Genomic DNA, 237,500 nt, shown 5'->3' on the forward strand with positions numbered 1-237,500 from the left:
TAAGATGATGCTTGTACAGTATTTTGCAAATTTTAAAGTATCATATAAATGCTAGCTACTACTATTACCACTGTTATTATGATTATTCCTATGTTGCTTTACTTTTCATTGTCATCATGTGTTTATCCAACCTCTTCTTGAAATTCTCAAGGGAGGGGAAACACACTACCTCCTGAAGCAACTCATTTTACTTTTATAAAGTTATAATTAGGGCTGTTAGGTGATAAGTGAATAGGGTTCTGGGTCCAGAGTAAGGAGATCATCTTCATAAGTTCAAATCTGGCCTCAGATACTTACTAGCTGTGTGATCCTGGGCAATCACTTAATCCTGTTTGCCTCAGTTTCCTCATTTGCCAAATGATCTGAAGAAGGAAATGTTGAATCTCTAGATTCTCTAGAGAGAATCTCTGCCAAGAAAACCCCAAATCAGGTCATAGACAGTCGGATACAACTGAAAAGCAACTTAATAGCAGCAGCAATAGTTCTAATTTTTGAAAAATGTTCCATTTACATGGATCACATCTTTGCAATAGCCACTGACTATAGTTACTAATTCTGCCCTTAGGGATTGAGTATAATAAGCTTATGACACCCTTTCAAATACTTGAAGATAGCTCTTAGGTCTCATCTCCACAATTTTCTTCATATTGAGGCTAAATGTGCCAAATTCTTTCAACTTAGACTCATAATAATAATTAATTATAATTATGGAGGAGGAGGAAAAAGAAGGAAGAAGAGAAGAAATAGAAGAAAAAGACATAGACCAAGAAGTAGAAAAAAGAATGAAGAGGAGGAGGAGGAGGAAGAGGAGGAAGATCTTGAGTCTGCCACTTACTACCTGTCTGTCCTTGATACCAAGTATCTTTACTCTTGTAATATCAGATTTTATATAGCACTTTTAATGCATATTGCGTGATCTCCAGTATTTTCATTGCACTGACCACCTTCCTCTGGTCAGTTTATAAAAGTCTAGCATCAAGTTACCCTCACAAATGAAGACATATCTGGTTTTCCTTGGCAGTGAAGCTGTAATCTTTTTTGTGGCCTCTCCACATTACTCACAGCATCCATTTATTGAAGCTGCCAACTCTACTTGGTTGTAGCTTCTCTGTGTTGCTTCTGTTTAGTACTTGGTCTAAACATAAAGTGCTGTCTTCAAATTGGAAAAAAAATTATTTTTTGTGGACATTCTGTCTTTGAAATTGTGGGCCATTTGCCCAGAAAAGCAACCAATTCAGGTCAGAATATTGGAGGATGCAGCAAGGTGGCCATCAGCCTGGAAACAGCTGGTTGGAGCTTATCTATATGAATCCATTCACTAATCAAAATCAACAGCTATTTGCTTAGGAAGGGGAAGGGGAGCCAGCAAAGGATAAATCATAAGCCCTTTAAACACTGAGTTGTGTGCACGGCATGGCTAATTCCTTCCTGGGTTGGCTTCATTAACCTCCCAATCTGTACACCTGCACAGCTGATAATAAGATGGTGTTTGGAAATGGGAGTTTTTAGATACCTTTGGTTTTCCCATTGGAGACTCTCCAGAAAATCTTTCAAAGTTTGTAGATCTCATTAGAAGATCCCTTACTCCTAAATTCTCATTAAATAAAAGGAGAAGGAGGAAGGGAGAGGAAGAGGAGGAGAAGAAGAACAAGAACAAGTACAAGAACAAGAGGAGGAGGAGGAGGAAGAAGAAGAAGAAGAAGAAGAAGAAGAAGAAGAAGAAGAAGAAGAAGAAGAAGAAGAAGAAGAAGAAGAAGAAGAAGAAGAAGAAGAAGAAGAAGAAGAAGAAGAAGAAGAAGAAGAAGAAAAGAAGGAGGAGGAGGAGGAGGAGGAGGAGGAGAAAACAATGACAGACGAATTTTAAAGTTTTTAAATCAAAGATGTTCTTGGTTTTATATTGACCTCAGATATATCTGATTGAATGAAAAGTGATCTTTTGCAGGCTTGCTTTTTTATTAATATGGATAGAAGAAATATAAAATACTTTCTGCAGTTGTCTACTAGTTTCTGAAAGTAAGAGAAACCATTTATTTTTCTTTCTAATGAAGAGAATTTTCATTAAAAATTACTATTTTCTACCCTTTTATCCTTACCTTCAATGTTACAAGCCACTCATATGTCCCTGGAAAAACAGTAAAACTACTTGCTTACGGACCTCTGCAACAAAGTTGGCTCTTGTGATTTAAGTTTTGAAGAATCACTTTAAAAACAAAAAACCTTTTACCTGCAATTTAAGTACATTGTCATTGGGTGACAGTAGCACTCCACTGTTTCAATCTAAGACAACTTGCTCAATGCACAAGTCTCAGAGAGATTAATAACTCTATTACTTTAAAACAAGAACTCTCTCTGTGTCTCTTTAAAAAAAAATTAAAATAGATAATCTTAAGCAAACTTTAAATGTTTTTTTTTTACCAGCTTCTTAAAACAAATCCCAAAATTAAGTTAACCATCTTTCCTTCATGTCAAGTTTCCTATCATGCCAAGTTCATTCCCTCTTTTATTCCTCTGTGTGTATGTGCCAAATTAACTTTATTCACCTATTTGACCTGGGCTGAGTGTACACCACACACAAACACACACACACGCACGCACAAGTGCTTCAACACCAACTTTGAGCTCGTCACATTTTTCTCAGTCTCTCTCACTTGAAGTAACAACAACAAGGAATATCCTATGTGGTCAGAGAAAAGTGAAGTATCTCCGTATCTCTTTCCTTTTTGACTCCCTACTAAGAACAGCCTCCTCTTCTTTTATTTCCTTGTGGAATTCCTATTATCCTTTAAACAGCCCAATTCAAAGGCCATGTATCCCAGAAAAGTCTTCCCTGATTGCTCCATGATCTGCTCCCATCCCCACCCCCAACCTAAATTATCACTTTGCCTTTTTCAAATTCACTTATCATATAATATTATATTTTATTATGGTCATCCTGAGTCCAGGTCTTTGTACTTATATATATATATAGTGGATAAACCTAGTGATTTCAAGTCAAGAAGACATCAATTCAAATCTAACCTAAGACATTTACTTAGTCATGTGACCCTTAACAATGCAATGACTCACTTTCCCCATATGTACATTGGGTATAATAATAGCATCAACTGCCCAGGATTGTGAGGATGAAATGAGATAATATTTGTAAACACTTAAATGATATATAAATGCTAGCTATTATTATTATATGCGCATAGAAATGAGCAGAACCAAAAGATCACTATACACTTCAACAACAATGCTGTATGAAGATGTATTCTGATGGAAGTGAAAATCTTCAACATAAAGAAGATCCAACTCACTTCCAGTTGATCAATGATGGACAGAGGTAGCTACACCCAGAGAAGGAACACTGGGAAGTGAATGTAAATTGTTAGCACTACTGTCTATCTACCCAGGTCACTTATACCTTCCGAATCCAATTCTTACCGTGCAACAACAAAATTAGATTTATACACATATATTGTATCTAGGTTATACTGTAACACATGTAAAATGTATGGGATTGCCTGTCATCTAGGGGAGGGAGGGGAAAATTTGGAAAAATGAATACAAGGGATAATGTTATTTAAAAAAAATTACTCATGCATATGTACTGTCAAAAAATTTTTATAATTATAAAATTAATTTTAAAAATTATATGCACATATATGAAAAGCATTATTGCATAATGAATAGAGGAGCTAGTTTTGGAATTAGGACTGGGTTCAATCTCTGGCCCATACTGGTTATGAACAAGCAATACATTTAACTTCTCAGAGCCCTAAGAAACTCTAGAATCTAAATTGCAGAAAAAAGTGTCATGAACTTAAGAAAAGATGGACAGTTACTATTACTAAAATATATATTTTCTTAACATGAATATTTATTGTTGTATATTTTGAATCCTCACTCATGTCCTGATAGGCACATGACAAGGTTTTGGTTTTTTTCTTTTTCTACTTTTCTGTTTTACTTTTTTCTTGTTTTGCATATAACTTTTGTTTTACATTTTAACTTTTTTTAAAGTGTCACCTTGCTTTTTTTGAAGTAACTTCTTCACCTGGGAATTCCCTATATCAGTAAAATCACAGGTCCATGCCTGACTCTGTCCTATAATGTCATATAAACACAGATCATCTGTGTTTACATTTAAAATCTCTAGCTGAGTGTAAACTCCCTGAAAGCTGGGACTTATAAACTTTATTCCACACCCCCACTACCTGGCATATGTCCTGGATCCAAAAGATGCCTAATCAAAATCTATTTAATTTTTTCCCTTTTTTTTGAAAGAAAAGACCAGATATGTCCCTGTATTTAATAATCCTGACCCCAATTCTCCCAACTTCTTACCATCCCAGCTCCCTCCCTCACTAGGTTCCCATCCATCCTACATGGTTTTTATAATATCTTTTATTTCCTTATCTTTATGTTTTTAATCTTAACATTTCTTTCTGAGAGGCTCATACCACCTTGACCTATCTTTCAGGACCTGATTGACCTGCTTAACTGTCTAAGATTGTGGAACAATTTCTTAATTGATTCCCTGTTGTGATTTCCTGACTAAAGCTGTCTTTACATAAAGATTAAGATGTATGGAATCAAGATGACAGGAACAAATAATGATGAATGTTGGAGGGGATGTGGAAAAACTGGGACACTGATGCATTGTTGGTGGAGTTGTGAAAGAATCCAACCATTCTGGAGAGCAATTTGGAACTATGCCCAAAAAGTTATCAAACTGTGCATACCCTTTGATCCAACAGTGCTACTACTGGGCTTATATCCCAAGGAAACACTAAAGAAGGGAAAGGACCTGTATGTGCAAGAATGTTTGTGGCAGCCCTTTTTGTAGTGGCTAGAAACTGGAAGATGAATGGATGTCCATCAATTGGAGAATGGTTGGGTAAATTATGGTATATGAAGGTTATGGAATATTATTGTTCTGTGAGAAATGACCAGCAGGAGGAATACAGAGAGGCTTGGAGAGACTTACATCAACTGATGCTGAGTGAAATGAGCAGAATCAGGAGATCATTATACACTTCAACAACAATACTGTATGAGGCTATATTCTGATGGAAGTGGATATCTTCAACATAGAGAAGAGCTAATCCAATTCCAACTGATCAATGATGGACAGAATCAGCTATACCCAGAAAAGGAACACTGGGAAATGAATAAACTGTGAGCATTTTTTTCCCCAGATTATTTTTACCTTCCGAATCCAATTCTTTCTTTGCAACAACAACAACAACAACAAAATTCGGTTCTGCACATATATATTGTACTTAGGATATACTATAAGATATTTAATATGTATGGGAATGCCTGCCATCTAGGGGAGGGGGTGGAGGGAAGGAAGGGAAAAATTCAGAAGAGAAGGGAGTACAAGGGATAATGTTGTAAAAAAAATTACCTATGCATATATACTGTCAAAAAATGTTATAATTATAGAATTAATTTTAAAAAATTTAAAAAAAAAGATGTATGGAGTCAGAATCATAGGAATCCAAGTTGAAGTCAGAGCTTCTTAAGCTTTTTCCACTCATGATCTTTTTTCACCTGAGAAATTTTTGTGCATTCCCTGTCATATAGGTGTATAAAATAGGTATATAAATCAAACATTTGTCGATAATAAATTATAATTTCATAACTTCCACAAGGAGTTATGATCCACAGTTTAAGAAACTTGTTATAGAACACTGCTTACTTTTAAAGATGAAGAAAGTGACCCTCAGAGAGAAGTGACAAAGTCCAGATCACATAGACAAGATTTGAACCTAGAGTTTTTGACTCTCAAGTGCAGTTCTTTTTTTTTTTTTTTTTTCAATTTATGGAACAAAACAAACATTTCTTTAACACAGTAAAATAAAAAAAGATGATTGCACATGAAACTGCAACTCAAACATGCTATTCCCTCCAAATAAACAATAAAGTTATCATGTATATTTCTTTTTTTTACCTTTTCTTTTCTTGCCTCTCCTCTCCTCTCCCTCACCTAAACACAGCTGCCATTAGACACAAATAGTACGTATTTGTATATATGTGTGTAAACTATTCTATACATACTTCTATTTATCAGTTCTTTCTCTGTATGCAGATAGCATCTTTTTTCATGTTCTTTAATTTAATTAACTTAAATAAATTAAAATTAATTTGATTTTTAATTTAAAGTATATTTATAATAGTCAAAACTTAATGTCACTCAATGTCATTCTTAAAACAATTCTGATATACTGTATACAATGCTCTTTGTACTCTGCCATTCTGAACCCAAGATCCTGACTCTAATATTAGCCAACAACCATCTCATTATGGACAAGTCATTTAGTCACGATATCCTCACCTGCACTATGAGGATGATAATATTATTAGTCACCTATCTCATTGACTTATCAGAATCCCAAAGAGACTAAGTGGTCCTAGACACAACTAAATGAGAATTTCTACAACATCCCTGAGAAGAGATGATCAACCTTTTGCTGGAATTCTTTTATTGAGAAGGATCTCATTAGCTCCTGTAGCACACCATTCCACTCTGGCATAGTTTTCATTGATAGGAAGTTTTCTCTGACTTCATGACAAATCTCCTTGTTTTCACTGTTGTTCTAGTTCTGATCACTGGAGCCAAACAAAAAGAGTCTAATCCTTCTTTTTCACATATCCCTTAAAAAACTGGAAGGGAACTATTATTCTTATCCCATTGTCTTCTCTTATTCATACTAAATAATCCGGTTTCCTTCACCCCATCCTCAGAAACATGGTCTCAAGACCGTTCACTTATCTTAATTAATTTCCTTCAAGATTTTCTCCAATTCTAGTTCACTGCTATCATTACCTATAATGGATGAAATTGTAGCTGTTCAATTTCATCACCTTCTTGTACTGAAGTTGACTTTAGAACCCAAGTATAAGAATTTTCCCTATTAAATTTTATTTTATTAAATTTGGCTCAAGGCCAAACATTCCTGAACTTTTAGGGGAGCTGCATTGTTGGTAGATCTGTGAATTGTTCAACCATTCTGGAAATCAATTTGGAATTATGCAAATGAAGTTACTAAAATATTCATACTCTTAAAGTCAGAGATTACACTGCTAGGAGGTCAATGTCAAAAAGAAATAACAAACATAATAGCTAGCATGCATACAGTGTGTTAAGGATTGCAAATACTTTACATATATTATCTTATTTGAAAGGTTTCATATAAACCAAAATATTTACAACAGCACTTTTTAATGGTATATGCTCAGCAAGTAGAGAATAACTAATAATAATCTGTGTTAATTGAATTATTGTGCTGTAAGAGACATTGAACATGAGATGCATTCTCCCATATTATACTTGATAAGAACTCATCCAACCTTTGAAGACCAGCCTCAGATCCCCAATAATGGCAAACTTACTATCTCCCAAACAACCCATTCCACTTTTGGAAAAGTAAACTTGACCCGTTATTCCTCGTTCTGGGGCCAAGCAGCTAACAGCAATGTAGCTCAATTGATAATATAGCCAATAAAAGAAAAATCAAAAGTACTTAATCTAGGTGCTTATCTCCCAAATCTCTTGCATCATAGAAAATGTACATCAGCCTAAGAATGAGTTAAAGGTTCTTGTCTTTGGGGCATGTGTATTTCATATAAGTTTAAAAAATCGAAATTGTAAAGGGTCACAAACAGTGAGGGAACTTCAGTAAGGTATAAGACTGTTCAGCCGAGGGAACCTGCTGACAAAGTCTGGTTCAGCTCTCATCTTCCCTTGGGGCATCTCAGCCTTCCTGAAAAGTCAGAGGGCATGACAACCTGTGTTCTACTTGAAGCAGATATTTGCAATAAATAGACATCTACATAATAATAGCAGGGTGCTTATAGTTAGCATTTGCCCAGTGTGCTGTAGCAATGTAATGGTACTATAGTTGGCACATGCTCAGTGTGCTATGGTGATGTAATTGTACTAAGGTATTTAAGGCTGAGAGAACTTGAAATAAATGGACTCCATATTTTACCATCCATCACTCCTTCTCTAAGTCCAAGGACTCAGGCTAGTCCTAAGATCCTTCAGAGAGCTAGTCTGGACAGTACATGCACCCCAATGTGAGCTCTAGAAAACATACTACACCAAATAAATCAATATTCAGTGGCTTTCAGGAGTCAAAGGGGCACAATTTAAAAGAACTTGGACATTTTTGGGTGGCACAGTACAGAGAATGCAGGACCTGGAGTCAAGAAGATTCATCTTCCTGAGTTCAAATCTGCCACAGACTGATCAGTTAATAGTCCTTTCTTCTCAGAGGAACAAAATGACATCACCAGTTGGTATAAAGGTACCTACCATGTGTCTGACTATGGCTGCTCAGATTAATATGAATTTGGAAGGCTTTACCACAGCGTCAGACACAAATAGTCCATATGAACATTTATAGGGAAGATGTGTCTAGATTTGCATTTCTCACATTTCTTTTGAGCTACTACAATTCTGCTTTGCTTAGGGCATGATGAAATCTTTGATCTGGGCTTGTCTTGCTAAGCAATTCTTTCCCAGTGTTTCCCATGTCACTCAATGTATTCCAAAGTTCTTCAGAGAGACTTTGAGATTTTGTCTTGGTTCTTCTGACTACCATGTAAGCCTTCCTTGAGTTAGTCCTCTATAAAATAGTCTCTTAGGCAAATGTACATTTGGCATTGAACAACATGGCCAATGCAATAGAATTGCATTCTCTGCAGAAGAGTACTTGGCAGTTTAGCTTTAAAAAAAGACCTCAATCCCTTCTACTTTATCTTGCCAGGTGATCTTCAAAAATTTTCTAAGACAATTCAAATGGAAATGATTCAGTTTTCTGGCATAAATGCTGGTACACTCACTCTCCAGGCTTTACAGACATACAATGAGGTCAGCACAATGGCTCTTAGAATTTCAGTTTAGAATGTAGTCTAATAACTCCTCTCCCACAGTTTCCTTCAGAACTTTTCAAACACTGAGCTAATTCTGGCAATGCACACATCAACCTCATTGGGAACATGCTAAGTGAATTTATCCACAATGTTCAAAGTTTCTCCAGTTGCTGTAACCACTGGTTCCATGTATGGATGGTGTAATGCTAGTTGTTGAGAACCTATGTTTTCTTGGTGTTAATTGGTAAACAATTCTGGTATAGTGGAAAAAACAACAAATTTATAGTAAGAAAATATAGATTTAAGTACTGATTCTGCCATTTGCTACTTATATAAACCTAAGTAAATTATTTGCTTTCTGGTTCTTAGTTTCCCTCACATAAAATAAAATCTTTTCCAAGTTAGAATTATGATTATTGAGTCTAAAATTATGGCAGGATGGGTAATTTGCAAAGACAGAGACCAGGAAGAGTAGTAGTGATGGTAGAGATGATGAGTGGAAATCCAAGCAGCAGGTGATGATTGAAGGTCCAAGTGAAAAGGGTAAGGCCACAGGATGAGGCAGGAGTAGTCCTGGAAGTCAAACTAAGGTGTCATAGGTCCAGGCAGGTGAACAGTTTCAAAGAAGAATTTAAAATGCTGGAGACTTGGAGTCAGGGAGAGGACTACAATCCTTAAAAGGATTTGAAGTGAGAAAAGACACAACATACTGGAAACTGAAGCAAGAGACTCAAGCATGATGGGGGAAAGAATCCAGGGACTGAATAGAAGGCTCAATAAATTTGTCTGGTTGCTAAGCCAAGTGAGGTGCCCACCTAATAATCATTAAATTCAACCTCTGTGAGGAACAAAATCTAGCATAGAATCCAGAGCGGAGATAACCCTCCAAGGTGGGAAATCTAAGATCTGAAGCTCAGAAGACCTTAACTAGCGTCCTGACTCTACCTATTACAAACCATTGAGTCACTGTCAAATTCAGATATGTCTCTCTAATGCTCTTAGCACTCTTTTGCCTACTAAGAGGCTCAACAATCTAATATAATGTGGCATATGGCATTTTCCTACCTTGTCTTATACTACTCCTCTTCATATACACTTTATCCCACTTAATGCTATTTTTTTCAATGATATATACAGATAGTTTTCAACATATACTTTTATAAGATTTTGATTTCCATTTTTTCTCCATCTTCTGTTTTTAAGATGGCAAATGATCTATTATAGGTTATACATGTATAATTTATTTTTCTCAATAGTATTTCATTTTTTCTGATTACATGTAAAAATAGTTTTCAATATTCATTCTTGTAAGATTTTGAGTTCCAAATTTTTTCTCCCTTACCTTCTCCCTGCACTTGTATAATCAATTTTTCCCCCCTAAGGCTGGGGTTAAGTGACTTGCCCAGGGTCACCCAGCTAGGAAGTGTTAAGTGTCTGAGATAAGATTTGAACTAGGGTCCTCCTGAATTCAGGGCTGGTGCTCTATCCACTGCGCCACCTAGCTGCCCCTTGTATAATCATTTTCAACATATTTCCACATTAGTTTCATTGTGAAAGAAAAATCAAAACAAAAGGAAAAAACCATGAGAAAGAAAAAACAAACAAAAAAATGGTGGAAATACTATGCTTTGATCCACATTCAGTCTCCATAGTTCTCTCTCTGAATGCAGATGGCGTTTTCCATCCCAAGTCTATTGGAATTGTCTTTGATTACTGTATTTCTGAAAAGAGCTAAGTCTATCATGGTTGATCATCATGTACAATCTTATTAAACAGATTTCCACATTAATCATGTAAAAGAAGAATCAGAACAAAAGGGGAAAACTATGAAAAGTGAAAATAGTATTCTTTGTTCTGCATTCAGAGTCCAAGTTCTTTCTCTAGAAGTGATTAGCATTTTCCATCATAAGTCTTTTGGAATTGTCTTGAATCACTGTATTGCTGAAAAAAAAACTATCAAAGTTGATCATTGCACAATGTTGCTGTTAGACTATAAAATGTTTTCCTCAATCTGATCACTTCACTCAGCATCAGTTCATGTAAATCCAGGTTTTTCTGAAATCTGCCTGCTCATCACTTTTTATGGAGCAATAATATTCCATTGCATTCATATAACACAATTTGTTCAGTCATTTCCCAAAGGATGGACGTCCTCTCTATTTCTGATTCCTTCCCAGCACAGAGAGCTGCTATAAACATTTTCACACATGTGGCTCCTTTTCTTTTTATACATCATAAACATTTTGTGCCAAAGTAGAATCTCTTCTCTACTTCTTTTTGTTAGTCAATTTCCTTCTTTCTAAGCACTCTTCCCAGCACTCCCACTTTCTCTATCTCCACCTGACTGTACTTTAGTTAGCTCAAATGCCTCTTCTTCAAGAAATCTCCCCAATTTCCCCAATAGAGAGTGATCTGTCCTTCATCTTAACTAATAGCACTTCATATTCCTACTATCCATTTATATTATAATTTCTATTGCATTTGTATGTGCCCTTCATTGGATCTCTAGTGTTTAAAAGCACAGTGCCTCCACACAGGAAGTGCTTAATATGTGTTGGTTAACTAATTGCACATCTTACCACGCTCTATTTGAAAGCGGAGGCTATGTCTTTTCACTATTCTGCTACACTAAAATGTGGATTTGGGCAATTTATTCACCCTTTTCTAGACTTTAATGATCTCATTTGTAAAATGAAGGAACTAGACTAGAACTAGATCCATGAAGTAGTAATGGCTAGAGAGCAGCCTGAGCTGAGTTCAAATCCTGCCCCAACCACTTATTCATAAAATGAATAAATGACATAAACAAGTCATTTAATCAACCATGATCAATGAGAAAATGAGAAAAGATAAAGCAGCCAGGAAACTGAGGCAAGAGACTCAAGTATGAAGGGGGAAAGGATCCAGAGATTGGAGGGATCCGGCTTCCTAGGATTGGCCTAGCAATTATTATATTCTGCCCCTGTGAAGGACAAAATCTAGCCCAGAAACTGGGGCAGACCAAACCTGACAAGTTTCCTCATCTATAAAATGAGGGTGATAATAGCACCTTTCTCCCAGGGTTGTTGTGAGCATCGAATGAGATAATAATTGTAAAGCACTTTATAAATTTGAAAGGTCTATAAAGGTGCTAGCTATGTTGATGGCGATGGTGATAGGATGAGAAATTCTATTTCCAGAGGACATTTCCATAATTCTCCCCACCCCAAAGGATTGGATTGGATGATCTCTAAAGTCTCTTTCATTGCCTTATTGTACTGATCTTATTCTCTTTTCAAAGTCTGATCCTAGTACTTTATATATATATACATATATATATATATATATATATATATATATATATATATATATATAAAACCACTGATTTGCTACCCTTGTAGTATAGGGCAGGGCTTCTTAAACTTTTTCCACTAATGACCCCTTTTTGTCCCCCAAATTTTCATGCAACCTCAGATGTATAGATATATAAAGTAAATATACAAATCAAAAATTTATTGATAATAAATCATAATTTCACAAACTCCACAATGTTAGAAGACCTCATATGAGGTCACAGCCCACAGTATAAGAAGCTAGGTTATGGGGAACAAGATCCCTGCATAGGCACCTGGTAGATGCTATATAAATGCTTATTTCCCTCCTTTCCCCTAGTGGCCAAAACTGCCAGTCCTGGCATTTTTAAAGATTTACAAAGTGCTTTACATATATTATCTCATTTGCTCCTCACAACATCTTAGGAGAGAGTTGGTTTTATTTATTTTACAGATGAAGAAAGTGAGACTCAGTAAAATTAAATAATTTGCCTAGGATTATACAGCTGGCAAATGTTTGAGGCAGAATTTGAATTCATGTATGTCTTCCTAAATCTAAGTTCAGCATTTTATCTGCTATTTAACCTAGCTACTGGTAGAAATAAAGAGTCACTGAAGATTTTTGAATATTCATTGGCAGGAGGAAGGGGAGGATAGCTAAAACTGTGTTTTAAGAATATTTTTTTGGTTTTTCTTACTTGTTTTGTTGGGTGGGAGGGAGGGAGGAGAGAGAGGTAGATATTCATTTGAAAAAATAATTTTTAAAAAGAATATCAATTTAGCCAGATATGGTGATTCATCCCTGTTGAAGACAGTGATCCTCAACTAGCTAAGCTAGTATAGGACTAACACCAATGGGTATCTGCATTGTCTAGAAGAATATGATGAGTCTCCTGGCTATGAAAAACATCAGACTGCCTAAGAAGGGACCAAATGATCCCGGTAAGAAACTGAAAAAGCAAAAGCTTCCTTTCAGATTAGCAGTAGCTCTGAGTCCTTGAGTGACCACTGCACTTTGAGTCCAGATTGTGAAAATGCTAGAGATCATTAACATTGTCCCAGAGGGGGGGAAAAAAAAAGGTTGGCAGTAGAAGAAGCAACAAGGGAACTTTCCAACCTGTGTCCATTGTTGCATGCCCACAGCTCAAGGGTAGATCTATTAGCTGTCTTGAATTCATTAAAATCCTCCTGCCCCCTTTATGAACTCAGCGCCCACTCCTTTGGCTGGTATTTCTCCTACTGATGGTTGAGTCAGTGGCCTGGAATGCCAATTACTATATTCAATTCTGAACCTGCGATTGTTTTTAAAAGACTAATGAATGAGAAATATATTGGCAATGGAGAAGCTATTTCCAGTACACTTGCTTCCAAGAAGCTGTCCACGTCTGTGAGCAGGATCATTTGCCCTCTTGGCAGAAGGATTTTCTTCCCCCAATGATGATTTATGAGGGTTTATTAAACCCCAATGATGCTCTAATGGTGATGGAGTGAATGTTGATGTTGCCTCAGATGGGTGATGGAATATACAGCTTTCTCCCTGCTTGAGGGCAGCCTAGGAATGATGAAGCCCAGAGTCAGAATTGGGATGAAATAACTCAGAAGATGCCAACAGGAAGATTACAGCCAGACCTAGAGGATTTCATGAGGCTTGTCAGGGTCATGGCAGAATCTCCAACCATCCTGGATCCACAGACCCAGAACAAGTGAAATCACAGGCCAGTGTTTCCTAGTCAAGCCAACAAGCATTGAAGACACGGAGAAAAGCAAAAATTAGTCTTGTCCTCAAGAATCTCACACTCGAATGGGGGAGAAAGCATGCCAATGACTTGGGATATAGCAGATATATATGATGTAAATGGAAGATCATCTCAGAGGGAAGACAATGGGATGGGAAAGCAGTGCAGGGGGGCAGAAGGGGAGAGGCAGGAGAGATCTCTTGCTGAAGGTGAGATCTGAGCTAACATAAAGGAAGCCAGGAAAACTAGGAGGTATAGAAGGATTGAAAGACACTCAGGACAGACGATTAAAAGGCATGGAGTTGGGAGATGGAATATCATGTAAAAGGAACAGCAAGGAAGCCAAGGAAGATACACCTTGAGTGCTAATTGCAACGCAACTGCAGCACAAGGCCAGGACTCTGACCAAAACCCTCTGCATTCTTTAGAGTTTGGTAGAAAGAACAAAAGCTAAATGACCATTTGAGCCACAACTTGAAATTCAACTCAAATACATTCAACAATCAATTATTAAATGCCTATTATATATGAAGTATGCCCTCCAGTTACAGGGGCAAATCAAAGGGTTACAGGGCACTGAGGAGATGGGAGTACCAAGTCTGATTTGATTTAGCAGGAAAACAAGATTTCCAGTGATAAGTTTCTGAAGGCCTGAAGACATGATGGAAAGTCTAAAAGCAGTATAGCTGGTAATAAATGAGAGAAAGGGAAGCTTCTTCTTTAAGTAGAGATTTTGGAGTTCATGGCCCTGCCTTCCCCTCCAAGCGTCCAATAAGAGGAGCAGAAATCACTAATGAGATGTTAGGATCAGCAAGATTCAATCCTGCGGGATAATGAGGCTTCGCAACAATGGTTATTCTGGGACACTAAACTTGTTGAGCACCAAAGTAACATAGTTAAACTTATTTTAAAGAGAATTAATTACTTGAAGTGCAAATTGGACAACATGGCTCCCTGTACTCTTAACTCTGAAATTCAGGGATTCCAAAGATCTGTGCTCACATCCCCCCGGCTATTCATCAACTATGTGAATTTATGGAAGTCTGGATTTAGACTAGGAAGCAACCTCAGAAATCATCCAGTGCTTAGCACAGTACATAATAGGCATTTAATAAATGTTTACTGATTGATTGATTGACTTTATCCAAGATTCTCATTTTACAGAGTAAAGGACTAAAGAAAATGGCTTGTGCAAGGTTACACAAGTAGTTACAAACAAAAATCTGATTCAAATCTCAATTCTCTAATTACAAATCCAGGGACCTCTCTGTAACATCAGAATAGTTCTCCTTACTTAACCTGTGAAATAGGGATAATGATACTCAAATCACCTACCCACCTCACAAACTGATTGTAATCAAATGAGATATGTACCATGATGCCAAATTCATCACTCTTCCACTGTGTTATAAATATGGTACTGGAAAAGAAAATGAATTTATTTTCTTTTTTCATCATGCAAATTCATCATGCAAAAAGTGAGGATTAACAGGCAGGTGAACAGTTTTTGTGCTTCACTGATACCCATTGCTATCTATACAATGACAAGGGATCCAAAAGGAAATTACCACCATATTGAGTGGTTCATCTTTGGTGGATTTATGGAAGGACATCAACAAAAGTCCTCATGGGATGAGAAAGCCTTAGTGAGGAGAAGTACCTACATGACTGAGATCATAGACCCATTCAAGCTATTGAAGGTCATACTTATATCAGGAAAACTAACAAATTTGAACTATGAGTTTAACCTTTGTATCCTAAAGCAAAAAGAGAAAGAAAATCTGTAATACCAACATTATCATCTCAGTCTACTGTTTTCACAAAGCCATCACTGGCAAACTTGCTATCAGCAAAGCACCTCTCACAGACTAAGGCTCCTTTCCCATATGAATCTTATAAATCTGAGATCTTTTAGCTTTGGCAATACCTTGTCTTGACAGATTGTGTGCTACCATTCTTAGGTTCTCTGGAAAACAGCAACATAAATTTATTAAGCATGTAAGATTAAAAATAAATCATGTTGGGAAAAGGGGAATTTTTCAAGTATGTAAATTATGGATCACCAAAATAGGAATTAGCTAATTCAAGAGACCACTTTGCCTTAGAAACTTAGCTTTAACAACTTCTAATATTAAATAATATTACATACCGCAAGCAAGCAGCAGAAAATACATTTACACAGAAGGGACATGAATGGGGCTAAAGTTATAAAAGGGAGCACAGGTACATATATATATATATATATATATATATATATATATATATATATATATATACACACACACACACACACATATATACATAAGTCAGAGAAAGAAAATATAGAGTAGAAAAGAGACAGCTGCAACTTGCAGTGAATGTCCCTCCAGAAAAATAGGACAGAGCAATAAACAATCTTTCCCAGGGTACTATTGAATCTTTATTACTGAAGTACATCAGAGCTCCTGGTTAGAGAGATAAAACATGATCATTCATGTTTTCAAGGAAAGACCTGTAGGAGAAGGCACTGTTGGAATCCAAGTCTCTATTTCCTCAGAAAGAAAGGGAGGATACAGGCCCTCTGAGCTCTTCCTCAAACTAGAAAGGGAGAAAAGAACAAACAAAAACAGATAATATTACTCTTATTTTAAAGAAGAAGAAGAGGAAGGAACAGTAGCAAGAAGTGAAATAGCTAAAAAAGAAGGAAAGGAAAAAAAAAAACTTTCATAATATGTTTGTGTGGGTGTGGATGTGGATATATAGGGAAGATCAAAATTACCTCTCTTAGCCCAGACTCATTTATCAGGTGATAAACATATCTTGAATGTAGTGAACACTAAGTGGATTCAAGCCCTGGTACAATAGAAAATTGACTCATATTGGCTAAAGGACTTCATTATGCCTTCTGGTAGTTGTATAAAGCAGTATAAAGTTGTATAAAATCATATACCTAATTTGGAATGGAATATTCTAGTGAGCAAAGAAGCAGCAGAAAGGATGAGACAAAATCCTGAAAAGCAATTATTTGGGAAATGGAGAGGAGGAGAATGCTTGGACTTTACCACTGGTCTCAGCCTTCATCCACTCCTCCTTGTTTGAAAAAGGACCTTATGAGTGTTGTAAGACAGAGAATTTTTTATTTCCTTCCCATCTTCCTGTCCATATCTTATCACTACCTCTGGAACAATTGACAGTAGTATCTATGTGCATCAAGAGCCAAGAATAGATTGAATGCAGGTTCAAAGGTATACAAAGAGCCCACCAAGAAAAAGCAACAACAATATATCTAAAGGGAACACCTTAAAGATGTCAGGAAAAGCATTTTCAGGAGCTGTGGTATCCCTTTGCCAAATATGTTTTCTAATCTTGAGCTCCCTTTCCCTCGGATTATGTGAAAAATATGTCTTTTGGCTTTGGAGGGAGGGACTTTATATGCCAACTGTACTAGCTTAAAAATGGATTAAATCTGGTTTGTATCAATTAACATCAACTGATAATCATGGTGGGAAGCACACTAATGGGGGCTTATTAGAAAAAAACAACTCCTAGTTCTTCAGGACTACCCCCAGAAGGATATATTGTAGCTGAATAAAGGACACAGATCTACTATTTAGAAGGAAGGCTTAAAGAGAAGCTCTACAGATGCTAAACAGATTTTTCAAACTGAAAAATACAAAGTTATCATTGTCATTTTCCATTTTCTTGTAAAAGTAATGTCTTTATGTTCCTTCTTCTAACATACCTTTTTCTTTTTGTCTGACTGGCCTTACAAACATTTGTTTCTTCTCTCTAGAGAAAATTTCACAAAAGACCATTTAAAAGAATACTTTCTTCAAGAACAAGGATGACTTCCAGTGGAATAAAGGAAGAAGAATATCTACAGGGACTTAAAATAAATTGGATTATGCCAAGTTTGAATATGGTAAAGAGAGATTGATCTTCAATAGCTTTTCTGGGAATAATTTCTCTTTAATATTAGATAAAGTTTGGTTCCAGATCAATTTTTGCAATTTGCCTTCATATTAACAAAGAGTGTAATAATCCAAACTAAGGTCAACTAGGTGAGGGACTACCTCCTTTCAATGCTGGAAATATCAGTTTTCTTCAGAAAAGTCCTACCATAGCTTTTGTGAGGATGCATCTTTCTATAGGTTATATAAATATCCAACCAGGAGAAAAACATATTCATATCTGCCTCAACAATCTATTTTTTTATTTTAAATCTCTCTTCTTCATAAATAAAAAAGGATAAATATAATTGTTTTGATAGAAAAGCAGTGTCAAGCAAAATATGTCTATAAATGAACTAAGTCTAAAAATGTAAGTTTCATTCTACACTTTAAGTCTATCACCCCTGTGACAAGAAGTGAGTGATATGTTTTATCACTGGTCCTCTAGGTCCATAATTGGTCATTTCATTGATCACATTTCTGAAATCTTACAATGTTTCTTAACATTAAGAAATGGAGTTTCTTTAATCTTCAATAGTTCAATCTTTAATTCTTTTCTTCACAATATTGCATAACTATATAAATTGTTCCCCTGATTGTGCTCATTTTACTCTGTATCAGTTCATATAAGTCTTCTCAAATATCTCTGAAACTGTCCCTTTCATAATTTATTATGGTGAAATAATATTCTGTTATAACTACACAAATAATTAGTTCAGTGAATTCTTCCCAATTAGTAGCATCACCTTGGCTTTCAGTTCTATGCTACATGAAAAACAGAACTGCTATATTTTTGTGTATTTCAATTCTATTCCTTCTTTCTTTGATTTTTCTGGGATGTGGAGCCAATAATGATAGATTGCTGGGTGTGCAGTTTAGCTATTTGTGGGGAGGTAGCTCCAAACTGATTTCCAGAATCACTTGAAAAAGTTGCAGCTTCTCCAATAGTTTATATAATAATGTACCTCTCTACCCGCAACCCCTCCAATTGCCTTTTTCCATTCTCATCTTTTTGACAAGTGTTACAGGATTGTCAAAGTTGTTTTAATTTGCATTTCTGTAATTATTAGTGACCTAGAGAAATTTTTTTTTATGTGACTGTTAAAAGCTTAGATTTCTTCCTTTGAAAATTGCCTGTTTTCTACTTCGCTATTAAAAAATATTGTCATAATTAAGACCACTCTGAGATACCACTACACACCTGTCAGATTGGCTAAGATGACAGGAACAAATAACGATGAATGTTGGAGGGGATGTGGGGAAATTGGGACACTAATACATTGCTGGTGGAGTTGCGAAAGAATCCAGCCATTCTGGAGAGCAATCTGGAATTATGCCCAAAAAGTTATCAAACTGTGCATACCCTTTGACCCAGCAGCGCTACTACTGGGATTATATCCCAAAGAAATACTAAAGAGCGGAAAGAGACATATATGTGCCAAAATGTTTGTGGCAGCTCTTTTTGTTGTAGCTAGAAACTGGAAGATGAATGGATGTCCATCAGTTGGAGAATGGTTGGGTAAATTGTGGTATATGAAGGTTATGGAATATTATTGCTCTGTAAGAAATGACCAGCAGGAGGAATACAGAGAGGCCTGGAGAGACTTAAATCAACTGATGCTGAGTGAAATGAGCAGAACCAGAAGATCACTGTACACTTCAACAACAATACTGTATGAGGATGTATTCTGATGGAAGTGGAAATCTTCAACATAAAGAAGATCCAACTCACTTCCAGTTGATCAATGATGGACAGAGGTAGCTACACCCAGAGAAGAAACACTGGGAAGTGAATGTAAATTGTTAGCACTAATATCTGTCTGCCCAGGTTGCATGTACCTTCGAATTCTAATGTTTATTGTGCAACAAGAAAATGATATTCACACACATGTATTGTACCTAGACTATATTGTAACACATGTAAAATGTATGGGATTGTCTGTCATCGGGGGGAGAGAATAGAGGGAGGGGGGGTAATTTGGAAAAATGAATACAAGGGATAATATTATAAAAATATATATATATAATAAAAAAAAGAAAAAAAAAATATTGTCATTATTAAATATTTGAATTAATTTCTTAGTGATCTTGGGTATTAGATCAAAGAAACTTGCTTCCCAGTTCATCATTTCCCTTCTGATTTTATCATTGATTTTATTCATGAAAAACTTCTATTTTATATAATCAAGATAGTCCAGTTTATTATCCAAGATCTTTTCCATCCCTTGTCTGGTCATGGATTGTCCCCCTATCCATAATTGGGATTTTGTTTCTGGCACCTCAAATTTGATGAGATCACCTTTATATCAAGATCACATATATGTAGAGTTTATAGTGATATGTATAGTACTAATTAAAGCTTCAATATGCCTTTTATGAATACTGTACAAGCAATCTGTTAATATCTATAAGACTACTTGGAGGACAGTTTGTATCCCATTGTGCAAGAAGGAATTCATTTTTTTCAAATAAAGTACTTCCTAGTATTAATTTCTGGGACTTTGTTATATGTTGATTTCCAACTATAAGGAATACAGCATTCATACAACCATTTCTTTTTTGCTTTAAATATCAGTCAGGCACATTCTTCACTCCTTGTGGTATATCTTTTACTTGATTACAAATGCCAGTCTGTCTTCCTCTGCTTCTTTGGGCTTTACTGTGCCAATCATCATCACACTCCCTATTAGACTATTCATATGTATCAGAAAGTCAAAATGCTTCTTCCCTTTAAAGTCTTAACAGTAAGAATCTTAACATAGCCTTATTGAACTGTTTGCCCACTGTTTAATGGCGATCCTAATCTTTTATAAGCATTCCTGCCTTCATATTCTGTCCAAAAATTGGCCCTTTCTTTTATTCCAGTTGTTGCTGTTCAGTCATGTCTGCCTCTTTGTGATCCATTTGAGGTTTTCTTGGTAGAAATACTCATTGACTTGCCATTTCTTTCTCCGGATCATTTTCTAGATGAGGAGACTGAGGCAAACAACATTAAATGACTTGCCCAGTTACACAACTAGTATGTATGTATAGCCAAATGTGAACTTAAAAAGATGAGGATCCATTCTATCCACTGTGCTATCTACCTGCCCTGTATTCCAGGAGCTTAGCCCTTTTTTTGACATCAGTTTTTTTCTACATAATTTTCATATTACTTTCGGTTACATAACTAAGATTCAAATGGTTCTAGACACTTAATATCTTTTCTGGTATATTGTAATATACCAGATATATAATATATCAATATTTTAATATATAATATATCAATGTTTCCTTCTTTCTTCCCAAAAGTATACATCTTCTTCTAAGATAGGACTTAACTTAAGCAAGTGACACTTCATTGATGGAGGTAATTCTAGGCTATGATATCTTTGCTAAACTTACTCTTTCACTAATCAGATATGTTACATTTTATTTACTGGCAAAACTTAGATATATCATTAAGCTATTTCATAAATATCATGTTAAGAATTCAATATGTCCAGAGTAAATCCCAGTGTTTCAGGTAATTATCCCATGATACTATTTATATGAAACCCATATTAATATTGGTTAGAGTAAATTTAGCATGATACAAAGCATCACTTTATAGAACTGCTTCAATAACTAAATGTCAAAATTATAAGCAGCTCTTATTATATGCACATATTCTAATTATACATGAATATCATCAGTGCCTTAGCATATAAAAATAACACAATACAAAAAAGTGCTCTGTAACTAACTGGTATGTATAACAACAGTATAAGCTTTATATCAGTGGTCCTCAACCTTTTTAAATAGGGGGCCAGTTCACTGTCCCTCACACTGTTGGAGGGTAAGACTATAGTAAAAATAAAACTTCACACTCTGTCTCCACCCCTTAGCCCATTTGCCATAACCCGGCAGGCCAAATAAATGTCCTCAGCGAGTCACATCTGGCCTGCAGGCCATAGTTTTAGAACCCCTGCAGTTTATATGATCTACTATATGGATAGTATTTTGTGAAATTCTGGGCATAACATTTTTGATTGTTATTCTGTCATGTCTGATTCTTCATGACCCCATTTGGGGTTTTCTTAGCAAAAATCCTAGAGTACTTTGCCATTTCCTTCTCTAGCTCATTTGACATAGGAGGCGATTGAGACAAGTAGGGTCACATGACTTGGCCAGGGACAAACAGCTAGTAAGTATCTGAGGATAGATTTGAACTTGATTCTTCCTGATTCTGGGTATTCTATCCACTGCATCATCCAGCTGGTAAACTGAAGAATTATCAGAAAGGGATGATTATGATGGTGAATTCCCTCCTGCTCATGCCCTAACTGATCAGTTGAAGGAGCTGAAGAAAATAGGAAAGTTTAACCTATAAAAGAAGGTTGGAGGAAAAGGCATGTGTGAATATGGTGGCTAGCTTTCTTCAAGTATTTGAAGGCAGAGATTAAATGTATTCTCTGTGTGGAAGGATATTTTAAAACCTCTTTTTTTTTTAATTAAAGCTTTTTATTTTCAAAATATGTACATGGATAATTCTTGATATTCATCCCTTCAGAGCCTTGTATTCTAATTTTTCCCCTCCCTACCTCCCATTCCTTTCCCCAGTTGGCAAATGTTCCAATATATGTTAAATATATGCAATTCCTCTATACATATTTCCACAAATATCCTGCTGTACATGAAAAATCAATTCAAAAAAAAAGAAAAAATGACAAAACAAAATGCAAGCAAACAACAAAAAAAAAGGTTAAAATATTATGTTGTGGTTCATATTCAGTTCCCACAGTCCACTCTCTGGGTGCAGATGGCTTTCTTCATCACAAGACCATTGGAACTTGTTATAGGCCAGAACCCTGAACTTGAAACAAAGTATTCTTACAAGTACTAAATCAGTGAAATTGAGAAAAACTATAGTTATCTAATTTAGCAGGGTTCAGTATGATTGATTTAATCCTACAAGGAGATGTTATGGGAAAGAACTTGAAACAAGGTATTGAGTGGAATTGAGGAGACAATGGTTAAATCTAGTTTAGAATTGATTTAATCCTACAACAAATAATGGTTCCTAGTGATATAATGATTGGTTTGTACTCAGTGTGTAACATAAAAGCTAGACACCTCAGTCAGGAAGATTCAGAGATTCAGAGACAAGCAGACAGAAGGCTGGAGGCTAAAAGCTGGTGCACAAGCCCTTGGACTCAGTCAGATTCATCCCATCTCACACTACTTTAGTGGCAGATTCTCCTCCTTTGCTTCTCCGCTGAAACCAAGGAAGGAGATAATAAAGGATATGGACTATAAAAAAGCTAACTGAGCCCCAGGAAAGGAGACAAGACTTTGAAGGAGAAAATAAAAGATTTGGACTTTAACACCTGGCTACAATTGTGGTGATTACTGAACTGAAAAGAAGGCTGACTCTAGAAACTCCAAGAAAAACTCAACAGAGAACATTACATTTTAGAGAATACAGGAACTGATCTGAATCACTTCATTGTTAATGAAATCCATGTCCATTAGAATTGATCATGATATAATTTTGTTGTTGCCATGCATAATGATCTCCTGGTTCTGCTCATTTCACTTTGCATCAGTTCATGTAAATCTCTCTAGGTGTCTCTGAAATCATCCTGATGATTATTTCTTATAAAACAATGATATTCAATAACATTCATATACTGTAACTTATTCAGCCATTCCCTAACTATGATGGACATTCACTCAGTTGCCAGTTCCTTAACACTACAAAAATGGCTGCCACAAACATTTTTGCACATGTGGGTCTCTTTCCCTTCCTTATGATCTCTTTAGGACACATGTCCAGGAGAATCTGCATTTCTCTAATCAATAATGATTTAGAGCACCTTTTCATATGACTAGAAATGGTAAAATTCTCTTTTTTAGTTCAGCTGAAAAATGTTAAGAAATAAATATTTCTTTCACTCAAAGTCCCTTCACCTTTGAGAAAGTGTATAAAGATCAAAAGCAAAAACTGAGGTCCTGGGAAAATGGATTAAGGTTACTTGCTTTCTCCATTCCCTGAAGGTAAGAGAGTTATAACCTACCCTAGGGGAAACTAGATGGTGCAGTATATTAAACCTCTTGGCCTGGAGTCAGGAACTTCCTGAGTTCAAGTCTGGTCATAGCTATTTACTAGCTGTGTGACTCTGAGCAAGTCACTTAATACTGTTTGCCTAAGTGTCCTTATCTGTCAAATGAACTGGAGCAGAAAATGACAAACCCCTCCAGTATCTCTGCCAAGAAAATCCCAAATGGGATCATGAAGAGTTGAACAGAGTTGAACATAACTAAAAAATTACTCAAGAGGGAAATATCCTCTTTCCCTATTCTGAAGAAATCACACATTGATCTCTGGGAAGGGTAAAGGACTATCATTTTACTAGATGGAATAGAAAATTAACACCAAACTAGATTTTAACATTTTAATATATGACTTTTTTCTTCAAAATCTTTTAAGTGATTTCTCAGATTGTCATGCATTAGAAAGATGTTCAAGAGCATTCATGATGGGTGGGAAATATTACATCATTTTTCTCATTAAGTTAAAAATGCTTAGATTCAGAAAAATGTTAAATTGATTTAAAAATTGTTTATAGTATCTAAAAAATAGGAGTCCCTCCCCCCCCCTTCAATACTTGGAAGAAGAAGAATTTAAGGTAAGTCTCAGGCAATGTCTGACTTTCCCCTTCTCTGCCAAAAATTCTGAGGTGGAGCAATCTTTTTAACCCAAGTAACCTTTCCATACCAAGTAACCAGTTCTTGCAAATTGGTCAGAATCGAGTCCGAAAGCAGCAGCTCTCATTTTTGCTTCCACACCTTATGGAGAAGGAAATTATCATTAAATGCTCTGCATGACCAAGACCTGACTCTTTCCTAAAGGAATGCAGAATTTTAGAAGAGCACAGCTGGAGAGAAAATGGCTTTTGATAAAAGTCATGGCCTAATCCCTAAATCCTTTCCATTTAATAAGCTATTGGGAGTTTTTACCTAATCAACTTTGGACAAAATAAGAAAAATCAAAAGGGAGCATTAATAGTGATCAGTCACACCATCTCAGAATTGGAAAGTAACTTGGTAGCTATCTATCCATTCCCCCAAGAGTCTTGTTTACAACATATAACAAATACCATCCAGGCTTTGCTTGAAGCCCTGCAGTGAAGGGGAGTCCCCTACCTCTTCAGGTAGGTAAATTTACTTGTTAGAATATTTGTTCTACTATCAAGCCAGATATGAGAAAGTTAAGCAGAGGGCAGAACTTACAGGGAAAAATAATGATTTGGGTTTGAGATGCCTATAAGACATTCAGGGAGAAATATGTAACAGGCAATTGCTTATACAGAAGTAAAGTTTAGGAGAGATCTGAAGGCTGAATGTGGAAAGATGAGAGTCATTGGCATAGATATGATAAATGAAAATAAGACAAAAAGTATAGAGAGAAGAGGGAAAGTCCAGGATAGAACTATGGTGACCCCAATGCATAAGGGGTTGGAAATGGATGAGAACTCCATATAGGAAACTGAGACAAATAACCTCATGTAGGAGTAGCTATTCCTACTCCCATTTTACAATTCCAGAAGGACAGCTAAGTGGCACACTAGATAGAGTGCTGTCTCTGGAGTCAGGAAGAACTGAGTTCAAATCTGGCCTCGGACATTTCCAAGCTGTAGATCCTGGGCAAGTCACTTTACCCTATTTACTTCAGCTTCCTTATATGTAAAATGGGCTGAAGAAGGATGTGGCAAATTGTTAGGATTACTAAGTGAGAACTGAGGTTGTCTGGACAGTGACAAGGTGAGAATTCAGGTTTTCTGGACAATTACAAGGTGAGAACTCAGGTTGACTTGATAGAGGGGGCAAGCTCATTGGCTGGGGTGGTTCTTCCCAGAAGCCCTTGCATTATCCCACGCCCATTCTCTGGGAGAATAAAAGAAGAGGACTCTCAGAGAAAGAGGAAGACTCTCTGCATTACATCAGGCCTGACGGGGCTCTCTGCAGGAAGGGAAGTCACTTCTAAGGACAAGAGTTAACAGCAACTGCCTGGAGACAACGGTTCACTACAGGAAGAAGAATCTGTCTTAAAGATTTGAGTAGACACAGCAGATCTCTTCCCAGAGAGCGATCCGGCAGCTTCTAGAGACGACAGCTCGCTACAATTTGGCGCCCAACGTGGGGCAAGGACTTTTGCTTATCCTGACAAGAGGAGCTAGACCAGACCTTCGCAATTTGGCGCCCGAACAGGGACAGACACAGTCCTGATTCCAGTGGAAAAGCCTCCCATCCAGATCTCAGTCTCTCTAACCCAGAACCGTGAGTAACGAGGAAACTTTGTTAAAGATTAAGTGAGCGTGCTAATAGATAAATAAGGAACTTGTTAAGGGCTAAACCAGCAATCTCTTATAGTGAAATGGGGCAAACACCTTCTGTTCAAGGAAAATGTTTAGAGAGCATCATCAAGGTTATGAAAAGCCAAGGATTGATTATAATTTTAGAGGAGATTACTGAACTTTTAAGAACTGTGAAGGTCATATATCCTTGTTTTTCTCTGGAAAAAGAATTGGATCCAGATGAGTGGAAATTAGTAGGAGAGCAATTAGGTGAACACTACAATTGCCTTTGTGACATTTTACCCTTTGGTTCCAGACCAAACTCAGTTTCCAAAGATACAATTCATACCTACAATTTAATCCAAATGGCTTTAAGCACCTCCCATCTCCTCCCTCAATTAACCCTTCATGGGTGGAGCAAGAAGGAGGAGAGGAAGAGGCAGAAACACAAACAGAATTGCCTGTGAAGCAGCCTAAGCCTATGACAAGATTAGAAAAAGCATTGGTTAAAGCTAAGAGAGAAGGACAGGATATAAGTGATTTTATACATGCATATCCTGTGATTGAAAATACTGACTCTGTAGGTAAAAAAAGGAGAAGATATGCACCTTTAGATTTGAATAAAATTAAGGATTTGAAAAAAGGTTGTACCCTTTATGGGGCTACATCAGCTTATGTCAAAATGTTACTAGATGGTTTGTCTTATGAAGTCCTAACCCCGAATGATTGGAAATCCATAGCAAGGACATGTCTGGAACCTGGAGAAAATTTATTATGGCTTGCGGAATTTCATGAATTATGTAAAATTCAAGTCAGATGCAATTTGGAAATAGGAGTTAACACACAATTCACTTTTGAGCACTTAGCTGGTGAAGGTCAGTATGGAGAGAATTCGGAACAGATTAATTATACCATGACAATATATGAACAAATTGCTAAGGCTGCAATAAAAGCTTGGGGTGTCCTTCCTGGACAGAAAGATCGTGGAGAGGCTTTCACTAAAATACAGCAAGGTCCCAATGAACCTTTTGCAGATTTTGTGGGACGTTTGCAAACTGCTGTCAAAAGAACTATTGGAGAAAATTCAGCTACAGAAATAATGACCAGACATCTGGCTAAGGAAAATGCCAATGAAATTTGCAAAAGAATTATATGGGGATTAGACAAAGATGCTCCTTTAGAGGAGATCATAAGACGCTGTGCTACAGTGGGAACAAATGCTTTTTACACCCGGACAATGATGAATGTGGAAAGACAGGGTCCCTCCTGGCAAGGGCCTTCTAGAGAAACTCGGCGATGTTTTCAATGTGGAAAAATTGGGCATCTAAGAGCTCAGTGTAGATATGGAGATACAGTGAGAAGACAGGGTGAGAGAAGACCTAAAACTCCATGTCCAAAATGTCACAAGGGCCTCCACTGGGCCTCCGAATGTAGATTGACCCAGGGAAATGACAGATGGGGCCCAGCTTCAGCCCCCCAAGTGGGGCATGATGGCAGCCGAGGTTACATCCAGAGAATTTTAAGACATGATCAATATTTCAGGAAGCACAAGAATCTCATTCTAAATATCATCAGGCTGCTCGAGCTTTACGTTTACAATTTGGAATCACAAGAGAGGAAGCTAGGAGCATAGTAAAAAGCTGTACAGCTTGTCTTCCTTTCCATGCTCCTACACTCCCTCCAGGGAAGAATCCTCGTGGTTTGAGACCCAATGAAATCTGGCAAATGGATGTGACCCATTATAAATCTTTTGGTCGTCTATCTTTTATTCATGTCGTGGTAGACACCTTTTCAGGATTCACATTTGCAATGCCAGCAGCAAAAGAGACAGCCCGAGTGGTCACTGAATTCCTTATACAAGCTTTTGCAATTATGGGTGTGCCACAAGCAATAAAAACAGACAATGGACCTGCATATACGTCCAAACATTTTACACACTTTTGTGCACAGTATAAGATTTTACATACCACGGGCATACCCTTTAATCCTCAAGGGCAGGCAATAGTAGAGAGAAGAAACAGAGATATTAAGACACTCCTCCAAAAACAAAAGAAAGGGGGAGCCACAGGTAGCCCTAGGGAACTTCTAAATTTAGTTCTCTATACCATTAATTTTCTAATTTTTGACAAAGATGCACTGGCTCCAGCAGACAGGTTTTATAACCCACCAGAAGGGCAGTGTCCAGTGAGAGCATCTCCACTGTCCTTAGATAATCGCCAGGTGATGTGGAGAGATCCAGAAAGTGGTGAATGGAAGGGACCAGATAGGTTAACTGCCTGGGGGAGAGGGTTTGCTTGTATTTCTTCAGCAGGAGAAGGAATCAGATGGGTGCCAACGAGTCATATTCGCCTTGTCCACCAGAGAGAGACAGAAAAAGAGAAAGACCTCAAAATAAAGGAGAAGATCTAAGAAACATCTGACACTGAAAGAGCATGGATAATAAGAAGACTGTTAAAGAACTTTAAAAACCAGCAGGAATCATTGGACTTCCTCACACAAGATGAGAATAATGGACAATGGACTTATGGACATTTATAAATTTTCAATTTATGATTATTTGATTATGTTATATACTTCTAGCATGTGTTATGTTACTATGTTACTATATGCTTATGTAATTTATGTAATTATCTGTAATACTTCCCATATTGATGGATTTATGTTTCAAGGTCATTTATGTAATTATCTGTAATACTTCCCATATTGATGGATTTATGTTTCAAGGTCATGACTGTCCTATGTTCTAAATCAAAAGAAAAGGGGAGATGTTAGGATTACTAAGTGAGAACTGAGGTTGTCTGGACAGTGACAAGGTGAGAACTCAGGTTGACTTGATAGAGGGGGCAAGCTCATTGGCTGGGGTGGTTCTTCCCAGAAGCCCTTGCATTATCCCACGCCCATTCTCTGGGAGAATAAAAGAAGAGGACTCTCAGAGAAAGAGGAAGACTCTCTGCATTACATCAGGCCTGACGGGGCTCTCTGCAGGAAGGGAAGTCACTTCTAAGGACAAGAGTTAACAGCAACTGCCTGGAGACAACGGTTCACTACAGGAAGAAGAATCTGTCTTAAAGATTTGAGTAGACACAGCAGATCTCTTCCCAGAGAGCGATCCGGCAGCTTCTAGAGACGACAGCTCGCTACAATTTGGCGCCCAACGTGGGGCAAGGACTTTTGCTTATCCTGACAAGAGGAGCTAGACCAGACCTTCGCAGCAAATCACTCTGTTATCTTTGCCAAGAAAACCCCATGGGGTCACAGAGAATAACAGCAAAAACAGTTCAGGAAATTAAAACTGAGAAAGGGTCAGTAGTTTTTCCAGAATCATTCTTCTAGCAAGTGCACGATATGGGAATCAGGCCCAAGCTTTTCTCACCTCAACTCTAGCTTTAAATCCCTCTCTTACTTCAGAAGTTTGGAGGTATAAATTAACATTAATCATTAAATCAATTAAAATAACATTAATTGTTAAGGCCCATGCCTAAGTGAAGGGGCAGGTCAATTCTCCTAAAGCTTCCACAGCTGTGAATCATAAACTTGAAGGAATTGCAAAGCAGCCTCTACTAATACAGATGTTCCTTGTGGATTGGGAATGAAATAAATTGGAGGCAAGAAGGAAGAGGAGAGAGGTTAGAAAACACAACTGCCTCTCAGTCTCTTTGTATCATCATCATCATCCTATTACATGAAGAGATCTATTCTAAAGGATTAAGTTAGACCTCCAGCAGCCACTGGCAGGTGGCTCCCATATCACAACAATTAATTAACATTAATCCCAAGCAATACTTAAGATAGTTGCTACCATCTAGGTGGGTCCTTCCCCATAGTACACACAGCTTCTAATTTCTGTCTCTATGAAATGGATTGACAAAAAAAAAAAAAAAAAAAGTTTTAAAATACTCCCTAGTAGCCAGCCTTGTAGAAACAAGCCATTCCATATCTTCTTAGGCAAGTGTTCAGATGACTCCCTCATAGATCTAAGTTTGAGACTTTCAGGACCAGTCAGAGCTAATCTTTTACTCCTAAGGTAGCATTCAGAACCCAAGGACATCTCCAGGCCATGAAGATTAATCAGAGAAAGACTGATGCGGAGTATCTCCCACTAACAGGGTGGATTAAATATTCCCTTTCAAAAAGCTGAAAGCCCAACACTTCATTATTTTATATTTTCAAAAAGAAAAATAATCAACAGAATGAAATAAGGTATTCTCTTTGGTGTTGAGAGTTCTATCATATTCTAATCCTCTTAGCATGACTGTGTTTTAAGGCAGGGATTGAGAGAATAAATCCTTGAGACAACATAAAGAAGAGTTTATGGGAGAGTGTGAGGTGGCCACTGCAACTCAATGAGATACAACACCAAAAGTCATGTCCAAGATCTGACAATAGTGGAAATTCAAGTGGACAGGACTTGAGATTTCTACTAAAGCATTTATAGCCACGGAGACAGAATCCAATTTACAAGCTATGGGTCCTGCTCTCTAAGAGGCCTCTCTGAAAAGCTGTTTGTTTCCTGATGTTGTGCCACAGTTCTCTTTTAATGTCCTAACCCAGTTTCCCTAATTGTCCTATTCAGTTACTCTGCCTCAGCTTATAACCATTCCCTTTTAATGTTAGGATAGATCTAATATCTTAGACCTTTGGCTATACTTATTCCTTCTTAATGTTTGATGGGATAAAGGTCTTTGTCCATTTTAGACATCATTAGAATATCAGGAACCTCTCCAGTATCTCCCATTATGTCATCCTAGGTGCCTCCCCCCATTAGATCAGCCCCATCCAAGTATCTCCCCCATTATGTCATTGTTCTTGTTACACATTAAAAAATATCCGAAAATCAGGGCTGGATTCTTTGAGACTATAGTCTCTTCTGAAAGAGACCAACCCTGGGACCAACCATGGACCCATTGGTCCCAGTAAATCTCTCCATTTAATAAATTATGTATTGAACACTCTCTAATATCTCTCTTGCTCAGTTTCTTCGGCATTACACTGACATGAAAAGAATATAAGCAAGCCTCCAGATTATTACATTTTACTCTCAATTATTACATTATATTACAATATTACATCTCATAAACTTTCTTTTCATTTAATTTAATTCATAGAATCATAGATTTGTAGTTAAAAGGGACCTTATTGATGACTTTTGCTCATAAGGAAGTTGAGGCTGAGAGAGATTGAATAATTTATCCATAGTCACACAACTTATTAAATGACAAAGACAGCATTTGAACTCGTCTTCCTGAATCCAAGCTCAGAACTTTATTTATGAGGTAGTCATTAGCCCATGTATTCTGACCTTCCTGATATATTTCATTTTACCATTTTTCTTCTCTTTTTTTCTCCCCATTTATCTCCCCCAGGGGGTCTTTAAGTGACCATTAAAACCTGCATATGAGAATTAAGATGGTGACTTTATCTACAGTAATAGTTCTTTGGACTGAGAGGAAATACATATTGAATAGGACACTGGACTTGAAGATAAAAAGACCATCAAGTGATGGTTCAAATTCTGCCTCAGACACATACTAGCTATGACCCTCTGGGCCAGCCACTTAAACTTTGTAATATTCTCATCTACAAAATGGGGATGGCCAGGTAGTTCAGTGTCAGGCCTGGAATCAAAAAGATTCATCTTCCTGAGTTCAAATATGGCCTCAGACCCTCACTATATGAATCACTTGTCACTTCACCCTGTTTTCCTCAGATTCCTCATCTATAAAATGAGCTGGAGAAGGAAATGGCAAACCACCCAAGTATCCTTGTCAAGAAAATTTGGGATCACAAAGAGTTGGATACTACTGAAAACTGACTGAACTACTATTTCACAAGGTGTTGTATGTACAACATGGAATAAATGTCCCTCAACTGATAAAAGTTTCAGCATCTACTTTGTGCCAAGCACTGTGTCAAGTGCTTGGGATACAAAGAAAGGCAAAAGGCAATTCCTGCCTTCAGAGAGCTTACAGTCTAATGAGGAACAATAAGAAAATTAATGTGTACAAACTACATAGAATAGATTGAAGATAATAAAAAACAAAGCAAGGGGATAAGGAAAGGCTTCTGGGAGAAAGATTCTACCAGGGACTTAATGACACATTAACATTTACAATTGCTTTCTACACAGTAAACCTAAGAATTAGGGGCCAAAATAATTATTTCCATTTAAATGGGTATCTATGGGATATATAGTTTGAAATACCCTAAAAGGAAGGGAATTAACATTAAATAATGCTTACTATGTGCTAAGCGCTTTTTACAAATTTCATGTCACTTAATAATCAAGTAGAGATGAGAGACTGAAAGTTAGGAGAAAAGTTAGGGCTAAGAAAATAGATCTGAGAACCATATTCATTGAGATGATAATCTATTTCTTTTTTATTAAAGCTTTTTATTTTCAAAACATATGCATAAATAATTTTCAACATTCATCCCTGCAAAACCCTGTGTTCCAAAATTCTTCTCCCTTCCCCCACCCCCTTTTTCAGAAGGCAAAGTAATACAATAATGTTAAACATGTGCAATTCCTCTATACATATTTCTATAATTAGATGATAATTTATTTCATAGAACCTGGAAATGGCACCAAGCAAGTAATATAGAAAAAGAGAAAAAGGCTAATACAGAACTTTAAGGAATATCAGCAGGTAATGGGTATGATGTGGATAAAAATCCTGTAAAGGAAACAGATAGGAAGAGAACCAGAAAAAAATTTCAATTGTTTCAATCATGTTCCACTTTTTGTTACCCCATCTGGGGTTTTCTTGGCAGAGATACTGAAATGATTTGCATTTTCTTCTGTTCATTTTACAGATGAGGAAATTGATGTAAAATGGTTAAGTGACTTTCCCAAGGTCACATAGCTAGTATCTGAGGTCAGATTTGAATTCAGGAAATTGAGTCTCCCAGACTCTAACCCTATTGTTCTGTGCACTACGGAACCACCCAGTGCATCAATGCAGCCCTCTAATCCACTGCTCCATCTAATTGCTATTAAATATCTTGATAAGACATTAATCCTTATTTTCTTGGTGCTCAGTCTGGAAAGAGAAAAGACAAATGCTGATATAGTATGACCTCAAGGTCTGAAAAGGCTTCCTTGGCACATGTACAGACCAGGAATGTGGCTAACTAGAGACAAGACAATGACCTTGTCCTTCAGGCTTGTCTTTTGTGCTTGCCTAGATTCATTTTCATAGCAGTGGCAAAGTGTGCTATACTACCACAAATATTATATGGAAACAGACTCACACAGGTCAATTGGATTTTTGTGTGGCACTCTTTTTGCAGCAAATGAATTTGTGAGTACAGGACTCCCAACTTGGAATTGATCCAGGAACTGCATGGACTTTATGGCCCCAAACTATAATCAGGTTTCTGATAATATTAGTTGACCAAATAATAAAAATGTTGCTGAGTGTTTTTTTTAATGCAATTAAACTTGATGGTATTAGTTACCTCTGAATATCCCTATTTTGTGTATATAAGAATCTGGTTCCTTGGGGCAAGAACTCCCTTTTTAGAGGGAAAAGCCCATTCTGAACCAAAATTTGGAAAGAAACATTCTTTTTGAGCAGAAGGAGGAGTTGGGAATTTCCCCCCTTCTTTCTCTAGGAAAGTTTGACTCCTGCCTTGTCCCTGTTTTAATATCTGAGTTATGCCTTTTATCTAAATATTGTGTTAGGAAAATTTGGGGCTTCAAAATAAAGGGGTCAGGGAAGAATTCCCATATTTATATGGGGAAAAGTTGCATTATAGTTAAGAACTCTAGCTGATGAGTGAAATGAGCAGAACTAGGAGATCATTATACACTTCAACAATGATACTGTATGAGGATGTATTCTGATGGAAGTGGTTATCTTCAATATAGAGAAGATCTAATTCAGTTCCAGTTGATCAATGATGGACAGAATCAGCTACACCCAGAAAAGGAACACTGGGAAATGAGTGTAAACTGTTAGCATTTTTTTGTTTTTCTTCCCAGATTATTTTTACCTTCCGAATCCAATTCTTCCTTTGCAACAACAACAACAAAAAAAAATTGGTTCTGCACATATATATTATACCTAGGATATACTATAACATATTTAATATGTATGGGAATGCCTGCCATCTAGGAGAGGGGGTGGAGGGAAGGAGGGGAAAAATTCAGAACAGAAGAGAGTACAAGGGATAATGTTGTAAAAAATTACCTATGCATATGTACTGTCAAAAATGTTATAATTATAAATTAATTTAAAAAAAAAGAACTCTAGCTGAAGACAGAAACTAGAAACATAAAAATACTCAATAACCCTGTGGAACCACATCTGACAATGGCCACCAGTGACCATAGTGCAACAGTGTCTTGCAGCAGAAACCACACACATATCTAGCAGAGACCTTATTATGCAAGAGCCAAGCAAGAAACAGTCTGGAAGAATAATGCAATGATTTAGGCAGAAGACTTTTTTTTTTGTTAATAATTGCTTTATATTTTTCCAAATACATGCAATTTCAACATTCACCTTTGCAAAACCTTGTGTTCCAAATTTTTCCCCATCCCATGGACAGCAAGCAATTCAATATAGGTTAAACGTGTGCAATTCTTCTAAACATATTTCCATATTCATCATATTGTGCAGTAAAAATCAGATTAAAAGGGAGAAAAACAGGGGGGAAAAAAAAAACCACCACCACTACCAAAAAAAAAAAAAAGTACACATAGTATATGTGTAATCTCCATTTGGTATCCACTTATCTCTCTGCATATGGGTGGCACTTCCTATCAGAAATCTATTGGAATTGCCTTGAATCACCTCATTGTTGAAAAGAGTCAAAGTCCATCACAGTTGCTGCATACAATGTTCTCCTAGTTCTATTCACTTCACTCAGCATCAGTTTATGTAAGTCTTTCCAGGTCTCTATGAAATTATCTTGCCGATCATTTCTTATAGAATAATAATATTCCATAACATTCATGTACTATAACTTATTCAGTAATTCTCCAACTGACGGGCATCCACTCAGTTTCTAGTTTCTTGCCACTAAAAAGGGCTGCCACAAACATTTTCGCACATGTGATCTTTTTTTTTCCTTTTTGTGATCTCTGATGCAGAGACACTGCTAGATCAAAAGGTATGCACAATTTGAAAGCCCTTTGAGCATAATTCCAACTTGCTCTCCAGAATGGAGAACATTTCACAACTTCATCAATAATATTTTAGTGTCCTAGATTTCCCACATGTCCTCTAACATTTATCAGTATCTTCCTGTCATCTTAACCAATCTAGGAGTATGGATTGTTACCTCAAAGTTGTCTTAATTTGTATTTCTCTAATCAATGGTGATTTAGAGCATTTTTCATCTGAAAAAAAATTTAATTTCTTCATCTGAAAATTATCTGTTCATATCCTTTGACCATTTGACAATTACAGAATGACTTGCATTCTTATAAATTTGAGTCAGTTCTCTTTGTTTTAGAAATGAGGCCTTTAGGGGCAGCTAGGTGGCACAGTGAATAGAGTATCAGCCCTGAAGTCAAGAGGATCTGACTTTAAATGTGATCTCAGACACTTAACACTTCCTAGCTGTGTGACTCTGGGCAAGTCACTTAACCGCTATTGCCTCAGCAAAAAAAAAAAAAAAAAAAAAAAAAAAAAAAAAAAAAGAAAAAAATGAGGCCTTTATCAGAAACACTGTATTTAAAAAAAGAAATTTTTTTTCCAGCTTTCTGCTTCTCTTCTAATCTTGGCTGCATTAGTTTTCTTTGTACAAAAACTTTTTAATTTAATATAATCAAAATTGTTCATTTTATGTTTCATAATGTTCTCTAGTTCTTCTTTATTCGAACTTTCACAATGCCTGGCATATAATAGGAATTGAATAAATGCTCTTTGTCTGAATGTTGCACAAAAAGATCTTAACCTTGGTTAGAGTTAGATTCTCTATAAAAGGTTTTATAGAAGACATAGACAACAATCACACAGGATTAGATTTAGAAGCATTCTTATTTAAATTGTCATGGACTTATCTAAAAAGTCATGGACTTCCTAGCTCCATTAAAATTCTGAAATTAATATTTCCTTTAATATCTAGCACGGAGGCATTGCACATTATGTATAATGAATATATATGTGTGTAGAGATACTTATGTATGATGTGTGAATATATGTATGTTTACATATTGTGTGTATGAAGAGAGAGCTGAAGGTCCAACAACTCCCCACTTGTAGGTATTTCTGGTGGTGTGTTACTCCTTAGACTCCTAATTTAAAACTAACTTGATTCTTGAATGTCTTAGAACAGTCTTTTTCCTTTGTAAACAAAGTTATACATCTGCTAGCCAATTACCCAGAACACTGCCTGTATTATGGAATCAGGAACAGGATTTATGTATACTACAATCTTTTTTTTTTTTTTTTGAGGCTGGGGTTAAGTGACTTGCCCAGGGTCATAGAGCTAGGATTAAATGTCTGAGACTATATTTGAACTCGAGTCCTCCTGAATTCAAGGTTGGTGCTCTATCCACTGTGCCACCTAGCTGCCCCTGTATACTACAATCTTGACTCTATGTCCTTAAACAAACCTCTTCCTTACTTCCTCAGCTGTCAAGCTTTTTGGCTTTTAGCTGGTGGCTAAAATACAGGTCAGCATCTTTCATGCAATCCAAATTTGGAGTTGACTTATTTGGAAGAAAGTCCCAATTTCCCTTTTCAGAGATTTCAATGCTAGAGACAACCAGAAATTTCAGTCTCCTCTTGGTAGAAATAGCCCTCTTTTCCTTTCCTCTTTAAAATAATTCATTTCTTTCTGGACTAAGATGAACTGATCTTTTGGCCCAGCAATTTCTCTAGAGTCATGTTTTTACTTTTTTTTTTTTTTTTTTTTTTAATTTAGTATACCCACCAACTGGCTTAGAGGAACCAGCTAATAAGTGCACTGTCACCTCTAAAAACCTGGGATCTCTTCAAGTGAACATAATTTGGCTCAACTGAACTAAGTTCCCAGTAGACCCTCTTGGAAAAATGTTGTCTGATTAGCCATCTCTGCTCCAGATGGACAGGGGACTAGAAATGCAGCAAAGAGCTAAAGATCACAGCTGTTTGGTGCAGAAAAATGTTAATGGGGACTGGTAAGGGGCCTATTTTAGACCTGCTCATTTCAGGTGCAAAATAAAATAAAATAAAAATTTCTCCAAGTCATAAATAAAATACAGTCTGATTACAGGCATTCATTCAAAGGAATTTGTTGTTGTCAAAAGAACTCTGACTTACAGGCTGACTAACTATGTAATCTTAGAAATGCACTGATTCTTTCTGGCCCTGGTCTTGCTCTGTAAAAATGAAGAGGTTGGACTAGATAGGCTCCAAGGTCCATTTTAATTCTCAATTCCATGAGAGGGAGAGAAAGAAGAGACAAAAATCTCTCCTACTTTTGTTAGAACCCACTATAATTTAGGTCCCTGTCCTGCAGCTTCTTTTTCCTTTAACAAGTAGACTTTGCGTTTCAATAACCACAGCAGCCAGAGGCCTCCCAGTGTCCAATTCAAATCCCAAGAATGCTTTTCCTAAATGTCTATTATAATCTGTTGGTACTTTTTGCCAAATATATGTTGACTTCCCGGTGTTCATTACATTTTTCATTTGCTACTTGTCAATACATTCTAACCAACCAGGATCCTGAAAAGTATCCTTTTACTGCCCACCTTGCTCCATTAATTTCTGTATCACATACCATTTCTCCCTGTAACATGAACTTGGTGACATTGAAACCAATTTGAGCACTGGAGTCCTAGGGTTAGTGAAGCAGAATGCAAACTAGATTGAGTTAGAGGTAAGCCATGGGGATCCCCACATAATAGCTTTCACCCTGGATTCCTGTAACTTTGCAAATTAAGCAGAAGCCTGTCATGTGTAGCCTGATTAAAATCTTTCCCCTAAGCCAGCCCATGGCTGGTGATGCTGAGAGCCAAACTCTCTATTATAATAGACACTTTCCAATAAAACCAGTTAAGAATCAGGGAGTTTCACTTTCCTTCTTTTTTTTTTTCCCCCTGCTGAGGCAATTGGGGTTAAGTGACTTGCCCAGGGTCACACAGTGACCAAATTTGAACTCAAGTCCTCCTGACTTCAGGGCTGGTGCTCTATCCACTGCACTACCTAGCTATTCCTCACTTTACTTTCTTTTAAATTCACAGCAAATCTGAAGCAATCCCAGGTATATTGTTCAGCACATTCCCTTTTCATATTGGTCTGTAAGCGACAGCTTCCACTTCATCTCTAAGAAATTCTAATTTCCTTCAAAGTCTAACTCAAAGTCCACCTTCTAAGTAAGACCTTTCCTGATCTCTACAGAAGCTACTGCCTTGCTCTCCCCCAAAATAAATTTGCATTTACTTCGCATATATGTTATTATGTACACATATTATTTGTATATACATATTTATATATACAATTATATATACATATTATTTCCCCTACTAGAACCCAAGCTTCCTGAGAGCAGACTATTTCATTTTTGTCTTTGTGTTCCCAGGTATTTGATAAATGTTTATTGATTCATTGATTGCTTTTGAATTCAAATGGAAACATTCTTATTACATCCTTGTTATATCCTGAGGTGGAAGGATTTTGGTAGCTAGGCAAAACACTGGAGAAAGATAGAATTATGGCTGGACAGAATCTTAAGAGCTTATCTAGCTAGAGCCAGATGAGGAAACTGAGATTTAGAAAGAATACATGACTACCCAAGTCACATCACTAAGAAATAGCCATTCCAGGAATGGAATCCAAGATTTTTCAAGTTTTCTTGCTTTTGATGTAGGACTCTTTTCACTGAATAAACACTGTAAAATGTCTTTTAAAACACTGCCTGGCATACTACAAGTGCTTAATAAATGCTTGTTGCCAAGAAAATGGTATTTACACACATATATTGTATCTAGGTTATATTGTAACACATGTAAAATGTATGGGATTACCTGCCATCAGGGGGAGGGAGTGGAGGGAGGGGATAATTTGGAAAAATGAATATAAATAAATAAATACATAAATAAATACATAAATACATAAATGCTTGTTGCCTGCTTGCATGCCTGTTATCAAACTCAGCCTAATAATAGTAGCTTCCTAGTTTACAACACAATTTCTTCACATTTCTGAAGTATAAAAAATGTTGCACAACAGAATGTTATAGGTAGAAGCTAAGTAGAAGGCAGAGATAGGGAAGTAGAGGGGAGAGGGAAGAATAAAGACTTTAAAAGTTATGGTGCTAGCCTTCATAGCCATTTTAGTGATATATGTTATATGCTTGATATGTATTTTTGATATATCTTTCCCAATAAAACATACACTTCTTGAGGATAGAGATAGTTTCACTATTGTCTTTGTAGCACCAATGCTTGTCATAACAGTAGGTGCTTAATAAATGTTTGTTGATTGATTTTTTTTTTTTTTTGGTGTCTCATTTTGTATTCCTTTCTTTTTTTTAATTAATTTTATAATTATAACTTTTTTGGGAGTAATTTTTTACATCATTATTCCTTGCACTCCCTTCTGTTCTGAATTTTTCCCTCCTTCCCTCCACCTCCTCCCCTAGATGGCAGGCAGTCCCATACATGTTAAATATGTTATAGTATTTCCTAGATACAATATATGTGTTCAGAACCGAATTTTTTGTTGCACAGGAAGAATTGGATTCAGAATGTAAAAATAATCTGGGAAGAAAAACAAAAGTCTAAAGAGTTTTTATACTCATTTCCCAGTGTTCCTTTTCTGGGTGTAGCTGATTCTGTCCATCATTGATCAATTGGAACTGAATTAGATCTTCTCTTTGTTGATGATATCCACTTCCATCAGAATACATCCTCATATACTATGGTTGTTGAAGTGTATAATGATCTCCTGGTTCTGCTCATTTCACTCAGCATGTTGTTTGATTTGTTAATTGATATGACCAGTACACAGAGAACCTTAATATAAACTAGAACCTGAAAAGTTATGAACCAATCATTCATCAAAAAATAAAAATATATAAAGATAAGGCCATTATTACTCCATTTGTCTTCCAATCACCATCCCAAACAGTTTCTTTACCAACTGACTAAATTTAAAAAAAGAGAGAGAAAATAATCATTCAATTCATAGCTACTTAATTTAGCAAACAGTCACATTAGCCATATCTAAAAATATGTTTCTTTTGATATTGCAAACTCTGCATCTCTCTATCAGTGAATGTCTAGTTTCACCTGCATTCTCTTGGACTCATGGCTTATTATTGCGTTGACCACAGTGGTAAAGTCTTTCAAGTTATTTTTCTCTAAAGTATAATCATAGTAAAAACAAACAAACAATAACAAAAAAAAAAAAACAAAAAAAAAACCTCGTGGTTGTGTTCTTTTTTCATTTCATACAGCACAATAATATATGATTATATTTATATACCACAATTTCTTTAGTCATTCTCCAATAGGAGAACAAACTCTTAGTTTCCAATTTTTAGCTTCAGTGAAAAGAATAAATATTTTTGTAAATGTCAACATTCTTTAGGGTGTGGTCCTTGTGATAGAGCTGGTTTAAAGAGTATGCTCAGTTTGGGAATTTTCTGAGCATAGCTCCAAATTATTTTCCAGAATAGAAGGATGATTTCATAGTTCCACTAACAATATACTAGTGTATCTGTTTTTCCACAGCCCCTCAACATTTGTTATTTTCCTTTGCCATTTTGGTGAGATAATAGTTTGACTTTCTTTTCTCTAATTATAAGTGATTTAAAGCATTTTTACATGATTGGTGATTGCTTGGATTTCTTTTAAAATTATCTGGTTATACCTTTTGACCATTTTTTGAGGTTTGCCACTGGCCCACATCTTCTGTCCTTTCTCTCTCAGCACTTCCTTCAACTCTTTTTATGTCTTTGGCTTCTCTGAGCTTGTTAAATACACCCAACTGTAGACACCTCATGAGGAGGATTTGCCTGAGACATAGAGACTGACAGTTCATCAGAAAGGAATATATAGGCATAATCCTTATTTCACATCTAAGACCCTATTATAGGTGCTATGTGTAGAAAAACAAAAATAAAATGAACTCATTTCATTTTACCAAAGGGCTTAGATCTTTAGGGTACACCTGCAAAGCAAATGGAAATGCAATTTCTTTAATGTTTCTGGTAATAAAAATATATTCATTTTGAATGCTAAATCATTCGACAATGCCAATTGCTGGTTAAAAAAAAAAAAACAAACAACCTTCTTTTCTGTGTCTTTCTTCTGTAGCTATAGTATCTGAAGAGGAACTTGTCAGGTTTCAGGCTTAGAAGTTACTTCTCTGGAATATGGCTGCAAGGAAACAAGGTCAGTAGTTTGGGGAAAGAATGATGCTTTCCTGAGACTCTTAGGCTTATCTATCCAGTGGTGGCACTTAGTCAGTGGTTAGGAATGGTGATAGCAAGGATGGTCAACTGCTTTTCTTGTAATGCTGGAGAAACTGAGCAAGATAGAGATTAGAGAACAATTTAATAATTTATTAAATGGGAGAGATTTACTGGGACCAAATTGATCCATGGTTTGGTCCCAGGGCTGAATGAGACTATTGTCTCCAAGAATCCAACAGTGAATGTTACAAGTCCAATGGCATAATGGGGGAGGTACCTGGATGGGGATGATCTAATGGGAGAGAGAAACCTAGGATGAGGATGACATAATGGAAGCAGGCAGCTAGGATGACATAATGGAAGAGGTACTAGAGAGGCTCCTGATATTCTAATGATGTCTAAAATGGATAAAGACCTTTATCCCATCAAACATTAAGAGGGAATGGTTATAACCTGAGGCAGAGTAACTGAATGGGACAATTAGGGAAACTGGGTCAGGATATTAAAAGGGAACTGTGGTACAACATTCTCAGTGATGGCTTTAAGGACTGGGCTGGAAGCAGAAGAGCATTGTTATTTCTATTTTATTTCCATTTTAATTTATATGGTTCTACTGTTTACTGCTAAGGATGTGATAGTAATAAAAATTACCCCAATCCAAATATCAAATAGGATTTGAAGGAGTTTGAGGTTAAATAGAACAATTAAGAAGACAGATCTGAGTTTTTCAACTGACTAGATACATTTATGGGTCTAATTCATTAAAAACTATAATACCTCTGATGCTATAGATTAGTCTCACAAAATAAGTGGAGAAGAAACCCCATAAAAAACTGAAATTTAGCAGAAAATTAGAAAATAACAGCACAGGGATAAAAATAGCCTAGTCAATGACATTGTCAAATCAGCAGATGAAATCATCAACTCTGAAGAAAAATAGCCAATGGTGGCTTCAGAGGTAGGGAAGTATTCTGTCTTAGTTATAGGTTCTGCTTCCCACTGGGGGCATGGAAATCTATGGAAAAGCATGCCCTTGTGTATAAGAAATTTTCTTTATTACTAACTTGCTAGTCTGTTCAAAGAACACTGAGATGTAAAGTCAGAAGACCCAGCTTCAAATTTTATCTCTGATCCTTAGTATCTGTGGAAAATGGATAAATCTCTTAACCTTTCTGAGCTTCAGATTTCCCTTTTGTAAGATGAGGAAGTTGTAATAGATGACTTTTAAGATCCCTTATAACTTTAAGATCCTATTTAAACACCTTAAAATTAATAGTTGTTTAGTTATTCCAATATATGTGATTCTGTGCAATCCCATAGGGGGATTTCTGGGCTAATAAATGTTTCAGTTCCAGTTTCCTTAGATGTGAAATAGAAATAATAATGATAACAACCTTGAAGGTTCTCATGAGAATTAAATAAGAAATTTGTAAAATGCTTAGCAGAATACTACATAGTAGGTGCTTAATACATCCCTGTTTCCTTCTAACTTATATTAAAACATTGTTGAATTTATAAACACTCTTTAAGCACATTATTTTTTTTCAATTTCATTTTTATTTTATTTTAAATAGTACTTTATTTTTCCAAATGCATGCAAAGATAGTTTTCAACATTCATTTCTGCAAGACTTTGTGTTCCAAATGTTTTTCTCCCTCCCTCCTTTACTCCCTTCAGTCCTCAAGGCAACAGACAATCTGATATAGGGTATACATGTACAATGCTTTTAAACATGTTTCCACATTTGTCACATTGTTGAAAAAAAAAAAATCAGACCAAAAGGGGAAAAGCCACAAGAAAGAAAAAAGCAAGCAAACTGACGAACAAAAAGTGAAAATACTATGCTTCAATCCACATTCAGTCTCCATAGTTCTCCCTCTGGATGTGAATGGCATTTTCCATTCCAAGTCTTTTGGAATTGTCAACACATTGCTGATAAAAAAAAAAGCTAAATTTATCATAGTTGATCCTCACATGATTAAGCACATTATTTTATTTGATCCTTGCAAAACTCAAGGAGAAACAACTGCCATTATTATGTCCATTTTTTTCAGATGAGAAAACAGGTTCATTTGATCAAGGCCACAGAATTATTAATTGCCAAGGTGCAAGAATGCATTTTTGTAACTTGAGCAAAATTTGAAAGTTGAGTCTGTTTTGTACTGAGCCCTTTGCATATTGTTTTCTTCCAAAGTGTAGAAATTATCTTCCTTTTAATATCCTCATTGTTTAGCACAGTTCTTGGTACATAGTGAGTACATCATAAGTTCTTGTGGTTTTGCCTTTTAATTCTCAATATTTGATCTCTGAGATTCTATGCAATTCCCATTAGATTGGCAAAAATGACTAAAAAAAGGAAAACAGCGAGTGTTGGAGAGATGGTGGGGAAATGGGTACATTAATACACATTCTGATAAACAATTTGGAACTACTCCCCAAAGTCACTAAACTGCGTATCCTTTGTCCCAGTGAAGCCGTACTTCAAAGAATTCAAGAAAAAGGCTTATCTGCGCAAACATGTTAATAACAGCTCTTTCTGCATAGTTGAATGGATCAGGATTCATAGGAATGTGATACTTTGCTACTGTGTTTAAAGAAAGGATGAAGAGGATGATAATCTGGGAAGACTTTTATGAACTGTTGCAGTGAAGTGAAAGGAACTAAGAAAATGATTTATGCAATAGCAACATTGTAACTTGGAAAGCCTTAAAAGCTGGGTTCAGTGCAGCAGGTAGCCTGTGTTTAAGAGGACCCAGGACGGTGCACACAATGAGCCTTCTTGCTGAGAGATTCTCGCATCTAAACTTTGAGCTCTTCCTAGGTCTCACTGGACAAACTTTGCTAGAACTAATCGGAAATGAAGAAATGATTCTTTTTTAACGCTTTTTATTTTCTTTTTTTTTAAATTATTTTTTTTTACTAATTTTTATAATTATAACATTTTCTTTGACAGTACATATTCATAGGTAATTTTTTTTTTTTACAACATTATCACTTGTACTCCCTTCTGTTCCAAATTTTTCCCCTCCTTCCCTCCACCCCCTCCCCTAGATGGCAGGCATTCCCATACATATTAAATATCTTATAGTATATCCTAGGTATAATATATATGTGCAGAACTGAATTTTGTTGTTGTTGTTGTTGCAAAGGAAGGATTGTATTCGGAAGCTAAAAATAATCTGGGAAGAGAAACAAAACAAAACAGTGCTCACAGTTTACACTCATTTCCCAGTGTTCCTTTACTGGATGTAGCTGATTCTGTCCATCATTGATCAATTGGAATTGGATTAGCTCTTATCTATGTTGAAGATATCCACTTCCACCAGAATACATTCTCATACAGTGTCATTGTTGAAGTGTATAATTAATGAGGGAAAGGAAAGGGGGAACCCCATTTGTCGGCACATAGATCCCATGAGGCGCAGTGTCCCCTGTAAAATGAATTTACAGGCCTGAAAACCTAGATTGATAAATAAAAGGTTTATTGTAGAAATTTGGAAGTAAAGCTCAGTTAGAAAGACACCAGGGCCAGAGGTGGCCGCCGGGCAGGCAGGGACCCTTACATGGCTAGAAGGATACCATGTGTTAGCTGGGAGGCCTCCTGCAAAGAGGGCATTCCAGCTTGTTTCTTTTATACCCAAAAGATGATGGGCAGTACCCCTAAGTTCTCGGCTGGCTTTTCAGTTAGCCCAGATCAGGTGAGGGCTGGGAGAAGCTGAGCTGAAGGTGGGGGCTGGGCCCGGATATTCAAAGGGTGCCTTTGACCAGAATTTGTGAATCAAGGTCAGTCATGGGTTGGGCAATTAGGAATCTTAAAGGGACCCCAACCCTCATCATAATGATCTTCTGGTTCTGCTCGTTTCACTCAGCATCAGTTGATATAAGTCTCTCCAAGCCTCTCTGTATTCCTCCTGTTGGTCATTTCTTATCGAACAATAATATTATATACCATAATTTACCCCACCATTCTCCAATTGATGGACATCCATTCATTTTCCAGTTTCTAGCCACTATGAAAAGGACTGCCACAAACATTTTGGCACATACAGGTCCCTTTCCCTTCTTTAGTATTTCCTTGGGATATAAGCCCAGTAGTAGCACTGCTGGATCAAAGGGTATGCACAGTTTGATAACTTTTTGGGCATAATTCCAGATTGCTCTCCAGAATGGCTGGATTCTTTCACAACTCCACCAACAATGTATCAGTGTCCCAGTTTTCCCACATCCCCTCCAACATTCATCATTATTTGTTCCTGTCATCTTAGCCAATCTGACAGGTGTGTAATGATATTTCAGAGCTGTCTTAATTTGCATTTCTCTGATCAGTAGTGATTTGGAACACTCTTTCATATGAGTGGAAATAATTTCAATTTCATCATCTGAAAATTGTCTGTTCATATCCTTTGACCATTTATCAATTGGAGAATGGCTTGATTTCTTATAAATTAAAGTCAATTCTCTGTATATTTTGGAGATGAGGCCTTTATCAGAACCTTTAACTGTAAAAATGTTTTCCCAATTTGTTACTTCCCTTCTAATCTTGTTTGCATTAGTTTTGTGTATACAAAAGCTTTTTAATTCAGTGTAATCAAATTTTTCTATTTTGTGATCAATAATGATCTCTAGTTCTCCTTTGGACACAAACTCCTTCTTCCTCCACAATATGATTTTCAACATTCACCCTTGCAGCACTTTGTGGTCCAAAGTTTTTTCTCTCTCCCTTAGACAGCAAGTACTATCCAATATAGCTGAACGTGTGCAATTCTTCCACATTTCCACAATTATCATGCTGCACAAGAAAAATCAGATTAAAAAGGGAAAAAATGAGAAAGAAAACAAAAAGCAAGCAAACAACAATAAAAAAAAGCACAATTCTAAGAGCCGATCTTAAAGCCCTCTTAAAAGGACATCCGCTCCCCACCCCCTTTCTTTTGCTGGGTCTTTACAGGTTGTCCAATCTCTTTGCCAGATTTGCTGATTGACAAAGAGGTTCCTTCTACTCCAGCCACCCAGAAGGGATCTGGACAGGCCCCGCCCCTTTCCTCTGGCCCGCCAGTCTTTCTTCAGACACCTGACAGCGTCTGACGTCATCACCGACGCCGGCGTCCTTATTCTACGTCAAGTCCCCGGCGGCGTGCAGAGGGCGTGAGATTTGGAGCAAAAAGCTACTTTTTAAACAGACTTCCCGCAATTCTTGGCGACTTGTCAGCGGTCTCCCTTCTTCCTTTGGTCTCCGGGGTCGCCCTCCGAGTTGGGCCGGGGAGGGGCAGAGCGGCGCGCGGTGCGTGCGGGGCAGCCTGCGTGCTGGGCACCTCTGGGGTCAGGGAGCTGGGGTAGTCGGGATGAGAGTCACCCCGAGCGGCCCCCGGGTCTGAGTGCTGAGCAGTGACCAGCAGGAAGGGATCGAGGCCCGGCCTCCTCACTATGTGGGCGGCCCGAGGGCTGTCCCGGGCCCTGCGCGCCTACTGCACCGCTGCCCCCTGCCCCAAGCCCACCCAGCTCCCCAAAGTGAGCATCCGGGATGCCCTGGGGAGCCAGGAGCCGGGGGAGAACGTGAAAGTGCAGGTTGGTGGCCGTACCCGTTTTCTTTCTGCCTTGTCCGTCCGCTCCAGATGGGCGCAAACAGCGCAGACCGGGGTTCCCAGAGGGTTCTGTGTGTCCCCACGTTCTCCGCTAGTGTTCTCAAACCTGTATGTGCAGAAAATGGAGGGAAAAAGAAGTTAAACTATACACACGTAATTTGTCCTTTCAATAAAACATAACTTATGTGTATCTGTAAAGTATAAACATACGCAGGACTTAAAGCTATGTATCCTATTCCTCTATCGGCTCACATTTCTTTTTTAAAATTTAAAATAGAAAATTTAAAATTAAAATTAAAATTTTAAAATAGAAAAAGCGGGGAAAACCCTTTCTGACAGCAGAACGTGAGAGGACTCAATCTCATTTCTTTTTTTTAAATGCTAGAGTAATACTCCTTTTTATAAAATCAGTTGTCATTTCCCGATGACCGATTACCCCATTCTCCATTGTCCCTCGTAGCAAGCACAGTTGAATAGTTTGTCAATAGTTTGATCGTATCCCAAAACTTATACCTCATTTTACATCCGTATTCTATTCTCTCTCTGCCTTCCCCTTGCCCCCTCTCCTTTTCAGTGAATGTTTCCAGATTGTCAGAACCTAAGTTACAATTTAAGTTTTAAGTCGAAGTCAAATGAGGCTTTTCTATTTTTTTTCTCCCTGGAAACTAAGGTCAAGATTAAAGGAAGGGGGGAAACAGACGAACTCTTAGAAATCCCCTTACAACATTCATTTGTAACATATTTCCCTATGAGTCATGTTGGGGGGAAAAAAAGAAACAAAGGAAAAACCACAAGAAAACAACAAAAAAGGTGAAGATAGCAAGCTTCCATCCACATTCAGTCTCCGTATTTCTTTCTCTGATAGCAGATGTCATTTTCCATTCTGTCTATTGGAACTGCTCAAGAGGTCTTTTTTTATCCAGGGTCCTGGTTGTAAATATTCTTACTTCACTGGTGTTATCTTGACTTGACTTCTATGTGGAAATGTCCCTTTCCAGTAAAATTTAAGTAACTTCTTTGACAGTAGTGACTCATTTTGCTTTAGTCTTTAAATCTCCAGCAAATGTCTTGTAATTGCTCTAAAAATACTTAAATTTCAGTGATGCCCTTTATATACCTGATTTCAATTTAAAATGTTATTTTTTTTACTTATCAGATTTTGCTTTGTTTATTCCTTTTTTAAATTAATTTTATAATTATAACATTTTTGACAGTACATATGCATAGGTAATTTTTTATAACATCCCTTGCACTCCCTTCTGTTCTGAATTTTTCCCCTCCTTCCCTCCATTCCCTCCCCTAGATGGCAGGCATTCCCATACATATTAAATATCTTATAGTATATCTTAGATACAATATATATGTGCAGAACTGAATTTTGTTGTTGTTGTTGTTGTTGTTGTTGCAAAGGAAGAATTGGATTCGGAAGGTAAAAATAACCTGGGGAGAGAAACAAAAAAAAAAAAATGCTCACAGTTTACACTCATTTCCCAATGTTCCTTTTCTGGGTGTAGCTGATTCTGACCATCATTGATCAATTGGAATTGGATTAGCTTTTCTCTATGTTGAAGATTTCCACTTCCATCAGCATACATCTTCATACAGTATTATTGTTGAAGTGTATAGTGATCTTCTGGTTCTGCTCATTTCACTTAGCATCAGTTCATGTAAATCTCTCCAAGCCTCTCTGTATTCATCCTGCTGGTCATTTCTTACAGAACAGTAATATTCATAATATACCATAATTTACCCAACCATTCTCCAATTGATGGGCATCCATTCATTTTCCAGTTTCTGACACTACAAAAAGAGCTGCCACAAACATTTTGGCACACACAGGTCCCTCTCCCTTCTTTAGTATTTCCTTGGGATATAAGCCCAGTAGTAGCACTGCTGGGTCAAAGGGTATGCACATTTTGATAACTTTTGGGGCATAATTCCAGATTGCTCTCCAGAATGGCTAGATGTATTCACAACTCCACCAACAATGTATCAAGTGTCCCAGTTTTCCCACAGCCCCTCCAAAATTCATCATTATTTGTTCCTGTCATCTTAGCCAATCTGACAGGTGTATAGTGGTATCTCAGAGTTGTCTTAATTTGCATTTTTCTGATCAATAGTGATTTGGAACACTCTTTCATATGAGTGGAAATAGTTTCAATTTCATCATCTGAGAATTATCTGTTCATATCCTTTGACCATTTGTCAATTGGAGAATGGCTTGATTTCTTATAAATAAGAATCAATTCTCTGTATATTTTGGAGATGAAGCCTTTATAAAATGTTATTTTTTAAAGAGCATATAATCTTTAAATTTGAATGAATATTCAGTCATGTTTTACTCTTCCCTCAGGGATGGGTTCGTTCAGTTCGATCCCAGAAGGAAGTTTTGTTCCTCCATATAAATGATGGATCATCTTTGGAACATTTACAGATTGTAGCAGATCCAAATTTACACAGAAGGTGAGTAAGATATTTGAAGCTGAATTCTTTCTTTATTGTGCTGTGAGGTTAGGAAAAACAAGACTGGATACAGATCACATATTGCATTGGAGGCATGTGTCTGGGGCAATTTAAGGAATTGAACTGATATTGAAAAATTAATCTAGTCAAATTCATTGGCAGCCATACTAATACCAGCCCAACAGCAAATTTCATAATTTATATAAAGTACTCATTACATTTTGGATTGCTCTAAATTTATATATTATACTTTCATAATGTAGTTACTTGTAATAATAGTGGACATTTATATTATGCTTAGAATTGAAAAGTACTTTACATATATTCTTATTTGGGTCTTGGACTACTTTGTGAGGTCCATAACAGATGATATTAGCATCATATTTCAGATGAAGAAATTAATACTTAGGTGAATCACATAGGTAACATAGCTAAGAGGTGGGATTTAAAACTCATTGTCTCCCAACTCCAAATCCTATAAACTCCAAAATCTCTATTAGATTAAGTTCTGTTAAGAGTCTTACAAGGTGGGGGCAGCTAGGTGGCGCAGTGGATAGAGCACCAGCCCTGAATTCAGGAGGACCCGAGTTCAAATCTGGTCTCAGACACTTAACACTTCCTGGCTGTGTGACCCTGGGCAAGTCACTTAACCCCAGCTTAAGGGAAAAAAAAAAAAAAAAAAAAAGAATTCTTACAAGGTGCTAAGTCACTGGAATGGATAAGAGACAATAATTATCTAATTTAGCATGGTTGATCTGATCCTACAAGGAGATGTTATAGGCCAGAACTTCCTGCTTGACTATCTGTAATATGCTAAAACCTCTCTGTAATAATATTGTCAATTAGAATTTTTTATTTAAGAATAGTTTTTTTTTTTTAGTGTACTTACAGTACTGTCAAAATATAGTCAGTGAAGTTTGTAAAAGATCAGTGTTATCTTCATGTGTGGGGTGAATGCTAGACTAGACCCCTTTCCCAAATTAACTAATCAGAGACATTTTCAGGTACAAAAAGAAAGCATTTAGTCCCTGCAGGGAGAAGCCTGGGAGCCATCCCAGCTTTTACTATGTGCTCCTGGAACCTGGCCAGTTTCCTTCTTGTCCAGGATTTGAAAAGCAAAAGACCTGAGCCTTTTCATTGGATTGACTAAAAGGACATAACTATCCTTGGCCAATGTTATCTGTTTCCTATGGGTCATTTCTTGAGGGTCTAACCTTTAGAGACCACGTGACTCCCTGCAACCCAGGGTTCAAGACCTGAGAATAGGGATCATGTGATTTAGTCTCAATACTGAAAAAGTTTCATCCAATTAGTCCCATTCATTCAGTTTACTAGAGTCATCAATACTTAACTTTCTCTTGCTTGGAGGTTTCCAATGGAGCAGTTGGATGACAACTTCACTGAGCAGATCCTTAATGGACCAGAGGAGAGAAATATGAAGAGTATTTGTACTTTTCCTTCTTCTTAGTGGAAGTAATTAACAGTGAGCAAGTATTTAAGTCTCTTATTATTTTGTGAAGTACTAGATATTAAAAAATAAATGAAACAGCTCTTGCCCCCAAGAAGCTTATATTTTACCAAAGAAGATAAAATGTTCATATAGAGGCATACCTGGAGATGTTGTGGATTCAGTTGCATACTAGGAAAGTAAATATAGCAATAACATGAATTACATGATTTTTTTTTTTGTTTCTTAGTACATAAAGTTATGTTTACACTGTACTGTAGTCTAGATGTGCAATAGTATTATGTTTGAAAAAAATATATACACCTAAATACTTTATTGCTAAAAAATGTTTACCATCATCTTGAGCCTTCAGCAAATCTCAGTTTTTTTGCTGGTGAAGGGTCTTGCCTTGTTGTTGATGGCTATTGAATGATGAGAGTGATGGTTTATCTTTCAGCTTTTCCTTTCACTTGAACACTTAGAGACCATTGTAGAGTTATTCATTGTCCCCATTTCAATATAATTGTGTCTCAGGAATAGGGAGGCCCAAAGAGAGGGAGAGAGATAGGGGAACAGCCAGTTGGTGGAGTAGTTCGAACAGACATATAACATTTATTGATTAAATTTGCCATCTTCTGTAGGATGGTTTTTGGCATTTCAAAACAATTATAATAGTGGCATCAATGATGTCACTCATCACCATAATAGATATAATAATAATAATGAAGTTTGACATTGAGAAAATGAGAATTACCAAAATGTGATACAGAGACACAATGTGAACACATGCTGTTGGAAAAAAGATGCAGAAAGACTGGCCCAACAAAAGGATGCCACAAATTGTAGTTGCAAAAAAAAAAAAAAAAAAAAAATCTGAAGCACAGTAAAATAAAGTGCATTAAAACTAGGTATCCTTGTATAGGTATATACCAAGTAATTTGGGCAGTTTCAAAACAGAGACTTAGGCAGAAGTTGCCAATTTAAATTTTTTTTTAACAAGATGCCAGTTGGAATGGCTTTTCTGAAAAAGAATCATAGACAATCAAAAAATGCAAATAAAAACTCATCTTCTTCAGCTCTTCAAATTATTAATGAAATCCCCTAATAAACTCACAGTACTAATAGGACTTAGAACAGATCCAAAAGAAAGTTATCAGGTAAGGATACAGAAGTAAAAAATAGTATATATTTTTTTAATCTTTAAGATGCCTTATTGATATTTTTCCCCCACATTGATTAGGGTTCACAAATTGAGCTCTCCTCTCCTCTTCCTCCAAACAGAAATCCTCCCTTATAACAAATATATCTGTCTACCAAAATAAATATGTGGTCATATCTGAAAATGCATTTTTGATTCCTTTGTGCCTTCAGTCCATCATCTTTCTGCTGAGATATGGGATGTTATTTTGCTAAATTTAATATCTTTGGTGGTTCTTGGGAAATATTTATTGTGTTAAAACATAATACAATATTTTCCTAATTCTCATCCTTTTTGTCCCATATGCATTTAACACTGACTGCTCTCCTCTCTGGTCATCTTTCTTTTCTAATTTATTTTGTAACACTACTTCCTCCTGGTTCACCCCTTGTCTCATCATCCTTTTCAAAATCCTTTTCTAGATTATCTTCTGTATCAGACCCTATAATTGCATGTTCATCAAGTTTCTGTTCTAGATCTTTTTATCCCTCTCCACTCTGTTAATAATCTCATATGTTCTCATTCCATCTCTCTGCATATGAATTACTTAACTATACATGCAGCTCCAATCTCCTCAGCATTTCAATCCCATATCACCATTTCTCTATGGAATATTTCACATTAGATATTCTGAGAGACAAATCAAACTGGCCAAAATTGAACTCATCATGCTTCTCCTGCTACTTCCAGACTTCATCATTTCTGTTGAAGGTTTCACCGGTTTTCTAGTTTCCCAGGTTTGTAACCTCATTGTCTTCCTTGATTCCTCACTCTCTCTTATTCCACATATCTAATGATTTTCTAAATCTTTCCATTTCTCCTATATACATCCACATCTCTCACATGCACCCCCTTCTCTGCATTCACAGCTACCACCTTAGTTCAGGCATTCATCTTCTCTCTCCCTGATAATTACAGTTGCCTCCTGATGTCTCTGCCTCAGATTTCTCACTACTCTGGTCTTTTTTCCACACTGCTGCTAAAGTAACTGCCTTAAGCACAGATATAATCTAAAATGAATAGAAACTCCTCTGTTTTGTTACCTTTAAAGCTCTATATAACCTGGACCCAACTTACCTTTCCAGCTTCATTGGACATTACTTCCCCTCCTACTCTTAGTGAGCAAGGCAAACTGCTTTCCCTCATCTCACAAGCAACACTACCTTCTTTCTCCTTGTGCTGTCCCATGTGTCTGAAATAAATTCCCTTCTTACCTTTTTCTACCATCTTCTGCATGAAGCCTTTTCTAATTCTTCCAACCATATTCTTTGTATTTAATTATTTTGTACATTTTTGTATTTATTTATGTTATATATTTGTGTTGCATATACTTAAACATGTATTTGTTGTGCCCCTCACACTAGATTTTTTTTCCTCCCCCTGAGGCTAGGGTTAAGTGACTTGCCCAGAGTCACAGTGACAGCTAGGAAGTGTTAAGTGTCTGAGACTAGATTTGAACTCGGGTCCTCCTGAATTCAAGGCTGGTGCTCTATCCACTGAGCCACCTAGCTGCCCTGCTGTGCCCCTCATAAAAGCTCCTTGTGAGTAGGGATTGCATTCGTTGACCTTTTATCCCCAGTGTTTAGCAGTACCTGACACCTGATGAATACTTTAAAAATTCTTATTGATTGGTCCATTTCCTCTCTGATTTGGATATAAATTGTTGGGGCAGATTTAATTGTTTTGAAGATCCTGAAATGTCCCAATGTTTATTCTACCCTATTAGCTATTTTTTAAGATAGCTGTTAGAGTGCCTGAAAAACTGTGAACAGAGGTTGGCAATATTATACAGGAGACAGTATTATACAACAAAAAATTCCAAAGAAAAAGAAGAGCAAGAAAGCAAAAAAAGTTCTTTGATGAATCTTTACAAATAGCTGAGGAAAAAAGTAAGGTGAAATGTAAAAGAGAAAAGGGAAAGATAATACGCAAAAGAATGAAGAATTGCAGAGAATAGCAAGGAGAAATAAGATTTGCTTAAATGAAGAATTCAAAGAAATAGAAGAAAACAATAGAATGGAAAAGAGAACAGATCTCTTTTCTTTAAGAAAATTAGAGATATTAAGGTAACATTTAATGGACAAATGGGCACGGTTAAAGATAAAAATGGTAGGGACTTAACAGAAGCAGAGGGATGTAAGAAAAAGTGGCCAAAATGCGAGAAAGATCTTATCAACAGTAACCAAGATGATGATTGGGAGTCATTCATCCTAGAAATAAAAGCAATTTCCTTAGGAAATATTGCTTACAATGAAACTAGTGAAGGTGATAGAATTCCAGCTGAGCCATTTAAAGTCATAAAAGATGATGCTGTTAAAATGTTACACTCAATATGCCAGCCAATTTGTAAAACTCAACAAAATAATTTTACATACCAATCCTAAAGAAGAGCAATGCCAAAGAATGTTCAAATTACCAAAGAATTGTTCTTATTTTACATGACAATAAGATTCTGCAAGTTAAGCTTCAACACTTAATATAAACTAAGAATAACCAGAAGACCAGGCTGATTTTTCAAAGAAGCAAAGGAACTAGAAACCAAATTGCCAACTTTCACTGAATTATGGAGAAAGCAAGAAAGTTCCAGAAAAACATCTGTTTCATTGACTACACTAGTGTCTTTGATTGTGTGGATCCCAACAGAATGTGGCAATCGCTCAGATGGGAGTACCAGATCATTTTACTTGTCTTCTGGAGAACCTATATATGGAACCATAGAACAATTGATTTGTGTAACATTTGACAAGGAGTCTCACAAAGTTGTATATTATCTCCTTATTTAACTTATATGCAGAGTATGTCATGTGAAATGCCAGGCTGGATGAATCAAAAGCTTAATAGGAAAAGGTTGCTGGGAAAAATTTCAACTATTTCAGGTATGCAGATGGTACCACTTTGATGGCAAAAAATAAATAAGAATTAAGAAGTCTTTTGATGAAAATGAAAGAGGAGATTATAAAAGGTGGTGTGAAGCTTAACATCAAAAAAATCTAAAATCTTGGTAAATAGAGGGAGAAGAAATGGAAGCAGTATCAGGGCTTATATTCTTGGGCTCAAAGATCACTGTAGATGATAATGTAGCCATGAAATTAAAAGACATATTATGCTCTTTGGAAGGAAAGCCATGGGAAATCTGAAAGTGCATTAAAAAACAGATATCACTTTCCCAAACAAAAGTCTGTATTGTCAAAGCTGTGCTTTTTCCATTTACAATATATGGGTATAAAACTTGGACTAAAAGGAAAACTGAGCACCCACAATTGATGTTGAATTGTAGAGCTGAGAAAAAATTTTGAGAATCCCTTGTATAGCAAGGAAATCAAAACATTCTGTACTTAATAAAATTAATTCAGCTTATTCACTAGAAGGTCAAATACTGAAGCAGAAATACTTTAGCCATATAATAAGAACATGGAAGTCATTGGAAAAGACCTTAATGGTTGGGAATGTTTGAAGACAGAAGGAAAAGGAGATGGCACAGGATGAGATATATAGATAATGTTGTGGAAATAGTGAGCACAAACTTGGACAGACTTTGAGAGATAGTTAATGATAGAAGGGCCTGGCATGCTATGGTCCATAGGGTTCTGAAGAGTTGGACATGGCCAAAGAACAACAACAACAGTATTAAATATCGTTAGAAATTGATATCTATGAATTAGCTACCATTAGAAATTATAGGGGTATTGTGAATATTTGTGAAGTTAGCTTCTGTAACATCTTTGAAATACTGTTTGATACATACTCAGTTTGCGTTGGTTTCTGATTTTAATTTTAGAGTTTTACTTTATTGTCTGTACTCTTGACCTTATCTAGATGGGTGGCAGGAAGAGGAGGAAGCAGTGTAGTACAACTGATGATTTGATTATTGGAAATCTACCTTATGACCATAGGAAATCTCAATTATGATTAAAACTCAGTTTGAAAAATTGTTTAAAAGCTTCCAGCAGATATTTTTTAAATTAATTTTATAATTATAACTTTTTTTTGACAGTACATATGCATGGGTAATTTTTTACAACATTATACCTTGCACTCACTTCTGTTCCAAATTTTCCCCTCCTTCCATACATGTTAAATATGTTATAATATATCCTAGATACAATATATGTGTGCAGAACCTAATTTTTTTGTTGCACAGGAAGAATTGGATTCAGAAGGTAAAAGTAAGAAGAAAAAAAAAAGTACAAACAGATTTATACTCATTTCCTAGTGTTCCTTTTCTTCCAGCAGGTATTAAGAAAACATTAATGCTCTGATTACAAAATTTCAATGAAAACTAACGATGCATCACATATAGTAAAATGATCTTAACTTTGTTGTTGTTTTAGTAATCTGACTTTTGGGAGTTCTGTGGAAGTTCAAGGGGTACTGGTAAAAAGTCCTTACAAAAAGCAAAACGTGGAACTGAAGGCGGACAAAATTGAAGTCATTGGACATTGTGATTCTAAGGTATGCCGTTTGACTCTGGTTTATAGTATGGCCAGTTTGACAGATTGTATTTAAAATATTTGCAGCTTGCTTTCCAGTGTCCTATCTTTTAAAGCGCTCATCTATAAAACATTTGGCAACCTGAGGAATTCAAAGATAGCAGCAAAAATAATTTAGGTATTAAAATCTTAATGTGGGAAAAGTAGTTGTGTTTGCTTGTGCATTTCGTTAGCATTTGTCACTATTGAAACTGGGCACTTTGACAGATGTTCCAGCTTAACTTGAATAACAGAAACAGCCAAGACTGGACCAGTTTTTTTCAAGTTCTTGTATATGTAAATGCCCAAGGTGTAGAAGGCTTATGCAAGGAATTGATTCTTAAGTTTTTTTTCTAAAAGTGAAACCTTAGTTGAGATAGATTTCTGTAGCAGAAAATTTTGCTAAAGTGGAAATTTAGCAAATACTTATTTCTGATTTTGCTGTAGTGAAGGCTAGAACTGCTGGATGTTTGTATTTCCATGTCTGTTTTATGGAGAGAATATCATCTAATATTTTAAGGATAAAAAATAAAGGAAGGAGAAGGAAAATTTAATTATTTCAAGTTAGAGTTTAGTTGACATAAAGAAGATTCAAGTTTAAAAAAAATTTTAAAAAAAGATTCAAGTCAAAAGATATGAGGTAAGAAAATTTCTTAAGCTATTTTAGATAACATCTTTATTTTAGATCAGATTTAAACTTTGTAATTTTTTTTTTCTAATATCAGGCACATAGCTTTGTACATAAAGGCCACATCATATGGCAAGAAATTATATAAAATTAGGTATCAAGACATCTGGAAAATAGACTACCAGGAAAAAACATGTGGAACACACAGAAAATTGAATAAAGATCAGTAACTTTTTGCTCCTCTTTTGAATGATCATTCTGTTTTCATTGGATGACTTTTTTGATTCTTGCCATTTATTTTTCAGTTCTTGAATAGTCTTCTCCTTGCTAATATTGGTGTGGATACCTAATGGTTCTTTCTGTCATTTCTTTCATTAGATAAGGGCGATATTTAATTCCCGTTTTCAGTTTATGTAGTCACATTTCTAAGGGCTTAATTTGATTTTGTTTTGTGTGTATGTATGTGTGTATATTGTAAAAATATCCAAGAAAACCATACAAAAGTAATAAAAAGGAACTCATTAAAATTATCAAAACCATGAACTGTTGTTTTTTTCCAAGCCCTGGACACATGTTTACTATCATGGTTACATTAATGGTTCAAGTGCACATGTGTGTATGTCTGTGTATGTATGTGTACACACATGTATACACATACTTCCTGAAGCAAACTTAGCATACTTTCACATGGTTTGTACTAGTCAGAGCATATTGCCCATTCAAGGATTGGGTTTCATTGACTTTCCCTTCTTATTATAATTAGATTATATATTATAATTAAGTTAGAAGTGCAAATTATATATTATAATAGAAGGGCAAATCCAAAAAAACTCTGAAATTTTACTTTCACACCCAACAAACTGACAAAAGATGGGAAGTTAATGTTGGAAGGTGTGGAGGAAACAAAAGGTACATGGATGCATTGTCTGTGAGCTTTGTACACTTATTCTTTAAGTTTGGAATTAGGCAAATAAAGATTAAAATGTCCATGCTCTTTGACTCAAACATTTCAATGCTAGGCAAATTGGGGGGGGGGAGAGAACACCTCACAGACAATAGAATATTAGATGCTTATCAATTGGTCTATGGCTAAACAAATTGTGATATGTAAATGTAATGGAAGGTTACTGTGCCATAAGAAATGAGAAACATGGTGCAGAGAAGCATAGAAAGATTAACATGAACTAATGGAAAAGGAATTAAGCTGTGCAAAAAAACCCTAAATCACTACAACTTCTAAATCAAGATGGGATAAACCACAAAACAAATAAAATTCTGAAAAATTATCAAGACTCTTTAACCCCAAAGAAATGTGAGAAGATATTTTTCCCTACTCCTTTGCAGAAGTTGGGGTCCATATAAAACATCAGATTTTTTTTCAGCGTATTAATTGGTTTTACTGATTTTTTTTTTCTTTTCTTTTTAGTTAAAAAAATATACTTTGTTAAAAGATATCTGTTCTTAAAAAAGAAAATAATAATATACATAGGAAAAGTCACCAGTATGGCAGATATAGGATGGAGGGATCATCTGTAGTTGAAGAAATCAGAAAATAAATTTTATTTATTTATTTATTTACTTATTCATTTACTTATTTATTAAATGTTAATTTAATTAATAAAATTAATTAATTTATTTATTAATTAAATGTTATTTGTAACACCAAAATTTGGTGTCACCTTAGTTTTGTTTTTTTGTTTTTTGTTTTTTTTTGCTGAGGCTGAGGCTTGGGATTAAGTGACTTGCCAGGGTCACACAGCTAGGAAGTGTTAAGTGTCTGAGGCCAGATTTGAACTCAGGTCATCCTGACTTCAAGGCTGGTGCTCTGTCCACTGCACCACCTAGCTGCCCTCCTTAGTTTGTTTTGAAGGAAGGGAAGCAGTGTATGGATATTGAAAAGGAGGTGAGTATCTTTCTGGCATAAGGGATGCTATTTTTAAATATAAGGATAGAAGAGATGGCAAGATCCATTCAGGAACAAGAAGTCTAATTTAGCAGAAGCTTATAGTTCACAAAAAGGGATACTGTGAAATAGTCAGAAAGTAAAATTGGAGTCAGGCTGTGGAGCTTTGTATGTCAGGTAAGAAAATTTGTATTATATTTGGTAAACACCAGAGAATTTCAAAAGGTTAGGTGGCATAATTTGGATAGAAAAAATATTTTCAGAGACAGAATTAAAAAAACAAACAAACAACTTTGCAAGTCTTCATACAGTTTTAAAAAAAATTATCATGTAGAAGATGGTGTTCATTTAAGTTCCATGATTGTGAAGTAAGTGATAGTGTGTTTTTAAGAAACGTTTTAGTTGATCATCATGATATTGAACATCTACAATGTGCATGAAACAGTGTAGGAAAAAATAAGCCAAGGAATTGGGATTGCAGTCAATCATTTTTTTAAGAGGGAGAAGGCAGTCCTTTTGTTTGGAACAAGTAAAAGTGACATCACTTCTGAAATGTGCAGAGAACCATTATAATGAAAGTACTCTCTTCTCCAGTGTCTCATTTGTTTCTTACTGTTCTTTGGCAGACATTCCCTTTTAAATATAAAGAGAGATATCCTCTAGAATATACTCGACAATATCCTCACCTTCGATGTAGAACCAATGCCCTGGGCTCTATATTGAGGGTCCGCAGTGAAGCTACAGATGCTATACACTCTTTCTTCAAGGTACGTAATTTTACTTCTTTAGTTTGATCTTTATTATTCTTTTCTATAAGTTAAAAATGCTATAAGTTTAAAAATTAATCCACAGAGTTTACAGATCAAATTTAAAATCCATTATTTGTCTTTTAAAGCCCTGTACAACCTCCTTACCTTTCCATTCTTCTTACATTTTATTCTTGCCATGTAATCTAGCAACACTTGACTTTTGCTTGCATATGACATCATCTTACTCTTGCTTCCTCATTCCCCTAATTACATCTCCATGTCTTTTCCCAGTCTTGTCTTTCATTCCTGAAATGCTGCATCTCTTTCAAGACTATTCAAATCCTGTTTTCTTCAGTAGGCTTCTTACTCTCTCTACTCCTGGACCTTCATTCTCAAACTATCTCCACTTTACACTCCCCCCTCCCCCCAATATCTTATCTATACATAGTTGTTTGCACGTAGTCTTCCCCATTAGAATGTGAGTCCTTGCGGATTTGAAGTATTTTTTCCTTTCTTTGCCTACTTAGTGCTTATAGTTCTTGGTACCTAGTAAGCACTAGTTAATAAATGTTTGTTAACTTGATGTATTTACTAATAACTTATTTATATAGTGTGTTGAAGTTTATAGTGCATTTTAGATATATTATTCAATTTAATTTTCACATTAACTCAGAAACATCCCTGTTTTAGAGGTATGAAAATAGAATTAGATATGCTAAGTGACTTGTTTAAAGTCATATCACTAGTAGCAGAAGTAGAACCTGAACTCATGTCTTCTGAATCACAATTTTAGATTGAAAGAAACCCCTCCAGTCATCAAGTCTAAATCCATACCTGAAAAAGAATTCCCAGTACAACAAACCCACTAAGTGATCATCCAGCCTTGGCTTGAAGTCCTCAAGTGAATGGGAATTAAGTATCTTAAAGATAGCTATTATGTACCCCTCTCAGCTTTTTCATCTCTAGGTCTTTAGATTAAATGTGCTCAGTTCCTTTAACTACCTAATGACTCATGTGGCCTAGATTTGATGTACCTTATCGTACATAGTAGTTCTAGGAACTGATTTTTTTTCCTTTTTTTCTGAAAATTGGAATATCATTTACCTTCTCTACCTTTATGGCATCTCTCTTGTTGTTTACATTCTTTCACATAGCACTGATAGTAGGTCAGAAATCATTCACTGATTTTTGTTTTTAGTACCTGATGATTTAGTTCACTTGGGGCTGGTGATTTAAATTTATCAAAGGCAGCTAAGTACTCTTTCATTATCTTCTTATTTTGGGTATCTGTAATGTTCTCTTCTCTAGATTGTGATAGTTCTCTGGGAGCAAGTTTCTTGGGGAGCTTCTGGAGGCAGCCTTCATTTCAATTTAGTTCAATAATCCCAAATGCAGCCAGGAATCCAGATCCTTTACTGTCTCTTTCCAAATCTTATCTCCTTCACTTGGGGCTCAGCTAGTTTTCTGGAAGCCTTCCAGATCTTGCTTTCAGTTTTCTCCACAGGACAGCCTGCCACCACTTCTCTGTCTTCCTTAGTTTCTGCCTGACTTGTTAATCTCCTTGACTGAATTCTGACTCTGAATCTCCCAAAGTCCTCCCGAAGTCCTCTTTACCTCTGAGAGCTTCTTGATTATATGCTGCCCACTGAGTACACACCAATCATTTCATCACTAGGAAACCATTATTTGTTGTAGGATTAAATCAGTGCTAAATTAGATTTAACCATTGTCTCCTCAATTCCACTCAGTACCTTGTTTCAAGTTCTGGCCCATAACATCTCCTTGTAGGACCAGATCAATCATACTGAACCACGCTAAATTAGATAATTATTGTCTCTATCCATTCCAGTGACTTAGCACCTTGTAAGAATCCTAACAGATATCAGTCATTTCCCTATCAGTCACTTTTGGTCTCTTTGCAGGCCAAAAATCCTTTACCCTGGCAGAGAGAAGCAAAATAAGCTGTTCTGTTACCTCTCCATTGTCAGTTATCATTGTTCCATCTATCTTAAACCATGGCCATATCTATATTTTTATCTATAGGATCCTCTTGTTATTCCTCAGAAACATGAAATATGTTCTAAAATCTGCGGTGCACATTAGATTCTGGCTGGCTTCCTTTGTCACAAACTTTAGAGAGTGTGCTTTCTTGCATTGGTTTTCCATTGTTTCCCTCTTTTAATCGTTGCCTCCTTGATGGTGAAAATTCCGATCCAAAATAGAACTTAGCCCTATTGGTTCCTTCACCCTTTAAAGGATGAAATTATTATTAAAGCAAAACAAAAAGTTGCAGTTGCTCTGTTTTGTTTTGTTTTCAGAGAGAGCTCCAACAAATATCTGGATAAATCTATTATTTTTATGCCTCTTTTTCAGATTTATGATAGTTTCCTCAACTTTTCTTTCATTTCTTCTTTGTATATAGTCATAGTCTAATCAAATAAATCACTTTCATTTATTTTCTCATTGATCTTAACTCAAATGCTTTTCACCATGGATTTTTTCCCCCTCTCTCCCTTCCCCTTTCTCATTTTTCTTAAGTGAAAATAGCTTCTTAATATTAGCTCCTTCAAATGAGTATACAACCTAATAATTACTTAAATAATATTTATATCTGCTGCTCTCTGCTCCAAGTGTCTTGTTTCTTTCAAATAAATTATATCTACCAGAGCAATATTACAATGCATGAGGTTCACACCAGCAAACTTCAATGAAACTTTCAAGGTCAAATTTGCCTCCTTGTATTATAGGCCTTATAATTTCTCTTACTTGTTGGAAAACTTTGGGCATTATGCATAACTAATGGAGGCTGTGGAGTTTACAACTAGGTACTTTCTTGGCTTTTGTCTTATGTGAATTTTTGATAATAGCATTCCTACTATTTAAATCTCTCTCTATTTAAATTGGTAGGTGTATCTGACAGTTTTCTCTTGCATCATGCTATCACTATGTTGCCATATATTTATTATTAAGCCTAAACAAAATATATACAGGCACGTGAGTGTGCCCAAGTATTACTGCCACATGGTTTTATTGAATATTTATTTATGTGTATGTGTTTATTGGGTATTTGCAGGAACTTTGGAAAAAACATAGAAACCACAATCCTTATTCTTAAGAGCATGGTCCTGTTGAAATAAGTTAGACAGCATGTACTTTATTTTGGACAGTTTTGCTCTTCAGACAGTTTTTGCCAGAAGTACCTCATTGACTTACTAGAGTAGAAACCTAGGTCAAGAACCCATGGGAATCACGGAGAGAAAGAGAGAGCTGACCTGGGACTAGTGATTATCCAACATATCCTTTGTCAGTGCTGACTCTATAGAAAACATAGAGAATCATATGCTTCAGTTCAAAGGAAAGAAATTAATAACTTTTGGAGTTTTTGTTTGTTTTTTTTGTTATTGCTGCTCTAGGTTATGATCTGCAAATGTTAGTCAGTTTAACATGCCTTCCCCTCTCTCCTTCATTACAGCTTGGTCACAACCTTCTTAGGATTAATGTAGGAATCTTTCTTTAATAAGCCGTTTCAGATCTGTTTTCTAGAGGTGTGAAACTGTATGCCGTCAGAGAAAAAATCTTTTAATCAGCCAGAAGAAAAGTTCATATGAGGCATTGTCATTTCTTTTTAGTTTTAGATCTTCTGACGTGCATTTTACTCTTCTGCCTGCCATATGGATTTACAGCAATTTCTTGAAGCACATATACAGAAAAATTTTGGTTAAGATTTAAAAATAATTCTTCCTTTCCATGTGGCTCCAAACACTGAAAAAGTACACCTTCTGTTTAGAAACACCCATACAGTACTTTAGCCACTAGGTGGTAGTAGTGCAGTCTTATAACAGCTCTCTTGAAGGATTGATAAGACAACATATTTAAAAGTACATACTTCCTTAATACTACAGATACATGGATGCATATATATGTGTATATACCCACATAATCTATAGATTACCTTTGCACATATGTATATTTTCTCAAAATGAGAAAAACTTTTTAAAATATACAACCTTATCTCTACTTATTGAAATATATTCTTCTTTTAAGACCCAACTCAGATGCCATCTTCTCTATAAAGTTTTTCTTGATCTCCTTCTAGCTGAACATAATCATTTTTTCTAAGATTGTACTAGAGCATTTGTCTGGATCTCTTTTTTGCTCTGTTACATTCCATTTTGTATCATACTTGTGTGTAGATCACATATCTCTTAGAAGAAATTAAATTTCTTGGGAGCAAGAACTATTTTCTTAATACATATTCTTATTTATAGTAGGAAACTAATAAATGATTATTTAAGTGAATTTGTTGATTGTTTCTAAAATGCCTTTTGTAGTTATCTTTGAACCCAAATTTTTTGAAAAAAATTTTGTCTAAAATATGAATAAGTAACCTCTGAGTAAAGTTTTGATAAGCTCTCTAAGACATGTGAACATTTTAATGATTTTGACGGATCAGACACCTTTTTTTCCCCTCTTACTTTGATTCTTAGCCACATTCTTAATAGTCAACAAGCATTGTTTAAAGTCTTTACTAGGCATGATCACTTATATCCCTTTTTCCTCTCTTTAAGTTGTGTTTTTCTTCATTCTTTTTTAAAAAATTATTATTATTGTTTTCTTCCACTGGTGCCTAGGGTTTGACTATGGCACCTGGGTACTTCTTATCTTTACCATTTTTTTAACCTTGCTAGAAAAATAAATAGTATTTTATGATTAACTTATGAACTCTACTTTTTCACTTCAAGTATCCATAATTTGGTCAGTAGGATGTATCAGAACTTGTGTTTTACTAATATAACTAAAGGGACAGTTCTTTTTAAAACAGAGATGAACCTAGTGATTCCTACTTATACAACAAAATAATTCCTATTACTCACAAGTTTATTTAAAAAAACCTGAGTGATGCTTTTCACCAAGTTTACAATATTTCTTATGTCTTTGTGCATTTGTGAACTGGAAATTATGTTTTGCTTTAATATTTTCCCTTTATCTTCTTTCCTCTTCATTTTTCACTTTATTTTCTATATTTGAGCTTATAAGTATTTGCATTTCATATGGAATAATTCCATATTCATATATTCATATCCATAATTCTTACCTCCCAGGAGATAAAAATTTTATGCAGTGATGTTATTGATTATGTCTCATCGGCTTTTTAATAAAATGTACTTGTTATAGCACTTCTGGGCATATTGCACTTATATTTAGTACTATTTAAATACCTTTCTGAGACTAGAGTTCCTTCTCTTAATATTTACAAAGTTACATCATGGGGAAAGGAGTTGACTGAATTCCTTTTGCCTGTCCTTCAAATATTGAATTCACTTTATTTTAGAAGGATACAGACATTAAAAGTTCCCTATTCTCAGAAGATCGTCTAAGAATAGCAAATACATACTAATAACTATTGAGACATCATTTCTATCAGTTCTGTAATTGGGAATTTGTGTCATTTTCTAATTGTTCAAGGCTAATGTTACAGACTGAAGCTATACTGGTATTTTGGTAGTATGAACTCATCCTTCGCCTTATTCTGATGCATTTGTCTACTCCTGAATAGTGTGTGACATATCTACATCCCTAGTTAGTATAAGAAGAGTGTAACCTTGGGATTGCTGGGTTATTTCAGTCCCACTGGCATTACCTTAGTGTAGCTTTTGTGGTTCACTAATGGAAATATTGTCAGACTTTTGATCTGCAGGGCTTTCTTGGGCGCCTCTGTAATGGATGCATCTAAGCACTGGTGCTCAAGCCCTTCCTTTAGGCAAAAGGAAGTCTCTGTATGTGATATGCGTTGTTAACAGTTTAATGCTAGTGCCTTCTTATAAATCATGTCTGACTTTTTCATTGCCTGTTTGTTTCCTTACTCTGCTAATTTTCCTATCTTTTGATGGGTCATATCTATGGAGCATGCAGTTTCCTGAGTAGCATGACACACATTGATCACTTTGCATTTCCTTGGTGATGTGGACAACTTTATCATGGACCTGCCTTTATTTTGAGTGGTTTAATGTATGCACATCTGGTCATCTCCGTCCTATTACAACAAGAATTCTATAGTGTTGCAAACCTTTTTTAAGCTTTACAAAATACTTTCTTCATGACAACCCTGAGGTAGGTGAGTGTCAGGTCTTACGATTTTGTATGATTTTATGTACAGATGAGGGCACCAAGGTTCAGGGAGTGTAAATGACTGTTAGGATCACAGAGCAAGTGTCACATAATGATTAGATTCCCTATTTTGTGACTCCAGGGATGGTGCTTTTTCTTTTGGACTACACTACTCAGAGATAGACTATAGCTATGAAGTTCTTGTAAATCACCCTTAAGCCCTGGCAATTGAAGCCGACAGTATGAAATAAAGGAAATCATCCCTGTTCATACTTCCTTCTCATGCTCCAGGAGACAAGGAAAAAGGATAGCAATAATTTGGAAACAGAAACACAAGTCATCAAAAATACTCTGAAAATGTTCAAAATCAGTGTAGAAATGAAATATGTACTCAGTTTTTAGAGAATGACTAATAATTATGGAAGCACCTAGATGATTCAGTGATCCACTGAGTCAGAATCATCTGAATTCAAATCTGGTTTTAAACTTTTACCTGTAGGACTGTGGGCAAGTCATTTAACTTCTATTTCCTGTAATTCACTGGAGAAGAAGATGGGAAACTTTCATATTTGCCAAGAAAACCCCAGATAGGGTCACAGTCTCAGATATGATTGAACAACAATAACAATAAAAATCAGTTTTGATATATTATGGAATGGACTAGGATTCCATTATAAAGAAAGGCAGATATAGAAGAATTCAGAGAAAGAGATGAAGACTTATAGAAATTGATGAAGAGTTAATTAAGCAGAACTAAGAAAATAATATATCCAGTGATTTCACCACTGTGAACAAAGTCAATATGTGGTGATGAAGAGGGTTTTGCTCCCTTTAAGAAACTAGTCTTTTCAGATGGATTTATTCCTTTCTGATTCCAGCCTCTCCTAGCTGATGCATTAACAATTCAAGAAGCTAGGACCTTTGATTCACAAATCCTGGTCAAAAGCACCCCTTTGAATTCCAATAAGAGATCCAGCCTCTCACAGCCCCCATAGGATCTAAGCCAATTTGGGACTCCACCTATGGTCCCTTTTAGCTAAATCTGTCATTATGAAAGAGCCACGCTGGAGTCCTCTCTTTGTAGAGGTTCCAAACGTGGCAACGCCTGGCTGCCCACTGGAATTCTGTTTCCAGTGCCTTCTTCTCTTTACTAACTAGACTTTTACTAACTCCTTTTACTAACTAGACTTTAACCTTACTTCCAAACCCCCTAATAAACCTCTTTTATCAATCTAGGTTTTCGGGTCTGTAAATTCCTTTACAGGAGACTCTGTGCCGCCACTAGACCTCATTTAACTCTGTATCCTTGCGCCAAATCCAAAGGGGTTGCAGGAGAGCTCTATTTGACTCCCTGTAGCCTGAACCTGCCACTAGACCTCATTTTCACTTAGGTACCTCAAATCTATACCTCATCAATGACAGCAGTTATTGTTCACTCATTTCAATCATGTCCAATTCTTCTTGACCCCATTTGGAGTTTTCTTGGCAAAGATACTGGAGTAGTTTGCGATTCCCTTCTCTAGATCATATTACTAAGATGAGGAAACTGAGACAAACAGGGTAAAGTGACTTGTCCAGGGTCACACAGCTAGTAAGTATCTGAGGCTGGATTTGAACTGAGGAAGAGGAGTCTTCCTGACTACAGGCCCAGTTCTCTATCCTCTAGGACACCTAATTGCTAGCCTTAGCAACATAGTGGTGGTAGAAGTGGTCAAATATAATTATCATTGTTAATGCTATTTTGAAAGTTTAAAGAGAACCTTCCTACTTTTTGTTAACAGTATGTCATAAGGGTATTTGGTGTTTTTAGTAAGTGTTGATTGTGTCAAAAGAGTGTCAGTGAATTTAGATGAAAAGTGTTAGCTTGGGAAATAGGAGACCTAGATGTTATAGGTGTTGAGGTCCCTTTAAGATTCCTTTCTAATTGCCCAACCCATGGCTGACCTTGATTCACAAATCCTGGTCAAAAGCACCCTTTTGAATATCCGGGCCCAGCCCCCACCCTCAGCTCAGCTTCCCCCAGGCCCCACCTGATCTGAGCTTTCTGAAAAGCCCTCAGAGAACTTGGGGGTACCGCCCACAATCCCCTTCTAGATATAAAAGAGCCAAGCCAGAGCCCTCGTTGCCGGAGCCCTCCCCACCAACACATGGTATCCTTCCAGCCATATAAGGGTCCCTGCCCACCCAGCGGCCACCTCTGACCCTGGCGTCTTTCTAACTGGACTTTACGTCCAAATTCCTACAATAAACCTTTTATTTATCAATCTAGGTTTTCGGGCCTGTAAATTCATTTTACAGGGGACACTGCGCCTCATGGGATTATCTATGCTCCGAGAAATGAGATTCCCCCTTTCCTTTCCCTCATTAAATTCAAGTCCCAAATGAGATGTAGTTAAGTTGGTCACTTTGGGCAAGGCACTTCCCCTCTCTAGGCTTCCACCTTATCTCTGAAATTACAGGTGGCTTAGATCTTTAGAGACAAACCAAAATAGAAGTGTGGGCCACAGTCATTAAAAAGAATCTCTGAAAACCATGTATTAACTTAGTTTTAAAATGTAATATTATCTATGTTTTATTGTATTTTTATTTATTTTGTTAAATATTTCCCAATTATATTTTTATCTGGGTTTACCTGTTTTTTGGCACCTCTGATCTAGGTAATATCCAGATTCCTTTCCCAGTTCCACAGTTTTTTGAAATGTATTTCAATGCAATGTATTTATGCATTGTAGGTACTCAAGAAGGTTAATGAATGATTTATGGGCACTTAAGGATATTTTCCTTGTTTGAGGAGGTTCTACATTTAATTGGAGTATTGTTTAACATTTTTGCCTTGTGGCTGTTATATTACTACTAACTGAGGCTCTTGCTCTTGTAATTGTTTTTAACAAACATCTACTGAAAAAAAATGTTTTTTTCTTTCCAGGCTAATGGCTATATACATATTCACACCCCTGTGATCACATCAAATGACTGTGAAGGAGCAGGAGAACTCTTTCAAGTTGAAGTAAGTTGTATTTCAGAATGTGGATGTTTATAATTTTCAACTTTCACAGTTTGTTTTAAAGTTAATAGAAGATCTTTAGGCACAGGTAGGTAGCACAGTGGATAGAGACCAGCCCTGAAATCAGGAGGACCCGAGTTCAAATCCGGTCTCAGACAGTTAACACTTCCTGGCTGTGTGACCCTGGGCAAGTCACTCAACCCCAATTGCTTCAGAAAAAAAAAAAATAATAGATCTTTGAGGACCACTATGGTAATAGCTTATGCTTAAATGGTTGGTTGTTTTTCAAAACACCTTATCTATGTTTTCATTTAATGCTCATGATAATCCTGTGAGTTAGTGAAAGTAGTATCCCTATTTTACTTATTATAGAGAGGTAGACTTGATTTGTTAAAACCAGTCCAGTGGGCCCAAATGTGAATTTTGAGGCTTTTCCTAATTGTCTATAGAGCCAAGTACTGTTCTAAGCACAAAAGTGAGTCTGTTTCTGCTCTCAAGGAATTTATATTCCACTTGGGAAAATAATGTATACATATATAATAACTATATTCAAAGCTAATATAAGTTAATGGATGAAGATAGGAACTGATACCTGGGGGAATAAGGAACAAAATTACACAAAAAGTGGTATTTGAACTGAGCTTTGAAGGAAATGACAGATTTTAAAAAGTGAAATTGAGGAGGGAGTACATTCCAGGCATGGCAGAAATTCAGCAAAAATGGAAGCCATTTTGGTACATGAAGGGAACAGTAATGTGTAACAAGGCTTGAAAAGTTGGTTGGATCCAGGTTTTGAATAGTTTTAAAAGCTTAATAGAGGAGTTTATATTTGTTCCAGGAAGGGACTAGGAAGCCAATGGAGTTAATTGATTACAGGAGTGATATAATCACAACCTGTGCATTAGGATATATTGGGGAGGAGACCAAATGAAAGCCAGTCACTATAGCAATTTGAATGAAATCTATTTGTTTTGAGTTCTAGAAGTTTGAAATGAGGTTTGATCAATAGATACCCCTACTCATTCCATTTCCTACCCTTGTCAGCAACAGTGTCTCCAAATAAGTGATTATGCAATTTTTCAACATTTGTACTTGGGAAGGGAAATGGAGAAAACCCACACTTAAGTCTTATGTGAACAAAAGAGATTTATTAAAGGATATTTCTTACAGTTTGCTGAGGCCTCAGGAAGGCTAGAGATAGGAGGGGCACTCCATATCTCCAATTTTGTGCAGATATTGGTTGGGGACATGATCACTTGCACTGTCTGGGTGGCATTTGCAATCCTTCCAGTAAGATAATAAATAAACCACTGTCCTCATCATCTGCTCTCATAGTCATTATTCACTCAGATCCCTTGGAACTTCATATCTGCCTTGTCACATTGCCCTCTATACCCCACACACCCCAAGTCATTGCCAACTGACCTGTTGTTATACCCTCAAGGCTCCTTTTTTTTTTTTTTTTTTTTTTTAAATAATAGTAGCTTTTTGTTTTTCAACATTCTTGCAAAGATAGTTTTCAGTATTCATCCCTGCAAAACCTTATGTTCCAAATTTTCCTCCCTCCTCCATCTCCCTCCTCCCCTGGACTGTAAGCAATCTAATAAAGGTTAAACATGTGCATTTCTCCTAAATATATTTCCAATTTATCAAGCTGCACAAGAAAAATCAGATCAAAAAGAAAAAAAATAAGAAAGAAAAACACAAGCAAATAACAATACCACAACAAAAAAGATGAAAATACTATGTTGTGATCTACATTAAGTCCCCCCAGTCCTCTCTTTGAGTACAGATGGCTCTCTCTATCACAAGTCAATTGGAATTAACCTGAATTACCTCATTGTTGAAAAGAGCCAAGTCCATCAGAATTGATCATCACATAATTTTGTTGCCACAGTGTATAATGATCTCCTGGTCCTGCTCATTTCACTCAGCATCAGTTCATATAAGTCTCTCCAGGCTTTTCTGAAATCATCCTGCTGATTGTTTCTTATGGAACAATAATATTCTATTACATTCATATACCATAACTCAGCCATTCCCCAACTGATGGGCATCTACTCAATTTCCAGTTCCTTGCCTTGGCAGAATTTTGATGTTGTTTTTGCTGAGGCAATTGGGGTTGTGACTTGCCTAGGGTCACACAGCTAGGAAGTGTTAAGTGACTGAGGCCAGGTTTGAACTCAGGTCCTCCTGATTTCAGGGCACTCTATCCACTGCACCATCTAGCTGCCCGCCTTGGCAGAATTTTTAAGAAATGTTTTCTTGCACAGGTGGTTAGAGCTCATATAGAGAGCAAAAGTGTCAAAATTTATTACTGTTACACCCCTATGAACTACTCTAACCTGGTAGCTCCCCTTAGAGCTACTCTTAATGCCTGTCCGTGGACGGCACGGCTAGGCCACACTTACCCGTCTTCGGGCACCAACCCGGATCCCATAGAGACAGATCACCAGAAGGTAAGGGTGAAGCGAAAGAGAACTTTATTCTTAGATAGCATATATTTAACCCCCCCCCCACCAAGGATCTGGGAGAAGGGGGAGGTCTTCTAGGAATCTGGCATAATGGGATTGTCCCGAGAAGAAGGAGGGAGGCGTGCTAGGCTTTGAGAGCACTAAGGAGGGAGGTGTAGTACCTGGAGTCAGACACTGCCTCATGGGGCTGTGCCCCACCTCCACATAGGACTCGCCTGCGCCTCAGAACCTCTCATCCCTCAGGGCCTCCCACATGCTTGAACTGCCTTCCTTGCTTCTAGAGGCTTTTTAACCCTTATAATTATAGCTTAAATTTTTTATTTAACCTTTACTTCTCTTGTGCCAGTCTTAAGACTTTACAGCATGAATCTTTCCTCCCTTCCCCTCCCCCCATGCAATTGGGGTTAAGTGAAGTGTTAAGGATCTGAGGGCAGATTTGAACTCAGGTCCTCTTACCTTCAGAGCTGGTGCTCTATCCACTGCACTACCTAGCTGCCCCTACAGCATGATTCTTAACTTAGGGTTTATGTAATTTTTTTGGGGGGGAATTATACATTTTGATCTCTGATCCTTTGGTTTCTTTTGTAATCTAATGCATATATATATATATATATATATATATATATATATATATATATATATATATATATATATTTTTTTTTTTTTTTTTTTTTTTTTTTTTGCACTTAAAGACATAATTCTCAGCATTTCCTATGCTTTATCAGACTGCCAGAAGGGTTCCAGACACAAAAAAGTTATGAACTACACTAAGGAATTCTATAGGCAAAGATAGCCTTATCTTTGTATATACTTTCTATTTTGGGGCATCTTGCATATCTGAGGGAGAGTCAGTAGGAAATTGCCTAAAGCTACAATAACGAGGAGAGACTTGAGAGGTCCTAATTTGTGTCAGTGATCTTGTGTGATTGTTGTGAGAAAGGGACTGTACAAGTGTGCATTTTTATTAACTGCTTTGTTCCTCTGTGAATTTTCCTGGGCACATAGCCTTACGACTTTTCAGTTTGGTGTTACCCACTAAGCTTTCACTCTAATCTTATCCTTTGAACACCTTAGGCCCATGATGGACATATTAAAGTAGTACTTTAGTGAAGACCTGAAAATTAGCCCTTTTCTAAAACCAGCCCTTGAAAAATACACAATAAGGTATTCAGCTTTTAAAACCTAATTAATCTGTCATAGTAGTAATGAAGCAATAATGGATATCATAAGATCTAGAAGCTGGATCCTTACTTTCTCTTTTTTTGGTATCTATTGAAGCAAGAATTGCTCACTGTAAGAACTGTATTCATCCATAATATAAACCATCCCCCTAAGTAATGTCTCTTTAGAAGGAAGTGTGTGTGTGCTCGGGTGTGTATATTCATGTGCATGTGCATATTTAAGATATGTATACACATATACTTACTAACTACTCATTAATGATAACCCACACTCAGATTTATGCTAGCTAGATTTTTAGAAAAACATGGCATATATTTGGACCAATAGGATACATTTAAATTCTCATTAACCCCAAAGAAGAAAAAAGTTAAATGACAAATTTATGAATTGGAATAGGAATTTTAAAAAAATGAATATTATTATGATAATATGAGACATATATAAAACATTTTTAAAACAATCTATTTGTTGAAACAGCCCTGACAATGTTAAATGTGGAGAGAATGAGCAAGACAAAATTTTTTAATCCCAAACTTATTCAGTAATGTGAAGCCCACAACTCTTGGATTCTTGACCTTAAAATTATTTATCAAGATTTATAAAATAATCAGTATTTGCTTTTTTAATAGTGTCTCATCTCTATTTGTTTTCAAAAATTACTGCTTTTCACAATTGCTGCCTACTACTGTTCTTGGAAGAGTTTACATTTCTGGCCATCCTGGCAGTTTTCTGCCTCATGATAATTTCCCCCCAGTTTCCTTTTAGAACAGATAAGCAGAGATTAGACTTTTGATAGTGCATTTTTAAAAAAATGCCTTTGAACAAGACAGTGCTGAAGTTTAATCATATACCATCTTCTTCTAGTAATTAGAATTTATGGCTGTGTGTATGTGCGCTCGAGTACATTGAGGCAGTTGGAGTCACACATCTAGAAAGTGTTAAGTGTCTGAGATCACATTGAACTCAGGTCCTCCTGACTTCAGGGCTAGTGTTCTATCCATTGCACCACCTAACTGCCCCCCACACCCCCTTTTTTTTTTTTTTTTTTTTAAAGAATCAAGGAACAAAAAAGCATTATTAAAATGCCATAAGGCAGGCCCAGTTCCCTAGTGGAATTCACTTTTAACAAGGATGGGATCTTTTATGAGAGAGAAGTCAACAAAGTTGTCAGTGATATTACTTCTTTGATCTTCCTTCTTAATCTAATATATAAAAAAAATTAGCTTTCCTTTAAACTTAAAAACAACAATCAAATAATTCCATTTCCAGCCAAATTTTGATTTATTTTGAACTTTGGTACCCATATTATTTTTAACAGGATTCAGTTCTATATTCATATTTATATTCTGTTATCTATTTTTGCTTCCATTTTCTTGTCCATGTCCTCTCTACCAGGCATCTCTTGCTTTGACCATGCCATCTTTTCTTATAATTTCTTATAACATTTCTTTTCTTCTTGGTCATTGGTTATATGTTGCATCATTCTCATATTCATCATGCATCTTACCATTGTGACGTATGTGAAATTTTCAGTTCTTTGGAGATTGATAACGGATAAAAAGTGAAAATGTGACTAAAAAGTAAGCCATTTATTTATCATATCTTATAGAGTTGAAAAAACATTGACTGTCATGTTAGTATAGCTGATAAGTAAAACCTTTTAACAACATCTCCAAGAAAGTTTGGAGTTTCTCATCAATGTCTACTTGTAGACCTCCGTAACCAGAATCTAAAAATTTCTCAAGGTGATCAGTTTAGGATGATTTAATTTGTATGGAAAATGATCCTTATTCTGAGCCAAAATGTGCCTTTCTGCAATTTCTGAATTGGTCCTAGTTCTGCCCCTAACATCAAGCAGAACAAGTCTAATCCCTTTTTCATTCTGCTCCTTGCTTATTTCTTTAGTTTTATTCTCACATCCCCACTGTAAGTCATTTTCTCAAAAGTTTAGTGTGTTCTTTAGCCTTATTAGAAGGTTCTGTGATATTTTTTAATGTGGAGATAATTTTCCCACAAATAATTATTTCCATTGCTAACTCAAATAGAAAATGAATGTCCCTATTATTTTGCTTTCAAGCTGCTATTTTAAGGGCAAAATTAAATTAAGCTACAAAGAAAATGTAAGATTTGTGTTAGCTTTATGAATACAACGTAAGCTAGTAAAAGGCAGATTCTTCCAATTCCCTTAGTTGTGGTCTGAGTTATAGTCATTTTGAGAAGGAAAATTTTGCTAGATTTTGTAGCTAAATTTTTATGACTGCTCTCAAGCCTTTTGTGCTATCAAATTTTCCATAGTTTATTAATTTATTGACTTCATGAGGCACTGTCAGCCCAAGAAAAGATATAAAATTAAAATAATTTGGAGTGCCATCATAAAATTGATAATTCAGTGGCAATATATGTGTTGTAGCATGACTTAGGTATGTATTTTGGTTATACTTGAGCCTTAATCCAAGTTGATACACAGTTTAAATGATTTTCTATCACATTATTTGACCTTATTTAGTTTCCAGTTTCAGTTCAGTAAAAGATACTTCTTAAACTGCCATTCTCACCAAAGACCTTTTTTTCTCCCTTTTCCATGTTGGTAATTTGGCTTTATACATTTTCATTGTGCCTAAACCTCCCCTTTCTTATGCTTCTTCAGTGTTAGTTTATTGCCTTTTTAAATTAAGAAAGTTTCATAGTCAATATAGAGCAAATATTGGATAAAGCTAGTAATAACAGTTCTGAACATATTGTATTTTTCTTGCTGTAACAAGGTCTTAAGGACAAGACAACTTAGATTAGTTATTTTGTAAGTGCTGAAAACAAAAGGGGAGAGAAGTTCCTGTCCTCAAGGAACCTTCGATTTAATAGGGGTAGACAATTCCTGAAAGGAACCTAGAAAGAGAAAGAAATATGGAGGAGAGCTGGCTGGGAAATGAAGCATTGAGTAGCCTGCTGACTTCTTAAATGGAGGTTCTGGGAGGAGGGATCGCCCAACTCTCTTATAAATCATTCGTTTATCTTTCTACTTGAATGAATTAATGAATACATTTTTAAAATTTATTAAGCAATTTTTAAATTCAAGAACTGTATTAAATGCTAGGGGATGCCAATATAAAAACTAATCTATCTTTATCCTCAAGGTGCTTTGGCTCTGGGGATGTTACTGGAATGTTGGTGGGATCATAGAGAAATAAATACAGTGACAAGTTTGATTTGAACATGATTCATTTGTTCATGATTCCAGAATTTTTTTTTACCCCCCTGAGGCTGGGGTTAAGTGATTTGCCCAGGGTCACACAGCCAGGAAGTATCAAGTGTCTGAGACCAGATTTGAACTTGGGTCCTCCTGAATTCAGAGCTGGTGCTCTATCCACTGCGCCCCCTAGCTGCCCCCATGATTCCAGAATTTAAGGTTATTGGTTATTAAGTTTATTATTGGTTATTAAGGTTAAGGTTATTAACACTAGTAAGGTTATTGATGAGGAGGAGATGGTCAAAAAGTAATAAGTGAAGTTAAAAATGGCTGAGGGAAGTCCAAGAGATAAAATCTCATCAGTCAGGACAGCAGGGTGATGACAGTTGTCAAGGAAGATCATAGTTGGTAGAGTGGGAGGGTGCTACTTGATCATGTTCATTTCATCATCCTGAATTCTAGGCTAATAACAGGGATACATTTGGATATTTCCTTAGTAATTAATTGATTAACTTCATAATTAAATCCCAGTCTGGTTTATTAAAGCTTAGTCTTTCATTGATATTAAATAAGAGACTGAAGGAAAAGAATAAGCTTTCCTATTCTCTCCAGGAAAAAAATAGAAAATTCTGTTTGGTATTCAAAGCCCTTCATAACCTAGCTTCCTTCTACCTTTCCAGCTTCTTACACTTACTCCTCAGCATGTACTCTTCAGTTCAGTCGTACTGGCCTTCTTGCTATTCCATGAACAAAACACTCTATCTCTTGTCTCTGGACTTTTTCTTTGACAATTACCCTCACGTACTCAGACCACTGCCCTCTCTGGTTTCTAATTCCCAAGTGAAATCTCACCTTCTGCAGCAAAGCTTTCCTACCCTCTCTTAATCTCAGTGCTTTCCTGCTGCTTATTTCCTTTTTATCCTGTATATAGCTTGTTTATATATTAGTTTAAATGCTATCTCCCATGTTAGATTATAAACTCCTTGAGGGCAGGGACTGTTTTTTTTGCCTGTTTGTATATCTTGGTGCCTAGCACAGGGCCTAACATATAGTAGGAATTTAGTAAATGTTTAACGATTTATTGAAGCTCATGAAGAGATAGAAGTTTTCCATTATTTTGGAAGAAATGGTGAAACTGTTATGGCTCTGTTAACAGCCCTAGGAAACAAGTCTCTTGTCTTCCATTTCTTTCGAACCTCCATCTTTAGCCAGATAAGTAAGAGTATAAAAATTTCATTTACCTGTTATGCACTGTGCACAGTACAGGATGAATAAGACTACTTTCCAGGAGTTGGTAGTGTTAAAGGAGAACTTAGAGATCAGCTAGTTACTGGCTTCTTAAACTGTGGGTGACAACCCCGTGTGAAGTCTTAAAATTGAATGTAGGGGGGTACAAAATTATGATTTGTTATCAATAAATGTTTGATTTTCCTATTTCATATCTCAGTACACCTGGGATTACGTAAAAATTTATGAGGAGGAAAGAGGCCCTGATGTAGTCATACTTCTCATTTTAAAATGTGGAAACTAGAGCTGGAGAGGTGAAATAACTTATTCAGACCTATACAGCTTAGTTGTGGATGAACTGAGATTTGAGTCAAGATTTCTTGATTTCTTTTCCATAGGACTGTACAGAAATAAAAAATAAACAGGTTTAGAAACTTGGATCTGTGGTATCATTGATATAAGGAACTCCTTGATAAGAAAACTCTTTTTTACCAAAGAAAGTCAGCACATTTTCTGCAATCTGGAATCTTAGAAAGTGGACTAGATCATTGAGAGGTTGATTTGCTTAGAGTCACAAAGCCAATATGTGTCAAAAGTGCCCAGGTTTTTCTGGCTTAATTTAAAGCCTATTCTCTTCCCCAAACTATGCTACCTCTCACAGAAATAACTACATTTAAAATTAAGATGTTTTAAGTGCTTGTGAGTTGTTTTAAATATTACTATGAGGAGAAGGGAAAAAGAACATATTGGGGTAGCAAGAGTTAATATTGTATATAAGTAATCTCCTCCTACACTTTTTTTTTTTTTAATCTCTAGTGAAATTTGGACTTCTTGGTTTAAGGTATTTTTAGAATTATTTTTTATGACTTGAATACAACTAACAGACAAAAATTGTGCTTTAATGGGTAAGTGAGTTTTAGTCCCTGAATATAAATAATCACATCATAAAAATAATGGAGAAGAAAGGCAATGGTTTTCAAAAGATGGATAAGGAGAGAATTTTTTAAAATTTAATTTTGTTATTTATTTTAGTGTTGTTGTTTTTTTTTTTTTTTTTTCCCAATTTGGGCTCTGAATTTTTTCTTCCCCACTCATTGAGAAGGTAAGAAATGTAATGTCAATTATAAATGTGAAATCATGCAGAACATTTCCTTATTAGCCATGTTGCAAAAAAAAAAAAAAGAAGAAGAAGAGAAATAAAGAAAATGAAGAAATTATGCTTCAATCTTCCCTCAAATTTGATCAGAGATAGCATTTTTTATCATAGGCCCTTTAGAATTGTCTTGGAGTCTGTATTGATCAGAATAGCTAAGTCATTAAAGTTGATCATTGTATACTATCGCCATTGCTATAAATAATGTTTTCCTAGTTCAATTTGTGTGAGTTCATATAAGTCTTTCCAAGTTTTTCTGAAACTGTCCTGCCCATTATTTCTTGTAGTACAATAGTATTCCAGTCACAATTAAATACTACTACTTGTTTAGCCATTCCCCAATTGATGGTCATCCCTTTAGGTTTCCAATTTTTTGCCACCACAAAAAGAGCTGCTATAAATATTTGTATATATATAAATCCTGTCCCTTTTTTTTTTTTTTTTTTTTTTTTTTTTTTTTTAATTCCTTAGGATATAGAACTAGTATTGGTATAGTTGGGTCAAAGAGAACACATAATTTTATAGCTTATTGGGTATGGTTCCAAATTGCTCTCTAGAATGATTAGATCAGTTCACAATTCCATCAACAGTACATTAGTGAACGAAGCCTTTATTAGAGAAACTTGATGTAATTTTCTTTGTCCAGTTTCCTCCTTTCCTTCTAATTTTGGCTGTTTTAGTTTTGTTTGTGGAAAAATCTTTTAAAATTTGATATAATCAGAATTATCCATTTTATTTTCCATGATCATCCTTATCTCTTGTTTGGTAAATTCTTCCCTTACTCAAAGACAAGAGTAATTTTCTATTCTCCCTAATCATCTCTTATGTCTAAATCATAAACCCATTTTGTCCATATTTTGGTATATAGTATGAGATATTGGTCTATATTTAGTTTCTACCAAACTAATTACCATTTTTCTCAGAAGTTTTTGTCACATAGTGAGTTCTTGCTGCAAAAGCTTGGATCTTTGGATTGATCAAACACTAGATTATTTCTGTGGTCATTTACTATTGTATATTGTGTACCCAATTTATTCCACAGATCCATTTCTTAGTACTAGATTATTTTCATAATAATTGCTTTGTGATAACAGTTTGAAATCTGGTACTGCTAAGCTGTCTTCCTTCATATTTTTTCTCATTAATTTAGGGAAATAATTTTTTTTAAGCTTTTTATTTATAAAACATATGCATGGATACATTTTCAACATTGACCCTTGCAAAATCTTGTGTTCCATTCCCCACCCCCATGCCCTCTCCACATGGCAAGTAGTCCAATATATGTTAAACATGGTAGAAATATATGTTAAATCCAATATATGCACATATATTTATACAATTATCTTGCACAAGAAAAATCAAATCAAACAGGAAAAAAAATGAAAGAAAATAAAATGTAAGCAAACAATAGCACAAAGAGTGAAAATGCTATATTGTGATCCATACTCAGTTTCCACAGTCCTCTCTCTCTGTGTAGATGACTTCCTCACCACAAGATCATTGGAACTATACTGAATCATCTCATTGTTGAAGAGAGTCATGTCCATCAGAATTGATCTTTGTATAATCTTATTGTTTCTGTATACAATGATCTCCTGGTTCTGCTCATTTCACTCAGCATCAGTTCATGTAAGTCTCCCTCAGCCTCTCTAAAATCATCTTGTTGGTCATTTCTCATAGAATAATAATATTCCATATCATTCATATACCATAATTTATTCAGCCATTCTCCAACTCATAGGTATCCATTCAGTTTCCAGTTTCTTGCCACTACAAAAAGGGCTGTCACAAACATTTTTGCACATGTGGGTTAGGGAAAGAATTCTTTACCACATAAAGAATAGAGAGCTATATGTAATCATAAAAGACAAAATAAACAATTTTGATTACATAATATTAAAGAGGATTTGTACAAATAAAATGCAGATAGTTAAAAAAGAAATAATTGAATGGGGAAAAATCTGCATCAAATAACTAGTAAAACTAATATTCAAGTTTTATGAAGAATGAGATATATGACATTCTTCAATATATAGGTCTTAAGAATATGAACAAATAGATTTCAAAAGAATTTCAATCAATAACATTTGAAAACATTCCAAATCTTGTCCATCAATTGGAGAATGGTTGGGTAAATTATGGTATATAAAGGTTATGGAATATTATTGCTCTGTAAGAAATAACCAGCAGGAGGAATACAGAGAGGTTTGGAGAGACTTACATCAACTGATGCTGAGTGAAATGAGCAGGATCAGAAGATCGCTGTACACTTCAATGCTGTATGAGGATGTATTCTGATGGAAGTGGAAATCTTCAACATAAAGAAGATCCAACTCACTTCCAGTTGATCAATGATGGACAGAAATAACTACACCCAGAGAAGGAACACTGGGAAGTGAATGTAAATTGTTAGCACTACTGTCTTTCTACCCAGGTTACTTATACCTTCGGAATCTAATAATTAATGTGCAACAAGAAAATGGTATTTACACACATATATTGTATCTAGGTTATACTGTATCACATGTAAAATGTATGGGATTGCCTGTCATCTAGGGGAGGGAGTAGAGTGAGGGAGGGGATAATTTGGAAAAATGATTACAAGGGATAATGTTATTTAAAAAAATTACTCATGCATATATACTGTCAAAAAATATAATTATTAAAAAAAAAAAGAAAACATTCCAAATCTTTAATAATAAAAATGCAAATTAAACCAACTCTGAGGTTTATCTCAGTCAGCAAATTGTATAAATAACAAAAAGTGGAAATAGCAAGTGTTGGTGGCCCTGTGAAAAGATAGATACATTAATGGGGTTATGAATTGGTCTAACCATTTGGGATAACAGTTGAAACTGTCTAAGAAAAGTGACAAAACTTGAAATCCTTTTACACGTTGATCCTTCTGCTAGGCATATAGCCCAAGGAAGTCTAAAACAAAAGCAAATGTCCAGGGGCAGCTAGGGGGCGCAGTGCATAGAGCACGAGCCCTAAAGTCTGGAGGACCCAAGTTCAAATCTGGTCTCAGACACTTAACACTTCCTGGCTGTGTGACCCTGGGCAAGTCACTTAACCCTAATTGTCTCAGCAAAAAACAAACAAAAAGCAAATGTCCAACATATATTGAAAATACTCAGAGTAGCAGAATATGTGATATCAAAGAACTATAGAAATAGTGATTGTAGAATAATCTGGAAATGGACAAACTATGTAAATGTGATGGAATATCATTATGCAATTACATATTGAGTATGAAGAATTCATGGAAACAACGGATTTGTACGAACTGATTTAGTGACCTGAATAGAATCAGGAGTAATAATATATACAGTATAACAGAAAACATTCACCAAAAAGTAAACTGAACACTGAGTAATTGGAAAACCAAGACTAGTCTTGGAAAATAGAAAATAAAAAATACCTTTTGTTGGTAGGGAGGTAGGGAATTACCCAGAATGTTGCATAAATGTTTGTCAGTCAGTATGTCTACCTCTGTACTTGGGGTCCTGGTTTATTGCACAGTTTCCATGCATTACTTAATAAAGCAGTATGATTGGAAGCTCAGACCTTTGTTTCCTCAGTCATTTCATCTTTCTTCCTGCCTCAGGAGTGAGAGAGAGAAGAGTCACCTGTGGGCCTGCGTGACTAGGAAGTTAAAGGAACCTTAAAAAATAATAGAGAGGTTGTCAGTTCTGGTCACTTGGTAATGGTTGTTTTTGCTTAGGTGGCACAGTAAATAGAGCACAGGTTTTGGAATCAGGAAGACCCGAATTTGAATTTTTTTTTCTCAGAAAATTGCTAGCTAGCTGTGTGACCTTAAGCAAGTGAGTTATCACTGACAGTCTCCATTTCTTCACTGTATAAAATGGAGATCAACGAAGTCCCTATTGCATAGGGTTGTAGGCTTGCAAATTATAAAATACTGTATATATGTCAGGTATTATTATAATAAGAATAATAATAGTTATTTTATTTATGAGGGAGAGTCATTCTGGACAGTGGAAAATGTCAAGAAATTACTAGTATATTTCAGTAAACCTTATTTTTAAAAAGAAAGTAGGCATGAGCATAAGATAATGAGGTGGGTGGTTTGGGAGGAGAAAATTGTCTCCTTCAAAAAGACTATTCCTATCCACTTTTGAGGTGAAGAATTCCTACAGAAATGGTCAGAAACTTGAAATAACAGACGTTTAAAATCTCCCCCACTCATTTCTCCCTCTTTTGTTATAACATTTAACAATAAAGCTAATTAAAAACAAACAACTTTCTTCTGTACTTCTTGAAATAGCTTTAATAGAAGTGAGCTAATTCAGTTTTGATAATATATAAAGGCATATGTAGAATAAAGAATATCAGGCAAGTAGTGATACAAGAATGTCAGAGGTAGAAAAAATCATGAGCTGAGAGTAGCTCATAAGATGATGTTCCTTTTTGAAAATTTTCTTTAATGGCACAGTGGATAGAATGCTGAACTTGAAGTCAGGAAGACTCAAATCAGTCTCAGACAGTTCCTAGCTGTGTGGCCCTGGGCAGGTCACTTCACCATGTTTGCCTCTCAGTTTCCTCATCTGTGTGATGAGCTGCAGAAGGAAATGGTCAACTACTGCAGTATCTCTGCCAAGAAAACTCCCAATGAGGTTATAAAGAGTCAGACAGGACTGAAAACTGAATAACAACCACCATCTTTGGACTCACTTTCCCATCTCCCACTCCTCCTATCAGTTTGTATACCTGGAAGGTGACTGTTTTGTTCTCCTTTTGGGAACAGCTATACCCAAAAGGTTCCACGAGTTAGTTCATGTTCATGTTGATGAGTTGTTCATTTGTCTCATGACCAACTCTTAGTGACCCATTTTGAGGTTTTCTCTGTAACGATACTGAAGTGGTTCGCCATCTTCTTCTCCAGCTCATTTTACTGATGAAGAAACTGAGGCAAGCGGGATTCAGCGACTTGCCCACGGTCACACAACTCATTTGTTCGAAGTCAGATTTGAACTCAGGTATTCTGACTCCAGGCCTGACACTCTACTCACTGTCTCAGCTAAGCTGTCTGTGATGTAGTTGGCAGGTACCTTGTTTACATCTAAGTGTATTCTACCAATTTCAGTCAACCAGCTGATGACTTCAGCTGGCTTTAACAAGGGGATATTTGCCAAGTAGGTATAAAAAAAGACAGGAATTAGGGCAGCTAGGTGGTACAGTAAACAGAGCATTGACCCTAGAGTCAGGGGGACCTGACTCAAATGTGAATTCGAACTAGGTTACCCTGGACAAGTCACTTAACCCTTCTTGCCTTCAAAAAAGGAGAGGAATGGCAAAAGAAACATCTCCCAAACCAGGGGGCATATTTTTTTCTTACATGCACAGTGGCCTTGGAAAGAACGGACTCAGGTTTAAGTACAAAGATAGTGAAGTATATTTAAATGTTCAGTCATTCTCCAACTGATGATTGATTTAATTTGTAGTTCCTTGCTACAACAAATAGAGTTGCTATAAACATTTTTGAATGGAGATCCGGTGTCGGGGGTGGGAAAACTTTTCCTTCTTTGATCTCTTGGGTATAATGGCCAAATAGTGGTGTTCCTGTGCTGAGAATCTGAGCATGTTAGTGATTTAGGTGGGGGACAGTTCCAAATTGATTTCCAGAAACCAATTCATGGCTCCATTAACAGTACATTACAATGCCTGCCTTTCTGAAAACCCCTAAAAATATTTTCATTTTCCTTTTTTGCCATCTTTCCAACCTTAGGAGATGAGATAGAACCTAAGAATTATTTTAATTTATTGTTGAATTATTGGTTATTGGGAGAAATTGTATTGATTTTGGTGAATTATTGGTGGCTTTGAGAAATTTTTTTATGTGACTGTTGATAATTTTTTTTCTCCCTTTGATAAATAGCCAGTCATAACCTTTAAGTATTTATTTGAGAATGACAGTTTTCTTATGCAATTATGTCTTAGATATCAGGCATTTATCAGAGAAAATTGCTACAAGGATTTTTTTCCCAGATAACTGTTTCCTTTCTAATTTTAACTTCAATTTTTTTTTTTTTTTTTTTTTTGGTGCAAAACCTTTTCAGTTTTATATAATTACAGTTGTCCATTTTATCTTCTGTAATCTTTTCTGCCCCTTGGCTAAGTCCATTAATTTTTTTTTCTCCCAACAAAAAAGTTGAAAAAAATTTTAAGGAGTTTTTGGTTTTTTGTGGATTTTTATAATCTACATCATATATTTGTTTGGAACTTATCTTGTTATAGTGTTGAATTGTTGCTCTCTGCTTAGTTTCTCAGAATGCTTTTCACTGTCCTTTCTGTTTTTGCCAAGATAGTGAGCCCTTACTTAAGGAGTTGGGGTCTTTGAATTTATCAAACATTATATTACTGTTTGGTCCTGTGTATTTTTTATCTGAGTTTTTCTACTAATCATCTTTTCTATTTTTAATCGGAAGTTAGGTTAAACCTTTTTCAGCACCCAAGTAATTTTGATGATTGCTACTTTTGTATTATAGTTTAAAATCTGGTACAACTCCTTCTTTTGTTTTTCAATTAATTTTTTTCCCTTAGAAACAAACACTTGTTTTTACTTCTCCCCTCATCTTATTGGGAAACAATTATGCATAATCAAACAAAATAATTTCCCATATTGGCCATGTCCAGAAATGTAGACTCATTCTACATATTGAGTTTGAAGTTCTCAGTAGATGGGTAGAAGTTTCCATCAGTCCTCTGGAATCATGTGATCATTGCCCTGTTTAGAATTCTTAAGTCTTTCAAAGTTGTTTTTCTTTACAGTATTGTTGTTATTGAATGAACTGTTCTCCTAATTCTGCTTACTTCATACAAGTATTCCCAGGTTTCTCCAAAATCCAGTCCAATTCAGTAAATTTTTACTAAGTGTCTACTATGTGCCTAGGACTGTGCTAAGGAAGACAGCCCTTGTCCTCAAAGAGCTTACAATCTAAAGAGGGAAACACTACAGAAAAGAAGGCAAGAAAGGTGTAGGGGAATTAAGGGGATACCCAGCCAGGAGCATCTTGTTCTGTGGAGTTGAAACCAGGCAGAGCAACAAATAGGGGCAGTTAGATGGCACAGTGGGCAAGTACCGGGTCTGAAGTCAAGGAAGACTCATCTTCCTGACTTTAAATCTGTGTGACTCTTAATAGCATTGTGACCTGGGGCAAGTCACTTTAACACTATTTGCCTCAGTTCCTCATTGGTAAAATGAGCTTTTGGAAAAGGAAATGGCCAACCACTCCAAGATCTTTGCCAAGGAAACCCCAAATGGGGTCACAGAGAGTAGAATTGAACAATGGCAAATAGCAACAGATAGAGAGTGAAGAGAGCTCAAGGGACCAGTTTCTGCCTCTATTAAAAAAAGGCAATAACATTTGGTACTTCAGCCTTCTGGTCGGGGAGAGGAGTTTGAAGAAAGTAGTGTCTGGTTAGGACATGAGTTAGCAGCGTGTGGTGAGTTTAGAAGTGTTTAGAAGAGTTTAGAAGTTCCTAAGAGGAGCCTCTTGATCTGAAGAGTTTAAGCCAGGCAGGGTAGCAGAAACAGCACAGAATGAATTGAAAACTTTGAAGCCATTTCTTTTGTGATCTCAAATGGCATAATAGTATTTCATTATAGTTGTCATAATTTGTTTAACCATTAATTACATTATTATTCTTTACCACTGTTCCTCTAGTAAATTTTTTTTTTGTTTAGTCTTTTTAATGAAAGGGTATTTTTCAAAGGAAGAAATCCAAGATGTCAACCACCATATAAAAACACTCCAAATTACTAATAATTATAGAAATGCAAATTAAAGTAACTGAAGTTGCACCTCACACCTGTCAGATTTTCAAAGATGACAAGAGAGCAAAATGACAGATTTTGGAGTAATTGCCTATTAGACATGTCAGATTGGATATACCATAGACATTTTAAATTCACCACGTTCAAAACCAGACTCATTATCTTTTTCCCTAACCCTCCTTTTCCCTGAGTTTTCTGTTACTGTGGAATTCTCATGCTTAACATCCTTATTCATTAAGATCTTTGTTTATTTCTTGACCTCCCCTGTCACCATAGCATCTCTTTTGGGGCAGATTGTTTTCTGATTTGTTCATTCTTCCAGCCCACATTTTGACTTTGGATTTGATGTTAGTGCTAGGTTTTGCATAATTCTGGGCCTCAGTTTTTGTCCATTTACCTTTTTTGGCTGCTTTCACAGCTCATTCTGGAAATTTGTAAGTTTTTAGTGTTCCCAAATGAGCGTGATGCAGGAAAAGTCTCTTCACTGCCCTCCATTCTGAATTTTGCAAGTTCCTAACCAAAGTTCAGGTGTCTTAGCTTATCTATGATTGAGTTTCTGTAAACTGCTTCTGGACTTAGTCATTGTTATCCTGCTATGCCATTCTATAAATTCAGAGCAATTGAATGTTGGCTCCCATTTCATTGGTTCTCTCAGAACCACTCCTCTCTGTCCTGGATCCCTGATGTAGAACTGGGAAATAAGTGAGGGAACTGCTAGATGGCACCTGTTTCTATACCCAGTGCCAGTTCTGGGATGCTCAAGGTTCTCCTTGTCTTCCAAGGCGTTCTGTTTTGGTCCTTTTTCCATCCCTTGGTTGAAATGTACCTTTCCTTCACTGCTGCTCAATCAGACTCCTGGCCAGTTCCCTATCCCCATCTTCTGTAGATCTATATGCTTCCCTTAAGTTCCCTGGAATGGCATTACCCCCTGTAACTTTTCTTGGCTTTCCTAATCAGAATTTGGTCTGGTACATTTTCTAGATTGTTGTGAAAGGGTATACTGGATGAGCCAGAAAAAATGAGTTCCTCTCACTCTGTCATTTTAGCATCTTGACTCTGCCATCATTTGTTTTTCATTAGAAATATACTATACATTTTCAAGACTTGATTTTGTTCTTGTATTTCTTGTTGTCTCATAGACTCGGTGATGGCTGTTTGATCCATTCTCATTATCAGGAAGATGGTTATTTTGGATAAGATTTTGTCTGTCTTAAACCCCAAACTATTTATTCTTCTCTCAGTTCTACTAGAGTTTCACTTCATTTATAATATCCTTTTTTATTTCATTCATCTCTTCTAGGGCTTTTAATAGACTTTGAGGTCAGTCCATGCCTTTGTCTGAGGTAGTTCTCTTTTTCTAGGCTTGTGTCCAGAATGGGCCTGGAGGCTTAATGTTTCTTTATTATCAGTGTCTTATTCTGTTGTGGTTCCCCCCCCCCCCCTTATTTACAGCTTTACATCCTGAATGGGACTTTTTGTCAGAACTGAGTTCTTAATTGCTTCTGTACATTTAAACGAAATCATGGTTCCCAATTTGGTCTTCAGTCTGTATTGCCTGGGATCCTGCCAGTCCCATATCCCTGCACTAGTGTGCACAGTGCACAAAGTATTCGTAGGCCCCAAATTCATTTCTATCTCTGGGTAGAGAGCACAGTACAGCTCTGGGCATCAGGGTTCATTCGTGTCAGCTTGCTGTAAATGCTATAAACTCTCAAGAGTTTCTAAGATAATCAGACTGATTATTCCCCTGGGAAGAGCTTTGATGTTTGCTAACTCACATCCTTTTGTTTAGGCATATATATATATATATATAAATTTAAAAGAAAGAAAAAGAAAATATTTCAATAAAGTTAAGTAGTACATTTGCCGAGTCTGACAGTGATAATATCTCATCTCATTTCTACAGAAGTTCTCACTTGTGTTTTAATAAGTTTTGTATTTGAGTTTTTCTATTTCAAGTACCAGCATACACACACACACACACACACACACACACACACACACACACACACACACACACACACACACACTCCATCTCTAGTAGAAGGCCACCATAATAGATCTTCAGTAAATATTTTTGGATAGTGATGTGATTATGAAGTCAAAATTATTTCTTATAAGGTTTTACAAGTTATTTTATAAGGTTTTATAAGTTAACATTTTTGAAGCCCCTGGGCACATGTGATGAGCTGTAAAATAAATAGCATTCCTGTGCCCTGAACTTGCTTTTAGAGCAGAACAAAGAACAAAGAAAAGATTGTACTAGACAGATATAGGTATGACTTTCCAATATTGTGGTGGGGATAGTGAAATGTCTGGAGGAGTACCATCACCCTCTCAGTTCTCCGATGATAATAGGGTCATATAGCTTAGAATTGAACAGATCTTAGAGATTACCTGATTTTCAAGAAGAGAAAATGGAGGTGACTTGCCTAATTAAAATAGGCAGTAAATGGAAGAAGCAGGATTTGATCTATATTTTATGGTCTAAGTCTGTTTTTTTCTCAGTCACATTATGCTGCTTCTTGGGGGTGGGTATAAAATTAGTTCTTGTGTAAGTAAACAAAAGACTATGTATACATAAACATCTCTATACACACACACATATGTGTCTATGACCAGAAGCATTCCTTGAGTACTTTTTCTGCCCTCTTAAAACAGTAGATTAATAGGACTTTTAAGTCATTTTCCTAAAGAGAAACCCTACCAAACAAATGAAACAAGCAATTTTTAGTTTCCTTTCTTAAGGTAAGAAGTCATATTCTCCTGGGTTTTAAGTTACTTTAGTAAAAAGAAACAATGTATTTTGGACCATTAAAGTACTTAGTAAATTTATTCAGCATGCATATTTTTCAAGTGGCTAGGAAGTACTAATTACTAATCAGTTTACTGAAACAGTAATAGATAGTGGTGTGCTGTGAAATTAAAATACTTAGGTTTACTTCCATAATAAAAACCCAAAACAAAAAAGTCTAAGCAAAAAAATCTACCATCTTGAGGTATAATTGATAATAGCTATTTGTTATTATAATCAAGAAACGAACTACAAAATTGTTACATAAAGCCAGGATAGTGCAGTTGTTACAGACTCAATTGGATGATCAAAGCTGAGTCAAATAATAATTGTAATGAAAGTAAAACCAAGCAAGGAATTGGAATTGAGTAGATGAGCACCAGTTGGGGAATGGATGATTAAGTTATGTTATATGAATGTGATGGAATATTGTTATTCTATAAGAAATGATGAACAGGCTGATTTCAGAAAAGCTTGGTAAGTTTTATGTGAACTGATAAAGCAAATGTACATAGTAACAGCAAGATTATATGATAATCAATTGTGATAGACTTAGCTCTTCTCAGCAATTTGGTGATCCAAGACAATTCCAATATACTTGGAATGGAAAATGGTATCTGCATCCAGAGAGAGTCCTGTGGAGACTGAATGTGGATCAAAGTATAGTAATTTCTTTTTTTGTTTGTTTGCTTGCTATTTTTCTTTCTTGTAGTTTTTTTCCTCTTATGGTTTGATTTTTCTTGCACAACCTGACAAACCTGTTTAAAAAGATAGTACATGTATAATCTATGCCAGATTGCTTGCTGTCTTGGGGAAGAGAGAGGTAAGAGAGGGAGGAAGAAAAAAAGTTGGAATACAAAATCTTACAAAAGTGAATGCTGAAAACTATCTTTACATGTATTTGAAAAAATAAAATATATTGAGGGGGGGAAAAAGTAAAGCCAAAAAAAATTTTTTATGAGAATTTGAACTTTTTTTTTCTGCTTCTAATTATTGTTGCTTTTTTCAGATTAAATGCAATAACTAGAAGAGTTATTTTAGAGTAAATTTTTAGTTTTCTAGTATTAAGTCAAGAATCTTTAATCTTGGTTCAATTCAGTTCAACAGATGTTTATTAAGTACCTACCATGTACAAGGTCCCGGTGCAAGTAAAGGCAAAAACAAAACACTCCATTAATTCAAGGGAGCTTATTTTATGGGAAGAATTTTTTCCATTATAAACAAGACAACTTTTTAGACAAAGATAAAATTAGCAAGATAATCAGAAGAATCTGTAGCCACGAGGCCAGGAAAAAAAATTCTGGTTTTTGGGGAAGCAATAATACCACTATAATTCCATCAAAGATTTTAAATTCTGTTTTCATAGCTCAAGGAACAAATCATTCTGTTGACTAAATTGCTAAACCCCAAAATACTGAAAACCTAAAATACAAGATGCTATTTTCACATAGCTGTACTTCCTGACTAGCCACAGATTTGAGAGAAAGAAAGCTTGGTCGTGGATGGAGAGCAAAACTTGAAGTCAGGATGACCTGAGTCCAGATGCTGCATTTAATAGGTACTAGTTATATGAGCATGGGGCCAGTATCTTAGCCTTTCAGGTTCCTTTTCTAAAAGGATTAGAAATCCTTCTAAAGAGTATTGGACTTGATATTTATGTTCCTTCCAGCTCTAAATCTTTCATCCTTTTGTAACACAGGCTCCAGAGGTATACTCTTAATCGCTACTTTTTAAAAAAAATTTAATTTTTATTTTGAACTTAATAAAGCACCAAATAGAATGGCTAGCACTTAACTACCTAAGTAACTTTTCTTTCATATGGATGTCTCACCACCCTTCCAGCCCCAGTATGTCTAAAATTTATTATGTTATACCTTTAAAACTTGTCTGTTTTCTTACTTTACTTTCTCTGTCAGTGTTTCAATATTTAAGGCCTTGCATTAATCTTTGACTCCTCCAGCACTTATACTTTGGTTACCCATTTCTCTCTGCACTTTCTTTATATTGTTCCTGATACCTGAAATGCCCACACATCTAAAATGCTCTGTTTTGTGATTTCCTCTTTGAATTCCAGTCTGTTCTTTAAAGACAATTCATATTTTCATATTGCTTATTCTTCTTCCCTCATTCAGTAACAATTTTCAGATCTTCCATTTCAGACTTCACAGACTTTTGCAGAATACTGATTTTGTTGCATTTTCAGTTTTTTTAATTATTTTCACTTAGTGTCATTTTGTTATCTCCCTAAGAATTGTAAATTTCTTGAAGGCAAGGGCCACATCTTGTTTAAAATTTGTTTCCTCCATTACCTTGCACATATATTCTTTACAAAGCAGGACCATAATAAAAGTTGAAGATAGAGATTGTTATATATATTTTTATTTCCTTAAGACCTTGTCCTTCTCCACTTCCTCTCATATAGACATCTTTTTTTTTTATTTAGAATTTTTTCCCACAGTATATATGCATGAGTAATTTTTTTTATAACATTATCCCTTGTATTCATTTTTCCAAATTATCCCCCTCCTCTCTCCATTCCCTCCCCCTGATGACAGGCAATCCCATACATTTTACATGTGTTACAATATAACCTAGATACAATACATGTGTGTAAATACCATTTTCTTGTTGCACACTAAGTATTAGATTCCGAAGGTATAAGTAACCTGGGTAGAAAGACAGTAGTGCTAACAATTTACATTCACTTCCCAGTGTTCCTTCTCTGGGTGTAGTTGTTTCTGTCCATCATTGATCAACTGGAAGTGAGTTGGATCTTCTTTATGTTGAAGATATTCACTTCCATCAGAATACATCTTCATACAGCATTGAAGTGTACAGTGATCTTCTGGTTCTGCTCATTTCACTCAGCATCAGTTGATGTCTCTCCAAGCCTCTCTGTATTCCTCCTGTTGGTCATTTCTTACAGAACAATAGTATTCTATAACCTTCATATACCATAATTTACCCAACCATTCTCCAATTGATGGACATCCATTCATCTTCCAGTTTCTAGCTACAACAAAAAGAGCTGCCACAAACATTTTTGCACATACAGGTCCCTTTCCCTTCTTTATATCCCCTTTGGGATATAAGCCCAGTAGTAGCACTGCTGGATAAAAGGGTATGCACAGTTTGATAACTTTTTGTGCATAGTTCCAAATTGCTCTCCAGAATGGCCAGATTCTTTCACAACTCCACCAACAATAAATCAGTGTCCCTGTTTTCCCATATCCCCTCCAACATTCATTATTATTTGTTCCTGTCATCTCTCATATAGACATCTTGATAAATATGTGTTGAATTTATATTGACATAAAATATCATTCTTGAAGTGTTCCTTTTGTGGCAAAATGTGAATGTGTCAGTGTCAAAAATAATTTGAAAAAGTGCTTTTGACAAGAGAACTGGGGAAACCAAGAAAAAATTGTTTTGACTTCAGGTCATAGTTTGTGTTATGCCATGATTTGTCATGAAGAATACAATGATCTTTAAATATTCTATTAATAACTTGAGAAGCAACTAAGATTGAAAGTTCAATGAATGTGGAGTCAGAGGGATTGAATTCCCAGTTCAATGAATTACTAATAGTGTTGTAAAATTTAAAAATTTATCTTTTATTTATTTAATTTAAAGATCATAATTTCTTTATTTTTTTTTGTTTTTCTATTATTTTGAAAGTTCTTTATTTTCAAAACATGTGCACGGATAATTTTTCAACATTGACCTTTGCATAGCCTTGTGTTTCAGATTTTCCCCTCCTTCCCCCCACCTCCTCTCCTAGATGGCAAGTAATCCAATATATGTTATACATGTTAGAATATATGTTAAATCCAGTATATATAAACATTTATACAATTCTCTTGCTGCATAAGAAAAATCAGATCAACAAGGAAAGAAAATGAATAAGAAAATAAAATGCAAGCAAACAACAATAAAAAGAGAGAGAATGTTATATTGTGATCTACATTCAGTTCCCACAGACCTCTCTGTGGGTGCAGATGGCTCTCTTTATCACAAGATCATTGGAACTGGCATCAATCGTCTCATTGTTAGAAAGAGCCATGTTCATAAGAATTGATCGCCCTATAATATTGATGTTGCTGTGTACAATGGTTCTGCTCATTTCACTCTCTAAAATCATCCTGCTGATCATTTCTTATAGAACAATAATGTTCCATAACATTCATATATCATAACTTATTCAGCCATTCTCCAACTGATGGGCATACATTCAATTTTCAGTTTCTTGCCATTACAAAGAGGGCTGCCACAAATACTTTTGCACATGTAGGTCCCTTTCCCTCCTTTAGGATCTGTTTGGGATATAATGCTAGTAGAAACACTGTTGGATCCAAAGGGTATGCACAGTTTGATAACTTTTTGGGGATAGTTCCAAATTGCTCTCCAGAATGGTTGGATCTGTTCACAATTCCACTAACAATATATCAGTGTCCCAATTTTCCCACATCTGCTCCAGATTCATCATTATCTTTTCCTGTCATCTTAGCCAATCGGAGAGTTATATAGTGGTATCTCAGAGTTGTCCTTAATTTGATTTCTCTGATCAATAGGGATTTAGAGCACCTTTTCACATGATTAGAAATGGTTTTAATTTCTTCATCTGAAAATAATCTCTTAATATCCTCTGACCATTTATCAGTTGGAGAATGGTTTGAATTCTTATAGATTTGCATCAATTCTTTATATATTTTAGAAATAAGGCCTTTATCAGAACCCTTAAATGTAAAAATGTTCCCCCAATTTATTGCTTCCCTTCTAATCTTGTCTGCAATTTCTTTATTTGTAATGGGAAATAATAATACTTTCTACTTCATAGATAAGAAAATAGTAAATATATATATATATATACACACACACACATGTATATATAAACTATTTATTAAATTCTCATAAATTTCCAAGGCAACTACATATTTTTTTATTCTGTTTTATTATTTTTGGTGACACAGAGAATTTCTCCTCTAATTTAAATCCTTAACAAATTTCTTTCATTCCATAGACATATTTATTTTGGCATGAGAAATAATATATAAAAATAGATTTTAAGAGGAGCCTTTAAAGATTTCTTTATAAATTGAGAAGCATCAGCTTTCATTCATTGTGAAATAATATTCATAAATAGAAACTTGGAATTGTATACTCAAAAGTATCACTGTAGATCTTATTAGCCCTTCTTATAATGTTGTGTATATATCCAAATTGATCTAATAACTCCCTTTAGTGCTTAAAGTGTGAGTTCTTCAGTCAATCTCTAAAGATTTATTAATTACCTACCAAATTCTATGCATTGTACTAGGTATCAGATGTACATAGATCAAACTGAAATAGTCCCTATTAAAAAGGAGTTTACAGTGTAACCAACTGAGACAGTGTGTACATTCTTAAGTAAATATGAAATAAATACAAGATAACTTAGAGGTTAAGCACAGATAACCAGGAGTTCAAGAGAAGCTTCATATAGAAGGTGGCATTTAAGCTGACCTTTGAAGGGATTCTAAAAAGTGACAGTAAAAAGGGAGAGTATTCTAGACAAGGCAGGACAACCTACACAAAGAAATGGGATGATTGGTCTGCTGATTGAATAAGTAGAGAGATTGAGAAGTCCAGGATGACACTGAAAATTTGAATTTCAACAAGAATAGGCTATTTGAGAAGAATGGTAGTTTTTAGAGAAGAAACAATGAGTTCTATTTTGAACACATTGAATTAAGATGCCCATAGGATGATCCAGTTTGAATTATTCAGTAGGCTGTTGATGATTCAGGACTAGATCTTTCTTCTGCTTAGTAATGGAAATTTTCTTAAATTGTGGCTGGTCATTGCATTGATCTGAGTTTTAAAGTCTTTTAAAGTTGTTGTTCTTTAATAGTATAACTTTATTATAAGTTCTTCTCTTTCTTAGTTCACTATTCATCAATTTATACAATTCTTGTTTTCTCTGAAACCATTTTTTCACTTCTAATAGAATACTAATATTCTATTATATTGAAAAACCACAATTTGTTCAGATATTTCCTAACATCTGAGCTCTTCATAATTTCTATTTCCTTGTTAGAACCAAAAGTTTCAGTAAATATATAGGTAGAAAAGATATATGCATGTGTGTATATTTTTATGCTTCTTTTGATCTCTGGAATATGGGCTTATTAGTAATATTGATGAGGTTTAGATTTGGGGTATCCAAGTGAAAATGAGGTCTAGTGGAGGCACAGAGATTCTCTGTAAAGGAATTTATAGACCTGAAAATCTAGCTTGATAAAAGAGGTTTATTATGGGGATTGGAAGTAAGGTTAAAGTCTAGTTAAGAAAATAGGTGAGGATAAAGAGAGGAGGACACTGGAAACATTCCAGTCGGCAGAGAGTCCTTGGGGTGCCAGGCATTGTGCTGGCATGTTTAGACCCTCTACAAAGAGGGTCTGGCTGTTTTATAATAGGGGGTTTTGGCTACAAGCTGAAGGGGGCTCGTGGGTGGAGTACCAGGTTGACTCCTGGCTGGGTTTCAGTCATTGTTAGAATTTGAATTGAATTTAGTGGTTTTTGGGACTGAGCCGTCCCCACCCGGATAACAAAGATGAAACTGTTTGTGCTTGGGGTGGAGTCCCCTCCCTGAGGCAGAATTAAAGGTTTTCTCCTTTAAGGATTTTTCAGAGGTTTGGGGTTCCCTCTTCAATATCATTGGGTTAAAGATTATAAAACTTTAGTTACTTTGTGCATAATATCAAATTTCTTTCTAGCATGACTTGATGAGTTCACAACTTCATCAGCAATTATTAATGCACCTATCTTCCAGTAGCTTGTCCAACAGATGCCACTTTCTTTTTTGTTATCTTTGCTAATAGGTATAGATTAGTGTGAACTTGAGTTATTTTGGTAAGGATTTTTCTACAAGTCTTCGGAGTATTTCTTTATATGGCTTCAGATAGTTTCCATTATTCCTTTGAAAACTTTTTTTTTTTAGCATAGTGTTTTCTACAATGCAGTCATGTGCCTTCAACACAAACAAAAAGATATCAGGGTCTGCTCCCACATTAATGGTAAGCTATTGAAATGGCAAAGTCAAGACCAAAATGGCAGGAGAGTTGGTACACATGGTCTTTTGTTCTCAGATTGTAGTTTTATTTGCAGATAATTGTGCATTCAGTGTAATCTCTGGGGCAGTGACACAACACAGTGTGAATCTGTTGTTTTCCACTTGTGTTAATTTTAACCTTACAGTCAACATCAAAACCCCCCCAAAAAACAGAGATCTTCCACCAGCCAACTCTGTACATTCCATATGTGGAACCTGTGTTTATAGTAAATGGAGAAACTTAAATTTTATAAACAAGTTCCCTCATCTTGGCAGTTTGCTTTCCAGAGACGTTCACATAAATGATGAGGTTGCTGTATTGCTAGAGCTAGCTGAGAATTTGGGAAGCTCCAAAAAGAAATGTGAGAGATAAGAGATATTATACTATTTATGATACTCAAGGTATGTAAGACAGTCTGTATTGCTGGAGAAACTGAGGCAAGATAGATATTAGAGAGTATTTAATAATATTTAAAAGGGAGAGATTTACTGGGACCAAATAAATCCATGGTTTGGTCCCAGGATTGAATGAGACATGGTCTCCAAAAATCCAGCAAACAGCGTGAGTTCTCAATGACAATATACACATGGCTCAGACTCAGAGGGTAGACTGAGGCAGGGGCGGAGTCAGGATGCTGAAAGTGGAAACAGGACTCTGACAGGGTGGGGTGAGCCACTGGAGATGGGGGAGGCACCCCAGAGATGGGGAGAAGCATCTTGATAAGATGGTATCTGAGCTTGGGATGAGGAGAGGCATTCTGGTATTCTAAAACATAAGATCTTTTATCCTTATCAAATATTCTGATTAAGAGGGAGGGGAGGTTTTGCAGGATTGAGCAGAACCATTATAAACTGAGGCAGAACAATTAGGGAAACTAAGTCAGAACAATAAAAGAGAACTGTGGCATAACAAGTTATGGTGTTGATTTCACTAGTGAGTGTCTGAAAGACTTGAATTGTCTTAGGAAAATTCTGATTATTACAGGACAAGAAAAGGTGTCTCACACTGAGATCCTTTCAAGCTGACTGCCAAACATTCAAACTCTACTGCCAAGAGCACAATTTTGATGGATTAACCACCTAGCCCAAATGCCTAGTGCACAATTACCAAAAGACTATTTTATAGAGAACTTGCACAAGGCAAGTTCTCACTTAGTGGTCACAAGAAACAATACTTAAGGTTTCTCTGGAGAACTTTAGTATTCATTGTGAGACATAAAAGACGCTGCTATATCCAGTGTGATGTGCCCATATCAGAGAAGGCACTATACTCCATGAGTGAAGCAGAATCAGAGTAGCAAAAAGGAAACATGAGCTGCATGAATCCAGAGGCATTTCTGTCCCAAATATTTTAATGGACTTATGATAGAGCCTTTTGAACTTGTACTGGAGTGATCAGCCAAGTGCAAACACACTTGTAAGGTGTGCTTGACCTGTGATAGAGCCTTTTGAACTTATATTGGACTGATCAGCCACATAGAAACACATTGCACCATGGCCACTACATCAGGGCTGTCATTGATCTTTTATGAAAACAAAAGGTGAAAAACAGCTAAAACAATTCATAACTTTTGACAATTCAGCTTTTAGGGAATATCTGTTGTCTTTGATATAGTTGAATCAGTTTCTTATATATGTAAGCTATCAAACTTTTGTCAAATTAAACTTGCTAAAGCCATTCATTCCCCAGTAGATAATTGGTCAAAGGATAAGAACAATTTTCAAAACAATTACAGACTATAAATGTCCATAATAAAGAGTGCTCCATATCACAATAATAAGAGCATTACTATTCAAAACAACTTCAGATTTTACTTTATACCTTGCAAACTAACAAAAATGACCAAAAGGTGAGAGAATAGTCAGTGTTAAGGACTTTGGGGAAGATAGAAATGCTGTTAGGTTCTTACTTAGTGCTAATGAGATAATGAGATATTAGGTTCTTACTAAGTGCTAAGTCGGTACTTAACAATTCTCTAGTTCCGGCCCTTGAGGGGAGTTTGAACTTCTGGGGAGGAGCTTAATATTTAAAAGGAGCAAGTTCATTGGTAGAACTAATCTTCCCACAAGCCCTTGTGGTATCCCACGCCCATTCTCTGGGAGGGTAAAAGAGCGAGGCACTCTAGGTCAGAGTTGGCCACTCTCTTCAGGAAGAAGAATCTGGCGGAGAGATTGAGTTGAGACAGCAGATCTCCTCCCAGAGAGCGATCGGCAGTCTCTGGAGACAACAGGAACTTTACATGTTCCAAAGAGGAGAAATGAGATAAATTCCTTTTCATCCTTTTGTAGAAATGGAAGATCCATAAAGATGATACATGTTTTCAGACCCCTGAGATGTATCAATTTTGCCTATTTTTTCCCTCTTAAGTGTTTGGGGCACCAGGGAACCTTTTAGAATGTTTTTAAAAATCAGTCCAATTTTAAAAAATGAAACTTATTATCAAGATTTTTTTTTCTAGTTAGCTATTTTCCTTCTAATTTTAACTGCATTAATTTTGTGCAAAAATATTCCAATTTTATGTAATCAAAGATGCCCAGTTTATTTTTTTGTGATGTTCTCCATCCCTTATTTAGATATGAACTATTTGCTTATCATTAGTTATGAAAGGCATTTCTTCCCTTGATCCTCTGATTTGTTTATGATGTGAGTTTTTATATATAGGACATATTTCTATTTGGAGCTTGTTTGTGGTACATGGTATAATATATAGTCTAAATTTAATTTATGCTGGATGGCTTTCCAGTCTTCCTCGCAGGTTTTATTTATTTACTTAATTTAATTTCTTACTCTAACAGTAGAGATCTTTGGGTTTATAAAACTGTGTCACTGTATGCATTTGCTTCTCTATGTTGTGTACCTAATCTCTTTTATTGATTAACTTTCTTTTTTTTATTTATAACATTTGTTTTGATAAGTAATATTTATTTTGTGCCAGACATTATAAGGCCTTCCCAATTATTATCTCATCTGATATCCAACAACCGTGGGAGAGAGGTGCCATTTTACAGTTGAAGAAACTGAGATAACCAGGGTTTAAGTGACTTGTCTAGTATCACACAACTAGTAAGTATCTGAGGCCAGATGTATACTCAGGAAGGTAATCTTCCTGCAGACTTCCAGACTATTCCAGACTATAGATCCTGTATTCTGTCCATTGCACCCCCTATGACCTGGTTTGTAATGTTGTTTGAAACCTAATACTTCCTACTGTTCTTCCTACTTTATTTCATTACTATAAAAATAACAGTCTTGAGAATCCTTTTAGTTTCCCAGTCGAACTTATTACTTTTCCTAGGTCTCTAAAGAAATCTTTTGGCAATTCAATTGGTATGGCAATACCAGTAATTAAATTAATTTAGAGAGCAGTGCCTTTTTATTATTATTATTTTATTGCCACAGTCCAACCATGAACAATTAAAATCTTCATTTATTTAGATTTGTCTTTATTTCTGTAAAATTGTGTTTTGTAGGGCAACCGGGTGGCATAGTGAAGAGATATCAAGTTACTTGACACTTACTAGCTGTCCCTGGTCAAGTCACTTAACCATGTTTGCCCCAGTTCCTCATTTATAAAATGAACTGGAGAAGGAAATGGCAAACTATACAGATTTCTTTGCCAAGAACACCCAAATGGGATCATGAAGAGTGAAACATGATTGAAACAACAAATTCTTATGGATCTTTTGTGTCCTTTGGCAGGTGGATTCATAAATATTTTATATATTTTGTAGTTATTTTAAATAGAATTTTTCTTTCTACTCCTGCTGAATTTTTTCATAATATATTAAAAAATTAATGATTTGCAGTTTTGTTATGTATCTTACTGCTTTGTTCAAGTTACTGTTTTAATTAGTTGATGTTCTAGGGTTATCTACATATACTATTATATCATCTATAAAAGCAATAATATTATTTCCTCTTCACTTCTACTTATTCCCTCAATTTCTTTCTTGTTTTATTGCTATAGCTAACATTTCTAGCACTATGTAAAATAATAATGGTAATAATGAATACCCTTGCTTATCAGAAAGGTTCTGGTTTTTCTTCATTAGATATTTCTAATGCTGGTTCTGAGCTTTAGATATTATTTACTGTTTTAAGGGAAGATGCATTTGTTCCTATGATTTTCTAGTATTTTTAGTAGACATGGAGGAGGGTGTATTTTTTGTCATTAACCTTATTGATACGATCATTTGATTTGGGTTTTTAAAAATTAATATTTAACAGTCTGTCATTTTGAGCCTTTTCTAATATTGTACCAACTTTATATTTCTAGTATAAATACTTCCTGGTCATAGTGTATAATCTTGTAGATGTGTTGCCACTGATACTTTTTGTTAGAAATTTTGGTCCTTTGCATAAACTAATACTGAGTGATGTGAGCAGAACCAGGAGAACATTGTACATAGAAATAGCAACATTGTGTGATGATCAATTTTGATAGATTTAGCAATACAATGATCAGACAATTCCAAAAGCCTTATGATGGAAAATTTTATCCACATCCAGAAAAACAATTGTGGAGTCTGAATGGAGATTGAAGCATACTATTTTCTCTTTTTCTTTCTCCTTTTTTTTCTGGTTTTCTCCTTTTTTCTGATTCTGTTTCATAACTAATGTGGAAACTTTAAAAAAGAGAGAGAGAAATCTTGGTCTATATTTTTCTAACTGTTTTGTCTTTTGCTGCTTTGGCATCAAGACTATTTTGTCATAGAAATTTTATAGGGTCTTCACCCCTTTTTAAAGATATTTTTGCAGACAATTTATATAATATTTAAATCAATCAATTGTTCTTTGAATGTTTTATAGAAGTCTCTTGTAAATGTAGCTGATTCTGTAGTTTTATTCAGGTTTTTTTTTTTAATTTTTGTTGTTTGAGAGGGTTTTTTTTTTTTTTAATGATTGGTTTCCTCTTCTCATATTAGATTGTTTAAATTATGTATTTCCTATTCTGATAATCTGAGTATTTCATATATGTGTAAGGTTTGAATTTTTTTTATTTCTTCATACATTTTGATTTTTCTTTTTTAAATTTTTGATACTAGAAATTTGCTCTTTTTCCTCTTTTTTACTCAGGCTAACTCATGTGTTACCTTTTTTTTTTTTTCCCTTCATTCAGACTCAAAACATACCCTTTTAGTTGTACTTATCAGTTCATTGGGGTTCTTTGTTTTCATTTTATTAAGCTTTTCATTGATTTTTAGAATTTCCACTTTGGTGTTTTGGGGTTTTTGTTACAATATTCATTGATTGTACTATTCTCTACTTTTCTTTTTCTGTTTTATCTCTTTCTGATTTCCCTGCCAACTTTTGTTCATAAGGCCATATAATAATTTTTCCATTGTCAACGAGTGAATCTTGCGGGGGTGGCATTCCTCTAATTCATTTCTCTCTATTAATTTTCTCCCTGAAATATTATATATAGATCTATTAGCTCTGAAAAATTCTTCATTCCAGGATAATTGGACAGTTTGAGTTGTTTCACTATCTTTTTTCCTTTTCCCATTCCATGCTTTTTGAGTCCACATAATTTAAAATATCCTCATTAAGAAATAAGCACTACTTGTGTACACATGAAAGATAATCACAATTTTATGATGGGAACTTTCCATTGTTTTCTTTTAAATAAAAAATTCTTAATATCCCACATTATTACATTTTAATCTATCATAGGTCTATGCAATTTTTCACCCTAGCGTAGAGCAGGGCTTCTTATATTTTTTCACTCATTATCTCTTTTCACCTGAGAAATTGTTAGGTGACTCCAGGTATATAGGTATATGAAATGAGTATGCAAATCTGTTAGAATTCTTATAAGGTGCTAAGTCACTGGAATGGATAGAGACAATAATTATCTAATTTAGCATGGTACTTAACAATTCTCTAGTTCAGTGATGTACTTACAAGAATTCCACAAGATTCACACCTTTAGAGAGCATATATAAAGAGGAGATTTACAGGTAGAGGAGATTCACAAGTTGGGGAGAAATATAAGCAAGAAGCTCTCAGGGCCTAAAACACAAGCCCACAGAAACCCACAATCCCACTCTCTGAGGCGGAGTTAGAGTCATTCCAACTTCCACCTTTGTGCTGGCTGGAGATTCGGAGAGAGCTCTCGGAACCATGGAGAGAGAGCAAGGCCTCTAAGAAAGCTAACTAGGCCCAGGAAAAGATTCAAGACTTTGAAGGAGAAAATAAAGGATCTGGACTTTAACTCCTGGCTACATTTGGGATTATTGAACTGAACTGAAACTAAGGCTGCTCCCAGAAACTCCACAAGAAATCTGCTCCCAGAGAACATTATACTTTAGAAAAGAGAAGATTACACAAATCAAACATTTAATAAATCATAATTTTGTGACCCCCATATGCAGTGACAAGACCCTAGATGGAATCATGTACCACAGTTTAAGAAGCTGGGGCATAAAGGAAGCCCTAGTTTCTTGAAGTCTATGTGAGTGAAGTACAAGCTTGGGCAAGCTTTGCCACCTTAAGGCTTTTCATTCAGCTGTCGTTGACTAATATCTCTTGTCCAAAATTCAGTGTAGCTAACTTGTCAGAAGACTCATGATGAACATTGGGAAATTAATATGTTTGGCCAAACAAATGGAATATTAGATTCTTGAAATAATACATACATTTCTAGCACTTGGTAATTTCATTCAATTTTTGGAGGAAGAAGCTTATTTTGTGATACAGGCATGTTTTCTTTGTTTATTCTGCAGGTGGCAACTTTGATAGAATCTGAAGTGGGAAAGGACCTTAGGATTTATCTAGTTTAAATTCCTTATTTTACAGATGAGGAAACTGAGGCCCAGAGCAGTGAAGTGACTTGACTAAAGTCATACAAGAAATGGTAGAATTGTAACTTCATATGTAACTTTCTCTTGAGTGCCCGTTGCCTAATAAATTTTTTTCTTTCTATAAAATGAGGTAGTAAGTTTAGATGATCCTCTAGTTCCTTCTGAAGCTAATATTTTGTGATATTAAGTGCCTTTGATGTTTAGTCTTCCTTAAATATTTTTCATATACATAGTGTTATGAATTTAGAATTGGATAATACCTTCAAAGTTGTTTAATTTCAAAATGAGAAGTTAAGTGATTTGCTGAAAGTCATTCAGGTAGTAGAACAGAGATTCTAATATATGTTTTTTTGTGATTGGTGATTGTGATATTCTTCCTCTGGTTTAAATAGAAACTTGTATTGCTTTAAAATGTTTTTTCAGTGAATGAATGATTTAAAATAAAAATCAAATAAGGTATTTTATAGTTTTGTTTTCTGTGTTCTTGAATTTCAGCCATCAAGCAACGTAAAAAAACCGGGGAAGAATTTCTTTGATGTTCCTGCCTTCTTGACTGTTTCAGCACAGCTTCATCTTGAAGTGATGTCAGGGTACAGAACTTTCTGTAATTTGTCTGCTTTTAATGACTATTGATTGTGATATGATTGTTTCTTCTGGCATTCCTGAATATTAGAATCAGATTTTTGGGATTTGCAAAAATACTTCTCTTAAATTTTGAAGCTGGGAAGCATATCCATAATGAAATATCTTCGCCTTCTTGAGATGTTCTTTTTTTAGTTGAGAATGTCTCTTCTGGGTTAAATATCCCTAAGTTTTTTTTCATCTGTGACATGACTTTGACCTCTTTCACTACCCCAATTATCCTCCTGGATAGTCTCTAGTTTGTCATTGCCTGTCTCAAAATATAACCCCCAGAATTAAACACATTTTGGATATAATTTGATAAGGATAGAGGAGAGTAGGACTAATACTTTCTTCATGCTAGACCTGATATATTCCTCATTGTAGTCAAGATCATTTTTTGCTGCCAGATTATATTTGTTTTTTTATTAAAAGTTTTTATTTTTCAAAACATATGCATAGATAATTCTGCAACATTAGCCCTTGCAAAACTTGTGTTCCAGTTTTTCTCCCCTTCTACCACCCATTTCCCCTAGATGGTAAGTAGTCCATTATATGTTAAACATGGTAGAAATATATGTTAAATCCAATATATGCATACATATTTACACAATTATCTTGCTTTACAAGAAAAATCAAATCAAACCAGAAAAGAAAATGATGAAGAAAATAAAATGCAAGCAAACAACAACAAAAAGAGTGAGAATGCTATGTTGTGAACCACACTCAGTTCCCAGAGTCCTCTTTCTGGGTGTAGATGGCTCTTTTGATCACAAGACCATTGGAACTGTCTGAATCATCTCATTGTTGAATAGAGCCACGCCCATCAGAATTGGTCATCATATAATATTTCTGTTGCCATGTACAATGATCTCTTGCATCTGCTCATTTCACTCAGCATCATTCATGTAAGTCTCTCCAGGCCTCTCTGAAATCATTCTGCTGGTCATTTCTTTCAGAACAATAGTATTGCATAACATCCATATACTGTAATTTATTCAGCCATTCTCCAATTGATGGACATCCACTCAGTTTCCAGTTTCTGGCCACTACAAAAAGGGCTGCCACAAACATTTTTGCACATGTGGGTCCCTTTCCCTCCTTTAAGATTACTTATATTTAGCTAAATAAAAGCTAAAAGCCCCAGATATTATTTTTATGAGTTGTTGTATTGCCACATATTCCTGATGGTTTGTGATTGCTTTTTAAAATCTCATTTAAAATGGACAGAAGATATGAACAATTTTCAAATAAAGACATTAAAGCCATCTGTATGAAAAAGTGCTCTCAATCACTAACGATTAAAGAAATGCACATTAAAAGAGCTCTGAATTGCCACCTTACACTTTCATATTTGCTAAGATGATAGGAAAAAATAATGATAAATGTTGTAAGAATGTGGGGAAAATTGGAACACATGCATTGTTGGTGGAACCTTTGAACAGATCTAACCATTCTGGAGAACAATTTGAAACTATGCTCAAAAGGCTTTAAAATGGTGCATACCATTGGATCCAGCAGTGCCACTACTGGGTCTGTATCCCAAAGAGAACATAAAAGAGGGGAAAAGGCCCGTGTTTGCAAAAATGTTTGTAGTATCTCTTTTTGTGGTAATAAAGAATTAAAAAGTTATGCCCATCAGTTGGGGAATGGCTGACTAAGTGATGGTATATGAAAGTACTAGAATATTTGTGTTCTATTAAAAAATGATGAACAGGCTGATTTTAGAAAAGCCTAGAAAAGATTTACATGAACTGATGCTGAGTAAAGCAAGCAGAACCAGGAAAACATTGCACATAGCAATAAAAAGATTGTGTGATGATCAGCTATGATAGACTTAGCTCTTCTCAGCAATTTAGTGATCCAAGATAATTCCAATAAACTTTGGAGGGAAAATGCCACTCATTCAGAGGGAGACCTATGGAAACTGAATGCAGATTGAAGCATACTATTTTCACTTTCTTTTTCTTGTGTTTTTTTTTCCCATGCTTTTGTTCTGATTTTCTCTTAACATGACTTATATGGAATTATGTAAAAAAATGAAGGTACATGTGTAACCTAAAAAAATCAATCTCATCTATATTTTAATAGTATTTTGTTTTTCTGAATATATACAAAGATAGTTTTCAACATTCACCTTTGCAAAACTTTCTGTTATTTTTCTCCATCTCTTCCCCTTCCTTTTCCCCAAGACAGCAAGCAGTCCAATATAGGTTAAAAAACAAGTGCAGTTCTCCTAAACATATTTCCATATTCATCATGCTGCACAAGAAAAATCAGCTCAAAAGAGAAAAAAAACAAAAATGAAAAAAGTGAAAATAGCATGATTCACATTCAGTCTCCATAGTTTTCTGTTTGGATGCAGATAGTTTTTGAATAAGCCTGCAAGGGGAATGAGGACAATGTTTAGTAGGAAGTAGAGTACAGAGGCTAGCTGGCCAGTGATAATGAATGGTTGTTCTAGGGGTTGACCACCAATTCAAGTAAGAGTAATAAGGTTAGCGGTAAGGATTCAGAATAGTGTCTGGGTACTGGTCGGCATATCACGCTTCGTTGGTTGGCTGTGTGGAGGAAGGGGATAACTAGGAGGATTAGGATGGAGGCTGGTGGGCCAGTACACCACCTAGTTTGTTAGGGATTGAGCGGAGGATGGCATATGCAAATAGAAAGTATCATTCTGATTTCATGTGAGGGGATGTGTTTAGGGAGTTGGCTGGTGAGAAGTTGTCTGGGTCTCCTAGTAAGTCGGGTGAGAACAGAGCTAGTACAAGAAGCAAGAGGAGGAGTAACATTAAGCCAAGAGCATCTTTGATGGTGTAGTATGGGTGGAATGGGATTTTGTCTGAGTCAGGGTTAATGCCTGAGGGGTTGTTGGAGCCTGTTTTGTGGAGGAACAGGAGATGGACAATAACTAGTGCTATAATAATGAATGGTAGAATGAAGTGGAATGTGAAGAATCGGGTGAGGGTGGCTTTGTCTACTGAAAATCCTCCTCAGATTCATTCCACCAGGGTGGGGCCAGTGTAGGGGATGGCTGATAGAAGGTTTGTGATTACGGTGGCACCTCTGAGTGATATTCGGCCTCAGGAGAGTACGTAACCTACGAATGCAGAGGCTGTCACAATTAAGAAGAGAATTACTCCAATGTGTTTCATGTTTCTTTATAAAGATAGGATCCGTAGTAAATACCGCGGCCGACATGTAAAAATAGGCATATGAAAAATATTGAGGCTCTGTTAGCATGGAGGTTGCGGATTAATCAGCCAGAGTTGACATATGTATATTATGTAAAAGTACATATGTTGTGTATCATCCACTTAGCAAACTGTTTGATTTTTGGTTTTCTACCTAACACAGTATGTGGGGCACATAATAAGTATTTAATAAATGCATGTTGACTGATAAAATCTCTGACTTCTTCTAAGACCTAATTAAACTAACTCTTATTGGAAGCCATCCCTGATGCACTTCATTTAGTATTCTCTCCTTCCTCTCATTATCTTGTATTTAATTTCTCTGTGAACATGATGTAGTAGAAATTGCTTTGTCATTGTCTTTTTAGAAGCTTAATAAACGTGCATTAATTTCAGTAGTTATCAGGTTGGGTTAGATCTTAGAAGTCTCTTTGAACTTTGTGATTCTAAGATTATTAAGGATTTTAAAAATATATCACATGTGATAATAAAAAAAATTTTTTTTCAGGCTACTGCTCCTTGATGATCTTAAAAAGTAGATCTTGGTAATGATGCTTATTAAAGAATGAATATGTCTGTACCCTCTGAACAGTAAAAAATTTTGCTTTTGTGAAGTTTTTTAATGCAGCCACTAAGATCAGCTATTCAATATTTAATAAAATTTTAACTGTTAGTTTAACTGAGGGAGATACAAAGTGTAATAACAAATACTTATTCCCATTAAGGAGGAGCGTATCATCTAATAAGGGTGAATGTACATAATAGTTACCATTAATATAATACTTTATAGTTTACAAAGCATTTTCCTCATGATAATCTAACATAGGAAATACAACTAATATCCCATTTTACAGGTGACAAAAATGTAAGCTTAAAGAGACTTATAGAATAAATTTCAAGTTGTTTTTGAAGAGAATGAGCTGTGACTAATAACTAGAGAGATCTTAAAAAGTCCTTTTGTAGAAGATAACACTTGAGTTGAGACTTGAAGGAAGCTAAAGAGGTAGAAGGCGAGAAAAGCTTTCTAGGAATGCAGGACAGACAACCTACGCAAAGGCAGGTGATAAGAGATGAAATGGCATGTTTGGGCAGCATAAAAAATTACAGTTTGACTTCATCAAAGAAGTAATATGTGATCAGTCTGCAACACAGATTCTAGCAAATTGTGAAAGTCTTAAAATACTAGAGAAGATTGGAAAAATGGAGCTGAGTATGGTAATTGAAAATTATTTATTAAGTGTTTGCTACATGTCAGGCATTGGACTAGATGTTAGAAATACAAATCAAAAAAAGAAGCAGCCCCTTCCCTCAAAGAGCTTTTCCCCCAGGAAAAATAATTGTATGTGTTATTCAAAGCTCCATCTTGGAATCACAGAATTTAAAATTTAGTGACCCTTTATCTTTTTCTGTTATAGTTTTCTCACTCCATATAATTCATACTCCCCAAGTTTTGTATTATTTTCCCCAACAATTCCTGATACTGACAGAATATGTCATGAAGACATCTTTTGTCTTTGAGTATTCAATTATTCCCTTATTGTCAAGGAGAAATTTTCCACAGACTTGTTGTGAGGCATTAAGTATATGTGTTTAGATGTGTAACTGCCAAACCATTTGAGATTCTTGGAAAGTTGCAGAACATGTGTTATGGCCTTCTTTTATCACATTAAATATGTTCTTAGTAAAACTTAGTGAAGCTACAGAAGAGAACACAGTGTGCAAAGATACATGACATAAAACTCAGTTGGTAGATTATAGAAATTTTATTTTTTCAAGAAATGTGAAGTCTATTTTTAGTAATGTCAGTCAGATGTTCCCAATTTAATTTGCAGAGTCCTAGATTATTAGTATACAGTACATCATGTTTCAGATCCATGTATGATCTAATCTCCAAGAACAAGTTGTTGAGCTTTTACTCCCTGCTTTTCTTCAATTTTGTTTTAATAGACATTTTAAATGGCGTAAATGTCAATTAGATTTAGAAAAGCTATATTTATCTACAATGATGTATGATAGTCCCATGAGTTCATGGCTCCATTTTTAAAGCTGAATATGTTTTTTATTGTAGAAAAAAAGTTTCAATGTGTTCATGCTGTAAACATAAATTGATAAATGACTAGTACTTTCTGAAAGAATTAGATATCTTTCTGGTTACCATATAAGTAGCTTAAGTATGGTAGAAAATTGTTCTCATATAGTTAATAAAAGACTTGTACAGAATGTTTTCCTAAAGGGAAACCTGTTTTTGTTTCTGAAGATTGCTTTGTTCTGAATCCTTGTAGTAGGCTACAGTTCGCTACCTACCCTGTTAGAACTGGAAGTTTAGATTTATTTCCTTTAATTTTTGAAGTTTTACTGACATCTTTTATATTATGTTAATTTCTGAGTATGTTCTGTTTCTCTCCTCCAGCAAGTAGCATGTAACAAAGAAAAGAAAAAGAATGGCCCAATCACTGACAAAGCCGTTGGCTGACTCTGGCATATATAGGCCTGCCCAACTGTGGTTGCCTCTTCTCCCACAAGGAGGAAAGATGTATTTTCCCATTTCTTCTCCAAGGCTGCTCTCCTGTTTGGTTTCCTCTTTATTCTGTTTATTATTGAAAGACCACATGGCTCTAAGAAAGCCAGTATTGAAGCCAAAAAAATCTGGCCTCAAGTCCTGCCTCTAACATGTATGTACCAGACATGTATGACAAATAATTTAACTGTTTAGCACTTTAGGAGACTTCAGGACTATGATTTGCAGAAGGTGCCAACCAGCATTAGTCAAGGCAGTTTCTTTGTCCAAGATCCCCCTATACTAATGTAATCACAATTATAGTCCCAATCCCTAGCCTACATTGTTATAGTAACTAGGCATATTGCTCTTCTGCCTTTCCTGTACTCTTAGAATTGGAGGTTTAACTTTATTCTTTTATTACTTAAAGTTTTCCCGACACCTTTTACACTATATTAATTTCTTACGTCATATTAATTACTTCACTGTGATTCAATTTTTGAAATCCAACCTATTTTGATCACTTAATTTCCTTGGCTTCAGTTTCCTCATCTGTAAAATTCATTTGAACTTGCTCGTTTCTGAAGTCTCTTTCATCTACAAGGTCATGATCCAGGTTTTTCTGAATTTCTCATGTTCATCATTTCATTATATTCATCAGTCAATTGACAAGGATACAAAGATAAAAATGAAGCAATTCCAAGTCTAAAGGAGTTTTTATCCTCTAGGAAGAGGTAATACTTATAGATGTATGTATAAAAATTAATATAAGTTTCTCTGGTGGCTTGACAAGATGCTAGAAAAATATATAGTTTTGTACTGCACATGTATTATATATATATATTTTGTGTACTGCATGTTATGGATTATTTCATGGTTACTGTTTTTGGTGAGGTGCATTTTATTGGAATTAATGTTTTCTTATACAGAATTGTATGCACAAAAGTATATTTTCAGCAATCTCTAGTGAAAGATTACAGTTTTTAGCAGTTGAAGGATCATCAATCCTTTTCCCCATAGGTTCAGAGTATCAGTATTTTCAATTTTTATTTTGCACTATTTTCTGGGAAAGTCATCCCCTTGATCTCTAAGAATTGACTGTATTTATTAAGTTCTTACAAAGACAAAACAGAATTGTATCTCTCTGATTTGTTTACCTTCTTGACAAGACATCATATACATATCGAAATATATACCAAGAATTATGTATCTCAAATACATGGTAACCTTGGAGGATAATGCACTAGAGAGAAGGCATCCCACAGAAGATGGTATTTGATTTGAGTCTTAAATGAAACTAGGGATTCTAAGAAGTGTGGAGACTTGTGGGATAGCTAAAGCAAAGTGTCCTGCATGAGAACAGGAAGGAGGCTGTATGGTAAAGTATGTGAAAGGACATAGTATGCCCAATGGATTTGAAAGGTAGAGAGGAGCCAGAGTATGAACTTTTAAATACCAGCTATATGATACAGTGGATAGAGCACTGGACCTAGAGCTAAGATCTGAGTTGAAGTTTAACCTGAGAAATTCACTAGTTATATTTAACTCTGGGAAAGTCACTTAATCTATGTCTGCCTAAATTTGCTCACCGGGACATGAGATTAAATAATAATACTTCCCAGGGTTGTTGTATGGATAAAAGCACCTTATAAACTTTTAAATCCTACATAGATGCTGGCTATTATTGTTACTGTTATTATATTTTATCCAAGAGCTAGTCAGAGTCATTAGAGGTTATTGAATTGGGTGGAGTGGTGTGGTCAGATTTCCATTTAAGGGAAATCACTTAGGCTGTAGGGTGGAGACAGTTGAAATCTTCTGTCTGTGTACCCAAGCTGAAGGCGTGATACAGATTAGGAAACTGTCAAAAAGACCAAGGAGATCATTCAGCAGGGAAGGGGAGCATCACTCAAGAGCAGGGAAAGGAGGTGGTATCCAGGAGGAGGGCTTCAGTGTGTCTAACACCATAGAGTTCAAAGCTATTAGACCTAGCAGTTAAGGGACCGTTAGATTTTGTGAACTCTATGCCAAATTGTGCACAAAAATTATAGCATAAAGACATCACATACTAAAAAGGTTTTAAAATATACCCAAAGCTGGAAGTTTTATGTCTATAAAGATATATTATAATAATGTATGATACTTGTTCAGCCTGAATTAATTCATAGGGATCTTTGTTTCTTTGAATTCCTCATACTCTGACTATAATATTTAGTTGAATTTATATATCACATATGATGAAATGCATTGTCCTTTTTTGGCAAAATTTGTGCTTAAGGAATGATGAATATACTATCAGACATCCTTATAAACTCGATGGTAGCTTTTTTATTTTTTCCCCCTGAAATCCATAGTTGTCTAAAGGGCATAACATAGCAAACATAACAGTTTTGTGGGACAGCTAGATGACACTGACACTGATTACCTGTGTGACTCTAGGCAAGTCTTTTAACCCTGTTTGCCTCAGTTTCCTCATCTGTCAAATGACCTGGAGCAGAAAATGGGAAACAGTTCTGTAACTACGCCAAGAAAAATCCAAATGGAGTTACAATTTATACTACGTGGAAAAATCATTTGGATACATTTCCTCACCCTAGGTCATACAATCTTCTGATGTTAAAGAATTGTACTTCAGAAGATCTGTCATTTAATGAATTAATGTTAGTTATTTCCCTTTGGAAGATTATGATCTTCCATGGTTAAGTAAATAGATTCATAAGGTTTTGTAGCCAGCCTACTGATGAAAAACATCTCCCAATTTGGGCATTTTGCATTTTATTGGACTTGATAGAGTTCATCTCCAGATTTGTACTCAAAGATTTTCTAGGATGTTAAGATTTTCCATATCATAAACTTGTAGAACTTAACTTGGGAGAATTGATCATAATAGGACTTAAGTAAAAGAAGAAAACTCCAGATATAGACATAAATTTTCTTATATACACATTCACATATGTGTAGTTTTATATTTTTATATATATATATAGATATAATATATGTATAGGTGTGAGTATATACACATATGTAAAACCATTCTTCCAGCTTGTTACTGTAGTTCTTATTTCTCTGCCAACTTTATCTCCGTTAGCATATTCTCCTTAACTCCAGAAATTCAGCTGCATTCTTCCTTCCCTTTACTTTTCTTCCCTGTCCAGAGTTTCCCTTCTTTCTGGGCAAGTGACCTCACCTTGAAAAATCGAGTTGAATTTTATTGAAGCCATGGTGCCCAGAACATCTCCAACATATTGTTTGCCTTGTAGAAGAATTCCAAACAGATTGAGCCAGCCTGGTTAAATGTATCTATTATGCTAGGTTTTGAACAAGGCTTTGGACTACATGTTGAAGGAAATACAAGATTCAGCTAACATATTCTCTTGTGGCTTCTTAGCTTTTGTTATCTCAGATGCAGAAAAGACTTTCAAAAAAAGCAAACTGCTTTTGGACAATGCTTTTAAATTACACGAATCTGGCAGTAATGTGCAGGTAAACTGATTGGTGACATCATCCATCTCTTAAGTTTAGGTTTTTCTGGTGGCAAAAGGTTAGTTTAGTGTTTAAAAATTAAGTGATAAAGAAATAGGACTATAATTTGAGGGGATAATGGTCTAGTGAAGGTTTTTTAAGATAGGAATGAGTTTTAGGTAATGGAGAAGGAACTCGAAGAGAGAGGCTGAAAATTAGTGTGAAGGCAAGAGGAAATATTTTGGTAGCAATCTCAGTGGAAAATGGGGATTAGGATCAAGGGTATACCCAAGTAGAAGGGCCGGTTTTAGAGGAAAGGGCCATCTCTTTACCAGAATCAGAGTAAAAGAAAATTAAGTAGGAGTTCACTCTTCTCCCCTTTTAGCCATCTTCCAACCCTTGACATAATATCTATGACCTCTTTTCTCTGTAAGCATTGAGGAAAAGTCTTGAACCTTGAAGAGGAGATATGGTTAGGAATAGGGAGGGATGAATAGACTTATGATGGAGAGAGCCATCTGTATTCAGAGAGAGGACTATCACAACATAGTATTTTTACCTTTGCTGTTTTATTTTTTTAAAATAATAGGGAGAAGGGGCAGCTAGGTGGAGCAGTGGATCGAGCACCAGCCCTGAATTCAGGAGGACCTGAGTTCAAATCTGGTCTCAGACACTTAACACTTCCTAGCTGTGTGACCCTGGGTAAGTCACTTAACCCCAGCCTCCAAAAAAAAAATAATAATAATAGGGAGATGTAAGGGCCCTTTAAATGGGTGGACACAGTGCATCGGGAGATTGAGGCCCGGAAATAATTTCTGTGGATATTAGGACTGCCCTTGGGCGGGATCCTGGCCATATTGAGATAGTTTCGTAATGGGTGACTCTCTCACTGATTGGCTGTGTATGTGACCTCACAGGCCCTATGTAAGCCCACTGCAGGCAGCAATCGCTCTCTTTAACCTGGTGCTCTTCACCCTGGCTCCCCAGCCTGGGTGGCCAAGCCAAGATGGGTAGCCAAAAGAGGTAAGGGTTTTGGTAGTGAACACATGGGTCTTCTGACCAGGTGTTCACCAGGGAACCAACAAGTCAGGGCATCAGTCAGGGCATTATGTGAGTAGGTATAATAAAGGCTTTTAAGATTACACGTGGTTGTTCTTGAGTGCGCTACCGGTTACTAAGCTATAGATTCAAGAGATTGTGGCCAGAGACCTTAGAAGGCCTCAGAGGAGGCGAGCCGGGTAGAGCTCACACTGCAAAGGACAGTGGTCAAAGGTGCTCTGGTGGGTCTAGGACAGACTAGTAATTGTAACTGCCAGGAGAGCACGTTACAAATGGCGCCCAATGTGGACGCATCAGAAATTATCAGGTTTTGAAAATATTTAATATTCAGAATTAAGATTCTGAAAGATCCGGTAGAAACGCCACTTAAGAGGGAAGACAGAGAAGCAATATGGACCCAGGTAACTCTGGGATCAGACTCAAGGACACAGCTGAACATAATGCTTATATCAAGAGGTTAAAGAGCCAGATGGAAGATCTTTTAACAAAGATCACCACTGAAGAACAGCAGGAAGCTTGTAATCAAGCTCCACAAAGGCTATCCCCACACCCATGGAGAGGGAGCAACCTAGAGCTAATGCGTATGTATGACAGTATAGAGTATAAAATGCCACAGCAAGAGTTGCTGGAATTGCAGGTTAAATTACAGATGGAGATAGAGAAAGAAGAAAAAGCTAGGTTAATACAGATAGAACAGGAAGAGTTCATACCAGTGGCTGAAACTAAGGAAGGAAATAAACGAACCACATGGACTTCAGTTGTAGAAATTCTTCTTAGCGTTTTGTTGGTTTACCTCGTGCATTGTTGTTTTAAGGAATTTATTGATTACTCTTCCATTGAGAAGTTTAGTTCTTTTTATGTGCAAAGCTCAGGTTTGATTTTAAATCAGCCTTTGGGGGATTTTCCAATTCTTCTTCCCTCTGCCTCACCTTCTTGGGCCAAGGGAGAAGGGGGAGGAGGAAAAGGAAGGGCGATAATACCATCAGCACTGCCCATTAATCCATTCAAAACTCCTGTGTCTTCATTTCAAAAGACTGGAGTAGGCTTTATGCCCCAAGGCAAAAAGGAATTGTGGGGTATTGAGTATAATCAGAAAAGTTTTAAAAATACAGTTCAGTTAATTTCTAAGAAATCTTACAGGGATAAGACCTTGCAGTTAGAGAGAGTGGAGTTTTATACTTATAAAACTGCTAGGATCGTCTTTGGAGAGTTGAAACTCCTCTTTTCTTACCTCGTGGATTTTCCACTTCCACAGGTGAGCTTGATTTCCCAACCCCCTACGGGTACTTATAAAACAGTGTTTATGTCTAGAATGGGTTGGAAAATTGTTGTTTTAATCACTAGAATAAATAGACAGTGTGTGCTCTTTGACCCAGGAGGAAAAGTAATATCAGATTTATTGATTCACACTCCTGGAGTACAATTCGGTATCAGAAATTCAAACTTTGATTTTTAGGCAAAAGAATTCAGGGATATAGCCGAGTGTTCTAGTAAAGTCATTACTGCACAGACTATCCCCAAGATCTTCTCTTCTAAACAAGAGAAGGGAATTTTGGGATATGTGATTGCTTACAATTTTTAAATTTTGATTTTACATTTTTAAACATTTTTGATTTTACATCTTCAAAGTATTTTGATTTTACATTTTAAAGTTATTTTGGTTTTATATTTTTAATCTATTTTGGTTTTACACTTTTAAATTATTTTGGTTTTACATTTTTAAATTATTTGCCTTTTACCTTAGCAATGCACTTCGGGCATACACAGAAAGTGCAGCTAAGTGACAGACTTACTGACTTTTGTCTGACTTTTGTTAATCTTTTTGACAACAACTTTGTTTCCACTGTGATGTGGAAAGGCCTGGATGGCATTTGGAAAGGCCCAAGTTGGGCCCCGAGTACATTCCTTCCTAGGTGCAGATCCAGCAGCAGAGTTCATCCCCACCAGAGACATTTGTAACCTGGGGATCCAAGAGAAGGACCAGACAACAGTCCAGAGAGACCAGCCAGATGTCCGCAGCCCTCCAGACATGATGGCAGCAATGCCCCTCCTGACCATGACACCAGAGACAGCAGACACAGTTCCAGTGTTGCAGCTGAAATGGACTATTTTGGGTGATATGCAATATAAAGACTGTAAATGGACAATGGGCCTGCTTGCTTCTCCCGTGGCTACTTGCCATATGGTGGCCTGGGAAGAGGCTTTGTCCTATGCTTTCTATTGAAGGACTATGCTTTTAAATTAGTGGGTGAAAAACCAACACACCCACCTGCCGTTGTTATTGAGACAATGTTACTGGACATGACTTTGCTTATGTGCACCTGTGAAACTAGAATTGTTCTAGAATTGTGAAAAGTGCAATTGAGAATTGTGATAAACTAGAATTGTTCTAGAATTGTGAAAAGTGCAATTGAGAATTGTGATAAACTAGAATTGCTCTAGGATTGTGAAAAGTGCAATAGAGAATTGTTTTAAGCTAGAATTGTGAAAAGTGTAATAGAGAATTGTGAGAAACTAGAATTGCTCTAGGATTGTGAAAAGTGCAATTGAGAATTGTGATAAGCTAGAATTGTTCTAGGAGTGTGAAAAGTGCAACAGAAAATTGAAAGAAACTAGAATTGGTTTAGAACTGTGATAAATGTAACTAGAATTGTGACAACCTACCTACTGATATTTGTTAACTAGAATTGTGATGTTTTACCTTGTTGACTTCCCACCTCAGTGTTGACATCCTACCTCATTGGCATCCAACCTCTTTGGCCTATTATCTCGAGTATGACTTTGATGAATGGGTTGAACACTTGGGCCACTGTTGAGCCTGGTTCTTATTGTCATACTTCTGTTTACTGATCTGCTGCTTTGTACTTCCTTGGGCATAACACTCTGTCATCTCATGGACCAAGTGAACTATAGCTGGTGCTAAAAGTTTAGCTTGGTGAGATGTGCGGTTCCCGCAAAACAAGAGAAAGGGAATTGTAAGGGCCCTTTAAATGGGTGGACACAGTGCATCGGGAGATTGAGGCCCGGAAATAATTTCTGTGGATATTAGGACTGCCCTTGGGCGGGATCCTGGCCATATTGAGATAGTTTCGTAATGGGTGACTCTCTCACTGATTGGCTGTGTATGTGACCTCACAGGCCCTATGTAAGCCCACTGCAGGCAGCAATCGCTCTCTTTAACCTGGTGCTCTTCACCCTGGCTCCCCATCCTGGGTGGCCAAGCCAAGATGGGTAGCCAAAAGAGGTAAGGGTTTTGGTAGTGAACACATGGGTCTTCTGACCAGGTGTTCACCAGGGAACCAACAAGTCAGGGCATCAGTTAGGGCATTATGTGAGTAGGTATAATAAAGGCTTTTAAGATTACACGTGGTTGTTCTTGAGTGCGCTACCGGTTATTAAGCTATAGATTCAAGAGATTGTGGCCAGAGACCTTAGAAGGCCTCAGAGGAGGCGAGCCGGGTAGAGCTCACACTGCAAAGGACAGTGGTCAAAGGTACTCTGGTGGGTCTAGGACAGACTAGTAATTGTAACTGCCAGGAGAGCACGTTACAGGGAGATATGGAAAAATAGGAATCTCTTTTTAGATGAGATGTTCCTTCACTAATCCTTTCTCCCAATGGTTGCTAAATAGATTTTCCTAAAATATAGATCTGACCATATCATTCACATGTAGCTAAGTGGTACAGTGTAAAGACATAAGTTCAAATCCTATCTTACACAACTACTTGCTGTGTGAACATAGGCAAATCACTTATCTTCTTTTTGCCTCATTTTTCTCCTTTGTAAAATGGGAATAATAAGAGTACCAGGATTTTTGTGAGGATAAAGGTGAAATAATATTTGTAAAACGCATTGCAAATCTTAATACATTGCATGGCTAGCTACTATTATTGTCTCAAAGATTAAATATAAACTTCTCTATTTGGTGTTTAAAGTTCTTGACAAACTGCCTCTTCAACTTGAGTACACATTACCTCCTTTGTTCATCCAGACTATCTTTCTTACCTTTCCTTTTCCTTTTTCACAAGCTCTCTTAACTCTTAGTTTTCAGGTCTGGGGTGCCCTCCTTTTGCATCAACATCACTAATACAGTTTGAAAAAGAATCCCTTGTAGAGCATTTAGAACATTTTGTGATCTAGTTCTATTTGAAGACCTTTAATAATAATGAACTCATTACATATTTAAGCACAGTGAATTGTTAAGAAATTTATCTTTACACTGAGTTAAAAATCTGCTTCTTCCAACTATTTCTCCTAGGTTATTTGTTGTTTTTGTTTTTGTTTTTCCTTAGGCAATTGGGGTTAAGTGACTTGCCCAGGGTGACACAACAAGAAAGTGTTAATAATCTGAAGTCAGATTTGAACTTGGGTGCTCTTGACTTCAGGGCTGGTGCCCTAAACACTGCGCCACTTAGCTACCCCTTCTCCTAAGGTTATTTGGATGTAGTTAAGAGCATCAGATTACCATGACATAAATTTCATGAAAATTATCTCAATCTTATCTAAATGTTAATCTGAAAGTTTAAAGCCTAGATTCTTATCCTGTCTTTCTTCAATTTTTCTTTTTCTTCATTCATTTTCATTTCTATCATTCTCAAAAGACTTCTAAACTAGAATTTATAAGACTTAGGTTTTGTTTTAGAACTTGCATCGGGTAAGTCATGTTCTGTCTCTGTCTATAAGGTTTTCTTTTTATTTGTAAAATATTAGTAATAATTACTGTCTCTACTTACCTCAGAAGATTCTTATGACGATCAAATGAGAATATACAAGAATGATTTTGACCAAAAAAATTTTTTTAAATAAAACCCAAAAGAAATCACTCTATAAATATAGGCATTATTGTAACCACTTCATTGGCCTTTTTTTATTGTTCAGATGAATTTTATATGGAAAAACACTGAATGTCTTAGATAGAGATATCTTGGGGGACAGGGTTTGCTTGATATAATGAAGGGGCTTCATTCTGCATGAGATTTTGTACTGATTCACCAACGTTAAAATTAAAGGAGGTACTTATAGTTCACTCATAATTATATTTATTACTTAATTACTTAATTATAGAATAGAAAGAATATTCAAAAGAATATTCCAGTACTTAGCTTAAATAGGCATATGAAAATACATCCAGTCAGCCAGGTAGGGCATGGTTATATATGTGATCTTGGGACTTCTGCCTGTTGCAGAATAAATGTCTGTTGACTACCGATCTCAGGTAATTTTCATTGCTTTCTTAGGAGAAAGAGAAGTAACTTTTCATCATACTTTTTCTGAATGCAGGTCTCATAAAAATTCTAACATTTCCTAAGTTTCCTAATTTATTTTCCTGAGTAAAAAAAATACATATCCACTTTTTTTTTTTAAACTGGCAAGAATTTAACTAACCATCCAAATATAGAGCATTATTAGACATTAAGTATAATAGAAAAGAAATGTAAAAAATAGTTTCTGGCTGAGTGTATGCCCATAAGTTGGAGAATGGCTGAATAAGTTATGGTATATGAATGTTATGGAATATTAAAAAGCAATCAGCAGAATGATTTCAGAAAGGCCTGGAGAGACTTGCATGATAATTGTGGAAATATATATATATAAGAATTGCACATGTTTAATATGTATTGGATTACTTGTCATTTAAGGGAGGGGATGGGAGGAAGGGAAGGAGAAAAAAAATTTTGGAGCACAAGGTTTTGCAAGGATGAATATTGAAAACTACCTATGCATGTGTTTTGAAAATAAAAAGCTTTATTAAAAAAAAGAAATAATTTCTGGGCTCCAGAAAGTTATTGTTCAATTGGAAAGATAAACACCAAAACAAGTGATATAGACCTTGTATGATAGGATCCATATAAGGGAATATGAAAGTGTGAGATTAGTAGAAATATTACCTAGAACAACTGAATTTTAAAGAATTCATAGTTGATTTTAAAATCCTCCCACTGTCAGAAAAAACGCTAAGAAATTTGGAATGATATTTTATTTAGTGTCATTCATCTAAAGATCCCAAAAAACCGTACCTTAATGAAAATGAAGTCTGATTATAATTTCACATAGTAGGTAGGAGTACTCTCATATAATTTTAGTCTCATTTACTTTTTTTTTTTTTTTAAAGAACAGTCCTCAGTGAGTGACTTTCATGAATTGAAAAATTACCAGAAACTTTTCATATGTTTTATCCTTCAGAACTCCTAGAGAAGTTTCTTCAGTATCCTAGTGAATGAATGGAATTTAGAGCTGACACAGAACAAATTAAACATTTTATTTGTTCATAACCTAAATCTAGGTAATCTTGATAGATGCCTAATAAGAAACTATTCCCTATCTCTGCCCCTAAATTGCTATTTGTTCATAGGTAAATAGTTCTTTGGGCCTCTGTTTTCTCATCTATAAAATGAGAAGTTTGAATTAGATGGTTTTAAGGTCTCTTTTATTTTTATTTTTTTCCTTTAGTAGTATTTTTTTTCAAATTACATATAATTTTCAGCATTTATTTTTGTAAGACTTTGAATTCTAAATTTTTCTTCCTTCCCTCTCCTCCTCCCTTCCTAAGATAGTGAGCAATATGATATTAAGCATGTAGTCATGTTAAACATGTTTCCACATTAGTCACGTTGTAAAAGAAGACTCAGAACAAAAAGGAAAAAATGCAAGAAAAGGAGAGAAAGTGAAAATAGTATGCTTTGATGTGCATTCAGACTCCCTATTTCTTTCTCTAGATGTGGATAACATTTTCCATCTAGAGTCTTTTGTAATTGTCTTGGATCATTGTATTGCTGGGAAGAGCTAAGTCTGTCATAGGTGATCATCACACAGTGTTATTGTGATTATGTACATGTTCTCCTAGTTCTGCTCAGTTTACTTAACATCAGTTTATGTAAATCTTTCCAGGTTTTTCTGAAATCCACCTGCTCTTCATTTCTTTTAGCACAATAGTATTTCATTGCATTCATATACCACAAATTATTCGGCCATTCCCCAACTGATGGGCATCCCCTCAATTTCCAGTTCTTTGTCATAAGGTCTTTCTTTCTTTTTCTTTTTTTTTGCTGAGGCAATTGGAGTTAAGTGACTTGCCTAGAGTCACACAGCCAGGAAGTGTTAAGTGCCTAAGACCAGATTTGAACTCAAGTCCTCCTGATTTTAGGGCTGGTGCTCTATCCATTGTGCCACCTAGCGGCCCCCCATAAGGTCACTTTTAACCTTAACATTTTATTCTCTGAAAGAATATTTGCTTCCTCTTATATCCAACAATAGAAAATATTTTGATTTTTCTGATTTAAATAAATGGATTGCATTCACATTTTCTTTTTCCTTGACATATTCTTTGTTTTTTGTATCTTTTTATACAAGAGAAAACATTATCACTAGTATTTTTCTGTTTCACACAGGTACTTTGGACAAATAAGTAGGCACATGTTACATAAATTTTTTTTTTAAAGAATATATGCAACCAAAATCATCGTTATTTCACATTTGAGAAACTTTGGCTAGGAAAATATATTATGAACTTGAAAGTGAGAAGACCTGGATTTTGTTTTGGGAACACTGTAATTGACTTTGTTATATAAGTAGCATGTTTTCCCATAATTTCCTTTTTTGTGGGTGACTTAATAAGAAAATACTTGTAACATTTCACAGAACAATATTATATGAAGAATGTGTATTATGTTTAGTTTCTTGATAGTACATTTTAGGAGAGACATCGGCAAAGAGAAATATATCCAGAGAAGGTAACCAGGATGATAAAAGAATTGGAAACCATTATGTCATGAGAATTTGTTGAAAGAAGTGGGGTTATTTAGCCCAGAAAAGAGAAAGTTGAGAGTAACCATAATTATAGTTTTCAAATAGTTGAAGGATTACCATTTGAAGCAGGGACAAACTTGTTCAGCTTGGGTCTAGAAAGCACAGTTAGATCCAGTGAATAAACATTATCAAAAAGCAAAATTTACATCAATATGATGTATTCTTGTAATCATAGATTTTTCAGTAGAGATGTGGGTAACCTTTAGAGGAAAAGAGTTTGTTATGATTGGAGGTTAAACTCAGTGATAATATAAGTGACCATTTGGAGATATTGTGGATAATTAAATTGGATATCTATGGTCCCTTCCCATGAAACCAAAATGTTGCTATGAGTTTCTTTGTATACTTCTCTCTGCTAAAAAGTGTTCAAACTGCTATATCCTTGAAGCTCTTTTTTGAGTAAATATCAGTGAATACATGTATTTTTAGTAAAAGGCCTCTAAGTACAGACCAAAATTTGTAACCTTGTGTTTGTAAACTTGTAAACAGTTTTCCTTCTCACACTAAAAGTACTCTCCTCCCTGAGTCCTCACCTCCTGACAGGCTGAGTCCTCCTAAACCTCCAAAGGAGGCCAAGGCCAAAGAAATCTTCCTTGCTCTACCAGCTCTACTACTTACTCATGTCCACATGACTTTCTCTTCCATGCCATTGAAACTTCACCCCAGAAGCTCACTTCACCCTTGGAATGCTTCTCCTCTTCCCATATGAAGTGTTTTCTTCCCCCATTAGAAAATAAGCCCCCTGAGATCAAGGACTATCTTTCTGCTTCTATTTGTATTCCCTAGTTTTCCACAGTATCTGGTATATAGTAAGTGCCATTGCTCATTAATTGACAATTCTTGTATGAGACATTTACTACTTAGTGAGCATTTCTTTCAGGTATTTAAAAAGCTGGCTTTGGGGCAGCTAGGTGGCGCAGTGGATAGAGCACCGGCCTTGAATTCAGGAGGACCCGAGTTCAAATCTGGTCTCAGACACTTAACACTTCCTGGCTGTGTGACTCTCGGCAAGTCACTTAACCCAGCCTCAGGAAACATAAAAAGCTGGCTTTTCTTTTGCGCATGTTTTTTAAAAAGCAACAAATAATGGTAAAGTCTAAAAATTGAGGCACTAGATATTTCTTCAAAAATTTGGATTGAATTTCCCTTCAAAAAATAGATAAATCATTGACAAAAACATCTTCAGGATAATGTTTAATAAGATACCTTATATTTTACCTAGGAATTGTCTTTCAAGTTTGCATTTTAGAGGAACTTGATTTGAAACATTCATGTTTAAAGAAAAGAATACTATAGTTGTCGAGCTGGAAATTAAAAATTTACTGTATAATTTTAATTATATTTTATTACCTAATTGAATGCCTATTTGTACATAAGTATATGTGTTCATATATATAGGGAAAATCATGACTAGATATCAGTTCATATGAAAAAATTTAGGTGATAGACTTTTTTATCAGATATAAAATTATATGTTACCAGTATTATACAATAGCCAAAGAAGCAATGATGACCTTCAGCTGTGTTAGTAGAAGAATTGTATTTAGAATAAGGGATCTTACAGTTCTACTGTACTTTGTCTTATTCAGACCTTATCTGATGTATTATCATATTCAACTTTGAAACATGTTAAAGGAGAGCTACAAGAACTGTGGAGAGACTAAAAAATTATACATGCAAATATCATTTGGAAGAGTGAGGATATGATCAGTTTTGAGAAAAAATTGCTGGAAAATGTTGACCCATTCAACCACAAACATTTATTAAAGTATATTTTGTTCTGGGGCATACTCAGTCAAAAGTGAAAGAAGTCTCCCCAAGGAGTTTACATTCTGATGGGGGACATCACATGGATATTAATTTCTATGGAGCATGAATTTCTACTCTGGCACACTTAGGGCTGGCTTACTCATTCAATCTGCACTTATACTGGCAGTTGTGGGGTTCCCAAAAGAGACATCATCATCCTGCTGTGTGGAAGACATATCCCTATTAACTGTTACTGTAGTTGCTGAGCCGTTATCATGGGGCTTCTCATTTAAATGAAGTCAGTTACAGTGACACCATTAATTCTTTTTTTGTTTTGTTTTGTGTTTTGTTTTTGGATTTTTTTTGTGTGTTTTGTTTTGTTTTGGCTGAGGCAATTGGGATTAAGTGACTTGCCCAGAGTCACACAGCTAGGAAGTGTTAAGTGTCTGAGATCACATTTGAACTCAGGTCCTCCTGAATTCAGGGCTGGTGCTCTATCCACTGCGCCACCTAGCTGTCCCAATACCATTAACTCTTAATCATAAAACATTTACTAAATTTTAAGACATAGTATAAGAAATCATACAATGTATTTAACAGAAAGTAATTATAGAAGAAAATCAGTTATTCCAAGATTTGTAGGTGAGGAAGAAACATTGTAGGTACAGTCAGTACAAAAGCATAGAAGATGGAGCATTAAATGTGAGGAACCAGAACAAGCTAATAGAATAGGGCTATGGTGAGCATGGAAAGGAATAATATGGTAGGAGATTGGAAAGATAGGAAAGGATCAAGCTGTGAAAATCTTTTAAATACAAAACAGAAGTTCTGTTTGATTGTATAAATCTTAGTGGCTATATGAAATCACTGGAGTTTGTTAAGGTGGGGAGCCTGGTGAGACTTGTGTGCAATGGGCAGACCTGTCTGTAGTTGAAGAAAATAATTGTGGCTACTATGGAAGAGATTTACTGGATTAGTGAGACTTAATACAGGGACGTCATATAGAAGTCTAGCTAAGTAGTAATGAAAATCTAAATTAGGGTAGTGTTCTATGAGTTAGCCAAAAGAGGATAGATACAAAAGGTGTTGTGGGTGTAGAAATGACAAGATTTATGGGATGAATAAAAATGAGTGGGTAAGGATACTTGGATGTCTGAAAGGTGAGGTGCTGGACAGTAATAGAGAAGTTTGAAAAAGGAATAGGTTCTAGAGGAAAGATACTTACATTGCGGAATATGGGGAGTTTGAGATATCTTTGGGATATCAGTTTGAAATGTCTAATAGGTACTTCCAAAAATGTGTCTTAGCAACCTGTACCCAGGGCTCTTAGTGATGTTTTCTTGAGTCATGAAAAGCAAACCTAATACCTCTTCCACATGGCAATCCTTCAAATATACATCTTAAGATTTTGACTTCTTCCTGGCTTCCCAGGAATTAGAGCTATCCTAAAATATGGAATGGGTTGCTTCAAGAGGTAGTGAGTTTTCCATCACTCTTTGTAGAGTGATTTCCTGTTCAGGTTACAGATTGGACTAAATCGGGGCTTTTTAAATTGTTTTCACTCTTGATCCCTTTTTGCCAAAGAAGTTTTGCATGACTCCAGTATATAGGTTTATAATTATCATATTACCCTAATTTTGGGATCCAACTTTCAGTTATTAGGTCCCATGGGTCTGTTTAAGAAGTTGAGGATTAAATGATCTCTGTCTCCTTTCTAGCCTTGACACTCTAATTCTTTAGTCTATTGTGTCATTTGCTATTGGATATTCACTTCTTGATACTCTTCATTCTCTTAGTTTTTATGTCACTATATTTTTCTTGTTATTCTTTTTTTAACCAGTCTTTCCTTTACTCCTTGGAGGATTCATCTTCTTCCTCATACACCCTCATAGTCCCCTTCTCTTATCTTTATAAACATAAAACATTAACTTCCTGTGATGATGTCATCCATTTTTCTTGCTTTATGTGATGACTATAAAATTTATATCCCCATCTTTTAACTCTCTCCTAAGCTCATAGCTATCTTTCTAGTTGATTATATATCTCCCCTAGTCTTAACACGTCTAAAAAAGCCTGAACATATTGTCTTTCCTTCAGAAAAGTTGTTCCTCCTCCTGTCATGTCTTTTTCTATCATTGTCTTCCAGACTTCATTCTCCTAGTCATTCAAACTTAAAACTTCAGTATCATCTTTTAGTACTCCTTTTCTCTTACTTGTCAAAACAGTAAGTTGCCAATTAATTTCATCTACACGATCTTATTTGAATTCAATTATCCCTTTCTATTCCTACTATTACTAGTTCAGAACAAGTCAGTTACTTTTTGTATGGGGTATTGTTTGTTTGTTGCCAGAGACCCCAGTTGATCTATCTGCATTCAATCTTGTCTCCAATTATTTATGTGCCTTTCAGATTTATTATGCCTTAGATAAAGTGGGATTAATTACTCCATTGTGACCTTTTTGACTACTAAATAAAGTTCAGACTCCATATCTAGGATTTCAGATCTTCCACAGTAACAATTATTTTAATTTTATTAAGTTCTTTTACATACATTATCTATTGGAATCATAGATTTAAAGCTAGAAGACTCATAGAAGTCATTTAATCCATCTTCCTTATTTTATAGATGAGAAACTGAGGACCAGAGATGTCAATGTCTTGCTGAAAGTCATATGTAATAAGTGATGGAGCTGGGATTCAAATCCTGATTCTAGATGTAATATAAATGATAAAGAAAAAATGGGTAGAGGTTCACACTTGCTAACCCTGAAGAATAAATGGAAGTTTTGAAAGATGTTCTATCTACCCTTTAAACTAGCTACTGTCAAGATTAACTCTAATTTGTTGAGCAGCCTTAACCTCCAGTATTTCTACCAGGGGATGTCTATGCAGCTCTTTAGAACAGTAAAAATGTTCCTACTTTCTACAATGTGTGACTTTTAGATCTTAACTTGTAGCACCAGGAAAAATAATAATAAATGACTAGGGAAAAAATGAAAATAATCTGGGAACATCTTCAGAATTTCATTTTTGATTTGACCAAATGTTCTCCTCAAAGATTTCTTGATAGTTATATAATGTTAATGTCTGGTTACCTTAACTACTGACTCCTGTTTTGAGAGCTTTTCTTATATAGACCTGGCCTTCTAATAATTTGGCTCAAATATTATATCAAGCCAATCTCTTCCCATAACTATATAAGTCTTTCACATGTTTTCATTAATATCTTTAAAATTTTTTTCTTTTAGAAAAAGTTTATACTCAGATCTTATTTTAAAAATTGGTTTATCTAAAAACTTTATGATAAAATGTTAAATCAGTAGAAGATTGAGTGGAAATAAAAGATCGCTACAGTATATGAAAAGAAACTATTGTTTGAGGGATTATCTTTGTACCAAGAGTCAACATATAGAAGAAAGTTCAGCTGCAGGACAAATAGAAAGATCAGAAGTCTTAATTATGAGGTATAGATTTGGGGTACCCAAATGAAATTGAGGTCTAATGGCAGGTTCAGGGTACAGGGAGTCAGAGCTCCCCTGCACCACTTTGGATTCAGTGCAAGGAGAGGGAGTTAAATGAGGTCTAGTAGTGGCACAAAAGCCCCCTGTAAAGGAATTTACAGACCCGAAAACCTAGATTGATAAAAGAGGTTTATTATGGGATTTGGAATTAAGGTTAAAGTTTAGTTAGTAAAAAGTGTTAGGTAAAGAGAAGAGGGCACTGGAAATATTCCAGTGGCAGAGACCCTTGGCATACCAGGCATAAGGCTGGCATGTTTGGAACCTCTGCAAAGAGAGGACTCCAGCTTGGCTCTTTTTTAATGAGAGATTTAGCTAAAGGGGCCCATGGGTGGAGTCCCAAGTTGGCTCAGATCCCATAGGGGTTGTGAGAGCCCAAGTTGGCTCAGATCAGGTGGGGGCTGGGACAAGCCCAGATCTCCTATTGGAATTTTTATCAGTCCAGAAGCAGAACCAGGAAAACTATATAAGAATTACTATAAATGGAAAGAAGCGACCCAAAAGACACTTAACTGTGCAATCATAATGACCAATCTTATTATCAGAGAAAGAAAGAGACAAAGAAAGGCAAGAGAAAGTTCCTGATCTCAGAGAGCTCATAGTCTGAAGTAAAAGACAACTTGCAAATAAGTATGTACAAATCATATAAACACATTTGTGTGGGTAGATATGTATGTGAGAGAAAGAGAGAGTTTGAGAAAAAGAAAGAGATGATAATTGGAGATAAATCAGCAGAGGGAACTAACTCTTCTTATAGGAAGAACTTTAGTTGAAAGGAAGCCCAGATGGGTATTTTAGGGATAGAAGAGGAGATGAAAATTCATAGAATGGGAGAAGTGTCTGTGAGGAAGTGAGTGTCACTGAATTGTAGAGTAAATGGTGGTGAGTAAGATGTAAGAGGACTGGAAGGATTGGAGGTGACACTGGAGCCAAGTTATGAAATGAGCTCAAACAGGATTTTACATTTAATCTGGAGATAGTAGGAAGCCAAATCTAGTCTCTTTTTTTTTTTTCCCCTGAGGCTGGGGTTAAGTGACTTGCCCAGGGTCACACAGCTAGGAAGTGTTAAGTGTCTGAGACCAGATTTGAACTCGGGTCCTCCTGAATTCAGGGCTGGTGCTCTATCCACTGCACCACCTAGCTGCCCCATATCTAGCCTCTGACATTTACTAGCCATGTTTTCTTTAGGCAAGTAATTAATTTTTTGCTTCATTTTCCCCCTTTTGTAAAATAGGGGTAATGACAGTACCTATCTCCCAGGGTTGTTTTGAGGATTACATGAGGTAGTATTTCTTAATACTTAGAACTAACTTGCACATACTAGATCAGTGCTAGCTGCTATTGTAATAATAATAGTAATTATAATTATTATTATTGTCAAATGAAATAGCTGACATTTATAAAGCAGGTTTAAAAGTATTCTATCATTATTTTTGTTATTATTATTGTTGTTATTATTAGGCTTTCCCCTAACTACAATTGCTTTTTGAAAGAAAAGAAAAAAGCATAAATCTGTTATCTACAATTTTAATAACTTTACTTTTTATTTCCTGAGATATTTTTCTTTTTAAATTAACAAATAAATTTCTGGGTAATGGTCTGTTTTCTAGGATTGTATTTGCAGAGCTTCCTACATAATTTGACTTGTTCTAACAAAAAAAAAAAACAGACATATGTTTAATATTGTGGTAAATAGGCCAAATTATTCAGGTCACCATCATGAAGGAAAGCTAAAACCCTAAATTTCAGCAAAAGTATATTGTGTGTGTTTGTGTGAGAGTAGGTTGGAAAAGATACTAGCAGACAAGGAGATCAGAAAAAAGCTTTGTGTAGGAGGGATTTGAGCAGATAAGACATAAAAGGAAAATAGTAAATGTTATAGGGACAATTAAAAAAAAACCACAGGTATATAGATGTGAACCTGTGTTTTCCAGAACCATTCTGTAAAGCAATTAGGAATTATATAGAAAAAACTATTAAATGATGCATGTCTTGACTCAACTATACTGTCATTATAATGGTTGTATCTAAAGATGAAAAAAGGGGACAGTGTCCTTTTGATGTAAATGTTTATAACAGCCCTTTTGGTGGTGGGGAAAAACTGTAAACTGAAAAGCTGTCATTTAAGAAATGACTGAATAAGTTGTATTATTTGAATATGATGGAACACTATTATTGTGCTGTAAGAAATGAGGAAATAGATTATTTCAAAAAGACATGAAAAGAGTTTTATGAAATAAAGCAGAGTAAAATGAGCAGAACCAGAAGAACATTTTTTTTTTTAAATAGGCTGGGGTTAAGTGACTTGCCCAGGGTCACACAGCTAGGAAGTGTCAAGTGTCCGAGACCAGATTTGAACTTGGGTCCTCCTGAATTCAGGGATGGTGCTCTATCCACTGCGCAGAACATTTTAAGCCAAAACATCATTCTTATAAAAATGAACAATTTTGAAGACTTTTATAATTTGATGAAGAAAGAAATAAGCAGAACCAAGAGAATCATTTATATGATAACAACACTGTAAAAATAGACAACTGTGAAAACTAGGATATTATGATTAATATGGTGGCCATTCGTGATTCCAGAGAACCATTGTTGAAATATAATATCCATGACAAAAGTGGTGGATTTAGGATTTAAGATTTTTATTTAGGATTTTTACTTTTAATTTTAAACTTAGGATTTAGAATAAGAACATAATTATTTTATATATGGGGCAGCTATGTGGCACAATAGGGTTTCCAGACCTTGAGTCAAGAAAGTTCATGTTTCTGAGTTCAAATCTAGCCTCAAACATTTTTTTCTCTTACTTTTATTTATTATTATTTTAATTAAAGCTTTTTATTTTCAAAATATATGTATGGATAATTTTCAGCATTCACCCTTGCAAAACCTTGTGTTCCAAATTTTTTCCCTCCTTTTCTCCCATCACCTACCCTAGACAGCAAGTAATCCAGTATATATTAAACATGTACAATTTTTTATACATATTTTCACAATTATCATGTTGCACAAGAAAAATCAGATCAAAGAGGGAAAAAAATGAGAAAGAAAACAAAATAAAAGTAAACAAGAAAAAGAGTGAGAATACCATGTTGTGATCCATACTCAGTTCCCATAGTCCTCTCTCTGGGTGCAGATGGCTCTCTTCATCACAAGATCATTGGAACTTATCCTCAGAGATTTACAGGCCGAGTCACTAACCCTGTTTACTTCAGTTTCCTTATCTGTAAAATACACCCAAAAAGGAAATGGCAAGCTATTCTGGTATCTTTGCCAAGAGAATCCCAGTTGGGATCACAAAGAGTTGGACATGACTGAAACAGTTGAACAATAACAATTATATTTTTGTTTGTAGCTATTGAGGAAATTTGCTTTACTTGACACTATACACATTTATTGCAAGAAATTTACTTTTTTTTTTTTTTCTCCAGTGCTATGGGAAAAAGGGAAAGAGATAAAATACGGTGTTTATTTGGGGGGAAAAAAAATCTAAGAGAGAGAGAGAGAGAGAGAGAGAGAGTGTGAGTGTGTGTGTGTGTGTGTGTGTGTGTGTGTGTGTTTTCCCACAAATATTTAATGTTATATGCACTTTCAGATAAGGTCACTATTATTGATTTTATTTTGCCCTCTTGTAAGGGTCTGCTCATTAAGTACCAGTAATCTGTAAATGTGTGTATCATAAAAGCAGAACACATCATTGAAACTGAAAATACAAAAACTAAAAAAAGGAAATTTTGGGATTGTCATAGGCAGAGATAAAGAGGAAACGTATTTTAGGTCTGAGAGACAAATTATGCCAAGCAATAGAGTTAGTAGATAGAATATTGTGAGTGAGGAACAGCAAGGAGACCAGTTTAACTAGACTGAAATCCATTCCATTCATTTATAACTATTAACAAGCCTGTTATAACTCATTAACTGCTGTCATGTTTCAGTTCTGCGAACGCTGAAACTATAATGAATAAGACAAACACAGTCTATTACTTAGAATTCTTTAAAAATAATGGCATTTATCTCACTTATATGGGGGAGATGCATAATCTTGTCTTAATGTATTCATTTAACAAATATTAATTTAATTCCACATTTATTGATTAGCTACATTTATCTATTCATACACAAATTACTATGATAAACAGTTAAATAAGGTACTGGGATTCAGAGAAGAAAGTTATTATTTTGGCAAGTCACAAAGATGATAAAACCATTAGCTTAAGGGACCATCAGCAAACATTTTTCAAGCATTTGCAAAATATCAGGCATGATGGTAAGAGTAGGGAATACAAAGGAAAAAAAGCTAAAAGATCCTGTTTTCTAGGAATTCACTTTCTAGTAGTTAAATAAAAAAATGAAAATGTATAGGTATATATATAAGATATAAATATGAGAATGTATACATGTATGTAAGATATATACAAAGCTAATAGAAAGTAATCTTGTAGGAGAAAGCATTATTAGCAGCTGAGGGGATTAGAAAGAAAGTCGCATTTGAGATGAGTCTTGGTAAACTAGAGAAACTAAGAGGCAGAGGTGAGGAAAAAGAGCACACCTGACATAAGAAATAGTCAGTACAACAGCATGGAGGTAGGAAGCACAGTTTGGAAAGGTTTAAAAAAGAGAGCCAGGTTGTGAAGAACTTTAAATACCACAGTAAATACACCTACACTTTAGAAAAATATATACTATACTATACTATACTATACTATACTATACTATACTATACTAAGCACTGATTATAAGATTATTATAATGTTGATGAGAGATGATGAGTACTTGAGTTAGAGTTGTGATTTATGAGTGGGCAGATGAGAATATAAGATTTCATAGTGCATTGAATAGGTGAGTGAATACCAGAGTGGATTCTTTGGATGACACTGAGGTTGTAATGACACCTGAATAACCGACAATAGTTGTAACTTGAATTATAATAGGAAACTTGGGAAGAAGGGTAGTTTGGACATGAGTTTGAGATGCCGTTGGGATATTGGATGTTGTGGAACAAGATATGATCCAGGAGAAGAGTGAAGGAGGAAATTTTGCTGGAAGATGCTTGAACAATATAAAATCAGTAAGGAAGAGGGAATTTTAAGATAATGCCCTCAATTCTTTTAATGAATAAGAGATAGTATGCTCAGTAGAAAAGATCAAGAGGATAATGTGTCATGAGAGGCTTGAAAACAAATGAGAAGTCTGGAACAGCTGCACTGGAAATTGGACTATTGAATTGGTATTTACTTGCTAAGTAAGAGCACAATTAGGTAACAAAATTTGGGTGAGCCAGTACAAAGAAGGCACAGATATCGGAGAGGGGGTATCATATGTGAAGACCAACAAATAGGCCAGTATGGCTGGACCATAGAAAGTAGGGAGGAGAGTAATGTGTAAGAAAACTGGGAAATGTGGGTAGAGGCCCTCCAAAATAGCCAAACAAGTCTAATCATTCCTGAATAAATGTTATAAGACAAAAAAAAAAAGTGAATCAACACACCTTATGAAGGAAAGTACTCTGTGGAATACCAAGAGAACATGGAATCATAACAGGATGTTTCTGAATGTCTTAAAAATAGAATTAAGAAGGGGCAGCTAGCTTGGTGGCATAGTAGATAGAGCACCAGTCCTGAAGTTAGGACCTGAGTTTAAATGTGGCCTCAGACACTTAACACTATGTTATGTGTGACTGAGCAAGAGAGAGAGAGAGAGAGAGAGAGAGAGAGAGAGAGAGAGAGAGAGAGAGAGAGAGAGAGAGAGAATTAAGAATTATGAAAATAGAATTTATGACCTACATAGCAGAGTTGGAGAACTTGAATCCACAGTGACAGTTCTCAACAAAGAAATGAAAGAATAATGGAAGAAAAGATGCAAAATGCAGTATTATTAAAAGAACATATGGTATCTATATAGAGAGTTTTGATTTTGAAGACAGGAAGCATAGAGATAAATTAAGGATTAAGGAGGAACATGATAGGTTAAAATCACACAACAAAATGCAAGAAATAGTATAAAGAAACTGCCCAGAACCAATAAGAATATAGAAATAAAGCACCAATCACATGAAGCCACAGATCTATCACCTCCAGTAAAATAAGAACAATAGAAACAATCTGTGCTTCAAAGACCAAGATGCAAGAAATAGTACAAGAAAATTGCCCAGAATATCAGAGCACAGAATTTAAGTGCCAATCAAAAGCAGGCACAGATTATCTCCAGTAAAACGATAACAAAACAACCTGTGCTTCAGACTTCAAGACTTAGTGCTTAAATTGAATTAATAAATTTTTCAAGAAACCAGGAGAAAGATCTTAAATTATGAAGGAATCAAAATTCAAATAACAAAACTATTCTGTACCTACCAGAAATTGAAGAAGGGAAACAGAATATGTTCCAAATAGCAAAGAAGTTCAAAATGCAACCCAAGATAATCTATCCTGAAAACATGAGCCTGTTAATATAAAAAGATAGATTTTCGAGGCATTTGAAGAATTCCTAGAAAGAAAACCAAATTAGACACATTTTTTGCTTTTTAACTAATCCAGAAATACAAGACAAGTAAAGGAAAAAGTATAATTAAAAGAGAGACCATTAGGAGATTTTTTTTTTTTCAGGTAAATTTTTTTTCTTTTTTTTCTTTTTTATTTACAAGATATATGCATAGGTAATTTTTCAGCATTGACAACTGCAAAACCTTTTGTTCCAACTTTTCCCCTCCTTCCCCCTACCCCTTCCCCAAGATGGCCAAGTTGACCAATGCATGTTAAATATGTTAAATTATAAGTAAATACAATATATGTATACATATCCAAACAGTTATTTTGCTGTACATAAAGAATTGGACTTTGAAATAGTGTACAATTAGCCTGTGAAGGAAATCAAAAATGCAGGCAGACAAAAATAGAGGGATTGTGAATTCTATGTAGTGGTTCATAGTTATATCCCCGAGTTCTTTAGGAGATTTCTTATAAAAGTACACTAGGAGACAAAGGTAAAATCAGAATTCAAATAGAAGTAATGGTGGAGAAACAGATCTGAAACATCATAGACTCAACCTTACCAGCACCTTGCCTACAAGTGAATCAGTGTTTTTGTAATGCAAAATTACAGAATGAAGAGGAAGGAAAAAATAGAGGGGAATATGTAAGACTATGCTTGTATTCTTTCCGAAAGAAGAGAGTCTACATGGGTAGGGAAGTAAAGAGAAAAGTTGAAAAGAGTAAAAAAAGGGCAAATAATTTCAGTAAATGTTAAGGGATGCTACTGATAAATGGTCATTTTGGAGTAGAAAGGTGATGGATGTTCTGTAAAGGAAGGTAACTTTAAAATATGTATGATCTTTAGGAATTTGGAGCTTAGACCATTCATCCTGCCTCAGGACAGGGAGAATTAAAGCTCTTGGGTATCACTTACATTCGAAAGAGTAGGAAGACATGGACTAAGAAAGAAGATTTCATGGAAAAAGAGTTAGAGAGAGAAATGTCCATGGGGAGAACAAAGGATAATGAACTACATGATTAGAAATATAAGAAAACTCCTATCTTGGGCAAGAAGAAAGTACAGTAGAAAAACAGGGCCAGAATGAATGATTTGCAAGGTAATAATGTTAGAAACCATTTAGAAGAAGCAATCTGTAATAGATATTTAGAAATTAATGCCACAAGAAATAGGGAAAGCAAAGAAGGAACAAATAAATATGAACCATGAATCAATAAATAAAAGTCAAGAATAGGCATAAAATAGAATAAATAATGAAATCCCCCCCAAAAAAAAAAAAAAACACCTAATGAATTAAACTAGTTGAAAGGGAGAGGACTTTACTTGATTACTTGTTTGAGAGGGGAAAAAAATGAATTAATAAGTTAAGAAAGTCTCCAAACCTAGGATAAAGGGTAACAAATGGGGAGGGTTAGAGACTTGACAATGAATGAAGAACAATTGGAAATAGGATTGCCTTAAATTAGATGAAGGTAAACTAACTGAAGAGACAAAACTATTTGTGTTTTGACAGGAGAGATTCCTTTTATGAGATACAGGCCAAATACCAGGGAGGGATAAAGCACTATAAGGAGAATTACAGATCAAATGTCATTAATAAATATCAATTCAGAATTTTCAAGTAAAATCCTTTTATACTATAGTGATTCATTTCAATAAATTATTCATCATTATCAAGTTGGATTTGTATACCAAGGATGCAAGGATAGTTAAAAATGAAAAAGCAAACAATATAATCATATTAAAAACAAAAACACAAAACCATATGATTATCTTAATAGTTACAAAAAAAAAATCCTCTACCAAAGAATGATAGTCATTCATGCTGCAAACTCCTCAAAGTAGAGACATAGAGAAAACTTTTATTTAACAACAAAAAAAAGTATCTACTTGAAAACAAAAGTATCATGTGTAATTATAGTAATACCGTAATTAATTTGGTTCCAGAAGGCAGATAAGCGGCAAAAATGAATACAGAATGAATTTTTCTCAAAAGAAGTACATCTCCAGTCCACAATTTAACCATCCCTCCCCACCCAGTTCCCCAAAGGGGAAAATGGGGCTTCCAGTTGTGGAGAAGCCCTGCTTCTTCCTTCTTGACCCAACTCACTTTCTGAGAGGAACTATGACCTTTATACTCCAAGCTCTCTGGGGGAATGAGGGGTTAGGGAAGAGTGGATGTGAAGGTAGAAGCTGGGGTCCCAGGCCCTCTGTCACTCCAGTCTCTAGCTGCTGCTGCTGCTTCTCTTCCTGCTGAGCATGCTAATGCTCCATGCCCCTTCCAGTTTTGGGAGCTAGGAAACCATACACTGAAGCCACATTGTCCTGTGGAAACTGCTCAGCACCTGCCCACCACTGTACACAACCTCAGCATCATGAGCTCCAGCCTGATGATCCCGCCTATCCCTGTCACCACCTTCACTGTGGGGAAGCTGCTGAGGGCAATAGTAGAGGAAGCTGCTGGGGCTGATCAGTGTGCCTGGCCACCTTCACATTCCTAATGCCCAACTAAGACAGCAACCACGTGCAGCAATTGCTGAGCAAGGATTAAGGATTGAAGCATTGCTTTCCTGATCAAAATGTGCCAAATTCCACAAGGTTTGAAACAGAATAGTGCTGAGGTATCACTCTACTCTTATTTAATATAGTTTTAGAATTGCTAGCAATAATAATAAGACGAGAGAAAGAAATTAAAAGTATAAACAGAGAGGGGAGATAGTTATCCCTATTTGCTAATGGTATGATGTTTTACTTAGAAAATCCCGTAAAATCAGCAAAGATAATGAGATAACTTTAGCAAGGCCACAAAATATGCCCTCAAAAATGGAAACATCCTCATTTTTTTAAATAGTTGGAGGAATATTCAGTGTTCATTGTATAACTCATAAATATAATAAAAATGATAATGCTGTCAAAATTCATTTACAGTCGTAATCTTATACCTTATTATCAAGGAGATACTTTGCAGAAAATAGCAAATGAATAATAATAAAATCAAAATAATAATAATTTATTTGGAAAAACAAAAGATCTAAAATATCAAGGACAGTGATAAAAAGGGGTGTGGCATAGGAGACTAGAACTTCCATATCTCAGAAACAGCAGTCATCAAAACCATTTGGTACTGGTTAAAAAATCAGTGGAACAAAGTAAACAAGTTAGCATCAAAAACAATGGAACTCAATAACCCCGTGGTGATACAATGGGAAATAATTTACCTAGAAGAGAACTTCCTTTTTGATTAAAAAAGGGAAAAGAAAAAAAAACAAAAAACAATCTGCAGAAATTAGATTTAACCCAGGAATTTAGGCCATGTGCTACAATACATTCTAAGTCAGACCATATAATATAATAACTACTAATGTAATGTGACCATATAATATAATAAAAAAATCCTAAGGGAAGAAGATAATATATCTCTCACAACTATGGTCATGTATTCTTAACTAAACAAAGAATAGGAGGCAATTACAGAAGATAGAATAGATAACTTTGATTTTATGAAACTGAAAAGCTTTTATACAAACCAAATTAATGCAACTAGGAAATAAAGGAAACAGCAAAATGGAGGGGAATCTTTTAAAATCTTTCTGATAAGTATTTGGTATCTAAGATGTATAGAAATAATTAACAAATTACATATTACTTAACTAACATATAATTAATTATAATGATTATATAATTAACAGATTACATATAAATTATGCAATATACATGACTTTTGTGTTTATAGTCAAAAGCCATTCCCCAGTAGATAAAAATCAAAGGATATGAAAAAGCATTTCTCAAAAGATAAATTGCAAATTATTAACCTTATGAAAGAATGCTCTAAATCATTAATGATAAGAGAAATATGAGTTAAAACAATCCTGATATATCACATCCTGCATATTAGCAAAGCTGACAAAAGAAGGGAATAGTCAGTGTTGAAAAGTTATGAAAAATCGGCACATTAGAGTGTGCTATGGGGGAAGCCACATATCAGCACAAACATTTTAGAAAGAAGTTTGGGATCATGTAAACAAAGTGATTAAATGTCTATATTCATTGACCTAGAGGTTCCATTATTGTGCTTATATCTTAAAAAAGATTATTGATAAGAAAAATACAAAGTAGCTTTAGGAACACTTTTTAATAATAGAAAAGAACAAAGTAGATGCTCAATAATTGGAGAATGGCTAAACAAATTCTGGTGATGAATATTGTGAAGCATGTCAAGATTTACATGAACTAAGGGAAAATGAAGTAAGCAGAAACTAACAATATACACAGTAACTACAGCCATGTAAATGGAAAGAACCACCACAAAACAAACAACATTGCAAAAAACAGGCATGACCCCGAAGAAAAGATATGTGGGGACACATTGGCTGGAACTTAGAGCATGTAGAGGTTCATAATATGAGAAATGTAAGGTGTCCTTATGCTGTAGGAAATTTGAATGCCGAGGAAAGGAGCTTAAATTTTTATTTTTAGCATTTTATGAGATGGTGAAAGCAGAAGAGTGAAGCAATTTCCCAAAATTTCCAGTCCCTTGATTATCAGTTATTCAGCTAGCTAAAGTTTTAGATGGTCTTGAAGATTCTCTCTTACCCTTTGAACTCGTTCTCTCCATCTGTTGTTCTTCTTTTTTCCTCTCTTCATCAGTCTCTTTTCCAGATTGTGGTTTAAATTTTCCTACCCCAATTTTTTGTGAAATTTCCTGTTGGTCATGGTCTTTTTGGTTTTTGATTGCTATGAAACTAAGCTGTCTACTATTCATAGCATTGATTATAACCATCACTATTAAGTGGTTGTATTTCTCTTCCTAGCAAATAAAAAAATTTATAGAAAGTATTTGGGAATTCCTTTCAGATAGAATGTTTTCTATAAATATAATATTTTTGTTATACCATTGTTATCAGCTGCCAGAACAAGATAACCACCCACTAGAATGTGTGGGTTTGTGCTCAAAACAATAAAAAAAATCTATAGAGCTCAGACCACTATAAGTTCTTAACAATTTTCATAGGTTTTATTCCTACACTCTTCATCTTTAATTGCAGAGCTTTCACTCAAGTGTTTACCTTTGGCCCAACATTCCGAGCTGAGAATTCTCAGAGCCGCAGGCATCTGGCAGAGTTTTATATGGTGGAAGCAGAAATATCTTTTGTTGAGAACCTTCAGGACATTATGCAGGTAGGTAGTAGAATATTATATATTTTCAAAGAATTTTAAGTCTTTGATGTTAAAGATTGTATTTGTAGTTCACCTAAACTCTAACCATTTACTGGTATTTATAGAATTTTTCTGGTTAGAGAGAAGGAAGTAGTCATGTGTATCTGATAGAATTTTCACAAGATTTGAATTGCGATGGATTATATGTTCTAGATTTTGATGATTCTGTGATCTCACTGGAATGGTCCCCTATTCCATCATTACATATTATGAACTACTCATATCTTCTCATTTTGTGCGATTTTTTTTTTTTTTTGTCCATGCCTTTCCATAAATCTTCTATATTTGTTACTGAATAAACTGAAGACTTTCATCTGGACCTTCTCATATGATGTACATAGAGATGTATTGTTCAAACTATCTTGTAATCATTCACCCTTGATACATGAATGATTTATAGATGTACATGTCCTTGATATTTTATTTTAATATCACTTCTTACTTGATTGCATGTAGCAGTCTACTTCTACTAACCATTCATCTTTTCATCATCATTTAGGTTATTTTAAATTTTGATTATTCTGATATTGTAGTGTTCTATGATTACCACCCATTTGGTATTACCAAGAGAATATATAAATGCAAGAACAAGATGAAGAAGGCACGTATAGATAAGAGTTTTCCTGTAAAAACAAAGTAGAGCTTTTAATAGACTACTATTAAAGTCCAGCCAGGGAAACAGATCATTCAGCAAGCATTTATTAAGCATTTATTGAGTCCCAAACATCATGCCACATATTAAGGATGAAATGATCTCTACTCTCAGGGAGCCAACATTCTAATGTAGAAGGCTGTATGTATGTGTGTCTGTGTCGGTATCTAGACTAGAGAGAGAGAGAGAGAGAGAGAGAGAGAGAGAGAGAGAGAGAGAGAGAGAGATAGTCATTAGCATGGCAAAAACTAGAGAGGTCAAGGAAAATGAGGTTTGAGAAAAGACCCTTGGATTTGCCAATTATATTAGTAACTTTGGAGAGAACAATTTCATTTCAAGGATGAAGTTGGAAGCTGGATTGTAAGGAAGGGGTTTAAAAAAAAGAGTGAAAGGAGGAAAAAAAGAGAGGCTTCTAAAATAAATATGTATATAATATACCATAGCCTTCCTTTTTCAAAAAAATTCATAAATTATGACCGATCAAGCCTCCTTTTTTCAGCCATTCATATCCAGCCATATCTGGATATCAGCCATACTGGTGGTTTGTGTTCCAAACTACTTAGTTCTTTTGGGTTGCTTCCCATTTTGATTCTTCTGAGATAGTGGTAGTCCATGATTTATAGTCATATAGCATCAGTTTGATAATTTAATTAAATAAAGGTTTATTAAGCATTGTCTATATACTTAGCATTGGTAGAGACAAAAGGTGAAAAGCAACAAAAACTCTGTTTTCAAGGAATTTTTAAAACATGAGTACTTTAGGTGTCATGTCTTCAAGTTTTGGGGGATTTTGCTCCATTTAGGTGTCACTTTTTTCCATTTTTTAAAGACAAAAAATTATCATGTTGCAGAAACATAACCTCCATTTTCTCCTAGTTTTTCATTTAAAACTCTCCTGTGGAAATCACTATCACAATGAATACTTACTTTTCCTAAATGTTTAATAATATTGTTGCTATAAAGGGTGTTTTTCAAATGCGTTCTTTTTTAAATTGCTTATTTCCATTTTAATATTGTTGAGCCATCTGTTTTAAAATTATTTGAAGATTGTGCTAGTCCCTCATTTGTTTCTTTTTATGATTACATATCATAATCTGAAAATCAAAGTTAGGAAAAACCATCAGTTTTCTTTTATCCTTCAAAAAAGTGTTCCTCATGAAATGTCAACATAACAATCCCATAGGTCAAAATGATCTGCTCACAAAGATGAATTGCTAGCAGCAGACATTTCTAAGCTACCCATTTTTTTCTTCCCCTAGCATATTTAGCCTCTTTCATTGTTTCAGATCCTTTTAAAAGAATTAGTGATCTCTCATAAGTCATTTGGTTTTCAGTTATGTTTTTCTTTACTTTAGGATTCCAAGCAATAATTGACTAGAAGTGAAAATTCTTCTTTTCTTTTCACTTCATAATTCTTCATAATATTTTATGATTTGTGAAGCTGTTTCCTGCTTACTAGTCCTTTTTTTTCCCTACTGTTTAATATTTACCTGTCTTTTTTATTTGGGCTCATTTCTGAAAAATGTTTGCTTTTAAATCAGTTTTTATAATTCAGCATTATCAAATGCTTACTATGTAAAAGGCATTGGTGGTTAAAAAAATTTTTTTTAAATGAGATTACATTCTACGGAGAGGTATAACACTGTCATGATACTGTATAAAGTCAGTAAGCATTAAGTGTTTGCTATGTGCTTAGTCATGTGCTATGTGCTGGGGATGCAAAGAAAGACAATAGAACCTGTGACTTAATTATCTAAAAACCCTGTGTTCCTTTTTATTAATAGCTATGATTCTTCATAGAAATAGCCTTTCTAGTTTTCAAATCATTGTTGGTGGAATTGGGAACTGATCTAGCCATTCTGGAGAGCAATTTGGATCTCTGTCCAAAGGGCTGTCAAAATGTCCATACCCTTTGATCCAGCAATGTCCCCAAGTGATCATAAAAGAAGGAAAAAGGAATCACATGAGCAAAAATATTTGTAATAACTCTTAGTGATAGCAAGGAATTGGAAATTGAGTGGATGGCCATCCATTGGGGAATGGCTTAATAAGTTATGATGTGTGAATACAATGGAATATTATTGTTCTATAAGAAATGATGAACAGGCTAATTTTTGAAAAGCTTGGAAGGGCTTGCATGAACTGATGTTAAGTGAAATGAGCAGAATCAGGAGAGCATTGTACATAGTTAGCATCAACCCTATATAATTATCAACTATAATAGACTTAGCTCTTCTCCACAGTACATTGATCCAAGGTGCTTCCAATAAACTTTAGATGGAAAGTTCCAGAGAGAGAACTATGGAGACTCAATGTGGACTTGAAGCATACTATTTTCACAGCTTTTGCTTACTTGCTTTTTTTTTTTTTTTATGATTTTCTCCTTTCATTCTGATTTTTCTTTCACAACAAGATTAATATGGAAATATGTTTAAAATTATTATAAATATATAACCTATATCAGATTGCTTGCTATCTGGGGTGGGAAGAAGAGAAGAGTGAAAAAATTTGGAACTCAAAATCTTACAAAACTGAATATTGGAAACTGTCTTCACGTGCAATTTGAAAAATAAAAAGATTTGTGGGGGGGAAAAAACAAATCACATCCACTTTATTAAAAAGAAGTAAAATGGAGAGGGTTCTGGGAAGGTGGACAAGTAGCTCAGGAAATTTCAAGCTCTCCAGATTTCCCTCACAAACAAGACAAAATTGTGATTGGAGTGAATGTAGACTGATGAAAAACAAGTTAGATTTGGATCTAAATTTGAGTCTTCCTGGGACAAAAGGAGATCAGTGCAAAGACAATCATGGAGGTTTGGCCAGTGGGAAGCATAAACACCTCCAGCTAGGTTTGCTGAAGTAGCAAAGGAAAGGGGAGTGGGGACCTGTAGGACTAGCTGGGTTCTGAGATAGCCTCAGACCGGAACCACAGGAACTTTTACCTCCTGGACAATGTGAAAAGTTGGGGGTTTGAGGCTGGGAAGATTGAGGTAACCTCTGCTGATGAGGAATGTCAAGCCCAACAGTGTTCCTGAGAAGGTATCCTGGGCAAAAAGTAATCAGCACACACCTGGTGAGTGCAGCAGCAGTGGGACAAGGAAGCTGCTGTCCGCAGGGACATAAAGGAAGGTGGAGTTCTTGGTTCTGGGTTCCAGGCAAGAAGGGAGGAGTGAAAAAAGAGCTGAAGTCAGAGGCATCACTTCCCCACCCCTGGATTAGAAGTGATTACATTAACAAGCTCTTATTTAAAAAAAAAAAAAAATGAAAAGGCAAAGGAGGAAAGAATCCAACTATTAGAAAGTTACTGTGGGAATAGGGAAGACTGAGGTTCCTCTTCAAAAGAGGATACTGAAGTAAAAAAAACCTCTCCTACTCCAGAGTTGCATTAAATGTGTACCCGTCCCAAAAGAATTCCTAGGAGAACTCAAAAAAGACTTTAACAATCAAATGAGAAATTGAGGGGAAAAAATAACAACCCAAGAAAAACAAGAAGATTATAAACAGAAAGTCAACAAACTAGAAAAAGAGATCCAGAGTCGTAAGGGGAAAAATGATGGCAGATCCTGAAACACTATATACTGACAACCAAAAGAACTAGGGTTGTGGTAAAATATATATATATATAATATACAGCAAAATTAAGTATAATATTGGAAAGAAAAAAGAATATTCAATGAACTGTTAGATTTTCAAACAAATGAACTCAATAGAAGATTTAACAAATAAGAGCCAGTATCAAAGACTAATTTCTCTTTTTTTAATAATAGCTTTTTATTTTTCAAAATACATGTAAAGATAGTTTTCAACACTCACCCTTACAGAACTTTGGGTTCCGCATCCATCTCCCTTCCTTCTCCCCCCTCCCACTAGACAGCAAGCAATCCAACATAGGTTAAACAAACATGTGCAATTCTATTTATCATGCTACACACACACACACACACACACACACACACACACACACACACACACATCAGATCAGATCAAAAAGAGAAGGGGAAAAAAAACAAGCAAGCAAACAATAACAAAAAAAAAAAAAGGTGAAAATGCTGTGTTGTGATTCTCACTGTTACCACAGGCTCCTCTCTGGGTATATATAGATGGCTCTCTTCATCATTGGAATTGTTCTGAATCATCTCATTGCTGAAAAGAGCCACATCTATCAGCACTGATCGCGTAGTTTTGTTGTTTCTGTATACAGTGATCTCTTGGTTCTACTCACTTCACTCAGCATCAGTTCATGCAAGTCTCTCCAGGCCTTTCTGAAATCTTCCTCCTGATTATTTCTTACAGAACAATAATATTCCATAACATTCATAGACCATAACTTATTCAGCCATTCCCTAGCTGATGGGCATCTATTCAATTTCCAGTTTCTGGCCACTACACAAAGGGCTACTACAACATTATCAAGAGACTCAGTAAGAAGGACAATTCTGAATATAATGTGTTTTTTCATATTTGCTTTTTTGAAATGGAAATTTATTATTACATATTTTGAATCCTCTCACGTTCTGCTAGGCATATGACAATTTTTTTCCCTTTTTAAAAAGTTTTTTAAAAAAAAAAAGTTACATTTTACTTCTTAGAAAAATAATCTATTTAACTTAGTTTCTGTATTGAAAGTAAGTGATCTTATTTTCCCTGGAAATCTCCAGTGAAAGTTAAAACCAGAAAGAAAAGAGAGGGGGAAGGAAATAGAATGCACCAGAATGTGCCAGTCAATTTACAAAAGTTATTTTATTTGACACTCACAGCAACCCTGGGAAGTAGGTGCTGCTATTATCCCCATTTTATATTGAAGAAACTGAGGCACAGATGAGTTTAGTGATTTGCTCTAGATTACATAGCCATAAGTGCTTGAGGCTGGATTTGAACTTCCTTGTTTTCAGGCCCATGTTTTATCACTATATGCCATCTAGTTGTCACTAGGAGCAAAGGACTAACAAAAAGCGTTAGACAACACATGAGTAGGATTGAGGGGAAAGAAATGGGGCAAACCATAACTGCTCCTTGCAGTGAACAGAGGTCAACCAAAGGGACAGCATAGCAAGTCATACTATACCCACAAACCGAGGAGGCTGGCCTGAGGAAGGGGACAGCCAGGGTCCTGAAGGCTTCATTACACTCAGTGCAGTGTAGGTAATTCATGCCTAAAGTGATGGCCTGGAATGAGACAGAAAAGACTAGACTGTTCTTCACATACTTTGTTTATTAATTTTAGAAAGAGTTTCACCACAAATGGTGATTATAAATTCCAGTATTTAAAAGGAATTAGCCCTCCAGGTGGGGGGCATATTGAGAAAGTCTTAGAGATTTCTCCCAGCAGGAGGCTTCTCTAATTCTGTGTTCATGTTTCAATCAGGCTGTAGCATGGTGTGGGACAAGATGTGGTTTGAGCTGGAAGGAGAGTGTGCAATTCAGTTCTCTTACTTTACAGAATGAGAAAGAAACTTGTCAGTGCTCACATTGGGAGTAAGCAGGAGAGTTTGGTCCAGGCCTGCAGTTCCAGATTCCATATTGTAGAGTACTGAATCACGTTTTCTCTCATGTTCAGTCCCAAGATTCTGTGATACAGAAAAAGCAACCATGGATTGAGAGACAAATACCAGAGTTTAAGTTTTAGCCCATTTTATTAAAAGATGAATAACCTTAAGCAAGTCACTTAACATCTGGACTTTCCTTTTTTCATTTGTAAAATGATGAATTTGGACCAGATGATTTCCATGGGCTGTCTAATACTAACATTCCATAATCCTTAAGAATTTATTTATCCACATAATTTCATTTTTTATTTATACCAGATAATAATTGTTTGTTGCCATGCTTTTTTTTAAGGACTTACTACATGTTAGGCACTGTGCTAAGCATTAGAGCTACAAATACAATCAAAAATAAATTTAGTGCCTGACCTCAAGGAGAAGAAAAGGGACATCCATGAAGATATCTAGAGAATTGAATCCTTTATCAGAGAAACCTGTAATTTTTTCCCATTATGATCGCTAACTGTAGTGTTCTGTTGTCTCTAGATTGTAATTGTTCTCTGGGAGATCTCTTGGGGAGCTTCTGGGGAGGCAGCCTTAGTTTTAGTTCCAGTACCAGTAATCCCCAAAATGCAGCAGGAGTTAAAATCCGGATCTTATATCGTATCCTTCAAAGTCTTGAATCTTTTCCTGTCAGAATTTCTCCAGCCAGCTTCAGTCTCCAGCTCCCTCTGAATCCAAACTCTCCAGCCAGCACAAAGGTAGACGTGGGAATGAATCAGACTCTGCCTCCAAGAGTGTGGGATTGTGGGTTTCCCAGAAGTCAATCCTAGTTGTGAATCTCCCGGAAGTCCATGAGCAGGCTTTTCCTTTAGACTTGTGAATCTGCTGGACTTGCGAATCCACTGAATCCTGGCTCTGAATCTCCTCAAGCTTCCTTGAAGTTCTCCTGGAAAGTCTCCTTGACCCAATCCAGACTGACTCTCTCCACTGAGTCTTGGCTCCTTTTATCCTCCCAGAGAATGGGCTTGTGGGAACTCCTTACAGAACCAATGAGCAAACTCTTTTAAAGGTTTGAACTCCTTTCAGAAATCTAAAGGTGTAAACTCCTTTTAAAGGTGTGAACTAAGCACATTACCTTGTCTCAACTTCTGGCCCATAACATCTGCAAAAATCCTACCAGTATGTGAACTGTACTTGTGCCAGTTAAATGAAATTATGTCTGAATTTTCCCAATCAATGTATGGTATCTGTACATTTTATTTGTATATACCCATAACTTTGATAACAAGCTGCTTGTATGCTTATGCTTACTATGTTCCAGGCACTGTGAAGAAGTCATTAGGAATATGCTATAAGAATAGGTCATTATAAATTATAATCATCAGTTTCTTTAAAAGGTTCATGATTTTATAAACTCACATGTTCCCTTTAGAAATAAAGATTACAGCCCTTCAAGTCTTAGAACAGTGGGTTCTAAACTTGAGCAATATTCCCAACTGCTTTTCTCTCTCTCTCTCTCCCTCCCTCCCTCTCTCTCTCACACACACACACATACACACACACTGTCATACACTAAATAAAACAATCTATTCAAATAAAATTAAGAATTCATCAGAGTTCTTATCACAAACAATTCTTAACCATGTAATAATTACGCAACATATTTTAAAATGAAGCCCTTTGTAATTTTCTTATTTATAACTTATAAAAGTAATAACCATAATATTTTAACATAATGAATTCAACTTCCATCTCAGTTTTTGGGAAAAAAACTATTTTATAGTTAAGATTACTAATTTAAAATTCTTTTTCAACTACTTATCAAAATAAGTTGTTTTTTTAATAGCAGAAAGTTATTTTGTAAATAATAAATGTTAAAAATTTTGTCACTTTGATAATTAGCATTTATATATAGTTTGCCAGGTAATTTAAAAGTGACCAGATGAGTTCTAAGCTTCCTTCAAACATTGAATCTGTAATTGTAAATTAGTCTAAATGTATATTTGAGAAAAATAGAATGAATAAAATCAATTTTCAATCCCCAAATTTATCATTACCAGGAAATGCTTAGGTGAAAATGTGTTCCTTGTTTTTGTTTGTTTTTTTAAAACATATACCAGTAACAATAAATAATTGGAAAATGTTACTAAGACAACTGCTATCTAGCAGATATTTTTCATTTAATTTCATCTCATTTAAATCTGACCATAGGATAAAAGCAATTTGGCCTTAAAAAAACAACCAAAAAGATAGGCATTTTAATTTCTACTCTTCCCTTTGCTTCCCAGAAGCTTTCCTATCTTGAAATCTTCCTATCTTATGGATGGAATTATGTTTCTTCTCTGTTATATCATGTCAACAACCCTGAGAGGAATTATTATCCCTATTTTACAGTTAAGGAAACCTGAACAGGTTAAAGGCTCACATCCAGGCTCATATCATTTGGAAGTGACTCCCCGCCCCACTCCATCCACTGAGCCACCTAATTGTCATTTATGTGAGAAACATCTTTGCTTATGTCAGCTTCAAAGGTTTCTTTGGATGTTTCTCCTGAAAGCACACAGATGTTTGTTAATCAGAACTTTCAAAAGCTGAGACATTGTAAAAATTCAGATAATTTTTTATTAGAGAAAATTTTAAGTGGTTACCTCTAAGTGTTCTACTTTACTTTTTTAAATTGAAGAATTTGTAGGGATTATTATATCATATATCCTATCCTATCATATCATAGTAGATTAGATTAGATTATATCTTATTATGTTATATTGCCCAGACAGCTAGGTGGTTCAGAGCATAGAGTCAAGAAAACCTTAGTTCAGATCCAGCCACAGACATTCACTCTGTAACTGGCAAGACTATATTTTACACATTTGCACTAATCTTCTATGTGTATAACTCCTACATAAAATGCATCCTCTTCTTTCTGTGAAAATAAACTTCAAACCAAAATCAACAAAAGCAATACGAACAAGGTAAATTTTTCCCAAGTGACCAACAAATGCATTGCTTAATTGCTGGTTGATTGATTCAAAATCAGCTTTAAGTACTTAGTAGCTATAACTCTGAGTAAATCGCCTATCTTTTGTTTACCTCAAGTTTCCTATAAGATGGGGATAATAATAGCACCTACCTCCCAGGGTTGTTGTGAGATGTTAGGTTGTAATAGTGTTTGTAAAATACTTGGTAAACCTTAAAGCACTCTGTAAATGTTAGCTATTTTTGTGTTCAGTTCCAAGTGCTTTGTTTTAAAAAGGATATTAACAAGCTGGAATGGGTCTAAAACAGGAGGCTAGATCTGGAAACTGTATTATGAAGAATGATTAAAGGACTGGAGTTGTTTAGCTTGATGAATTGAAAACTTAAGGATTGATCATAGCTAAAAGACCATTATCAGTTATTCAGCATGCATTTATTAAGTTCCTGGTATAATTACAAACACTGTCATGTGGAGGTTACAAATCCAAAGAACAAAACAGCCCTATTCCTAAGAAGCTTACATTCTAGTAAGTGAGATGCGTACATAAAGAATAAATATAAAGAGGATAACTAAAAAAAAAATTAAATAGAGGGTCATTTGATAAAGAAACTTCATTTAGAAAATGGGATTTGGACTTCACCTTAAAAGGGCGGAGGGGGGAGGTTATATGATGCAGAGCTGAGGAGGGAGTGCATTTTAGACTTAAGGAATGGCCAAAGTAAAGGCCCAGAGATGGAAAATTTGTGTGAGGATTAGGAAGAAGACCAATTTGACTGACATAGAGTATTGGGGAAAAAATAATTTCCACTGAGGTTGGAAAGATAGTTACAAAGAACTTTAATTGTGTCATGGAATGCCATAATGGAAGGAAATGTTTTAAAACAGCACCATTAAAGTGCATAAAGAGGTTTTTTGTTTGTTTAGTTTTTTTATGCCAGTTTCCTGCTACTATAAGGGTTAAATAAAAAGCTATATAGATCTTCTCCCAAGAATGTTTTGGGAGGATATACCTGCATTAGAATAGACCAGATGAGTTCTAAGCTTCCTTCAAACATTGAATCTGTAATTGTAAATTAGTCTAAATGTATCTTTGAGAAAAATAGCATGAATAAAATCAATTTTCAACCCAAAAATTAATTACCAGGAAATGCTTAGGTGGAAATGTGTTCCTTGTTTTTGTTTTTGTTTTTTTTAAACATATACCACTAACAATAAATAATTGGAAAATGTTACTAAGACAACTGCTATCTAGCAGATATTTTTCATTTAATTTCATCTCATTTAAATCTGAACATAGGATAAAAGCAATTTGGCCTTAAAAAAACAACCAAAAAGAATTAGAGGAAGTGAAGGAAGACATTCCAGGCACAAAGATAGCCTATGTACAAGCAAGAGATAGATGATAAGATTGTTGAGTATAAGGAACATTAATGCCAATAAGGCTAAGAGCCCACTGAAACCCCATTGTGAAGGGGTGAGGAAAGAATCTCCACAGAGCAATGTCAGGGAAATTAAGGGTGGTCAGTATCCCATAGGAAGAAGTGTTCTCCAGTGTCAGTCACTGAGGAGAAGTTAGAAAGACCATTGCATTTATCCATAAGAATCATTGGTGACCTTCAAGGGAGCCATTTCAACTCATATGTATCTTCAGAAAGCAGAAAAGGGACTGAGAACTAAATGGGAGGAAAGTGGAAGAAACATCTGCAGTCAGCTTTTGTGGTTTGAGGGAATGGCAATGTCAGGTGAAGAATTTTTAAGGAAGAAAGAGATACTGAGATATGTCAGTAGCAGAAAAAAGTCAGTGGATAAAAGAGATTGAAAATTCATGAGAAAAAAAGAGGGATTTGAAGGCCCAATCTCCTGAGGAAGCCAGGAGGACATGAGCTTAAGAAATGGAGTAAAGAGTGGGTATTTGCAGGAATAAAGGTCACCTCTTCCATTGAGACTGGAGCAAAGGAAAGAATAGAGAAAAACTGAGACAACTTGAAGTGTGGCAGGAAAGGTAGCTCTTGTCAGGTCAGGAAACTATAATGTGAAAGAAAGAAAAGGGGGAGTGTAATGACTAGAGTATAGAAGAGGTTGAAATAGGTGCTGTGGAGAGTGTGATAGAATGTACCAGTGAGGGACCTGGGGGAGACTGGATGACATAAATTCAGAGTGGACCTAGGTATATGGTTTTATGTTTTCTTTAGCATTGCTGAACAGTACAGGAAGAGAAGCAAAGACAAATGATGTGAGTAATATGGAATTGAATTTTGGAAAGGAATAGACAGCAATAGGAAAATGAGGTAAGGGAGTCAAGAGTCCAGAGCAAGATAAAGTTGAGGAGATTAACTTGAGGATCTAGATAGTAAGGGGGGAAAATGAGGTCAGAGCACAAAGGCAAGGGATTGGGAAAGCCTGGAGGGATGGAGTAACTAGAAGTCAAGGTGAGAATGGACACTAGGTTCAAGAAGGGTGGAGCAAAGAGGAAGAGCTAGAATTTCAATAGGTATGGTAAGATAGAAGCATTTCAGTTATATCTGTGAAGGTGAAACACTTGTGGGTGAAGATGAGAATGTATGACCAAACCTTTAAGTGGTCAGACTTGAGTGAAGGTACAGATTATAAGAATTAAGGAGGCAAATGAATTAAGAAGCCAGATTATTTGAGGGTATATGAGCACAAAAAAATGAAGTCAAGGATAACAGTGGGGAAAGAATGTGAAATACTGAACTTGTTGGAAAAGGAAGGAAAATGGAATGAGAAACAATAGAAGAAATTAACAAATGCCAGTATCTTAACAGGGTGATGAGTCTAGAACAAGTGAATCTCAAAGAAAGAGAGGACTACTGAGGGAAGGTAAATCGGGGTAGGCCTAGGAGTTTCACTGATTAACAAAAAGCATGCCTTTCTCCTGAGTTAGTTTGTTTCACAGATGTCAGTAGCAGAAAGGCTTGAAGTGAGAAAAGATACAGCTAATGCTGGAGAGGATGATCAAAGATGGAGAGGGTTTAAGGAAAAATTATCTACATAGAGGTGATGATCATACTAGTATGTACAAGACAAAATTCTGTTAAGAGGTTTAGGATTAAAATTGTGATGATTTAGTAGATTAAAGCTTTTTCTGAAGGCTATATTTGCATATTTGGAGACATCAACTGCTTCCTTCTATTATGGGCCAGAACTTGAAATAAGTCATGGAACTGATAGAGACAGTAGTTATCTAGTTTAGCATGGTGGTTAACTATTCTCTAGTTCAGTATGTGTACTTAGTACTTACTATAGTGCTACAAGATTCACACCTTTGATGAAAGACCATATAAGCTTGGACAAACTCAGCCAGAATCAGAACTAGTGGTGGCAGGCTGGCCTCCTTCACTTCTCCACTGAAACCAAGATCTGGAAGGCCTCCAGAAAAACTATTCGAGCCCCAAGGAGAGAAGACTTTGAAGAAGACAATAAAGGATTTGGACTTTAACACCTGGCTGCATTTGGGGTGATTACTAAACTGAAACAAAGGCTGCTCCCAAAGACCCCAAGAAAATCTCAACAGATGGGAAAACTGGAAATTAATATGGCAGAAATTAAATATGGACCCACACTTAACACCATATACCAAGATAAGATCAAAATGGGTCCATGATTTAGGCATAAAGAATGAGATCATAAATAAATTAGAAGAACAGAGGATAGTCTACCTCTCAGACCTGTGGAGGAGGAAGGAATTTATGACCAGAGGAGAACTAGAGATCATTATTGATCAGAAAATAGAAGATTTTGATTACATCAAACTAAAAAGTTTCTGTACAAACAAAACTAATGCAAACAAGATTAGAAGGGAAGTAACAAATTGGGAAAATATTTTTACAGTTAAAGGTTCCGATAAAGGTCTCATTTCCAAAGTATAAAGAGAACTGACCCTAATTTATAATAAATCAAACCATTCTCCAATTGATAAATGGTCAAAGGATATGAACAGACAATTCTCAGATGATGAAATTGAAACTATATCCACTCATATGAAAGAGTGTTCCAAATCACTACTGATCAGAGAAATGCAAATTAAGACAACTCTGAGATACCACTACACACCTGTCAGATTGGCTAAGATGACAGGAACAAATAATGATGAATGTTGGAGGGGATGTGGGAAAACTGGGACACTAATACATTGTTGGTGGAGTTGTGAAAGAATCCAACCATTCTGGAGAGCAATCTGGAATTATGCCCAAAAAGTTATCAAAATGTGCATACCCTTTGACCCAGCAGTGCTACTACTGGGCTTATGTCCCAAAGAAATACTGAGGAGGGCAAAGGGACCTGTATGTGCCAAAATGTTTGTGGCAGCTCTTTTTGTTGTAGCTAGAAACTGGAAGTTGAATGGATGTCCATCAATTGGAGAATGGTTGGGTAAATTATGGTATATGAAGGTTATGGAATATTATTGCTCTGTAAGAAATGACCAGCAGGAGGAATATAGAGAGGCTTGGAGAGACTTGCATGAACTGATGTTAAGTGAAATGAGCAGAACCAGAAGATCACTGTACACTTCAGTGCTGTATGAAGATGTATTCTGATGGAAGTGGATATCTTCAACATAAAGAAGATCCAACTCACTTCCAGTTGATCAATGATGGACAGAGGTAGCTACACCCAGAGAAGGAACACTGGGAAGCGAATGTAAAATGTTAGCACTACTGTCTATCTACCCAGGTTACTTATACCTTCGGAATCTAATACTTAATGTGCAACAAGAAAATGGTACATATATTGTATCTAGGTTATATTGTAACATATGTAAAATATATGGAATTGCCTGTTATCAAGGGGAGGGAGTAGAGGGAAGGAGGGGATAATTTGGAAAAATGAATACAAGGGATAATGTTATAAAAAAAAAATTACTCATGCATATATACTGTGAAAAAAATATATAAATAAAATAAATAAATAAATGAAAAAGAAAATAAAAATGTGCTCAGGAAAAAAAAAATAAGAAAATCTCAACAGAGAATATTGCATTTTAAAGAGAATATTACATCCTTCCTTGTTATGGGCCAGAACTTGAAACAAGGTACTAAGTGGAATTGAGGAGACAATAGTTAAATCTAGTTTAGCATTGATTTAATCCTACACCAAATAATGGTTTCCTAGTGATGTAATGATTGGAGTATACTCGGTGTGGGGCATATAAGCAAGAAGCTCTCAGGGCCGGAAGAATAAGTGCAGGAGAAGCTCTCTGCCGCCTCAACCAGAATTCAGTCGGGAAGCCAGACTTAGGGGAGATTCAGGAGCGAGAGAAGGCAGTCAGGAGAACGAGGAAGACCTGAGAAGTGGCTGTCCTCCTTTGCTTCTCCACTGAAACCAAGACTACAGAAGGCCTCTAAGAAAGCTAACTGTGCCACAGGAAAGGAGACAAGACTTGGAAAGAGTCAATAAAGGATTTGGACTTTAATATCTGGCTGCATTTGAACTTCCCAAAAAATGAGCCTGTTTGATAATTGCTCACTTGAGCTGGATGTTGTATAAAACTAGTTTAATTTCCTCTTCCCAGTGAGGATGAAAGTGGAGTCTCCAAAGCTTATCTCCTTTTATTGCCCCCAGCTATCTTCCTCCACCCTATACTCTTTGCTAGTTCTTAGAATTGATAAAAATGCTCTGTTTATAAGTTACAGATCACTTCCACTATCTTAAATGATGTCATTTTATCTTACTTCCTTTGTCCTATATTTTAGTTTTATATAAGTCTGAAAGTATGTAATAATAATATATTTCTGTAATGTTAGCACCTAAAGTAACATTATTTATGTATTGAATGAAAATAGTTTGATAAGCCCAAAGATTCTAGCTTCTGAAATAAAAACTCATTGTTTAATAAAAATTGCTGGGGAAATTAGAAAATAATATAGCCAAAACTAGGCAAAGACCAATATCTTGCACTATATACCAAGGTAAAGTCAAAATGGGTACATGATTTAGACATAAAAGGTGATACCATAAACAAATTAGAAGCAAGAATAATTTACTTTTAGATCTGTGGAGAAGGGAAAAATTTATGACCAAACAAGTGATAGAGAACAATATGAAATGCAAATAGATAATTTTGATTATATTAAAAAGGTTTTACACAAAGCCACTGCAACCAAGATTAAAAGGGATGCAGAAAGCTGGGGAAAAATTTTTACAGCCAGCATTTCTGATTAGCTCTCATTTCTAAAATATATAGAAAATTGAGTCAAATTTATAAGAATACAAGTCATTCCCCAATTGATAAATGGTCAAAGGACATGAATAGACAGTTTTCAGATGAAGCTATCTATAGAAATATGAAAAAACATTCTAAATCACTATTGATTAGAGAAATGCAAATTAAGACAACTTTGAAGTACCACCTCATACCTGTCAAATTGATTAATACTTTAGAAAAAGAAAAGGATAAATATTGGAGAAGATATAGAAAAATTGGAAGTAATGCATTCTGGAACCATTCTGGAAAACAATTTTAAATTCTGTCCAACAAGCAAAAATATTTCTGATGAAAAATACTAGCCATATCCAGAGAAAGAACTATGGTGTCTGAATGCAAATCAAAACATAACTATTTCCACATTTTTTTTCTTTCTCATGATTTTTTTCTTTTTTTGTTCTGATTCTTCTTTCACAGTATGACTAATGTAGAAATGTGTTTAACATGATTGGATATGTATAACCTATGCCAAATTGCTGTCTTGGGGAGGAGAGAAGGAGAAAAAATAATTGGAACTCAAAATCTTATAAAGTGAACATTAAAAATGAAAAAAAAAAGGCTATCAAAGCATAAAAATAGCTAAATAAAGGAAAGCAGTTAGAAATATAATATTAGAATAAGGGTTCTTAATTTTTTTAATTTTGAGGATACCTTTTTGGAATAATATTTATAAATGAATATATAGGATTATAAAGAAAATCAATTATTTTGGGTTATAATTATCAAAATGTTATTTTAAAGTGTTTATGGGCCCCAGGGTAAGAACCCCCACATTAGAACAACAAAAAGTTTCTTAACATGTACTTGTTTTATGATTCTCTTTAATTGGAATATTCATTAATAATTTAATTTGGACTTTTGTGTATTTGGTAATGACCTCAAAGGAAAAAAAAATAACACCAAAATGTCATTACATTTTGTTCAGTGGAAGTTTAAACTCTTAAGAGGGAACAGAAATTTTCTAAGAATTGCAGCATGAAAAAATTATCAACATATTTGGAAATTCATATGGGTGCTGCCAAAAAAACCAGCTGTGACCAAAATTGCTAATCATTTTGTGTACTTCTTGGGTTTTTATATACTAATCAGTTGATGAATTAGCTTATGTTCAGTAAGAAAAGCTTTAAAAACTGAATTGCTACTAAACAGAAACAAGATCCAACAAAACTCCTGTAGCAGACTAGTTATATATATATGCTTGTCCTGATCTTGCAGATTTTGTTTTTAAGGTTTGTTTTTTCCAAGGGAAATTCATTTACCTTCCCTTTAAAATGTCCTAAGAAATTATTTTCATCATGTGATCCCTTTCCTAAAGAACTTTAATGCCTACCAAATTGATTTGAACCTCTCTACCATTTTCCAGACCCTCCCTAGTCTTGCTTTCTATGCTCAATCCAAAAGAATTTCCTATTGTTTCTTAATACAGACTGCCTCCTCTGATTAGGCTGTGGGCCTACATTTACCCTCCATATTACCTCTGCAGTATTCTGTACTTGCTATTTTTCCTTCTAAGAATGGGCTTTCTTTATCCATCCAATTCCTGAAAATTTTACAAGACCCACTTCAAGTTCCTTGCAAAATGTCAGAATTAGAAGAGTCCACAAAGGCTGGCTCGTCTAGCCCAAGTCTCTGCTCTGTACCCAACAAGTCTTCCACCAGGATTAACTGGAAGATATCTCATGAGGGACTGACTCCTGCCTCATTGGGAGTATTCTCTTACATCAAGGCTTACTGTTCTCTTAGCTCTTCCATTTAGGGCCACACAAAAGAAGTCTAGTCCCTTCCTATTTGACAGGTCTTTCAAGAACATGGAAATAGCTCTAACTTCTCCCTTACATGTTCTCTCTGTCCGAGGTTGTGGTTATTGTGTCTGACTTTGTGTCTTTGATTGTCACCCATATCTGATTCTTGAGGTTTTCTTGACAGAAATACTGGAATGGTTTGCCATTTCCTTCTCCAGCTCATTTTACAGATGAGGAAACTGAGGCAAGCATGGTTATGTGACTTGGTCAGGTTCACACAGCTAGAAAGTGTTTGTGGCTGGATTTGAATTTAGGTCTTTCTGATTCCTGGCCTGGCCCTCTCTTTACCATGCTACTGGTTGCCTGTCCTTTGTTCTATTAAGCATCTAAATTTCTCTGATCAGTCCTCTTCATACTCCTGGTTATATTCATTTCATGATGTCCTTTATCAAATATGGCACCCAGAAATGAATAAAATCCTTCAAATATGGTCCCAGCATGCTGGAGTACAGTAAATTATTCTCTCCTTATCCTAAATACCTTGCACTTTGCCTCAAAAAATCTGGAATCTGAGAGTTGAAAGGAAATCCCTATCATAGCACATCATTCAAATAATCTTGTAAGGAATTTATCATTGTGCTTGGCACATCAGTAGGCACTTATTAAATTTTTTTTTCTTCTTTTCTTTCCTTTCCCCCCTCTGCATCTAGGAAGCAGAGTGGTTAAAGAGCTACCTTGAAGGCAGGAAGCCCCCGGTCAGATTTTACTTCACACACTTACTAGCACTGTGATCCTGGGCAAGTCACTTTATTTCTATCTGCCTTAGAGTCATAATAGCACCTACTACACCTGGTGGTTGTGACAGTTAAATAAGATAATCTCATTGTGAAAGCATTCAACACAGTGCCTACATGTAGTAGATGATTAATAAAAGCTTGTTCACTTCCCTTCAATTCCTTCACCTCCAAAAAAGAGGAATCCACATCCTCTCTAAGGCAGCCCATCTACTTTTGAAAAGCTTTAAGTTTTTAAGGAATTTGTCTTGACTGTGATCCTAGATTTCCATTTTTGCAATGTCTGCCCATTGTTCTTAGTTCTGTCCTCGGAAGACAATAGAACAGACTTAATCACTCTTCTAAATGATATCCCTTCAAATAAACTGCGTGCTATCATATTCCCCTGAATCTTCTTTTCCAGAGACTAAGTATTCTCCTTAATTCAGTCCTTATGTTGATGAGAATTTGGTAAGGGGTACCTGAATGAAACTAGTTAGTATTAATTGAGGTCTAGTGGCAAGTTCGGGTTACAGGGAGTCAAATAGAGCTCTCCTACAACCCCTTTGGATTCGGCGCAAGGATACAGAGTTAAATGAGGTTTAATAGTGGTGCAAGAGTCCCTTGTAAAGGAATTTACAGACCCGAAAACCTAGATTGATAAAAGAAGTTTGTTATGGGGTTTGGAAGTAAGGTTGATGGTAGAAAGACACCAGGGCCAGGGCTGGCACCGGATGGACAGGAACCCTTGACATGGCCAGCGTAAGGATGCCATGTTTGGGGCTCCTGCCCAGAGTGGACTCCAGTTTTGCCCCTTTTATAACCGGGGTGGGGGTGCGGCTCTTTTGGTACTGTTGAAGGGGCCTATGGGTGGAGTCCCAGGTTGGTTCCTGGCTGGTTTCAGCCAAGGTTAGAATTTGAATAGAATTCAATGGGTTTTTAGATAAGTGCTTGGGGTGGGGGTTGGGGGAAACCTGAGCTGATCATTAGAATGGGGGCTAGGACAGCCCAAGTTAGCTCCGATCCCATGGGGGCTGGGAGCCCCAGATATCTCCCATTGAAATTCATGGGGGCTGGGAATTAGAAAGGAATCTTAACCCATATCAATGTCACATAAATTCGAGGCCCCCTTTAAACCATAGCACCCAGAACTGAACATGGTGCTCCTAAAGAAGTCTGATGAACAGAATACATTTCCTAAAATGTTTCCCTTTTAACATATATCTAAGGTTGTATTAGCTCACATTGAGCCTTGCATTTTGCAGTCCATTTAAACTCCCAGATCTTTTTCAGAAGAACTATTTTCTTTCTCCCTCAAAACTTTTCTTCCTAACTTTACTATTACTATTAAAGGTACCAGCCAAGTGATCCAGTAAATAGAGCACTGAATTCTGAATTCAAATCCCAGCTCAGAGACTTAAAATAAACACTTTACTAGCCATGAGACTCTTAACCCTGTTTGCCTCAATTTCCTTATCTGTACAATAAACTAGAAAAGGAAATGGCCAACCATTCCAGTATCTTTACCAAGAAAACTCCAGTCGTGGGCCGTCAGAAATAACGGAACAATTGTCAAGAGCAATGCCATCTTCCCACTCACTCCAGTTAGCTACCAGTATAGGCGTTGTCAACCCCCCCCCCCCATTTCCTATCCACTCCGCTCCCAAGTCCTGTTGATTCTGCCTAGCTCCCTCCTGCCCTCTGACCCTGCCACTCTTATGTAGCACATAGCATCCGATGCCAGGGCTTGTTTTTATTGTTGTCAGTTTTATTTTATTTGGGGGCAGAGTTGTACTTTTGTTGAGACTTGGTCCCAAGTACTGGGATCAGGAAGACTCCTCTTCCTGACTTCAAATCTGCCTAAGTCACACTTAGCCGTGTGACTCTGAACAAGTCACTTGTAAGAAACAAAAGAGCTCCACTGATACACTGCTGAATTCAGGAAAGAGCTATTTTGCATTCATGTAAGAATGGGTGCCTAGGTGAGTAGACACACCTTTGAAACTCCAAAAGCAGCATTTTATTTCCTATCCTGAAGCACAAGTCCCTCCTTAATTGGATGTTACAGAAGTTACATATCATGAATGTCCACCCACCATTACATGGCCAGTCCCTGCTCCCAAGGAGCTTCCATTCAGAGGGCTATGTGCAAAGAACAAAAGATCTCAGGCCACCAGCCCTGATTACAGAAGTAGTCCCTGCCCCCAAGGAGCTTACGATCTTTTGGGCAAAGATAGTCTCTGCTCTTGATTATTCCTTGATGTCCTTGTGGGTTTCAGTTTTCTAACTTATTTCATTTCTCCAACTTAGTTTTCATAATTGTGGAAACCAAATGCCCATCCATTTCTCACATCACTTAACCCTGTGAGCTGAAAGAAATGCAAACCACCACAGTATCTTTGCTGAGAAAACTCCCAATGGGGCTAAAAAGAGTCAGAAATGACTAAAACAACTGAACAAAAGTCAAAAGTACAACATAAGCCCATAGAAGGACATTCCCAGAATACAGTTGAATAACTATACTTAATAGCATGATTATGACTAAAAATAGTTGTTACTTTCCTGTAATATAATTTATCTTTTATACAGAGAAAAGGTTTTAGTAAAATAAAATATCCGTTAAAGGCTCTACATTTTAGGAAAATATGTACAGATATGAGCTACATGATACTGCAGTTAGGTGGATTTGGAACCAATTTTACTTTTGTTTCCAAGACAATGCTGATTTCCTTTAAATTCATTCAGAAGCAGAAACCCTTACAATATATTTAACTAGTATAAGATCTGTGGTGCTAGTGTTCTAGAATATAAAATCACAACTTTCAGCAGAAAAGACTGACTAGTAGAAAGGATGTTGATGTTGGAATATGGAACCTGGGCTTACCCTTCTATCTATTTAGCCTTGAGCAAAGTTATTTCAATGTTTTAGCCTCACTTTCTTTGTAAAATGGAAAAAACTAACACTTACACTACTTGTCTCACAGGATTGTTATAAAGGGAATGTTTTGTCCACCTTAAACTACCATAGAAATTAGAAATATGGTTATTATTAATGTCCATTTGTTCAGTCTTTTTCAGACAGTTCTATGTTTGTTTCTAGGTTATGGAGACACTCTTCAAGACTACAACAGAAGCTGTTCTCTCAAATTGTCCAGAGGATGTTGAGCTTTTGCATAAATTTGTAGCTCCTGGTCAAAAGGTAATCAATTTAATATTTAAGTATTGTTTGGAAAAAAATTAAACCTTGGTTCCTACTAAGCAACTTTATATTAATAGGAATATTTTTTCTTTTTTGTTACAAAGGACAAGCTTGAACAAATGCTGAAAAATAAGTTTGTAATGTAAGTAGAAACATTTCACATTTATTATCTAAATGACTTGATAGTTTAGAGATCTGCTCGATAGTGTGCATTCTTTCCATCAAAGTAGATAGCAACTCTTCTGTGCCTTAATACATTGTTTATGAAAAGCTAATGGCTATCTGATGATGAAAATTTGCTACAAAAGGAAAAAGAGGGACATAGCTACTTATATACATATCATATGTCTCACAGTGAGAAAAACTACCATAATTGTTTGATTCCAGGCATGGAATTCCATATTTGACAGCCAATCATGTTTTCATGAGATATTAAAAGGAAAATTCAGAATTAACCAAAGAGTAATTTTCGTTTATAGCAAATTGAAAAAATAGATTCAGAAGACTCATGCCTACCTACATCATGCTATAGTCACCCCCCAGACTTTTCCCAGGTACAAACTTTCACCTTTAACAGTTTCCAGACTGGGGGCTGCACATGCTGTTTTTTACTATTGGCTTCATGACAATTCAGAAGCTCAAATAAAAGCTCAAAATAATAGTGAATCATGGAGGATTCTGGGAAGATGGTAGAATAGATCAGTAAATTTCAAGCTCTCCAGATTTCTCCCACAAACAGAACTAATTTGTGTGTGGAGTCAAGGGGTCTGAGTGTGGGAAGATTGAGGGAACTTTGATAATTAGGAACAGCAGGCCTAGCTAAATTTCAGAGCACACTCAATGAATGCAGAGGCAGTGAAGCAGGGATGCTGTAGGAATTTGCAGGAAGGTAGAGCTTTTGGTTTGGGGTTCCAGATCAGAGGGAGAGATGAAATAAAGTTAGAGGTACCGTCCACACACACACACACTCCAGAATTAGTGCTTACACTAATACTTCTCATTTTTTAAAAAAATGAATCAGCAAAGAAGAAAAAACCCAACCATAGAAATTTTCTACAGGAATAGGGAAAACTGGGGTTTGTCTTCAGAGGAGGACACAAGTAAAAAAAAAAAGCTACTTCTGGGGGCAGTTAGGTGGCGCAGTGGATAGAGCATCAGCCCTGAAGTTAGGAGGACCTGAGTTCAAATCTGACCTCAGACACTTGACACTTCTAGCTGTATGACCCTAGGCAAGTCACTTAACCCCAATTGCCTCAGGGCAGAAAAAATCTACTTCTATCCCAAAGAGTAACATTAAATGGCTCCCTGCCCAGAGAGAATTTATAGCAGAGCTCAAAAAAGAATTTAAAAATCAAGTGAGAGACATTGAGGAAAAACTAAAATAAAAAGATTATGGGGGGGAAAAAAAGGGAACCAATTAGAAAAGGACATACAGAATCTTAAAGATGAAAATAACTCTTTGAAAAAGTTGGGCAAGGGGAAACTAGTGAAGCTATGAGAGACCAAGAAATAGCAAAACAGAATATAAAGAATGAAAAAATAGACCAGATTGTAAAACATCTTAGAAAAAAACAACAGATCTGGAGAAAAGATCAAGAGAAAATAAAAGAATAATTGGACTACTTAAAAGCTGTGACTAAAAAAAACAACCTTGACACAATAATGGAAAAAATAATCCAAGACAAATTGTCCTGGACTGATAGAATATGAGGAGAAAGTAAAAATAGGAAAAAAATCTACTGATCACCACCTTAAAGAGATCCTTTGTGGAAATCACATAGGAATATCATTGCCAAATTCTGAAACCCCCAGATCAAAGAAAAAAGTTTGCAAGAAGCAAGAACAGAACAGTATGCTGGAGCTACAAATAGAATTATACAGGATTTATCAGCAATCACAATAAAAGACCTCAGGTCCTGGAATCATCTATACCAGCAATCAAAAGAACCAAGCCTGTGGCCAAAAATATTATATCCACCAAAATTGCCCATAATTTCCAATGAAAAAAAAATGGATATTCAATGAATTTGCAGATTTCCAGGACTTTCAACAAAATCTGAACTCAGTAGAAAATTTAATATATAAGAGTCAATATCAAATCACTTTCAAGGAACTTAATGTAGATAAACAAGTTATTTATGTTGTTTTACATGGAAATATCTTTAAGATTGACATCAGCAATTGGGTAGCTCAAAAAAAAGTTTGAGGCAGAATTGAGTATGATCTGGCTCTAAAAAGCAGGACCGCCTAGGAAAAGGTAAAAATAGTAATTATGTTATATAGATGAGATGCAAAGGAAGAATAGACACAGGGGCATTAGAAGGGGGAAGAAAGACTCATAGTTCTGAAAGCTTACATCGGGAATGGGTTAAATAGGCAACATTACATATATACCATAAAGGGTATATATCATGCTTAAAAATCTATAGAGAAATAAAGAGGGAGGGAGGGGCGGATGGGGAAGCAAAGGGTAAGGGAACAAGACAAGGGAGAGATCCATGGGTGGGAGGAAGTCAAGTAATAGCAAAGTAAGTTAATGAGCAGAATTAAAGTAGAAAAATTATCAGGGAAAGGAGTATATATGTATTTGTGTATATATGTGTGGGTCTGTGGGTGTGAATATATATGTGTGTGTGTGTGTATATATATATATATATATATATATATATATATATATATATATATATATATATGGGGTGGGGGTGTATATGTATACATATGTGTATGTATGTGTATATAGATATATATAGATATATAAATATGTCTGTGATTAATTGTAGTCTGCTTGGGAGAGATTGAGGGGATGAAAAGGGAAGAAAAAATAAAGTAAAAAGTACCAACAGAGAATAAAAGAATATAAGGAAGCAAAGAAAAGACAGACACTCCTGAATATTTTTTCTACTATTATATATCATATATCCTTTCTTGAACTGCTAATTTATTGTTATAGATTTTGAATCCTCCTTGATGTTCTGCTGAACACATGAGTTGTAATGTCCGGACTAGCTCCCTGGAAGCCTCAGGAACAGAAAGAGTCAGGATAAGTAAAAGTCCTTGGTCTTTAGGGGGTGAAGTGAAGGAGATGGACAAAACTGGCTAGAGTTTTGCCAAGGATCCCTCCTTAATTCTAAAGTCTAGAATCTCCACACTTTTCTTCTCTTCCTGTGGCCAAGTGAAGTTCTCTCGCCTCTCTCACTCCACACGCCTCCCCCAATCCTTCCTACTATTATCTGTGTACACCAAACAAACAGCACAGAAGAGGGCCATTTTTCCAAACATAGGCTGATTGTCCAATAGGTAATTAGCCTTAAGTGCTCGGTTGTTTGATTCAAGCATACTTTTTAAGAGTTTCAGCCCTTTACAATCAGTGTTCTATTTTATTTTGTTTCATTTCATTTCCCTTTATCTATTTTTCTATTTTTAAAAATATTTTAATATTTTTTTCAAATGAAAATTTGCTATTATAGTAAACTTATTATCTACTTTCCAACAAAATATACCTCATTAAATATTTAACAATTTTCAAATAACTATTTTTATAATATCTTTTTAAAAGCCCCATTCATATGTAACAGCATCCAGGCTAAAAAGTTGTTTTATCTAAAAGCATTTTTATTACAGTGGTCTCTCAAATTTCACAAACTAGAGAGAATTTAGAACAAATTTAGAATAAAAGAAAATAGAACAAATTTAACAAAAACAATATATACTTAATGCATGAAACAAAACTTAATGTTATCAATTGTATTTCTAAATTATCACATATAAAAATCATTGATCTTATTACCTTTAACATTTTTAATAAACTCCTACATTGTTAATTCCTCTCAAAATTCTAAATACGGATATTAAAAAACTCCTAGAAAAATGTAAGGAAACCTGAATTATGTTCTTCCTCTCCAGTCATGCAGTTCATTGCCCACAGCCTAGGGATGGGTGGGAGGGCCTCAATGCCCTTTGCTCCTAGGCATTCAGTGCAGCCAGGCCTTCTAGGCAAGCCAGGGCAATTATCCAGATGCAGTGCATTCTGCTTACCCTGACCCAGTAGCACCTAGCCTCAAAGATGCAGCTACCATTAATAGCATAAGCTATAGTCCTTGGAATTCCATTCTCTGGCCAGTATGTATATAACAAAATAACAAAAGCAATATATACTTAATGCATGAAACAAAACTTAACATCTTATCAATTGTATTTCTAAATTATCACATACAAAAATCATTGATCCTATTACCTTTAGCATTTTAAAACCACTTTAGAGTTTCAGATGTGGAACAATTACATTCAGTGAAAAATAATATAGAGCTTCATATATGCCAATTACTGTGTGTTAAGTACTTTATTATCATTATATTATTTTGTTCTCTACAACAACCCTGGGAGTTATGTACAATTATTATTTTTCTCTTTACCGATCAGGAAACTGGGGCAAACGGAGATAAGATAACTTGCCTAACGTTACACAACTAATAAATTTTTGCAACTGGAACAGAGAAGGGTGGGTTCATTACAGGTAGAGGCCAGCTGGCTCCACCATCACCTACTACCCTGCTAAGCACAGTCAGGGGCACCAGGATCTTTCCAAGCAGGAGCTAGGCAGGGCCTGTGGAGGGCTGGGCCTACCCTGGAGACACTGATAGCTTTGGGGGTGTCATAGAGGGAACTGGCCAGATAATGGAATTCCAAGGACTATAGCTTATGCTATTAATGGTAGTTCTTGGTGGCAGGGCAAAATGGATTCTGGCCCTGGGTCCTGAGCTGCCCTACCTCCCTCATGGGGTAGCTGCATCTTTGAGGCTAGGTGCTAGTGGGTCAGGGTAAGCAGAATGCACTGCATCTGGATAATTGCCCTGGCTTGCCTAGAAGGCCTGGCTGCATTGAATGCCTAGGAGCAAAGGGCACTGAAGCCCTCCCATCCACCCCTAGGCTGTGGGCAATGAACTGCATGACTGAAGAGGAAGAACATAATTCAAATTTTGTTACATTTTTCTAGCAGTTGTTTAATATCTGTATTTAGGATTTTGAGAGGAATTAACAATGCAGGAGTTTATTCAATCATTCAATTTAAGGTACAGTAAAAAAATCTGTTTTAATTCAAATTGTTCTTATATTTTTACAAATAAATTCCACTAACTTATTTTAATCATTTTTAAAATGTGGATTAGACGAAATAAGCATGTTTCATACATATAATAATTCTAGGTGTACATTCTTTCCCCCTCACCTCCAATAAATGCAATGAGAAAAAAATTAGCACAAGTAGAGGGGAATGTTCCAGGGTAAAAAGTCACAGGTACTGAGGGAACTTAGAAAACTGAGAAGACAGCTGAGATGGTACAGTCTAGCAAGTCAAAAGCAGAGCAGGGTTATTCAGGCATAGATTTGTCAGTAATCCTGGAGATGATGACATTATTTGCCTCCTTGAATTTCATCCCTAACCTTTCTGGTCAGACAATATTGTTGCCAACTTTAACCTAATTTAGATCATCTACATAGTTATGGTATAGTTCCAGTATAGGGATTCTGTACAGATTATTATTAATAAGGTAGAGATTATAGAGTAGTTTAGGAGATAAGAATTCTCTATAATACAAAATTTTGACAATGTTTCTTTTTATTTTTTAGTTTCCATTAATAATACAGTTATGCTGCTTGGACATGTATACATATATTGTATTTAACTTATACTTAAATATATTTAACATGTATTGGTCAACCTGCCATCTGGGGGAAGGGATGGGGGGCAGGAGGGGAAAAGTTGGAACAAAAGGTTTTGCAATCGTCAGTGCTGAAAAATTACCCATGCATATAGCTTATAAATAAAAAAGCTATAATAATATAATAATATACAGTTATGGCATTGTTTTGGTTTTTTTTTTTTTTTTTAGTGCCCAGATTAGGATGAGGGACATATAGAAGTAACAGCTACCACTTGCAAAAAATTCATCCAAGCCTTGAATAATTCTGTATTATATTTCAATGACTGTCAATAAGTCCATTGAAGGCCAGATTTTTTGCTGAATTCTGCACTCAAAAACTAGCTAGACCTATACTCACATTCCATTAAATTAGACTACATATACCATCATTGAACATTTGCCAAACTCCATTTGGAGTTGTAATACTTAGCAACATGATTAGTAGTATGTTTTTGGTACCTTCTTCCTCTCCACATGATAAAATTTACCTGTCTGAATTTCTGAATCAGTATGTAAGCTATTAGAAATTGGGGTTTTTGTATCCTCTTTTTATAAGGAAATACTCAATTTTATTGATGTTTATCAATTTCTTGATTTGAAAATGTTGGACTATATAAGAAGACTGTATCTTGGTCTCTTGTTAATAGAGGCCTGCTTTTAAGAAACAAATAAAAAGAGCCTTGAAGAAGCAAAAGTAACCAACTACACTTTGCTACTAACTAGCCTAAGTGTAATGTCCGGGCTAGCTTTCTGGAGGTCTTCTGGAAGAGCCTTGGTCTCAGCAGGATAGACACCATGAGAATGGACAAGACTGGAGTCCAAAGATTTATTGTCTCTTACACAGTCTGTGTCTGTCATAATCTGACCCAGTCTCCTTCAGCAGTCTGACAGTCTGCCAGTCTCAACCAGTCTCTTTCTCAGTCTGACTTTTTCCCCAGTTTAAATACCCTATAACAATTACATCACCATAATAAGTACTAAGCATATATGTGAACTAGAGAACCATTCTCTCATCAATCCCACTGAGTTAACACCTTGTTTCAAGTATATTTCTCCAGAGTTCTGGCTCTCTACACCTAAGGCTGTAAAGTTTCTGTTACTTGTGCTGTATTCTTCCTACTAAGATAATAGAGAATTGAGAATAGAACCCTAAGCAGTGATGTGTTTAACCACTAGAGTTAGGAAGGGAATGTACATAAAATTCATCTTTACATTGAATTTGCAATATTACTTTGCAACATTTTCTCAGTCACTACTTTTAAGTCTAAGGGGCTTAATTTGGGATCTTTGAGTAGATTTCAATAAGTCTATAAACTTGGATAGGGAAAAGAATTATTTTCATTAATTTTGGTTTCCTTTATAATCCGATATAATTCTGAGAAAGGACAGATTGACACCAAAGGATTCCATGACACATATTAAAAAGGTTAAGAAGAACCCCTGCTGTAATCCAGTCCCTTCAGTTTTCAAATGAGGAAATTGAGACCCAGAGAGAACAAGAGTCTTGCCCCAATACCAGGCCTTCTGAGTACAAATCCAGTATTCTTTTGCACAATACATAGTTCATTATTACTGAATATTATTACTACATATAATTTTTGAGGAAAGAGGCCATTGAGTTGAAAAGAGTACTGGATCTAAAATCTGAGTTACTGAGTTCAGATTCTTACCATGCTGCTTTTACAGCCTTTGTGACCTTGGACAGTCATTTAATCTCGACTTCAGTTTCTTCATTGAAAATGTTAACATGCAAATGACAGCATTATACTCATAGTATAACTCTTATCTACATTTAATTCATATAATCATTGAGTGTTAGGAATGAACCTTAGAAATCATTTAATTCATTTTCCTATACCCTGAGAGATGTGATTTATACAAGGTCACACTAGTACTTAGAACAAGAAACCAGACTAAAACAGGTAGGTCTTTTCATTCTCTTTTGTGCTCTACTGTTGATTAAAACTAGTAAAATTTCCTGGTTTACTATCCTTGATATTTCCCATTATAATTACTCCAAATTTTAATTTGAAAAGGCAAAGAAAGCAAGAGATTGTACATTGTTGTATTTTTACCTTTGATTCTCCTTCCCAGGCTGTAAGAACCCATTCTTTGAGTTTGAATTAGATGATAGAGATTATATTTATTGCTTGGTTTGTAAGTATAATCCATTCAGTCAGTCATGGAGTATTTATTAAATGCTTATTTTATGCTGGGAACTATGCTAAGCACTAAAGATACAAAAAAAGCCAAAAAAGTTATTATTCATAATTCTTCTGTATTAGGGCTGCCTTTTTGTTGTGGTCATCTTCTGAAAAGCAAATATGCTCTCAATTCATTGTTTGTACATTTAGGTCTCCTAACTCCTTGCATTTTAAAAGTAGGGAGTCTTGGGTCTCCCTTTTGTTTGCCCCTACAGCTCTCCTACTGGAAGCCATGGAATATATGTTGGGTATTCACAGTTTGACTTGAGCCTACCTTTCTAAAGGTATTATGTATTACTTCCATTAATCCTCTATACATTCTAGCCTAATAGGCCTTCCTGCCATTCCCCATACACAAATTCAAACTTCCTGTCTCTGTGGCCCTGCACAGACTGGCTCCACCATGCCTGGAATGTACTCTTGCTCATCTGTACCTGATAGAATCCCTTACTTCCTTCAAAGTTTGGATCAAATGACACTTCCTGTATAAAGCTTTTCTTAACTCTCTTCCAGGTACCATCCTCTTTCTTTCCAATTATTTTATAATTGCTGTTGTGTAGTTTATATTTATGTACATGTTATTTCTCTGAATAGAATGTAAGCTCCTTAAAAGCAAGAATTATTTTATTTTTGCACTAAGCATGCTACTAATTGATTATTACTTTAGAATATAATGATCTGGACCTGTTGTAATGAGATATTCCTTTAACTATCTTCCTGAATTAAATTGCAGATCTTTATTAATCATTTTTGTTCTATCTGTTTTTGTTATATAATCATCATCTTTGGAAGAGAAAAAGTGAAATAAGAATTAAGTAGTTTTATTTTTGCCTTATTACTATCATTGTTCCATCTATCTCCAGATCTTTCTCTTTCCTTAAATATAAGTGATCCTACTTCTTTATCCTTTGCCCCACCCCCCCAAAAAAGAGCTTTTTTTTGTTGTCTAAAACTCAAAGAAAAATTTGTAAAATATCTGGGTGAGCACTACCAAAAGTATTGTCCAAATTTATATAAATACTATTTCAAAACTCTTTTAATATATATATTTAGCACCAGTCCTGAAGTCAAAGAGGACCTAAATACATATCTGGCTTTAGACTCTTAACATGTAGTAGCTGTGTGACCTTGGGCAAGTCACTTAACCCCAATTGCCTCAATCAAAAAAAAAAAATTCTTAAAGGACAAAAAATTAGAGACATAATTAGTTCTCATGGTTGAACTGGACCAATAAAATTTTAAAAATTTTAATGCTTCCTAAGTTAATCTTTAGCTTTGAAATTGAAAATTAAAATGCAGCTACTAAGGGAACCAACCACCAATTAAGCCATCAAAGAAATACTTTGTACAACTAAAAAAATAACAGAATCAATGTGGAGGAATATCTGGAGTATCAAGGAAAATAATGATCAAAAAGTAAGATGAGAGTAATAGCACTTTCAGACTTCAGATTACACTTTAAATTCATAATTATTACAACTGTTTTCAATGGAAAAGGAAGAATCAGAAACAATTGAATTCAATATCACAATGCTTAATAAAGCCAGAAATATAAATTACATGGAGAACTCTCCAGCAGAAAAGAAATGCTTGGAAAACTGAAAAGCAGAGACAAATTAGGTTTAGAGCAATACATCATCTTCTTTCCCCAAAATGTATATATGATCTGAATAGAAAGAGCATATAATTTTTAAAAAAAAGACAAAAGAATGGTGCAATAGGAATTTATGTGTATGTTGGGAGATTTTATTAAAGTGTTTTTATGGTCTTCTAAAACACTCAGATTCTATTTAATAGCAATTTATGACTGAGCAATACATGATGGAAAAGCAAAAATAGGTCTTTGTAAAGGGCTGAAACTCTTAAAAAGTGTGCTTGAATCTGACAGCCAAGCACTTAAGACTAATTACCTATTGGACATTAACTCTATTAGCATATGTTTGGAATTTCTCACAGTTGATGCTAGCTCAATGCTTGGGGTTAAGAGAATTATAGATAAGGATTAGGGGGTGGAATGAGAGGCTGAGAACTTTACTTGTCCTCAGGATGAGGACGAGAAAAGTGTGGAGATTCAGGGAGATTGTGGACTCCAGAATCAAGGAGGGATCCTTGGCAAAATTCCTGGCAGTTTTGTCCATCTCCTTCACTTCTCCCCCTAAAGACCAAGGACTTTTGCTTATCCTGACTCTGCCTGATTCTGAGGCCTCCAGGGAGCTAGCCTGGACTTTACAGGTCTTTTATAAAATAGTTAATAATGTTAGGCACATCTTGGGATTTCTCAGCTTCTTCTTTTCCCTCCTAGCATGTCCTATACAGAAGCCATAGAAATCTTAAAGAAAGGATCCCAGAATTTTACCTTCACCCCCAAGGTGAGTAATTATTTGCATGTTAACAAAAAGCTAAGCCTACTCAGGCTTTCCAGGACAGCCATGTTATCATTTCCTACCTGGCTGCTTTCCTGGGCTTCATCATTTTAAGTGTCTACTGTGTGCCAGGCACTGTGCTAAGTTCTGGGGGTATGATTAATAAAAAGAAAGCATCCCTGCCCTCAAAGAACTCAAAATAATTTTTTTAGTGACATTTGGGGGGTGGGGAATTACATATGCTTGCTTTGCTAAATAGTTACACCTTTCAAGATAGAAAAGAAATAATTTTCTGATTTGATATTAAGGTGAAAAGTTATGAAAGTGAAGAGATCAAAGTAGATAGCCCAGTATGCAAATGATTAACAGAATCTTACATCCTCCAGAGAAATCCCTTTCTTATGCAAACTTCAAAGGATTTACAGCCTCTTGAGGAACTTCTTCGATATACAAACTTCTCTATATCTGAAGGAAGCAGAAACGTCCTTTGTAAATACAAACTCTGTTTTATGATCCTGTTTGTGTATAAAATGAACCTCCAAAATTCTATTCTTTGCAAATAGGTTTTTCTCCCTGGAAGCCGTTTGCCCACCAACCCTGCAGTGTCCCTTTCCTAATAAATAAAGATTTTGTTTCTACACAGCATTGAGTAGGCTTCCCTAGGGATCCGGGGCCTTGGCACTTTGGAGGGAGGAGGAGGAGAAAGGGAGAGAGAGAGAGAGAGACAGTCAGTAAGAAACTCTGACATCTCTGCCCAGAGTTTACCACCCTCTTCATTCACCCTCTTCAAAAGGATTTGTCAAATTTAAAAATTTGAAAACACTAAAAAGGGAAGGGAATCAGGAAGTAAATAGGACTGCCAGAGTTATGGGATAAAAAGATTAAAAATAAAATTTGTGTAGAAAATCTTTCTAATGCAGGAGTCTCCCAAAAGGAGTACTGACATATAAGTACTAAAAATGGACTAGTGCTCATTTTAGAAAATTTATTCTTAAACATGCTTTGATCCTTGTAACGTGCTCTCCTGGCAGTTACAATTACTAGCTTAATAACCGGTAGCGCACTCAAGAACAACCATGTGTAATCTTAAAAGCCTTTATTATACCTACTCACATAATGCCCTAACTGATGCCCTGACTTGTTGGTTCCCGAGTGAACACCTGGTCAGAAGACCCATGTGTTCACTACCAAAACCCTTACCTCTTTTGGCTACCCATCTTGGCTTGGCCACCCAGGCTAGGGAGCCAGGGTGAAGAACGCCAGGTTAAAGAGGGCGATTGCTGCCTGCAGTGGGCTTACATAGGGCCTGTGAGGTCTCACACACAGCCAATCAGCGAGAGACACCCATTACGAAGCTATCTCAATATGGCCAGGATCCCGCCCAAGGGCAGTCCTAATATCCACAGAGATTACTTCTGGGCCTCAATCTGTGGCACCCATTTAAAGGCCCCTTACAGATCCTAGCTTTATAGTTTCTTTTTAAGTTACTTGTGTATTTAGAAAAGTATATTCTACTCTTTTGTTTTAGCCCTCCTTCCTTACTGTGATTTTTTTTTTTTTCATTCATTCATTATAGTGGGGTGTTGATCTGCAAACTGAACATGAAAAATACCTTGTGCAGTACTGTGGCAATATTCCAGTATTTGTTATTAACTATCCTTTTGATCTCAAGCCTTTCTACATGCGCGATAATGAAGACGAACCTCAGCATACGGTAAGATAAGACATAGCATAGATAAAGTTTTACATGCCTTTTTATCCAAGATCAAAATAGAAATATAGGATGCGGGATGAAAGAGATCTTAGAACATAGAATGTCAGAATTGGGAAGGACTATAGAGAAAGTCATCCTTTGTTTTCTAAATAAGGAAATTGAGGTTCATAGAGGTGATCTTTGAATTAATCTCACTTAATCTGTGGAAAACAAGTCAACTATGTATTGTTGGCCACCCTTCATTCAAGAAAAATGAATCAAATTTCTCCCAAATATAATGAGAAGGTAAGCTTCCAACTCCCCCCCCCTTTTTTTTTTTTAATTAAAGCTTTTTATTTACAAAACATATGCACGGGTAATTTTTTAACATTGATCCTTGCAAAACTTTCTGTTCCAAATTTTTCCCTCTTTCCTTCCACTCCCTCCCCTAGATGGCAGGTAATCCAATACATGTTAAATATGTTAAAATATATGTTAAATCCAGTATATGTATACATATTTATAGTCATCTTGCTACACAAGAAAAATCATATCTAGAAAGACAAAATGCAAGTAAACATCAACAGAAATTGTGAAAATGCTATGTTGTGGTTCACACTTAGTTCCCACAGGCCCCTCTCTGGATGTATATGGCTTTCTTCATCATTGAACAATTGTAACTGGTTTGAATCATCTCATTGTTGAAGAGAGCCACGTCCTTCAGAATTGATTGTTGTATAGTCTTCTTGTTGGCGTGTATAATGATCTCCTGATTCTGCTCATTTCACTTAGTATCAGTTCGTGTAAGTCTATCCAGGCCTCTCTGAAATCATCCTGTTGGTTGTTTCTTACAGAAGAATAATATTTCATAACATTCATATACCATAACTTATTCAAGCCATTCACCAATTGATGGGCATCCATTCATTTTCCAGTTTCTAATCACTACAAAAAAGGAGCTGTTACAAACATTTTTGCGCATGTGGGTCCCTTTCCCTCCTTTAAGATCTCTTTGGGATATGTGGGATATAAGCCCAGTAGAAACACTGCTGGGTCAAAGGGTATGCACAATTTGATAACTTTTTGAGCATAGTTCCAGATTGCTCTCCAGAATGGTTGGATCCATTCACAGTTCCATCAACAATGCATCAGTGTCCCAGTTTTCCCACATCCCCTCCAACATTCATCATTATTTGTTCTTGTCATCTTAGCCAATCTGACAGGTGTGTAGTGGTATCTCAGAGTTGTCATAATTTGCATTTCTCTGGTCAATAGTGATTTGGAACACTCTTTCCTATGAGTAGAAATAGTTTCAATTTCATCATCTGAAAATTGTCTGTTCATATCCTTTGACCATTTATCAATTGGAGAATTCTTATAAATTTTAGTGAATTCTCTATGTATTTTAGAAAAGAGGCCTTTATCAGAACCTTTGAATGTAAAAATGTTTTTCCAGTTTATTGCTTCCCTTCTAATTTTGTCTGCATTAGTTTTGTTTGTACAAAAACTTTTTAACTTAATAATCAAAATTGTTTTGTGATCAGTAATGATCTCTTGTTCTTCTTTAGTCACAAATTTCTTCCTCCTCCACAGATATGAGAAGTAAACAATCTTCTGTTCTTCTAATTTGTTTATAATATCATTTTTTATGTCTAGATCATGAATCTATTTCAACCTTATCTTGGTATATGGTGTTAGATGTGGTTCAGTGCCTAATTTCTGCCATATTAGTTTCCAATTTTCCCAGCAGTTTTTGTTAAACAATGAGTTCTTATTCCAAAAGCTGGGATCTTCAGATTTGTCAAACAATAGATTACTGTAGTCATTGGCTGTTTTGTCCTATAAACCTAATCTATTCCATTGATAATCTACTCTGTTTCTTAGCCAGTACCAAATGGTTTTGATAACTGCTGCTCTATATTATAGTTTTAGATCTGGTACCACTAGGCCACCTTCATTTACTTTTCTTTCCCATTAATTACCTTGAAATTATTTTGTTCTTCCAGATGAATTTTGTTGTTATTTTTTCTAGATCAGTAAAATAGTTTCTTGGGTGTCTGATTGGTGTAGCATTAAGTAAACAGATTAGTCTGGATAGTATTGTCATCTTTATTATATTAGTTCGGCCTATCCAAGAGCACTTAATATTTTTCCAGTTATTTAAATATGACTTTATTTATGTGGAAAGTGTTTTGTAATTTTCCTCATATAATTCCTGATTTTCCTTTGGTAGCTAGATTCCCAAATATTTTTTGCCATCGACAGTTATTTTGAATAGAATTTCTCTTTGTATCTCTTACTGTTGGATTTTGTTAGTGATGTATAAAAGTGCTGATGATTTATGTGGATTTATTTTGTATCTTGCAACTCTGCTAAAGTTGTTGATTGTTTCTAATAGTTTTTTTTTTTTTAGTTGATTCTCTAGGGCTCTCTAAGTATACCACCATATCATCTGCAAAGAGTCATAATTTGGTTTCTTCATTACCCACTCTAATTCGTTTAATCTCTTTTTCTTCTCTTATTGCCAAAGCTAGCATTTCAAATACAATATTGAATAGTAATGGTGATAGTGGATGACTTGTTTCACCCCTGATCTTATTGGGAATGGTCCCAGTTTATCCCATTATATATGATGCTTGCTGATGATTTTAAATAAATGCTACTGACTATTTTAAGGAAAAGTCCATTTATTCTTATACTCTCTAGTGTTTTTAATAGGAATGGATGTTGGATTTTATCAAATGCTTTTTCTGTATCTATTGAGATAATCATATGGTTTTTGTTAGTTTGGTTATCAATATAGTCAATTATTCTAATATTTTTCCTAATATTGAACCAGCCCTGCATTCCTGGCATAAATCCTACTTGGTCATGGTGTATTATCCTGGGGATGATTTTCTATAATCTCTTTACTAATATTTTATTTAGTATTTTTGCATCGATATTCATTAGGGAGATTGGTCTATAATTTTCTTTCTCTGTTTTTGTTCTATCTGGTCTAGATATCAGTACTATCTGTGTCATAAAAGGAATTTGATAGGAGTCTTTCATCCCCTATTTTTTCAAATAGTTTATATAATATTGGGATTAATTGTCCTTCAAATGTTTGGTAGAATTCACATATAAATCCCTCTTGTCCTTGGGGTTTTTTCTTAGGGAATTGATTAATAGCTTGTTCTATTTCTTTCTCTAAAATGGGACTATTTAAGTAACTTATTTCCTCTTCTGTTAATCTGGACAGTCTATATTTTTGTAGTTATTCCTCCTTTCACTTAGGTTATTGGATTTATTGGTGTAAGGTTGGGCAAAGTAACTCCTAATTATTGCTCTAATTTCCTCTTCAGTAGTGGAAAGTTCTCTCTTTTCATTTTTGAGAATAATAATTTGATTTTTCCTCTTTTTTCTAATCAAATTAACTAAAGGTTTATCCATTTTGTTGGTTTTTTTCATAAAACCAACTTTGAGTTTTATTTATTAATTCAATAGTTTACTTTAAATTTTATTAATCTCCTTTTATTTTTAGAATTTCAAGTTTGATATTTGATAGGGGATTTTAAATTTGTTCTTTTTCTAGCTTTTTTAATTGTAAGCCCAACTCATTGATTTTCCTCTTTCACTATTTTATGCAAGTAAGCATCTAGAGAGAGAAAATTTCCCCTTCTTACTGCTTTGGCTGCATCCCACAAATTTTGGTATGTTGTCTCATTATTGTCATTCTCTTGGATAAAATTACTGATTGTTTCTAAGATTTTTTTTGTTTCACCCATTCTTTCTTTAAGATGAGATTTTTTTAGTTTTTCATTACTTTTTGGTCTATTTTCTCCTGACCTTACATTGCATGTGATTTTTATTGCATCATGATCTGAAAAAAATGCATTTACTATTTCTGCCATTCTGCATTTGATACTGAGATTTTTATGCTCTAACACATGATCAGTGTTTGTATATGTTCCATGAACTGCTGAGAAAAAAGTAAACAACTAGATCTTCATTTAATTTTCTCCAAAGATCTATCATACTTAATTTTTCTAACATTTTGTTTACCTCCTTAACTTTTTTCTTATTTATTTTGTGGTTCAATTTATCTAGTTCTGAGAGAGAAAGGTTGAGATTCCCCATTACTATAGTTTTGCTATATATTTCTTCTTGCATCTCTCCTAACTTCTCTATGAATTTCCATGTTATACCATTTAGTGCATAATGATATTGTTTCATTATCTATGGTACCCTTGAATAAGATTTTCCTTTCTTATCTCTTTAAATTAGATCCATTTTTGTTTTTATTTGAACTGAGATGAGGATTGCTACCCCCTGCTTTTTTTTTTTTCTAACCTGAAGCATAATATATTCTGCTCTAGCCCTTTACCTTCACTCTATATATATCATTATGCTTTAAATGTGTTCCTTGTAAACAACATATTGTAGGATTCTGGCTTTTAATCCAGTCTGCTATCCGATTCTATTTTATGGGGGAGATGAACTCCCATCTTATTCACATTCACAGTTAAAATAACTAATTCTGTATTTCCTGCCATTTTATTTACCCTGGGTTATACTTTTCTCTTTCCTATCCTCTTCCCCTCCTCCCCAGTATTTTGCTTTTGATGACCACCTCCCTCAAGCAGTCTTCCTCCTTTATAGCCCCCCCTTTTTTACACTTTTCCCCTAATTCTTCTGTTTTCTATTAGTCTTTTCCTTTCTTTTCCCCCTTTCCCTCCTATATCCCTATAAGGTAAGTTTCATTATGATACCCAATATGTCGGATATTCTTTCTTAGAGCCAAATCTCATGAGAGTAAGATTCACATAATGCTCATCCCCCTACCTTTTTACCCTCACTTATAATAGGTTTTCTTTGCCTCTTCATGGGATGTAATTTCCTTTATTTTACCTTCTTTTTCCTCTTCTTCCCATATGATCCCCTTTCCACCTTTAGTTTCTTTTTCATGTTATCATTATAAAATCAAATTAAACATGCATTCTCTAAGTGTACCCATAATAGAAATTCTCAGGAATTCTTTCCTTTTTACCTTTTTATGCTTCTCTTGAGTTCTGTGTTTTGAGATCAAAATCTTTATTCAGTTCTGGTGTTTTCATTAGAAATAAGTGAAATTCCCCTATATCATTGAATGTACATCTTCTTCCCTGAAAGATAATGCTGGTTTCAGCCGGGTAGCTTATTCTTGTCTGTAATCCCAGTTCCTTTGCTTTTAGGAATATTAGATTCCAGGCCCTTTGATCCTTTAAGGTTGAAGCTGCTAGGTCCTGGGTAATCCTCAGTATTTAAATTGTTTCTTTCTGACTGCTTGCAATATCTTTTCCTTGTTATGATAGCTCTGAAATTTAGCCACAATATTCCTTGGAGATTTAATTTTGAGATCTCTTTCAAGAGGTGATTGGTAGGTTCTTTCAATGGCTATTTTACCTTCTGATTCTAAAATATCAGGGCAGTTTTCTTTTATGATTTCCTGTAAGATAATGTCTAGATTCTTTTTTTCATCATGACTTTCAGGAAGCCCAATAATCCTTAGATTGTCTCTTCTAGATCTATTTTTCCAAGTAACTTGTTTTTCCTAGGAGATACTTCATATTTTCTTCTATTTTTTCACTTTTTTGTTTTTGTTTGATTCTTGAAGTCTTATTGAGTCATTCACTTCCATTTGTTCAATTCTAATTATTTTCTTCAGTTACCTTTTTTAGCTCCTTTTGCAATTGGCCAATTAAATTTTTTTGCTCATTGCATTTTTTCCATTTTTTTCATTCCTTCTTACAGTGATCTCATTTTTCCCACTTTTCTTCTAATTCTCTTTTAAGATCCTTTATGCAAACCTTGTGAAATGGGGACCAGCTCATGTCTCTCTGGGGCTTCTTCTGGAATTGCTTTGCTTTAGGAACCTTAGGATTTGAGGTCTGTTCTTCTCTCTATCCATAAAAGCCATCTATGGCAAGTTATTTTTGGTTTTGTATTCATTTTTTTAAAGGCTTGAAGTCTGCTCAATGCAAAGGAGTGATAGCTACTTTAATTTGCTCTGGTGCATTTCTGCTGATTGATCAATGTTCTTCCAAGGTCAGTGGTTTACAATTTGTCTTTTATAAAAGGCAAATCTGCCAAACCATCTGCTTGCAACCAGGACTGAGTGGCCTAACAGGCTCACAGAAGATTTACAGATATGTGGAAGCAACAATGTTTGGACCCTAGGCCCAGCTTCTTGCCTCGGTCTTCCTATGCTGTGGTCTGAGTTCAGCAGACTGTCCCCCTGCCTGATTGAAACAGACCTGTTCTGAAGTTCTTCTAAGGTATCTTCGTTTAAAAACGTGTTGTACTCCAAATATTTGTGTATTCTTTAACTTCAAAATCAGTTTAGAGGCATAATCTGCTGTTGATTTAAGAGAACATTAGAGGAAATTACAGAGAGTCATGTCTACTCTCCACCATCTTGCCCAATTCACTTTTGATAATTTTTTTTCAGGTATAGGTTATATTAGGCTAATAGCCCTGCTAGCAATATATTGATTTAGAAAATCACAAATTTTCAATTAACACAAATCATTTATGTTTTATTATATTTTTATTATTTTGTTATACATTTCCCAATTATATTTTAATCTAATTCAGGCTACAATCATAAGTTGTAAACCATGAGTTTTGACACCTGTGATCTAGATCAAAGGTTAGCAAAGTACCTACCACAATTGAGCCAAATTTTGCCTACCACCTGTTTTTATAAATACAATTATTTAAAAATGCAAAAGCATGATTAGTTTGTGATCTGACCCTTGGGTCATAGTGATGAGGTCTAGAATTGGGGTACCCAAATGAAATTGAGGTCTAGTGGCAGGTTCGGAGTACAGGGAGTCAAATAGAACTCCCCTGCATCCTCTTTGGATTCAGTGCATGGAGAGGGAGTTAAATGAGGTCTAGTAGCGGCATAAGAGTCCCCTGTAAAGGAATTTACAGGCTCAAAAACCTAGATTGATTAAAGAGGTTTATGGGATTCTGAAGTAAGATTAAAGTCTAGTTAGTAAAAGGTGAAGGTAGCGATAAGAGGGCACCGGAAACAGTGTTCCAGTGAGCAGAGAGTCCTTGGTGCCAGGCATGGTGCTGGCATGTTTGGAACCTCTGCAAAGAGAGGACTCCAGCTTGCCTCTTTTATAATGAGAGATTTAGCTAAAGGGGCCCATGGGTGAAGTCCCAAATTGGCTCCTTGCTGGGTTTCATCGTAGGCTAGAATTTGCTTGGTGGGGGTTGGGAAACCTGAGCAGATCATTAGAATGGGAGACTGGGACAGCCCAAGTCGGCTCAGATCTGATGGGGGCTGGGAGAGCCCCAGATCTCCTATAGGAATTCAAAGGGGTGCTTTTGACCAGGATTTGTGAATCAAAGGTCCTAGCTTCTTGAATTGATAATTCATCAGCCAGGGGGGGCTGGGAATCAGAAAGCAATAAATCAGTCTGAAAGAACTAGTTTCTTAAAGGGACCACAACCTGCATCAATAGTTTGCCAACCCTTTCCAACTCTGAAATTAAATGATCTCATGAAGATGAGATGAAATCCAGTTATAATATAAAGGCAATACCTTGCCTCAGCTCTTCTACCCAAAAGATTATGATTAAAAAGGATTGGGAGCATTTTGCATGCAAGGTAGGTTATATTAGTAAAATGGAAGGAGAGAGAACTAGAACAGAGGTATCGAGTTTATATTCTTTTGTGAAAGGAGGAGTCTAATTCTAGTTAAAATATTTAGGCTGAACAGAAAGAAAGTTGAATAGTAAATAAGTAGGATGGAGGTGAAGTAAATAAGGAAAAGGGAAAGTTAGTAACCTGGAGGTGTGCTGGCTGCTTGGGAGGTAGATAGAGATCTGTGTAATTGAAACAAAATTAAATAAGGTTACTTTGGGCCATTCAATTGATGAGCTATCTGAAAGACAATAGAGGACATAAGGGGCCAAAGATACAAGCTTTTCTGTCTTTCTGCTTCCAGGTTTTTTTTTTCTGTCTTTTTTCTTTCTAGTCTTATTCCCTCTTTTTGGTTCATTCTTTCTCCTTATTCTTTTTTCCACTTTCTTCAAGTACCTTTGTCTTTCGTCTTTGCCTGTCAACAATATGGAAATGCAGTCTGTATATGCTTGTATACTTGTGTATATGTGTTCATATAAAGATATTTTGCATGTTAATAATTTTTAAAATGAAAAATCTAAATGTAAATGCACAATCTATATCTTTATCCAATAAAGATAATTGCAGCCACACAATTTAGAATCTTAGTGCTAGCCTTTTCTAGCCTTTTCTACTCCACTTCCAGTACTGATGTGGATACTTGTAACCCAGGGAAGTTGTGAGTTGTCTAAACTTACACAGTAAGTAACAAAAACCAGTATTTGAACCCAGGTCTTCTGACTATAAGACTTGTTCTTTTTATATCCAGTTATAATTCATTTTTTATTTACATCAACAGTGATTGATTTTTTTCTCTATTTTCCAGCAGCCCTCAATCAAAATAGATAATCCTTCTCACTCCCAAATATACATATATTCTATGTCTCTCTGTCTCATTTTCTCAGTTGATCTCCCTGTTTTTATAGAGCTTGCTATTCTTAACTTATAATAATGGAATATGGATAAGTCAAAGCTATAGTAATCCCAAATTTCATTTTCATCTTTGGTTTTACTTTGGTTTTCCCTGACCCACACCTCATTATCATTTATGGAATTTTATTCAAAGCTATTCAATAGCAAAAGTAGATTTGTTTCACCTTTTTCCCTATGATCTCTCTCATCTTCACTCTTGTAGGTTTGCTCATGAATAGTGAAGTACAACCAGATGTTGGAAAGAGGAGTCTTGCTGAGCACTGATAAAACCCTAATTAATTGAGATTTAGCTTTATATCATATACTGGTTCAAAGAATTATAATAATAATTGTAATAGTAATAATAGTCAAGATTTATATAGTACTTAACAATGTACCAGGAACTACATTAAATATTTCACAAATATTTCATTTGATCCTTACAATAAACCTAGAATATAGATGGTATTATCCCCATTTTATAGATGAGGGAACTGAGGCAAAGTTAACTGCCTTGTCTAGGGTCACACAGTTGGAAAGTGTCTGAGGCCACATTTCAACTTGAGTCTTCCTAACTTGAGGCCAACAGCTATTTCCACCACGCCACCCAGCTAAGATGTATGTTTGTGATTCCTGATCCTACTTCCTGTTTTCTACAAAAGATCTTGAAATTACCCTTATTTGAATAAATTTCCTTCTTTCTGTCAGGCTAGATCCTTTATTTTCTTCACTTCCTCTATTTAAGTTCTACTTTTCCTTGAAATTTTCCTTGAGTAACCTAGCCCAAAATGATCTATCTTTCTGAATTCCTACAGCTCTTAGTCTGTCACAAACCCTCTAGAGTTTGATCACATGTTTTCAGGTATATTCCCAACGTTTCACACATTTATGTATATTGTTTCTCCTAATTAAGATTTAAGCTTTTCTAAGGCAGGGTCAGTGTTTTGGGTTTTTTGTTTTGTTTTTTTGTCTTTGTTTTTAACATCCTGCAACAATATATGAAAAATTCTGGCCTTTTTTCAAATACTTGATGGGGAAGGGAATTGCTTAAAAGAGAATAAAAAGAGAATTATTGTGTACATATGTACATAAAAATGGAATCATAGTATATAATTACTCACTATTACATTAAATTCATTATAAATCTTGAACAATAATAAAGATGAAAATTACCTTTTATAAATAAAAGACCACTTATAACAGAATCCACCGAGAAGCTGGACTCGTGGCCTGGATCCCAAAGACATTAGTGAGATTTCAGTATATGTGTTCATATTCAGTTCATGTGGCCCTTTATTACTTAGTCTCTCAGAGCTGGAATCATAAAGACTTATTTATTTAAACAATTTGCAATAGTTCTGAACTATAGTTTCACTCCACTGGTTGCGAGGGTTTATTGAATTCTGTTGTTCCTCAAGTCCCACTTCTGTAAAATACATGGTTGAAAGCTACTAAATCCTTTGCCTCTCATTTGAGCTTTTCAACATTGAATGAGTAGGCTTAGAGCCAAGTGGCTCAATTGTATGTTGTTTCCATTTGCATGACTATGTTTGACAGGTTTGTGGGTGAGGCTAAAGGAGTTTCTATGATGGGTGTGGTTCAATGTTTAAAAAAAAAAAAAAGACAGGTGCATTTCACAGGTGATCTCCCTAGGGAAGGGAAGAGGCAAATGTCCTGGTAAGTATCCAATTTGACTTATTCTGAATAATCTTCACTCACTGAACTGATCACAAATTTATAAAATATATATTATAGCATCTGGCTTGCTTTTACAGTCATAGTTATCTCTTAAAGATAACTTCCTTCTCTATAGCATAAGACTATGCTTATTGTATATGATACAAGAGTAACATGAGAAATACTAAATACAGCAAAAATGGCTCTTGAATCTTGTAATGACCAGGCTAGCTTTCTGATGGGCCTTGGACCAACCATGATCTCAGCAGAATAATCACCACGAGAATAGTCAGGGTTAAAGTCCAAAGTCTTGTATTGTCTCCTTCATTCTCCCAGTCTGAGTCAGCAGTCTCAGTCAGTCAGTCAGCAGTCTGCACATCTAAATGTAATGTCCTGCTTTCTAGAGCCCCCACATCAGGGTGGATCAAAACACAGTGTCTAGCCCAGCTCTCTGGAGGATCTTGGGACCAGTCCAAGTCCTTGGTCTTAGTGGAGAAGTGATGAAGGCAGGAGAGCCACCATGATGTTAGTCTTTATCTTCAAGTCTGTGCCCCAGCTTCCAGTCCTCTATCTTCTCTGTCTATCTCCGAGTCTGTCTTCCTTCCCATATCTCTTTGCTCTATTATAAGTACGTCATCATAGGTGTCAATCTTGTAGAATAGGTGTCAGCTTGTAGAACTATACTAAGTACTAAATACATGGAAGCTAGAGAATCATTATCTTATTTCCATTGAGTTAACACCTTGTTGTAAGATTACTTGTTTTAAGTACACTTGGCCCTCTACAGAATCCCACTATGGAAAAAGATCATTCTTGCTATCCTATTTTTCCAACATAATCACATGATGCTCCCTTTCGAGTTTTTCCATTGATAATGCCATCCCCTATGCCTAAAATGGATTCTCCATATCAACCTCCACCTCTTTCCAATCTTTCTTTGGAACTCCCTTCTTTCATTTCCCAACTCAGATGTCATTTCCCATATAAAAATCTTCTCCTACTCACTTATTGCCATGCTAAGATGAAAATCATCTTTAACTTCAAGTTTCTTGACCTTCTGGTTTGACTTTTTTTGTGCTTAGCACATTTTTCCTTGGGTCACAGTTCATTTTCATATCTATATCTACACATACAACATATATATGAATATCACATTATCTTCTGAACTCCTTGAGGATTGGAATTTATATTGTGTATATTTTTATATTTCCAGCATCAAGCATAGGGCCTTGCATACAGTAGGTACTTATGGACAGTTGGGTTGAATATTTCAGTCAGTTGAATTTAAACTAAATTTATAAAATGTTGTTTTCCCAAAGACCTACCTTGGGAAGTAAGTGATACATAAGACATTAATTTACAAGCATGTGTTATTAAGGGTTTCTCTTGAGCCTAGTGTGAACTTTTGTTATCTGTTGTCATGACAACCCTGGAAATAGAGTATCAGGACTAGAGGATCAGGAAAGCTATAGGAACACAGAAAATGGTCAAGAAGTATTGATTTATTGATTAGCAGATCAGCCAGAGAGTGGACTTTTGACCATGGGAACTAAGTGATTTAACTTGGGAATGGTTGATTATCCATTTCCATTATATCAGTGCTAAAAGCAATAGTAACTTCAGATAATTAAAAATAATAATGGAGGTAGAGAAATCACCATTTTCCCCCTCTCTTAGGAGCAGTAGCCATTCAGAAAATATCAATGATGAGGATGAGCAACTTCATCCTTTACTAGACCTTGCCAAATAACTTTTTTAAAAATTTCACTAAGATCCATCAATTAGGGGACATGCTAGGAGCAGAGAGAAGTAACTATATTATTAATTGCTTAAACCTCACTTATTTCTGCTTTTTCTTTATTTTCATACTTAGATAAGGCTTTTGGATCAGAAGTAAGTATAAGAACCTCATAAGTCTCTTGATGGAGTATGCAGTATTGATTGAGCTAATACATTATATAATTTGGGAGAAAAAGAAAATAAGAATATTGTGAAGAGGTAGGAAATAAGGAAGAAGATCTGATTCCCAGCCTTATAATTTACTATCTGTAGGAGCTTGGAAAAGTGCTTTCCATTCACTAACCCTGTTTTCTCATCTATAGAAGGACTAAGTAGTGCTACATAATCAGAGGATATAGAATAAAAAAAATATATAGTCTATCTCTCAATCTATGAATGAAGAAACTTAGGGCCAGTGAGACAAGTATTTTGCCCAAAGTCACGCAGAAAGTAGAACTAAGAAGAATCCAGCTTCTCTGATTCCTATATCCAGTGTTTTTTCCATCATATCATATTGAGTCCGTTAAATTTCTTCTGGCTACAAATTTTTGTGATCTACTGAAATTGGGAGAAAATAGCAAAAATGTTTGAGAAAGGAAATTAGGAGAGTCTTAGTAATTTACTCTTTGAATAATCACTATGTGTTTAGCCCAGAAACTTAAGAATATCCAAAAGAAACAATCCTTTCCCCCAAGACTTTTACAATCTCATCAGGGAGACAAAACATACATAGATTCAACTGAGAACGTATTAGTATAAAAATCAATACAGTGCTTGGCACATAGTTTACATTAATAAATGCTCATTGAATGAATAAATAAATTGACTTCTAAGGAAATTAGACTGCAGAAAATATCATTGTGGGCCTTAATAGTTGTGGAATGTGTCATAAAAGAAATAGAATAGGAACTGGACCTTGAAATTTGATTGGAATTTGAATTGGGATGAAGAAATTAGAGGAGATGGAGAAAAGAAAGTATATCTGGCAACATGTCACAAAGATGAGAACAAGTATAGAATTTCAGTGGCTAATACAAAAACTAGGCAAAAGCAAGTTCTTCATATTTTTAAGTTGAAGAAAAGGTTGAATACGTTTTTTAAAAAATGTAGCCAGTTTACAGGATTCCTTGCATGCAGAATGAATTTATCAACTACCATGGGCAGCTAGCTGCCTGTTGGACAGGTCCAACTGGGTATTCCAAGACATCTCAAACTCAGCAGATCCAAAACAGAACTCATTAGTAGGCTTCTCCAAAATTCATTCTTCCTCCAAATGTCTATCATAAAGAATCCAGCCATTCTGGAGAGCAATCTGGAATTATGCCCAAAAAGTTATCAAACTGTGCATACCCTTTGACCCAGCAGCGCTACTACTGGGATTATATCCCAAAGAAATACTAAAGAGCGGAAAGAGACATATATGTGCCAAAATGTTTGTGGCAGCTCTTTTTGTTGTAGCTAGAAACTGGAAGATGAATGGATGTCCATCAGTTGGAGAATGGTTGGGTAAATTGTGGTATATGAAAGTTATGGAATATTATTGCTCGGTAAGAAATGACCAGCAGGAGGAATACAGAGAGGCCTGGAGAGACTTAAATCAACTGATGCTGAGTGAAATGAGCAGAACCAGAAGATCACTGTATACTTCAACAACAATACTGTATGAGGATGTATTCTGATGGAAGTGGAAATCTTCAACATAAAGAAGATCCAACTCACTTCCAGTTGATCAATGATGGACAGAGGTAGATACACCCAGAGAAGAAACACTGGGAAGTGAATGTAAATTGTTAGCACTAATATCTGTCTGCCCAGGTTGCATGTACCTTCGGATTCTAATGTTTATTGTGCAACAAGAAAATGATATTCACACACATGTATTGTACCTAGACTATATTGTAACACATGTAAAATGTATGGGATTGCCTGTCGTCGGGGGGAGGGAATAGAGGGAGGGGGGGTAATTTGGAAAAATGAATACAAGGGATAATATTATAAAATATATATATATATATATAATAAAAAAAAAAATGTCTATCATAAGCACCACTCTTCTCCCAGTCATTAATTTTTACAACCCTGGAATAACTCTCAGCTCCTCACTCCCTTTCATCCCACATAACCAATAAGTCATATCTGACATCCATCCTTTTGTCTTTATTAGCAGAGAAACCACCCTAGTTCAGAATCTCTCACCTGGATTCTTTCAGTAACCTCTAAATTGGTCTCTATTACTCAGCACTTTCCCTCTTCCAATTCATTCTCCTCATACCCACTAAGATAATTTTTTAAAGCATTTATGACAGTTTCAGTTCTGACTCAGTAAACTCCAGTGATTCTCTGTAGGCCTTAGATCAAATCCAAACTCCCTTTTGCCAGTTAAAACCCTCTATAACCTGACTTCAGCCTTTTTTCCAGTCTTAACATAATCATTACCCATCAAACACTCTTTACTGGACAATCTAGCCTTCTTTTAGTCATTCACAGTGAAGCCTTTCTGCATAACTTTACACGTCACCTCTAACCTGAAACTTGGTCCCTCTTCCTCTCTGCTCTTTGTAATTCTTGGTTTCCTTCAAAACTCAATTCAGGGCTCCCCGTGTAGAACATAGGTTCTTCAAGGGTAAGGACTGTGTTATTATTGTCTTTGTATTATTTTCTTTTTTTTTTCCTTTTCCCTGAGGCTGGGTTAAGTGACTTGCCCAGGGTCACACAGCTAGGAAGTGTTAAGTGTCTGAGACCAGATTTGAACTCGGGTCTTCCTGAATTCAGGTCTGGTGCTCTATCCACTGCGCCACCTTGCGCAGTGGATGAGTCTAAATCTCATTTTTCTCATATGTAAAATGAGAGATTTGTAAGATAACTCTGAGATACCACTACACACCTGTCAGATTGGCTAAGATGACAGGAACAAATAATGATGAATGTTGGAGGAGATGTGAGGAAACTGGGACACTAATACATTGCTGGTGGAGTTGTGAAAGAATCCAGCCATTCTGGAGAGCAATTTGGAACTATGCCCAAAAAGTATCAAACTGTGCATACCCTTTGTCCCAGCATTGCTGCTATTGGGCTTATATCCCAAAGAAATACTGAGGAGGGGAAAAGGACCTGTATGTGCCAAAATGTTTGTGGCAGCTCTTTTCGTAGTGGCTAGAAACTGGAAGATGAATGGATGTCCATCAATTGGAGAATGGTGGGGTAAATTATGGTATATGAAGGTTATGGAATATTATTGCTCTGTAAGAAATGACCAGCAGGAGGAATACAGAGAGGCTTGGAGAGACTTAAATCAACTGATGCTGAGTGAAATGAGCAGAACCAGAAGATCGCTGTACACTTCAATGCTGTATGAAGATGTATTCTGATGGAAGTGGATATCTTCAACATAAAGAAGATCCATCTCACTTCCAGCTGATCAATGATGGACAGAAACAACTACACCCAGAGAAGGAACACTGGGAAGTGAATGTAAATTGTTAGCACTATTGTCTTATCTACCCAGGTTACTTATACCTTCAGAATCCAATACTTAACGTGCAACAAGAAAATGGGATTTACACACATATATATGTTGTATCTAGGTTATATTGTAACACATGTAAAATGTATGGGATTGCCTGTCATCTAGGGGAGAGAGTAGAGGGAGGGAGGGGATAATCTGGAAAAATGAATACAAGGGATAATGTTATAAAAAAAAATTACTCATGCATATATACTGTCAAAAAAATTTATAAATAAAATTTAAAAAAAGAAAAAAAAAGAAATGTATGAGCAAAAATAATGATGTGCTCTTCAGATGACAAAAGAGAGAGGCAATAAATGGGTAGCCTTTGGGATCTGTTGGTCTCCTTTTGATATCAAAATAAAAAATGAAGATCTCCTGATTAAAAAAAAATGAGAGATTTGAATTTGGATAGAGATCATAATTATCTATTCTAATTTTATGAGTGTGTTATAATGTGATGGAATAAAAAATAGGGAGCCATTGACATTTTTTTTAGCCTGGGGAGAAGGAAGAAGGCAATAATATGAAGATAATAAGAAGGCGATAAATGAAGATGATAATTTAATGTGGATTCATGTGACAGTGAAGTGTGAGCCAGATTTGAGAGCAAGCTAAAACAGAAATTGACCAGTTAATAAACTGTTGCATGTTTCAGACATGGGATAATGGGATTATGATGACAAGTGTAAATAAAACAAGAGAAGAATCCCAAAAGTATTTCAAAGAATGAAAGAATCCACGGGATTGATAATAGATGGATTTAGGAGATGAAAGAGAGGAGTAAATGAATCTAGATTTCAAATTTGGATGGCAAAGAAGAGTCATGGTGTCAATTCATGTTTAAATTTGATATTTGTCATAATCATTGGCTTGAGCCAGATGGTACTTTCTGGATCTTCTTAATTAAAGATCTGTTGGAGTTAAATCATAAGGGAAGAGTGAGTTTGGGAGAGGACAGAGGGTGATGAGGAAACAAACCCCATTCTAGCAATTATAATGCTTTCAAGAATCTTTCCTTTTTTCTACAGAGAGAAACAGAAACCTTAATGTACTACCTATTGCTTATTGCTTATTTTTTGTACATACCATCACATTTATAGCACCTTTCTTGTTAGGTTCTTACTGAGTTCTAATGAGATATTAGGTTCATACTAAGTGCTAAAGTCAGTACTTAATAATTCTCTAGTTCTGGTCTTTACTAGGAGTTCAACTCCTTTGAATTCCCAGGGAAGAGCTTGCATGCTTAGGAGGAGCAAGTTCATTGGTTGAAGTAATTTTTCCCAGAAGCCCTTGCATTATCCCACACCAAAGCAAAACACTGCTAGCATTGACTATTTTCATAGCAAATGTTCAACTAGACCCAAAATTGCAAATATATTTCATATGCTTTATAGAAAACAAACTTTTTTTCTCTTTTAGTAAGAATGGGTGATATGAATAGTGACATCCTGCAGGAAGAAAGATAGCTAAGGACTTGTTGGTTTTGATTTTGGGTTTGTTTTTTCTGTTTGTTTGTTTTTAATTTTTCATCTAAAATCAAGAGTACTGAAGCAGCTGGTATGGGGTAAAGAGTCATGGCAGGAATCTAGCACAGAAAAAAATACATGCTTCAGGCTTTACTCTTGACTTATACTCTATGCGTTTCCATGACTTGAGGCCTGCACTTTATTTTCAGGCAGTTGACTAGATTTAGAGGGGGGAAGGGATCATAAATAGAGACCGGCTTTGTTCTGCTTGGATACCAAAGCAAACTATTTCTAGCTAACATGCCAATGCGGCTCCAGCCAAGATAGCAGTCATTTAAAAGTAAAGGAAAAGATGCCAGCAAACACTCTTCTCCTTTGCCAGAATGCAAACATGGGGACATCTCCAGCCAGTCCCTCTTATGTCATATTTGAGCAAGTGTTTGAGTTTGAGGTTTTCCTTGTTTGTGTATAGTTTTGTTTTTGCTTTTTTTTTTTTTTTTTTTTGGTGGGGGGGGGAGGCAATTTATTTTTAAGGACTTTTTAGATTCATTTGAACATTCACCAGCTTGTCTAGAAAATTACAATAACCATCCTGCTTTTTTGTCTTTATTCCTACAGTAAAAGTACAGTATTATCAGGAACGGGTCACAGTTAAGCCTATCCATTTGTATCCATTATGTCCATTATGTATATGTACATGTATGTTATGTAATGTATTCATTCCTTACAATTCTGACTCTAACAGTAAGAGAATTAAAAAACAAATGTTAGTAAGCTACAAACCTAAACTGGAAACAGAGGCATCGGTCTGGACATAGGATCTATGCAGCCAGCAAAGATTTTATTTTATGAAATATTTTTCAGCATATTGGTAATAACGCAGTCTATAACCTTTGTTGTGCCTCTCATCTCTGAGTATTCTTTTGTATGAGCAAAGAAATAACAGTGGAATTGTAGAAGTATTTAATTATTGTTACAACTCCTCGTATTTGCTTAAGTCTTTACAGAATTTGTAGAAATGCATTAGGTACTTAAGATTTTTAAGTTCCTCAGGTTTAGTAAACCTTGAATTAGGAGTTTCAAAATGTTTCTAAGGGGAACAATGTCAGTTTTTCATAGCTAACTTGCTATTCTGCTTCATACTTGGCCTTCTTTCTCTATAAACTTCTCTAACTTCTACTGATTCATAGGACTCTCTCTCTATTCCCTCCTCATTCTAGATGTTCATTCAAACTTTGAACTTCTTACATTAAGAATACCTTTGCCTGGATATGAACAATTTTTACACGATGAAATTAAAGCCATCTAATAGTTATGTGAAAAAAATTCTCTAAATTATTATTGATCAGAGAAATACAGATTAGAACAACTCAGAAATATCATTACACACCTCTCAGATTGGCTAAGATGACAGGAAAAGATAATGATAAATGTTGGAGGGGATGTGGGAAAACTGAGAGACTCATGCATTGTTGGTGGAGTTGTGAAATTATCTAAACATTCTGAAGAACAATCTGAAACTAGGCCCAAAGGGCTATAACACTGTGCATACCTTTTGACCCAGCAGTACCATTACTGATTCCGTATCCCAAGGAAATCATAAAGAAGGGAAAAGGACCCATATGTGCAAAAATGTTTGTAGCAACTCTTTTTGTGGTGGCAAAGAATTAGAAAAATTGGAAAATTCCCCATTAATTCGGGATTGGCCGAACAAGTTGTGTACATGAAGGTAATGGAATATTATTGTTCTATAAAAAATGATGAACAAGCTAATTTTAGAAAGGCATGGAAAGATTTACATGAACTGATGCTGAGAGAAACAAACTGAGGAATACATTGTACACAATAATAGCAAGAATGTACAATAATCAACTATGAAAGACTTGGTTTTTCTCAGTAATTCAGTGATCCAAAGCAATCTCAATAGATTTTGGACAGAAAATGCCATCTGCATTCAGAAAAAGAACTAAGAAGACTGAATGTAAATCAACACTTCTTTTTTCTGTTTTTTCTCTCCCGTGGTTTTTCCTATTGCTCTGATTTTTCTCTCCCAACATGATTCATGAAGCAATATGTATTAAAAATATATAAATTTACTAGGGGAAAAAAAAAAAATAGCTTTTCCCTTGTGGCTTCTTACTCTGATTATCTGGTGCCTCTTAGAACTTCCATTTTAAACAGAATGCCCAAACCAGTTATGTCTTCATTCTTTAGGCTGCAGTCCTTAGTCTCTGAACTTTCCTTATCGTGGTTCCATTTGGGTATCTTCTTTTTTTCTTTTATCACCCCTTTCAGCTAAAAACTCTACTGTTATCTTTTATTTTTTACTTTCCCTCATAACATAACATAAAATGATATAGCATAACATAGATAACTAATATCACTTAAGAGAAAAGTTTAGATTAATTATATCAATAAATCATACCTATTATATGAAAATATCTCTCCATAGCTTCAGAACCTAACTGTCCTTTTTTTAAAATTAACTTTATAATTATAACATTTTTTGACAGTACATGTGCATAGGTAATTTTTTTACAACATTATCCCTTGTACTCCCTTCTGTTCCGAATTTTTCCCCTCCTTCCCTCCACCCCCTCCCCTAGATGGCAGGCATTCCCATACATATTAAATATGTTATAGTATATCCTAGGTACAATATATATGTGCAGAACCGAATTTTGTTGTTGTTGTTGTTGTTGTTGTTGTTGCAAAGGAAGAATTGTATTCGGAAGGTAAAAATAATATGGGAAGAAAAACAAAAAAAATGCTCATAGTTTACACTCATTTCCCAGTGTTCCTTTTCTGGGTGTAGCTGATTCTGTCCATCATTGATCAACTGGAATTGGATTAACTCTTCTCTATGTTGAAGATATCCACTTCCATCAGAATACATCCTCATACAGTGTCATTGTTGAAGTGTATAATGATCTGGTTCTGCTCGTTTCACTCAGCATCAGTTGATGTAAGTCTCTCCAAGCCTCTCTATCAGTCACTTTTTTTAAAAATGTCTTTATTAATCTTTTGAGTTAATTTTTATATCACCATAGTTTTTTCCCATTTTCTCATATTCCCCCCCCCCCTTTTTTGAGCCAATTATGGTAATTTTGTACAGGCATAATAGGTTGCTGTAACAAGGAGAATCCAATAGGGGAAAAAACTGTATTATCAAATGATTCTCATAATTCATGGTAGTAGAGATGTTTTATAAAGTTGCCACAAACACTGAATTAGTGAATATTAAACTGTTGTTCCTAGAGAACAATATAGGGTTAGGTTCCTCTGAACCTCTGGATACAACATGTAGGTTAACACCTTCTGTAGTAGCCTCCTATATAGATCAGTGGGTTTCCTCTTCCTTTTTCTTTGATGTACCATACTGATGATTAATATTGAATTCATGACCAAGAACACTATAAAGTATGCCTTAAGCTTATCTAACATATGTATTTTCCCCATAAGACACATCATCATCTTGTTTTGCTAAGGAACCCTAGACAATGCTTCAGCACAACTCAACCATTTTACACAATGATATCAACAAAAAGCACAAAAATATGTTTATACTAAATAGGCTGCAAAAAAGAATGGATCATTAATAGGAAAACTGAAACCTCTATTGGAAATGTGTATGTTAGGCAACTCAAATTTTCCCTGCTCTGCATATCTGTGCATTACTGCAAAACTGTTTCAAGTGTTGATTTGGAGGTTACAAATACTTTTGAGAATAGGCAAATTGACAAATGCAGAATATGCAAATGAAGAGGATCACCTGTATTCACTAAGTGTGATGTGGTAGCTAAAGACAACATTAATTTAAAATACCATTTGCAAAATTCATGGAGAGACATAATGGAACATTATGAATTGTTTGACCTCATAAAGTAGCAAAAAAAAAAAAACAAAAACAAAAAAAACTTTAAAGGGAAGTGACACCTAATTAAACCCAAGTAAACAGTGTCATCCTGAGGACATTTTAAGGATAAAGCCGGAAGGAAGTTGACAATCAAAATAACAGACTTTTTTTTCCCATCAAAGCCAGTGGAACCACTAAAATTAGACTTGGCCAGCAAGGTTGGAATGGTTGGGTTTTGTCCATTGTTTTGAAGACCAAATTGAGTATAGCTTGTCCAACTCTGGCTTTTCGGACCAATAGGAACTTGAATGATACAGGTCAGGCACAAATAGTCCATATGAACATTTGTAGTAGAGATGTCTCTGAATTTGCTTTTCCCACATTTCTTTTGAGCTACTGCAGTTCAGCTTCACTCATAGAGTGCAGTGCCTTCTTTAATGTGAGCATGCCTTGCTCACCTTGTCAGGGTCTCCCATGTCATGTAATCAATTTCAGAGTTCTTCAAAGAGACCTTGAGAGGGTCTTTATATCACCTTTTCTGACCTCCAGGTGAATACTTGCCTTATGTGATTTTTCTGTAAAAAATTATTTTACATAAATGTACATTTGGCATTCAAGCACTGTGGCTAACCCTCAGAGTTGCACTCTCTGCAATAACAGTTTGAATGCTTGGCGATTTAACTCAAGAAAGGATCCCAATGTCTAGTACCTTATTTTGCCAGGTGATCTTTAGAATCTTCCTAAGATAATTCAAATAGAAACAAATCAATTTCCTGGCATGACACCAGTATACTATCCAGGTTTTACAGGCATACAACAATGAAGTCAGCACAATGACTTTATAAACTTTCAACCTCCCAAACCCTGAGCTAGCTGTGATAATACATGCATCAACCTCATCATCTGCGTGCATAATGCTGGAAAATACACTACCCAATTTTTGTGGTGGCAAGGAATTGAAAACTGAGTAGATGCCCATCAGTTAGGGAATAAATTATGGTATATAAAGGTAATGGAATAGTATTGTTCTATAAAAAATGATTAGCAGGCTGGTTTCAGAAAAATCTGGAAAGACTGACATGAATTGATGATGAAGGGAACAGAATCAGGAGAACACTGTACTTTGTAACAACATGATTATACAATGATCAACTGTGATGGACTTGGCTCTTCTCTACAATGCAGTGATTGAAGGCAACTCCATTAGACTTGGGATAGAAAATGCCAATCCCATTCAGAGAGAGAACTATGGAGACTGAATTGTTAATCATTTTTTCCCTGTTGGTTTGATAGGATTGCATATATTTGACCTAGATTAGATTGCTTACTGTCTTGGGAAGGAAGGAACAGAAATAGTTAGAACACAAAGTTTTACAAAAATGAATGTTGAAAACTATCTTTACATGTAATTGGAAAAAGTGAAATATTAATAAATGGAAGAAAAAAATTACTACCAAGGTAAGTGAGCTTATTATCCACAGCATTCAAAATTTCATAATTTGTTATAACCAATGATTGTGGTGATAGTGTGGTGCTGCATAGTAGAAAATCTGTGTTTTCTTGGTGTTAGTCCAAAATTAGAACAAGCAGCAGAGAATTAATTCATAATTTGTTGCATTTCAGCCTCAAAAGCTACATTGAGCGCACAGTCATTTGTGAACAAAAAAAATCATTCACCAGTTTTCTTTCCACTTTAATCCTGGCTTGTAGACTTCTCAAGTTTAATAATTTACTCTTAATGTAGTAGCAGTGTGATGCTGTTTTTATCTTTGTTGAAGGCAGCTGCAACATTACTGAAAATATGCTAAAAAGCATAAGAGAAAGTACACAACCTTGTTTCATTCTGTTGGAAATTGCAATAGCATCTGTCGTCCAGAACCTGGACAGGCATGCCTTCGTGAAATTAATGTACAGTACGACTGAACTTGTCTGAGCAGTCAGATTTTGCCACAATCTTCCACAAGCCCTCACAACTAACAGTGTCAAAGCCTTTGGTCAGACTGACAAAAATTGAAACATACCTCTGTTCTGCTCCTGGCGTTTCTCCTGAAGTTGTCAAGTAATAAACACAATGTTGACTGTTCCTTGGCCCTGAAGCCACACTAGATGACAGGGACAGGATCTTCCAGGTATAGGATTAGCCTATTAAGAAAAAGTCTAGCAAGAATCTTGTCATAATGACTAAGAAAAAGACCATCTCTTTTCTTTACCCCCACCCCCACCATTATTGTCACAAGATAATCTATTTCCCTTACCTTTGTAGAGATGGATAATGGAGGCATCCTTGAATTCCTTAGGGATAATTTCCTCTTGCTCATAAGCCAGAAAATTTTCATCAGCTTTTGTGTGAGCAGTGAATCTCCCTGCCTTGTAAATCTCGGCTGGAATAGAAATCAGTACCAACCTTTTTGCTTCATAAGAGAAGCCTAATGTTTTCAAAATCTCTTAATGAGGAAATTTGACTAGAGAGGAATTGACTTCAACTTGAGCTATCTAATCAGTGGCCTCAGCATTGCTTGATGGGAGTATATTGAGAACCCTGAAATGTTCAACTCATCTCTCCAGAATCATTTATCACTAAACAATATGATTCCATGAACACTGAATAGTTGAGATTCACCATAGGTCTTTGGCCCATAAATAGCCTTCAAGACATCACAAAGAGCCCTTTGGGTTGTTATTATCAGCTTAAAACTGACTTTTATCTGCCTTCTTACCAACCAAAAATCCTGCATCTTTCTCAGCTTCACTTGCATTTTTTTTTTCTCCAGTGTCTGATGAACTATCTTTAAACCCTGTGGGATTCTCATTTTTCCTTTAGCAGCTTCTGAATTTCCTCATCATTTTCATCAAACTAATCTTGATATTTGTAAATGTTCTGGCCCAGATGAGTAAATGCAGTACTTTACACCAACTCTCTGAAAGCTGCTCACTTCCTTTTCTGCTTCACTCTTGCCAACCATGTGTTGACTCAGTTTTCCCTCCAAATTAATAGTGTACTATTCTGGCTTGAAGAAAATCTCTTACCTGTTGATATTAAGTCTTCTAAGAGTCTTGCCTTAAGGGATACCACTTTGTTGAATGCAGATACTTAGAGAAGATAAGTCTGTGATCACTCCAGCTTGCCACATCGCACTTCATCACTCCCATATTCTAGCTGTCTTTTCTCCTTACAATGATATAATTGATTAAATGCTAATATTTACAGTGAAGACGTGTCCATGAAGTTTTCTTGCATTTAGGTAAATAAAAGACATTGTTGGTGACAAAAGATCATGAGATATACAAATTTTCAGTAGCAAGTGACCATTGCTGTTGCTGTTTCTGACTCCATTTTTCCCAAGAACTCCCTGCCACATCTGCTAATCTGTACCTACTCTTGCATTAAAGTCACCCAGAATTATAAACTTGCCCTTTTTCAGCACATTGATGATGAGGGTCTCTAGATCTTCATAAAATTTTTCTTTGACCTCATCAGGGTTCATCATGGTAGAAGCATAGGCACTGATAATATTAGTATAGCACTTTCCTGTAAGTGACAATCTCATTGTCATAAACTGCCATTCACTTTTTTTGAGAGGCATATAAGCTTGTTGACCAGATAAATTTTGATTACAAAAACTTCACCAGCTTCAGCACCCCCTTCACTGAAAGCGACTTCAGAAAAATATATCAGTGTCTCACTTCCACTAAGCTGATCTTCATTTGCTAACCTTGTTTCACTTAGATGCTTTTGAATACCTCCTGAATTCTTTTGCAGAAAGAGCTATTCATCTTTCTCAAGATTTCTTGTTGTCCATAAGCATATACATATTCCATATGCCAGCAGTGAGTGGAGTCATCCACAAGTTTTTATACATTTTTTTGTGTTTTGACTACAGGACTGATCCCCACCTGCCATTGTAAGCAGATTAGAGTTGGGTGAAGCAGACAATTTTTAGGGTACCATTTTAGCCTCATACTAGGAGGTGAGCAATGCAGCTCTTAAAAAATGCCGCCATATCCCACTGCTGCTGCCTCTTGCCATAGGACTTTTAGTTGGATAAAAAAGTGTGGGTGATGTCTTTTGATTCACATGTAAATCAGAGTCAAGTAAGGCAGAGTTTTGTTAAGTTATCAGCCTCACTTTTCTAGAGTCACTGGAGTTCCATAGCAAGACAAAGTCAAGATGACGGTGATGGCTGACAATGCTCTAAATGGCCTTAGTCTTATATGTCTGACCAATCTTTTAAATAACGCTTGTTTTAGCCACCTGATATCCCAAACATGACAAAATTATACAAGATTCTTTTAAAAGATATAAAAACAGAGAGAACCTTGGTCAATGATTATTGATATCAGATGAGGCATAAATAGGGTAACATAGGCTCCCCAAAAGTAGTTTCTATTTTCCTGAAGATCATCAAACAAAGAGTGCAACTCATAGAGGAATTCCAAATAGGTGCTGAAGTCCTCCATATGCTTCTATTTGTGGATTATGTTCTGATCTCATCAAGCTTCAGAATACTACAGACTCCTAAATGGGTTCCCTAATCATATAAAAGAGTTTGCCCTATCTATAATGGAAAAGGCAAGTATATCTGGAGTTCACTGAATTTATCCAGCTTATTTGCTATTCTACAGCTAATCTATAGAATGTTCTTTACCATTTAAACTCTATTTTTTAAAAAGATAAAAACCATTCTTAACTTGAAGGCTTATACTGAAGAATTTAGCCAAAACTGGAAGTTATTGACCTCTGAATTAGATGAATAATGCCTGTTGTCCACATCATCCTATGCAGTTGAATGGACATCTTTAGCTACCCTCCACAAGTATATGTTTCTTGGGTGTACAGCAAATGTCAAATAATTTCAGTCTAAAATTGAACAGAATAAAGAAGAGAGAAGACTGAATTGCCTTTGGGAAATTACAAATTTCTTTTAATGATTCAAATTTTTCCCCTGAAAGGCTTATCTTTTAAATTCCTAAATTCTAGTGATACTCTATATATTCTACTGTTACTGTGAATTGTGAAATACTAAAATCCCAAAGGACAATGGATGGGTTCATAGTATATATGAATAAGCTTTATATAATATATCATGAACACTAAATTCTAATATCAAATAATTGTTTGGGTCTTTTTGGAAGACTTGGTTTATAACAAGATTAGTAAACATGAATAGGTTATAGTTTCTGTCATGGGAAGGACTGACCTCATAGGATTTATTGATTTATTGAAGTTTGGGGATATTTATTATTCATTCATTCATTTATTTATTAATCCATTTAAGAATTCATCCAGTGATAATAAACTCCTAAATTTTGTTCCTGTCATCTAATGTGTTTTTAATGTTCAAACTTTTTGTTTGTATAATGATACAATTTTTAGATTTTTATTAATCCACATCATAGTCCTTTACAAGTATCATCCTTTAGCCACCTCAGAACTGAATTCTTGTAACTAATAAACAAAAGCAACCAATACAGTGAGCATGTCTTAGGAAGGTGTACAACATTCTGTCCCTATGAGGTTTTCCCCATACCACTCTACCACCCCACTTCCCCACCTCACTTCCAAGAGGAGGGTTAGTTCCTGATATGTCCTTTATTTCCAAGAGCAGTCATGAAAATTATTGATAGTATAGCTTGCTTCTAGTGTTTTTCCTTTTCATTATATGACTTTTTTGTAGTATGTTTTAATTGTTTCAGTCTGTATAAGTTCATGTAAATCTTTTTATGTTTAGCTGATGTTTTTATTATTTACTTTATAATAATATGCCATATATTCACATCACCAGTCATTTTCCATTTAGTAGACACATTTTAAAGTGATCAAAACAACCCTCTCTTACAGTAGAAGTTTCTTCATTCTCCACATTTCTTGTGTTGTTGTTTTTACTGCTTTAAATAAATTTGAAACTTTTGTCTGAATAGCTTTTCAACTAAGAGGAATGCTTTGATTTTTGTTGTTTTTATTGCAGTCTTCAGTCCATAAAACTAAAAGGGACTTCATTTTTGTCACTGTAATATTTCTATTCCTTACAGTTGTTTACAAACCACAAAAAGAAATTCTTGCAGCTTTGCGTTTTTTTCCCTTTTACTTCTCCTGCTCATCTTACAGAATTCCCATTCAGGACATTCAGGCATTCCAACACCTCTTTCTACTTTAGAGTTTCTATGATTATATTCATGCCATTCAATTACATAAAATTTTTGTTCTAATTGCAAGCCTCTATTTTTTTTGCACTGACAGTATTTCCATCTAAAATAGTCTTTCTTTTATACTTTTAAAGTTCTTTAAATAAAAAAAAAAGTTAATACACTATTAATATGTTTCACAACAGGATATCACATCCCCATGGAAAGATAGGCTTGTGCAAACTAATGACACAGTTGCATATTAAACACTCAGTACTTCACAAGAACTTCATCAAAATTGAATTTTAACTCATATTAGATACAATTTGATAACATTTTATAATTTGCACTAAATCTACTTCTGCATATTTTTTTTTCAAGTTGAACTCCTGATCCTTTTTTTTTTTTTTTTTTTTTTTTTTTAATTTTTTATTTTATTTTTATAATTATAACATTTTTTGACAGTACATATGCATGGGTAATTTTTTACAACATTATCCCTTGCACTTACTTCTATTCAGATTTTTTCCCTTCCTCCCCCAACCCCCTCCCCCAGATGGCAAGCAGTCTTATATATGTTAAATATATTACAGTATAATTTAGATACAATATATATGTGTAGAACCGAATTTTTTGTTGCACAGGAAGAATTGGATTCAGAAGGTAAAAATAACAGTTTACATTCATTTCCCAGTGTTCCTTTTCTGGATGTAGCTGGTTCTGTCCATCATTAATCAATTGGAATTGGATTAGTTCTTCTCTATGTTGAAGAAATCCACTTCCATCAGCATACATCCTTGTACAGTATCATTGTTGAAGTGTATAATGATCTTCTGGTTCTGCTCGTTTCACTCAGCATCAGTTGATGTAAGTCTCTCCAAGCCTCTCTGTATTTCTCCTGTTGGTCATTTCTTATAGAACAATAATATTCCATAACATTCATATACCATAGTTTACCCAACCATTCTCCAATTGATGGACATCCATTCATCTTCCAGCTTCTAGCCACTATGAAAAGGGCTGCCACAAACATTTTGGCACATACAGGACCCTTTCCCTTCTCTAGTAGTTCCTTGGGGTATAAGCCCAGTAGTAGTATGGCTGGGTCAAAGGGTATGCACATTTTGATAACTTTTTGGGCATAATTCCAGATTGCTCTCCAGAATGGTTGGATTCTTTCACAACTCCACCAACAATGCATCAGTGTCCCAGTTTTCCCACAGCCCCTCCAACATTCATCGTTATTTGTTCCTGTCATCTTAGCCAATCTGACAGGTGTGTAATGATACCTCAGAGTTGTCTTAATTTGCATTTCTCTGATCAATAGTGATTTGGAACACTCTTTCATATGAGCGGAAATTACTTCTGCATATTTTAAGCTGAATTAATTAAGTGTTTACCGTTCAACATTTTTAATAATTATTTTTTGAGTCCACCTACTGAGGTACCTTAACTGAGGTAAAGAACTCACTACAACACAAAAATTGCCAGGAAAACTTGACATCATTGTAGCAGAAAATAGTTTTAGAACAATATTCATACTATCTAACAAATTAAACTTAAATATACAAAGTCACATTGTATTTAAACAAACACATAATTATAGTTCTAATTGTTGGGGCAAAGAACTAGAAATTGCCATCAAAGATAACCTTCTAAAAACTTTGCTTATTTTTGAAATTAAAGTTAGGTAGTCTTAAAGTTCTGGCCAGATTCCTGTTCTGTTCATTTGTAGTTCATTTCCATTACCACTTAATTATGTTAGGAAGAAGCTTTTTTCATCTTGGCCTAAATTATTGCCTTAACTTTTTAGAACCTACTGACAAAGTCATTTCTAAATCAGAGAAACTATACTGAAGATCCAGGGTATTCCCTGTAATTCTTTCTTCTGCAACTCTTGAGGTGGTTAGAGTCCTCCTTTTATTTAGAACTTTATAATAGCATTAGGTTTACTATTTTTAAAAGAACCATCTGGAAGTGAAAATTTGAGAACAGCTACTTAAGTTAGTTTATGGACTTGTTTCTAATCTAGCTGGTGTTTGCAAGGAATTAAGTGAAAGTGTAAACCCTTATTGATTACCTTCTTCCTATATGCTATCTCGGTATAATAATCACTTCTTGTGTTCATTAGGTATAATAAAGTGTGCTACTTATGGCACTTTACTTTTTTAATTAAGCCAAAGCTTAATCTTTTTTTTTTTTTTTCAAAATAATTTCTTTAGAAGATGTCAAAAAATGAGATGATGAAGCAAGATTGTAAAGAGCAGTGAAGACTATGAATAAATTGATGGATGGATGGACGAACAAATAAGGCTTTTATTAAGCAAAACCTTGTGCAAGGAGCTTATAATACCAATAAAAAGTAATCCAATTCCTGTTGTTCTTAAGGAGTTCACATTCCAATGAAGAGATTCATAGAATCATAGAAAATTGATACATGAGTCAAGCTAACACCTCCATCATTTCAATTCCTAAAATCATATTTTTTTCTGATCTTGAGTGATGATACGGCCAAAGACTTTGATAAAAAGAATTGTCCTTTTTGGATCTTCAGTAGAGTCGAGTCTTTAACATGCAAGAACAGTTGCCAGTCTGCATCTCCTCAGGGGCTGCTTCCAAGTATGATGGCTGACACTGATGGAATGTTCCCAAGGCTCTTGGGTTCAAGTCCTGGGCTATCTTTATCATGCTCTCAGGAAAGGCAGTAGTGGTAGCTGGACTTGCTTGGCACGAGCTGTTTCCCATCTTTTCTTCAGTGTCTTATAACTTCATGAAGGCTGACCTGCTTGCCCTGTATCTGGCAGCTGGCTGGGAAGTGATAGAAATGGCTGGGTCCTTCTACACATTGATGATAGCTATAAGGGTTGGGCTGGAAGGATGCTGCCACTCCCAAGGTTTCTGTGCCTTTTTGTGGCAAGTAGTCAGCAGTTGTTGCTAATGTTGATGAGGAAATGGGTCAGCTCCCTTTCCTCAATTATTTCTTCTCTCAGTGGTGACTATGAGTGCTGAGTTAAAAAGCAAGTCTTGTATTTGAGAGACAGTACTATTCTAAAGCTCTTGGACTTAGAATCCTGTGCAGTACCCATCTGTCTGAAGGGAGACAGTGGTCAAGGTAGTGCTGAAGGTGATTTGGCCCATGCTGCCTTCCTGTTTCTCTAGGGTCCTCACTGCTTCAATCAGGATATTTTGCCTGCCCTGTGTAAGGCATTTGGTTCTCAGTGGTGGAATGAACATGGGTCTTCAGATCATAAGGTCACTGAGCAGAACTGAAAGGAGTTATCATCTTTAAGTCCTCATTATACAGATAAGAAACTTCTCAGTGAGAAGATGTCATTTACATTTGCACAAGGCTCTTCAACTAGCAAATATGAGATCTAAGTTTCAGTTCCACATCCTCTAATTCAGAATCCTGTGCTTTTCATTTTCAATGCCTAATCTTCTAGCTTTTTTATTTACTAGCTTCTTTACCTTAGGCAAATCATTTGCTTAACCTCTTTGGGCTTCCTTTAATTCAAGGGTAAAATGAGAGTCTTCGTCTATCTGATTTCTAAGGTTTCCTCAAGCTCTGACATTGTATGGATTTTATAAAGACAAAAAATAGAGTATCAGAATCATTATTTTGTGGACTCTGGATTTACCTTTTTTTGTATATAATCATTAACTTTGAAAATGCTTTTGAAGTCAGTTTAAGAATTTTCTCCTGACCCCATAACAAATTTTAAAATATCTTGACACTGAAGGAGATTAAGTATTTCTTGCTTTTTCAAAGGTAGTAAGTTCGTAGAGAGGGAATAAATTCATATTAAGTAATCAAACATCAGTCATGGAGGCTGACAGTAATGATAACTCACAATTATAGCTTGATAATATTTTTTTTAATTTTTTATTATATATATATTTTTTTATAATATTATCCCTTGAATTCATTTTTCCAAATTATCCCCCCCTCCCTCTATTCCCTCCCTCCGATGACAGGCAATCCCATACATTTTACATATGTTACAATATAGTCTAGGTACAATACATGTGTGTGAATATCATTTTCTTGTTGTACAATAAACATTAGAATCGGAAGGTACATGCAACCTGGGCAGACAGATATTAGTGCTAACAATTTACATTCACTTCCCAGTGTTTCTTCTCTGGGTGTAGCTACCTCTGTCCAGTTGGATCTTCTTTATTTTGAAGATTTCCACTTCCATCAGAATACATCCTCATACAGTATTGTTGTTGAAGTGTACAGTGATCTTCTGGTTCTGCTCATTTCACTCAGCATCAGTTGATGTAAGTCTCTCCAAGCCTCTCTGTATTCCTCCTGCTGGTCATTTCTTACAGAACAATAATATTCCATAACCTTCATATACCACAATTTACCCAACCATTCTCCAACTGATGGACATCCATTCATCTTCCAGTTTCTAGCTACAACAAAAAGAGCTGCCACAAACATTTTGGCACCTATATGTCTCTTTCCGCTCTTTAGTATTTCTTTGGGATATAATCCCAGTAGTAGCGCTGCTGGGTCAAAGGGTATGCACAGTTTGATATAGCTTGATAATATTAATGGCTTTCTTCCCCTTCTCAGGTTGCTGCTGTAGATCTTTTAGTGCCTGGAGTTGGAGAACTTTTTGGAGGAAGCCTGAGAGAGGAACGGTTCCACTTACTGCAGCAACGGTTAGCAAGGTATGGAAAACCTTTTATCTTTCTTATCTTGTCTTATCAGAATAGCAAAAAATATAGAATCAGCATCTAGCTTATTAGGATAGTTGATGTTATCTATATCACATACTCCTTCAGGGGAGTGGTGTGTTAATCAAGATTTTTCTGAAGGGCCACACCTGATTATTAAAATAAGTATTTTTGCCTGTCATTTGTATATAATTTGCATATTTTCCATACATAACTAAAAGAATCATATCCTATTCTTGAATAGTTTTTCAGTTTAAAAAAATGTTGCATTCCTCCCTTCTGCAATTTTTTCTTTTATATTTCTTATTTTACCTCCTAATTATAATTATTTCAACATTGTGCCAATATGAAGAAGGAATTGGGATGTTATGGCAAGTGTTACTAAAACTTTTTCTAAGTTGAAGATTAGAACATCATGTTCTACATCATGATGTAGTTAATAAAAACAGCATTAGAATTAGAGCAGGAGTTCACCACCAAAGAGTTTTCAACTTTGTTTTCAATAACTTCTAACAGAAGTTTAGCATTTTCAAAATTCTGAGAAATGGTCCCAGGGTTTCAGGAAACTGCTAATGGGGTCAGGAAGAAGAAAAAAAAAAAGTAGAGAACCTCTTATTTAGAGTCACAAGACCTGGCTTTGAGTCTTGGTTCTATCACTTGCTAGTTGTATGATCTTAAGTAAATCTCTCCAAGTCTCAATATCCTCCTCTGAGAAACAAAACAGTCAACTAGGTAATCTTAAGGTCCTTTTCAACCCTAAGCCTATGAATTCTAATCCTAAATAAAATTCTGTAAATATCCTCTTACTCTCCTTAAGATATACTCTCCATTAGGGTTGCTGCCTGTTTGAAAAACTGGGCATATTCACTTTGGAAAAGAAAATGCTTCATGGGACTAGAGAGGGAAAAAACATATGATAGCTGTTTTCAGATATTTAAAGTTTGTCATATAAAGGGAATACATTTGTTCTACTTGTTCATAAAGTATAGAATTAGGACCAGTATGTACAAGCAATAAAGAAACAAATTGTTGGTTACTGTGAGGAAGAACAGTATTTTAGATTTGTGTGTATATAAGTATACACATACACATGTGGGGAGTAGAGGTGTTTGGATTACAAGTTCAGCATTCTTCCTACCACCTCATAATGATGATTTTTCAAGACCTTTAACCAACAATGTGCTATCCATTTCAGTTATATAGTCCTCAGATAAAGACACCATGTCAGCCTTAGCTGGTTGTCTCTGAGGTCTTTAATGCTCTAACCTGAGACATAAAAAAGGACTTTGAAGAGTCATCATTCTAAAGTTCAAAGACTCAATGGAATCCTACCCTTAGAGGTAGAAATCAGCAAAAAGAACCTAAGGGAACCAAGGTGAAATTAAGCAGGGTGGATTTCCATCCCTTCCTCTCAAAAAAAAAAAAAAAAAAAAAGAACCACACAGCAAAGAACTTAGCCTACACTGCCAAAGGTAGAAAAATGAATAAATCAAAGAAAACACTGCAAACCTAGAGTTTACTCAAAAGGAGAAAATAGCTCCACAATTCTTGTAAACAGATTCAAAGGAAAAAAGATTTTCCACAAGCAAAAACAGAAGTAATTAAAAGAGATCATGAGGAGAACTACATTTTGCTAAAAAGATAATACAGACAAAATCATATCAGAGCTATTGTTGTTTATTTATGTCTTAACTCTTCATGATGTCATTTTGGGGTTTTCTTGACAAAGTTAGAGTGGTTTGCCATTTCCTTCTCCCGCTTATTTTACAGATGTGGAAACAGAGGCAAATAGGTCTAAGTGACTTAGCCCAAGATCACTATTGTCTGAGGCCAGATTTGAACTTCAGTCTTCCTTACTCCAGAACTAATACTCTAAACAGTGCACTATTTGAATATACATATGCCAAATTGCATATCATCCAAATTCTTAAAGAAAAAATTCAGTGAATAACAGTAAAAATATATTAATTAATTCAATTTACCCCTTTCAGAACATAGTCATGAAGTAAATAAGAAAGATATTAATATGAAGAATAGAATTTGAAAGAAATTAGATATGTTAGGCCTCTGGAGAAAATTGAATGAAAATAAAATGATTGTCTCTTTCAATCAAATTTATCTTTGCTTTTGCTTTATCCGAAGTCATTATTGCTACCTTTCCCTTTTTACTACCTTTTTTTCTCAGCATTTTCCCAAAAATTGACCACATATTAGGAAATAAAAACATTACAAATAAATATGGAAAAGCAGAAATATTAAATGAGCCCATTTTGGACCATAATACAATAAAAATTGCATTCAGTAAAGGGTTCTTGAAAGCAAAGATTAAAAATTAATTGAAAATAAAATAATCTAATCCTAAAAAATGAGTAGGTCAAAAGATAAATCATAGAAACTGTTAAGGGACAGGTCAATTCTCCAAGAGCCCCTACAGCTGTGGTTCATAACATCTGAAGGAGTTGCAGGGCAGCCTTTGCTGACACAGGTGTTGTAGACTGGGAATGAGGGAAGGCAGAGGGAAGAGGAGAGAGGTCAGACAACTACACGGCCTCTCAGTCAGAGAGGTCAGAGAACAGCAACTGCCTCTCAGTCTCCTTGTATCATCCTCTCACAAGAGGAGATCCATTCTGAGTTGGATCTCCAGCAGCCACTGTTAGGTGGCTCCCATGTATTCCAACAGCTCTCCCGTGTATTCCACAAAATGAGATAACATAACCAAAAATGTGAGGGATACAAACAAAGCAGTAATTAAAGGGAAATTTATACCTGTAAATTTTACATAAATAAAAGAAAGTGTGGATCATTGAATTTGGGTATATAACAAAAAAAAAAAAAAAAAAAAAAAATTAGTCACTTAAACACCAAAAATAGAAATCCTGAAAATCAAAACAGATATTAATAAATCAAAAGTTTTTTTAAAAAACCCTAAGTAATAAATAAAATTAAGAACTGATATTATGAAGAAAAAAAATCTATAAATAGGTTGGTCAAAAAAAGAAGAAAACCAAATTAATTACCTATATCAAAAATAAAAAATGTGAATGTACCACCAGTGAAGATGAAACATATGATATAATAAAAACAATCTAAGTGAAAAAGATGAATATTTACAAAAATGTAAATTCCACAGATAGTTTTGATATCTAAATAAGGGAATACAAAAACAAATATAATATCATAGACCAATTACCGCAATGAATATTAATGCAGACATTTTAAATAAAATGTTAGCAAGAAGACTATAGCAGTGTATCTCAAAGGTCATATACTTGAACCAAGTTAAGATTTGTGTCAAGAGTGTTTGCCTAATTCAGTAATAAGATTAACTGTATCAACAATGGAAACAAAATAAAAAAAAAAAAAGATTATATCAGTAGATACTTTTGACAAAAAACTGTAGTCATTTTTATTAAAAACCACAACATAAGAATAAATAAAGCTTTTTTTTTTTTTTTTAAATGATAAGTATTACCTATATAAAATCAAGAGCAAGCATCTGTAATGGTGTATACACCAGAAACCTTCTCAATAATCTCAAGAGTAAAGCATGGATATCCATTATCAGCACTATTATTCAATATTCTATTGAAATGCCAGCTATAGCAATAAGACACCAAAAAAAAAAAAAAAAAAGAAAAGAAATTGAAGGAATTAGAATAGGCAATAAAGGAGACAAAACTATAATTCTTTGTAGATGACATGATGGTATGCTTAGAGTATCTGAGAGAATCAACTTAAAAAACTACTTGAAACAATTAACTTTAACAGAGTTGAAAACTATAAAAGAAATCTACATAATCTATCAGTATTTCTATATATCATCAACAAAGACCAGCAGGAAGAAAGGAAAATAGTTGCAGACAATATAAAGTACTTGGGAGTATATTTAACAAGATTATGCATAAAAATTATATGAACACAATTACAAAATAGTACAAATAAAGAGAAATCCAAATAATAAGAAATATTAATTGCTCTTGGTGCCAGGAAAAGCTTCTCCCAAAAATTCAACTCTCCCAAAGTGTAATAGGCTACTTTACTTGAAAGTAGCACAGGAGAACATGAAGCTAAGAACAAATAACCATTTGACATGTTTGCTGTAGTATAGATTTCCTTTGTGTATGGGTAACAACTGAGACACCTTCCAAACCTGAAATTCTGTGTGATTCTCTATGTATAATATATTCAAATTTTAATTTCCACTTTACTTTCTAGATTCTCCATGTCTTTTTTTTTTTTTTTTTTTTTTTTTTTTTTTTTTTTTTAATGTATAAACACTTTGGAAGGATCCTGGTTTGAAGTAAAAAGAAAAAAAAAAGGAAAGAAGGAAAGCAAGAAAAAAGGGAGGGAGGGAAAGAGGGAAGAAAATATAGAAGGAAGGAAGAAGAAAATATTAATTGCTCTTTTTTTTTTTTCTTTTCTTTTTTCTTTTTTTTTTTTTTGCTGAGGCAATTGGGGTTAAGTGACTTGCCCAGGTTCACACATATAGGAGGTATTAAGTGTCTGAGGCCAGATTTGAACTCAGGTGCTCCTGGCTTCAAAGCTAGTGCTCTGTCCACTGCGCCACCTAGCTGCCCCATATTAATTGCTCTTGACAAAGACCAGACAATAGTACAAAAATGACAATGATACCTAAATTAATTTACTTTTTGGGTGCCATTACAATCAGACTACCAAAGAATTACTTTATAGAACTAGAAAAGTAGTAGCAATTCATCTGGAAGAATGAGAGATAAAGAATATGAAGGGAATCAAATCTTTAAAGTGAAGGAAGATGGCTTAGTCATATACTAGATTTCAAGACCTTACAAAGCAATATCATCAAAACAATCTAGTAATGGATAAAAAATAGAATGGTTGATCATTCAAATAGATTAGATTCACAATATACAGAAGTAAATGACCACAGTAATTTAGTGTTTGATGCCCTCAAGTTTTGGAGCAAGAATTTGCCATGTGACAAAAAATGCTGAGAAAACTAGAAAGCAGTCTGTCAGAAACTAGGTATAGACCAACTTCTCACACTGTATATCAATAAAAGATCAAAATGGGTACATAATTTAGGTATAAAGGGTGATATAAAAAAATTAGAGCATGGTATAAAAACTACATGTCAGGTCTATGGAGAAGAGATGAATTTATAACTAAATAAGAGATTAGAGAAGTTCACAGGAGGTAAAAATGTGGATAACTTTTTTCCTTACATTAAAAAGGTTTTCTGTATTAGATTACTTTATATTTGGAGATGGGGAGGAAGAGAGAAAAATTTGGAACACAAGGTTTTGCAAAGGTGAATTTTGAAAACTATCTTTACATGTATTTTGAAAAATAAAAAGCTATTATAGGAACACACGCACACAAAGTTTTGCACAAAGAAAATCAGTGCAAGAAAAACTAGAAGGAAAGGAGGAACTGGGGGGAAAATGTTTTCAGCAAGTTTCTCTGATAAAAGCTTCATTTCTCAAATATATAAGGAACTGAGCCATACTTATAAAAATAAAAACCATTCTCTAGATGATAAGTGGTCAAAGGATATAAATAGGCAGTTTTCAGAAGAATTCAAAGCTATCAAGTCATATCGAAAAATGTTCTAAATCACTGTTCATTAGAAAAAATGCAAATTAAAGTGATTCTAAGGTATATCTCATACCCATCAGATTAGCTAATATTACAGAAAAACACAAATTCAGGGGACATAGAGAAAAATAGGGACACTAATGCACTATTGGTGGAGTTGTACACTAGTCCAACCATTATAGAAAATTATTTGAAGCTCAAAAGACTATATAAAACTGCATACTTTTGGACTTAGTAATACGACTAGCTCTGTATTCCAAAGAGATAAAAGGAAAAGGGCCTATAATCAAAAACACTTACAGCAGCTCTTTTTTGTGGTAGTAAAGATTAGAAATTTGTGTGAATACCCATCAATTGGGGAATGGTTAAACAAGTTGTTATGTATGATTGTGATAAAATACTGTTGTGCTGTAAGAAATATTATAAGTAGGATGGTTTCAGAAAACCTGGCAAGATTTTATAGGATCTAATGCAAAGTGAAGTGAATAAAGCCATATCATTGTACAAAGTAACAAATTGTAACAGTGATCAATTGTAAAAGACTTAGCTACTTTTATCAAGACAATAATCTAGGATAGTTCCAAAATGATGAAAAATGCTATACTACTGCAGAGGAATATAAACTTAAGAGTATAAATTGAAGCATGCTTTTGTCACTTTCTTTTTTTTGCTTTTTTTTTGGGGGGGGGGATGTTGAGGGTATGGAGATGGCAATATGGTTAAACATAAAATATGTTCTGCATGACTTGGCATGCATAATTCTCAGTGAGGGAGGGGGACCAAAGAGAAGAAGAGAATTTAGTAATGAAAATTTTTAAAAGAAAAACATTCTTTTAAAGTGCTTTTCATGGGTACAGGCTGAGAAAATCATGGCTAAAAAATAGTTCCTATGGAAAAGACCTACAATGTACTGAAAGTTAATTATGAGTCAAAAATGTGACAGCAAAAAAAAAAACCAAAAAAACAAAACAAAAAAAAAAACCTATTCACGACTTCATTAAGCAAAGCAATATCCTAAATGAGAGAGGTACTAATTCCACACACTCTACCTTAGTCTTACCACATTTAGAGTATTTTGTTCCATTTTTGGTGCTACATTTTTGGAAGAACACATCCAGAACAGGGCAAGAAGAATGCTGAGATGACTAGAAATCATGCTACACTGAAATGGACTAGAGTTCATACTATACTGAGATTAATTGAAGGAACTAAGAATATTTAACCTGAAGCAAAGAATTAGCAAAATATGTCTTTTATTTGTAAGTTTTCAAATGGAAAGAAAACAAACTTATTTTCTAAGCTGAACTAGAAGCAGTTTGTCAAAGTAGTAAAGAAAGCAGATTTAGGTTTGAATTATCATTAAACTTGAAATGTTCATAAGGGAAATAAGTTACCTCCAAAAGTTTTAGGTCATGAGAACATTTGAGACCTTCAGATAGAGAGTGAATAATACCCTTTTTAGCCATATTGGAGAAAGAATTTTTGGTTAGGTATAAATTAAAAATTCCTTTTACTTTTTTAATCTTTAATGCAAAAGGGCTTTTCATTTATTATCAGACTTTTATGTTCTACATGTACTGAGTAACCTTTTTTTAAAAGATAAAATTTTATGGTATCTTTTGTTTTTATCTTGCCTAAATTTTCTTATATCTCCACTGCATCTCAGACATTGTATGTCATTGTTACTTTCCTGCTCATTAAGTTGTAGTTCTTGTTAACCGCTAAGATCAAAGATAAAGGCCTCTGTTGAAACTTTAAATCTCTTTTTAACCGAACCTCTTACTATCTTTGCAATTTTCTTAGATTTACTCTTTTCCATGTTCTGTGATCTAGCTACATTGACCTCCTAGTTGTGTATGGGTTGCTGTAGGAGGTCAATATCTCTGGTGTGAGGGCTTATTGAGCCCTATTCAGGGCCGCTCATTCACCTTTGGTGTCTTCCTTTCATCCAGTTCTCACCTGTGGCTCCAAGAAGCTACAGTATCAGCAATGGCCACACCCAGTGAAACTGTCTTGGCAGATATGGGCTAAACCAGATTAAGGAAAACCTGATGAGCCTCAGACCTGGCGAGTTAGGGGAATGTCTACCCAAACATGCAAATACAAGAGAGACGAACAGATGAGAATAGTTTGTTCCAACAGCCACAGAGGCAGCTGAAGCTGGGATTGTGGAGAAAATTTGGAACTTGATCAGACATCAAAGACACCAAGATCATCCATTATAAAAATGTCCTGACTTTTGTTACTGGAATTTGATAACTCTGGAAGAAAAATGAGGCTGATGATTGTATGCAACTCTGCCTCACTTAAATCCAGTTCATGTGCAAGTCAAGACGTTATCCTGTGATATTACTGGTCCTCTTAAAAAAAAGAAGACAAAAGAACTTTGATCATCTCCGTATTCCTCATACTTGACACTTTCCTAATTTGTTGCTCATCTGCCGTTGCCCTGGGTTGTCCCTTGTGATTGGAATGATCTCCCTTACTTTTGCCTCATGACTTCTCTTAATTTGTTTAATACATTCAATTTGTTTCTTTAGGAAACCTTACCACCATTACAGTGAGGATATGGGAAAATTTAGGCAATACAAATTGCAGTGCTTTTTAAAATTTGTTTCCTTGACACATAGATAGGAACAAACTTCACCTGTTGAAACATTAGTTTGTTTTTCTTTGCTTGCCTCCCTCCTTCAGAGGCCTTCTTAAAATAAGATGAAAGAAAGCATAAATTTTTTACCTATTATCTCATAATAATATCTAATTTTTCATAAGGAAATTGAATTTTTCTATTTCTCCTGTCCTAAATTGAATACATGCCATGTGTGAAATCATAAAAGTCTTTTCTTCTTTGTATCTATTTTCTCCTAATATAGTTATGACTATTTTCTTTTTCATTTTTATATCTGTTTAGTAAAGATTTGTTTAAACCATGATCATATAAATACACCAGATACATATCACACTATATTTATTAATGATACTTTTTTATACCTTATTATTTGATGCTACTTATATAGTACTATTCTTATAATATTTTTTATTTTAGATTCATGTAATTATTCCTATAAGAATTTTTTTTTCTTTCTGACCTGTGACTGGGACAATAGATTCCAAAGAATCTGGTTTTCCTTTTTTGGGGGGAAAGTGTCTAGTATAAAGAACTTCCTTTATATAAATTCCCTCTACTCATGCAACTAAACAACTTCTATAACTTGTTAAAATTCTTTGGAATTTCTATAGGTTTTTTTGCAATGAGTGAGATAAGAAATCTGAGGCTGAGTGAGGTTAATTAACTTCAAAAAAGATTTCAAACTTGGAAGTGTCAGAAGCAGAATTTGAATTCAGGTTTCCCTCTTTCCAAGTCCTGTACTGTATCTAGCTCTATTCAGTTACCTTTAAAAACTAGTCTTTAGAGAATTGTCTAAGAAAATGAGAGGCTTAAGTCATTTGACCACGATCTTGCAGCTAATATATGACAGAGGCAGGATTTACACCCATGTCTTCTTAACTACAAAAACAGCTTCTCCTGCATCTACTGTGCCTTATAGCCTCTGCCAGTTGAAAAATTGGTCACAGATATGCATAAAGTATGCATGCTTCACAGAAAATTATGCAGTAAAATGGATCATAAAATCATAGATTTTGAGCCAGAAAATTCCCTCAGAAGCTATTTTTTACCTAACCAGGGCAAGATGACCTTTTCAGTGGTACATAGGAGTCTTTCCATCAAGAAAAAGGGAATTTTATGCTTTGGAGAGATACAACTTCAGATGCATAGCACCTCCCTTCTGCCCAAGACATGTCATCAGTTTATCCATATATTTCTGTTCTTAAACAGTTCAGATATGTTAAGATCCATTCTACTTTGAAAAGGGATTTTCTTCATTTTCCTGCATATTTCAGGACTCAAACATGACTAAGCATTCTCAGATCAATAAAGTAAGAGTTCATTGCATCTTCTGAAAGCAGATGCAAAGACTTGTGATTGTTGCCAACAGGTCTTTAGTGCTCAGGAAGGTGGGTCAAGTGTCTAATGCTATCCCTTTTTTCCCTTGACCCTGCACATCCACCCAACAATTGAAGAGCCCTTTTTACTTGTTTCTTAGATAAGTGCTTAACATTCTTTGGAGAACTTTACCACATTTCCTGATCTTAATAACACCTTGGACCTTTGGCACATGTTGTTAGTTATGCTTTGGAATGGCTGTCTTTTTTCCTCTACTTAAGTTGTAAGGTCTTTGAGAGCCATGGTATTTTATAATAATAAAAATAACAATTCATTTTGAGCTCAGCAATGCACTTTTATGTACATTTTTGCCTTTGATCCCCATGTTAGCCTTATTTTACAAAGAGGTAAACTGAGGTTCTGGAGAAGAATTTGAGAAGTCCCATGACCTACTCCCATTGTCACTTCCCTGAATATTGGAGCAGTTATTTGGAGCTTGCCTCTCTGTGACCCCAAGCCCAAGCACTTTTCCACTCAGCATTCTGCTAGGTCTAGCATTTCGTTGTCTGCCCTTCATTAAATTTCATTGGAACGTAAAGACCACTTGATAAAGACTTGTTGGTTCATGAATTGATCATTTCCTAAAAGTATTTTTTTTTTCTTTTACAGACTAGGACTGACAGATACCTACGAATGGTAAGAATATGGCTTCTAATTGTTATAAATCTTTCAATGGTTCCCAATTACCTTGCCTTCCATAATTAACCACCTCATCTTGCCTGCTTTACTTAATGTTACTCTTTCCCCACACACTCTCTACTTTAGCTAAGCTACTTTTTTGCCTTTCAAACTTAACATTGTACTTTGACACTTTCTTGCATTTGTCCAAAATATCCCCTTTGCCTAGAACATTCTCCTTCCCTTTTTTACGTTTTTTAATTTTTGTCCAACTAAACTATAACTCCACATCTGTCAAATGTTCTTATGTAATATTATTCATTATAATCGTCTATGTTGATGTCTTATCCGGATGCTAGATAAGCTACATGAGGTCAGAGATCCTGTCTGATCTAAACTTTGTATCCTGCCCCCATCTCCAACATCCCATAATAGGTACTTAATATGTTTTTTGAATAAGAATACTTTGGAAGTTATTTTTTACTGATTATAGATACCAGGAGTCAGTTTTTCCAAGTTTGGGTTTGAAGTAATTAACTACAGAGCACTCAGGTACTTCAGGGAAAAATATTTCCTTCTCCCTCATTCTGACTTTGGTATAAAAACTTTTCCCTTTAAATATTCTTTGTAAATTTATATAATATAATTCTTTCAGAACTTGGTATATTCCATCAACCATTTCTTGAATATATTTCTTGAAATATGAAAATATTTCCCTGTGCACAAAAGGGCAGGAACAATGATGTTGTTACCTTTCATCTGGGGAAGAACAGTGTTCTAGAGATGGGAATAAACTAGGGTAGGAATACAATTTTCAATGCCAACTCTGTACTTTAGCACACTCTGCACTGCAGCCATGGAACTGTAGGACAGTGGTCATTAGAGATCATCTAGATTATCCTCCTTAACCTCATTTTTAAAATTAGAAAAATGAGGCTGAAAAAGATTTAAGTGCATTGCCCAAGACCTTTCAAGTAATTTGTAGCAAAGCCCAGTGTAGAATTTTAAATCTCTTGACAAAAAAAATGCAGTATTATTTCCAGCTTACCACTACACCTCCACCTTGCAATAATAATTATTCTGTTCATTATCTTCAGTCATGCACATTGTTTCCTTTTAAGGAAACTAGTTTCCTTCATCAGCTGATATTTATTATCTATAAAGACCCCTTAACTAATGGGTAGATAAAATTCAATATAAAACAATTTGCATTATCAAGTAAGTTTACCATTTTCTTACTCTATTTTGATTATCTAGATGATTTTCCATTCTAGACTGAAATTATAAATCACTAATACTTCCAAGTTTACACTTATTATTTGATTATAAATTGTCTTCTGACAAGATTTCAGTTTAGCTGTTGCTACACCAAAACAGGAGTAGCTAGTCCAGGTGTCTAAGAATCCTCTCACTTCCCCATTCTTAGGCCTGCTATATGCAAATGAAATTTGTGACTAGTTCCACAAATTTCAAAGTATCACTTCTATAATCTAGCTACTCTGGAAAGAATATTACAAGTAATAATCAACTATAAATTCATAGAAGAGCTCTTGTTTTATCTCAGAAATGTTTTTTCCATTTGTCAGAAGGAAAACCAAAATCTCCTTTCTACATCATCCTTTTGAATCAAGATTCAAAAAAAAAAAAAAACCAAAATGAAACAAAACAAAACCCAGACATTTGTGTAGAATGATTGCCATATTTTACCCACCCTCCCCCCAGGAAGGTGAGTTTGAATCACATAAAACTAAGACAGTATGGGGGAGCACTAGACAATGGGAGCTCTTTCTACATTCCACCAAGCCCAGATCTTAGATGGCCATCTCACATCTTCTAACCAACTTTTTATGAGTGGGTGCTTATGTATGCTCTTTGCAGTTCATCTCATATCTTCGCTAAATCAGAATATATCCTGTCAACGTGGCGTATTGAACTTGAGGTCAGTTCAATCACCACATAGCTCATTGCCCTTGGGCTCAACATGAGGAAAAAATTCTTAAATGAACAAATTAGACTACAGGGAAGAGGTGGCTGAACTGTTTAATCTTACCTTAGTAAATAGGCATCCAAATCCCAGTGTTGTTACCTGGACCAGTTTCTCACTTCATTTATGATTCATTGTTAGTACTTTAAAAATTATATTCTTCCCACCCAACAAGTCCTTGCTAATTATTTATATATACATAAAATCTTAGCAATAAGGGACCTCACCAATCTGAACTTGAGTAAGAATTCCATTTATATTTTTCCTGAACAATGCTCACCTGATTAAAGAATTCACTCCTGCACAATGTAGTCCATTCCACTTTAGTAGAACTCTGATTATGAGGAAATTTATCCTTATATGAAAATAAAGTGCCTTCTTTTTTAATGGCTCATTTTAATTTTGACAAAACAAATACTTTACAGTGAATTTGTATTCCCCCAAGATAGTTAAGTAAAACCACCTGTTAGCATCATTGAAACTACTATTATGGCACTTTTCACTTTTGAAGTACACCATTTGTTAGTAGAAAGGGAGTTCCTTTAAATAAAATAATTTAGAACTAATCATTTTTATTAATTATTCCTCTGAAAGTTGCCCCCCCAAAAATAGAACAGGATCTAGTTCTCACCTTAAAGGAACTAATGACTGCTAGCTATAGTATCTAAATGAGCTGTAGAACCTTCAGTTTTGCCCATTAGTGCCAAAAGTTCCATTATTCTATATTTTAACATATATCTTATGTTGTGTACATTCTCTTAGCTGTACCACACTACAGTGCTTCAGGAACCTGTGATTTTTTTAGTTTGGGTACTCCCTTCACAGATGCAAACTTCAGCCCCTATAGACATTAAGTAAACCAGTTTGATAAGTTGTGGCCAAAGAAATATTTTACTTGGTGGCTACCTCTCTGGTGATGATGCTTTTTGAATGAAATGCTAGGCTGGACTTTGGACCAATGATCAGTTTATCTCCAGGTCTTTCAATATTGCTAGGATCTAGAAAAGCCTAGAAAGACTTACATGAACTGATCTGATGCTGAGTGAAGTGAGCAGAACCAGAAGAGCATTATACATAATAACAACAAAATTATGTGATAATCAGCTATGACAGACTTAGCTCTTTTCAGCAGTGCTATGATTCAAGACAATTCCAGTAGACGGGATGGAAAATGCTATCCCCATCCAGAAAGAGAACTATAGGGTCTGAATATGTATCAAAACATACTATTTTTACCTTTCTTTTTTCTTCTTTGCTTTTTCTTTCTCATGTTTTGTTTTGTTTTGTTTTTTCCCCATTTTGGTCTGATTTTTCTTGTACAACATGATAAATATGGAAATATGTTTAAAAGGATTGTACATGTAGAACCTATATCAGATTGCTTGCTGTCTTGGAGGGAGGAGGTAAAGGAAGGAGGAAGAAAAAATTTGGAATACAACGTCTTGACAAAAATGAATGTCGAAAACCATCTTTACATGTATTTGGAAGAATAAAATACTTTTGGTGAAGGGGGAAGGAAGCTTGCTAGAACCTAGCAAAAGCTTGTAACTCCACTGGCCTAACCTTTGAATGCCCAAGATTACCTCTGTTTCTTGATGTTGCATCAAAAAAAAACAAAAAAACACAAAAATCTCAAAAACAAAATACATTAATTAGTCCTATTTTATAAGCTGTCTAATGAGGATATCCATTCTCAGGGTTTTCATAGGAAAATATCTCTCCTTAGCACCCAGGCTATTACCCCACTCATATATTCAGTGAACCACATAGAGTAGCTGGGAACAAACCCCAGGAAAAAGCCAGAGCTATATTTTATACTAGGTGTGCTACTGTGGAGAAATATTCTCTGGTTTCATAGCCAACAGTTTCACAGATTGCCAACTTCCAAAAGTTTTTCTTTCAGAAGAGAATTGTTAGATAGTATTGAGAGGTGTTTTCTCCATAGCCCTGAAAGATTCATTGTACTTTTATAAATATAATACTACTTCTGTGTATTAGCCAGACTCTTTTATATTCATTTCAGCATTGAACTGGGTGACCCTGAACATGAAAAGAATATTATTACTAGTATTCCCAAGTCTAATAAGGAAATTAATTTAAAAGTAATTTGAAAATCTTTTACATTTCTTACCATGAAATTCTTGTGGGTAAACAGCTTTGAATGTGCTGAAATGGCCAAAGTGAAAGCCTAGATGGTGGGTAGAAGGATCTACTGGTGTTTGTCTGGGCAACCTCTATTTCCTCCATCTGTCTGTTTGGGGGAGGGAAGAAGAGGAACCTCATCTACCACAATATAATGGAGAATAACAAATTATTGCAGCAAATTTTCCAAAACATGAAGTGCTAAATCATAACAGCTGATACCATTAAGATTTATAGATGATAATTCTCTATTGTTTCAAAAACAGGTATTTGGATCTTCGTCGATTTGGCTCTGTGCCACATGGAGGCTTCGGGATGGGATTTGAACGGTATCTACAATGCATCTTGGGAGTTGACAACATCAAAGATGTTATCCCTTTTCCAAGGTTTCCTCATTCATGTCTTTTATAGCAAAATTTCAAAATAAAGTTTTATATATAAAACTCATTCATACAAGAACATGCCAATTTGAATTTTTGAACTGGTGAAAAATTCCTATCTCAAAATTTGAAATGTGCAAAGAAGAAATTAAAATTTGGAGGGGGAAGTCTTTATACATTTTACACACAAAAAAACTACAAAATCTTCTTGGATAAGGATGCAAAACAAGGCTCTGTCTCAAAGAGGAAAAGAAACAGGAGGAGAAAATATGTACTCTCTATGAAAGAGAGGATGTTAGGATGTTTTTTCGTTTTTGTTTTTTTTAATTATCAGACTGCTTCCTCAGTGTCTGGTATGTAAAAAAAAGTCCTGATTTATTGTTTTACTTTAGCATGTAACCCCTGATAAATGTCTAGCATTTCTAAATGCCATATCAAATATCCCATCCCTATACTAGGCCTTGTGATAACTAGGATTAATTTGGTTCTTGTAAAATTTTAGTTCATAGTCAAAATCACCTTTCTAATAAGCAAAAACTGAAGTTTAATAATTTATTCACATAATTATTTCTTTAATTGTAAAAGCAGAACATTGTATGGAAAGCTGGTAAATTTTACCACTATAGCTTGGTTATGTTAATTCTGGCAAGATTATATTTCAGAATACTTGATTAGCTTTTTCTATCCTAAATAGTTAAAGAATTGTTCATATAATGCTAATAATGCAATAAAATAGATTTTTCATGGGTGTTTTAGAGGGAAATGCTAACAGTCTGTGTGTTTGATTCTCTTCAGCTCTACCCAAATCCCATCACATCTAAATTTGGAAGAAGGAACTCCTCTGAGATAGTAAAGTGTTATCCCCATGGAGATAGAGCTAAACCTAGACATTGGCAAGAGTCACAAAGCAAATTGCTTTTTGTGGGCTTTACACCAGAGCTAATTCAATTCAATAAAGATTTGTTAAGATTAGGTAAGACAGACATCAAAGTACAGTAATGGGATAGGATACATTCTCTAATAACTATTAGTATTAGTACTTACTAATAGTAAGTAGATGAAAGATACAGAGTGGTAGGTAAGGATCTTAATGGAGTTTCAAAAGTTGGCACTAGAACTATTTAGTATTTGCTAGCTTTTTCTTGAGAGTTGTATCCATATATATGATGAAGTCAAGCTGATTTGTCAGGGATTCTCCCTCTCCCCGCCAGTTCTAAATTTGAAAGATTCATTTAACCTATGCCTTTCTTCTCTCATGTTCATATTCCTTAATCCCTTAAATCTTTAATCTCTTCTTTTCTTCATCCAATTTACAAATCAGGGGTTTCTAGGAACTGCCTATCTTTGTGCTCTTTTCTCACGCCTCATCTACCTTAAAATGTGATATCGTAAAGAAAGATTGCTGAACTTGTGGTCTAAAAATCAACTGTGCTATTCAGGCTCCTTGCTCCCTTGTGTGACCTGAAACAAGGCTCTTCTCATTTTTGGACTACTTTACTCATATGTAAAATGAGGATTAGATAAGTTTGGAATGAGATGGGTTTTTTTTTTATCTCTTCCATCTTTAAATCCTTTGTTCCTTTCCTGTCCTAATGATTCCCATCATCATCACCCCCTAATTTGTGTCTACTATTTCTGCTCACCTCAACAATTACAATAGTGTCTTAACTGACCTTCCCACTTCCAATCTGTTTTCCAATCCATCCTGCACATGCTACAAGTCTTCTATAAGAAAAGCCAAAATTATCCCTCTTGCTCAGGTATTTCTTCCATTTTGCCCATATAATGAAGTTCAAATGCATTGTTCTGACACACAAAAGCCCTGCCTATCTTTCCAACTTTATTTCATCCCACCTTTCCTAAGCATTTGATTCCCTGAAGTAAAACTGATGACTTCCTTTTCTTCAAAAGGTATAGTTACTTTCCTGCCTCTATACCAGGGGTTCTCAAACTACGTCCCTCGGCCAGATGCAGCCACTGAGGACATTTATGCTGCCTGCCGGGTTATGGCAAACGGGCTGAGGAGGGGAGACAGTGTGAGTTTTTGTTTTTACTATAGTCCCGCCCTCCCACAGTCTGAGGGACAGTGAACTGGCCCCTATTTTAAAAGTTCGAGGACCACTGCTCTAAACTATAGTTTATGCTATTTTCTTATCTATAATGCCACATACCTGCTTCACTTGTCAAATTTACCCACCATTCTCAGCTATATACAAACAGTACCTATTCCATGTAGACTTACCTAATTGCCATTATTCAGTGTAACTTCTGCCTCCTCTAGACAGTTTCTTCTTTATTATTATCCTCTGTAGTATAATGCTTAATAAATTAGCATTTATTAAGGCCATACTAAATGCCAAGCACTGTGTACTCTGCTAAGCACTATAAATACAAAGACAAAATCAAAACACTGACCACAAGAAGCTTATGTTCTAGCAAGGGAAATAATGTGAATAAATTTAAGTGAAGCCTATTTGTGTACAGTCAAAAAAAGAAACAGGCTTAGGATTAAGGTAATAAATAGTCTTAAGATTCTCTTCTCTTCCTTGCAACAAAATGCAACAAAACTCAGCTTATTTTATCTGGAGATAAAATCCCCTATAAAAGTACACACCAGACAAGCAAAATTCAGAATGTATAGGGAACTCCTGCAGGGAGTGATGCTATGAAATGGGGACAGAGTAAAGATGATGCGATATTACCGTGTCCCATCATGCAATAAATAATTGCAGCCAAGTAAACAGCAGTTCTTTGGTGGGCCGGTCACTCTTCAACTGGGTCCATGACCTAGACAAGTCTCTAGCTACTCATAATTATATTTAGATTGAGGTAAAAGCATCTTTCCATGTTATCAGCTCACTGCTGATTCATAACAATTCACAACTGCCTTAACCCTCTCTTCTCTCCAAAGAGAACAAAATGTTCCTGACCTTCCCTTGTCCTTTAAGGCTCACAGTGATCCTTCAATCTTGCTTCCAGCTCAGAAAAATTATACTTTCCACTATTCTTCTGGACAAAAAGGGGCTGGTTAAGCACATACAAAATGTGTTATAAAAAAAAAAAAAATGCAACATGATTTTTTTGAAAGGAGTGCCCTAAAAGTGAAAGGGTCAGGCTCTTGAACTGAGTCTTTGAAGAGGCCTGGAATTTTGACAGACAGAAATGTAAAAGGAGATCATTCCAGGTATGAGAGAACCTGAACATGAAAGATATGAATAGAAAAGAACTTTTGAGAGATATGATGGTGATAGAAACAATACAAGGTATTGTTTAAAAGTGTTAAGACACTATAGTTTTTCAACTGTTGAAGCTTTAAATTACTTTATTACTTTAAATTACTGTATTTGATAACTGATTGCATATGTGGGATATGAAGGTGAAGCATGAAGTAAACTAGTGAGTCTTGGTGACTGGGAGGATAGTAAAGTCCTCAATAGTAATAGGGAATTTTGGAAGAGAACTGAGTTTGGAAAGAAAACATAATGAGTGCTGTTTTGGAAAGGCTGAGTTTGAAATAGCTACAACATCCAATAATGTTGAATTGGAAATATATATCCATACAATCTATTCTGAGTAATTTTAATAGCTTTTTTCAAAATACATGCAAAGATAATTGTTAACATTCACCCTTGCAAAATCTTGTATTCAGAATTTTTCTTCCTCGCCAACTCCCCCCTTCCCTAGACAAGCAAGCAATCTAATATAGGTTAAACATGTTCAATTCTTCTAAACATATTTCCACATATATCATGCTGCACAAGAAAAATTAGTTCAAAAGGAGGAGAAATGAGAAAGAAAAAAGCAAATAACAACAACAAAAAGGTGAAAATACTATGTTGTGTTCCACATTCAGTCCCCATAGTCCTATCTTTGGATGCAGATGGCTCTTTCCATCACAAATCAATTGTAATTGGCCTGAAACACTTCATTGTTGAAAAGAGCCACATCCATCACTGTTGATCATTACATAATCTTCTTGTTGCTGTGCACAGTGTTCTCTTGGTTCTACTCACTTCACTTAGCATCAGTTCACGTAAATCTCCCCAGGCCTCTCTGAAACCATGCTGCTGGTCATTTCTTTTAGAACAATAATTTTCCATAACATTCATATACCACAATTTATTCAGCCATTCTCCAACTAATGGACATCCACTCAGTTTCCAGTTTCTAGCCACCACAAAAAAGGCTGCCACAAACATTTTTGCACATGTGGGCTCCCTTTATTATCTCTTTGGAATATAGACCCAGTAGAAATACTGCTGGATCAAAGGTATGCACAGTTTGATAGCCCTTTGGGCATAGTTACAAATTGCTCTCCAGAATGATTGGATCAGTTCACAACTCCACCAACAATGAATTAATGTCCCAGTTTTCTCATATCCCCTTAAACATTTAAACAAAACCTTTTCCTGTCATGAGCAATTTTCTTGTTTAAAATGTTGTCTTGCAAGTTAATGTTGACACTTCATTATTTTTTTTAATCATAGCCACTCATTTTAATTAAACTAAAATTCCATATACCATGATCAATAAACTGAAAGGTGAAGTATACTAAGGCAAAATAGAAGTCAACACAAAGACCAGTTCAATTGAACAAACATTAAGTGTCTGCAAAGCAATGAGAAGGCAAAGATACTTCGAAAAATTTTAAGTACCTCCTATGTTTTCAGGTAATAGAGGAATACAAACTCCAGATGGGTCACTATTTCTGCCCTCCAACAGTTTACTGTCTATTGAGAGAGATTGTCTACTGGGAGATTTTATGTAAGATACATAATTTCATTAGGTAGGTACATGATTACTGAAGAATCTCTTGTTGGTTAAAGATTCCCCCATAAGTCTTTGTAGTTCATTTTTTAGAAAGTTAAGAATTTGTTCAATATTTATTCATCATCTCTGAGGTATTTTCATACCTGTCATCTTGGTATTGTAAAATAAGAGTGAAGATGAGCAAGAAGAATTTATTGTTACAATTTCAACAACAGTTTGTTGTTCCAAATTCCAATTTGTTGTTACAATTGTGACTTATAATCCCTGGAAAATAAAATCCTGCCTCAGATATTTATTACCTTGGTAATCTGAGCCAAGTCACTTAAAAGCCTTTGTTTTCTTATGAAATGAAGGAGATGGATTTTATGGCCTCTGAAAGGTCCTTCCCACACTCTATGTTGTGCCATTTTGATGGCAGTATGTAATATTGTACCCTTAAATACAATACTTAACTAACCAACATAAAACTAGATTCTAAAAAAAATTTTATTTAAAAAAGAAAAATAAATAAATTCTAGACCTGGATTCTTCCCCATCTAGCTGTGGGATGTTAGGGCAAAGGTTTCCACATTATAGGTTCTAGCATAGGGAGGAAGAAGGGTAAGGAAGCATTGTCCAAGGTTTGGGGACTTGTTAAATGAAAATAAAATTCAGATAAATCAAAGACAACAGAAGTGTGACTAATAAAAAGTTCCTCCAACTACCACTGAATGGTGTATAATATTGTACATAGACATACACATTTATGGGAAAATGAACCAATTGAATCTGTGCTATCTATCCAGTTTTGGTGCTGGCACAGACTGATGCCCACATCTTCATTTGACTTAGTCTTATCCAGATGAATTCTATTAACAGCTTGCTGGATTCCTTTGAATGTGCAGTGCATAAACTCAAAGTTAAGTAATCTGAAATACCCCATTTCTCAACATCATTTTGGTAAGTATAAGATAAGCTGGTTTCAAAAAAAAAAAAAAAAAAACCCCTGCAATTTCTTAAAAATTGAAATTATTCAAGAAGAATCATAGGTAACCATTTGAAATTAATTAAGTTTAACTTTGCCTTTATTTTTATTATTTCTTATTTTTAAATGAAATAATATGCCTTCGTGATACCTAAATACATAATTGGCTTGAAGATAAAATCTAAAACTCATACAAAACAAAGATAATTAGTATAAACATATAAACACAAAGTAAAAGGCACAAATCCAGGAAATCTATCTACCATATTTATCACTGATATTCTCAAATATTATTATTGGTAGAAGGGGAAAAAATAATATTTAGCTGTCAATAACTTGAAATTAATCTATTGAAATGACATATTAAAAGTTTATGTAAAGAATGCCCACCCAAATAATAACTTTTCAGAGAAAATGTGATTCTTTTTAGTAAAGAGCAAGATAATTTTTCAGTAATCTCAATATAAAAGGAAAAGATTATTTTCAGTTACATCCAACTCTTCGTGCCCTCACTTGGGATTTTCTTGGCAAAGATACTGGAGGAATTTGCCATTTCCTTCTCCAGTTCATTTTACAAATGAGGAAACTATTAAGTGACTTGCCCAGTATCACACAACTAGTGAGATCACATTTGAACTCGAGTCTTCCCAATTCCATATCCAATATGCCATCCACTATACCACTTGGCTGCCCATCATAAAAGCTTATTTATATTATTATCAAGCCCCGTACAATAAAAAGAGATGCTATTACCCACCTATAGCTATGGTCAAAACAATAATTAGCAAATCCCATGCCAAACAGCTTCAAATAGAACTTGCAGGCAATATGGTAGGAAAAGAATTATCTATTATGTCTAAAAACTTTGGTAATTAATTAAGAAACTAAGATCTTATTTTACATTGCAAGTAGATGAAATAACAGGTATAAAGATATTTAATTACATAACAAATATTGCAGCTGACATTCTGTTGGTAACAATGCCATACTAAAATAAATGTTCAATATAATTGACAGCTTTTTTTTTCAAGCTACTTAGTTTGTCAAGTTTTATGAGAATAATCAACTTTATACAAAATCTTGTTAAAAGAAAACTACTAGTGTGACGACATTGAGACCAAGCACAAAATCTCTCTTTCTTGTAATCATGCAGTTTGTGTTACACTAAAGTATAACTATATCAAAGGATGTTTGAGCAAAAATAACTTGATATTTTTCTTGGTGTTAATAATAAAGATGAAATAAAATTTTCACAAATTTCCTTGTGTACTTAGGTGATTTTTTTAAACTGAGTACTCTAAATCAAGGTAAAGACCTCAAATTCATCTTTTGATCAAGAAAGAAGGATAGCAAAACTGCAAAATAACATTTTAAAATATTTCCTAACCTTTTTTTTTTTTTTAGGTATTCTTTTTTTTTTTTTTTTAGAAATTTTTTTCACAGTATATATGCATGAGTAATTTTTTTTTTATAATATTATCCCTTGTATTCATTTTTCCAAATTATCCCCCCCTCCCTCCATTCCCTCCCCCCGATGACAGGCAATCCCATACATTTTACATGTGTTACAATAAAAACTAGATACAATACATGTGTGTAAATACCATTTTCTTGTTGCACAATAAGCATTAGATTCCGAAGGTACATGTAACCTGGGTAGACAGACATTAGTGCTAACAATTTACATTCACTTCCCAGTGTTCCTTCTCTGGGTGTAGTTATTTCTGTCCATCATTGATCAACTGGAAGTGAGTTGATTTCCTAACTTTTTAAATTAGCTGCCTTACAAATAAAAAAGAATAAAACAAAAACTTATTTAGTCACTCGATCAATCACAAAAGCAATTCTTATTTTAAACATCAAAACAACTAAATATGAATGAGTAAAGAATACATTTGCCATGGACAAGATACACCAGACCTTATTCCATCAAAGTGCAAATAGTTTAAAAACTGTGTCTTATGTATATATAGAAGCAAGTATTTGAACCTGAATATCATTATGGGTAAAAAAAACCCTATGTTTATCAAGCAATACAAATTTTATAACTATGTAATAATCCCCCTTTTGTGGGGAGCAATTTTCTTCTATTTCATTATAAAAACAATCTTGACATTGATTAAACATTGGAAAAACACCAGATTTTGAGGAAACTTGGTGCTGAAAAACCAACCCAACCAATACATTAAAACATTGTCATTATCCTTACTATTTGTATCATTTATGTTCATGTCACGTATTATTTTAACAATGTTGACAATATATTAACAATATTTAATGTCTGATATTTATGCTATTAAAATTGTAATTATCTTTTTGATAGCATGCTAGCCAATAAAGGATCATATAAATTGTTTCATGAAAAATTGGAGGAGTATGATTTTTTTTAAAGGAGAGGTATCATCTTAGAAAGGAAGAAAACAAGTATGTGTTAAGTGTGTTATGTTCCAGACACTATGCATTAACAATATCCCTCATTTTGATCTTTATGACCACGCTGGTAAGGAATACCCATTATTGTCCCATTTTATAACTGCAGAAATTGAGATCAACATTTATTGTAGGGTTATTTCTGCTTTCTGGAGGGACATTTCAATTTCTTCTGCAAAATAAAGATCTGGAACTCCAATTACTAGAATTCCTTCCAGTTATAACTTGATTTTAGGTTGTCCTGGACCTTTTTGAGAATAGTCACTAGTTCTTGATCTAAACTATAATTTTGGAGGAATGTTAAATATTACTATAATATTTTTATTGAATGCACTTTGGGTAGGGATACAGGATATTATTGTGAGGATCCATTAATGATAATAAAAGGCTTGGAAATGTTTGAGACTAGATTTGAATTTGGGCCTTCCTGATCCTATTTGCAGCACTGCTGTGCCACCTAGACCAAAATTCAAATTAAAGGAGTCCTTTTCACATGGATCCAATTTTTTCCTCTTTTCAAGAGTCACCTCATATGGTTATCTCACTAGTTGTGTGATGATCAGTCAATTTTAATTGCAAAAATAATCTAAACCAAATAATAGGCATGCATTCCCCTTTTTTCCTCTCTCTTCTCCCAATCCAAGGATCCTACTATTACCATGCAGAATTACCTTGCACACAGTGACAAATTTCTGACTTTTTGGTTCATTCAGCAAGAAAGCCTCCCACATTCTACATGTTTCTTAAAAGAATCTGTTATCCTCATCAGTTAAATGTTCCCTCCTTTGTTCAGATCACCACTTTGTTCTTTATAATTCTCTCTCCTCCATGATTTTCTATAGAGAATCTGCTCTATCCACTGAAGGATTTCTGAAGAGGAGCAAATGGAACCTTCAGTCAATGAACCTATTCCCACATCTTCTATGACCATCTTTTTTTAAATACGTATGCCTGTGATGATGTTTTGTATACCTCTCCTGTGATATTTTTGTACATCTGTATATTTTTGATCTGTACATAATACAACTTAATAAAAAAAAAAAAAAGTGGTATAAAAGGCTCCCAGCAAGGATCATCTTATTTATCTTTAGATTTTTGAAAACATCTCTGCTTTATTACTATAGTCAAGGACTCTTAGCCTGGACTATGAACTTGTAAAAAATATTTTGATAATTGTATTTCCATATGATTGGCTTCCTTTGTAATTCAATGTCTTTTAGGTATTTAAAAAGAAGACTCTGAGAAGAGGGCCTCCTGCCAGAGAGGTCCATGATTCAAAACATGTTAAGAATCTCCTGCCATAGATCAAAGATATCTATTATATTGCTACCATTTTAAAAAGACCTTTTTTAAAATGTCCTTAAAATCTTAATTGCTTGATAAGTTGAACCAGTAAGAAATGTGTGCTAGGTTTTTTGGCTTCTAATCTAAAAACAGTGTTTATGTGTAGTCTGAAATCTAAAGTATGCTCTGTAAATAATATGTGGGAGAAGGGGGTAGGGCTTGATTGTAAATTTCTCACAACTCTTAGTCTAATGAAGAGATGAAAGAATGCTGTTAGAAATTATTTAGAAAGCATTCGGTTTTCCATGAAATCATCCTGTAAGAATGAAAAGTATTGAACTATGGCATTTAACAGTGTATTTACAGAGCCTCAGCATTTCACTATGGTCGGTGTAACCTGCGGTTGCAAGCATGGGATAATGTGAGGAGCTGATGCTATACCATCCAGAAACCTGATCCATCATTTATTTTGGAAAGCTACATGACATTTCTAAATACATTGTTGGTACACAACACTAGAGGGCCCTTGAGAGTGGAATTAGGAGTTTAAATGTTTTCTTATGCCCTTTGTTAAAACATTTATTAAATGCAACCTATGTGCTGAGCACCAGGGCTAGACTCTGAGTGAGATACTTCTATTATCTCATTTGAGCCTTAAACAGCTCTGTGAGGTTGTAAATGCTACAGAAGTCATGATCCCCATTTTAAAGAGGAATAATTTGAAGTGAGAAGGTGAAGTGACTTGGCCATGGTCACCCAGCCACAAAGTGATGGAGATAGGTTTTGAATCCAAGTCTTTCTGCCTTAATGTACAGCAGAACATCAGAAAATATGGATATTCAAAAAGCCCTTTTCAGTGTGCAGCTCATCCACCTTGGTTGTCTACCTGGCACTCAGTTCTCATCTGTTGCTCCAAGAAGCTGTGATATGTGCAGCAGCCACACCTTCTCAAACCAGGTTGAGAGTAACTCATGGGCCACAAATCTGTCAGTGTGTTAGAAAGTGTCTACCTCAAGCATTTGGAGACATCCCCCATTGGAATGGACAGATGAGAAACGATTTGTTCCAGTGCCCTTAACCATCAAGGCAACAGAAGCAGGCACTGTGCAAACGCTCAGAGCTTGGTCAGACATCGAAGTCACCAAGATCAGTCACTTCATTCCAGGTCACTACTGCTCATCCTGATCTCTGCCTTGCCATTGGGTTCAGGTGAGACAGGTTTTGTGCAACTCTGCCTCACTCAAATCCAATTAGTCAAGACATCATCTCCTGATGATCAATTACTTTAAGAAGGAATTGATAAACAAAAGCAAATAACAATGACTCTACTGCTAGCAACACTAGGAGCCCTCAGGAGCTTATAATCTAATAGGAGACAAAACATCAAAACGCAATTTTAACTTATCAGATTGCATTGTGAATGCATTGTTGTTCAGAATTTTCATGACTCTGCTTGGGCTTTTCTTCACAAAGAGACATAAGTGGTTTATCATTTCCTTCTCTAACTTATTTTTCAGATGGGGAAACTGAGGTACACGGATTACACAGTAAGTATTAAAAGCCACTCAAGAAAACGAATCTTCTGGCATTCTATCCATTTAGCTGCCTAGTTTCTTCTTTCTAATGCTGTGGGTACATTAGAGAAATACAAAACAAAATTCTGTTTGTTTAAGGTTGTTGACTACAGAAGTAGCTAAAGTAGCAATTATTTCAATAGTAATTTTTTTAATGGTATTTTATTTTTCCAAATATATGCAAAGATAGTTTTCAACATTCATTTTTGTAAAACTGTTCCAAATTTTTCTCCTTCCATCCCTTACCTCCCCAAAGCAAAAAGCAATTTGATATAGGTTAAATATGTACAATTCTTTTTAACTTATTTCCATATTTCTCATGCTGTACAAGAAAAATCAGACCAAAAGGGAAAAAAGAAAAGAAAGAAAAAAAAATAAAAAAACATGAAAATGTTATGTTTTAATTAATATTCTGTCTCCATATCAACAGTTATTTTTGCACCTTGTCTTTAGGGTCCCTTAAACTCAAGTCAAATCTGTAAGCTTACTGTGTGCCAAGCACTGTACTAAATGCCAGGAAAAACAGAAAAAAAAAAATTCCCTGGATAGAATGCCAGAAGACTTTGTTTAAGGTTGTTGACTATAGAAATCAGCAGAGGTAAGTAACTAAAGCAGCAATTATTCAATAGAAAAACAACATATAAAAGGAAGAGGGAAAAGACAAAAGTATCCAGTATAGGGACATTGTAGAGAAAGTCAGACTGGAGTACAGCCTAAAGAGGAAAGAAAACTTGACTGAACCAGACTTCTTCCTTAAAATGGAGATTGTGGGAGGAGCCATCCAACCAGAGAGAAGAGTCTACCGAGGTGGAGGGTACTTGGAGGATATGAAGTTCAGAGGTCTCAAAGTTTCCAGGGAAGAGGAATAGAAAAAGCATTTATTAAGTTCCTACTCTGTGCCAGGCCCGAGGCTAACAACTACAAAAATATCTCATTTGACTCCCACAACCTGGTGAGCTAGATTTCTGGGACACTGCAGGGAGAAGATCCGGGATAAAAGTCAAGTGCATCCTGGAGAGGAATGAATACATAGGTAGTCTGGACATCCTCCCAGACAACTGGATTACCTATTTGTGTATAATGGGTTTTAGTCATACATATCTCATTTTGCTTCTAATTCACTGGGTTTCTTAAGAGATTAATTGAATTGCATCCTTGTTGTTTAAGAGCTTTTGGAATTGAGGAAATGACACTGAAAGGATATAAATGAAATGGAAAGATAGGGAACTTTGCACTAAAAGAATCCATTGTCCTTACCTCAAAAGTTAAATAGATTAATTGCAGAACTGACACTGAACAGGATCTGTTACTATCTAGGTGGAGCTCAGGAAGGATGAGTCTACAAGGGAGGGGGCAGGGAAGAAGAGAGAAAAGCTCTGTTGCCCAGAACAGCAAGTCAATAAAAATGAAATGTTAATGCTGGAATGTTGTGTAGTCTTACAGAAGAGCATAATACTGGGAGTCAAAAGGTATGTGATCTTGGAGAAGTTTCCTCTCAGGGTCTCAGTTTAATTATACGAAAAACAGGTATGACAACAGGACCATGTGTGTATCCAATAAGATCATGATTGTGAAAAATCCTTTGTGAGCCTTAAAACAGTATATAAGTACATACTTATATTATTCAGATAATTACACTCATCCTCCGTCCCTCCTAGAGTTATGATAATCAAATGAGAGAAGACATATGAAACCACTTTGAAAATGTTAAAAGGATAATACAAACATCAGTAGATATGCCTCATTTCTCAAAACTTAGATGAATATGTGTAATCTTTGTTTCTGAATAGGAGACTACTGAAATTTCTGAACAATGCCTAGAAGTTCTTGATAATTACAAATAAATTTCCTTATAGCCAACTTTTAAAATGATGCTTCTCATTTTAAAAATTTTATTTTTATTTTATGGTATTTTTTATTAAAGCGTTTTATTTTCAAAACATATGCATGGATAATTTTTCAACCTTGATGTTTCCAAAATCTTGTGTTCCAAATTTTTCTCCCTCTTCCCCCCATCCCTCCCCTAGATGGCAAGTAATCCAACATATGTTAAACATATTTTAAAAATATGTTAAATCCAATATATGTATGCGTATTTATACAATTATCTTGCCGCACAAGAAAAATCAGATCAAAAAGGAAAAAATGAGAAAGAAAACAAAATACAAGTGAACAACAACAAAAAGAGTGAAAATGCTATGTTGTAATCCACAATCAGTTTCCAAAATCCTGTCTCTGGATGTAGATGGTTCTCTTCATCACAAGATCATTGGAACTGACCTCCGTCATCTCATTGTTGAAGAGAGCCACGTGCATCAGAATTGATCTTCATATAATCTTCTTGTTGCCATGTACAATGATCTCCTGGTTCTGCTCATTTCACTCAGCATCAGTTCATGTCAGTCTCTCCAGGCCTCTCTGAAATCATCCTGCTGATCATTCTTACAGAACAATAATATTTCATAACATTCATATACCATAATTTATTCAGCCATTCCCCAGCTGATGAGAATCCAATCAGTTTCCAGTTAAAGATGATGTTTCTGATAGTGATGACTATGTACATAAAGTTTTAGCTAGAAAGTCTAGTGTAGAGATTAACAGCTCTCTTCTGACTACATCATTCAATCAGAAGTATTCTCTACAAAGTTATCAGTCATCTGTTAATTACCAAATTTATTGCCCTTTTCACAGATCTTATCCCTCATGATCTGTCAGCAGTGTGTAAAAGCCTCACTTCTTATTAGACCCTCTTTCCTCCCCGAGTTTTTGTGACACTGCTTTCTCCTTGCCCTCTACCTACCTGTCTAGCTTCTTCTTAAATTTACTTGGCTAGATCATCATCCTTGTCCACACTCAAACTATGAGTTTATTCCAGGGATCTTCCTGAAGTATCTTCTTTCTTCATTCTCATTCTCTTAAAGAAGACCTCATTGGCTTTCATGGGTCTAACTAGCATGTCTATGGAAATGCCTCCCAGATCTATATATCCAGCCCTAGTGAACCCGGAATCTGCTTCCTGATCTCCAGCTGCCTTTTGGACATTTAGAATTAGATAACCCATAAGCTCAGGATGTCCCAAATAGAATTCACTTTCTTCCCCACCATTTCTTGAATTCCCTATTTCAGTTACCTCCATGACTCAGGTTTACGAACTCAATCATCCTCCACTATTTTTTCTCTTTCCTCACATTCAATCATTTGTCAAGTCCTATCAATTTTACCTCCTAAATACATGTCATATCCATCTTCTCTGCAGTACATTCTCTATGATATATTTCACAACTATTCCCTTTTCTCCATTTATGTACATTCCTCACTCAAGCCCTCACCATCCCTTTCCTGGATTGTTACAGTCCCCTCTAAATTGGTTTCGTTGCTCCAAGAATATCTCTAACCCAATCCATCTTCCACACACCTGTCAAAGGGACTTGGAGAAAACACAGGTCTGCCCATGTCTCTGCCCTGTTCAAAAAGCCCAACTCTTGCCTCAAGAATAAAATGCAAACTCTTTTGTTTGTCATTTCAGGCCCTTCACAACTTTTTCCAGCCCTTTCCAGATTTATTTTTCATTACTCTTCTCACTTTTCCCATTCTAGTTAAACTAGTCTGCCCTTTGTTCCTAAAACAAGATCTAAACTCTTCCACCTCTTTCCATTCATATAGGTTGTCCCCTGTGCCTAGAGTGCATTTCATTCTTACTATTCACTACCTCTTAGAGTTTCCAGCTTCAGTCAACTCCAAACCCATGTACAGGAATTCTATACTGAGCTCCTCAATTATTAGTGTCCTTTCTTCAGAAATTACTTTGAATATATTTTACATTTCATTTTATACATACAAGAGAATGTAAATTTAAGAATTGGGACAGCTTCCTTTTTGTCTATCTCACACTCAACATAATGCTTGACATATCACAGGGGCTTAATGTAATTTGGTAAATGAAAGAATAAACTTCAAGTGGTTTTTAAAAATATATGTATATATAACACTCCTAAGACTCCTTTTAGCCAAAATAAAAGAATGAGTTTTTAGCTGTGTTCTGTAATAAGCAAATGAACTGGGGCTAAACCTCAAGCTTAGAGCTCTTCTCTCCTTTCTATTCCCTTTTTCCTTAAATTGAAAACCATTAATCATTGTTCCCATTAAACAAAGTTTGAAACACACACCTCAGTCAGTTAGAGGTAGCTAGAATAGCTCGGATAGGTAGCAGTGGATAGAGTGTCCAACCTGAGTTAAAATCTAGCTACACGAGATAATTGTATAAATTGTATAAATGTATAAATTGTATAAATGATTGTTTAAATTATATAAATGTATAATTGTATAAATTCATATATTGGATTTAACACATTTTAATCATATTTAACATAGATTACATGCCATCTAGACAAAGGGGTGGGAGGTGGGAGGAAGGGAGGGAAAAATTAACCACGCATATGTTTTGAAAATAAAAAGCTTTAATAAAAAAAAATAAAGTAGCTGCTGGAAGAAAATTTTTTTAAAAATCTAGCTGCAGACACTTCTTAGCTATGTGACCCACTTAGCTCCTCTCTGCCTCAGTTTTTTCAACTATAAACTGGAGATGACAGTAACTACCCCAGGGTTGATATGAAGATAAAATGAGATGTTTGTAAAGTGCTTAACAATGCCTGGCATATATCAAGTGCTTAATAAATGCTTATTCCCTTTCCTTATTTGCATTCCAGACCAGATAAATAACTGCTATAATTCTCTCCTTGCTTTCTTTCTTCAGTTTCTATTCTTTCCCCTCTTCACACTTCACATGCCAGATGATTTCCCTTCTTGCAAAGATGAAAACTAATTTGACAAACTCAAACTCATTTTACCATAGTGTTAATGTGAATTGGCTCTTGCTCCTTGGAGGACTTCCCTCCAGTGTCCAAGTCCTTGATGCCTCCTGCTTTGGTGATGATAGTCATCTTGTTCTCTTAAAATTCTCCATAGAGAGTGGAAGCTGCAAGAGGAAAATCTAACTGCCCCAAAGTGAAGTAGGCTGCTTCAGGAGGTGGTATCCAGGTGAATCTCTGATTAGATTAGAAGAGATTTCCTCTGAGAAAACCATTCTAGCTAGGAGATTCTATGATTCTTTGACAGGATTCTCAAAGGTTTTACTGGCCAAGAGCTCAAAACACTGGAGAAGCAACAGGGAAGGACTGTGTGTTTATTGTTCAAGGATCCCTCTAGCTGTTTCCCAGAAAGGTTGGCAGCAATTAAGTGACTTTTTGCATTATGGTAACTCAGAATGACTACCAAGGAATAGAAGAAGGTATCTCTAGAATCATGGATGAGCTACCTGGACACAATTAGGAATCCTTGAAAAATTCTTATGTTTACATTAATTTTTTCTAAATTGAACAAAATAACATAAGGACATAAATTATCTTTTTTTAAATTGAGGCTTTTTATTTTCAAAATATATGCATGAAGAAACTAGAAACTGAGTAGATGCCCATCAGCTGGAGAATGGCTGAATGAGTTATGATACATAAATGTTATGGAGTATTATTATTCTGTAAGAAACGATCAACAGGATGACTTCAGAGAGACGTGGAGAGACTTACATGAACTGATGCTGAGTGAAATGAGCAGAACCAGGAGATCATTGTACACGGCAACAACAAGATTATACAATGATCAATTCTGATGGAAGTGGCTCTCTTCAACAATGAGATGATTCAGACCAATTCCAATGATCTTGTGATGAAGAGAACCATCTCCACCCAGAGAGAGGATTGTGGGAACTGAGTGTGGTTCACAACATAGCATTTTCACTCTTTTTGTTGTTATTTGCTTACATTTTATTTTTTTCTCATTTTTTGCCGGTTTGATTTTTCTTGTGCAGCAAGATAATTATATAACTATGTATGCATATATTGGATTTAATATATATTTCTACCATGTTTAACATATATTGAACTACTTGCCATCTAAGGAAGGGGATGGGGGGATGGGGATTTTGCAGGGGGGAATATTGAAGAATTATCCATGCATATGTTTTGAAAATAAAAGGCTTTAATAAAAAAAAAAAAGCATGGATAATTTTTAGTATTCACCCTTCCATAACCTTGTGTTTCAAATTTTTTCTCTCCCTTTCCTCTCTCCTCTCCCCTAGATGGCAAGTAATTCAATATATGTTAATCATGTGCTTCTATACTTATTTCCACAATTATAATACTTCACAAGAAATATCAGATCAAAAAGGAAAAAAATGAGAAAGAAAACAAAATGCAAGCAAACAACAACAGAAAAAGTGAAAAATACTATGTTGTGGTCCACATTCAGTTTCCATAGTCTTCTCTCTGGGTACAAATGGTTCTCTTCATCATAAGATCATTGGAACTGGCCAAATCATCTCAAGGACATAGATTAGAACTAAGTTAGCATAAAATATCTGAAGCATTGATTATAAAAATAGTATGATTCATATTGGCTCTTTTTCAAAAGGTTCTATTTTAAGAACAAAACTATTTTTAAGGTCTTTATTTAATTTTTTGTTTTAAAAGGGGCTTTTCTCTCATAAAAGATCTCCCAAATCCTGGCTGCTGGGAAAAGCACTGGATTTGGAGTCAAAAGACCTAAGTTCTTATTTTAGCTCTAATTTAGCTTATTTTAGCTTTAGCTACTCTAGTTGGGCAAATCATTTAAACTATTCTGGCCTTATTTTCCTTATCTGTAAATTAAGGGATGAACTAGAGAATGAATCTTTGCTTCCAGCCCTGGATCAGGTGTCTTAGTGTTTGGCCAGCTAGCAGACCTACAGTATAAACAGGCTAAAGCTCCCGGGGCTGGCACTGGACTTGGAAGACCCTGGCACTCTCAGTGACTCCACCTCCTCTGGGTTTTCCCAAAAAATTATCCTGCAATGGATTGTTATATACTAGCTTAGACAATCTTTGTTCCTTGGCATTCCAACGCAATACTATCTTAGAATTGAGAATTTAGAAATAGTCTTATCCAGAGTGCTGATGGACCCTTCTAGGGGAGGAAGGAAGATATTAAATTGCTATTGAAGGGTGGTAAAAATTAAGTTGCATTTCTTTCCTATCTAAGTTTACAATCTAATCTATAGATCCCCTGAACCGCAGGGTAAGAAATTTCAGAAAAGACTAAGATCAAGAGTAGCAAAGAACTTGCCTAAAGTCATCTAGTTATGATAAATAGCAGAGCCAGGAGTTTGGACTGTTTTCCTAGTTCAGATTATCTCATTTTTCATCATATGTTATGGCCCAGACATCAAGGTGGCCTGGTGGATTAAAAACTGGACTTGGAATCAGAAAGACCAGAATCTGAATCTGGCTTCATATACTTGTTAGCTGTGTGACCTTGTCAAGTCATTTAACCTCTATCTGCCTCAGTTTACTCATCTGGGTTGTTAGAAAATCAAAGGATTTTAATATTTGTAGAGTGCCTTATGAACCTTAAAGCCTATGCAAATGCTAGCTATTAACTGCCTCGCTTCAGGCTGTGGCTTAGTGCTTCTTGAATATATGCCTTCCATCTGTCCCACTGGATAATAATAGCAACTGACATTTACACAACATTTTAAGGTTAACAAAGTACTTTAGGTACTTTGTCTCATAAACTGCTGTGCCTTACTTCCCCACCTACATAGGAGCTTCTTGGCTGTAGGATATCAGCCTTTACTTGGGGACAGTATTTAGTTGAGATTCTCATCCCCTTGTATCTCTTTCCTGATATTGTAAAAGAAAAACAGAATTTAAAACTGGAAGAGAAAACCTTAGTTCATGTATGTCAGCCCTTTTCTAAACATACAAATGAGAAAGCTGAATCCCATAGAAATCAAGATGTAAAGGTCATAATGTTGTTATGAGATAGTAGCAGCATAACTGGAATTCAGACCAACAGGGCTCCTGCTGCCTGCTGCAATATAGTACCTTTATTAGAGCCAAAGATGCTCGGAGTCTGAGCCCCCTGTGTCTTGCCTCTGACATTTATAAGGTCTGTGATCTTAGACAAGCCACTTGACCTCTCAGAATCTCAACTTCCTCATCTGGAAAATAGAAATAATATCCAAGTTCCCAACCTTATCTACAGATCTCTTGGCCCACAAGGTAAGAAACTAGAGCAGTCTAAGATCAAAACTGGCAAAGCAGCTTGCCTAAAGTCACCGTGGTGGTAAATAGCAGAGCCAGGAGTTTGGATGAAGTTTCCCTACTCTAGATTAGCTCATTTTCCATCACATGTCAGGGCCCAGACATCTAGGTGACCCAGTGGATTATGGTGGGCAGTGCCTATGGTAGTCAAAGTATTATATAATAAATGCTCTTATAGCCATCCTCCAATTGATAAATGGTCAAATGATATGACCAGACAGTTTTCAGAGGAAGAAATCCAAGCCATCTTGGAGTCATTTGAAAAAAAAAAATGTCCAAATCACAGAAATGCAAATTAAAGTAAATCTAAAATTCTACTTTATACATATTAGACTAGTAAAGTGAACCAAAAAGAAAAATTACAAATATTGCAGAGACTGAGGGAAAACAAATATATTCATGCACTATTGAAAGAGCTATGAATTAATCTTAAACATTTTGGAAAGCAATTTACTCATCAGAGAGCAACTTTTGACTCATTGATATCACTACTAAGCTTATATCAAAGAGATCAAAGAAAAAAGAGAAGCCATATGTACAAAAATGTTTATAGCAGCTCTCTTTGTA

The 237,500-nt window shown here is 35.4% G+C and overlaps 1 protein-coding gene across 1 annotated transcript; it reads left to right on the forward strand.

Annotated features, from left to right (window-relative positions):
- The first annotated feature begins 46,605 nt into the window (after nucleotides 1-46,605).
- NARS2 (asparaginyl-tRNA synthetase 2, mitochondrial) lies at nucleotides 46,606-218,528 on the forward strand. Its single transcript, XM_074303965.1, has 14 exons — nucleotides 46,606-47,081; nucleotides 49,452-49,561; nucleotides 56,538-56,658; nucleotides 59,833-59,973; nucleotides 68,990-69,070; nucleotides 103,269-103,363; nucleotides 138,215-138,347; nucleotides 159,343-159,441; nucleotides 159,546-159,583; nucleotides 169,647-169,713; nucleotides 171,284-171,421; nucleotides 202,963-203,060; nucleotides 213,259-213,285; nucleotides 217,660-218,528. Exons 1-14 carry the CDS (start codon nucleotides 46,941-46,943, stop codon nucleotides 217,802-217,804), a joined length of 1,434 nt encoding a protein of 477 aa, XP_074160066.1. The 5' UTR covers nucleotides 46,606-46,940; the 3' UTR covers nucleotides 217,805-218,528.
- Nucleotides 218,529-237,500: the final 18,972 nt, after the last annotated feature.

Source organism: Sminthopsis crassicaudata, chromosome 3 (assembly GCF_048593235.1).
Source record: "Sminthopsis crassicaudata isolate SCR6 chromosome 3, ASM4859323v1, whole genome shotgun sequence".
In the NCBI taxonomy this organism is placed as follows: Eukaryota; Metazoa; Chordata; class Mammalia; order Dasyuromorphia; family Dasyuridae; genus Sminthopsis; species Sminthopsis crassicaudata.

Bases quoted from the DNA above. Each gene is read 5' to 3' on its own strand.
- NARS2 (XM_074303965.1), top strand. From the start codon at position 46,941: ATGTGGGCGGCCCGAGGGCTGTCCCGGGCCCTGCGCGCCTACTGCACC. The intron at 138,348-159,342 runs GTAGGTAGTAGA...GTTTGTTTCTAG, and splicing joins ACCTTCAGGACATTATGCAG to GTTATGGAGACACTCTTCAA. The intron at 159,442-159,545 runs GTAATCAATTTA...TTTGTTACAAAG, and splicing joins TTGTAGCTCCTGGTCAAAAG to GACAAGCTTGAACAAATGCT.